The 255,259-nt window shown below is 38.0% G+C and overlaps 7 protein-coding genes across 16 annotated transcripts; 3 read left to right on the forward strand and 4 right to left on the reverse strand.

Annotated features, from left to right (window-relative positions):
- The first annotated feature begins 44,380 nt into the window (after nucleotides 1-44,380).
- raly (RALY heterogeneous nuclear ribonucleoprotein) lies at nucleotides 44,381-159,120 on the forward strand. 8 transcript variants are annotated; one of them, XM_079840241.1, is made up of 11 exons: nucleotides 44,381-45,084; nucleotides 50,443-50,527; nucleotides 93,455-93,490; nucleotides 139,458-139,737; nucleotides 144,327-144,399; nucleotides 145,215-145,262; nucleotides 149,615-149,772; nucleotides 150,220-150,333; nucleotides 154,102-154,232; nucleotides 154,460-154,504; nucleotides 158,527-159,120. In XM_079840241.1, exons 3-10 carry the CDS (start codon nucleotides 93,476-93,478, stop codon nucleotides 154,499-154,501), a joined length of 861 nt encoding a protein of 286 aa, XP_079696367.1. In that variant the 5' UTR covers nucleotides 44,381-45,084; nucleotides 50,443-50,527; nucleotides 93,455-93,475; the 3' UTR covers nucleotides 154,502-154,504; nucleotides 158,527-159,120. The 8 variants fall into 8 exon arrangements, 5 of the variants coding, with proteins under 5 accessions (XP_079696367.1, XP_079696366.1, XP_079696369.1 ...); XR_013818265.1 differs by having other exon boundaries at nucleotides 44,396-44,475; nucleotides 154,460-154,647; nucleotides 158,527-159,060; XM_079840240.1 differs by having other exon boundaries at nucleotides 44,396-44,475.
- Nucleotides 159,121-166,391: 7,271 nt separating this feature from the next.
- On the reverse strand, nucleotides 166,392-182,805 carry eif2s2 (eukaryotic translation initiation factor 2, subunit 2 beta). The gene is made up of 9 exons (XM_079840666.1): nucleotides 182,655-182,805; nucleotides 181,552-181,726; nucleotides 174,137-174,243; nucleotides 173,810-173,939; nucleotides 173,577-173,677; nucleotides 171,116-171,264; nucleotides 170,824-170,880; nucleotides 167,919-168,004; nucleotides 166,392-166,947 (listed from the first exon to the last, which is right to left on the reverse strand). The coding sequence occupies exons 1-9, from the start codon at nucleotides 182,667-182,669 to the stop codon at nucleotides 166,772-166,774; spliced, it is 996 nt and encodes a 331-aa protein (XP_079696792.1). The 5' UTR covers nucleotides 182,670-182,805; the 3' UTR covers nucleotides 166,392-166,771.
- An 11,616-nt stretch (nucleotides 182,806-194,421) lies between these two features.
- On the forward strand, nucleotides 194,422-196,678 carry asip1 (agouti signaling protein 1). Its single transcript, XM_079840014.1, has 3 exons — nucleotides 194,422-194,589; nucleotides 194,823-194,875; nucleotides 195,685-196,678. The coding sequence occupies exons 1-3, from the start codon at nucleotides 194,430-194,432 to the stop codon at nucleotides 195,847-195,849; spliced, it is 378 nt and encodes a 125-aa protein (XP_079696140.1). The 5' UTR covers nucleotides 194,422-194,429; the 3' UTR covers nucleotides 195,850-196,678.
- Nucleotides 196,679-199,884: 3,206 nt separating this feature from the next.
- ahcy (adenosylhomocysteinase) lies at nucleotides 199,885-229,290 on the reverse strand. Its single transcript, XM_079840963.1, has 10 exons — nucleotides 229,138-229,290; nucleotides 227,147-227,337; nucleotides 223,978-224,053; nucleotides 220,692-220,844; nucleotides 210,674-210,786; nucleotides 210,315-210,522; nucleotides 205,762-205,849; nucleotides 201,749-201,866; nucleotides 201,157-201,351; nucleotides 199,885-200,953 (listed from the first exon to the last, which is right to left on the reverse strand). The coding sequence occupies exons 1-10, from the start codon at nucleotides 229,163-229,165 to the stop codon at nucleotides 200,822-200,824; spliced, it is 1,302 nt and encodes a 433-aa protein (XP_079697089.1). The 5' UTR covers nucleotides 229,166-229,290; the 3' UTR covers nucleotides 199,885-200,821.
- A 1,420-nt stretch (nucleotides 229,291-230,710) lies between these two features.
- Nucleotides 230,711-241,573, reverse strand: chmp4ba (charged multivesicular body protein 4Ba). 2 transcript variants are annotated; one of them, XM_079841561.1, is made up of 6 exons: nucleotides 241,218-241,558; nucleotides 240,798-240,899; nucleotides 237,825-238,002; nucleotides 235,605-235,719; nucleotides 234,060-234,180; nucleotides 230,717-232,353 (listed from the first exon to the last, which is right to left on the reverse strand). In XM_079841561.1, the coding sequence occupies exons 2-6, from the start codon at nucleotides 240,871-240,873 to the stop codon at nucleotides 232,289-232,291; spliced, it is 555 nt and encodes a 184-aa protein (XP_079697687.1). In that variant the 5' UTR covers nucleotides 240,874-240,899; nucleotides 241,218-241,558; the 3' UTR covers nucleotides 230,717-232,288. The 2 variants fall into 2 exon arrangements, with proteins under 2 accessions (XP_079697686.1, XP_079697687.1); XM_079841560.1 differs by lacking the exon at nucleotides 240,798-240,899 and having other exon boundaries at nucleotides 230,711-232,353; nucleotides 241,218-241,573.
- A 1,123-nt stretch (nucleotides 241,574-242,696) lies between these two features.
- On the forward strand, nucleotides 242,697-243,499 carry atp5f1e (ATP synthase F1 subunit epsilon). Its single transcript, XM_079841562.1, has 3 exons — nucleotides 242,697-242,836; nucleotides 243,071-243,195; nucleotides 243,363-243,499. Exons 1-2 carry the CDS (start codon nucleotides 242,805-242,807, stop codon nucleotides 243,192-243,194), a joined length of 156 nt encoding a protein of 51 aa, XP_079697688.1. The 5' UTR covers nucleotides 242,697-242,804; the 3' UTR covers nucleotide 243,195; nucleotides 243,363-243,499.
- A 372-nt stretch (nucleotides 243,500-243,871) lies between these two features.
- Nucleotides 243,872-253,095, reverse strand: tubb1 (tubulin, beta 1 class VI). Of its 2 annotated transcripts, none has more exons than XM_079841564.1 (4): nucleotides 252,969-253,095; nucleotides 250,687-250,795; nucleotides 248,749-248,859; nucleotides 243,872-247,152 (listed from the first exon to the last, which is right to left on the reverse strand). In XM_079841564.1, the coding sequence occupies exons 1-4, from the start codon at nucleotides 253,023-253,025 to the stop codon at nucleotides 246,020-246,022; spliced, it is 1,410 nt and encodes a 469-aa protein (XP_079697690.1). In that variant the 5' UTR covers nucleotides 253,026-253,095; the 3' UTR covers nucleotides 243,872-246,019. The 2 variants fall into 2 exon arrangements, with proteins under 2 accessions (XP_079697690.1, XP_079697689.1); XM_079841563.1 differs by having other exon boundaries at nucleotides 248,749-248,886; nucleotides 252,969-253,080.
- Between the last annotated feature and the right edge of the window lie 2,164 nt (nucleotides 253,096-255,259).

A 255,259-nucleotide genomic window follows, 5' to 3' on the forward strand; every position in this document is an offset into this window, starting at 1 on the left:
ACACAAGCACCAGGGTTCAAGTTGAGCGTGAAACCAGACCAACAGTGCGGAAAAGAATCACGTTCAGACTGCAGCAAACCTGCCCAGTATAAAACGCCTTGAGAGTTGATTGACAGCTTTTAGGTGCGTTATTGGCAGCACCACCCTCTGGCTACATGAACTGGTTTCACGCTCACCACCACATCAGCACCGAAAATTGGGGATTTTTTTTAGATATTCTATAATTAAATCAACTAATCGAATATTTGAAAATCGTGACTCATCCCTAAAACGCACGGCTAAAGTAGTTCCAGGCAGGTCTTGACCGCATTATAGTTCCGTATCACTTTGCCAAATGATTTGCGTTATTTCAGAGGTCCTTACAGCCTAAAACAGCAAAAGAACCAAAACCCACTGACCAAACAAATAAATACAGTAAACAATAGGATAAAAACCACCATGTTTTTGCCACAAAATGCACTTTATTATGTACGGACAGCACTTTCTCCCGTTCTGTCTCTCTCACTCAAACACACACAAATACAGTACGGACACACACTCGCACATAAACGTGTTGTCAGCGCTGCTCTGACGATTTTATCAGTAAAATTGTTTAAAAACTTAAAGGTCCCATGGCATGAAATTTTCTTTTTATGAGGTATTTCAACATTAATATGAGTTCCCCTAGCCTGAATATTGTCCCCAAGTGGATAGAAATGTTGATCGGTGTAAAACCGAGTTCTGGCTGTCTTTCTCTGCCCTTGAGAAAATGACAGGCCAGACTAGCCAATCCTGAAGTCTCCTGGTTTGACGTCCAAGCAGGAGCGGTTTCCTCCCTTTCCCCCGCCCAGAGAATCTGGCACGCCCATGCAAGCGCGAGAGATCATTAACGTTATTTGTGAACGAGTGAACACTGGCAGTTTCTCAGTGTTTGGATGTACAAATGAAAACAGAAGTCTTTCTTCAGTTCCTTCTGATCTGTGATCATTGATTTCTTATGTGTAGCTAATTATGTATTATTTGTGGACACGCAGCGGCTTCTCTCTCTCCCGACAGAACAGTGTTTTCGTGTTTTCTATCTTGTGATTCAGTGTTTTTGTACGTCCTTGTCGTGCTATCTGTTCTAAAATGTGCATACTGTCTTTTCTGTTTAACATCAGCAGAGTCACATCTTTAGAGATAAACTTCACACACGCCGAAGCTCGGCCTCCAACATCCCCGACCCCCAGTACTGCATCTGGCCCACAGCGGAGGCACCAAACGCGGCGTGAGATTTAAGCAGAAGGGGGGTAAGCGTGAGGGTATCCGGCTAGGCTAGCCAGCTTTCCCCACAATAAACTGGATTACATTCGATTACTGCTGTTGTGTCTTTGTTTGCGCTGTGTAACGTTACTCAATGCGCGTCAATGACGCTATTCATATGACTGGAACATATCTAGAAATAATGCTATACTCAACACTTACTAACTCGTTCATCTCGCTGTAATGGTACATTGCATGTGTTACAAAGTTGGTAGAATAATGATGAAGAGGACTCTGTGTGACTGGGACTCGTGTTTATTCAGAACTCTCAGATACAAACACAATAAACTCGCGCTGACAGACAGCGCTCTCATAACTCAGTAGTTACTATAAATAACTTTGTTAGCAATCGCTTCGTCTCCGTGATGTCCGGTTCGCGAACGAATCATTCTTTTGAATCGGTTCTTTTTAGTGAACCGAACCAGTTCACCAAATCGGACTGAATCGTTCTAAACGGTTCGCGTCTCGAGTCAGCGCTGATCCATGATTTACTAAAGTTACTAACTTTCTGACATGAGTGACAGCCCCTCCGACTAGAAATAAACGAATAACCTGAAGTATATTCTAGTAACTACAACAGTTCACCCTGAACTGAGACATGCTGAGAGAACTGATGAGAAGTGAACACAGGTCCATCCGTCTCTCTGGCAGACTCGTGCCTGCTCGTGCCTCGTTAAACCACGCCCCCTCCGCTCATTTAAAATGCAAAGATGTCAGCCAATCACAACAGTGGGCGTTTTTACTGAAGTCTCACAGCAGACACGCCTCTTGAAGCAGGGCATTCAGCCACAGGGCAAACAGCAGTATAGAAAAAATGCCTTTTATTTCTAAATTATGACATTTCATGATGTAAAAATCATACTAATAATATAAGTACACCTCAGAAAACACTATAAAATAATAGAAAAATGCCATGCCATGGGACCTTTAAAAACTACATGATATTTCTTACTAGCGAGGTAATAGCAGTTTTGTGCCGTGGCCGCATTACCACCTCGGGTGTGCACTATTTTTCTAATAATTCAATTATTCCTTACATATTGTTTAGTACCAAAATTACACCCTCACTTTTCATTCGGGTAATCATTAGCTCACTTGAGTAAAATGTTTTTACTCTAGTGAATATTTCTGAGGATTGTTTTTTCTTGCTGTGGTTTATTTTAGAAAGTCACTTTCTGTATAGACGCATCCTTTAAAATTTTAGTTGCAAAAGAAAGCTATTGTTTTACAGCAATATTAATAAGGGGGGTAATGTATTTTGTCCCACAGTATATCTGTCAGTATTTATAGTGAATTTTAGGCTAATGATTTTTTCCTCCACTAAATATAAACTATAATTCATGAAACTGAAAAAATTGAAAGACTAACATAACAAAAAGTCAAACCATTGCATTGGCCGACATTGTAAATTATGAATTGTATACTGAATAAAATTATAATATTTAAACCACACGTGACAGTTTAAACGAAGCACTGTTGTAACACTGCAAATGTAAATAAAACCCACTGGAATCAATAGATGAATTAAACATTATTACATTCAGACTTGATATTTGTTAGCGTATTGATGGTTTAGAATTAATGGTGTGTAGTCAGACCAGGAAACTAGAAATGCTTTGCCAATAAGACCGGGCAGGCCTTTGCAGGAGCTAATCACAGAGGAAATGGTACGCTGCGGCCATCATTGATTAGACCTCCTAGAAATCAGCATGATTGCACATCACCAATTAAAGAGATTTGAGAAGGGAAAAAAAGAAGACTGTCCTCTGCTCATCCTGCTTTCTCTTGTTTTTTCCACCTCTCTTCCGCTCTCTAAGCATGACTCTGCTGTTGTTGTTGTGTCTGGTTTCAACCTGTTCCCCCTGCGCTAACATGCTAAGCTAATGTGCTCATTACAGTTGATTCAGATGTGTCTTGGCAGCACAGTAGTGGGTCAGCAGGCATTGGCGCGAGCGCGGATAGATGTTAATTAAAACGCACTTGGCATGGACCGCTATCTGTTCGCTCCAATACGCAGCACATGTGGAGCAACAGAAACCTGCGGTGTGCAAGTGTGTACCATTTGGAGTTTTGATCGAGGACATAGAGACGCTGGCCAGTGTAAACCAGAAGGCATTTAATGACTTGCAGGAGATAGAAATAATAATTGCTCCCCGACTACACAACTTTATAAATATTAATGTTGTTTTAATGTTATTTGGACTGCAAGAGTTGTTCTGAGATGCTTCCTTGTCTGTGCGTTGCTTACTTTGGTCACACACAGAGCTTGATGCTTTGACTTCAATTTGACTATTTTTATTGTTCGGAAAGAAATATACAATACAAACTAACTAGCTAAATTTTGTCTGAAAAGCAAATTTTTTTTTTTTTTGATATGTACTTCTTGCAAATCGAACTGCTGTATAAAGCTAAAGACAGGATGTGATGGGCTCTAATAATTGGAATCAGGCTTAAATAATAAATAAAACGTTTTTATGTTTACACACGGGGTAGTTTCCAGGGTGTTGCTTCGCGGCTGCTGGTGTATCTCTATGTGATTGCTAATGTGTTCTGGCTGGGTGGCTTTACACTTAAACTCTGCAGACCCTGTACAGGGTCCGGAATGACATCAAGTATATACTTTAAATTTTAAATGTCTGTGGAGGAGCTCTGACCTCATATGTGGTACCATTTGAAAGCTTAGTCAGTCTCTACTTTCTGGAGATATGCATCACTTTGGCATTTGTTTTACACAGTAACTTATTTACACTAAATTACTCTGGGACCATTTCCGCCTGGATTTGGCTTACTCAAATTGAAAAGCTTCCCATACCCACATACAGTGGTCTAAATACACAATTTTGGTGTCATTTTACAGGATACTCTTTGAAGTTACATAAAACACTGCTAAAAGTGATAAACATGTAAGTATATGTTGTCCGAGCTGTAAAAAGAGACGCTCTTCGATTTTTGGGGTTATAAAGTCATTTTTGAAAGTGAGTATCTTAGTCCCTGTATGCTCTAGCACCCTGCAGACAGTTTTGGCTGTTTCCACTAAATTCCAGAAAATACTGGAAAAAAGAATTTTGTCTGGATCATGTATGCAAGATTTATTCAAATGAATCTGAATGTAGGAATATTACCTTTTTTATGTAATTTCCATCTGCCCCCCATACCCATATACAGTGGTATAAATGCAATATCCCTGTGTCATTTTTAGGCATGTGCCGGTATCAAATTTTCATGTTGCGATTAATTGCTGAAGCTTTTATCACGGTATACGGTATTATCACGATATTGAAATAAGTTGCAAAAAAAGTGTTGTCTATAACTTTCTTATAACAAAAGAACCAAACATTTAAATACAATAAAGCAATACACAAAAATGAATAAAGTAAACAAATATTTAAAACAGATTAAGTGCAAATAATTATAAAGAACAATAGTTAACACTCTCCTCCTTGAACTGCCACCTTAACGTGGTGGAGGGGTTTGAGTACCCGAATGAACCTAGGAGCTATGTTGTCCGGGGCTATATGCCCCTGGTAGGGTCTCCCAAGGCAAACAGGTCCTAGGGGACGGGTCAGACTAAGAGCAGTTCAAAAACCCCTTATGACGACAAGGAAAACGAGGACCGTGACGTCGCCCGCCCACGGGGTCCGGCCGGGCTCAGCCCGAAGGAGCGACGTGGGGACACCTTCCCGTGGGCCCACCACTCACAGGAGGGACCGTAAGGGGCCGGTGCGGAGAAGATCGGGCAGCAGTCGAAGGCAGGAGCTTAGACAACCCGATCCCTGGACACGGAAACTGGCTCTTGGGACATGGAATGTCACCTCACTGGCGGGGAAGGAGCCTGAGATTGTGCGTGAGGTTGAGAAGTTCCGACTAGAGATAGTCGGAATCACCTCTACGCACGGCTTGGGCTCTGGAACCACACTCCTCGAGAGAGGATGGACTCTTCACCACTCTGGAGTTGCCCATGGTGAGAGGCGGCGGGCTGGTGTGGGTTTGCTTATAGCCCCCCAGCTCTGCCGCCATGTGTTGGAGTTTACCCCGGTGAACGAGAGGGTCGTTTCCCTGCGGCTTCGGCTCAGGGATAGGTCTCTCACTGTTGTTTGTGCCTACGGGCCGAACGGCAGTGCAGAGTACCCGGCCTTTTTGGTGTCCCTGAGAGGGGTGCTGGAAAGTGCTCCGACTGGGGACTCCGTCGTTCTACTGGGGGACTTCAACGCCCACGTGGGCAATGACAGTGACACCTGGAGGGGCGTGATTGGGAGGAACGGCCCCCCTGATCTGAACCCGAGTGGTGTTCAGTTATTGGACTTCTGTGCTAGTCACGGTTTGTCCATAACGAACACCATGTTCAGGCATAAGAGTGTCCATCAGTGCACATGGCACCAGGACACTCTAGGTCGTAGGTCAATGATCGACTTTGTGGTCGTTTCATCTGACCTGCGGCCGTATGTCTTGGACACTCGGGTGAAGAGAGGGGCGGAGCTGTCAACTGATCACCACCTGGTGGTGAGTTGGATCCGATGGCGGGGGAGGAAGCTGGACAGACCCGGTAGACCCAAGCGTACTGTAAGGGTCTGCTGGGAACGTTTGGCCGAGCCCCCTGTCAGAGAGATCTTCAACTCCCACCTCCGGCAGAACTTCGACCGGATCCCGAGGGATGCTGGAGATATTGAGTCCGAATGGACCATGTTCTCCACCTCCATTGTCAAAGCGGCCGCTCGGAGCTGTGGCCGTAAGGTCTCTGGTGCATGTCGAAGCGGCAATCCCCGAACTCGGTGGTGGACACCAGAAGTAAGGGATGCCGTCAAGCTGAAGAAGGAGTCCTATCGGGCCTGGTTGGCTTGTGGGACTCCTGAGGCAGCTGACATGTACCGGCAGGCTAAGCGGACTGCAGCCCGGGTGGTTGTGGAGGCAAAAACTCGGGCCTGGGAGGAGTTCGGTGAGGCCATGGAAAAGGACTATCGGCTGGCCTCGAAGAGATTCTGGCAAACCGTCCGGCGCCTCAGGAGGGGGAAGCAGTGCCCTACCAATGCTGTTTACAGTGGCGATGGGCGGCTGTTGACCTCAACTGGGGATATCGTCGGACGGTGGAAGGAATACTATGAGGATCTCCTCAATCCCGCCATCACGCCTTCCATTGAGGAAGCAGAGGCTGGGGGCTCAGAGGAGGACTCGTCCGTCACCCAACCTGAAGTCACCGAGGTGGTCAAGAAACTCCTCGGTGGCAAGGCACCGGGGGTGGATGAGATCCGCCCTGAGTACCTCAAGTCTCTGGATGTTGTGGGGCTGTCTTGGCTGACACGCCTCTGCAACATCGCGTGGCGGTCGGGGACAGTGCCTCTGGGATGGCAGACCGGGGTGGTGGTCCCTCTTTTTAAGAAGGGGGACCGGAGGGTGTGTTCCAACTACAGGGGGATCACACTTCTCAGCCTCCCCGGGAAAGTCTATGCCAGGGTACTGGAGAGGAGAATACGGCCGATAGTAGAACCTCGGATTCAGGAGGAACAGTCTGGTTTTCGTCCGGGCCGTGGTACACTGGACCAGCTCTATACCCTCTACAGGGTGCTGGAGGGTTCATGGGAGTTTGCCCAACCAGTCCACATGTGTTTTGTGGATTTGGAGAAGGCATTCGACTGTGTCCCTCGCGGCATCCTGTGGAGGGTGCTCGGGGAGTATGGGGTCCGGGGTCCTTTGCTAAGGGCTGTCGGGTCCCTGTACGACCAAAGCAGGAGTTTGGTCCGCATTGCCGGCAGTAAGTCAGACTTGTTCCCGGTGCATGTTGGACTCCGGCAGGGCTGCCCTTTGTCGCCGGTTCTGTTCATAATTTTTATGGACAGAATTTCTAGGCGCAGCCAGGGGCCGGAGGGTGTCAGGTTTGGGGACCACGCGGTTTCGTCTCTGCTCTTTGCGGATGGCGTTGTCGTGTTGGCCCCTTCTAACCAGGACCTTCAGCATGCACTTGGACGGTTTGCAGCCGAGTGTGAAGCGGCTGGGATGGGGATCAGCACCTCCAAATCCGAGGCCATGGTCCTCAGTCGGAAAAGGGTGGTTTGCCCTCTTCAGGTTGGTGGAGAGTTCCTGCCTCAAGTGGAGGAGTTCAAGTATCTAGGGGTCTTGTTCACGAGTGAGGGGAGGATGGAACGGGAGATTGACAAACGGATCGGTGCAGCTTCTGCAGTAATGCGGTCGATGTACCGGTCTGTTGTGGTGAAGAAAGAGCTAAGCTGTAAGGCGAAGCTCTCGATTTACCGGTCAATCTACGTTCCTACTCTCACCTATGGTCATGAGCTTTGGGTCATGACCGAAAGGACAAGATCCCGGATACAGGCGGCCGAAATGAGTTTTCTCCGCAGGGTGGCTGGGCGCTCCCTTAGAGATAGGGTGAGGAGCTCAGTCACTCGGGAGGAACTCGGAGTAGAGCCGCTGCTCCTCCACATCGAGAGGGGTCAGCTGAGGTGGCTCGGGCATCTGTTCCGGATGCCTCCTGAACGCCTTCCCGGGAAGGTGTTTCGGGCATGTCCAACCGGGAGGAGGCCCCGGGGAAGACCAAGGACACGCTGGAGGGACTATGTCTTCCGGCTGGCCTGGGAACGCCTCGGTGTCCCCCCGGAAGAGCTGGAGGAAGTGTCTAGGGAGAGGGAAGTCTGGGCATCTCTGCTTAGACTGCTGCCCCCGTGACCCGGCCCTGGATAAAGCGGAAGAAGATGGATGGATGGATGGATGGATGGATAGTTAACACTTTACAATAATGTCTCACCAGTTAATGCATTAACATTAACGAAGAATGAATAGCTACATTTTTACAGAAGTTATTCTTCTTTGATAATGTTAGTTTAAAAAAGCAACTGTTAGTTAGTGTAAGCTCAGGTCAATTAAATAATACAGTTACAACTTTTGATTTTAATAATGTGTTATTAAATGCTGAAATGTACATTTAACTAAGATGAATACATGCTTTAGAAGTATTTTTCATTGTCAGTTTGTTAATGAATGAGCTAATGTTAAATAATGGAGCCTTATTGTAAAGTGTGTGACTGAACAACAGTCAGAACATATTCAAACAATATCTAGGGCATGTCATTTAGTCCAGATTAAAATATAAAATGTTTAAGTTTGAAAATGAATAGCCTTAAATCTTTTCACCGTATCGTTTTGTTTACGAAGGTTACCGGGGAAACGGCTGCATTTCTGCTGTTCCGTCAGCGCCCTCTGCTGTCAGAGAGTGAATGTGCACTTCGGCGCGTCTCCTTCACTCGTTCCGCCATGTGCTCACGGTCTATTTACATCAGTGCGCGTTCCTCTTTGACGTGTTGTTCATTTTAAACGGTTGATGGGTAAAGTATTCTTAAAATGCATTCTAAAAATCAGAATAATTCGTAATAAATAATTTTTCACGGTATTTTAAAGTGCCCACGATAACAATATTGTGCATGTTCATTATTGTGGCATATCGTATCACCGTTTACCGGCACATGTCTAGTCATTTTACAGAAAACCCTGAAATAACTGAAAACACTTCTGAAAGTGATAAATAGTATAGTATATGTTGTGTGTGATATAATAAACATAAAATATAAAAAATTCAACAGACAAACAAAATAGCCGTTTTTGAATTCATTTTTGAAAGTGTATATCTCAGGCCCTGTGTGTCCTAGACCCTGTAGACAGTTTTGGTTGTTTCCAGCTTATGTCAACAAACACAGGAAAAAAATTATTTAATGACACTGGGATATTGCATTTATGCATATATAGATCCATTTGAATACATTTTGCATACAACATGATACAGACAAAATTATTTTTTCCACTATTTTCTGGAATATGTATGTGGGTATGGAAAGCTTTTCAATTTGGGTAGGCCAAATCCAGGCGGAAATCCCCAAAATGGTCCCAGAGCTTAAGAGGTTAAAGTCCCCATGAAATCAAATTTGAAGTTTTTTGGCTTTTAGTTTGAATATGTTAGCCATACTGTTATCTATAAGCTAGTGTGCTCCAAAACAATGACAAAATACTTGTACAAAATACATTTAGAAGATATAAGCATTCAAAACTTAGTTTCTCACTTCCACTAATATGGATCAATGATTTGGATGACATCACTCTGCACTTCAGCTTCTCATCAGGTCCAATCAAATACTCTCTAGAATCTGAAGCCCCGGCCCTACACTATAAATAGATGCAGAAGCTGCGGCTTGTTCACACATTTACTATTTACTTCATGGTGAATGGCACATAATGCACTATATAGGGGATAGGGAACGATTTAGACAGTGTAAATATGCTTTCCATTGGGGCGAATGAAGTCTGGTTTCAGGTTAGTGGCACGCACACCGTCTGCTCCGGTCAGAGACACGAGAGCACAGAGCGGATCATACGTGTGAAGACCAGAAAACATATCGGATCCATTTGAATTTTAAAGCGATATGGAGGAGATTAGGAGGAGAAACGGTTCGAGATTAGGAGCAAACTGTGATATAAACTAAACGCTATTGGCTATTTTTAAAAGGGGGAGGAGCTGTTCGATATGTCCCGCCCTGTCTTCCTGTTTCAGTGGAAATTACGTCAACACATTGAATAATGCTTCACGTTTCAAGGCACTTCAGTGGGCCTTTAAATGTTTTTCTATGCATTTGCTAGGGTGGTGGTATGCAGTAGCTTAGGTTTTCTGAGTGGCTTTTATTAGTGTGTTATGCATTTGCTTGAATGGTCGTTTCTAGGTTTTGGGTGTTTACTGGCCCCAGTGAAAAGAGCCAGTGCCCAAGTCTCTATGATATTGTGACTGGAGTCCTTCGAGCACCGATAAAGAGAGAATTCATACTGATAATCTTTTAGCTCTCCAGTATACACCAAGTTTCTGTACTGTTTACATTATCTTTTCTTGTAAACAACAGCAGGAATGGATTATCTAATTCAATCTCTTTGTGAGTCAGATATGAGGAAACAGAAAATTCAATTAGATCATCCCTAACCAAACAGATGAGCTGTGTTTAATTTCTATAACACGTAGGACATCCACCAGCTGTCACTGAGTCAGTCTGAAATTAAACATTGACAGGTTATCTGAGATAACAAGCCTGTTTGACAGATACATGGCATTTGACCAAACATTCACATCTGTGACAAAAATAGGAATTTATTTGGCAAGATGAAATGATTGTGTACCGCTCTGTACTTTCTTTATGTACTTAATATATTCTACTGTTGTTAATTAATTTGTTTGTTTTCTTTCTTTGCAGTGTTACACTTTTTTTTCCACTACGAATGATGCATATGAACAATATAACCAGGACAAATGAGAGAAACAGGGTCTAATGCTGCACTGGATTCAACACACACACACACACACACACACACACACACACACACACACACACAAAACCTCAACTTCCTGCTTGGAAAAGTGCAATAGAATACCCAGTTATGCGCTTCCAACCTGTGCAGAAATCCACACACCAGTGATTTTTGTAGGTGTATTAGTCCAGATTCTGCAAATATTTGCAGAAATAGGTCTGTGACACTTTATATGATCCTCTGCCTTGTACACCTGCAGAACAGATTATCTCAAGTGTTTATTTCAAGTAGGAATATCCCACAACTGATGCGTTAGAGAGAAAAAAATGCTTTAGTGGCACGTTAGTGAAATCAAAATTTCCACTAATATTCAAAATGTTGGGATCAGTTTATATTAGTGCTGTCAATCTTTAGTTGTTAATATTTTATATTGTAATAATTTATAATGTAATCTCCAAATTAGTGTAGAAACGACTTAAAGAAAGTATATTTTTAAATTATACTTTTTATGAATGAAGGCCAGTATCACAGATACTAATACTGACACTGATGTCTCAATGAAAATTCAACATTACAGTGTAATTGAAAGCTATCAATTTTTAACATTTATTAGGCTCCAAAAATATAACAACTTTTAATTTAAGTGAACTTAAAACAATCCTCACATAAACCCATAATAAATGTCATTTTTACATGTGCCTGTTAGACAGGTAGGACATATACAGACATTGAATAAAGATATCAAACAGCCTGCACTGCATACATTATAAATTAAATATAGATTAATCCTTATTAAATGTACATAAGCTAATAAGGATAGCTTATAAACCAGTCCTTTATTAATATCAAAGTTATCTAGTCAAGAGCAGTGATTAATTTTCTCTGTTAGCTTTGTTCTTTGTTTAACATTAATGACAGACAGCATTAGTGGCTGCTGTCACTTTAAGGTCTGCCGCTGCTGCACATGACGCGGATCTCACACGTGTCTCATTTTCTCACAACTCTATACGTTCATTTAAGACGTTATTTACCTCATTTAAGACTGCTCTTATTAGTATACTCAACAAATACGGACATTTTGGCACTGTGTGTGTTATTGTTTGTTCAACAATTGCAACAGTTGCAGGGTGTGTGTGTCACATAGACAGGACATTCACAAGCGCGTTCTCTTTTGTCTTGTCACGCTTGAATGGTTTAAAAGCATTTGCATGAATAAGAGCGTGATCATGTAATGTAATGCTAGCCAAAGGATGAGCGAAAAAACGGATGCTGTGTTAATTGCATTAAATGTTTTTGACACGTTAAACTGGACGAAATTAATCGCATGCGTTAATGTGTTAACGTTGACCGCACTAGTTTATATATATATATATATATATATATATATATATATATATATATATATATACACTCACCTAAAGGATTATTAGGAACACCATACTAATACTGTGTTTGACCCCCTTTCGCCTTCAGAACTGCCTTAATTCTACGTGGCATTGATTCAACAAGGTGCTGAAAGCATTCTTTAGAAATGTTGGCCCATATTGTTAGGATAGCATCTTGCAGTTGATGGAGATTTTTGGGATGCACATCCAGGGCACGAAGCTCCCGTTCCACCACATCCCAAAGATGCTTTATTGGGTTGAGATCTGGTGACTGTGGGGGCCATTTTAGTCCAGTGAACTCATTGTCATGTTCAAGAAACCAATTTGAAATGATTGGAGCTTTGTGACATGGTGCATTATCCTGCTGGAAGTAGCCATCAGAGGATGCCTAAAGTGTGCCAAGAAAACATCCCCCACACCATTACACCACCACCAGCAGCCTGCACAGTGGTAACAAGGAATGATGGATCCATGTTCTCATTCTGTTTACGCCAAATTCTGACTCTACCATCTGAATGTCTCAACAGAAATCGAGACTCATCAGACCAGGCAACATTTTTCCAGTCTTCAACTGTCCAATTTTGGTGAGCTCGTGCAAATTGTAGCCTCTTTTTCCTATTTGTAGTGGAGATGAGTGGTACCCGGTGGGGTCTTCTGCTGTTGTAGCCCATCCGCCTCAAGGTTGTGCGTGTTGTGGCTTCACAAATGCTTTGCTGCATACCTCGGTTGTAACGAGTGGTTATTTCAGTCAAAGTTGCTCTTCTATCAGCTTGAATCAGTCGGCCCATTCTCCTCTGACCTCTAGCATCAACAAGGCATTTTCGCCCACAGGACTGCCGCATACTGGATGTTTTTCCCTTTTCACACCATTCTTTGTAAACCCTAGACCCTGTCTGTGCGTGAAAATCCCAGTAACTGAGCAGATTGTGAAATACTCAGACCGGCCCGTCTGGCACCAACAACCATGCCATGCTCAAAATTGCTTAAATCACCTTTCTTTCCCATTCTGACATTCAGTTTGGAGTTCAGGAGATTGTCTTGACCAGGACCACACCCCTAAATGCATTGAAGCAACTGCCAAATCAAATCAAATCACTTTATTGTCACACAGCCATGTACACAAGTGCAACAGCAGGTGAAATTCTTGGTGCAGTTCCGAGCAACATAGCAGTCATGACATGTACAACATTTAAAGCAGCATCAGATTACACATCTGATGCGCCCACAATTACTCACAGCACAGTAAACACTACAATAAATAATTTACACAATGTGAGTGTAGTTCTCACAGCTTTAACCAATATACACATACTTACAATATACATATACTTTAAACAATATACACTAAACATACATTAAACAGTATACATTAAGCTATAATAGTAATAATAATATACAATGTACAGTATCCATTATTATTCACAGTAGAGATCCAATGTACAATAGGTGCTATATGATAAATGATAAATAATAAATTATAATAAATGTGTATATAATGTGTGTGTATCTACAGTGGGTTGTGCTGAGTGATATTCTGTCCGGTGTGTGTTATGATCCTGATGGGTCAAGAGTTCAGGAGTCTGATTGTTTGTGGGAAAAAGCTGTTCTGGAGTCGGCTGGTGCGTGTTCTGATGCTGCGGTACCGTCTGCCTGATGGTAGCAGTGAGAGCAGCCCATGGCTCGGGTGGCTAGAGTCTCTGATGATCCTCTGAGCTCTCTTCACACACCGCCTGGCGTAAATGTCCTGGAGGGAGGGAAGCTCACCTCCGATGATGCAGCTGGCCGTGCGCACTACCCTCTGCAGGGCTTTGCGGCTGCGGGCGGTACTGTTGCCGTACCAGGTGGTGATGCAGCCAGTCAGCAGGCTCTCTATGGTGCTGCTGTAGAACCGTGTGAGGATGTGGCGGCTCATTCCAAACCTCCTCAGCCGTCGCAGGAAGAAAAGGCGCTGATGAGCCTTCTTCACAACGGCCTCGGAGTGGACGGACCATGAGAGTTCCTCTGTGATGTGGACACCGAGGAACTTGAAGCTGCTGACTCTCTCCACCGGTGCTCCATCGATGGTGATGGGGCGGTGTTCTCTCTCATTCCTCCTGAAGTCGACCACCAGCTCCTTGGTCTTGCTGACGTTGAGGGAGAGGTTGTGCTCCTGACACCACCGTGTCAGAGTGTGCACCTCCTCTCTGTAGGCCGTTTCATCATTGTCAGTGATGAGACCTACCACCGTCGTATCATCAGCAAACTTGATGATGGTGTTGGAGCTGTGGGTTGCCACACAGTCATGTGTGTACAAAGAGTACAGGAGTGGGCTGAGAACACAGCCCTGAGGGGCTCCAGTGTTGAGAGTCAGTGGTGAGGAGATGTTACTGCCCATTCTGACCACCTGGCGTCTGTTTGACAGGAAGTCCAGGATCCAGCTGCATAACAGGCTGTTTAAGCCGAGAGCCCGGAGTTTCATGTCAAGTATGGAGGGCACAATGGTGTTGAATGCTGAGCTGTAGTCTACAAACAGCATTCTCACATATGTGTTCCTCTTTTCCAGGTGGGAGAGAGCAGTGTGAATAGTGGATGAAATGGCATCATCAGTGGAGCGGTTTTTGCGGTATGCAAACTGCAGTGGGTCCAGTGAGGGGGGGAGAACATAGCAGATGTGGTTTCTGACTAGTCTCTCAAAGCATTTGCTGATGATGGGGGTCAGAGCAACAGGACGCCAGTCGTTTAAGCAGGTGGTTTTTGCTTGCTTCGGTACAGGAACAATGGTGGACGTTTTGAAGCATGTGGGGACCACAGACAGGGAGAGGGACAGGTTAAAAATGTCCGTGAAAACTCCAGCCAGTTGGCGCGCGCACGCTCTGATGACGCGACCGGGAATCCCGTCTGGACCCGCAGCTTTACGGACGTTCACCCGCCGGAAGGATCGGGTTACATCCGCTTCAGATACGGAGAGTGCACTAACCTCTGTATCTTCAGCCGCGAGCTCTCTCTCCGCGAGGGCGGTGTTTGTTCCCTCAAAGCGAGCATAAAAGGTGTTGAGCTCGTCCGGGAGAGAGGCAGCGGTGTTCACGGTGGAGTTTGAGTTCCCTTTATAGTCTGTGATGATGTTAATTCCCCTCCACATGCTTCTGGAGTCGGTGGTGTTGAACTGTCCTTCAATCTTGTCCCTGTACTGGCGTTTTGCTGCTTTGATTGTTTTCCGGAGGGCATAACTTGCTTGTTTATGCTCCTCCGCATTACCGGAGTTAAAGGTGAGGGACCGCGCATTGAGTGCCGCGCGAACATCCCCATTTATCCACGGCTTCTGGTTTGGGTACAGCCGAATTGTTTTGGTCGGAACAACGTCATCTACGCACTTCCTGATGAAACACGTTACGCTATCAGCGTAGACCTCGATGTCGTCATCAGAGGCCGACCGGAACATCTCCCAGTCCGCGTGATCAAAACAGTCCTGTAGCATAGAGTCCGATTGGTCCGACCAGCACTGGATGGTTCTGAGGGCTGGTGCTTCCTGTTTCAGTCTCTGCCTGTAAGCGGGCAAAAGTAGAATGGACGCGTGATCTGATTTGCCGAATGGTGGGCGAGGGAGGGACTTGTAACCCTCCTTGAAGGGGGAGTAGCAGTGGTCTAAAACACGGTTCCCTCGCGTGTTGATGCTAACATGTTGGTGGTATTTGGGTGCGATGCGCTTGAAGTTAGCTTTGTTAAAGTCCCCGGTCACAATAAACGCAGCCTCAGGATGCGCGGTTTCCTGCTCACTCACTGACCTATACAGTTCCTTTAGTGCCCGGTCTGTGTCGGCTTGTGGGGGAATATACACCGCTGTGATGATGACCGCGGTGAATTCCCTCGGTAGCCAGAATGGTCGGCACAGAACCATGAGAAATTCCAGATCAGGAGAGCAGAAAGACTTGATAGAGTGTACGTTCCTCTGGTCACACCAGGATCGGTTGATCATAAAACACACACCCCCGCCTTTGCTTTTCCCGGAGAGATCTTTTTCTCTGTCCATCCGATGCACGGAGAACCCCGTGGTTTCGATGGCTGAGTCTGGAATCTCAGCGGACATCCAAGTTTCTGTAAGGCAGATAATGCAGCAGTCCCTCGTGTCTCGTTGGAAAGAGATCCGCGCTCTCAGCTCGCAGAGTTTATTGTCCAGAGACTGAACATTTGCCAGTAAAATACTGGGAAGCGGGGGTCGGTTTGCGCGGCGTCTTACTCTGACGAGTACGCCAGCTCTACAGCCCCTTCTCCGGCGGCGTTTCCGCGGCCGGGCCACCCAGACAAAGGGTTCCGCTGCTGTGTTTGTAAGCGGCGTGTCGTCGTTGATGAATTTAAAGTCCGGTTTTCGGTGTGCGATTGCCGAACCAATGTCCAAAAGTGTCTGTCTGTCGTACGTAGTAAGGCAGACAACATCCAAGACAAAAAACACAAAAACTATAAACAGAACAAACAAAAAACTACAATGCTTCAGCAGAGCTTGCGACGTTGCGGCCGTCCTCGGCGCCATCTCAACACATCAATGTGCCATGTGATGCCATGTGATTGGTTGATTAAATAATTGCATTAATGAGAAATTGAACAGGTGTTCCTAATAATCCTTTAGGTGAGTGTATATATATATATATATATATATATATATATATATATATATATATATATATATATATGTATATATATATATATAAATTAATTAATACTTTCATTCAGCAAAGATGCATTTAATTTATCAAAAGTGTCAGTAAAGATGTTTTACAAAAGAATTTCAAATAAATGTTCTTTTGATCTTTCTATTCATCACTTTCCACAAAAATATTAAGCAGAACAACTTTTTTTAACCTTGATAATAATCAATAATGTTTCTCGAGTATCAAATCAGCATGTTGGAATAATTTCTGAAGGATCATGTGACACTGATGACTGGATTAATAATGCAGAAAATTCAGCTTTGATCACATGAATAAATGACATTTTAAAATACACTATTAAAAAATAAAGGTTCCAAAGGGTGGTTTGCAGTAATGCCATAGAAAAACTTTGGTTCCCCAAATGTTTTCAAAATCTAAGCATGCTAATGCTTCTTCATTGAACCATCAATGCCAATAAAGAACCAATAAAGAACACCGTTATGGGTTAGCATTTGCCTTAGCAGTGCAGTGCGCTTTCAGAAACCCTCCACCTTCCCCAGCTCCACCTGTATAGATCTGCTACAGTAATTCATGTACACTCTACTGTACAGCAGCAGCATCTCCATGCCAAACTGCCCGAGAGTTGTCATTTCAGAAATACCTATTCAGGTATTGTTTTAGCAAACTTTTCACAATTCCAGATGATAAAATCAAGTCTCGCTCTGCATTTATGACAGAAACATTCAACAGAAAAATAAGAACAAATGGCAACTTTATAATAGGTAGTCTGTGCTGAATCTAGATTCATGTCGTGCCAGTTTGCGGTGCAAGATCTCTTCACATTAGCTTACAGAACTAGCAGTGTCCTGGTCAAGGGCTCTCCCAAGGACAGCTGTTAGTTGAGAGCCTGTTGATGAAAGGATGCTGTGATTGAAAATTGTACCTCAGATTGCTGCACACTTGGGCGTGGGGAGACTGAAAGACTCTCGATCTGCCCTGTTGAGCTCACCCTGTGGACTCGTGTGTACGAATGTTGAATTATGAGATGGGAGATCAGTAGCATTTTATTTTGGAGGGAACATTAAAGAGGACATGTCTGCACCCCAAAATAAATAACATAGGAGACTTAACATGGGTAGCCAACCTTGAACACCAGTTTGTCAATAATTGCGCCATGACAGAGAGAAGCACATTTGCATCATGCCTTGCTGCGTGAACTGACTAGTCAAACAGTTGTAGCACCACGCTTATTGTCTTAATTATGTTAGAGAAATCCGGTTTGTTTCGCATGTGTGTAAAAGAGAAATTTTTGATTTTCTTTGCACTAATGCTAGAACTAGGATGCTATGTAAAATATGCAATACATTGCCTTTTAAAATCATTTTATTTGAAATGTGAAATCCCCAGATTTTGCGAAATCGCACAAATGCCCGAAATCATAGGCCAATCGGTGCTCGTTCACGCGAGTGACAATCACACAGTGTGCATTATCAAAGACGCGATCTGAGAGAATTTGCCCATGAGATATTTGGCATGCTAAATATCTGGACTTGTCTGCGATTTCCTGCTGTGTGAAATGAGTTCTGACTGAAAATTACAATGGCGATGACCTACAGCCAATGAGAGGGCAAGATACAGGGCAGCGGGAAGTTTGGGGAGGAGTTATAGATCAGAATCAGTATTTTAATAGATATATATACAATTAAATCAAACAGAAACAAGTACAAACATTTCCTTGACCTGCCGCAACAGCAGCACATTGCAAAATGATTAATTTACCTCCAGCTCTCTTTGCAGAGCACACAATTCTTGCTCCCCGCATCTCCCCAACCATTTCCTGCAAATCTCCGCACAGACGATTTGGATTGCAAACTTCTTGCGGGCTACCATTTTTTAATAACAATCCCAGTCTCGCACGGGAACTCAAGATTCAAGATTCAAGATTCAAGAGTTTTATTTGTCACATACACAGTTATATACACAATATACAACTGGCAGTGAAATGTAAACAGGTCCGCTCCATGGACAGTGCAAATAACAGTTACAAGAAATTAAAATAGAAATAGAATAAAATTAGAATAAAAAGTATTAACATAAGTAGGATTATAAATAAATCAAGTAAAGATAAAAATTGGAAATAAGATAAAATAAAAATATAAAAAATATGTGGATATGATAAGTGAGATAAACTGTAGACTTAAAAATAAGTGGTTAACATAAAATATATATATATATGTATATATAAAGAAGTATAATGTGCAAGGTTTATTACAGGTTGTTACGCAGTAACAATAGGAACGTAAAGTGCAGTGCAATGGCAGTATGTGGATGTTAATGTTTAAACCGTATGTTTATGCGTGTGCGGGGTGAAGTGAAGTCACGTGACTGAGTTCAGGAGTCTGATGGCCTGGGGGAAGAAACTCCTCCTGAGTCTTTCAGTTTTTGCCATCAGGCTACGGAAGCGCTTACCAGATGGCAGCAGGGTGAAGTGAGAGTTTGCAGGGTGATTAATGTCTCTGATGATTTTAGTAGCTCTACCTCTGCAGCGTTTGGTGTAGATGTCCTGCAGAGACGGGAGAGCTGAGCCTGAGATGCGCTCGGATAAGCGCACCACTCTTTGCAGGGCTTTGCCATCGTGACTGGTGCTGTTCCCGTACCACGCTGTGATGCACTGAGTCAGGACACTTTCTATCGCCCCTCGATAGAAAGTTTTCAGGATGGCTGGTGAAACCCTGAATTTCCTCAGCTGGCGCAGGTGGTACAGTCTTTGCCTGGCTTTTTTCACCTGTGTCTGGATGTGTGTAGTCCAGGTCAGATCCTCGGAGATGTTCACACCCAGGTATTTGAAGCTGCTCACTCTCTCTACCGGTGTCCCGCTGATCATGAGAGGGGAGTATGACCGATGCTGTCTCTTCCTGAAGTCCACAATCAGTTCTTTGGTCTTGTTAACATTCAGAGAGAGACAGTTGTCCTGGCACCATGATGTCAGTTGCTCCACTTCGTCCAAGTATGCCGTCTCATTGTTGTTGGAGATGAGACCCAGGACAACAGTATCATCAGCAAACTTGATGATAGAGGTGGAGCTGTGTGTGGACAAACAGTCATGGGTGTAGAGAGAGTAGAGCAGGGGACTCAGCACACAGCCCTGTGGAGCTCCAACACTCAGGGTGATGGAGGTGGAGGTGAACTGGCCTACTCTCACCGCCTGGGGTCTGCCAGTGAGGAAATCTTCAATCCAGAGGCAGAGAGAAGAATTCAGGCCTAGATCCAGGAGTTTGTGTGTTAGCTTAATGGGAACTATGGTGTTAAAGGCTGAGCTATAGTCAATAAATAGCAACCTGACATAGTTCCCACTTTTGCTGTCGATGTGAGTGAGGCAGGAGTGAAGGACGTGAGAAATGGCATCTTCAGTCGATCTATTGGGACGATAGGCAAACTGAAGAGGGTCCAAAGTGTCAGGAATGGAGGAGCAAATGTTGTTTTTAATGAGTCTCTCAAAGACCTTCATGACTAAAGATGTGAGAGCCACTGGACGATAGTCATTTAGGCAAGAGGGTTTACTGATCTTAGGTACAGGGATGATGGAGGATCGTTTGAAGGAGGTGGGGACAACAGATGTAGCAAGGGACTCGTTAAATATGGATGTAAAGAGCCCTGCGAGCTGATCAGCACAGGACCGCAGAACACGACCTGAAATACCATCCGGCCCAGCAGCTTTCCTGACATCCACACGTTTGAGTGCCCTCCGAACCTCGTCCTCCGAGACAGAGATCACGTGACCGTTGCTGCTCTGAGGGACTCTCTCTGACGCGTCACTCGCCGGAGTCGCGCTGCCGCGATTACCATCAAAGCGAGCGTAGAAAGAGTTTAACTCGTTCACCAGCAACGGATCAGCTCTCACCTCTGCAGAGGATTTAGTTCCAAAAGCACAGATGGTCCTCAGTCCCTGCCACATCCGCCGGGAGTCGTTGAGTTGGAAATGAGATTCCACTCGGTCTTTATAGCGGAGTTTTGCGGCTTTAACGGCGCGCCGGAGGGCGTAACATGAAGCTTTGTACTCCCTCATATCCCCCGTTAGGAGACCGGCATTGTAAGCGGTGGTGCGCGAGTTTACTGCAGTGCGAATTGAACTGTCCACCCACGGTTTCTGATTAGGGAAGGACGTTATAGTTAATGTTTGTGTGGCTTGCTCTGTCAGTGTGTTAATAAAGCAGAGCGCCACTTCTGTGAACTCGCTGACGTCTTCAGAACTCGCGCGGAACATGTCCCAGTCGACGTCATCAAGAGCTGCCTGTAGCGTGATCTCTGAATGGGATGACCAGCGTTTGACTTCCCTCCTCACCGGGGGCTCTTGAACGAGCCTTTGTTTGTATTCCGGTGTGAGGAAAATGGCGGCATGGTCCGATTTGCCAAAAGCTGGCTGTGAACGAGCTTTGTAGGCGTTCTTAAACGGAGAGTAGCAATGATCCAGTGTGTTTGCTCCTCGTGTGGGACAGGAGACATGCTGGTGAAAGTTTGGCAATACTTTCTTTAGGTTTGCTTTGTTAAAATCACCCGCGACGATGAAAGCAGCGTCGGGGTGTTTGTTTATGAAGCCGCTGGTCACATCATGGAGGGCAGATAAAGCCAGCCCCGTGTCTGCTTGTGGTGGAATATAAACGGCAGTGCAGATGACCGAGGAAAACTCCCTCGGTAGGTAGAAAGGCCGGCACATGAGAGATAAATGTTCCAAGTGAGGCGAGCAGGATCGCGAAAGAATGGAGATGTTCCTAGGATCGCACCATTTCTTGTTTATCATGAAACACACTCCACCGCCTTTAGATTTCCCGGCCTCGGCTGTTCTGTCCATCCGAAAAACAGAGAAGTTCTCGGACGGCGTCACGGCTGTATCCGGGACCGCTGGCGTGAGCCATGTTTCGGACAGACAATAGATGTTGCAGTCTCTCATGTCCCGTTGAAAACTTATCCTGGCTCTAAGATCGTCCATCTTATTCTCCAAGGATTGGACATTTGCGAGCAAAATGCTCGGGAGAGGAGGACTGAATGCTCTTTTTCTCAGTCTGTTGCGGATCCCAGCGCGTTTCCCGCGGTGTTTTTTGAATCTTCGCCGTCGACTCGAGTGGCCATTGTTCAACTCGGCGTCCCGGCGAATCTCAGATGGAAGATTGGAGAAAGTGTCCTGAAACAGGTCAGTGTAGCGGTAACCAATTTCCAGAAGTGTTTTGCTGTCGTAACAGATCAAAGCAGATGATCCGTTGGAAAAAATAGAGAGTAAAAGAGAGTAGAATAATAAATAAAAGCAAAGTCTTAGCGGAGCGACCTGAACGGCGACCGAGCACGGCGGCGCCATCTTGAAGTATTTCCTTATCACTTCTTGCGTGTGTTTTGCTGTGAAGCGTAGTTTGCGGAGCAAACAGAGTTGTCTGTGATTCTTCCTATTGTAAAGTCATGCAATGTCTAACCCCGTCTTCGAATGTGCACACAGCAGCGACTGAATGCTACCCCAGATAGTCGTGCAGTGTGAAAAGAACAGTGATCTGACGTCAGTATAATGAGAAATATCTTAAATCAGGGATGGGCAACTTCTGTCCTGGAGGGACCCTGATAAAAACTCACCTGCCTGTAGTTTGATTAGCTGGTTCAGGTGTGTTTGATTTGGTCTGGTGCTAAGCTCTGCTGGACAGTGGCCCCCCAGGACAGAAGTCGCCCATCCCTGTCCTAAATGATTGCATAATATTTTCATGTTTAATGGGTTTTATGAAGTTTTTTTCAAGTTATAAAGTATGTCTAGGAGCTGCTAATTCATACAATTTAATTAAATGTTAAAATCAATTAAAACTAAATAAAAAATCCATCAAATGATCCCCTGATGGGAACCCCTTAAAGGTTATATAGGGGAGAGCGGGGCACAACCTAACGCTTTTTGACTTTCTCAGTTTGTGTAAATCCACTTGGGGTTCAGAGTATTTATTGTTTCCCACATTAATTGCACACATGTCTAGTACAATTATGTGGTTTTGTTTCATTAATACAGTGAAATGTGACAACGTGCCCCATAGGTGGGGTTCATTGTAACATGTGGTGGGGCACAATGTAACATGACCAAATAACAGCTTAAAATGTTACCTGATATAATCAAAACAAAATACAAGACAAACTAAAATATTTTGTCAACAAAATACAATTATTAACTTTTTAAAATAAAATAATGGCCTTTTTTTATCATTAAAAATATAAGCATTTTTGAGTTTGACTACAAACACATCGCTAAATACAGCTATATAGCACAGTTCAAAACCATAATAATAATGAATAATTTCTGAACATTAACTCTCAGTCATTATTCACCCTGTTCTCATGGTTTCTCAAAAGAATTCATAAAACTATAGAATATAATGGCATATTTCTAATAGGGGCTCATTGTAACGCAGTGTTATAACGCACCCCATCTGCACAACTGGAATTTAAATCGCGGCTCGTGTCTTCTGCTGTTAGATCAGCATTAAAGAACCATCTCTTACCTCAGCTCAGCTCTGCTCTTACTTTGCTCTCGTGATGAATGAGATCTGACTCCTGCTGCGTTTGTGCCTTGACTTTCGTTCGGCTCACTCACTTTATTGAAAAGACACGTTCAGTTTTTAATTGTAGAGTTTATTATCTAACTGAACGAAATGATTGTATTATTATGAAGATCAAACCAACGGTGGGGGCGGTAGGGAGTGGCCTCAGAGCAGTGAAGCAAGTGCATTCTGGGAGTTGTTGTCTTTCATCCACATGAGACAAAAAGGCATTTTCTGTCTTTTCTCAGTCTAGAAGGCACCAAATTCAAAAATAATTTCACATTTCTACTACATAAATGACCCAATCATTGTTATACAGCTCAACCCAGTTAGTCTTATTGTTTAAATATGTTTTTCTTGATTTACTGCGAGTATGTTTTACCATGCATAATATGATCTCGCTCACTGCAGTGTGAACAAGTGTCTCACAGTAGCTGCCGAGTTAACGCACAGAGTAGCATTATAACATAACCTTAACACACTCAAATGTGTGTAATATGATAAAACAGCGCTGCGTTCCCCCACACACACATGAGCAGAAGAAGCGGAAGCGCTCGTCTGGCAGAATAAAAGCTCCACTGCTCTCGTCTCTCATTAGCAATCGCTCCAGCGCCTCGTTCAGCTCTACCTGCTTCATACTACAGTAACGCTAATACATCTGTAAGACATGAGCTCATCCATGAATATGATTTCTGCCCGAGTCCCGTCGGATTCTTTTCCACCGGCTGTAGAGGTGAAGACAACAACTCCCATGATCCCGTGAAATCAAGGCGTCATCAAACTACGCCTTTGTTTTGAATAAGTGACCTCTAGTGGTGAAAATTACATATTGTGCCTTTAAGCACCTGACAGAACCATTTTATAGATTTTATATTTAAGGAACCCATTCTTCTGGGTTAATTTCACTAATTGGCATATTGTAATCAATTATTTTACATGACACTGTTTTCAACAAAAAAATAAATGGAAACGTTTTTGAAAACTATACCGTTATCGTCTCTGTGTAAATTATAAAAATGCGAACTTGAGAAAACGGTGACGTCATGCGCAGTTTCTTTACAAAGTTACATCGCCAACTACAGGCCTGGCAGCAGAATACAGCGTTTTCAGTCGTTTTCGTATATATGTGTGAATGGGGATAATTTTGAGAATGTTGACGTCTGTATATGAAACTTTACTATAATGCAAAGGAAAAACTTAGTACAATTTTTGTCGTGTAAACATACCCTAAATCTGTTGGCAACTCTAGTAGTCTTCATTGCTCGTCTTCATGCAGATGTGTTTTGTTGACATTCGCAACAGAGAGAAAATGTATTATATATTTCTCATTGTTTATCATACCACTTTTGTCAGATAGATGCAATTATCTCTCAAATGCACCAGCAGTCCATCTCAGCACTTAAGCTTTTGTTTGGCCATCCTCATCGTTGAGAGCTTTCACCTTAATTTACTGAACATCTGAATAGATGGATGGAAGGTAGATGAATGGAGGAAAGTTGGTCGCAGTAGACATCTAGTCTAAGTTAAAGTCTTTTGAATTATCGCTGCAGTCTCTTGTGTATATTTAGACATATTTTTCTATTTATTCTGTTTCTGAGACACATTTAATTTCCTTGTGCAGGAATATTGTACTACTGAGACAACCTTATTTGTGAGTTGAATATGCTGTCTTTGTCTGTCTTTACTTTTACAACATTCGTGTGTCTTGTCGTGTCTCTGGTTATTCCGACTGCACAGCAAGACATTATATATTAAACGGCACGAAACACAATGTTCCTGATGTGCTCATTTGATTAGAAGAGAGAGTGATGTCATCTGCCTAATTTAGCATGGTAATGGGATACAATGTGACTAGGAGAAAGCAAGGATTTTACAGTTTTGCTCATTTGCCCATTGACCAATTTTTTTGATTGTACCTCAAACACTTTTGACATGTCCAGCAGTCATTACCCATGTGAATTCAATTTAAAACTTAATTGAGTAAGCTAGAACTGTACGAAGGTCGATGTTACATTCATACGACCTTGGCTGTACAATTGTAAATAATGTGCATTTTTGTGTATTTTACTTGTGCATGTAGTGGGGCTGGGTATTGACATAAATTTCACGATTCGATTCAATATGGATTATTTTGGATATATCAGGTACAGTACCTGGCAAATTTTCTCAAGGAAAACAAACCTCAACTAATGATGTAAACTATACATGGCAGTCAGTTGGTACTACATTACTGTGATATTGAAGATTAAAATTAACTGATTTGTATACAAACACTTAAAGGGATAGTTCAACCAAAAATGAAAATTATCCCATAATTTCTCACCCTCAAGTCATCCTTGGTGTATATGACATTCTTCAAAACGAATACAATCTGAGTTATATTAAAAAATGTCCTGGCTCTTCCAAGTTTTATAACGGCAGTGAATGGCAACCCAACATTCGAAGCTCAAAAAAGTGCATCCATCCATTATAAAAGTAATCACACAATTCCGGGGGGTTATAAATGCCTTCTGAAGCGAATCGATGGTTTTTTGTGTAAGAAAAATATCCATATTTAAAACATTATAAAGTAAAATATCTAGCTTCCGGCGGACTGCCTTCCGTATTCAACTTACTTAGAACATAAGTTACGCTTACGCTACATCTGACGTCATCGTTGTGCCAGTTGCACTTTTTTTGTAAGTTGATATTTTACTTTATAACGTGTTAAATATGGATATTTTACCTGCACAAATGCATCATTTCGCTTCAGAAGTCCTTTATGAACCCCGTGGGGATTACTTTTATAATGGATGGATGGACTTTTTTGGGCTTCAAATTTTGGGCTGCCATTATAAAGCTTAGAAGAGCCAGGACATATTTTAATATAACTCCGATTGTATTCATCTGAAAGAAGAATGTCATATACACCTAGGATGGCTTGAGGGTGAGTAAATCATGGACTAATTTTTTATTTTTGCGTTAAATATCCCTTTAAATTGCACTCAAGAAAGTTTTTTAATGATAGTTATAATACTAACTTTACAATTACATAATTATATTTCTACTCCAATTAAAAGTAATGATTTTGTAATATGGTGCACATATATGGAGTAATTTTTCTAGCTGACTAATGAGTTGATGGTCACTGAATATGTTTTTTCTGAGGTAAATGTGACGTTACGTGACATATTGTTTGCAAGCTGTTTTATTGACGCCTTTTGTGATTTACCTGAGACATTATACAAATTTCAAGATAACTGTATCTTTTAACATACCTTCAGATGCTCATTCATGTTTATCTCACGCTGTCACTGGTATTAAAGCGGAGGAGATGATCAGCTAACCCTTCTCTTGAACTGAGGTGCTTGATCTGTCAAGCCACAAAGAGCACCAAAAACGGTTTCTTTTTTGAATTTCGTAACAAGAACGTAATTTGTAGTCTGAGACCTTTTCATATCAAAAGTAACAAAGCACAGAACTTATTGCAATTTATTGAATGGGAGGCGCACTACAATGTTCCATTCATTCATCAACTAAAAACAGGACAGACTAATTGATTCTTGGGATTCAAGAATTGATATTGGTTTGTAAAAATGAGAAATAATTATTTATTTTTTTACCCAGCCCTATATGTAGTGGACCCATCCTCAGATTATGAAGGACCGACTTCAATAGTGCCATTAGACTAAACACCGCAAGACAATCAAGGAAAATACATATTTGAAAAAAAACTTCACACCGAAAAGAGATGGGGTTTTTTTCTCGAGTCTATTATGATTACAACAAATACACAAAATTGCTTTGTCAATGTCCATGTTTGCTGCTTTTACTAAACAGTTAGTTTTTTGACAAGTGCAAAACCTAATCCTGTATATTAAGATTAATAAAAGTGTCACTTTAAAATACTAACATGCCATTGTTACCTCAAGAAGCCTTTTTACCTGATACTTAAAAATACTTTTAGCAAGTAAAATAAAAGTTTATCAAGTATAAATATAGTAACCCAGGGTAGCCAGGTTTCTGTGTGATTATGTTAAATAATTGTATAATTTGACTTTAAAATTTAGATGTTACCATGGCATTTTTTTTTAGGTTTTTTTTTTTTACTCTGCTAAAGCTCTATGTTGTCTATTGACCTGCTTTTCTAAATGCATATATAGCGGTCAGCATATGGGTAATATTTCAAGAATTGAATCAGAAGCATCTGTACTGTATTTTTCAGCACAGCAGCTTTATCACATGTCGTGATTGGGAATCCCTGGCATTTAAAGACATTTGAACACTGGGGTATCATGAGACTTGCAGGCGCAGTGGGAATTGCCTCCCTGAAGGTGTGAATTGGGATGAAAATGCCAGGTTTAAGATGTTACAGTGTACAGATGTTGTGCGTGTTGTGAGTAGCTGACAAATTGGCTCAGCATTACCTCTTTTGAACTACCAGTCCGGTCTAAGATCCATACACTACTGTCCTCAAATGTGTGACCCTTCTTAAATGCCAGGGACTCCCCGCTATCAGATAACTGGAGAAGTCATTGAATGGAGGGGCAGGCACTTCTCAGCAAATGCCAAACAAAGTCCAATAGAGTCGATTCTACGATGTGTTTGTAAAAAAATAATAATACTTTTAAAGACGGCACACATGGTCCTGTGATTGTAGCTCTGTGTAGCTTTGTTTTGACTCTTTCTATCATTCTTTGTTGTTTAAATGGCTAAATATAACTTAATCATCACCATCTATCAAGTTAATTTGACACCACTAGTTTTTAATGTAAATCGCTTTCGCTAGTACAATACGTTAGCGGTTCCCTAGCCTGTTAATTTGTCATTCGTGCTTACCGTCTCTGTTCTCTCTTGCGCTCCATCTTTTACGAGCCCATCAAACAACTGTGGTACGTTGTAATCAATCAACAAACACTGTGAGTCATGGCATCCTCTCCTGTTATTGTTGCTTGCACTGCTTGTCACACGTTTAAGGTAGCCTTCTCTGTCAGCTGCAAGGGATTCACATGTGATAAATGCAGGGAAATAGTTAGGCTGAGTCTGACAGAGAAGATTTCGGAAAACGAGACGTGCATCCAAGCTTTAATCGAGGGTAATATCGATGCAGGTAATATACATTTTAAATATTTTATACACAATGACATATAAAATAAGTGTCTATGTCTAATCATCGTTATCCAAGAACATTTTATAACATGCTTTCTCAGTTAGATGAAGTAGGTAGAAAAACATGGCTTTCCTGCATTAGAGTTTTGTTTTATTTTTTATGGTTTTTCTAGTGTCTGGGAGGCTCAAAGTGTTATAAGGTGATATAAGAACCTTCACATCTATTCTGAATCTGCGATTGAGAGAAAAAGCACATATACATGGTGCACATCAGTTCTAGAAAACAACATGTTGAATATACACCAAATTGCCAAAGGTTTGGGGACGCCTGCCTTCACATGCACATGAACTTTAATGGCATCCCATTGTTAATCCGTAGGGTTTAATATGGAGTTGGCCCACCCTTTGCAGCTCTAACAGCTTCAACTCTTCTGGGAAGGCTTTCCACAAGGTTTAGGAGTGTGTTTATGGGAATTTTGACCATTCTTCTAGAAGCGCATTTTTGAGGTCAGGCACTGATGTTGGATGAGAAGGCCTGGCTCACAGTCTCCGCTCTAATTCAACCCAAAGGTGTTCTATTGGGATGAGGTCAGGACTCTGTGCAGGCCAGTCAAGTTCCTCCACACCAAACTCACTCATCCATGTCTTTATGGACTGACGCTTTGTGCACTGGTGCGCAGTCATGTTGGGACAGGAAGGGGCCATCCCCAAACTGTTCCCACAAAGTTGGGAGCATGAAATTGTCCAAAATGTCTTGGTATGCTGAAGCATTAAGAGTTCCTTTCACTGGAACTAAGGGGCCAAGCCCAACCCCTGAAAAACAACCCCACACCATAATCCCCCCTCCACCAAACTTTACACTTGGCATAATGCAGTCAGGCAAGTACCGTTCTCTTGGCAACGGCCAAGCCCAGACTCGCATGCGCTGACCCCACTCTGTGATTTTACGTGGCCTACCACTTCGCTCTCTTACAGTAGTCCTCTTTTTCAATTTACCCTTGCCATTTGTACATCTGTCATGTGTGAACCAGGAAAGCTTGTGTTCCTGTGTGCACCGGGACATATCGACAGGCCAAATCTGAGCAAACAAACATCAAAAGTGTGATTCAATTCCACAGTTCTTCATATATGAACATTCCTCATCTAGCTTCTAGATATGCAATGAACAGATAGCTTAGATATGCAGTGCAGTTTGATGCCATAACACTGTTACATTTCAGCCTTGTACCCTTGCACTTGAAATTCCTGTCAGATGTTCAGGTATGTGAATTATTTGCATTAGCATACGAAGGAACATGCACATTACATCAGGTAGACAGGTGCGAGCTAACATGCTTTATATTTTAAGGTTATAACCTCTTACTTCATGCGTCATTGAGATAGATCCTTGTGCAGCACTGACCCGAGGAATATATCAATACATTATTGAGTAGCTCATTAACCTAAAGTTCAACCCAGCCACTGTTCTATGAAAAACATCATAAGAATGCAAACTACATTGTATATTTTCACACTGTATGGACTGTTTTTTGTGTCTATAAGGGGATGAGGTTTTTTTTTTTTTTTTTGGTCCATAAAAGGAGCAAAGCAAATTTTGTTTTTGTCGCATAGCTCAAATACTGTTCTGTAGATAAAAATAAATCATGCATTAGTGTTTACTCAAGATCTCATAAATTCTTAAATTAGTTCCAATGAATGTGGCTATTCAATTAAGATAAAGCACAGAGATTTTCAGGAATGGAAATTCCGCCACGTATTTTTTTTTCTTTTGACCCCTTAGGAAAAGGTCACAGAGATAAAGATGAGCTTTCTTCAGACTGGCATTATTGTGCTAGTGTTTTTTTTTTTAAATACATACAGATGCACTGCTAAAATTCACAACAAATGCCTGATTATGTATCATGCAACACTAATAAAAATGATTTATGTTTTACAAGAAAATACTATTTCAGTTTTTCTACTTTAGTATTTCACATGTTACTTGCTATCACGATGCACTTAAGACTCATTATTCAAATCATTCTTTAAGGCAGTGGTTCTCAAACCTCCCCACCAGTGCACATTTTGCATCTCTCCCTCATCTAACACTCCTGATTCAACTCATCAGTTCATTAGTAGAGACTACAAGACTTTGGGTGTGTTCCATTCGACCGTAAGTGGACTGCGAAGTGGACTTCAGAGGGTATTCCGCCATCTTAAGTGATTCCAATCCAAAGGGAGCGAACATGTTCAGTTCGAAGGGTACTGCGAACGGCGTAGGGAAGAAGGGAACATCGATACATCACTTCACAGGAAGTGAAAATCACCCAACTGTCATTGCGCGTCGGCAATAACTGTAACATTCGCATATTTTATTTTATGAATATGTAAACAAATTAAAAGTGTTGAGAAGCAGCTGACGGCTGTCTTATATTTTACTTTATTTACCTCAGGAATGTTTACTATGCAGCTGCGCTTGGGAAAGAAAGCTATGGAAGGATATCGCGGACAATTTTCAAAAGGAATTGCAAATGGTGTTTGCAATTGCGTTATCGATTTGTGGACGCATAATATGTGACACAATCAAAACGCAATTGCAAATCGCGCATTACCATTTGCATTTTCGTTTACGCAAACGCACAATGACTGCCAAATTTCAAATGGAAAAGCAAAGTCTGTTTGCAATTGCATTTCCAATGTCTTGCAAGTTATGACCCTGCCATTTTGGAATAGCAATAGAAAATCACCTATTTGCTCTTTTATTTCCTCCGTGTCCTGCCACAACCTGCACAAAATTCAAATGGAATCGCAATCCTCTTTGCGTTTGCATTTCCGATGCCTAACACAGTCAACTGTCAATCAGGCTTGAGGGCGGGGTTTATTGATGTAGTCGGAAAGTAGGCCACGCCCTCAAGTGGTGGAAATCCAAGGACTTTTTCATCATTATTCATTCCTAAGAACATGGGGAGAAATATCCAATGTGTCTATTTAGCAAAAACAACAAAAAAGTCATAAAACTACTGTGTAGTTTTTTGCACTTCAAACAAAGCCAAATACCTGGAAATAGACTATTTATCACCTGCCAACCAAACAAAAAGAAACCAAAAGAAGACTGCTCTGGTTGCAAGCAAATTGTCAAGAAGCAATTAAGATAAGGATGCTTTAACCGTTGACCAAAAGTAAGAATTTTGACAGATTAATATACAGTTAAACGGTTTAAAATGTGTATATATATTTATTTTTTTATTTTTTTAAGGTTTTTATTTTTATTTTATTTTTTTTGCTGAAAAGCAAAATATGCTAAATTCGGTTTAAAAATCAGTTCAATATATAATATAGGCCTATAATCTTTTAAAATAGGCCTATTCTTTTATTGAACCTGGGGCAAAAAGACATTTTGAAAGATTTCACCAGCTGGTAGGCCTACTTTCGGTTTTGCCGCGGAGATCCTTGTGATAAATAAATGTGTTGTATTTATGATAATCCGTGTAGATTTCAGTTGACGAAAATAAATAATAAAAGCGTGATAAGTCACGAAAGACAACTGAATTACTGACAGGATGCTGTGCGCGTGTTCCGAGCGCAACACGGACAAGCGTGCCCAAACGGCCAAATAAACACAGAAATAGGCTATATCAAAATGCCAAGTCGAGTATTCACATAAACACAGTAGATGTAAGCACTGTGTGCGTGCACTGCACACACATAAATTTATAACCGGACCTCAAAGTGAAAAATTTTAAATTAATCTGATGAGAAAAAAATGTCGGTTCTTTATAAGATTCAATCTGATTTAGTAGTTTTTCGTTTTGTCATCTTAATGTATTAATTATTTAGAATAAGTGAGAAATAGGCTATTTAGTAGGCTATTTATTTATTTTATGCTTTTTATTTATATTACTTTATTAGGCTATATATTATTTCAGTTTTTCTCTGTTGTCAGAAACGCTGCAGGTGCGTGAAAATTTGTGTGAATCCAGGTTCTGTTGTTGAGCTGTTCTGTCAAATCTGTTAAATGTCAAAATAAAGATGTAGTTTTCTTTTCTTTTTTGATCGCTTGGCTCTTGAGCACAGAATCGTAGCCTATGGACAACACACAACTCACATCATGTCAAGTTTCTATAGATTTTCTGATTTTAACTCATCATGATAATTTACTGTGTCGGGTGCAATATGATGATATTCGTCTGATATAGGCTATAGCCTACCGAATGCAGTCATGTCACTTTTCTTATTTGCTGTTTTTTTTTCTGGTTGCAGGTGAACATACAATCAGTTCTGCATTTTGACTTTGTTTGAACTAAAGAGTTTAAACTTGTTTTTTATTACAAAAATAGCCAAATCCCCCGTTTTCCACCACTTGAGGGCGTGGCCTACTTTCCGACTACATCAATAAACCCCGCCCTCAAGCCTGATTGACAGTTGACTGTGTTAGGCATCGGAAATGCAAACGCAAAGAGGATTGCGATTCCATTTGAATTTTGTGCAGGTTGTGGCAGGACACGAAGGAAATGAAAGAGCAAATAGGTGATTTTCTATTGCTATTCCAAAATGGCAGGGTCATAACTTGCAAGACATTGGAAATGCAATTGCAAACAGACTTTGCTTTTCCATTTGAAATTTGGCAGTCATTGTGCGTTTGCGTAAACGAAAATGCAAATGGTAATGCGCGATTTGCAATTGCGTTTGGATTGTGTCACATATTATGCGTCCACAAATTGAAAACGCAATTGCAAACACCATTTGCAATTCCTTTTGAAAATTGTCCGCGATATCCTTCCATAGAAAGCGCACAAGATTAGACCGCTACAAAGAACATTGATTAAGAATAAGAATACATTTATAGCTACATAGTTAACCAAATCAGAATGTATTTTCATATTGGATGACAGGTGCAGCTTCAAATCTGTTCATAGTCAAAACAGGTAAACACTCACCTAAAGGATTATTAGGAACACCATACTAATACTGTGTTTGACCCCCTTTCACCTTCAGAACTGCCTTAATTCTACGTGGCATTGATTCAACAAGGTGCTGAAAGCTTCTTTAGAAATGTTGGCCCATATTGATAGGATAGCATCTTGCAGTTGATGGAGATTGTGGGATGCACATCCAGGGCACGAAGCTCCCGTTCCACCACATCCCAAAGATGCTTTATTGGGTTGAGATCTGGTGACTGTGGGGGCCATTTTAGTCCAGTGAACTCATTGTCATGTTCAAGAAACCAATTTGAAATGATTGGAGCTTTGTGACATGGTGCATTATCCTGCTGGAAGTAGCCATCAGAGGATGGGGACATGGTGGTCATAAAGGGATGGACATGGTCAGAAATAATGCTCAGGTAGGCCGTGGCATTTAAACAATGCCCAATTGGCACTAAGGGGCCTAAAGTGTGCCAAGAAAACATCCCCCACACCATTACACCACCACCACCAGCCTGCACAGTGGTAACAAGGCATGATGGATCCATGTTCTCATTCTGTTTACGCCAAATTCTGACTCTACCATCTGAATGTCTCAACAGAAATCGAGACTCATCAGACCAGGCAACATTTTTCCAGTCTTCAACTGTCCAATTTTGGTGAGCTCGTGCAAATTGTAGCCTCTTTTTCCTATTTGTAATGGAGATGAGTGGTACCCGGTGGGGTCTTCTGCTGTTGTAGCCCATCCGCCTCAAGGTTGTGCGTGTTGTGGCTTCACAAATGCTTTGCTGCATACCTCGGTTGTAACGAGTGGTTATTTCAGTCAAAGTTGCTCTTCTATCAGCTTGAATCAGTCGGCCCATTCTCCTCTGACCTCTAGCATCAACAGGGCATTTTTGCCCACAGGACTGCCGCATACTGGATGTTTTTCCCTTTTCACACCATTCTTTGTAAACCCTAGAAATGGTTGTGCGTGAAAATCCCAGTAACTGAGCAGATTGTGAAATACTCAGACCGGCCCGTCTGGCACCAACAACCATGCCACGCTCAAAATTGCTTAAATCACCTTTCCTTCCCATTCTGACATTCAGTTTGGAGTTCAGGAGATTGTCTTGACCAGGACCACACCCCTAAATGCATTGAAGCAACTGCCATGTGATTGGTTGATTAGATAATTGCATTAATGAGAAATTAAACAGGTGTTCCTAATAATCCTTTAGGTGAGTGTATGTAAACTAATAAAACTAATGGACAATTTTGATTATATTTTTTAGATGCATACTGTGTTCTGTAAATGTATTTGCTTATTATATGGTTTTGAATTTGAAAGTAAAGTAAATTACAATATTCATTTATGTTATATCATAATCTGCGCGACCCCATCTTTGTGACGTTGCAGGGCGTCCCAAATGAGCGATTATTGTCAGCGAAGTCCACTTCAACTGATACTGTGCTCAGGGAGTAGGGAGCAGTGAACAGTGCATAGGGACCCTGTCGAATGGAACGCACCCTTGAATTGGGTGTGTCTGATGAGGGAGACAAACAAAAGGTGTAGTTGTGAGGGGTCCGCAGGACAGGTTTGAGATCCATTGTTTTAAGGGATAGGTCACCCAAAAATGACAATTCTTTAGGGCCAGATTTACTGAACAGGGCAAATTAGCGTGAGAACGCAATTCCATTAAAGTGCAGAGTGGAAAGTTCTGCACGTGATCTACTGACGACACGGAAATTAAAGCACACAGACGCAGCCGAATCATTTCCATAATGACCAACACAATCTACCAAGAGCAGCACAAATTAGCGTCTGGTTTAAGACATGCTTTTTTGGGCGGTAAATAATGGTGCAAATATCAGTAAATTGACGAGCGCAAACCTCAGTAAATCACCTTGCATGATTCATTTAAATACTCTCCTCCCATTAATTTTGTGTCTGAAAGTGAAACTCCTACAAATGCATATGCAATGAGGTTGGCCGTAAAAATAACTCTGTCCACGTCTTTTCAGCGCTAATTTATCACTGCATGTCTTTAGTAAATCCTGACAGTAGTTTTTAACGCCAAAAGAGGGTTTGCGCTGGCATGAGCTGTTAGTAAATCTGGCCCTTTAGCTGTGCCCCAATTCAGAGGCTGCATCCTTCGAAGGCCACGAAGGTCAGAACGAGCGTTGTTAAATGGGACGGTCTAGCCTAGGGAGGATTGTTCTTGCCGCCTAGCAACTGTGACAGCTGCCATTGATGAGTGACTAACGTTTGTACTGGACTTTTTTGAAAGTTCTTTTAAACTGTCTAAAAAAAAAAAAAGGTTAATGTGTTCACCATTATCCATTTCTGTAGATAATAAAGAGTATTATCTACAACCCCAAATCAGAAAAAGTTGGGACTGTTGCCCACCTTAAGACTTGTTTCCAGTAAGAATGGGACAAAATTACACCTGAAACCCTATATCACTTGGTGTCTTCAGTCCCTAAACGTCTTTTAAGTGTTGTGAAAAGGAATGGCAACATTACAAAGTGGTAAATGCTTTACTGTCCCAACGTTTTTTGAAATGTGTTGCAGGTCTGAATGACAGGAAAGGATGCATATTTACAAATGACTTGAAGTTGACCAGACAAAACATGAAATATTTTGTGTTCATATTGTCTGCAACGAAATACAAGTCAAAGTAAATTTAGAAATCACTTTTTCTTTTTTTTTGCGTTTTCCATACTGTCCCAACTTTTTCTGATTTGGGGTTGTATATATAATCTCATCTTAGTAAGATACAAGTCAACATTTGAACCACTTTAAAGTACAAAGAGCAGCGCAAATTAACATCTGGTTTAAGACCTGCTATTTGAGGGGTAAATAATGACACAAATACCAGCGCAAACCTTGGTAAATCACCTTGCATGCTTCATTTAAATACTCTCCTCCCATCATTTTTGCATCTGAAAGGGAAACTCCTACAAATGCATATGCAATAAGGTCAGCCGCAAAAATAACCCTGTCCACGCCTTTTCAGTGCTAATTTATCACGGTGGGTCTTTAGGACATCCTATTTTTTTTAACGACAAAAGAGGCAGGTTCGAGCTGTTAGTAAATCTGGCTCTTAGTCTTCTGCGGAACACAAAAGAAGATATTTCTAAATATGTATTCACAATAATGCCATAGAACCATTTTTAGCTCCAGTGTTCAAATCACAGAAGAAATAAAGTCGTACAGGTTTGAAACGACATGAGGGTGAGTAAATAATGACACAATCGACAGAATTTTTCATTGAACTAACCATTTTGTAAAATGTCCATTGTCTTTATTTTTTGCTGGTTTTCAGAGCACAACCGAAACGGCAGAGCAAGCCTGGACATCTGGCAGTTTCTCAATCGTCTTCACCTCCATCACACTATCCGCCTCGTGTTTGACGATGTGTTAACACATGATCTCCGGTGCTGTGGCATCATCTGACCTTTCCTTTTTTGTACATGCCCAGGATTGTCCTCATTTAAGAGGTCCCTCAGTGTTGACTCTAGGTGTTCAGTGCAGCGTCAAAGAATTATTGAGGCTCCTGATTCGTCAATATGTTTCCAGGCAATGAGGGGCTGTATTAGTTAACAGCCGGCCATCGCTCTACATAATTACCTCTGGATGACGAGGTAAACAACCAAATTAGCATTGGATTTTTCTGCCTGATTTTTTTAAGCAAGGACAACGTAAGAGGAAGTATTGCTGTCAGGGTTTTGACAGTCCAGACCTATTTTAGCCTGTGATATTCAGGAGAATGAGTAATACACCCAGTGCGAGCCATTTATTTCACTGGAAAAATGTCAAACACCCTCACGCAAACACTGTATATTTATGATTCTGGCCTTCAGGCTGAGTTACAGGCTATCTTGGACTACCACCAGCTCAGGTTTTTGTGTTACCTAACTTGTTGCTTTTGAAATACTGCCACGGCATCAGAATTGCCTTTGTGACTAATGACTTACTGGAAAGAAAGAAGTTGCAAACACGAAATTCCAAGTCTCCTTCTCTGTCTTTCTTCTATAATGGTTTCTCTCAGCCCGCTTACAGGCGAGCATAAAATCTAGGCTCTTTTTGATACTGTTGTGGTGTTTTCTCAGAGGACCTGTGTGCCATTTAGCTTCTGTTCCTTTTGCAGTGCGTTTTAAATAAGCAAATCAGAGTGTGACAAATCCACACAGATATCCATTCTTTTGTCTCCACTTCTTCAGTGCTTTTTTTCCCCCCGTTAACAGGATTCAACAAATCTTGAGAGCACTATGGAGAGAGTTAAACTCTCGAGGGATGGTGTGAAGCTGTGAATTTGGAGGAGTTTCAACTGGAGCAGATGTGCAAGGACTAATGCGCGTTATTGATGCTCAGATTTTCTCTCTCCGCTGCCCTTCTGTTTTGGTAGGTTGTTTCCTAAATCCTCATTTGGTTGTTTTCTCACTTGCTGCCTTTTTCTTTTTCTTCTCTGTCGCCCTTTTGCAGTTCCTGTTTTTTCCTCCCACACTGCCTCAAAGTGTCACCTGTGCCTCTCGCCTCCCGTGTTGTCATTAATAGTGGCATATCTATATTTGTTTGCCCTGATAAATTTTTACTTCCCTCTGAGAAATTGAATTAAAATCTCGAGCTTTCGGTTGAATTTTATCTTGTAGCTCTGGGCTTTAGGCTAAGCTGTTGCTTGCACGCAGTATGATGTCTCCATCTCAACGTAAACAAAAAATAGATGTGAAATGGCCGCATAAGCCCCACGGAGATATGGTAAATACCAGAGAAAAACATCTTGGTAATCCTTGCCCTAAGTGTCGCTTTCTGGCATTGTCTCATATCTTTGAGAGAGGCGTGTGTGTGTGTGTGTGTGTGTGTGTGTGTGTGTGTGTGTGTGTGTGTGTGTGTGTGTGTGTGTGTGTGTGTGTGTGTGTGTATGCAGAGACATTTTGAGAACTTTTGATTGTTGTTTTGTTCCTAAGAAACTATAATAGATATGAATACAGTTTTTAATCTCTCAAGATATTTGATATGCACATAAATAGTCCAACAAGTTCTGTAATCTGACATTGCTACAAATTGAAATATTGTAGTCCCTTAGTCTCAGGCTGAGGCCGCAGTCACACTAGACTTTGAGCATGCAGAATTTCATTGGACACTGCAACAGTTGTGATATGATGTCATGCTATGAAGTGTCTTTTATAATAAACTTGAATTCAACATATAACAAATAGTAATATATAGTAAAATATAGTGTGCAACGGGGCTAAAGGCACACCTTAAGAAAAACGTGCTTTTCACTACTACTATAGTGTACGATTGCAGAAAAAATATATATGTTTGTATTCAACATTGATGGAGCAACAGATTTTGTGTTCATTTTGTTTAAAAATCTTTTAAATGTATGAGGTGAACACACGGGGTAAAAGTCTCACAGTATTGATACAAATACTTAGCTAAAATAATATATTTCTAATTATGTCTTAGTTCATTCTTGTTCAAAACGATCACTTTAGCAAAGTTCGTACTATTTTCTGTTTATTTTTATAAATAAAATAATTCATTTGTTCAATAAATATACTGTCATTAAAATATTTTAATATAAGTAAAGTTTCTGAAAGCATTGAAAGAGATCCCATAATCATTTGCTATAGATTTACAGTAGTAACAATACATGGTATTTTATAATATGAAATGATTAATATATAATGTGTAAATATGATGGTTTCATTATAAATATGGTGATTTTCTCTAAGGTGGACACCCAACTTAATATATGATATTTACCATCTGAATCTAACCATGTCATGTCAACAAATGGAAAAGTCAGCCAGCTGTTTATTATCATGTTAATTATTGTGCCTTTCGCCTCAACAGAAGGGGTCTTTTCCTCTAAATACCATACATTTACATATTCTTCTGTTATTGACAAACTGTTGCTTTTATTACCTTGCACAAAACTGAAAATCATTTAGACATTTGTCTCAAATTATAAATTTTTTTTTTATTGATTCTCATTTGCTACTTAAATCTACAACGTTTTAAAAAAAACATTAAATATTAGATCAGAATTGCTCAGATTCAACTTTGCGCTGCTTTGATCGCGTCAAAGATCAGACAAATTTCCATGTGCATCTTGAAAAGCGGATGTTTTGGAAATGCTGTGGCAAGTTTTTGTGCAATCTAGTGGTTTAGAGGAAAATAATATCAAAGGTGCCTTTTCCGCCACGGTGCCTTTAGCCCTGACTTTACCGCAAAAATCGTTCTTTTAATTCAGCCAAGAGTTCTCTCTGTGACGCATCGATCTTCTACTGGTCTTCATCATAGACTGTAAAAATATATGGACGTAGTGTCCATGACGTCACCCATAGGATTCTGAAGAGCGTTTTGAAGCGTAAAGTAGGGTCGAGCTGGCCGTTGCCATCCTGGCAGTGCATCATCGCGCGTCACTCTCGGATAACTGAACATGGGCAAAGAGGCGGGACGTGGGTGGAGCTGAGGTGATGTGATGACTAACAGACAGCAGATAAATGGCTATCCACCTGTCACTCAAAGTGGCCACGCCCTTAATTATGCAGAACTTTAAAGCTTTATATAATTTAAACGAATGAGTAATAAAAAAAATTCACCCCCCTCACAGTCGTCATGAAGGGCAAAATTAGCCGTATAGACCAAAAGCACAATTTGAACCAGACTGTGAACATGTGTTTTTCTGCTGTAAAGTTGGGCATTTTAACATGGGGCTCAATGAGATTCTGCTCCTTCTGGAGCCTGTCTCTAGTGGCCAGTCGATGAATTGCAGTTTAAAATCACTTCCGTATTGGCTCAAGAGAAACTGGGGGAGGTTGCCGCTTGGTCTTCATGCGCATTTGCAGGTCAGAGTTCACCAAAATTGAACTTTGGAACGCAGCGAAATACGAAACTTTTTGCATGAGTTTGTGTTTCCGGTCTGGCCGCATTCGCATGCATTTTAAAGTTTCCTAATTTTGTTTTGGAGGTCTCCAGCAACAGGTTTACATGCATCAAAGGTCAAAAAACACTTTCCTTTTCTCATTATATACATTACACATCACCACAATGTTCAATGATTCTCAAACGACTCGATGGATGAATCAGTCTCTCTTAATCCCTCCTTTCCACAAGCTACTCTGCTCTGATTGGTCAGATGGCTCAGTCTGTTGTGATTGGTCTACCACATACAGCGCGTGTTTCAGAAACAAACGGCCATTACCATAACTGATTTTCAGGACGTTTCTCAGTGATGCTATTCAGTTTGAGGTACATTATGAGTTGTTTCAGCTGTAATTCTTCACCATCAGCATTAAGTGGGTGTGGGTGTGGGTATTGTGGTGCACAACTGCACATGGGAACTGTATCAATAACAGTTCATACATTAGCCCAGCTGATGTACACATTAATGTTTGCAAAACAAATCTAGCTCCATCCTTTATCTTTACTCAAAGTAGGAAGAATGACAGACAATCTGCATTAATAGACACAGTTTTAGGTAATATTGCAGCCCACAGCTGATCTACAGTAGTATTTCAGTAAGACAGTAATAACGTGAGTTAGCCGGTTAGCCAGAGACCTACACAATATGAAACACAATAAACACATTGTAGAGCACAGCTTCTTCTCGACATGATGCTATCCAGTATCCGCTGCAGTGTTCAAGGTTTCCCTGGTCTCTGGCGGTGTGCGCGCAATAAGTGGACGGGCAATATGCTAATGTTTCGTCATGACGTCACAATGAAACGGCTTGCGACTCATTTGAAAAACGATTCGTTCGATTGACTCAGAGTTGACTCTTACTTTTGAGAGACAATATCTTTATATACACTGCACTTTCAGATTTAAAACGTTGCACTGTCACTTAGAGCTATGTTACACACTACATGAAAAATCAGTCAATGGAATGAAAAGTGCAATGTGACCACCCCATCAGACTTCACGGCCACGGACCGCTGACTGAACGTCTGATGCATATGGCACACAAAATTGGAAACACTTCAGTAGTTTCAAAGTCATCATCTGATTGGTGGAATTCTACAGGATTTCCGGGAGATGTGTGTGACGCGTTCTTTTACGGTCAGCCTGGAAACAAAAACCGTGACGTCAAATCCCCTCAAGGAAGAAAACCGCTGTCGTGTTTACAACTTTGACAATGAGCGCTTCTCAGAATCAACTAAATGCTGGGTTTTCACAAGTATGTGAAGTTCACAGCATGGACTCCAAGAGTTTTTCACGCCGGTCTGTTATTGAAAGGACATCAATGTTACATTTCCACATCCCTAAACATGATGCTGAATAGAATAAACTGTGATTGAATGACATTGTAAAGCAACCAGAGTTTGGGTGTTCCTTGGCCAATGAAAGCTGCTATTGAGTCCAGACCTGCTGCCTTCATTCTGTCATTCAACACAATAGAGTGGTGCAGGGATGACGTCAGAACCTGGAAGTCTAATTCCTCTAATGGTTCCTTTGAGAATTTCCTATGGGGTTTTGTAATGGGGATGCTCAATTTATGAGTAAAATAAAGCGTTTGGTAAACGTTTAGTTCTACGACGTACACCGCACACACTCACAGCCCAAGCTGTCTTATCTAGTTACTTATTAAAAACTTACATTTTCAAAAATGAACAGAACTGCTTCAAAATTCTAATTTTTGCTATGGGTGTGTGTAATTTACATTGTAGAACAAAACATCAGAGAATAGTCAAGTTATGTTTACCACAGGCTTTATTTTACACGAAAATCAAAAAACTCCATTATGAAACCCCATAGGAAAATCTTGAAGGTTCTGACGTCATGCACCACTAGACTTCTCAGTGTTTAAATAACAACTGTTATAAAACAATGCTTTTTTTAATTATTATTATTGAAAGGGTTATTTCACCCAAAAATGAAATGTTGTTCCACACCCGTAAGACCTCTGTTCATCCTCGGAACACAGTTTAAGATATTTTAGATTTAGTCCGAGGGCTTTCAGTCCTTTGAATGTAAGTGTATGCACACTTTGCTGTCCACGTTCAGAAAGATAATGAAAACATCATCAAAGTAGTCCATATGTGACATCATTTGGTTAGTTAGACTCTTTTGAAGCGTCGACAATACATTTTGGTCCAAAAATAACAAAAACTAAGACTTTATTAAGCATTGTCTTCTCTTCCGGTTTGGTTTGAATCTGCGTTCACGACGCCACAGTAACGCTGCTGACGTAAGACGCTGTGACGTGTTATCTGGTGCTCTTAAAATACATTCATTGAACATCTTTGATTTTAATGAAGAAAACAAAACTTTATGAGGGCGGATTAGAACCTGTAACCTTCGACACGGTTTACAAGAATTCTACCACTTGGGAATTCAAATGTCAATAGCAGATCTATGTATTTATTCACTAACGGGAAGAATCGATATTTTTGACGCAAATGAATGCAAATATTATTTGCAAGTCCCAAAATTATTATTTCCCAACTAGAATTAGACCTAGAATTTCGTTCACTATTCTGTTTCTTTATGCTTTATAAACATAAAATAAAATTATTATAAATCATTTTATAATTATATAAAATTATTATAATTGTATTGTTCAACCCCCATTGTTCAAGACATGGTTACGGCCTTGGTGAAACATACTGTAAAATAAAGTGCAACCCTAATAACACTAGTAGTAATAATTTATTGATACTTTATACATACACCGATCAGGCATAACATTCCTAATATTGTGTTGGTCCCCCTTTTGCTGCCAAAACAGCCCTGACCCTTCGAGGCATGGACTCCACCAGACCCCCGAAGTCACAGTGTCAAAGTAACATCCACATGGATGGCAGGACCCAAGGTTTCCCAGCAGAACATTGCCCAAAGCATCACTGCCTCCACCGGCTTGCCTTCTTTCCATAGTGCGTCCTGGTGCCATGTGTTCCTCTGGTAAGTGACGCACCCGCCCATCCACGTGATACAAAAGAAAATGTGATTCATCAGACCAGGCCACCTTCTTCCATTGCTCCAGTCCAGATGCTCACATGCCCATTGTTGGCGCTTTCGACAGTGGACAGGGGTCAGCATGGGCACCCTGACTGGTCTGTGGCTATGCAGCTCCATACGCAACAAACTGTGATGCTCTGTGTATTCTGACACCTTTCAATCAGAACCAGCATTAACTTCTTGAGCAGTTTGAGCTCCAGTAGCTCGTCTGTTTGATCGGACCACACAGGTCAGCCTTTGCTCCCCACGTGCATCAATGAGCCTCGGCTGCCCATGACCCTGTCGCCGGTTTGCCACTGTTCCTTCATTGGAGCACTTTTGATAGAGACTGACCACTGCAGACCGGGAACAGCCCACAAGAGCTGCAGTTTTGGAGATGCTCTGACCCAGTCGTCTAGCCATCACAATTTGGCCCTTGTCAAACTCGCTCAAATCCTAACGCTTGCCCAATTTTCCTGCTTCTAACACATCAACTTTGAGGACAAAATGTTCACTTGCTGCCTAATATATCCCACCCACTTACAGGTGCCGTGAAGAGATAATCAGTGTTATACACTTCACCTGTCATAATTGTAGTGTGTGTGTGTGTGTGTGTGTGTGTGTGTGTGTGTGTGTGTGTGTGTGTGTGTGTGTGTGTGTGTGTGTGTGTGTGTGTGTAATATTTCATAGGAATATTGATATATATTTTCTTTCACTATTCACTAGGTGTTCACTCTAAAAAAATGCTGAGTTAAAAATAACCCAAGTGGGTTGTTTTAACCCAGCGATTTTGTTGTTTTAACCCAGCAATTGGTTTGTTTTAAGCAAAAATGTAACCCAACCGCTGGGTTAAAACAACCCAATTGCTGGGTTAGTCCATTTTCAACCCACCTTGGGTTATTTTTAACCCAGCATTTTTTGAGTGTAATAAATTCCTCATAGCCTTATGTAAAAATGATTACATTATGAGCTAAAGATTTACATTTTGAGAAGATTATTACATTATGAACATTTTATTACAATAATAATGTAATAATTATTGCATTATGTGCAGTTATTACATTATGAGTTGCTAGTACACACCTTTTTAGAAGGCTCATGCGACCGGACTCTTCCTCTCATGTGCGTAAAATATCATAATAATGCTATTTATCAAAACACCGTGCATTACTTGCACGTAAACCTTTTTAATTAGCAAATGACTGAGTTTAATTACAAAATTACTGAGTGCACCTTTAAGTAAACGCATGCCGTCTCCCCCTGCGCAGTCGCAATGGTTTGCTCCACACCAGCCAGCCAGCGCTGTGGTTTATACTGGCGAGCCGCTGCTCTCCACAGTCACTGCGCCGCTGACAGATCCTCCTCACTCACTAGCTCTTGTTGCTCTTTCGACATTTTTGCTCTCTGACATTTTCACCGGTGAGTACTTTCTTTTTCTTTTCTCTTGTCTTCATCTTTACCTCTTTTCCACGTCCTCTTTTGATTTGAGAAGTACTTGCATTTTGTTCTTCTTCTGAATTCAACTGACAGACGGTTTTTAATGTTTTGCCTTCTTGGAGAGGGGGAACGTCAGGTTAACTTTGGTTAACATTAGGCAACTCTTGAGTGTATTCGTTTCTTTATTTTGTATAGGAGGAAGTGCCGGACACGATTTTGTTTTGCTTTTACAGTTTTTTTTTTGTATTTATCAGTTGGACGTTTACATCCTGACAAATTACTTCAATGAGAATTTTTCTTATTTTTTATTTTCTCAGTTTTGAGAGAACAGTTATGTTTCAAAGATGTGGAGCGATGTTTTTTTTTTTTTTTTTTTTAATTGATGAAAAACATTTTTTTTTTTTTCTGAGCGGACTGCTGTGATGTCAGTGTGTTTTGGAGCGCGTGTCAATGCAGCGCAGCGCGCGACTCATCCACTGCAGATCTCTGCGAACATTTAAACACGTCTGGACTGTTGAATAACACCCCAAATCTGCTATTCTACACCAGTTATCCACGTTATGTACTGAAAGATGTCTCTGCGCATTTAGGGTGACTTGATTTAGTTTACTGAGGTCTGTTTACCAGGGGCATTCCACGAAATGTGTGCTTTTTCTGTTTTAAAAAAGCTGATAAACGTCTTTTTCAAGATCTATGCAGCGTTGTGCCATGCTAAGTAGTTCATGCATGCTGGTATATACTTTAATTACTGAATGCTTTTATAAAAGTGATTTACATTTTTTTATGCTGATATTTCTACAAATATTCAGTGTTACATAGGCCTACCCTATATAGCCTATAAAAGAATATGGGGAAACAGACCAAATATGCAACAACAAAAAAAGGACAGTGCTGTAATAACAAGGTGGTGTCATTATTAAAAGACATGTTTACATATATTAGCACAAGGGACAGCAAAGGCACCCTATTTGTGGAATGACCCTTCAAGCATGTTGTGAAATTGCTTCTGTGAATTACTGGCTGTGTCTCAAAACGTAGTGAGCCGTCTACTTAGGCAGCATTTTTGGGCATAGCTGACTGGAAACATGCTATATGATCCCAAAAATGCAATCTATGGATCACCTTGTTTTACCGTGTGCAAGATTCTTGCAAGTCAGCTGTAGCTTTTTAATTGCATATGTGCAACAGTTTGATCTGTAGAAGATGTAACTGGACTAATAAAGGTTTGTGATGTGCAATGGGTTGAAATGCAATGTCCCTGAACTAAAAAACGATACATTCAGAACTCGTTTAAGGTTATGTTTGTTGGTCACGTTTGACCTAAAGGAGCATAACTGAACACTTGACGTGGCAGCGAATGAAAAAAAAAGATGTATTTCTGCCCACGGTGCCACTTCAGCTGCCACAAGACTTGATTTGGAGGTCACAACAGTGTTTTCTAAATCTCATGCTTCTTGTCTCTGTAGACATTAATGCACCAACTTGCTTCTCTTGAACCTCCTCCACTTCAGTGCATGCACTTTCACTTTAAAAGTCCATTATTGCATGTGTCCAGGCATACTTCTCTGCCATAGGTTTTAGTATTAAAAAAGCAGGCAGTTTGACCTTCCAAACACAGTGAAGCACTTAAATCCATTTGATCTTACTTTTCTACAGTAATGCTTTGTATTGCTCATGTCCTCCTATTGATGCACTTGAATTTTTGTTCTTAAAAAGAGTTTGATGGATTGGTGATGTTTGAATGATGTGTATCTGTATGTTGTCATGGCATTAAAGGAAATATTCCGGATTAGGCACAACTTAACGTCTTTGTCATTACGTTATAAAATAACAGAGTATTCCTTTAAGGCAGAGATGTGACTGTAGTTTTTTGGGGGGTGATTTTTGTTGTTTTGGTTGGTCCATTACGGTCTTTCTCCGCTTGTACTGCCGTAAGCTTATCTGTGGCATTTGTTGCCTACCTCAAGGACAGCCAACTCAAGTTGACCACTTACAGCTACTGAATTCAAATTACAGAATGCAGCGACAGCACTAAAAGTGAGGCTTTAATAAAATAATGGGTCCATGCATTAAAATTCAATTAAAATCTACACATTAAGACACATTTCAAACTAACAAGAGTATGTTTGAAATATAAAATATGTAAAAATATATATATATATATATAATTGTGTTCTAATTTCCCTGCGTGAAACTTTTGTTTGGGTTTTATGCAAAACGATTTTCTTGTCATAAATTGTCTATACATATGAGTGTGCATTTTATATGATTTATTTAGTTTATTGCATTGCTGCAATAATGTTTATTTGTTATTATTTACAGTAACTTACTGATTTTAATTTCAAATGGTTTGTATATTATATTACATAAAATTATATAGTTTAATGCCAAATACTGTACTATTTACATTTTATCCAAAGTAGTTTATTCAGAATAAGTGATTAATCCCTGGAGAAATTCATGCAAAAAGCACTAGTACCAATTTTTAACAATTTACTAATTAGTATTGGTGTAACAATACATTGTGTCCAAATATATCGCAATACAGAAATGCAACAATATGTATCGTGGATAGTGACAATCTGTATTATGTAAAGTTCACCCAAAATGAAAATTACTGTGTGAGGAAAAAATCAAGTTTACAGAGTTTTAGTGCCAGTACTACATTAAACTACTACATTGTGTTGAATATAATGTATAATAATGCAATATCTGTGGGTCCTGATAATGCTAAAATGTCTTATGTTACCAGTAAAAGGTTTTAAAATATTTTATTTTATTATATATTTAGTCAGTATATATTATTTTTTATTATTTTAATATTATGTTACCAGTAAAAGGTTTTTAAAATATTTTATTTTATTATATATTTAGTCAGTATATATTATTTTTTATTATTTTAATATTATGTTACCAGTAAAAGGTTTTTTAAATATTTTATTTTAAATATATCTAGTCAGTGAGTGTGCATATTTGTCTAAAATATTTCTGTATTTCTGTATTTTCAGCTTCAGAATCATGAATATTTTTATGGTGTCACCATTGTCCTGTGCATTGGGTTACCACACTGTAAAAGAAAATATTTAAAAGTTACCTGGTTGCCTTAAAATTCATTGAAATTAAAAATGTGAGTTAAAACATTGAACATTTTTGAGAATTAACATCACCCTTTATTCAAATATTATTAAAAGATTTTGTATGCATATTGTGTTTTATTTGTGATAATGCAGTGAAACATGCCAAATTTGGCTTTTCCCCGATTTATCACAAAAAAATTTTTGTTTATATGGTTCAGATATTTTGAGTTTCTATTTATTAAACCAATTTCCTTCATTGTATTAACACATTTTTTTTAATCTCAATGAACTCAAAATTTTAAGGCAGCCAGGTTACTTGCTTTTTTTAAGTTAAACCAACAATTTTTTTTACAGTGCAGCACCAAGTCCACGCCTGTTCATTTCCACCCCCAATGTAACTCCAAATTTAGCATTTTGATCAACACAAAATTTTTTGTTAACCTTTTACCATATGTCTCGTATCACCATAACATTGTATTGTGAGTTCAGTATCGTGATATGTATCGAATCGTGACATGAGGGTATCTTTACACCCCTACTAATTAGTGATTTATTTAGAAGCTTTGCATCTGTATGTGTTCACACTTGTCAAAAGTTGGTTTATTGCTATTAATTATTTCTCGACTTTTAGAAATGTGCTATATTGTTACAGTCATATGCTGTCTTGTGACTGTTCAAGAACTATACCCCTGCTGCAGTAGTTATCAGCACCACTGATGGGACATTGACATGGCAGGTGGATATATTTGGATTAGCGTGCAGCTTTGTTGTGAAAAGTTCAGATATTATTAGTCATTATACTTTTTTTTCCCCCATCAAAAGCCAGTGGCAAAATTACTTTAAGCCAGCTAAATGTCAGGAATATTAAAGTCTTGTGGGTATTTTTTATGTTTTTCACATTCAGGCCGTAGTCATATTTTTTGAAATATCAAAAATTAAAAAAAGATTATCGGACTAATTAATTAGTTTGGTTGAATCAAGCACATCATGAATTAGAAATTTAGATTACATGTACATGAAAGTTTTATGAGTAAATGGCAGTTGCGCTGTTAACACACTCTAGGTCTCTGTGATGTGTAATGAATTCAGTCAGCCAGTCAGAGGAAATCACAACCTCGTTATTTCACCCACATAAACCAACACACACACACACACACACACACACACACACACACACACACACACACCGTAGCGCTCCTGTAGTTACATGTGGATGTAAGCCATTACTGCCAGTACCGTTTCCTATCATCACACAAAAAAAAATGCATGTCATTTTAGCAGAAATAGAATGCCAAAAAAAGACAATACATGTCGTTGCATTGCCAAATGTTGTAGTATATTTAAACTATTATATATAATTCAAGGGAAAAGTGTATGTATGTTTTTTTTTTATGAATGTATGTATGTGTGCATTGTTTTATGTAGGTTTAAAACATTGTTAAAATGATGATGTTGTGTAAAAATTAATTTAATTGCTCTCTAATTTCCCTGCATGAAACATCACTTTTGTTTGGGTTTTATGCAAAAAGATTTTCTTGTCAGAAATTGTCTATACATTTGAGTGTGCATTTTATATTCATTGCATTGTTGCAAAAATGTGTGTTATTATTTACAGTAACTCACTGATTTTAAGCTCAATGGTGTGTTTATTATATTACATAACATTCTATAATTTAATGCGAAATACTGTGTATATAGTCACTAAAATGCCATCCTCTAATATCTGTAACATCACCACTGTGTTTTATGGTAAAGCTCTGCCAACCACAATGTCTTTTTATTTATCTATTAAAGAATTGGACCATTTGATTCTAAATATTGGTCATTTCAACTTGAGTGTTTGATGGCGTCTAACATTTGTTTTTCAGTTAATGTTACTGTCTGATGTTTTGGGATGGATGCGTGGCGTGACTGTCAGTGCTTATTGCAGCAGGGGGCAGTGGCTGAGCACACGGGATATTGTATGACTGGAATGCTCCTCAAATGTCAGTGGCTGCCGCCACCCAAACAACTAATCCCACGATAAAGCCCCTGCGACACATTCAGAATTAAACATCAGAACCGTGCTTAGATTGATCGTCCTCCTCTTGAGTCTACATTTGGCCGGCCTTGATGTGAAACAGGCTTATGTTTGTCAGCGTCATCATGATTGAAATGATTGAATATCTCAAGTTACTCATGAGTTATGTTGTCAATGGAAGTTTCCATTAGGCGTGACTGCGAAAGAGGAGACATACGATGAATTTCCAAGGGTCACGAGAGAGACATTGGATTGAAAATGTGATGTTTTTTTCAATGGAAAATTCTATAGTAAAAGTAAAATGGGAATTGGAAATTTCATCATGCGTTATTGTGACTCATACAAACCCCGAACCATAACTATTTAAATCCACGTTCCGCACGGTGTTACAGACATTAAATCATGCAGCTTGTATTTAGTGATCAAGCTTGACCTGGTGGGTAAAAAAGTCCCATAGACCAAGGGTGTCCAAACCTGCTCCTGGAAGGCCACTGTCCCACAGTTTAGCCCCATCTTGCATCAGCAAACCAGCCTGGATGTCCTTTATTAGCTGGTTCAGGTGTTTAATTGGGGTTGGAGCTCAATTCTGCAGGACAGTGGTCCTCCAGGAGCAGGATTGAATACTCCGGTCATAGACTCACATTGAGCTGCTCTTTTGACTTGTGCTAATAAGCAACCATTCTGAAAACCCTAGCAACTGCATCGCAACACCCTGGTCCCCACAACATTGAGGCAGCGAGGTCTGCACAAGAAGGCACAGCTATTTTTTTAAATCTGAAAATGTAGTATTATTCTTGTGTTCAGCTGCTGAAATCCTGCTACTAAAAGCATTTGCTTTGTTTTGAACCGCAGGATCCCTCACACACTCCAGGTCACAAGCGCTGGGACCAAGCAGCATATCCACATCCGTCCCCTGGTCACAGAAGAGATCTGAGAGGTACGTGCAACTTCGGTTCCCAAGCCTGAGTCTCTACAAACATAGACTTAGCTCTGTTTGATCTGAGCGAAGGTGTTAAAGTTCAGCGTTTACTGACAAATGTTAACAGGGCTTTGGTGCAGAACTCTCATTGGGCCCAAAACGGCATGCATGTTCTCTGCAAATCATGAGAGGGCATTTAAAGACGATGCAGGTTTTTAGACATACACTGTAAGGGCCAAAAATATGTGCCTGTAAAGCACAAAGTTACTCCAATGGGAGTTATTCTCTATATCAGTGTTCACTGTTTCTGAAAACTCCCTGAAATGCCTCGATTGAAGTCTTGAGTTTTTTTTCAGGGAACATACACGTCACAATATCACTCATTTCAATAATTTCCCATCCAAGGCTTATGCAAAATAAAGGGGGCGAGGCCTGTTTGAGTTGCGTTAGTAGTGTGTTGTCACTATGTCCAAGGCTGAATCCGAAATCGCCCCCTATACCCTCAAATAGGGCATTATTTGAGGGGGCAGACAAGTACTCACACTGAAACTCTGTAAACTGGAATTTTTATCCCACAGTAATTTTCATTTCGGGTGAACTTTACACAATACAGATTGTCACTACCCACGATACAATCAAGTGCACTCATTCAATCCCACAATGATCCGCAATAACGGATATACAACCGATGTAGGGGAGAGCGGGGCACAACCTAACGCTTTTTGACTTTCTCAGTTTGTGTAAATCCACTTGGGGTTCAGAGTATTTATTGTTTCCCACATTAATTGCACACATGTCTAGTACAATTATGTGGTTTTGTTTTATTAATACAGTGTATACTTTTTTCTTGATTTACCCCCAAATAATGGAAGTGAAATGTGACAACATGCCCCATAACAGCTTAAAATGTTACCTGATATAATCTAAACAATATACAAGACAAACTAAAATATTTTGTCAACAAAATACAATTATTAACTTTTTAAAATATAATAATGGCATTTTTTAATCATTAAAAATATAAGCATTTTTGAGTTTGACTACAAACACATCGCTAAATACAGCTATATAGCACAGTTCAAAACCATAATAATAATGAATAATTTCTGAACATTAACTCTCAGTCATTATTCACCCTGTTCTCATGGTTTCTCAAAAGAATTCATAAAACTATAGAATATAATGGCTTATTTCTAATAGGGGCTCATTGTAACGCAGTGTTATAACGCACCCCATCTGCGCTTCTGGGATTTAAACCGCGGCTCGTGTCTTCTGCTGGTTAAATAACAGATATAAGATTAAAATAATATCTGATTTGTCTTTTTTGAAATAAACACAAAAAAACAGAGATGAAAACTAAACGTAAGTAAGAAATGTACTTTTGCTATGGTTAAATACTTGTTCAGTGATATCTTCCAGAGATTTTTTAATGTTGGCGCTATTTTTTCTCTAAATAATGTTATGGCAAATAGTAAATAAACTAAGTTTCGTCATTCTGGCATGTGTGGAAAGGGTTAAAACATGCGCGTTACAACTAACCCCGCGTTAGGTTGTGCCCCGCGCTCCCCTACAATCAACGGCTATCCGAATTTGTTTGCTTGTTTTCATTCACTCCTTCAAGTGAACTGTATTCATGGGAATAGTGGTTGAGGGTTTAGGGGACGATTTCAGTTTCAGAGCAATAGACGCTGTTTTTTCCCCACCATGGATATAATGCATTTATGGAAAAGGGTGTGACATTTCCAAAACACGCTCAAAGTGATTGACCTATGACGACACACCGATCCATCCGACCAATTGAGCACATTGCGCTTTCGGAAGGACTGGCTTCATAGAGACAGGAACTAAACAGAGAGTTACTGACAGACTGGGAAGAGGGGTGCTGCAAAAATGTCAATCTGTTTTTTTAACAATGAAGCATGAAAACCAATTCTAGTAGAGCTCAAAATCAAGACTTTGTAAAAGGGCATAATAAGACGCCTTGTCAAGTTAAAAGAAGTGCAACTTTCTCCACCCTTCCTTCATCTGCAATTGGATATTGTGGCATCTCACATATTTAGAAGCAAAAATGCGTTCTTTGTGAACAGCCCCTTATATTGCTAAAAACTGGTTTAATGGAGCCTATAGTACTTAATAGTGGTTAGTTGATTTCCTTAGTTTGTGTTGAGCTGTTGATTTCAGTACGTCTGAATCATTGGTTTATCACTCTTGTGATTTGAAATGGTTTGCCAGTATTGAAAGCATTAATCCTTAAATACATGAATGTTTCATTATTACATATTCGGGTCTTTAGCGACCCGGATCTACCACAAATGGATCTCTACCTGTCGCCATAATATAAAACTCTCCTGATATCAGAGTAACAATTACAGAAGAATAAAATAAAGCATAGTTTGTTACCTCTTGGAGCTTGGAAGGGTTCAGTTTGAGCAGATGTTTTATACCATCATCACTGTCCTCGTCAGAGTACATTTCCCTGTACATTCAGCATCTGGCTCATATTCGCCATCTCAAAACTATCATTTTCATCGTCTTCAAAATCAATATTTTGATCGCTGACAGCTTCTTCACCAGATCCACCAGGTGACAGTGACACTAATATTTGATTGATTGAGTTCATTATTTGCTCTGCAGTAAATCTCTGAGCCATTTCAAGTTTTGCTGATGATATTTCCTATTCTTTTGTTTTCTGCCTGCGGTGACTATGAGCATGGGCGTAAATCGCGGGGGGTCTGAGGGTTGTCCCCCCTTAAAAATATCATTAAAAACCACATTGTGTATCATAAATAATGTAATGATATATACTTAAAATTATTGTGTAAGTAGGAAAACAATAAAAATGCAAATGGGGCAAAAAAATTCGTTATAAGTTTGGAAACATTTGAGTCCTCCCTCTCTTGCCTCACATTGGTTTGGTTCACCGTGCACCTCACCTACACACACACACACACAAGTCCGGTGGGAGAGAACACAGTTCTTCAGTAGTTGTTGATCTCCAGTAAGGCTGATAAGCCTGTTTTATTCACTTTAAACATTGGATGAAGTGATTTTACTTCTCTTTAATACAGACGATGCTGAGTTATTTAAAAATTCGCAATGACAAAAAAATGATGATACCGATGTATTTCCGTTAATTTATTGATTATTTGTTTGGTAGCTTGTTGTAAGTCACCCACTACAACTAACACGGTGATAAGCCTATGTGTGAACTGATATTAGGCTAATTTTGTAGATCTACCGCTATGTGAGGTTTTGCTCAATGCTATGAGTAAGAAGCAAGATAATTTAATAATTATATTACCACGTGGTGAACCTATGATAACTCATATTTAAACAACTATTGCTTTGTGTGGTTGGCCAGACAAAATGACAGAGAAATGAAAAACGGACATAAGTTAATTTTTCAGAAAAATGCCACACATATCCTTTTTTTGTGTCCCCTTCAAAAATTGCTCTTGAGATATTTTTTGTTTACTGTTCCCCCAACTGTTAGATGAAATTTACGCCCATGATTATGAATGAAACGTCACTTCATCATTGTGTATCAGATATTGCCACCTTAAATTGCATTTATTCAGTCATCAAAGATTCAATTATTGTTGTACAGAAATATATACTTACATTGTTACACATCTCGGGTCATTAGCGACCCTATACAATGTTTACAAAAAATGAATGGAAAACAGGCTCTCTTTATAACTGTATTCTTTTTTCTTGTATATTGTTTATAATGAAGTGATTGAGGAAGGTTGATGTCTAATGTTAAAAAATGAATGAGGAGGAGGGTAGTGAATGACGTCCCGGGTCACTAAAGAAAACCATGCGCAAATGATTCACAGACAGAAGTTGCTTCTAAATGGCAAAAAAAAGAGTGTACTCACTCCCTAACTTTTTATGCTCTTTGCAATGCCAATAGGGCATTCACAAAGACGGGTGTGATTTCTCAGGACACCTACTTCAGTGATATCTGTCACATACAGTACAACACATTTTATATGTGGTATTAAAAACATTGCTTACAGCACCTTTAAAGTTTAATAGCCAAGACATGAGGAAAGAAATATCACAAATGAGATCTCTAATATCTCAGTTGTTTTACACTGTAAAAAATTTCAGGTCTCCAATTAAAAATGTTCTAGTGACCGGTCACATCTAAATTTTTCAGTTGGCCAAATTGAATTTCTGTGAATTGATACAATTTTATTGTATATAATATAAATCAATTCAATTTGGCCAACTAAAAAATTCAGATGTGACCAGTCACTAGAACATTTTTAATTGGAGACCTGAAATGTTGTAGAGTGTACCTGGACTTTAGACAGAGATTAAAGGCAGTGCAAATGGCGAGTTTGCTGAAGTTTCTTCCTTTGTAGAAGTTCTCATCTATAGAGTTTCATAAGAGTTCATAATAAGTGCTCAGATTTGCAGAGTCTTCAGATATGAACTTTAAAGACCAGATTGTCTGAGCTATGCTATGCACGTTCATTTTTATAGCTGTTTAGTATTACAGCATGTCAACAGTTGTCCCATTTTTTATTTCTCCTTAGAGATTTTAGGAGAGGGAGACAAAGTTGATAGAAAAATGAAATATTCCTAATCTTGTGAGCTGAGCAACCTCTAAGCAGTTGAAGAGTTTATTTTAATAACACAGCATGCTTTTACTTCCAGACTGCATATATTAAGTCAAACTGAAAGGGTTTTGTGTATGAGATTTTGTGTTTATGTGTAATATCAGTAAATTTGTAGCTAATTAAATTTGAACTTTTTCAATGCATGTGTATATAAAATCACTCTTCATTCAGTCACTAAACAGCAAACAATCATGCAATCTTGAGAATATGATTTGCAAATTTGTTTTGAATGTGTGTGGGCTGGATATTTTTAGACGAACTGAGATAAATGTGTTTGGCATTAAAGTCTTGAATGAGCATTAATTATAGGAAGCACTGCAACAAGGTTGGTTTGGCGTTTTAGACAAGAATGTCTGGAACGAGTGTTTTGAACGGTAAATGTGCATCAGAGGTGCGGTGAGCAGATCCCGGCAGTGATTTCAGCATCTAATCAGCACCAGCTAAGAGAGGGCACGTGAATTATAGATTCACCTCTGTGAAAATTTCATGAAAATGTTATTCATTCGTTCAGATATGTCAAACATCGACCGCAACATTGGCCAGAGAGCATGGCAAATCCTGCTTGCTGAGAGAGAGAGAGAGAGAGAGAGAGAGGAGGCTAAAGGAAACCATACACTGCTTCACTTAAGTTAAATTAGCCGTCAGAATTCATTCATATCTACGGAAGGGAAGACAAGAACTTCTTTTGAAGTCAATTTCATGAGCTATTTCCATCACCTGCCTCACCAGGACTGCAATTAGACCCATGCTTTGCCAATCAGCCACAATTATGTGTGTTTAGTAAAAGCACATTTTTTAAAATAAGAACTAAATGAGCTTGCAGTGACTATATCTGATGTGTTTCATGGAAATGAGTAAGCCTTTCCTTGGAATGCTATCCACACGGGGGGCCTGTAGCCAGGGGTTAAATTGGGATTTTGGAGGTGGATGAAAGCATATTAACATGCTACCATTTAAAAGTTTGGAGTCTTTTTTTTTTTTAAAGAAAGAAATTAATACTTTTATTCAGCAAAGTGCATATTTATCAAAAGTGAAGTAAAGAAAGATATTTACTGAAGAAAGATTACAAAAGATTTCTGTTTCAAATAAATGCTGTTCTTTTGAACTTTCTATTATTTGCCATCACAGGAATAAATTAAATATAATTCATGAATAATAAAATGTAAATATTTTCAAAAAGATTATAAATTAATAGGTTCTAAACTACAATGTAAAATTTGCCAGGAATTTACTGGATTAAAGAGTATTATTTTACAATAAATTACTGTAAATTTACAGGGAATATTAATGCATGTTGGGTCATTTTCTTACAAATTACTGTTAATTAACAGTAAAATGATGCTGACATCACAGTAATTTACTGCTCTTGTTTTACTGTGAATTCACATGATAAAGTTTTCTTTAACCATGCCACTGTAATACATTATATTTTTAGTACTGTAATTGTTTTGGAGTCACCATAATGGTGATCAGTGTTCAATTTGCTTGGGATCTTGGACCTTGTATATTCATATTCAAATTTCTGATCTAGCCAAATCAGAAGTGTGACAGATGAAAACATTTGTTAAAATGATGACAAGCTAGAATATAAGATAATTTCATTAACTGGTTTTACATTCGTCAAACTATACTATTATTAGCCTTATTTCAGCATTAAGATTTACCAATATATTATTTCAAATTTGTAATTGTTTGTAGATGGATATGTCACAATAGTAAAGCAGCTGCTGAGATTCATCTTTGAAAGGTGTGACATCATCTTGCAACACAACAATGGTGACACTCAACAAATAATAATAATAAAAAAGATAAACTTTGAATTGAAAAAATAAACCAACAACACAAACTGTTAAAAGTGAACCAAAAATTGTGAACCAAAACCAGAAGTGAACCAGCAGCACAGATAAAACCAACAAGAATCAAGAAACTCCACAGCATAAGCTATTTATGCCGCACTGCATGCTGTGTACCTTTATGATATTGTTTGTTTACAGTCATTTTTTGAGAGTGTAGTTAGATACAAGAGAAGCTGCTGTGAAGTCCTACAGTTTCAGAAGATATCAGTGACAATCTACATGGTCTGCCCTCAAATGTCTGAGATCTCAATGGAGGCTCAAATATTTCTCACTAGGTTATCTAAGCTACGTTGGTCACAATTTTATAGCTCTTTACTCTTAATGTACCGTATGTTAACAGTGGACTCATTTGTTTAGACAAATTTGATATTTTAGTGAAAGTGAATGAACTGACATCTCAAGTTTAAAGGGGACATTGGATGCCCCTTTTACAAGATGTAAAATAAGTCTCTGATGTCCCCAGAGTGTGTATGTGAAGTTTTAGCTCAAAATACCCCACAGATCATTTTTCATAGCTTGTTAAATTTAGCAAAACGTGCCGTTTTTGTGTGTGTCCCTTTAAATGCAAATGAGCTGGTGCTTGTGGCACAGAGGGCAGAGCTTCAAGAGCTCATGCTCAAAGCCACTACAATCTCTGTCATGGTCTGGCAACAAAACAGAACAATCAAAACAACAATCTCACGCATGTCAGAAACTGTCCCTACCAGATAATTGCATACTTTTTGAGAGTGCAGTTAGATAAAAGAGAAGTCAGGTGGAATTACTGTGAAATAAATGCAGTTATTAACCTGGAATATACTGTAATTACACACTAAAATGTTTAATTGTATATTAATATTTCACAGTATTACTGTTTTCACTGTATTTTAGATCAAATAAATGCAGCCTTAATGAGCAGACTCTCAAAAACCTTAAAGAATTGTATTTCGACCCCAAACTTTTGAACTGTAGTGTGTGTTAAAGCCTTTTTGTTGTTATGATGTATGTATAGGGTGTTTACAGTAAAGTAAGATACTTTGCATTAAAATGAAACCTTCCCTAAAAGCTTAGTTAAATAAACGCATTAATATGGATCAATAATACAAATGTTCTCTGTGTCTATGGGCTCTGTGTCAGTCTGGCTCAGTTTAACCCCGGCCTGTGGCTTATTTACAGAAGTGGTCTTGTTCATTGTACAAAGCTCATGACACTGGTCAATTTTGCTAGATGAAGAGAACATTTATTTGATGGATGGCATCCCAGTGAGCTTTAAGCCAAGTCATCTGTTTATTATATATTGCTGGGTGTTTTTCTATCAATAATAAATGTTCTTTTCCTGCAGTATTTGCTGAAAGGAATATTTTCTATATAAGAAGGCCTGACCTCTGCCATGAGTTATGGGTTAATTTAGGCTCCCTCGTTCTCTCTCTCTCTCTCTCTCTCTCTCTCTCTCTCTCTCTCTCTCTCTCTCTCTCTCTCTCTCTCTCTCTCTCTCTCTCTCTCTCTCTCTCTCTCTCTCTCTCTCTGTCTTTCTGTGTGTGTGTGTTTATTGATGTATTACACAGAGACTGTACCCCCACTATCTCTCAGTCTTTGCACCAGCTTGTCTAAACAGAAAACACAAACATTTCTAATGAAATATTAAACATTCTGGCACCTACGGAGAATTGCTTCAAGTGTTAGACTTTATAATAAGGACATAATTTTCACAAATATTTGCTGCGGAATATTCTGATCATTTCAATCCCAAATCCCTTTTTTGGGGGGGATTAGAGATGGAAAATGCAACTCATTGTATGACTAGTTCAAGTGTACTATTAGTAGTTCAATCTTGTACTATTCAGCCGTTTTCTTAAAATAACAGCACTTAGAGATACGTGTGAGAGTGTCACGGCCTTTGCTGCTTCAAATAATAGCTACCTACGTAGAAACCGGCTGCAAATTGAAACAGCTCACTGGATGACACAGCTGGCTGACAAGCCAAAAACGAAATGCAAAAACAGCTAAAAAAAGTGAACATTTAGTCCGATGTCCCCTTTAAACGGTAAGGGTCAGATTTACTAAACAGGGCAAATTAGCGTGAGAGCGCAATTCCATAAAATGGTCAATGGGAGTGGACAGTTCTGCGTGTGATCTACTGACGACGCGCAAATTAAACCAGACGCTAATTGGTAGATTGTGTTGGTCATTATGGAAATGATCCGGCTGCGTCTGTGTGCTTTAAGACGTGCTTTTTTTGGCGGGTAAATAATGGCACAAACACCAGTAAATTGACGAGCGCATTGTAGGATTGAAAATAATCTAAAGATATTTGAAAATGAACAAAGACATTTGCTTTACTATTTCAACCCTATCTTTTTTTTACCTCATGGGCTATTTGGAGTTCCTGAAGACAGGTGTGGATAGTCCTGAAGGCCTGTAGGCCAAAATGTGTGTCACACCTTTACAGTGGGGGAAGTTGTAATTATCTGATTGGCCAGTTTGAATGTCTCACATTTTGGTTTCAGCAAAGCCGTAACCATGTCTTGAACATTGGGGGGGGGGGGGCCAATTTTTTTATTGTTATAAAGCATAAAGAAACAGAACAGTGAACGAAATTCTAGGTCTAATTCTAGTTGGGAAATAATCATTTTGGGACTATTTGCAAATAATATTTGCATTAATTTGCATCAAATATATCGTTAATCTCGAAATTCTTCCCGTTAGTGAATAAATACATAGATCCGCTGATAACATTCAAATTCCTGGTCTGCTGGTAGAATTTTTGTAAACCATGTCGAAGGTTACAGGTTCTAATCCGCTCTCATATAGTTTGTTTTCTTCATTAAAATCAAAGATGTTCATCAATTATTGTATATTTAGAGCAGGAACATGTTTGTGTGTATTTTGTTTTGTGATTTCACCGGAAAGAATAGTCTCCGCAACGGCATTAAGCGATAGATTGACGCCCTTGTCTGTGTGAAGACTGTGAACGAGCCAAAAGAGAACGTAAACCCCGCCTACTTTGATTTGATTGGCCATCTAAATCATTTTGACATTGACGAGCGCCGTTAGACCTGAGGCAGACCTTTGTCATCCTAACATACAGAGTGCTGCATAATTAAAGGGTTAGTTCACACAAAAATGACATTTCTTCCATTAATGACTCACCCCATGTTGTCCCACACCCGTAAGACCTCTGTTCATCCTCGGAACACAGTTTAAGATATTTTAGATTTAGTCCGAGGGCTTTCAGTCCTTTGAATGTAAGTGTATGCACACTTTGCTATCCACGTCCAGAAAGGTAATGAAAGCATCATCAAAGTAGTCCATATGTGACATCATTTGGTTAGTTAGACTCTTTTGAAGCGTCGACAATACATTTTGGTCCAATCGCACCAGATAACACGTCACAGCGTCTTACGTCGGCAGCAGTACTGTGGCGTTGTGCACGCGGATTCAAACACAACCGGAAGAGAAGACAATGCTTATTAAAGTCTTAGTTTTTGTTATTTTTGGACCAAAATGTATTGTCGACGCTTCAAAAGAGTCTAACTAACCAAATGATGTCACATATGGACTACTTTGATGATGTTTTCATTATCTTTCTGGACGTGGACAGCAAAGTGTTCATACACTTACATTCAAAGGACTGAAAGCCCTCGGACTAAATCTAAAATATCTTAAACTGTGTTCCGAGGATGAACGGAGGTCTTACGGGTGTGGAGCAACATTGGGGTGAGTCATTAATGGAAGAAATTTCATTTTTGGGTGAACTAACCCTTTAAGTGCAGCAGAGCAGTGCAACAATATCAAATATCGGGGGGGACAATTTGGCCATTTCTAATTATTGGGGGGGGGGGGGGGTTGTCCCCCTCAATGTCTATGGTGGTTACTGTGGTTTCAGTCACATGTTCAGGGAAGGGATAAAAGGATATTGCAACTGTTGCTCTGGCTCTGTTATTCTCTGTTATGCTCTCTCTCTTCTTAGGGCCTTCTCTTTGGCTCTTCTCTTCTTCTCTCCCCCTCTCTCTCTCTCTCAGGTAACATTCTATTCATGCTGGGTATGATTAATGGTATACGTTTTTATGCATCTATTTTGTAACTATTTTAAGTGTAACCATAACCAGATTTTATCATTTAATTCTTTCAATTACAAAGGATGTGCTAACTAGTTTTTGTTTCGGTATTAACTTTAATATGCTACTTATTGCAATACAATATAGTCACAGTATAGCAACGCTCTCCCACATATTTTGCTATTGTAACTGCGCTTATTTCCGTCGTTGGTATAAGTAGCAGTGGGTGGTAAAAGACGAGAAATGTACAGTGTTCTATCATCTTGCTGATAGCGTTTCTTTAGTCATTCAGCAACCCTGCAGCCTGAACCACTGTAGGCGAACCACCCTTACAAAATACTCTCCTCCCATACATTTTGCGTCTGAAAGGGAAACTCCTACAAATGCAATAAGATCAGCCACAAGAATAACCGTCCACGCCTTTTCAGTGCTAATTTATCACTGCGTGTTTTTAGTAAATCATAAACAATGTTTATGCACAGCAATAATGCAGTAACATGCATTTAATGAATGCTAAAATGTGTGATTACATTTTGGGAGATACAATTGAGATGCATTTTCCATGCTTTATCTAGCTTAGTAAATGCATTACTGCCAAGCTCTGGTGGTGCACATTCATGTCAGGTTCTGTAGTTCATGAGTCGTTGCTCGTACCCCCCGGGGTCAAGCTTTTGAATTAATGAAGGAACCTTTGCTGCTACAATATGACGTCTGACAAGACTTTTGCCACTGCGTGCCAAAGACCTTCAGTCTCTCGCTGCTGCTTTTCAGCTCTTATTGAGCACGCTTTGTGACTACGGCAAAACATATATATTTTAGATTATGAAAAATATTGAAAAATATGCAAAAGTATTCATATATTGGAGGTTAAAATGGGAAGTGAAACTAATTTTAGTAACGTTCTTTTCTAGGAATGTGTCGGTTTGTGTATAATGTTCTATAGAGGTTAAAAGACACTGCTTCAGTGCTGAGTCTTGGTTTCTGTTTTGTGATTGACTTTTTGCTGGCACAGCCCAAGTCATATCCCATCATGCCTTTCTTCTCTTCATTGTGTCATCTTGTCTGAACCAATTTGGCAAAGAATGGAGCATTACAAGCTTTTATTGTGCATCAAATAAAAGCTTGCTTTTCCGTCTACAGTATTGAACATGTTGGAAGCCCGCTGTTGTCAGTCAGCTTCAGCTGGGATCAGAAGTACACAAGTCCTCCATTTTCTCCAATATCTCTGGCTCAGGCCTAATCAGGCATGACTGATCCTTGAATCATTTACAAGAGGAACCGTTCCATCGCGTGGAATTCAGTTTTTTCCGCCTGCTTGTTTCTGCCAACAAACAACACGCAGGGATGAAGACAGACCTCTGAAAGCCTCACATCCAGAAGAGCTGCTTATGTGGTCTTGGATAAGAAAAGATGTGTCAGTGTTCAATCCCAGTCTTTGGCACACACTCTCAATTCGGGATTTTCCAGATGAGGCACGTATTGAGCTTTAAAATATCTTCTCTTCAGGAATATGAACCTGGCGACTCCAGATCTCAGGCTTTGCTGTTTTCTGTCTGGTTGCAGGGTCATTCCTCTTCTGCGCTACCTTTTGAAGTCTGTAACTCGTGAATATTTCATATGCTTTTGTTGTAATCTGTGGAAGCGTTTCATTAAAATGGTACATCAGACTTTCAGGAATATGATCTGGTCAAGCTCAGACACTTAAATGATATAACAAGCTTGTAGAGCATATTTTTGTATTTATATTAATGCATTATTTGAGGATTATATATAGCTTCAAATGATTAATATTGATAATGCAAAAATATTCAGTCATGCTCATTCAGTTAGATTTATATTGCGTCTTAATTAATTAGACAATATAGCAAGAATAATTGATAATATCATGAAGGAACTGGTTTTTGTGAAGATATCAGTAAAAACTTATTTACCAAACTAAATATTTTTTGCAAGAATTTTTTTTTGTCTGAAACATTTTTATTAGAGAAAAGGCAAATGAATTGCCAATTATTCACAGTAGTGAAATTCATTGTTTAAATGTATTTATAGTATCAAAAACTTCATTAAAATATAAAAAAATCATCCCTATATTCACTTAATTGTGATTTCCATCCATCAAAAAAGGTTGATTTTTTTAATATTTTATCCATACATACATAATGAGGACATACTAAATGTGTTTTGACTGACCGGTGTGGCTCACATTATTTTTCACGACATTTGCAAAATGTGTGCAATTATGAACAGGTAGTATAAAATGTGTAATTCTGAGTAAATTGGCCATCTGCAGTCCAATCATAAATTGATTCAGGAATAGCACATTACATCAGTGCAGAAAAACATTTACCTCTGTCCTCAGGTGTGGCGTGTAATCCTGAAGGAGAATGAATGCGTGTGTGCTGCTGTCCTCTTATCACTAGTGTCTGTATCTGATAGGAAAATCACCTCTTAATGGGAAGATAATGTGTCAATTAATTCTCGCTTAATGGCAGCGGAAAAAGGTGAAAAGAAAAGAAGATAATTGTGTTACTTGGGGCTCAGCTCCTTTGTCCTTGTCAAGGCAAAGACATCCAAGTCATGTGTCTCTGCTGCTTGTTACTTGGATAGACCTGTTGATTTATTTTCTTCTTCGTGAATTGCTTAATATAAGCATTGGTGTAGGCGCATGTCTAGCTGCTCCTCGATCATTTAAAGCAGTCCAGAGGTCCCATAAAGAACCATTCAACTCTGATGACTTCGGAAGCTGCATTTTTGCATTTCACTTTATGCTAGTTCACTTTAACCCTTGTGTGTCAATTAAAAAAAGTTACACATAGGTCCATGGAGGACAAAAATGTCCATGTTCAAAAACTATCATAAAAGTGAAGGCTTAAGTTTGATCTCATTTAAAAAAGTGAAAGTTTTAAGTTTCTGAAAATGATTTATGAACATTGTTTTATATAAATACATATATTTTATGAAACATGTTGAACTCTAAAACTGCTAGAAAATCAAAGCCATAAATCTAAATAAGTTGTTTTCCAAATTTGAGGTTGATATCTCAAAAAAAATTGTTTGAGCGCCAAATTAGTACCAAATCGGCAAGCTCCACTGGTACAGTGGTTGGATTTGTGATTTGCAGTACAGTATTATATTACAAATATTACACACACAAACACATAATTGTTTTATTCCACACATACAAGCCACACTCTGACATCCATACCCACACACACACACACAATTACAGCTGCATAATTTATCTGATTGGCTCTATAATACGCAGAAGCAGAAAACATGAATAAAGTGAGTATTTGCTTTATAGGCTAAACCTGAGAAAATGGCACCATCTGGTAAAAAATATTTTGAAGCCTTGCCCACAGAATGAAAGTCTATTGAAGCCACAACATGTAACTTTCCACCACTAGAGTTTGCTCATTCAAAGCAAAGGCAATGATGCCTTGATTTCACCGAGCTTTTACTCTTCGAGCGCTTCTGCTTCTTCCGCTCATGTGTGTGTGGGGGAACGCAGCGCTGTTTTATCATATTACACACATATTGAGTGTGTTAAAGTTATGTTATAATGCTACTCTGTGCGTTCACTCGGCGCTACTATGAGACACTTGTTCACACTGCAGTGAGCAAGATCGATAGGCATGGTAAAAAACGGTACTTGCAGTAAATACAAGAAAACCAGATTTAAACAATAAGACTAACTGTGTTGAGCTGTATAACAATGATTAGTTTTCTGTCGATGAATGTCTCCAAACTGGGCTGCAAGGGCTGTGCCAGGTGTGCAACCGCACAGGGCCTCGCGCAAAAGTAAAGGGACATCTGACTTGATGATGTAAAGCCAATAGATAAAGTTCATGTTTTTGTCCTTCAAAATACTATAATAGTTAAAAAACATTGCCTATTTCTCTGTGCGTGTGACAGGGATTCATACGCATACATGTCAGTCAGCGGGCATCGCACGTCAAGTTCATAGAGAGCTTTATTCAGTCCATTCAAATTCTGATTTTGGCCGCCTCTGAAATGGGTCAAACCATGGGATATTACCTAAGAAGTTCAAGTAAATACGCTATAAATGCGCGATTATAAATGATTTCAATAATAATTGAAATCATTCAAGGATGTGCATTTATTGCATGGACAGAGAAAGTGCGGACACCTGCATTTCATCTGACGGTACGCTCAAAAGGTTTTTTATTTAACACTATTAAAGTTAAATAAGCGTAGCCTAACTATTACTCACCTTTGGAGCATCAGTGAGAGCAATGGCACCGCAGAACGAGTAAAGCCTGCTCTATCTCTAGATGTTTTAAACGTTTTTAAATCTGAAAACTGCAAAAAGCAACAAAATTGTCAGACATCCATTTAGCGCATGTCCACAGAGGAAAAACAGTGCTGGTCCTCTCAATACTTACTGACTGAGAAATCGCTTCTGATGATTCAGTGAGAGAGAGAGAGCAGAGTGGACAAACTCATTCAAGTGGATTCAGGCCGTTGTGCAAACATGTTTGACCCATTCATAATTTAGAACATCATTTTAGCGCCAAAATGTGCGCACTGCCCAGTTCAGTTACACAGTTTAACTTCTTGAACCTAATGCTGTTAAACTGAATATATGATTTTTTTCTTAAATATCCACATAAACAACAAATTGTTCGTCACTATAGCAACAGTAGACCAATAGGCTATACCCCCCATATATTAAAGCGTCTTTGGTGTTTCCATGTTTTGTACAAAATAAAACCGGAAATCGAGGGTAACGCGGGTATGATATCATTGATAGGCGATGCACGGACACGGTTCAAATTGCTTATTTCTCTGGATTTGAACATTCTCGGAAACATTTGGGATAATATAAGTACACAAGTGAACAAAATATATAACACTGTTCTAGTGGATTTTGGATATTTTAATCCAAAAATCTTACATACTGTGCCTCTAGCAAAGATTGCATCATTTTATATTTAAATGGCCCTGGGATGAAAAAATCAATGGAAACATTTTTGTCCTTAAGGTCCTGAGTATTTTGTGTACCTGATGTAAAAAAAAAAAGAAAAACAAAAAAGAAGAAGAATTGGGGGTGAATGAAATAGTAAAATTCAAATACAAATACACACTTGTGCCAAAATTGATGCAGTTGGCATTAACAAAGGCAAAAAAAAACACTGAAAAAGACATAATGTCTGTAAGGTCGCACAAGGGTTAACTGCACAGCAAATGTACTTTTACAAACCAACTTTCACCTTGAATTTGTTCTTTAGCACAGTAAAGTTTGGAAAAGTCACTTAAAATCAGTAAGTATTGATCGTTTCTGGTTCCTGGAATAGGCCCTGAGCTGTATGGTCACACAATCTGTCTCTAGGTGTAATTATTCTATTCTTTTCCTCTTGAATAGATAATTGGTGACTTGACCCTCAGAGGTCTCCATTCTGAGGGGTTCCTTGAAAAGCGTCCTCACAAATGAGGCTCACGGTTAGTACAACAGCCTTCCATGACATGAAAATGAACAGTGAATGAGAGAGAAGAAATTGAATTTGATGATTTTTTTATGAAAATGATTTCAAAATTTCAATATCTGCGTCTACGGAATGGCTGAAGGTAAAGCTTCAGAACTAGTCAAAGGGAATTTCTTGTTACATGTTAATATGATTATTGAAGAAAAAGACTTTGAGTCTGTCCGCCACTCTGCCTTTTGAATGCCGTACAGGCTTCGAGATGTAAAGATGGGATGTTAATGAATTTTTTCTACATTCCTTGCGTGAGTTAATTACCATCGGTTACAAACAGTGATCCTTCACCTTGTGAAATCACTTCTGCATCTGTGAAAGTTTGATGTATCCCTTTGATATCCTCATCTGATTTTTAAATACATTTTTGAGTGAGACCTACACGATGAGTTTCTGCATAAAATCATAACATCTCGGTGGAGCATATTTTCCGTCTGCCTTTTACCGTGATAAATCTGAGCGTAATCCAGCCAGCACATCTTGTACCCTACAGCATTTACACTTAGCTTCTTTTAATGAGTGTCTCTAAGGGTTTCCACTAATCCTGGTTAATCTTCTTTAATGGTGTGATGTATCCAATAACTAATTCAGCCTGCAGGACGGGATAGCCAGAGGGGCCGCGTATTGGACCTCAAACATGAGGAACTTTGGAAAAATCTGGGGCAAGCGTTCATGTGCATTGAAAAGCTGAGCTTGGAGAAGGTGGATAGTCCTGATAGACATGGAAATGTCATGCGTTTGAAACATTAGATATCCAATTTAGATGTTGAGAGACGTTTTAAAACCAGCATTTTGGTTGGCGACATTTATCCATGGATGCTTCTCCTGTACTAGACGTCTCTGGCAAGCTCTGAAATGGCTGTGAAATGCATGAATTACAGATGTTTTAGATGATACGTCATTGCACATTTCTCCTGTCAAGCCTTCTGTTGCTCAATTAAGTCCTTAAGTCAGGATGTCAGACGTTCCTTTACCGAACCTTTGAAGCATTGAATGACACTTGGAGACGACTTGGCACATACTCTTGATACCATAATTGATAGGCGCTGCATGTATGAAGACACCTTTGAAAAATAATGTGCAAAATTGTTCATGTCAGACGCTTTATTTAGTCATTCTTTACACCCTTTTCAGTGGCTCCAATTGAGATATCACTGCCGTCTTTCATACTGTCCTGCAAAAATGCGATCTTGACCCATTTATAAACTCTGACAATTGAAAGCCCACAGTTGGCTTTGCTAATGAAGCATGAGGCCCTGGAGCTTTATCTTCGTGTGTGTGCATGTTGTTATGGAGCGTGAATTTGATAACTGAGTCATATATTTAAATAAGACTATGAAAATCAACATCTAAGTGACGGATTCAGAACAGTGCCTCGTTGCTTTTCTCCTTAGATCTCAGTCCCACACTTAAAAATAAAGGTTTTAGTAAAGGGTTAACAGTGTGATGCCCGGAGAGTGTTTTTTTCTTTTGCGATACCATTGCAGAACATTTTTTCAAGCTCTATGCAGTTTTTTTTTGGAACCTGTAATAATTCTATCAGGATTCATTGATAAATAAAAAAAGTTAAAAAGCACTGCATTTGTTCAAAATAGAAAACTTTTCTAACAATATAAATCTGTACGATCACTTTTTATCAATTGAACACATCCTTGCTGAATAAAAGATTAACCTTAAAAAGATTTCTGACCCCAAACTTTTGAACGGTATATTGTTACAAAAGATTTATATTTTAAATAGATGCTGTTCTTTTTTAAAACTTTTTATTCATCAAATTATCCTGAAAAAAGTATCATAGGCTAAATATTAAGCAGCACAACATTGATAATAAATTAGCATGTTAAAATGATTTCTGAAAGATCATGTGACACTGGGGTACATGAAGACTGGGGTAATAGCTGATGAAAATTCCGCTTTGCCTCAGAAATAAATTAAAGTTTATTAAAATAAACCATTATTTTAAATTTTAATAATATTTCACAATATTACAGTTTTTTCTGTATTTTTTATCAAATAAATGCAGGCTTGATGAGCATAAGAGACTTCTTTCAAAAACTTTGAACAATAGTAATGTTTCTAAACTTAATTAGTAATATATGTGCTATATGTACTAATAAATGCACTCTAAAAAAAAAGGTTCTACATGGAACCAAAAATGGTTCTTGGCTCGTAATCACATGGGAACCTTTTTAAGTGCTATATAGCACCAATTTCAGTGGTTCTTCAGCAGTTCTTCAGAGATTCTTCACCGGTTCTTTGACAAAGGTGCTATATAGCACCGCTACCATATACAGAACATGTTAAGATATGGTGCTATATAGCACCAAAAGCGGTTTCTCTATGATTACGACGAACCATTTTTGGTGCCATATAGAACCTTTTTTTTTTGAGTGTATATGGCACTAAAAGTGGTTCTTTGGCTCGTAATCATAGGGCAGGGGATTTCAAACTGGGGTCCTCCAGAAGGTTCTAAGGGGTCCCCAGAAAATTTCAGAGAATGAAAAAACTAAGCAAAAATGGATCAAGTCTACCAAACATTCTAGCGGTTTCATTTCTAAATGTTTCTCTCCTTTCTTGCCATATACATACTTTCCAGAATTGTATATGTTTGCTTTGTTTCTCTTTGGCAAGTTTTTCTGACTATAGTCCCCTTTATCTTGCTCTATGGGGTTGTAAGGTGGTATTCTTAACTCAGTAAAGCTGCTTACATCATTTTTTTGTGAAAGTTGCTTATACAAATCCTTTTTTATTGAAAATGTTCTTCTTCAGGTTTATACATCCAACATTAAGTATAGCCAATTTACATTGGGAAACAATATGTTGTGTTTATAATGTTACACTTACTATTCATCTAACAGTTTTCATGTTTTTTCATACATAAAAATAGTGAATTAGGAAGGGGGTCCCTCATAAAGGTTCATCATTTTTGGGGGTCCTTGGCGTCATAAAGTTTGAAAACCCCTGTCATAGGGGAACCACTTTAAGTGCTGTATAGCACCAAATCTTGGTTCTTCAGCGGTTCTTTGGCTGAGGTGTTGTATAGCACCGCTATCATATACAGAACATGTTAAGATATGGTGCTATATAACAACAAAAAGTGGTTCCCTATGACTACGAGCCAAGAACCACTTTTAGTGCCATGTAGCACAATTTTTTGAGTGTGTGTAAGTAAACCTGTACATTTAAGACCATATTACATATGCAACAAATTATTGTTTGTTGATTATTTTTATTATATTTTATATACATGTTTATGATATAATTTTTGTCACTTTTTAAATGTGACTTCCATGATATGTGACCCTGGTCATAAGTCTCGTGTATATTTGTGGCAATAGCCAACAATACATTGTCAAAATCATCGATTTTTCTTTTATGCGAAAAATCATTAGGATATTAAGTGAAGATCATGTTCCATGAAGATATTTTGTAAATTGCCTACCGTAAATCTATATAAAAAAATGTATTATTAGTAGTAATATGTGTTGCTAAGGACTAAAGAATATTAAATTCTCAATATTTAGATTTTTTTGCACACTCAGATTCCCTATTTTCAAATAGTTGTATCTCGGCCAAATATTGGTCCAGGGTCACATATATGAAAGACCAAATTTGCTCCTGCTAAGCAAGTGGGTCTTTGCTGAACTTTATTTTTAAGAGTGAATTGATGTTTGAAGGAGATGTTCTCTATGAGATCTAGAGATTGACATCTGGGCTTTTTTTCCCCCATTAGAAAGTTAGGGTGACCTTGAGTGGGTGAAGGTGAAATATTGTCAGCTTTGTGCCAGTGACCTTTCAGCAATTTTCAAGTGTTTGGATGAGCTAGAATATTCAAAAACAGTTAGCGTCAGATTAGAGGAGCACAGTGATCCAGGCGAGTCCCGGTGGCAAGTTCTGACACTGAAATTTCACAGGCCAAGGGGTTCGGAAATGTGGATTATGGGTATTTTTAGATTGGCGGGTCGGAATTAGCACTTTACTTCAGCAAGATGTGGAAGTGCACACCAGCTGATAAAAGAGTGAATTGCGCACTATGTGGGCTTTTATGTGTTTTATTGTCAATTATGTTTGATGGAAAGGCAGGTATATAGTCCCCTCACCATATGGCTGTCGGAAATGGAATTGCCGTGTGGATGTCACATTCATTGCTAAAACTGAATTTGTTCAGCCGACCAGCTTGCAGAGATGACCCCCCCTCCGGCCTCATACACCTCTTAAGGAGAGTCAGAATCCATGTGACTGTTTCACTGAATGGATTTCAGAGGCCAGAGCGCATATATCAGTCTCCACAGCGCTCACACATCCAGCTAATATTGCCGTTATGACAGCTGCACTAAAAATGACATTACCAGTTGTATCTTCATGAGTTATGAAGGATTGTGATCTAATTCACCAGCCTTACTACACTGGAGTACAAATTGTTTCCGGTTGTATAAAAAATGTATATTGCTTAATTTGCTTTCTCCTTTGGCAGATTTTTGCTCAATCTTTGCTATTTGTATATTTATAGTGTTTTTGCCTGTTTTAAGATGCATATCGACCAATTTGTACAGAATTACTAATTCAAGCATGTTTTGTTTTTATTTTATTTTTTATCTTGATGCTCACCTAAATATGTCAGCGTGCGAAAAATGTTTTTTCCCCAACGTAATTTATCTAAAAATTACATGTTATATTAAGGTTAGTGCTGTCAATGTTAACGCGTTAACACATGCCATTTTAGATTTTCAGTTTAACGCATTACCAATATTTAACGCAATAAATGCAGCATCTGTTTTTTCTGTCATCCTTTGGCTAGCGTTACATTATATGATCTTATTCATGCAAATTCTTAAACCATTCAAGCACGACATTCATAAAAACATGACATTTAAACAAATATTTAAAATGTGCTGTCTTTATGTTTTTTCTTCATTAATTTAGATCAAATTTGAATCAAATTCATTAAAAACTTAATTAAATGTAAAACTTGAATTTTACATTTTAAAAACATTTTAAATCTTGATTGTGATTAATCACAGAAAAAATGTAATCAATCTAGTTATTTTTGTATTTATTGACCGCACTAATTAAGATTGTATATACAGATAGCTTGTTTTACAGATATTATGTTTTTACTAAAAAACAAGATACAGAAGCAAATTTAAAATAGTATTTTTGCATACATCCATACATCTTCCTTCCATCAAAATGCTCTTTCTGCTCCAGTCTCAATCTGTCTCAATTTTCCTTTCGTTTCTAGGCCATATTTCTCATAGGCAATGCATCTTAAAAATGATACAGTAAATATCCGGAGTGAAATGCATTTAACTTGGGAGTGAAAAGCAGCCGTGGTCATGGAAAACATGTACTGCTAAATATCTCATACAAGCAATAAGATGTTATCAGCCCATCCGTAGAAGTTTCAGTCTTCTCTTTTTATTGAATTCAGTGAGTTTTTCTATATAAGCTGACTTCAAGGACATCCTAGGCTTTTTGTATAGCATTTCTTTCATGAGACACCACACTGGTCTGCAATCCTGCGTTTGCTATGAGCTGCAACGGTTACGGCATGGCAGTGTCTTGCGATACAAACTCCAGAGGCATCTTTATTTATTAAGATTTCTTTATTGTCCATCCCTTATTATTCTTTACAATTTAGTTATATGGATTTTGTGGGTGTATGCATGTTGTTTGTGCACGTATAGGCACCTGCACTGTAAAGTTTATACATTTAATTTCAGATTGTTTTCTTATTTTTTCTCTTTTTGTGCAATAAATTGCCAGTTAATTTTTTTGTCTGAAGACAATTTGATCAATCTTTACCCATGCAGAAATCACCTCCTCCTGGTCTAAGTCAAAATTGCCCAACACCAAGTCTTTGACATATTCTGCTCTCTAGATACAGTGAGGAAAATAAGTATTTGACTATTTTCCCTGCTATTTTGCAAGTTCTCCCACTGTGAGAGACATAATCTAAAAAAAAAAATCCAGAAATCGCAATGTATGATTTTTAAACTATTTATTTGTATGATACAGCTGCAAATAAGTATTTGAACACCTGAGAAAATCAGTGTTAATATTTGGTACAGTAGCCTTTGTTTGCAATTACAGAGGTTAAACGTTTCCTGTAGTTTTTCACCAGGTTTGCACACACTGAAGGAGGGATTTTGGCCCACTCCTCCACACAGATCTTCTCTAGATCAGTCAGGTTTCTGACCTGTCGCTGAGAAACACGAAGTTTGAGCTCCCTCCAAAGATTCTCTATTGGGCTTAGGTCTGGAGACTGGCTAGGCCACGCCAGAACCTTGATATGCTTCTTACAGAGCCACTCCTTGGTTATCCTGGCTGTGTGCTTCGGGTCATTGTCATGTTGGAAGCCTCGACCCATTTTCAATGCTCTAACTGAGGGAAGAAGGTTGTTCCCCAAAATCTCGCAATACATGGCCCCGGTCATCCTCTCCTTAATACAGTGCAGTCGCCCTGTCCCATGTGCAGAAAAACACCCCCAAAGCATGATGCTACCACCCCCATGCTTCACAGTAGGGATGGTGTTCTTGGGATGGTACTCATCATTCTTCTTCCTCCAAACACGTTTAGTGGAATTATGACCAAAAAGTTCTATTTTGGTCTCATCTGACCACATGACTTTCTCCCATGACTCCTCTGGATCATCCAAATGGTCATTGGCAAACTTAAGACGGGCCTGGACATGTGCTGGTTTAAGCCGGGGAACCTTCCGTGCCATGCATGATTTCAAACTATGACGTCTTAGTGTATTACCAACAGTAACCTTGGAAACGGTGGTCCCAGCTCTTTTCAGGTCATTGACCAGCTCCTCCCGAGTAGTTCTGGGCTGATTTCTCACCTTTTTTAGGATCATTGAGACCCCACGAGGTGAGATCTTGCATGGAGCCCCAGTCCGAGGGAGATTGACAGTCATGTTTAGCTTCTTCCATTTTCTAATGATTGCTCCAACAGTGGACCTTTTTTCACCAAGCTGCTTGGCAATTTCCCCGTAGCCCTTTCCAGCCTTGTGGAGGTGTACAATTTTGTCTCTAGTGTCTTTGGACAGCTCTTTGGTCTTGGCCATGTTAGTAGTTGGATTCTTACTGATTGTATGGGGTGGACAGGTGTCTTTATGCAGCTAACGACCTCAAACAGGGGCATCTAATTTAGGATAATAAATGGAGTGGAGATGGACATTTTAAAGGCAGACTAACAGGTCTTTGAGGGTCAGAATTCTAGCTGATAGACAGGTGTTCAAATACTTATTTGCAGCTGTATCATACAAATAAATAGTTAAAAAATCATACATTGTGATTTCTGGATTTTTTTTTATTTAGATTATGTCTCTCACAGTTGACATGCACCTACGATGACAATTTCAGACCCCTCCATGATTTCTAAGTGGGAGAACTTGGAAAATAGCAGGGCGTTCAAATACTTATTTTCCTCACTGTATGTGTCTGGTATCATTCAGTGTAAATCTGTGCACATTTTGGGCTAGATTTATGTCTGACAATAGTGACTCTTTCCTTCACTGCTGCTGTTTGTGTGCTTGGAGATGACACACACATACATTTTGTATTTATCCCAAATCTAGAAATGTGTGGTGTGTTTGTTTGGAAGCAGGGTTTGCATGCATGTATCCATGACATTGCATTTTATGCTTTCCTTTCAGAGATTCAGTGGTGATTTTCTATCACATTATGAGATATGTTGTACTGGCACAGATTACATTACAGAAACAAAAGCTGGTATATGCACATTCCAATCAGATCATATTCTCAGTGATATTTGAATCATGTTCGTTATCTACAGCAAACCATATTGGAAGAATTAAGCTAAACCTCAAAGGCCTTTGATGTGTGAATCCCCAAAAAAAGTCACTCTTACATTTTATCCTAAAGTTAAAAGAAAAAAAAAATAATGAAATTATATTTCATAAAAACATTTTTCATAACTATTAAGATGTTTTATCTTATTATTTTAGCTATATTTATTTTACGTGCTTTAATCATGAATCAAAATGTAATAGAATTAATAACTGTGTTTGTGTAGAATCATCATTGAGAGTAATAGGAAAATAAACAATACATAGTATAAATAAATAAATAAAATATCTAGACGTTCTGCAGTAATATACATTTGAAGAAAGAAAAAAACTAAACAATTTTCACCCAAAAATGAAAATGACCCCATGATTTACTCGCCCTCGAGTTACTGACAATCTTCTTTCAGACGAATACAATCGGAGTTATATCAAAAATGTCCTGGCTCTTCCAAGCTTTATAATGGCAGTGAATGGTTGGGTCCATAAAAGTGCATCTATCCATCATATAACTGCTCCACACGGCTCCGGGGGTTAATAAAAGCCTTCTGAAGCAAAGTGGCGCGTTTGTGTAAGAAAAATATCCATATTTAAAACTTTATATACTAAAATAACTAGCTTCCGGCGGTCAGCGGTGCGCAAGTCGACTTGCACTAAAAGAGTTACCCTTGACCCTTGAACCCTTAACGCATGCGTATTGACATTGAAAAGAAAACACCGGTCATGAATTAGAGTCTAAAACGAGAATTTTTAAAGAGAAATGGCGGAGGATTTCAATATAAGAGAAGAGAGGCTTGAGTTTGTTGCCCAGCCCTATCCACGAGATGAGGCAAAGCTTGTGATGCTCCTGTACATCGCGTCAGGGGTTACTCTTTTAGCGCAAGTCGACCGCCGGAAGCATTCATATGAGCAGTTCCATGCAAATGTCAACCATACTGTGAAAAAAATATGTTTTAACCAAAAGAACAAACCCTATTTAAGTTGTGCATTTAGGTCTGTATGGTACTGCATTATTGTGCTTTATAGAAATTTGAAGGAAATTGCCATGTTTATCCACTAATAGTAAAATTATAATTTCATCCAATCATTTTTCATGTTTTCAAAAGAGAGATCAAAAGCTGCCCATTTTTTACGTTTATGTCAACATTTTGTAGAAAGATAAAGACCTGTCTGAAAAATAAATACTCACTAAGGGCTAGATTTATGAAGTCAAAACTCTTCATTGCTATCACATCCGTAACGTTTTAAAGATTGTTTAAATCATAATAATTATGAATGCAATTAACTAGAAACTTTCTGTACAAAGCCAAATTATGTCCATTCTAATTATGATCAACAACCCATCTCCCTTCTTTGCTCTGAGCAACCATAATAATGTGTTATGGACGTGACCGTTATGGACGCATTATATTAAATCATATGCATAGCCATAGCTATATTTGGCATGTTGCTGATGACTGATATACTGTGTAGGCCTGTTACTGTGATCTGTTTCCGGCTTATCGTATCATCATAACATTTAAAAAATGCATTTATTCTAATAACATTTCAGAAATTACATTCTAATATCAATAATTTAAGGGATTGTTATGAGACCATTTATGGTCCATTTAATATATTCATGAATGAACTCTAGAGAGGAGCATTTTTATAAATATTTTACGATATTATAGCCTATATTCAGCATATTGTTACTGATTTGTATCTTAAATATTTAATGTATGTTTGTATAAAGGTGTCATTAAAACCCGTTTAAATGATCTTGATGAACAACTAATGATCAACACCAAATTGGAGCAGCAGTTACAGAACTTACAACTGCATCTGTCTCTGATGTAGACTGCTGTCTATAATGCTATAAATAATTCATAACCATTTGCTGTACAATTTCAGCTTTAAGTCAATTAACTGAGAGGTCAAAGTGTCTGTTAAAGTTTTTTAAAGCATTTTATATGCATAGTGGAATAGATTCTGCTTTCAGAACTGTCACAGCCGAAACAGTGATTTTCCCTCCGAAGTGCGAAAATGGAAATTGAAATAAAATAGATATTTTATGTTCTGTGGAGAGCCAAACCTTCTGCATTCAGTGGATATTGTTGTTTATGGTTTGTGCATTATAATTCACAGAAAGTCTACAAAATAGGTTGTCTCCCAAAACAACCTGGTCTCATTGTTAATATGTAGGTATTAATACGTTACTTTCAAAGACACAAAACATACCTTTTGTACGTTTGGATAGATTCTAAAACGCACAATATGGACATGTAGGAAAATTACAATTTTAGTAACACATTTTGATCCAGTAATCCTAATCTTACCCCTAAATCTACAAAAAACATAACAGACAGACAAGAGCGGGATTTGACGTTATGGTCGCTGCTAAGAATGGAAATGAAGATCGCTGGATAAAGGGCTGAATTTAGATCTGTTCCACACAAACATATGTATTCTGAAGATTTGGGTTACAGCAAACTAATAACGTATGTCTTTTGTGAATTTTAAGATTCATAAATAGGAATACGTACAAATGTGTACGTCGGTAAAGTTGTTCATATGTAAATAATTCACGTTTTAGTGCTGTCAATATGTCAAAATTATACGTTTAGTGTGTATGAAAATGTAAATAAATGCCTGTATGGTAGAACTACACTTTAAGTAAAAATACACATGTATTCTCGTGAGATCACGTTGGTTTTTTCCTCCGAAATGCGAAAATAAAATAGAAATAAAATAGATATTTTATGTTCTGTAGAGAGCCAAACCTTCTGCATTCAGTGGATATTGTTGTTTCTGGTTTGTGCATTATAATTCACAGAAAGTCTACAAAATAGGTTGTCTCCCAAAACAACTGTCTCATTGTTAATGTATTAATACATTACTTTCAAAGACACAAAAATACTTTTTGTATGTTTGGCTAGATTCTAAAATGCACAATATGGACACAATATGGGCATGTACGAAAATACAAATTTTAGAAACACATTTTGATCCAGTAATCCTAATCTTACCCCTAAATCTACCCATAACCATTTCTTAAAACTACAGTTATGAAGAAAAACATAACAGACAGACGAGAGCGGGATTTGACGTTATGGTCGCTGCTGAGAATGGAGATGAAGATCGCTGGTTAAAGGGCTTAATTTAGATCTGTTCCACACAAACATGTGTATTCTGAAGATTTGGTTAACAGCGAACTAATAAAATGTATGCCTTTTGTGAATTTATGTTGTGTTTTTGGTGTATTTTATGGTTCTATTGTCAAAATGGTTGCAGCAGAAGTCACGAACAGAGCAAAATGTTATAATTTCTTAAGTAGATGAGTAAACTGTTGAATATATGCGACTGAAAACATGTAATTGATATGGCAATTGAATACAATAGAGTCAAACATAAGTGCCTCAATTTTAAGATTCATAAATAGGAATACGTACAAACGTGTACGTCGGTAAAGTTGTTCATACGTAAATATTTCACGTTTTAGTGCTGTCAATACGTCAGTATTATACATTTTAGTGTGTATGAAAATGTAAATAAATGCATGTATGGCAGAACTACACTTTAAGTAAAAATACACATGTATTCTCATGAGATTTGTTTCCTCCGAAAAGTGAAAATAAAATAGAAATAAAATAGATATTTTATGTTCTGTAGAGAGCCAAACCTTCTGCATTCAGTGGATATTATAATTTCTGGATTGTGCATTATAATTCACAGAAAGTCTACAAAATATGTTGCCTCCCAAAAACTCTTTTTTTTTTTTTTGTCCGTAGCATGTGTGTATTTCCCTCGTCTAAAATATAAAATACGTTTATAGACTGGTATTTTTCTGGTGTCTGGACTCTATTGTAAGGGATTTAGGAAAACATAAAGAGATGGTTCAATATATTGGTTATGAATACATTCCATGAGAATGTTTTGACTCCAAATGTCACGCCCATAACACTGGAACTGCCCATATGTTGATATGCACGTGAGCAGTAGATGAAGTGAGAGAGAGAGACTTATTGTATATGTGAGTGAAGAGCGTGATCGTGTCTGAGGAACTGGTCCAAGTCATGTAATCTTGCCCTGTGTGTATTTGTGAGTCTTTGTGAGTGTGTGTGTGCATTACACAGTTGAAGAGGGCTTAACAGATTGCTTGCCCATTGAGGTCTGACCTTTACTGTCAGTAGAACACTATAAACCCCAGTGTTGTACCCTACAGTCAAGTGGAATACTAACTAGGCCAAGTCCAGCTGTGCTCGCTGTATCTCTTTGCCCAAGGTAGGGATGTGAAACTGAAGATTTCACAGCCATGTCAATGTAATGTGGAGATTTTGAGGGGCCTTTGAACTGCCCTGAAGGATAACCTTCTGGCAAAGTAAGATCTAGTTTTCATCACTCAGCTGTGGAGGAGGATCAGTGTACTGAGACATGAAGTTTGGCCTGGAACGGATCACTAAGAAGTCAAAAACAATGGAAAATAATGGACTGGCTCAGGAAAACAAGTCAAGTCACCTTCATTTATAGTATAGCGCTTTTTACAATACAGATTGTTTCAAAGCAGCTAGTAAGCTTCTTTACTAGTAGTAAACTAGTAGTACTAGTAGTACTCACAACTATGAAGGTTGACTAGATGGTGAGTTAGAAAGCATATTTTTGTGGATGCATGCCTAAAATCATCCCCTTTAAAGGTGCAGTGTGTAATATTTATGAGGATCTATTGACAGAAATGCAATATAATATACATAACTGTTTTCAGTGGTGTATAAAGACCTTAAATAATTAACCATTATGTTTTTATTACCTTAGAATGAGCCATTTCTATCTACATACACCGGGTGTCCCCTTACAGTGAAGTCGCCATTTTGCGCCGCCATGTTTCTACAGTAGCCCTAAACGGACAAACTGCTCTACAGAGCGCTAGCTACTCTCTGCTCTCTCAGACGACATCTTTGTCCTATGTTGGCCAACGTAGCTTCTCTATTTGCTTCGAAAGGGAGGGGTGAGCGGTGGGCGGTTGCAATTCGCAACTTCACCACTAGATGCCTCTAAAATTTACACTGCACCTTAAATTAAAAATGTAACGGTAACTCATTTTGCACTTTAATGTGACATATTTCTATATATAGGGAATATATATAGAATAAAAAGGTTTTTTATTTCCACATAATGGTTTTTTTTTGTTTAAAAGCAGAGGGTCTGTTCTTTCTTTTGATATATTGCATGCTCAGATGTTCATACAACTTTATTCTATGGGCTATTACATTTGTGAAAATGATCAAAAACCCTGGCGGTGGCTGGCAACTTTTTTTTTTTTAAAGCTGGCGGGGAAAGAGTTAATACAAATATATCGGTAACACTTTACAATAAGGTTCCATCTGTCAGTTAACACGAATTAACAATTAAAAAAATGAATCTTAATGTTATTTTCAACATTTACAAATACATTATTAAAATCTAAATTTGCATCTGACAATATTATTTAATAGACCTGAGCTACCCTGACCTAACAGTGATCAATAAACTAACATTAAGATGAATAAAAAACTGTAACAAATGTATTATGCATGTTAGTAAATGCATTAATTAATGTTAACTAATGGAACCTTATTGCAAAGTGTTACCAAAATATCTGATTGTTGACTAGTTGTTCAGATATTCCACCAAGCTGGCTTTACGAGTGTGTAATTTTGCACATGCTGAATAAAGATGCAGTGAAAATAGGAAATGGGTGCAAGGAGAGGAGAAAATGACAGCTTGCCAGCATCTTAACCATCTTGTGTTGCAAATAACAAGACATATTGTGTCATACATGAAGATGTTGAAACATACAGTTGTATGAATGTTATTTTCATGTCACTGTATTATAAATGGTCCCAGCTATCTCTTGTCAGTGCTGACAAGTTCAGATTGCATCTGTCACAATCTAGGCTGTTTGAGGACCAAATATTTTCCCTATCTCGGAGCGGTACGACGTTAAAGTGGTGTTTTGAGTTGTGCCTGTCCTCAGTTTGCCCCCTAAACAGCAGCAGCGCCCAGTTTAGTTTAAGTCACAGCCTTTTCAAATCTGCCAGGCAGCACGGTGTGTATGCGCATTAAAGTATCTCACTGCTTAGACTACCAAGAAGGTGCGTGTGTGTGTGTGTGTGTGTTTATATACTGGGACAGGTCTCATAACAATCCCTTAAATTAATTTGCTCAGCCAGTGGTCAGTGCCAGGTTGGATTCCACTTTTTTTATTCAAAGCTCAATTCTCTATTAAGCTGCATTAAAACCTGGTTTTGCTTCAGGATTTTAAATTGGACATCGTACAAGAGTAAACAGAAAAACCTTCGAAATGAAAGCCACACATTTCCACTGGGTTTCATCATTGATTACCCCATACCACTTGCTATCTCAGCAAATTCTCATTGGTTTGCATTGCAAATGTACTGTGTGTACATCATCGAAACCCCACCAAAGCAAGGCAAATATGTGATCGTAATGTGTACTCGCCGGTATTACAAAGTCTGTTTGTATTGTGCTGGGTATCAGTGCTCCACTGGAGTTCCCTTCATGCAAAGCCTTTAGTTCGTCTTTGCGAGGTTCAAAGACATCCCGAATTATGGATGTAAATGGAACAACACAAATGTGACATGAAGAAAATACCCCCCCCCCACCCCCTGCCCCCCAAACCCATATGCAAGAATCACAGTTCAGCATGACTTTCTTTTATGTTGAATTGTAAATAAATCAGCCAGACTTGCTTTGAAAAGTTACTGTTTAATGAATACAGATTAGGTGTGGAGGGACTTAACCGTTATTAAATATTTAGCTTTATGGTAACAGCAGTTTTTCATTTTGATTAAGTTTTCATAATGTACTGACAGTGTTGGACTCGTTACTCAAAAAATTCAATGTATTACTCATTGGTTACTCCTTTAAAAAGTATTATTATTACTTTACTTATTACACCCTGGCAACAGTAATTCATTACACTACTAGTTATATTACTTTTCCATTACACCCCACAAAATTGGTCATTGCGTATTTTGAAAAACATGACATAAAACATTAAGCTAATAAACGTGATTTTGTTTTATGTGATCTGGGCTGTTTTTATAAGAATAAAGGATGTTTAAATGAAAAAAGCTAAGCAGGTGTAGCGATTAGCTTTTTCTAAAATGCTACAAATAACATATTTCTGCCTCATCATATGAAAAAAATCCAATTACAATGGGAAGTTATTACAAACACTCGCTGGTGGTTTACTGTGAGTTTTGAGTAAAAGTGTAGTATTATGCCACATTCCAGGCAACCCGTAACCCGTGTTTTTCCAACCTTCTGCCCATGAAAGTGCACTGGAACGACAGTCAAACTCGTGACTTCCCACCCGTGAACTCGTACTAGGTCAATGTACTCCCAGTTATTCGCTCTGACGTCACATAGCCCGCGAAACAACAATGGCAGCCCCTACGGATGCAGTGTTTATGAAAGTCGTACACGAATAACGTAAAATAAAAGGTATAGCAGCTTCTCTTGCCTTTATGTGCAGTTTTTTCTCCTCCGTTTCTCTCAAATAAGCCAGGAGTAAGCACCTTTGGCGATACAAATGATTGGTCCACCATGCTTTGTTTACATCTAGCCACCACAATTCCTTGCGCTCAGGCAGTTTGGCGTGACTTTGCCTGGAACGCTACAAAGTTGTGAGTCGTGGTTTGAAGTCGTAATTTACGGGCTGAAAACCTTCCTGGAACGCAGCATTAATCTCATAAATTGACATGTGTAGCTTGATGCTAATTGTAGCTGTAATTCACCTGTTACCCAGGTACAATTATATTTTATGTATGTTGTCAAAATAATTCACGTAAGGTCGTAAGAAAATGTTTTGTTTTCTAGAAAGATTTTTGATAATAGGTAGGTATAATGTACATCGTGATCAAAAGTATGTGGATGTACAAGCCATCTAATGCCAGATTAAAGTAATGCCATTTTACATTTGACAATGGTGTTCTTGACTTCTTTTCTCCCAATAATTTGGTAATGGCAATATTTCCAGCCGGTGAATGTAATCTCTTCCATATTCTAAGCTAGCTTGTGGCAATGGTGACGTCATGCGTGAGTCGTGAAGATTACAAAGATGTTTCTAGGAATAATTGGATTGTTGGATTTCAAATCAGTAAAGGTTGATGAAAAAAAAAAACATTGTAACAAGCTGTTTTATGGATGGTAACTAATATTATTACTGAAATCTTATTAGTAATTAGTTACGCTGCTAGTTACTGCAATAAATAATATTACTGCAGCACGTACTATTCTGCCCAATACTACAGATATAGTCGTATGATGGAAATAGAGGATCATGTAATTGCCTAGAGTTTGTGGAGCCGAAAGTCTGAGACCATCTGTAAACATTATTTATTTAAGTAATTTTATAATATAACATTTCATTTAGTTCTTTTTATTAACTATTGAGTAATACTTCTGCAAAAATGTTCAACTTCTATATAATATGTATTCAAAGACACATCTCTTGGAATATATAGAAGTTTAAACAAAGAACTAAAAAATCGCTTTGCAGTCTTGGATATGTGGCCTTGCTTGCTTATTGTCCTAGAGCATCCTCTCTCTCTCTCTCTCTCTCTCTCTCTCTCTCTCTCTCTCTCTCTCTCTCTCTCTCTCTCTCTCTCTCTCTCTCTCTCTCTCTCTCTCTATCTCTCTCTCTCTCTCTCTTTATATATATGTATAGGCACCCTTTTATTAAATATTTTTTGCAACCTCCTTTTGCCAAGATAACAGCTCTGAGTCTTCTTCTATAATGCCTGATGGGTTTGGGGAACACCTGACCAGAGATCAGAGACCATTCCTCCATACAGAATCTCTCCAGATCCTTCAGATTCCCAGCTCTTCTCTTCAGTTCATCACTCATCTTCTATAGGGTTCAGGTCATGGGACTGGGATGGTAATTGCTGAAGCTTCATTTTGTGCTCAGTGACTAATTTGTGTGTGGATTTTAAAGTTTGTTTTGTATCATTCCAAGCACAGCCCATTATAAGATTTCTAGCAGAGGCTGTCAGGTTTTGATTTTTTTATCTGTTGGAATTTGCTAGAATCCATGATGCCATGTATCTGAACAAGATGTCCCTCCAGCAAAAAAATAGGCCCTCATCATTAAAGATCCAGCAGTATATTTAACCGTGGTCATGGGGTACTTTTTATTCCTGTTTGCCCTAAACCCATCTGGTGGTTTTGCTGCAAAAAAGCTCCTTTTTTAGTTTCATCTGACCATAGAATCCGGTCTTATCCAGTCTTGTCAACCAAGGCTTGACATTAACACCCGCCGACCCGCCATTTGATGGTGGATTTCAGCTATGGTGTGTTACACAGTCACTCCCACTAGCCACTTTGGCAGGTTGAATTTTATTTTATAGGGCCCTATTTTAACGATCTGAAACGCAAGTGTCAAAGCGCGAACCGCAAGTAACTTTGTGGGCGGGTCTCGGCGCTGTTGCTATTTTCCCGGCGGGATAAATGGCTCTTGCGCCCGGCGCAAATCTAAAATGGGTTGGTCTGAAGTAGCTTCATTATTCATAGGTGTGGTTTGGGCGTAACGTGAATAAACCAATCCGAGCGTCATCCAACATTCCCTTTAAAAGCAGGTGCGCAAGTTCCATTATGGATTGCTATTATTATGGCGTATTTACCAGGCGCACGCCAGGAGCGGTTCACAGCCGAGGAGACTGATGTTCTTGTAAGAGCAGTGAAAGACAGAGAAGTGAAGTTGTAATGTTGTACATTATGGTAAAGGTGATTTCACAGTCTTTTTTTTTTTCAGTCTTTCAGTTTTTTCAGTTTTTCAGTCGATTTTTTTTCCTGGTTCTTGACGGACAAACCAATTTGTCAGATGTCCTTATATACATATATGTCTTGCCACTATTGGGCAAACAGGTCTTATCCTTAATTATTACAATTAGCCTGAATCATTTGTAAGCTAGATTTATGCCTATTTTTTCACATCTTCGTGGCACACCACAATGATTTCCGTCATCTCATGTGTTAATATTTTTTTAGTGTAACAATTTATGATTTGCAAAAATAACTGTTGCATCTGTGTAGATTACATGAGCAAAGTGTATGCGCGTTGTGCACGCTATCACTGAAAAAACAGGAAAACACATGTTGTCCAATTTACTTAATCGTATTATTTGTGATCTATGCAACAAATTTGTGTTTCTCTTCTAAACATGATTTCATTGCTTTCGATTAATGTAATTCTCTAAAATGTGCAATCTACTAGATTAAATTATTTGGGGTGAATGTGAACCAATTAAGTACTCGAAAATGATTTTTGCTGAAACTGTAGTTCCCAGCATGCTTTGCTTGGGACTTGACGACTAGAGTAAAATTGTTGAAATTAAGTGTTATTTTATGTGTTTTTGGGCAAAATGAGAAAAGGGGGAGACTTTATATTGTTTATTAGTGTTTAATATTTAATTATGTTGGAATTATTTGAACCATTTAAATTACACTGGGTTACCATAGTGGAGAAGAGCGGAGCGATTGCTTAGGCTGTGGACTGACTCAGCACATGTCTTTAAAGAGCATTTCACACTTATCACATAAATGATGTGCTATGGCTGGCAAATATAATGACAGCTACTGAGTTCTGTGATATAGATCAGTCAAGTGACAACAAAAATATACAAAAATAAACATGTGTTTTGATTAAAGAGGCAGGGTCTCAAGACCCCGTGTGCACCACTGTTGTTAGGGAGCCATATTAAAATCATTGTGAGACGACTCAATTCGGTTACTTAAAAATTACTTAATTCCATTATGTTGAAATTATGTGAACAAATTATGTTTGTTTAACTTAATTGAATCATGTGGAACCGATGTACATGATTAAATCATGTAAATCCAACACACCATTTTTTTCAGTGTACATTATGGTCAAGCATGCGCCCTTAAAATAGCATAATGAACAACGCGCAACGCGCCACTGACTTTAGACTAGGTTTTTTCTGGTCAGTGGCGCAATTGTTTAATGGAACAGCAAAATAGCACCAGGGATTGTTTGCGCCGGAACACGCCTCCTTTTTTGCGCTGAACCGCCTAGGGAGCGCAAGTGCATTCACTAGTTTAGCGACGTGCTTCTGTGGAGGGAAAAGCGCGCTTTGCGCGGGTGCAAAATAGGAATGACACATGCGTCGGTGTACAAAGTCAATTGCGCTGGGTGCAAGATAGGGCCCATAGTCTTCTAAAAAGGCACCTGTTATAATGTTATAATTGACTGTTTTTGTTCTATGTCAGCAACTAAAATAGTTTCAAACAAAGATCACAGCAGACCATAGCGCATCTGATGTGACTGGCATAAAGTTAGGGACCGTCTCTAAAGTTACATACGGCACTGGTATACACGTTTCTAACTTCATTAGCATTTAAAGAGAATGACTTAGTCATACCTGGGTGTCAGGTATGATGCACACCTTTAAGATTTTTGGTATTTAATATAATAAAATATAAAATCATGTGAAAATATGGATATGTATTTCACTAGGCTACTGGGCTCATACAAAAAATATGCTAGATTTAAATATATCATAGCTGATAGAACACTAATGGGAATTTAGCTGGAGAATAAATTATATTTACACAAAAAAAAACTAAATTGGCCTATTTGATGACCTGTCATGTTATACATTTCATGTAGACTTGCTTTGGGTGTGTACAGTGGCCATTTACATATAGCCAACAACAAATTTCCTAACAACAACTTTTTGGCCTGTGAAAATAGTGGCTTGTAACTTTGGAAGACCACTAGCCACAGTGGCAGGTGAGCCAAAAAGTTAATGTCAAGCCTTGCTGACAACTGAATGCGCTGGAGTTGGAGCTGTTTTTGGATGAACGAGGAGGATTTTTCTTGTATCCCTCCCAAACAACATGTGGTGATTTAGGGGCTGTTTGATTTTCTTCTTTAGGCTTTCTGACCCCAAGACTCAACTAATCTCTGCGATTCTCCATCTGTGATCCTTGGAGAGTGTTTGTCCACTCAAACTCTCCTCCTCGCCATGTTTTAAGACGATATAGACACACGTCCTCTTCCAGGCAGATTCAGAACTTCTTTAGTTGATTTGAACTTCTTAATTATTGCCCTGATGGTGGAAATGGGGATTTTCAATGCTTTAGCTATTTTGTGAAGCTCAACAATATTTTTCTGGACATCAGAACTATATTCTTTGGTTTTCCTCATTGTGATGAATGATTAAGGGAATTTGGCCTTTGTGTTTCCTCATATTTATACTCTTGTATAACAATTTCATGTTCATAGTCACCCTGGTGTGCTAAAAAAATGTAAATATGAATGGGAACAAATTCTAGGGGTGCCAATAATTGTGGCCAACGTGTTTTGGAGAAACACGTTTATTGCATAAATAAATGCCCACACACACTCACACACTTTCAATTTTTTTTACTTCATTGGCATTTTTTGAATGAAAGATCAAATGGAAAAACAATGCAGTTTTTTTTTTTACAGCCTTCTTTATATATTATCATATTTATATGGTCATGTGGGGTTTTGTTGTTGTTGTTTTTATCTGTCAAGCCCTAAAATCTTCAGCAGAATTTTTTGTTTTGGGTCAGGGTGAAAATGGACTGATGATCTTTTAGTTGCACACACACTATTTCTCACTCACACAGAAACAGTTACGCAAGGTCAAAGAATGGTGGTTGCATGGTCGGAATTTGACAAGTCAAAAGAGAGAGATATCAGTCTGGGTGTTAAATACTATTTGGTCTCATATTTCATAATATTTGCTTTGCTTTATTGTGGTACTATCGATTTTTTTTCCCCCCAAATTGTTGAGGCCGTGCCTCTCTAGCCTCTTCAGAGAACCCGGCTTTGCTCTAGTGTCTGGATATGCTTGTTGTACCTGCTTCGAACAACAATGAAGAATTTCACAGCTGATCTGCAGTACAACCGGCCAAGACAGGAACAATGTATTATTTCCTCCCTGCGTTATAGGCAGAACATTTACTGAATAACACAAGATAAAACATAGCTGCGTTTGACAGCTGCTAAGGCATGACATTTTTTCCATTTCATTTCTTTCCTTTCCACTTGAAATTTTTCTTTCCTCCTCAATTTAAAGTCAACATGAAAACAAAATGGATAAGAGCAGTAACGTATATTTTTTCATACATGTTCCTGCATGATTCATCAGTGCATGCTATTCTAAAGAAAAAACGCTTAGCATATGTAGACAAAAATAAACTTCTGACAGAATATCACCTTTTACTTGGAAATATGTCATATTGCAGGAGGAGAATGTTATTTTTTGTTGACTTTAATGTCCATGTCCATCCACATGTTCTTTGAAAGTATGCAAATATTGTCAAAACAATATCCTCTCAATGTTTGCTTTGATGTCGTTGTGCAGGTCCCTCTTTTCATATAGCAATACAATAATTTCACCACATTGATTTCTGTGTTTCTGATCTTGGTTTGAGGATCAGCCTCAAGCACATCACAGCAAAGGTTTTGTAGACGATCTCTTTCTTAGATGTTTTTATACATATTCAAGTCAGTGAATCTAGCCCATATTTGTCTTTTTTTAATCTCAGGCTATATGCTCTGCAGCCAGCCTGAAAAAAACATGAGAATCTACTCAACGTGCATCAGAGAACCGCAATTCAATATAGAGCAACCTCGGTTATGATGTTTGGTTCTGATTCAATTCTGGAAACGCCGATTGTATAAATACATTTCCACAGGTTTCCTTTTGAATACAGTGTTAGCCTTTGAAATGTCTGAGGTGAGGACTAAAACAAGCATATAAACAGACAAAAGCTCTGTTTCAAACCCTAGTGTGTTGCCTCATTGCCTACTGCCTACATAATCAGTGTTTGCAATGGAATACATCAGCGCTCTGCATGACAGACGCAATTCAAAAGATTTCAGTGGAGTTTGGCATTAGCATGCTGGCACAATATTCTAACATAAAAGTGACATTAATATTTTAATTGAACTTTTTCAATTTCTATTGATATTTTTTTAGTGTAAAGTGGTCTTGGACTGCATTGTTTTATTGTTTTATGATGTTTCCTGAGGTACACTTATAATGTTAGTATGATTTTTACCTAAAAAAAGTCATAATTTAGAAATAAAAGGCATTTTCCTTTAGCACGTCTTTACTATTACAGCTCTAAACTAATCTTGAGCGCATGAATGCAGTGATCTCGTCATTGCAACTCGATTTCTGCACACTAATGAATGCTTTCATCACAACTAACAGTGCAAACACAATGTAAATTAGAGATTCATTGATTATTGCCGGCGTTTTGGCGTGAGTCCAGAACGCAGTCTGTGTGTGCGCTGTTTGATTGACAGCTCCAGCGATTGCAAAGGGAGCGTTTGATCACTTGCTATATATCATTTAATCACAGTTTAATAACAGATTATTTTCACCCTACTAAGAGAAACAATGTGAAGTTGAGCATTTAGTCACTGGTTTGATTAACTGACACATAGGCAAAGAACATCTGCCTGTACATAAATCATTAACAGAAATCACTGGTCCCAGATGTTACATATTGTGGCATTACTCTCGAGTCCATATCTTAAAAGTATGTTTGCAAAGCCTGTGCCGAAATTGCGACTGATTTACCAAAGAATCCACAGTGAAATGTAGCGAATACAAATAAATAATGCTCAACTGAGACATTCACATCGTTGAAAATTAATAACCACATAACCGCATTTGGATCCTTTGGGAGGTAATGTTATTTTTAGTCTTCGTCATCTCACTAACACGCCAATGGGCGGGGCCAAAGTTGCAATGATGAAGTAGGCGTTGATCTTCTGCAGAGGCAATCTTTTAACTATAGATAGGCACATTACACAACAAGTCGTTCTCTGGGCTTGGTTACAATAAAAGCTTTTTTTTTAACTAACAAGGATGTTTTTTATACTTATAGTATGATGACCTCTTATATATCAAAAGCTCAAGGAAAATTTTATTTCTCAGTTTGATGACCCCAAAATTTCTCATTCCCCCAAAGTTTGTGGTAAGGTTTTTTTAAATTTTTATAAATTAATACTTTTAAGAATGTGTGTTAAATTGATCAAAAGTGACAGTAAAGACATTTACAGTCATGTGAAAATGTTAGGACACCCTATTGAATTCCATGGTTTCTGTATCAGGACATAATAAAAATAATCTGGATAATAATCTGGTCCTTGGCAGGTCTTAATTTGAAAATAAAACCATATAGATAAACAACAACACATGACAGATCACACCGTGTCATTGTTTATTTAGCAAAAATAAAGCCAAAATGAAAAAGCCATGGGTGACGAAGTTAGGACACCCTTACTTTTAACATAGGAATTAAGAGGGTAAGTAACGGTCAGGCACTGCTAATCAAATGCCTTTTATAGAGATGATCACACATGCTGGTGATCAGTTAATCAAAGCAGAAGCTTTGGCAGTTTGCTGGTCTGGAGCATTCAGGTGTGCGTTAACACAATGCCAAGGAGGAAAGACATCAGCAATGATCTTAGAGAAGCTATTGTTGCTGCCATCAATCTGCGAAGGGTTACAAGGCTTTTTCCAAACAATCTGAATTCCATCATTCTACAGTGAGGAAGTTTATTCACAAGTGGAAGACATTCAAAACAAACACCAATCTTCCAATGAGTGGACGTCCCAGCAAATTCACCCAAAGATCAGACTGTGTAATGCTCAGAAAAATTGCAGACAACCCAAGAACTACACCTCAGACTCTACAGGCCTCAGTTAACATGTTAAATGTTAAAGTTCATGACAGTACAATTAGAAAAAGATGGGTCAAGTATAGCATTTTTGGAAGGGTTGCCAGGAGAAAGCCTCTTCTCTATCTCTAAAAAAAACATGGCAGCACGGCTTAGGTTTGCAAAGTTGCTTCTGAACTAGGGATGCACCGAATCCAGAATTCGGGTTCGAAGGCTTGCACCCTAGGCTTGCACTATGCGCGCCCCGCTGGTCGAACGTAATGATGCCGCCGTTGAAAGTGAAAATGAAACTCATGAACAGAAAACGTGGCAGTAGCTACTTTAAGTCAAAAGAAGGCGATTCAAGTCGAGCTACATGTTTAATTTGCAATGCCGATTTGTCTCGTGATGACAAGGACCCTAAACAACAGCCGCGGTTAAAACATTTGCGTATAAAACATCCGAGAGAATACGAGTTGAGCATGAAGGAATACAGACAGCAGCCAACATGTATTTTATTTTACCGTGCAAACAGCCGCATATAGATCAGATAAAATATAAATAAAAAGAATAAAATACATAGGCCTACACTAAATATTTTTCACTTAAATACTTACCAAATTAAGATGACAAAACGAAAATACACTGAATCCGTAAGCTTTGAAGAACCGGAATAGTTTTTTTTTTTTTTGGTCAAATAAAAATAGAAGGCCTAGACTACCTCAATACACACCGTGTATGTTTTTTTTTTGTTTGTTTGTTTTTTAAGTAACATGTCTAAGTGATGTGGGTTAGTCTGGAGCACAGCCCGCGGCAGAAAACACCCTCTCAATCCTTCTGTCTCCGCAGCGCGCAAGCTTCGGCTGACAGCGCGCGCGCCCCATGCGCTCTCCGTTGTGTTCTTCTTTTAAACGACAGAGGACGACTCGGGGTAATTTTTCTATAAACCATCAGGAAACAGCGGCGAGAAGAACATACGCGACAATGTTTACTTTAGTAAACTTGACCAAAACCACACTATTAAAAGCCTTAAACAAGGCTTCAGATGGCACTGATGTCCCGGGAATACAGAGATAACGCCTCGCTAGAGCGGCCAGCCTCGGGAAGCGCCTTTCATTTGCTTTCCACCAGTCAGGAGCTTGTACTGCTGCTGTATTTTTCTGTCGAAATGGTCCCACACAGTACGCTTGTCCATTGCTTCATTTAGCGAGATATATCTGGTTTGTGGTTGCACATGTCGACGCGCTCCGTGAGTGAACAAATAACGCTATAGAGCATATTTTTCTTAACCATGCATCAAAAAACAAACAAACAAAAAAGCGTTAAAAACATTTAAACCGTTAAACTGATAGTATTAATCAAAGTTAATTATAGTATTAGTCAAAGTTCTTACTTTCGGTTAACGGTTAAATGGTCAATAGCATCCCTACACTGCTGTGGACGTTGTTTACTTCATTAATGTGTTTACTGTGATAATGGACTGAGGATGGGAGAAGGATTCGGTATTCGGTTTTCGGCCGAACCCCAAAAGTCTGGATTCGGTGCATCCCTAATCTGAACAAACCATAGGACTTCTAGAACGATGTCCTTTGGACAGACAAGACCAAAGTGGAGATGTTCGGCCATAATGCACAGCCCAAAACCAAAAGAGCATCAACACAAACACCTCATAGAAAAAGTCAAGCATGCTGGTGGAGGGGGGTAATGATTTTGGGCTTGTTTTGTAGCCACAGGACCTGGGTACCTCAGTTATTGAGTCGACAATGAACTCCTCTGTATACCAAAGTATTCTAGTGTCAAATGTGAGACCATCTGTCCGACAGCTTAAGCTTGGCTAAAACTGGGTCATGCAGACAATGATCCGAAGATCACCAGCAAATCTGAAACAGAATGGCTGAAAAAGAACAGAATGAAGGTGTTGCAATGGCCCAGTTGAAGTCCAGACCTCATCCTGACTGAAATGCTGTGACAAGAGCGGTCCATAAACAAATGCCCACAAACCTCAACAAACTGAAGGAATGTTGTAAAGAGTGGACCAAAATTTCTCCAGAATGATGTGAGAGACTGATAAATCATGCGGAAAATGATTACTTCAAGTAATTGCTGCTAAAAGTGGATCTACAGGCAATTGAATGATGGGGTGTCCTAACTTTGTCACCCATGGTTTTTCCATCTTGACTTTATTTTTGCTAAATAAATAATGACACAGTGTAATATGTCATGTGTTGTTGTTCATCTGAGGTTTTATTTACCAAATTTTAAGACCTGCCAAGCACTAGATGATTTTTTATTATGTCCTGATACAGAAAACCATGGAATTCAATAGGGTGTCCTAACATTTTCACATGACTGTATAATGTTGCAGAAGATTTCTATCTCAAATGCCGTTCTTGAGCAGCAAATCAACATGTTTAAATGATTTCTGAAGGATCATGTGACACTGAAGGCTGGAGTAATGTAGCCGAAAATTCAGCTTTGCATCACAGGAATAAATGACATTTGAATATATAGTAAAATATAGAATAGTTATCTTTTAAATAACCCTTGTTCCTTGGTGAGCATAAAACCCCAACCTTTTAGAAGGTGAATATATTCTAAGACAATAAAGATACTGTGTATAGGCCTATACCTTATGGAACAATTTTCTTTTCTGAAGAGCACCTAATATGACTTAAGATGTCTAGGTAGACAGTGCGCTAGGTTTTGGAACAGAGTGAGAGTGTAATAAAGAAAAGAGGAAGAAATGATGAGGATGACAAGTGCAAGGAACAAAGAATAATGGATATTTAAGAGAAATTCCAGCATCCTTCAGAATTAAAATGCTGCTACTTCAGCAAAAAAAGACATCGGCAGTTATGTGAAAGTGAGAGCGCTCTTCTAACAAAGAGTTTCGCAAACAACTGTCAGAGCACCAAAACTGTGATTGATTCTTCTGTAAATGCTGCTGATTTTTTAAAGACGGATTTATTTATGTCAGAATTCTTTCTTGCCAGGTTATTTGTTGTCATATCGTAATTCTGTTTGTAACTTACACTTCCATTTAAAGTTAATGTGATATTTCAGCATGGATTTAAAGGTGTATATCTTTATTCAAACTCTTTTGTAAAATGTCTTGTTCAGAATCTTATTTCTGATTGGATGAGCCACATTCAAATGTGTTGTGTATCAAATGCCATTAATTAGGCTAGAACTGTATTATCTGGCTATTTTATTTATATAATTTTGTTTATTTAACCATATTACTCACCAAAAATGACAATTCTGTCATCCCTGTTTGCATTGATTTCTTTTGTGGAATGCAAAAGAAGAAAGACAGAATGTGGAGCCCATTGACTTTCATTGTATGGACCTCAAAAAAACTAATTTCTTAAAATATCTTCTCTTATGTTCCACAGAAGAAAGAAATTCATACAAATATGGAACGACATGAGGTGAGTAATATTTAATCTTTTTTAAATTATTTAATTGTTAAAATTATAAACCAATTATGGGACATAATAGACTTTTCCTATTAAAATCACCGTAACACATTGTTTTAAGTGTCTAATTGCTTTAATAGTGGCATCAGGGCCACTATTTTTGCGGTTAGCTCACATTCTGATATTGTAGGGCTTATTTGCAGGCGATTCGAGTTTGAATTGTCATTTCCTGACCCTGTTCCCATCTCTCTACAAATATAGCTAGTATAAAGGTCAAGAAAACACTTATAGAACGAGAAAATTGGAAATGAAATTTTGAAATACTAGCTTTCCGTGATCTAAAAAGAAAATAACAATAACATAAGATGACCTTTTTTGCTGATGTACAAGCCAGTGAGAGTGAAGAATGACATTGTGGGTGGGGCTTTAATCCAGCTATTCTGATAGGCCATTTATGAGGTATCCATCAGTGGAGCGTATATATGAGGGCGATAAATCTGGCACTGGAAGGACGTGTGTGTTCTCGCCCTCCGAGTGGTTTGTATTGCCTGACTGTCGGCTTGATGGATGGTCTTCTGTTCCTGGCAGGTCCGCCAGGTCTCACGGCAGCAGCAATGTCAGCATGTAGCTGGCCAACAGCAGCGCCATAAACAAATTTGATTGACGGGTCAGACACGCCCTTTCTACCGGACCTGGACGCAGAATGATTTCAGGGACGTAGACACTTGTTGAGAAGAGCCAGAGTAGACGAGGCCCACACATTAATGTCACAAAACAACATTGTGTGTATTTGATGCAGGCTTCAACCCGCTATTATCGTTATTATTATCTGCAGTCTGTTGATGTGGAGTGTTTGTGGAGTTTGACAGAAGACAGCACGCCCTGTCACACGAACCCACTTCAGAAATATGTGCGGTGTGCATATTAATGGACGCCATTGAGAGCGAGATCGGCACCAATCCCACGTTGATGGAGAGCTCTTCCAGTTTTCATAAATATGCAAAGATTCCCATTACTTTGTTTGGATGGGGTTTTTAATTTTGGTGGGGGTAATTTATGTATTTAGGCTTGTGAAATATGAACGGAGAACAATTGGCAAGTGTCTAAAACGCTAGGAGTTTTTAGTACACATGAAAACAGGAAAAGTGACATGATGAACTGTGTTTCAGACAGTCGGTGAAAGCAAGCAGATTGAAATGTAAATGAAAATCGATCAGTGATAGAGCCCTTAAGCTGTGACAGACTGTGGATTGTTTTAGGATATTTGGGATCATTGTTTGTGCGATGATATGAATGCATGCCATCTATATTCATGCCAGTTGTTAGGGCTGAGCGATACAGTATATTGAATATTCATAGCTGGTGAATATCGAGATGTCTTTATTTGGCCGTTTATGTTTTCTTGATGAACGTGTCATTCGACTAGTTTTGCAATGCTTCCTTTTCTATTGATTCTTTCAGTAGCATTAATACTTCGATTACAGACGACAACTACTCATAATCCCTGAATCATTGCTACCTCCTGTATCTTTTCACTAGCACTGTTGCTTTGTGAACACAAGTCTTTGTGGCAGAGTAGGTTTGGCGTGTGAGGAAACAGCTCTTTCTGCCCTGCTAAACATCCTTTGCGGTTGTTTAGGTCTGGTTGTTTGACTCTTTATAAAGAGTTACACTGGTTTTCCCCCTGAGAGGACGGGTGAGAAGGGAGAGGAGAAGAATGGCTGCTTTGAAGATTGCTTTGAGGATAGATTGCCAGTTTCAGACTGCCATAGACACAATCAAAATCTCATTGCAGCAGAGGTGATTTTCTACATCCCATACTTGTCGCATCAATCAAAATGCATCTAATGAAATAACACATTAATCCCTAATGCACAATGTCTTGGAACAAATGTCATATTCTTTACATTGTAATGTCAATGACATTGAGGTCTTGTTGTTGTTTAATCTTTTGAGTCTTTTGCTTATTATCTTTTAGAGCTGCCTAAAATTAAATAACTTTTCGCACACGATACATAGCTTTTTTAATTGCTGGTCTGTGTACTCATGTGTCAGAGGATGTCTTTCGCCGTTGCATACATCTTGTTGGGTGTTTGTTTCCTCTGTGAGCTTCTTTTAAGACAGCAGTTAAAGAGGTTATGAATTGAGAAATCAAATTTATACTATAAGAATATCCTGTAAGTTTCAGAACTGAAATCGCCCTTGTTAGTCCAAAAACAGCTTTTGTTGCAATGACGAGATCAACACATTCATGCGCTCAACATGTCTGTGATCGGCTACAATGCTCAACACTGCAAACCTTTCATGCCACGATCTAAATATAATGCCATGGATCTAAGTATAATGCTATAGTCAACACGATTAGTTTATCTTGAGAGCTGTAATAGTAAAGACGTGCTAAAAGTTTTCGAGAGAGATACACATGTAATACTTATTTCATATGCAAAGATGTCAGCCAATCACAGCAGTGGGTGTTTACACTGAAGTCTCACAGCAGCCAATCACAGCAGTGGGCGTTTACACTGAAGCCTCACAGCAGCCAATCACAGCAGTGGGGGTTTACACTGAAGCCTCACAGCAGCCAATCACAGCAGTGGGCGTTTACACTGAAGTCTCACAGCAGCCAATCACAGCAGTGGGCGTTTACACTGAAGTCTCACAGCAGCCAATCACAGCAGTGGGCGTTTACACTGAAGCCTCACAGCAGCCAATCGCAACAGTGGGCGTTTACACTGAAGTCTCACGGCAGACACGCCCCTTCAAACAGAGCGTTCAGATCAGAGGACTAAAATCAGGGTAGCTCAAAATGCCTTTTATTTCTAAATTATGTAAAAATCATACTAACAGTATTAGTGCACCCCATGAAACATTATAAAACAATAAAACAATGCAGTTCATGAACCCTTTAAAATGTATCTTAACTCCCTGAATTCAGTTTCAATGTTTTTAAATGCACAAACAGGTCCATGTATTTCATGGATCAACATCTTTTGTCCTCTTAAAAAAGTCACTGCTTAAAGCAGAGGGAAATTATTGGTTGATAAAGATATCATTGTTTAATAGAATTGTTGTTCCTATTTTGCAAAGTCACAGTAAACTATACACTGATGAAAAGAAATTGGTGTAGGGTTTAATTCAAAACCATTTTCACTTAGAAATTAAATGAAAAGTAAATCTCACAAATAACTGCAAAGAAACAGAACGTAGCACATTGAATTAAACATGAAGTAGGATTTCCTTATAAAGCACACTCCATTCATCTTTGTTTTCAAACGTCAGAAAATCATTTTTACAGTGTAGATTTCAGACAGAGATATCTCTTTCTCTTGAAGAGTCTTTGTCTGTGTCCGTTTATCAACCTTCCACATTTTTTTCTTTCCCGCTCTCACCTCCGTTGAAAATGCTCATGATTGTTGTGCCAATTAGTTGGGAATGGTAAGACCCCTCCAGCCTCTTGTAAATGATTGTGCGCAGTGCCAGAGCTCTCTGCAGGTCTAATTAATCTATCCCAATGCAGGTAGAGTAAATTATCACAGGAGGACAGTATCTTCAGGGTTCGACACACTTCCGTGCTCTGTATGGCGGCGTGTTTGCGTCTGTGTTGAGGTTAGGGTCACTGAGGTTCCCCGCCTCTATTTCCAGAGACCTCAAAAGGTGGTTTGATCTCTGCTAACAAGTAGCTAGAGACTGAAGAACCATTGATTCCAGGCATGATAAATTCAAGAGGCCAGTCTTTCTACTGACTGCTCTCTTGACTTCTCTATTCCCCTGAGAGACAATTGGCAGGTTAGATCAGACTCTTCGTTTTACGTTTTCACCTGGATATGTCAAAAAAATGTTTTGGTAACACGTGTTGTTTCGGACTTATGTAACGATTAGCTCCTTTGATAGATTCTCCTTTGGTTATTTTATAACGGTACTAATCTTTTTATTATTCCTGTTAATCTAGTTTATTTTATTTTATTATTTTTCACTATTACCATTGCTGTTATTTTTACCGTAAATCATTGGCTGAATGTTTTTGCTTTTAAATGTATTTTAAAAGATAGATAGATAGATAGATAGATAGATAGATAGATAGATGATAGATAGATAGATAGATAGATAGATAGATAGATAGATAGATAGATAGATAGATAGATAGATAGATAGATAGATAGATAGATAGATAGATAGATAGATAGATAGATAGATAGATAGATAGATAGATAGATAGATAGATAGATAGATAGACTGAACAATGTTTTTTTAATGTATATTAAAAATAGATTTCACTGAATAGATGGATGGACTGATGGATCGATAGACAGTTGCATGTAAATCTCAAAAGATTCTTCATAGCACAAAGGTTACCATCTTGATTTCATGACTGGTTCTAAGTTGAAGGACAGGGAGAGGAGGAGAATGAAACAGGAGGGGGGATGTTATTCACCTGATCTGACCACATGCCATATATCCTGCTAGGTCCTTCTGCATTAGCATCGACTGCCACTGTACAGTGAAGCAGGATCAGCTACTGACTAATGAATACCACAGGGTGCTTCTCAGCCTCATATATCTGTTTGTAGAGTGAATGGTAAGTTAGCGCAGCCTTTAACATGCAGAGGACACATTCTGCCTCTGAAGATGTCTACCATCTCAGCCCACTCAGTCTTAGACAGATCTGAGATGACACAGCTAAAGAGGAATCATTTGGTACAAGAGACTGATGATGTTCCTCCAGCCCAGAGCCTGTACTTGTGTGCTGGAGTGTTGTGCCTGGTGTTTCAGTGACTAAAATTAGATCTGAGTGGTGGAAAACTTGTCGATGTAAGGTTAGGGTGTAAAAAAGTAAATGCCGTGTTATCATCCATCTGGCCAAAAAACTACCTTTCAAAAGATTAGGTTCAGTAAGATTTTCGAAATACATTTGTACTTTTATTTAGCAGGGCTCTACATAGCGACCATTTTGGGCGCATTTGCGCCTGAAAATTAATCTGTGCGACTGCGAAAATATATTTAGGCGCACTGGTGCGAGTGACCCGATCGATTCTCATGAATAGATGTATAATACAATCGGAATAAAAACTAAACACTGACTGATTGAGCAACTGTTATGTTTCGTGCTGCAATCAACTGCTTTTCATGCCTTCTGTCAGCAGAGAATGTGCAAAAAACGTGTGCGAAGGACTACACTTCACCGATTGAAACCACGGTCTATGGGTGAAACGGGTGTGACGCGGCCATGCACTTACCAGACGCCTCGCGGCTCGCGCTGATGTTTCTTTGCAGCCAAAATTAACTAGAAATACCACATTTGGATTATCATAAACAAGGTCGGAAATTAACAGGGGCTTGGGGCAAAAATGCCACCAAAAATGAATTAAGAGAAAATAATTTAAAAACGCTCCTGTATGAGTTCTTGATTTAATCTTTATCAGCTGCAGTCCATAACATTTATTGTGTTTAAAAATGACTAGATGCATATGAGTGAGTACATCATGAATCAATTTTCCAAACCGTGTTTTTATCTTACCCTGAATCACTACGGTACACATACAATAAGTGTTTATATTCTGACTATTCAATTCCAGTTTGGTTCGCAGCGCTGCGGAGGAGCACAGTCCCTGTGTGATTTGCCATAGACATAAACAGAGAGAAGTAGCTCCGGCTGCAGTGTTCTTCCGCAAGACGCCTGCAGTTCTGTTTATTAAGCTCCAGAGCGCCTTAAAGGGTTAGTTCACCCAAAAATGAAAATTCTGTCATTAATTACTCACCCTCATGTCGTTGGACACCCGTAAGACCTCCGTTCATATTCGGAACACAAATGAAGATATTTTAGTTGAAATCTGATGGCTGAGAAAGGCTTCACACAGGCCTCCATTGGCATTCAGTACATTGACACTTCCAAGATCCATGAAAGGCACTTAAAACGTCGTTACAAAGTCTATCTCACCACAGTGGCTCTACAATAATCATACAATGCGACGACAATAGTTTTTGTGCGCAAAAAAAAATCAAAATAACACCTTTATCCAACTTGTTCTCGACTTCCGTGTGTGCCTCCACGACGCATGCGCGAGAATATGACGTAGCGCCGGTGTTCGGGAATCGATGAAATACACACTTAAGCCACATTTTGAGCACTACGCCGAGACCTAAAGCACGATCAATGTAGAATCCAACAGCTTAGACACGCGCGTCTTCCTCTGCTCGTAAACAAATCGCTTCTGGGTCATATGTCCGAACGCCGGATCTGCGTCATATTCTCGCGCATGCGTCGTGGAGGCGCACACGGAAGTCGAGAACAAGCTGGATAAAGGTGTTATTTTGATTTTTTTTGGCGCACAAAAACTATTGTCGTCGCATTGTATGATTATTGTAGAGCCACTGTGGTGAGATAGACTTTGTAACGACGTTTTAAGTGCCTTTCATGGATCTTGGAAGTGTCAATGTACTGAATGCCAATGGAGGCCTGTGTGAAGCCTTTCTCAGCCATCAGCTTTCAACTAAAATATCTTCATTTGTGTTCCGAATATGAACGGAGGTCTTACGGGTGTCCAACGACATGAGGGTGAGTAATTAATGACAGAATTTTCATTTTTGGGTGAACTAACCCTTTAAGTCACGGACAGCTATTGCGCCGAATATTGGAATGATTGCAAATGTGATACTGATCTTGTAAAAAAGTCCAATAGACAAGTTGATATTAAGGAACAACGTTTTAGCCACAATACTGTTTATTTCGTGAAAATCAAAACTAGGCCTACATCAGAACTGTTGCGCATCTCCAAGCGCTTCGATCGAATGAATCTGCGTTTGAACGATTTAATGAACGACTCGGACATAGACTTGACGCCACCTACTGGCTGTTTTATTTTCATATTTATACTTTGCATGGACTTTTTATTTAAAATATAAATCTTTTAACTAAGTTTAAGTTTAACTTGTACATAGCCTATTTATAAATTCAAAAACTTATATTTAAAACATTCATACAACATTATTTACCCATGAGCTGCATTAAATCTATGTAAATGTGTCTAAACAGCACTTCAGATAGAGCTGCTGTGCCACTTCTACAGTGCAAAGATTGATCTTTTGATGCTGATTTACTTAGATTGGTTACAGTCTGATTGTGTCTTATTGCTCTAACTGAATTTATTGTTTAAATTAACATTTTAAAAACAACTTTTCTATTTTAATTTACGAAATTGACAAAAGATGATGCATACATTTAATAAGATTAGAAAACATTGCTCTTATAATGGTAAAAATGCCCCTGGACATTAATTTAAAGGGACAAAGATCGTCCTGTAATGGGAAAGTTATAATTGGAATGCGTGTTATTGATCAGAAAGTGCTCCTAAATTTTTGACTGTGCTCCTAATTTTTTTTAATTAGGAGCACAAGTGCTCCTCAAGAAAAATGTTAGCGTAGAGCCCTGTTTAGCAACAACGCATTAAAGACATAATATGTCATTTTGATTTATTTTAATTTTATTCTGCCGCAGACGAGCGCTTCTGCTTCTTCCGCTCATGTGTGTGTGGGGTAACGCAGCTCTGTTTTATCATATTACACACATTTGAGTGTGTTAAAGTTATGATATAATGCTACTCTGTGCGTTCACTCGGCGGCTGCTGTGAGACACTTGTTCACACTGCAGTGAGCGAGATCATATTAGGCGGTAAAACACAGTACTCGTCGTAAATCAAGGACACCAGATTTAAACAATAAGACTAACTGTGTTGAGCTGTATAACATTAGCTATGTTTCCATCCACCTATTTTTATGCTCATTTTGGGATATCGCATCAAAAAATGCTGAATGGAAACGCCAAGATGTGCATAAATTCAAAAAATGTGCATAAAAAATGTATGCGCTCGTTTGAGTAGGATTAATTTTCTATCCGATATGAAAACATGCGCATAAACTACGATGGAAATGCATTATCAAATAAATTCCTTGATGCGCTTAAAAAAATAATGTGACTTTTGCGATGTAACAGCATAACTGTATAACCAGTGGAAAAATCTTGTTTGCAAAACATCTGAAATGCTGTTTTGGTCATTCAGAAGCCTGTTGTCAAAGATGCTCGGTATATTTCACTCCTGTCTTACACGACTGCGTTCCCAAACAGCAGCGTCTGCCTCTGAAAGCATGACAACAAGTTTATTGAAACTCACGAGTCGCATTATTTATTATATACGAAAATGATTATAGCCTATATGGTGGCTTCTCCTATGTTTCTTAGTTATTTTTTAGCGGTGCTAACAGTGCTTTATTCGCAAATGTTTATGCAATATTGCATGTTTGCGTATAAATTACATTCGCAACTTTGGATGGAAACATAGCTAATGATTCGTTTTCTGTCAGTGAATGTCTCCAAACAGTTGCTCACCTGTCTAATAAAACACATCATATATTAAAGTCTTTGGAAATCGAGGGTAACGCAGGTATGATGTCATCGATAGGTGACGCACAGACGCGGTCCATGTCCTGGTTAAAATGAAACATTTGGGATAATGTAAATACACAAGTCAACACAATATATAACACTGTTCTAGTGTTTTTGTGGATATTTTAATTCAAAAGTCTTACATATTGTGCCTTTAAATTAATCAGAAGTGACATTAAAGACATTTATAATGTTACAAAAGATTTCTATTTAAAGTAAATACTGTTCTATATCAAAGAATCCTGAAATTTGAAGAAGAAAAAAAATCTAAATGTAACATGGTTTCCTCAAAAATATCAACATTGAAAATAGCCTAATAAGAAATGTTTCTTTCTTGAGCAGCAAATCAGCATATTAGAATCATGGATCATGTGACACTGAAGACTTGAGTAATGATGCTGATACTTCCGATTTGCAATCACAGGAATACATTACATTTTAAAATATATTAAACATAGTACGCAATTATTTTAAACTGCAATGTCATGCTGTTTTTACTGTATTTTTGATCAAGTGCAGCATTGGTGAACATAAGAAAAAAAATGTTTTTAATTGAATGGAATGGTTTTCCATTTTATTTTTTAAGTAACATTACATATTTGAAAAAGTGTCATGTCTCGATCACACAGAACACGTTTTTGCTTTGAAAAACGCAAGACAGTGGAATGGGGGAAAAACGTGAGGTCTCGAGATGCGTTTTTTTAAAACTGATTTTAACTCGAGCTCCACGTTTTAGAATGCCATGTCATGCATGAAACGCTGCAAAAGATGCAAGACGTGAGCGCAACGGTAATACATGTGCCTGTTTACATAGAAAAACAATGGGAAAGTAACACATTGGAATGGAAAACATTCTGTGTGAACGGCCCTTCATGGTGCAAATTTAAAAATAAGCTAATTTGTCAAACAGTTGTCTGATTATATAGCACGCTACTCATTATGCATTACCACTTAATTGGTTTTACTACTTTAAAGGAACACGCCGACTTTTTGGGACTTTAGCTTATTTACCAAATCCCCCAGAGTTAGATAAGTCCATACATACCATTCTCATCTCCGTGCGTGCCATAACTCTGTCTGACGCACTCACCGCTAGCCTAGCTTAGCACAAAGACTGGAGGTACATGGCTCCAGCTAGCCTGCTGCTCAATAAGTGACAAAATAACTGTACTAAGACCGATGGAAAATGAAAAGTTGCGATTTTCTAGACCGATATGGCTAGGAACTATTCTCTCATTCCTGTGTAATAATCAAGGAACTTTGCTGCCGTACCATGAGTGAAAATAGGCTAACTTCCGTAAACATAACCAACTGGATAAGTCCCAAAAAAGACTGCGTGTTCCTTTAACAGCTGTATTTACAGTAAAAATGCTCTATGTCCACCACCTTCCTGTATTCGTAATCATCACCAGTGTCAGTAAAGCAAACCGTTGGGAATCCATCAAAAAATTCTGCAGGTTGCGTGAGTTGGTGTTGTACTGGAAATCTATAATATAAAGCATGAACAGAGCAGTTCCCTGGGATGCCCTATTGTTCCTCAACATCTCCTGCCAGCAACACGGCTGTCAGCCTTTGATTTGGAAAAAACTGTAGCTATTGCCCAGAACACTTGATACAGAATACCACTGTAAATGATTTATTCATGAATGTTTTTTTTTTTTTCTTGTGCTGCTTTAAGGAAAAAATTGTGTTGACTATGCGGTCGGTCAATATTCTCCATTTTATAGAGTTGCATACTAGGAAAATGATTGCCTTGCTTGACATTAATTAACTTACATTATCATTAGAGACTGCATTAGCATGTTGATTGCCGTGTAGAAGAACACTATAGGGTGATGCTTTATTACAATGGCCTTCCTTTTGCATTGTGCTCCATTATATGTTTGATCACATACTGTAAGCATTTGGTGGCCTGATTTTTCAGTATAGTTGAAATATGAATTTATTATGGTGACAAACTGTTCTATGTTAATTATTAAATGTGTTTGGAATTATTTACATACCACTGAGGCCAAGAAGTCACTAGGGAAGGCGGTGGTGGTTACACAGTTTGATAGTTTAACACTTCAAACAGCTCATTAAGATTCTGCAAAGAATCACAGGCGTACATAAAGATGTGATATGAATAAGGGACTTATGTCCCTCCAAGGACCGAAAATGTGGTTCATATTCAAACATGCTTTGAATATAAATATTCAAAACTGTTATCAAGTTAAATAGTAGTAAGGTAATGGTTAATTCTGTGAATGGAAAGTGCGAGCTTCGGTTCAACAAATGTGTGATTTTAACCCATTTTCTTGTCACAATCCCACAATACATTTGCATAATCCAAACACTAGTTCCACTTCAGAGATGAACTTAACTGATTTGTTTTGTCACCGGATCCCTGTCCGTGCATAATTATCAGAATGTCTCAGACGTCGCTGCCCTTTCAATGTCATCACACATCGATTCACATTCCGGCTGTGGGTTCATCTGACTCTGATATGCTGTGATTAAGATAATTAATCTGAAATAAGGATCTTCATCTGGATTTGGCAAGAAGTAATTATAGCGATGATTTGCAAGCTATCAGAATGACCGCGGCGTTATGGCCGTATGGCACAGCAACCAAATCGACGCAGTGTTGCAATCAGACACGCTTCAGTGGAACCATTTCTGTTGCTCCCCCTCTCTAAACAATCGCCGCAGCTTTTGCTCTGTGTATTATGAATACCCTGTTATTTTATATTGCGGGTGGATCAGCATTTGCCCGAGTTCAAACAGAGAGAAAGATAATTGAGTGGATAATCATTCATGTGGTTTTGCGCTCAAATTTAGCCGTGAACTTTTGAAGCAAGGTTTTTGATACTGCAAGGCGAGCCACTGGCTCTGAATTAGAGGCTTTGACATTTATTGTGGGCAAATGTGAAGCAATTTAAAATCATAGCTAAACAATATGGATTTCCTTTTCAGATTAACCAAGGTCACTGTATTGACACAGAGGTCATTAAATGGTTCATTGAGCCCTCGGATGGTCATGTTTGCTCTAATTGATTACTGCTGATGCTGCGAGTGTTAATGAAGCTGACTAATGCTGAGGCTCAATGGTTGCTGTAATTATTTCCTTATTGTTTTTTTTACTCTATAAAAGAACATCTGTATTCAACACGCGTCAAAAAGAAAATGCAGATGTCCTATTTTTCTCCATTCTGATCTGTTTATGATCATCTAAATTGTCCGTGAGGCAAAACAGGTTCTTTAAATTAGTATTGAATTAATAGAGTCTGTACTCGGAGAACCACCATCTGTAGTGGCCAAGCAATATGCTGAGGACCATAAACCATAGAGAGAAAAGCCTATTACATATAACCATATAACATACCAAATAGTAAAAAAAAGTCAATTCTCATATGTATGTATTTATTTATTCCCCATGAAGATATTTCTGAGAGTCTGTGGAGGTGTAATTGAGGATTGCAATTTTTTTAACCCTTTTAAATCCTTAATACATTCAAATATTGATGCAATTAAAAAGAATACATATATTTATTGGATCAAAATAAATCATGGACATAATTTTGATGTCCCTGAAATATCTGAAAAGGTTAATGAATTGTTTATTTTTCCGTTAAGCATTATACACTCACTTTATTAGGTACACCTATTCAACTGATCATGAACGCAAATATTTAATCAGCCAATCCCATGGAAGCAACTCAATGCATTTAGGTATGTAGACATTATCAAGACGATCTGCTGAAGTTCAAACTGAGCATCAGAATGGGGAAGAAAGGTGATTTAAAGGGTTAGTTCACCCAAAAATGAAAATTCTGTCATTAATTACTTCCCCTCATGTCGTTCGACACCCGTAAGACCTCCGTTCATCTTCGAAACAGAAATGAAGATATTTTAGTTGAAATCTGATGGCTCTGAAAGGCCTCCATTGGCTCAATGCACGGTTCACTCTCAAGACCCTTAAAAGGTACTAAAGACGTCGTTACAAAGTCCATCTCACTACAGTGGTTCTACATTAACTTTATGAATCGGCGAGAATAGTTTTTGTGCGCAAAAAAACCCTAAATAACGACTCACATAGTGATGACGATTTCAAAACAAGGCATCATGAAGCTTCGAAGCGTTATGAATCAGCGAGTCAAATCTGCAGTTTGAATCGCCAAATTTCAGCAGTTTGGCGGTTTGACACGCGATCCGAATCATGATTCAGCTCACTGATTCATAACGCTTCGAAGCTTCATGATGCCGTGTTTTGAAATCGTCATCACTATGTGAGTCGTTATTTAGGGTTTTTTTTGCGCACAAAAACTATTCTCGCCGATTCATAAAGTTATTGTAGAACCACTGTAGTGAGATGGACTTTGTAACGACGTCTTTAGTACCTTTTAAGGGTCTTGAGAGTGAACCGTGCATTGAGCCAATGGAGACCTTTCAGAGCCATCAGATTTCAACTGAAATATCTTAATTTCTGTTTCGAAGATGAACGGAGGTCTTACGGGTGTCGAACGACATGAGGGTAAGTAATTAATGACAGAATTTTCATTTTTGGGTGAACTAACCCTTTAAGTGAACGTCGCATGGTTGTGGGTGCCAGACGGGCTGGTCTTAGTATTTCAGAAACTGCTGATCTACTGGGATAGCAGTTTCTGCACAACCATCTTTAAGGTTTACAGAGAATGGTCCGAAAAAGAGAAAATATCCAGTGAGCGACAGATCTGTTGATATCAGAGGTCAGAATGGCCTGAGCAAATAGAAAGGCAACAGTAACTCAAATATCCACTCTGAACGCACCTTGAAGCAGATGTGCTACATCAGCAGAAGACACACCGGGTGCCACTGCCATCAGCTAACAACATGAAACTGAGACCACAATTTGCACAGGCTCACCCAAATTGGTCAATAGAAGATTGGAAAAACATTGCCTGGTCTGGCCTGAGTCTTGATGTCTGCTGTGACATTCAGATGTAGGGTCAGAATTTGGCTTAAATAACATAAAAGCATGAATTGTATCAGTGGTTTAGGCTGCTGGGGGTGTAAAGCTTGGTTTATACTCGACGCGTTCGCACAAGCGCAAGGGTGCACAGCATATTTTGTAACTTTGCACGCAGCACCACTTCCAAAGATGCACGGCTTCGAGCCGATTCTGACCGAGCAGATATATCCATACACCCAATTTGCGCTTGCCAAATGAATTGCTTACATTTATAAAATTAGCCTACAATAGCAGAAATAAGCCTTTTTAATGAATGTGTAAGAAAAATGTTCAAGAAATTCAATAAAAAATTTTATGAAATTAGAAAATATGTAAGAGATTGTTGTTTATCTATATATTTTGTTCTAATGTCACAAGTAATAATCTCTCAAGGTTTTACTGGATTTTACACGATTCTTTGGTTCTTTTGTAGTGTGGGTTTGGTGAAGTGTAATATAAAACAAACATCTTCACGTGTGTACCTTATTTTGTCTCAACACTGCTTCCTGATGGTTTAGAGAACAGTACAACGGCGAGCACATCATGTATAAACGCCTCGTCCGTTTGAAGAGTAGCGTGCGCAGTCAGCGGAGGCTTCCGGTGCAGAGCCAGGCAAAAGTTAAAAAAAGGCTTAATGGTGTGGGGGATATATTATTGGCACACTTTGGGCCCTTTAATACCAATTGAGCTTCATTTAAACGCCACAGCCTGCCTGAGTATTGTTGCTGACCATGTCCATCTCTTTATAAGCACAGTGGACCCATTTTTTGATGGCTCATTCCATCTCAAATGGCCTCCAGAGATTCGCATCATGGATGTGCAGCTGACAAATCTGCAGCAACTGCATGATGCCATATGTCAATATGGACAAAATCTCTGAGGAATGTTTCCAGGACCCTGTCCAATCTATGCCATGAAGAATGAAGGCAGTTCTGAAGGCAAAAGGTGGTACTAGCCAGGTGTACCTAATAAAGTGGCCAGTTAAAACTCTTTTATTAGACAAATCTGATCAATTCATTTGTATGACTAACATACAACGACTGACTGCCATTTTCATTTTTTTCACCCAAACTACTGCATCATTATCACAAGCAAAGATGTTAAAATGCCTCTTTGTTTGGTGACAAACCAAAAACAGATTTCTTTTAATATAATTTCTCTATTCATCAACCCTTCGTCAAATGTAATAAATAAATCTTGTTACTATTGGTGCTGAACTATTTTGCGATTCACACCTTTTTTTTTAAATGCCAAGCGGTAACAATTGTGCCAGCTATTCTACTTCTATGAATGCGCAACTCATAAAAGTTTAGTTTTGATTCAAAAAGCCTTTTGTAGTTAGAAATGCACTTCTCCAGAAGCCCACATGGCTATAACGTCATCGCATTTCTTTGCCATGCTCCTTTCCTCAGCTTTTTTACAGTCTTATTGTGGCTGTATATGTTTGAAATCATAGTTCTTTGTTAATGTAGGTTAAAGTCTCTCTTCATTCTTCTGAGGCTCAGGAGCACAGAGACAGAGCAAACATTTCTTTGTAGCTCTCCTCTTCTTCCTTTCTCATACCTTATGTCTCTCGCGCTCTCTGTCTCCTCCCTGCCTGCTCCCTCTTCCTCCTTCTCCCAGAGCAGTGTCTTTTAAGTATCTTGCCGTCTTCTCTTCTCTCCTCTCTTCGGGTCACAGACATCAAAGAGAAGTGCACAGAATGCCTCTTTATTCTGACAACAGCCCAAGAGAGTATCTGACTGCAGAAAACGGCAGCGGCGGTGGCTCAGGAGAGGCAAGGCGAGCGAAAGACGTTTATTGTGTGCAAAAAAATAGGATACAGTTTAATTTAACGCTCCATTAACAATCTATTAATTTAATAAATATGCAAGTGTGTGATTAAATGAAGAGGTTGGTATTGTGGCGCAGATGATTGAGATTTGAAATGCATTTTGTATGCACGTCTGTGATCTTGAAATGGCTGTGACGGGTCCGCGCTAGGTGACGTGACAGGTGTCAATCAAAAAGACAAAAGTACACTCTTGTCAATGCAATCAGTACATGTTGTCATGACATCATTTTCCTTCTTAAACATTTACATGAGATTTTAGATTGCATACTTCTGGGAGGTCCTGCTGCGACAACCACACACAAGTAAGGCCAGTAATTGGAGATATCGCGTTTGTCAAGAAACTCCCCGCTAACACATAACACGCATGTGCATGACGTCACCGTTTTCACAGATTCGCTTTTTTGTTGATTACATGGAGACAAAACCATGCACTTTAAAACTCGTTTTCAAAGGTTTGCGTTTTCCGGCTCCCAAAATGCTGTTGTTGTGTAAACGGACCCTTAGGTCTTTCTCGACTGTTTAGGTTTTACTAAAAGGGGTGGTTGATTATGATTTCACATTGTAAACTTTAGTTAGTGTGTAATGTTGCTGTTTGACCATAAACAACATCTGCAAAGTTACGACGCTCAAAGTTCAAAGCAAAAGGAGATATTTTCTTTTAAAGAAATAGCTTTTTAAGGACTACAACAAACGGCTGGTATGAACTACACAAGCTTCCTCCTGGGTTAGTAACATCACTAACCCTGAAATTGACATAAACCCCTGCCCCGGGAACACGCAACAAAGGGGGTGAGATTATCATGACAGAATATGCTAATCAATGACTTGAAGATAACTCCACATCAGCTACGTTAAATTCATCAACTAACCATTCAGGAACATCTTTGTTGCATTCTACATGTTGTCACTTTTTCTTGAGTCTCTCCATCATTGTCCAACTCCGGTTTGAACATAAAAGGCTGAACAGTTTCATTGCCTGTCTGCATGAGGTTATCAGAGCTAACTGGAGTTCCTGAAGCTACGCCTGTGAGCAGCAACTCATTTGCATTTAAAGGGACTTTTTTGGTCACCCTCAAAAAGTGACAATTTTATCATGCAATAAAAATGATCAGAGGGGTATTTTGAGCTAAACCATCACGTACACACTCTGGGGATATCAGATACTTATTTTACACCTTGTAAAAGGGGGCAATCAACCACCCCTTTAAGACATAACCTACTATGTTTGCTAGGATACTCACCAAGACAGGCATGTTGATAATTTTTGTGTGAATTGTCCGTTCAAGGTTTAAACACATATAGCAACATGTAGTGTTCAGGTCTCACCTGCGCTCGTGCACTATATCAACACCCGGGTGATGACGGTGTAAATGACTGGGTCATGTTCGAGCAGACGGCACTCGCATACAAGAGTGATTTGTCCACGCTTTTTGATCAGCGCTGTTGTAATGTATTGGGAAGCCAGAATGTGTATCCATCGACAGAAACATACATTAGCCAAACTCTGTCTGTTTTACGCGTTGATATTTTTAACAAACCATATTATAGATGCGTATTATATTTGAGATGACCCGCGGTGCAAGTACGTGTCGAACCGTGGGTGGAGAACGGTACGGTTCGTTTTTTTTCTGAGAACCGTTACACCCCTAGTTAGCATACTTGGCCTTCACGCCATGTCACTTTCATAATGGGTTGATTTATGCTAGTTAATTTTTACAGGAATACTAGCTTACCTGTAACACAGGGTTGTTGTTGTGTCAGATGGTGGGGGAAGGGTGTATTGTTTCAACGGCCACTAACCCAAAAACTACGCAACCATGGAAAATACCCCCCCAAAAAATGACCCGACAGACTCAACACTGTGTTTCTTAGAGTATGCTGTTGAGATGAATGGGAATGCAAATAGATCCGTTTTTATAGACTTCCTTGTGTTAACGAGCTTAATTAAGTAACCTGTAACCCCGAGCTGGTGTTACTCCCCCTTATTTTTCTCCCTTCACATCATTTGAGAAGAGTTTCTGAATCATTGCACTATGAAAGCAGCAGAGGTAGCTTCACTCTGATGGATGATCCAGTAAGCTGAGCAGAAACCTTGAGCGTCAGCCACAAAACCTTGAGACGGGGAGCACATAATGAACCTCCCCTTCAGCAAGTCTAAGAAAGAAAGAAAGAAAGAGAGGGAAGGAGGAGAAGAAAGACGAGATAAATAGACAAGGCTTGGGGGAGAGGGAAGCAAGAGTGGGAAGAAGGCTTAGCATTAGTGTGTATGGCTGCATCCCAATTCACATACTTATACTTCATACTAAAAGTATGCTTCGCTGAAAGGAAAGTACATATTTTTGAGCAATATTTATGGACTGGTGGGTCACGACTACATTAAATATGGGCGCACTTGCAATGAGGATAAATACATGTCAGCTTTTGGCAGTTCAGTCCAATAATGAGTCAAGAAAAAGATGATTTTCGCTTCTGAATATATACTTTCCTTAAATAAAATATGCCAAATGTAGCTAAGGAGCCATCAGATTAGAAAAGTTGAAATATAAAATATGAACAGTTCTTCTGGTACCATGTTAAATTGTTCATGGTATATATTTGGCTTTCAAATCATTCAGGCTGCAAATTGTCAAAACAGTAATATTCTGAAATATTATTGCAATGTAAAATAACTGTTTTCTATTTTAATATGCTTCAAAATGTAATTTATTCCTGTGATGCAAAGCTGAATTGTCAGCATCATTACTCCAGACTTCAGTGTCACATGGTCCTTCAGAAATCATTATAATGTGCTGATTTGTTGCTCAAGAAATATTTCTTATTATTATCAATGTAATAGCATTTTTTCATGACTCTTTGGTGGATAGAATGATCAAAAGAACAGCATTTATATATATATATATATATATATATATATATATATATATATATATATATATATATATATATATATATATATATATATATATATATATATATATATATATATATATATATATATATATATTTAAAATCTTTATTAACATTATAGATGTCTTTACTGTCACGTTTGATCTAGTGTTGTCACGATACCAAAATTATGATTTCCATGCAATACCAGTACCTCGATACGATACTGAATCGATACCACGGCAAAAAACAGTAAAAGTAATTGAATAATATGACAGAACTTACTATTCATTGTTTTATAAATGTATTTTAAAAAACTAAAAACTCACTTGGCCAGCATAATCCTGCCCTGTTTTTTGACCAATCCCTCCTCTTTATTTACAAATAATAATATAATAATAATAAATGCTAGTGTAAACATCCTTACAGAGATGTTTGCAACAATCACATTATTATCAATCTTGTTAACACTAACCTTTCACTTCTGAACAGGCTGGGAGGACCAAAATCTTATGCCATGATAGTAATTGTTTCATGAGTAATTTAATATTTACAGTTACAATATATAGATATTTCTTTTTATTTTATCTTTGTTTTTAAAAAGTAAGCAAAAATGTAAATTACAAACAATATGACAAAAACAGTGCTTTATTTTTCAGCTATACAGTAGGTCTATTTAACAGTAGCATTCAAGAAAGAAATTAAAACAAATGTAAAAAAAAAATTCTATAAATTAACTATACACTGATTCTTAATAAATATATTGAAGTTATTCAGTCAAGCATGGGGGGGGGGGTTCTATTTTCTTTTGTTGTTTGATTAACATTAATCACACAGAATATGCGGTCCGACCCTTTAAGAGCTGCACGGACCCAATACATTGTAACACATCCGATTTCTCACTCAACTCTGTATGTGTTCATTAAAGACCTATCCGACTGTGTTTACCTTGTTTACCTGAATACTCGCCAGGACGTGCGTTTTTACATATGTTTGACCATTCAAACCCAATAATCCGCTAAACTGACATCGCAATCTCATGCTGTCTGGGTGAAAGTGAGTACTTTTCTAGTACCGGCATGGGCGTCAGAACCATTGTATGTGTGCAAACCATTGGACACTTTTTACGATCAATGATATTGGACCCACTCACTTTTATCGTCTCTGATTCAGCACGTCTGTTTATCTACCGCTAACCGATAAACACTTGCTATTAAACATGTTAGACACTTTATTTCCACTTTTCTAATATGTTCTTCATTTTTTATTGAAAATAAATGCCTTTCCGATCTGATATGTGATGGGAAAAGGGAGTAGAGTGAGTTCGGCAAAAGGCGGATTCAAACCTCGGTTCGATTTGCGTCAAAATTTGCCGTCTTACCCCTACACTATTGCTGCTCTCAATGATATGGTGATTTCCGTAAGTTTGTCTTGCCCAACCAGACTTTTAGCAAACAAGGCGGTATGTTTGTACTTAATGTAAATGGCATCTACTCCAGTAAAATACATTTTGCTTCGACACCCATGAGTACCGGTATATCGTGCAACACTACTTTGATCAATTTAATGCATCATAAAAGTATTTTTCGTTCACCAAAAAATGCATACTTTTGAACAGCAGTGTAAATTAATGTCATTTTGTTGCTATTAGATGACAAGAATATAGGTGGTGCGCACCATGCATACCTGGGGAACATGCTTCATCAAAAATCTAAAAATAAGTTAATTCAACACACTTAAAATGGAAGATGTTGTGTGCATTGCGTTATGGGATGCATTGCCCAGTGCACTATGCTCTATTGCAGTGGTTCTCAACCTTTTTTGGGCCAGCGCCCCCCTATCCACTGTATAATTAACATTTCGCACATCATATGGGTATTCCTTGTGTATATAACATTTGCATAATACCCCAAGATATACATGCTGCATACTGCATAGATAGCAGTATAGTAATACAGTAGCACGATATTCTGAACATAACCTCTGCGCTTGTACTGTATATAGGACATGTAGTATGAGAATTGGGATGCAGGCTGTGTCTGATAGAGTAAGAGAGAAATAAAGAGAGATATGGGTGCTTACAAAGCATGTAGCGTCCGCTGGTATAGCTGCCAATTGGAAGTAACGTACTGCCTGCAAGAGCAAATTAGCCTCTAGGGAGTTCTTCACCTCAAATTGAAATTGACAGCAGGTGACACTCACAAACTCATTAAAATACCTCTGGCAGAGGTCGGCCTTATGCTGGGCCAGCGCAGGCCAGACAGTCTATCAACAGGGGGTGATAAATTAAATATTTTGTCCAGAGCCTGAAACGGGGCGGAGTTTTATTCCTGGCCTTTCGAATTATTTAACTAAGTAACTTGTCCAGGGAGTTCAAAGTATTCTGGATGGAACGACCTGCAAAGTTAAACGCTGCCTGTTATTTATTACCAATAAAGTTTTTATAGCTGTTTGGTGTTAAAGTGTGTTTAGAGGAGAGGTGCTGAGATGGATCTCATTTAGAGAATGCTAACCTGATGTTCTTTGTAAATTTGGCTACATAAATCCATTTGTGCACCACTTTTGAGGCATTTGGCTTGCAGAGCGAGCCATGCGGTCAAGTTTGGGTCTGTTTGGATGAAAGCACGTGCCTCTGTGTCCTTCCCACCCATATGGCAAGTGCTGGTCATTAGCAGTGATTTTTGTTTCTCTGTCTCTTTTGCTCTCTCTTTCAATTCATGACTAGCGCCACAGCTTGCGTGTGCCTGCCATTTAGCATTTGCAATATCGACTGCTGATCTTTTCTGATTCAGTTTAATCCACTAGAGTCGAGTGACGTGCAGCGTGTGGCATGCATGAAGGGAATTAGATGTCTCTCAGACAGGACTTTGAAAACATATGCAGCTGACTGCTATATTGTCCTTACTGTGATTAAACTTCACATGCGACACTAACCCCATTGGAATCAGTTGTGAGCTACATGTTCTTCATGTGAAGACCATTTTTGTCAAGTCTTTTTTATCTATATAGTGCCTTTCACACATTATTTCAGACATGTTTACAAAAATATATATTTGTACATTTATATTTTTTGGAAAGATTTTTACAGTATGCATCACTGTTGATTTCAATTGAGTAGAGTTTTATGTTAGTGTGTTTCTAAGCTAACAACTCCTAAGCACAAAAATGCATAGCACATACATTTACATAATACATTTTTAATTGAATATTTGAATATATTATAAAATTTAATTTATTTCTGTGCTCAAAGCTGAATTTTCAGCATCATTACTCCAGTCTTCAGTGTCACATGATCCTTCAGAAATCGTCCTAATGTGCTGATTTGATTTGATTTGAATTTGCTCAATTATGCAAAATTCACTTTTACATGGTGTTTGAACTTAAATGTGTGTCGGCAGTGTGTGTACACAACCACCCTATAATAGTACAAATCCACCCACTCCTCTTTTTTTAATCCCAATAAATCATTATCTCAGAATAAGCCGTTTGTAGTTTCTATGCAATGTGACATCACTTTGCACAGGCCCCACCCATGACTGCTGACAGACTCCGCCCTATTAGCATAGACCCCGCCCTGAGTGAGCTTACGTTCACATACATAACCGACTGTGAACTTTGTTTTGACATAACCTTATGTGTATTTGACAGTTTAAAGGGTTAGTTCACCCAAAAATGAAAATTCTGTCATTAATTACTCACCCTCATGTCGTTCGACACCCGTAAGACCTCCGTTCATATTCGGAACACAAATGAAGATATTTTTATTGAAAGCTGATGGCTGACAAAGGCTTCAGACAGGCCTCCATTGGCATTCAGTACATTTACACTCCCAAGACCCATAAAAGGCACTTAAAACATCGTTACAAAGTCCATCTCACCACAGTGACTCTACAATAATTTTACGATGCGACAATAGTTTTTGTGCAAAAAAAAATCAAAATAACACCTTTATCCAACTTGTTCTTGTCTTCCGTGTGTGCCTCCACGACGCATGCGCGAGAATATGACGTAGCGCCAGGGTTCGGGATTCCATGAAATGCACACTTTAGCCCGATTTTGAGAACTACGCCGAGACCTAAAGCACGATCAATGTAGAATTCAACAGCTTAGACACGCGCGTCTTCCTCTGCTTGTAAACAAATCCCTTCTGGGTCATGTGTCTGAACGCCGGATCTGCGTCATATTCTCGCGCATGCGTCGTGGAGGCCCACACGGAAGACGAGGTCTTATAAAGGTGTTATTTAGATTTTTTTTTGCACACAAAAACTATTGTCGTCGCATCGTAGAATTATTGTAGAGTCACTGTGGTGAGATGGACTTTGTAATGACGTTTTAAGTGCCTTTTATGGATCTTGGGAGTGTAAATGTACTGAATGCCAATGGAGGCCTATCTGAAGCCTTTCTCAGCCATCGGATTTCAACAAAAATATCTTCATTTGTGTTCCGAATATGAACGGAGGTCTGACGGGTGTCGAACGACATGAGGGTGAGTAATTAATGACAGAATTTTCATTTTTGGGTGAACTAACCCTTTAAGCGCAATAAGACGTGAAAGAGAACTTAGTTTAATACTCAAAGGAGCACCGTCTGAAATCCAGCTCTCTGCGTGCTTTGGGTGTGTGTACTCAGAAAAACATATATCAGAAGTTTAAACTGATATGGCTTTAAAATGCATGCAGATAATAAACTTTCATTTGCAGATAATAAACTTTCATGATGATAAAGAACGGCAATGTCACGTGAGATAAAGATGATAATCAAAATCAAACAAATGTTTTAGTTTTTGGGAGAGTGTCCGATGCACAAGCTGTACAGGCTCCGCCCTCTTGTGCAGCAGCTCATTTGCATTTAAAGATACATGCACGACAGCATGATTTTCCTTCCACTCAAAAACGGGCATTTACAACATTATAAATGATCTGTGGGGTATTTTGAGCTGAAACTTCACAGACATATTCAGGGGACACCTGGGAATTATATAACATCTTGTAAAAAGGGGCATAAATGCTTAATATTTTTGTGGAAACGGTGACACTTTTATGGGATCTTTCAGGATTCTTTGATGAATAGAAAGTTCAAAAGAACATAGAAATCATTTGTAACATTGTAAATGTTTTTATGGTCACTTTTGATCAATTTAATGCATCCTTGAACCTGAATAAAAGTATCTTTTCTTTAAAGTTGGTTATTATATAATTTAATTGTATGCATTAGACTTTGGCCTAAAGGTGGTTTCATTCTCTTTTTCACCCTGATTCAACATTCCCATCACTTTGCTCTTTTTTCTCTACTGGGTCAGGCTACCCTTTTCTTATCCACTCCTGCTCGTTCCTCTTTTTAGCCCCCAACTGTCCCCTACATCCACTCAAATACTCGTTCCTTCTCTGCCTCATCCCCCTCATCTATGTGTGTGGGTTAGATGTATAGGAAGGAAAAGGCCTAGGCTTGTAAAAGAGAGGCCTAATGAAGAATGTATCGATTTCCTATAAGAAGGATTTAATCAAAGTCCCACGACACATCCACTGGGACAGAAGCCTCGCTACAGCACCAAATTACACTTCATACACCATCTATTTTTCAGCCACAGCGATAAATGGAGGTGCCGAGCAGATAGATGAGAGTCCCTTCAGCTCGTTCATCATACCCAAACTAGGGGAGGAAAGCAAAGTGATTGAGACGGGCAGCAACAACAGCCAATGATAAATAGATCGGGAGGTGTCAAGGGGGCGGGAACAGCATTCACCATTGGAGGAGGGAGCTTTAATTGAATTTGGGAAGAGAAGGTTATATAATGAATGATTCATTTGATCCATAAAAAAATATATGGCATTATGTCAGTGAGTGCTGTGTTGTTGTTGTTGTACATAGAGTGTTTGTAGTTTATTAGACAGTAAAAATAAGTAATTCAATTGACTGAACTGTTACTGTGGGTCGTTACACACTACAGTGGAGGAACTTTACATGCACAACAAATCTGATGTGGATTTGCATCAGCAAAATGCTGTTTGTCAGCAAATACAAGGATTATCATTTGGATTTGAATATGCTAATTTTACACAAACACAAGCAAATTCTATATTTGGCCAATTAATACCATAAAAAATTTCCTCTAAGTGTGGTTATCCCTGATTTTGTAGAAATAAATATTATTTCAGTGTATTTGATTTAGGGATATTCTGCTTGGGAAGAGGCCATAGGGAATGAATATCTTTGTCACTAAACAACCCTGTATTGTTTTAAAGTGAACATGAATCAAATGTAACCCTATATTCTCTTTTGACCCTATTTTTTCTCCTAATGCATTTAGCAGATCTTATAGGGTATGCATTGACATCACTTTCACGCTGGAACACGCCTCCTCAGCCGGACTGAGTGGCAGAAGAGCTGCTGCATGACTGGATTTAATAGGGGAAACTGTGAAAATGGGGGTAAAACAAACAATTATCAGTTTAAAGGAACACGCTGTCTTTTTGGGACTTAAGCTTATCTGTATCCCCCAGAGTTAGATAAGTCCATACATACCATTCTCATCTCCGTGCGTGCCATAACTCTGTCTGAAGCACCCACCGTTAGCCTAGCTTAGCACAAAGACTGGAGGTATATGGCTCCAGCTAGCCTGCTGCTCAATAAGTGACAAAATAACGCCACATTTTCCTATTTACATGTTGTGATGTGTATATTAATGCCGCGTTCCAGGCAACCCGTAACCCGTGTTTTTCCAACCTCCTACCCTTTGAAAGTGGCCTGGAACGGCAGTCAAACCCGTGACTTCCCACCCGTGAACTCGTACTAGATAAATGTACTCCCAGTTACGAGTTTTGACGTCACATAGCCCGCGAAGCAACAATGGCAGCCCCCTACGGATGCGGTGTTTATAAAAAAAATATACAAATAACGTAAAATAAAAGGTATAACAGCTTTTCTTGCCGTCTGCGCTGTTTTTCTCCTCCGTTTCCCTCAAATAAGCAAGGAGTAAGCACCTTTGGCGATAGAAATGATTGTAAATGAGCATACACCCCGTACAGTCCGCCACGCTTTGTTTACATCTAAATACCACACAATTCCTTGCGCTCAGGCAGTTTGGCGTGACTTTGCCTGGAACACTACAAAGTCGTGAGTCGTGGTTTGAAGTTGTAATTTACGGGCTCAAAAACCTGCCTGGAAAGCAGCATTACATCATGTACTAAGACCGACGGAAAATGAAAAGTTGTGATTTTCTAGACCAATATGGCTAGGAACTATTCTCTCATTCCTGCGTAATGATCAAGGAACTTTGTGCCGTACCATGGGTGTAGCGGCACAATAATATTACGTGCGTGCCATAACGGTGAATAAGCTAAAGTCCCAAAAAGTCAGCGTGTTCCTTTAAATTAAAGGTTTGACTCAATATAAGTGTTCCTTTAAACTTACCAAAAGTTCCAATGAAACATCCAATTATACATAAGTTGGTAAATATGTAATTGATGAGCTGTCAATACAATATACAGTATAGGGTATGATTTTACCCCAAAAAACGATAACTGCAAATCCATGTTTGTCTGCCTGGAGTCCAGTTGTTTCTGTGAATTGCAGCGATACATTTGCTTCTCTTTTCTGTAGCTTTCAGCAATCTGTAAAAATATACCTCAGATTTCTTGTCAAATCTATGTCAAATCCACAAATCTTGTACAGTCAATATCAAAGCTCTTTCCAATTTTAGATGTATTTTGTGCATTTTTCACAGCATTCACACTGAAAACAATGCTGCCACTCAGTCTTTTTGCCACTCAGTAGGCGTAACCGTAGTCACTCCGGCCGACGGTGACGTCATGAACATACCCTCTATTGTGCACCAGAGTTATTATAAAACTACAACTAAAAATTCAAATTAAATATTATTTTATTTCAACTAGTTGGCAAGGCCATATTTTCATTTAGTTTGACTTGATGTACTTAAAAAATAAAAACTGAAATAAAAAATAATAAAAAACTATAGACATTTATAAAGAAAAAATAACAAAAACAGAACAAAATTACTAAAATATAATTCAAAATATTGATTAACTATAATAGTATCTCAACTCATTGGTGCATGATATTCAAAAGAAAAGAAAAAAATATTTTTTCAAACTTATTTTCTTCATCTCTGAAACATGTTTCTGACTAACGACACAGAGGCCGTCCATGCAAGGGAAAACGTTTCTTTTGTCAATAATACTAGATAACATTAAGGCAATACCAATCATGGTAATAAAACCAAATAATGATAGCTCTGATAAAGAAATGTTTCAACTGAGATACATACTGATGAATCAATTAGACCTTTCGCCTCCACATCCGGGATAAAAAGCCAATTCAAAAGAGGTATTTCAGAAGAGTCCAAAATCACATTCAGGTTTGGCTTCATTCTGATATATTCTTTCTCTCTCATAAATACATCCCATTACTGAAGTGAAAAGAGCTGCAAATGCTGTTGACATCAAAGTCTTTTTCAATTAGAAGGTACACACATTTTTAGAGACTTTTTCTCCCCTTTTTCTTATCAGGCTACAAATGAAGGGCCTTTTATGCTGGTGAGTTACTATGGTGACCACTTATATCCTGTGTGTGCTGTGCCTGAAAGACCCCCACTGGTAAAGTATGCTGTAAATAGTTGTACACTAGTTCATCTGCATATACTCCTTGATTGGAGTGGCTGCACTCGGGCGAGAGAAGTGAATCTGAATAGATTTGCTCCAGAAACATCAACTAAATCAAACCTGTATTGTTGTGTGAATACGACACAATGTCCGCTGTTTGCCTCAAGAGTTATGGCGAAAGCTAGAATTAAACGTACTCTTTTTGAATGAGTGATGCATAAATGACTGATTGGGAACTCGTAATGAATGCAGAAAACCTCACACAAAAAGCTACCACAATCCAAACAGACCACATTAAAGTTTTCTGATGCTATTTAAAAGTTGTCAACTTTTGATAATCTTGTCATACTGTTTGTTAGAGCAAATTTTGCCACTTTTGTAACACTTTAGATTAGGGAACACATATTAACTCCTAATTACTGCTTATTGATGGCGAGTTGTTGTAGTGGTTTTGTTTTTGTAGGGCATTAATATGTGCTTTATAAGTAGTAATAAACAGCCAATATGTTAGTAATATGCATGTTAATAAGCAACTAGTTAATAGTAAATATGTGTTCCCTAATCTTACCTGCGTTTTTCTCTTCAATCATCCTGCGATCTGAGGGAAAAACACTTCAATTCAGGTTCTGGGATTTTAAAACATCTACAAAGACGCTCCAAACAACAGATGTTTTTATAGGCCAGTGTGCATAATTTATGATATTCTAATCCAACAGAATAATAAACACCTTTAGAAGAAAAAGATGGGCAGCACATCCTCTCAAAATGTGGATTTGTTTGTCATAAAGCATTCCTGCATCTCATTTGCGTGTTTTCTCTCGCCCAACACCAGTTAGTCCCTCTGCGTTAATCCACACATGGATTGTCACATCCTGACAAATGGTCGAGCAGTCAACACATGCTATATATAGCAGTCTGCTGGGTGGTCTTTAAAATGCTGCTTTTTTAGTCTCACTGGCAGTAAAGTGAATTGCATGAGCTTGGGTGAATGTTACTGTTGCTTGTCAGATAGAATGGCTGTTCTGTTCTCATGTGGTCTAGTTAATAGATGTGTGTGATGCAGTTGTCATGTCAGTGCTTTCCGCTTGGGTCATCCTTGATTCTTTGACCTAATGTTTACTAGGAGATGTCTGTTCTGTTCATCAGTTGATCTGAACAGGTCCCTCTGTCTCTTTACTAGCTTTTACTTTGGTATGAAATTTTGTATTTATATATGTGTATATATATATATACATATTGCCAAAAGTTTTGGGACGCCTTTACATGCACATTAAATGTCATTTTAATGACATCCCATTGTTAATCCGTAGGGTTTAATATGGAGTTGGCCCACCCTTTGCAGCTCTAACAGCTTCAACTCTTCTGTGAAGGCTTTCCACAAGTTTTAAGAGTGTGTTAATGGGGATTTTTGACCATTCTTCTAGAAGCGCATTTGTGAGGTCAGGCACTGATGTTGGATGAGAAGGCCTGGCTCACAGTCTCCGCTCTAATTCAACCCAAAGGTGTTCTATCAGGATGAGGTCAGGACTCTGTGCAGGCCAGTCAAGTTCCTCCACACCAAACTCACTCATCCATGTCTTTATGGACTGACGCTTTGTGCACTGGTGCGCAGTCATGTTGGAACAGGAAGGGGCCGTCCCCAAACTGTCCCCACAAAGTTGGGAGCATGAAATTGTCCAAAATGTCTTGGTATGCTGAAGCATTAAGAGTTCCTTTCACTGGAACTAAGGGGCCAAGCCCAACCCCTGAAAAACAACCCCACACCATAATCCCTCCTCCACTAAACTTTACACTTCAGGCAAGTCAGGCAAGTACCGTTCTCCTGGCAACCACCAAACCCAGACTCATCCATCGGATTGCCAGACAGAGAAATGCAATTCGTCACTCCATAGAACACGTCTCTACTGCTCTAGAGTCCAATGGCAGCGTGCTTTACACCACTGCATCCGAAGCTTTGCATTGCACTTGGTGATGTAAAGCTTGGATGAGCTGCTTGGCCATGGAAACCCATTCATGAAGCTCTCTATGCACTGTTCTTGAGCTAATCTGAGGACAACATGAAGTTTGGTGGTCTCTAGCTATTGACTATTGATTTTACATGGCCTACCACTTCATGGCTGATGTCCCAATACTTTTGGCAATATAGTGTGTGTGTGTGTGTGCATGCGTGCGTGCGTGCGGTCTAGGTAAACCCTATGTTATGAGGACAAATGTCCCCATAAAGATGGCAATATCCAAAATCCTTGTCCTTGTGGGGACATTTTCTGGTCCTTATGAGAAAAACAGCTTATAAATCAGACTAAATTATGTTTTTTGAAAATGGATAAATACAGAAAGTTTTCTGTGATGGGTAGGTTTAGGGTTAGGGGATAGAATATACCGTTTGTAATGTACACTATAAAAATCATTATGTCTTTAGAAAGTCCCAATAAAACATGAAAACATAACGTGTGTGTGTGTGTGTGTATTCACATTTCACACTTTTTTTTCAGTAATGATGCATTAAATTGATCAAAATCATGTGAAGTGACCATAAAAACTTGTTACAAAATGTTCTAATTCAAATAAATCAAAGAATCCTACATAAACACTTTATCTTGGTTTATCAGGGCTGAAAATTCAGCTGTGCCATCACAGGAATAAATTACATTTTAAAATAGAAAACTTTTTTTTACTGTATTTTTTTATCAAATAAATGCACCCTAGGTAAAAACAAAACAAAACAAGGAAAAGTCTGAATGTTGAATTAATGCATAATTAATTGCCTGCCTAAAGCTGCTGTAAGAACTTTTCTGTTTTAGAAAAAAAAGTTTCCCCCTAGTCAAACTGATAGTCTGCGCCAAGTAACATCATTGGCAGAGAGCCGTTTATTAAAAAATGCTTACAGCAGCTCAAAGTCAGATACACAACATGTGCACTTTCATATCAGTTGAGTACAAAAGTGTCTGCCAAGAACTTCTTAAAATGTGGTTTAGACATTGTCACTCAACAGTGCTTGAATGTATTCACCATCATAAACAACTAAACTAACAATATTTAAAGTATGTAGCTATATTTTTAGCCTACATCTTCTGAAGAAAATGTGCTTGCCTTTGCAAAATCGCCGCAACAATGCTGTTTTGTTTTGGGTGGTTGCCAGGGCGTTTCTGTACAGTTGCTATGGTATTCTCAGTATTTTTAGCTTGTTGCTAGGGTGGTGACTTTCTGACTCGAGTCTGTAGCTCAAGACATTCACATTTATGTATTTGGTAGATGCTTTTATCCAAAGTGACTTAAATTGCTTTCAAGCTTTAAATGTTTTCAATGCTTGCATTCTCTGGCAATCAAACCCATGACCGTGCAATGCATTTGAGCTACAGAAGGGCACAAACGGTGCAAGACAAATGATGCTCTGGAGTTTAGGATTTTTCGAAGCCCCTAACGCTGATTATTCAATATAAGTACTTATATTCTGCTAGTGCTTTGGGACAAAAATGCACAGCTCTTCTTGTAAATAAAGCTAGCGAAACAGTCTCTATTCTTACAGAGACACAATGTTAAGCATTTTTATGACATTGCCATGTCACTTTAAAACAACAGGCCAAGATGCAACAAGATTTTTTTGTTGTTGCTTTGGGCAATTTTGCTTTAGGCTCATTTGTTCTGAATCTGTAGAGTGAACATAAGGCTAATGGAATTGGTTGTATTTGTCTTATTATGTACAGTTTGAAGCACTTCTCTTGTTATTCCCCTTTCTAAAACGCACATGCATACAGAAAGAGAGGGGGGGCAACATTAAATCTGCATTAACTCTGATAAACCAAGGACCGGCCCCGGTCTTGAATAAAAAAGTGCCAGAGGGTTCAAATCTTCCCTGGCGTCTTAGTGATGGCGTGCCCTCTGGCCTAGCTAGGCTACAAAGGCCACAGAAGTGCTGCTGCTTTGTTGATTTAGTAGTGTTCAGCTAAGGATGGGGGAAAGTCAGACTTCCCTAAGGAACAGTCCAAAAGCCCAATAATTTTATGATATATCTGGTTGGAAAAGCCAAAGCAAGACTTTATCAGCAATACCAGATGTAGCCTGGAGCCATTTAGAGCTGTCTTGAGGAAAAGGTCTTCTCTGTCTCTGGGCATACTTGGATGAGTTTATGTAAAATAGGAGTCTTTTTATTAATATTTTTGTATGTGCTTTGGTTTGACACAGTATACGTTTTGCACTTATCCATGGGAGGTGTAAAGAGTCCGCTTTCACCATAGGAAGGTAGACAGAAGTCTTTTTTGTCAATTTTACCTTCTTTTGACGGTTCGTATAAAGGCAGCATTTTGTGACTTCTGTAATCAGAGGTTGGCAGTGGATGTTTGGAGTGCGTTTTTAAAGAGATGGTTCACCCAAAATAAAAATTCTGTCATTTATTTCTCGAGCGATTTCTCATGTTGTTCCAAACCCGTAAGACTTTCGCTCATCTTCAGAACACAAATGATGATCTCTTTAATGAAATCTGAGCACTTTCTATCCCTCCATTGACAGCTATGCAAATAACACTTTGGCGCTTCAAAAAGTTAAAAAAGAGAATTTTCTGAAGCGAGTCGATAACTTTATATGATGAACGGAAGCTCAGATGTGCAGCTTAACTGAACCTCATTGGTTCTTGAGGAAGCTCAAATGTGCTGCGTAACACGAGAATGAACCTCATTGGTTCTTGAGGAAGCTCAAACGTGCTGCGAAACACGAGAATGAACCTCATTGGTTCTTGAGGAAGCTCAAACGTGCTGCGAAACACGAGAATGAACCTCATTGGTTCTTGAGGAAGCTCAAACGTGCTGCGTAACACGAGAATGAACCTCATTGGTTCTTGAGGAAGCTCAAACGTGCTGCGAAACACGAGAATGAACCTCATTGGTTCTTGAGGAAGCTCAAACGTGCTGCGTAACACAAGAACGAACCTCATTAGTTCTTGAATATCTGAACACCAGGAGGTGTTAAGTGTTATGTATTTGTTTGTGCAATTACTTTTGTGTGATTAATATTTTTTAATAGAGCAGTAAAACATATGCAATTAGCTAATCAGGCCCGTATGTAAATTCTGTAGGAAATGGCAATACATTTTCAAATACTATAGATATACAAAGACAGTTCACTCCTATTACTTATGAGTGGGAGAAATTGCAGATGGCGGAATACGTCCCACCTTCTAAATAAAATGACAGCCAATCGCTGATTAGTAAAGTCATTGCATCACTGCAGCTGCCATTAAAAGCTTCCGTTCCCATAGAAACCTGAAACTCACGCTTAAGGCTGCACATGCGCATTCGCTGGTCTATCCTGAAAAGTACGTTTTTTTAAAGCTATTTGAGCAAAATAAACTACATTTATGGGACTGTTCATGTCAGATTTTGTTGCTGATTTGAAATATGTAATTGTGAGTTCGGCAAGCAGTTTATGACATTTTAGGACTCCCCATTCTAATAGATAGGACTTGGTCTTGGGTGCCGAAGTAGCTGCCTGGAGGCGTTGCAAATATGGCCGCTGAGTGAACAGACTTTCATTGAAAGGGATTTTGTCTGTGTATCAGTGGTGGCAATCTTTCAGTGACTCTTTCTTCAGGTTACATTGTTACACCAGTAGTTGGCAATGAGGTGTGCACAAATGACTTTTTCTGTGAGTCATTGAATCATTCATTGAACCAATTTGTTCAAAAACGCTGATTCAGCCAGGAACAAAAACATTTGTGTTGACTAGATATTTTCATTTTTTGGAGGGAAAATAGACAAAGCAAATGGGAATATTATGCCTAAAATGTAAGTTACTCTAAATTAACTTATTGTTTGGTAAACTGTTGTATAAAAGACACATCAAACTGGACATCACAAAGTCGGTCTGAATGTCTGCTGCATTGGCCGCTGGTAGGCCACACACAACACTATCACTGTAATATTGCATAATTATGCATCAATAATATACATTTAGTTCAATTATTAAAGCATGCCATATAAAAAATATATATATATAAAAATATTAATAAAATATGTTGGAAATAATAATATACACAGCTCAGCTACATAGACTATAGTAGCCTACTCTTTATGAATGTGATTTTTTCATAGTTAAAATACATTTTGTTAAGATATTATACCATGCCAAATGCAAATGTAAATTAATATATTTTACACTAATAATATTTAATTATTATGGAAACTGGAAACTTTGTTGCTATAATATTTGTTAAGGCCCTCACAGTTTGTTTCATGATTTTTTTTATGTAGGCATGCCGACACACCAACACCCAATTGTTCATGTATTGAAAAAGGACGCCCTATACTGCACAAAGGAGACAAAACTATTTCCTTCTCACTGCTTTTGTTTTTATGACTAATCGCAGTGAACTTGACATATAGGTGCCTGTAGCTCAGAGGACACACACACACAAATATAATCACACATACATACACAACAAAACATAGCTGGTGCCAACCATTAGAATCATATTTCCCAGATCTCTCTTAGCACCAGCACATGCAACCCCAGCACAGATCCAATAACTCAAACAGGGAAGAAAAATAATCAATACTGTCATCCGCTCGTCTGCAGCACCCCCCATATCTCTCGTCATCCAGCTCACTGTGAAGTATGACACCCAGTGACCTTCATGCATCCATGGGCATCCCGTGTTTATTTTCCTCGGCTAATTATTCTGTGGATTCAGAGGCCATTGGTAATAAGCAAGACATCAGACGCTGACGGGAAATTAGCGAAGTGAGATAGAGAAAGGGAAAAGAAGGGATGAGAAGAGACCTCATCATTACAAGCACACTCGTTTATTCTGCGTTCTCTTTTATCTCTGGCAACACCTGCCCTCAGAGTCGAGAAAAAAGAAAATAGAGAATTTGGAGCGGATGCGTTCCTGTTTTTTTGGGGGGGGGGTTTCGGCTGGTGGAGATATAAATTTGACACAAGCAGCCACCAACCGTGTGTATATTCCTCAGCTGCCATGCCGCCTGGTTTAAAGGGATAGTTCATCTAAAAAGGAAAATTCTGTCATCATTTGCTCACCCTTGCAAACTCATTTGGCTTCCTCTCTTCCGTGGAACACAAAAGGAGAAATTTTGAAGAATGTCCTGGCCATTGTTTAATATAATGAAAGTGAAAGAGGCTGTCAAGCTCCAAAATCACAATAACACACCCCTAAATTATTACACTATATTCCGGGTGTTTATAAGCCGTATGATAGCTGTGTGTGAGGAAGAAACTGAAAAAGTCAATGAGTTATAGACTGCTTTGATAATGCCCGTTTGAAATTCAATTCATTCATTGCAACTGCATGTTTGTTTTTTTTACCAATAATGACAGATAATGACAGCATTTTGTATCTGCGAGATTATGAATATTTGCAACTTTTCACCTGCAGTTCTCATGAATGTGTGAATATGTGCTTAAAGGGTTACTTCAGCGATTAGCATTAAGCTTTGTGTCAGTAGAAACCCGATAGTATATTCAAATTATCGTACTTTCCCCTTTCATGTCTCCCTGAGACGAGAGAATAATGCATTTTATTTCTGGAAAAAATCCTCAGATGATGCAAATATTGTAATTTTGCGTCATCTGAGGATTTTTTGGCCAGAGGCTAGAGACTACAGCAAGTATAAGGAGCTGTTCCACATGTTTTCAACTCTCACTCACAGAATGTAAATGCGCACGGCCACTCGGCTCGGGTATTCATAACGGAGCGATGCGGAGCAAAGCGAGTGTTTCAACTTTTCAATGAATTCCTATGAAAGATAAAGGGTAAACTTCAGTGATTTAGCATTAAGCTTTGCATTTAAACTGGGTCATTTATGCAGTAGAAATGTGAAATTATTTTTGAATTTGGTGCCTTCTAGACTGAGAAAAGACAGAAAATGTATTTTTGTCTCATGTGGATGAAAGACAACAACTCCCAGAATGCACTTGCTTCGCTGCCCTACGAGGCCACTCCGTATACCGTCGTTTTAATCTTCATAGTAATACAATCATTTTGTCCAGTTAGAGAATAAACACTACAATTAAAAACTGAACGTGTCTTTTCAATAAAGTGTGAGTGAGCCGAACGAAAGTCACGGCACAAACGCAGCAGGAGTCAGATCTCATTCATCACGAAGAGCTGAGCAGAGCTGAGGGAACGTTAAGCGCCAGTCTGGCACGTTTTCAGATCACATATGAAGCTAAACTATCACAGGAATTCATTGAAAAGTTGAAACACTCACTTTACTCTGCACCGCGCTCTGATATTATGATTGTCCGTGTGGCCGTCTTACATTCTGTGTGTGAGATCTCTCCCCTATGGTCGGGTTGATAACATGCGGAACAGCTCCATCTAGTGGCTGTAGTTTTTGCCTCTGGCCAAAAAAATCCTCCAATGACGCAAAATGATGATATTTGCGTCATCGGAGGAATTTTTCCTGAAATAAAATGCATAATTCTCTTGTCTCAGGGGGATATGAGGGGTAAAAGTACCATAATTTGAATATACTACCGGGTTTCTACTGATACAAAGCCTAATGCTAAATCACTGAAGTTACCCTTTAAGCTTCCATATGCGATCTGAAAACGCGCCAGACTGGACACGCGCCGTGAATGACTGCCGCGCTTACCTCAGCTCTGCTCAGCTCTTTGCTCTCGTGATGAATGAAATCTGACTCCTGCTGCGTCTGTGCCGTGCCTTTCGTTCGGCTCACTCACACTTTATTGAAAAGACACTTTCAGTTTTTAACTGTAGTGTTTATTCTCAAACTGAACGAAATGATTTTATTACTATGAAAATCAAAACGACGGTGGGGGCGGTGTCATGGTGGGCAAGTGATTACCAGTGGCTGTGGCTTTGGGAGTGGCCTCATAGGGCAGCGCAGCAAGTGCATTCTGGGAGTTGTTGTCTCCCAGAAAATAAAATACATTTTCTGTATTTTCTCAGTCTAGAAGGCACCAAATTCAAAAATAATTTCACATTTCTACTACATAAATGACCCAGTTTAATGACCCAGGGCGCTGAAGTGTCCCTTTAAATGCTGCTTATAAGAGTCATTGTCTATTCACGATGACGTGCTGAAATGTCATATTATTATAATTTAGGGCCGACAAGCTTTTTTGTAAATTGTTGTAATTTAAATATGGGGAAATATTTGAAGATATTTTCTTAAATATTCAACCAAATGTTCTATCTTCTCTTGAGGTCAGTATAACCATTTTTTAAATGTTTTTGAAAGAAGACTCTATTGCTCACCAAGGCTGGATTTTATTTGATCAAGAATAAAGTAAAAACTGTAATATTGCTAAAATAACTGTTTTCTATTTGAATGTAATTTATTCCTGCGATTTACTCCAGTCTTCAGTGTTACATGATCATTCAGAAATAATTATAATATGCTGATTTGAGAATAATTTCTTCTTATTATCAATGCTGAAAACAGTACTGGACAGATTTTATTTTGAATAAAAATCTTTTGTAACGTTATGAAATCTTTACTGTCACTTTCGATCAATGTAATGCATCCTTGTTGCATAAAGAAAAATCTTTCTGACCCTCAACCTTTAAACGGTATATTGGTTTTGATCATTTTGTGCAAAACCACTGCTTTTTCTCAATCAGTCTGATTGCAAATTGCAACATGTAACATTGGGTGTAGGTGTATATCCCCACCGAGACCCTGTGACTGATACTGGCAGTGACACACTGAGCATAACGAGGTTCCCTGTGTTGCCAGTATTGAGGTGTGCACAATAGGGAGGTGAGAGCTACACTTGAGGGACATTCACCAATCAAGCGGTGGTCTGCTCTTTACCGGAGTGACAGCGGTGACAGCAGTGCTGCACAAGGAAGAGGAAGAAGACAAGCCAAGATGTGCAACATTTGGCAGTTTTTCCTCTGATTCTCATTTATACAGTTGTCTGCCACAATCATGCCACCGTTTCGTATGTACGAACACAAATTTGTTTATTTACATATTAATATATTTAATGCATTTCAATTCACATTTATGTGTATAGCGCTTTTCACAATAGCTTTACAGAAAATGCATGCGTCTACATTACAATTTAGAGTGATCTGTTATCAGAGGAAACTGTGTCCAAGTTATGGATTTCAGAAATGTCCGAAATTAGCTAACAATGTATTAATTTAAGGCAGAAACAATGAACTCATTGAAGTAGTGAATACATGTTAACAAATGATCAGGATATATATAAAGTGTAGCATCGGTGCATGTTGATTCAGAGTTTGTGTCATCTAATTTATTGAATATTTGATTTAATGATTGATTTAAATAAAATATTAATGAGCAGTGTTGGGGGTAATGCATTATAAATCATTTGAGTTATGAAATCAGTAAAGTAACATATTACTTTCAAAGTCTACAGTCGTTTCAATCTACTTTTGTTTATGATGACCTTTGGGAAAAAGTCTCTTTTTGTGCTCCATGGAAAACCGCAAGTTGTACTGTTTTGTGGTTTATTCCTTTAACAATCAAATGAAACAACAATCTCTGCTGGCTCCACAATTGTGAATGCTGCACCTGGTACAAAGCACCTGAGGAGCTGATTGGCTGATGAATTGATGCCTTCCTCAATGCTCAGACTCTCATTTAGTTGCCTTAGGCAACCGTGGAGGAAACCTAATTCCCAAAGTGCTGTTTCCAAACAGAATTTGATGCTGTTTGATCTCAACAGAGGGCTATCAACATCTCAGGGAAAGGTACCAGGCAGTTTCATGCTTGTTCCGGCAACATCAGTGGTTTGTACGTGCGGGGAGGGGCAGGTGGTCTCATTTTGAGCTATTAAGTGACCTCCAAACACATTTGCCTGTCTGTAAAATACCATCACTGACAGAGATAATTTTGGCACAAGCTCAAATAGAATATAAATTATCCCCAGCACCCACGTGCAGTACGCACATACTGTGTGTGTGTGTGTGTGTGTGTGTGTGTGTGTGTGTGTGTGTGTGTGTGTGTGTGTGTGTGTGTGTGTGTGTGTGTGTGTGTGTGTGTGTGTGTGTGTGTGTGTGTGTGTGTGTGTGTGTGTGTGTGTGTGTGTGTGTGTGTGTGTGTGTGTGTGTGTGTGTGTGTGTGTGTGTGTGTGTGTGTGAGTGAGTGAGTGAGTGAGTGAGTGAGTGAGTGAGTGAGTGAGTGAGTGAGTGAGTGAGTGAGTGAGTGAGTGAGTGAGTGAGTGAGTGAGTGAGTGAGTGAGTGAGTGAGTGAGTGAGTGAGTGAGTGAGTGAGTGAGTGAGTGAGTGAGTGAGTGAGTGAGTGAGTGAGAGAGTGAGAGAGAGAGAGAGAGAGAGTTCAAGCACATGACTTTGTAAAGTCAAACAGAATTCAATTTGTTCTGCATTATAACAATTACGGTGTTTATCAAGAGTAGTGTGTGTGTGTAATTGCTCTTTGTGTTTTTATTAGACTCATGGATCTGCCAAGGTTTCAGTTTACTCATATTTTCTACATGCTCTTTTATATTATATTATATCATATTAATTATATTATATTATGTTATATTGTGTTATGTTAGTTATATTATATTAATTATATTATGCTATGTTATATAAATAATGAAGCTATTGCTATATATATTATATAAGCTAAATATTTAATATGTTTAGAAGACTGAATAACTAAATGCAAGCATTTTATTGAATTATTGCAATAAATGTAGAATCGAATGTAAATAAACAAATACATATTTTAATTAAATCTGATGGGTCTGAGTCACTAAGGGACTTCTGAGAGTATATTGTTTTCACTTACAAAAACATTTAGTGTGTGCGTGCGTGCGTGCGTGCGTGCGTGCGTGCGTGTGTGTGTGTGTGTGTGCACGTTTCTATCCCGGTGGGGGCTTCAATCTGAATATGGACTCATGTGGACTTGTGAAACGTGTATAAACCATACAAAAGTAGGTTTTTTGAAAATATAAAAATGCAGAAAGTTACGTCTATGAAGAGTCCCCACATAGATAGCAAACCAGTCATGAAAATGTGTGTGTGTATTTTTAATAAAACAATAATAGACAGAATCCATAGTTTAAGTCTCAGATGCACCTTTACAGCAAGTCTTACAATATCTTGTGTTCTTTAAGAAGTGTTGAATCCATTATGAGGAAATCAATGTACTCGTATGAGCACATTATCAGTATGCTGAAAGTGCTGAGAGTTCAGTTTAGAATGCAAACCTGCAACACACTTTAACCTGCACTGTTACTACTACAAAATGCAAAACAGGCTTCAGGTCAGCAGTAAAGGCAGATGATCATCCATTCAGCCCTCCGGACATTTTAATAACCTGGTATAAGTGTGCTGTGCAATGCGAGCGGCTGCTTCTGGGACACTCGTGTGGTGGGACAGCGCTGCCAAATCTCTGGAGAGTCAAACATTTGTGTGCCAGAGTCACATGCTTACCTCACAGTGCAGTGTGTGTGTGTGTGTGTGTGTGTGTGTGTGTGTGTGTGTGTGTGTGTGTGTGTGTGTGTGTGTGTGTGTGTGTGTGTGTGTGTGTGTGTGTGTGTGTGTGTGTGTGTGTGTGTGTGTGTGTGTGTGTGTGTGTGTGAGAGAGAGAGAGAGCGCTCTGTGTCCTGACAGACCGCTTTGCTGTTTGACCTGGACTCTATCCAATTCAATCTCTGCTCGATCTGTTAATTTCATCCATTACACTGTTAAAAAACTGTTCCCTGTGCTCACCACATTACTGGTCATTAAATATGCCAGCTATACTTGTTGAGATGCACTGATGTATCAGCCAATCATTGATCAGTTAGAAAATTGCTGATTATTAAAAATCAACAATATTAATAAAAAATAATATTTTAATAATACTTTAAATGAGGAAAATGTATTGCATTGTGTAGGGTTTTTTCCACTCATAATCAAATCAATAAACACATTCAAGAATGAATGAAATCAGCAATTGAAAAGCATGTTGGATGCTTCTTGACTGATGTTGAGCATCAAAAGAATAGTGATATTTATAATAGTGAATAGTGATATAGTATTTGTGTTTATACATGATCAGTTCTCTTCCTTTTATCTTATATTTAGCATCAGAGGTTTTTCTAGAATGCCTAAAATATATATTTTGTTTCCCTTAAAGGATTAGTTCAGTTCAAAATGAAAATGTCCTGATACTCACCTGTACCTTTACTCACGCCCATCTCATCCAAGATGTTCATGTCTTTCTTTCTTCAGTCGAAAAGAAATTGTGTTTTTCTGAGGAAAACATTCCAGGATTTTTCTCCACATCATAGACTTCAATGGCAACCAAAATGTTGAAGGTCCAAATCAATTGAGTGAGTGAGTAAATTATCAGGAAATTTTCATTTTGAAGTGAACTCATCCTTTAACTTCATGTGGTGAAACTTTTGTTATATATTACAAAATCGCTTTAAATCACCAAAATGAGTGAGAGGTATTTCATCTCACAGGAGTCTGTGAGTGACCTGCGCAGGGCAGAAATTATGAATTCTATTATCAAATCAATTTGTAATAAAATGATGCAAAATATGGTTTCAGGACCAGTAGATTTTATTAATTCATTTGGGCCACATCTGTGTCTCATGGATCACATAATAAAACAGCAAAAAGCATATTTTTGTTGTAAAAAGAAAACGCTGAAGGTAAACTTTTTTTTATTGTAATATTCACAGTGATGTTATGTTTTTCCACTGTTCCACAATTGGGTTTATTTATTATATATTAATTAAGAGACTAATATTTCTGAAAATATTATTATTTGAATAAAGATGCATTAAGTGATCAAAAGTGACAGTAAAGACATTTATGTCACAATACAAAATAAATGCTGTTCTTTAGAATTTTCTATTCATCAAAGAATCCTGAAAAAAATGCCTTTCCTAAGTGTTTCCTGAGCAATAAATCATCATATTAGAATGATTTCTGAAGGTTCGCGTGACTCTAAAGACTGGAGTATTGATGCTGAAAATTCAGCTTTGATCAGAGGAATAAATTACATTTTAAAATATATTCAATAGCACTTATTTTAAAATGTAATAATATTTCACAATATTACTGTTTTTGATGCATTTTCTATTTGAAACTGGTGAGCTTTGGTGAGCAGAAGAGATTATTATTATTATTTTTTATCTTTTGAACGGTATGTTTGTTTATATATTATTATAATATTAGATCTTTATTTTTTAAATGTGTAATTCCAAAGCAAAAAAAAGCTCAAATTGCCAAAAGGACAAAATATAAAAATCTGCATCCTCCTGTCTTTTCTCTTCTTTTTTTAAATCTGACAAAAATATTCAAATTGGTGCATCCTTCTTGTGTTTTGGTTTCACGTCGATTAAACTCATGCAGAATAGTACGCTCGAACGGGTTAATTGTGTGAATGACATAATGAGGAAAAATGGAAGTGCTGCAAACCCACAGCTCATTAAGTGAGCCGGAGGTAGTGTGAGTCTTTCAGCCGCATGAATGCTTCTGTCAGGATGCTGTCCAAAACGCCCTGATAGAGGAATATGGTCCAGTATTTTCCCAGTCAAATCGATCATTTAATTACATTCCACGATCCCTAAACCTTTCGACACTTTCAACAACCGAACTCTTTCGAAACTCTTTAGCAGGTGTTAATGGGTCCCACGGAGGCGAGTCTGAGAAAAGCAACGAATTGGCAGGTTATTTCTGCGAGCCGGATGATAGCGTGCAGTAAAAAGCACAGTTCAAAAACCTTTAGTCTTCATAACAAGGAGGAAAGAAAGGCAGCACATGCTTCAAAGACTTGTACAATCCCCAGCAATGTGAGATATATACAGAGGCGCTAGTAATTAGAGGAGAAACGTCTCTTTCGCATTAAATGACCTTCCTGTTGGCTTGCTCTGAGAATGTTGTGTGATTAGCAGACACTGTCAGAGGGAAGCTGCGGTCTGAACGGCCCTCAAAGTAGACCTTATTTCTCTCATACCTGGGACACAGTCAATTGACCCCGACAGGCTTGCAGTTTGGTCCACACTCTCCCCTGATTTCACATTCAGCCGCACTCCAACGCTGCTAATAAGGAACAGCGGTGGGCTACTCGCGCAGCGGTCAGAAGCACCACGTCTTTTAACCTCACACTTCTTTTCTGTCCTCATAATGATCTCCAAATACTCTTAACTTCTTATGTCCCTTCACTATGAAACTTATGAACTTCTCAGAGGAAAACTTTATTGATTGGAGGGTGCTCTTTTGTAGCTCATGGAGCGCAGTTCATTTTACTTCGATGCAATTTATCCAATGGGAATTAATTTGATTGTGAATAGTGGGTGTCATGAACAGCGGTTCTGGTGCCTAGGCGAAATATGACATTTTGCTCACCCTAGATTTTGGTATCTTGGCATCACTGTTTGAGACATTGTCTATGTTTGCATGTCCATCAGTAATGTGATTATCTCACGGCAATTCATAACTCATAACCTCAGCCGCACTGAGAGGCAGAAGAGCTGCTGCATGACTGGAATAGTGGAAACTGTGAAAACATGAGTAAAACGAACGATTATCAGTTTAAACTAAAGGTTAGACTCGGTAGAAGTGTTCCTTACAACTTACCAAAGATCCAGTGATCCATGGATATTGACATGCAGTCATGAATCGTGTTTCCTGACATTTATATGAGCCTGATTTCGATACCGGTGAAATACGTAAAGCAAATTTGATTGTGAATGCTTTAACCCTCTGGGGTTCTTCGGGTCAAAAATGACCCGAAGCGTTTTATAAAATTAAAAAAAAAATCGTAGCTTCATCGGAATGGTCCGAAACTTGGTGACTTTATTGGTACTTGGTATATGAACACCCAAAAAAATGTAGGGGACAGGATTTGAAAAGTCTAAGTGGTCGTAAAAAAAATAGTCACACTCAGGACCTTTGGGTCAAAAATGACCCCATAGGAAATGAATGGGAAATTGGCAAACATATGAAAATACTGATGAAAATACTGAGTTTTTTTTGTGCATACAATCTACAAATCAGCCAGGATGCAGAAAAAAAGGACTCAACAGTGAATGGGTGAATCTCTAAAACATCAAGAGTGCAAAACAGACAAAAAAACCTCACACACACACACACACACACACACACACACACACACAAAAACACAATTAGCTTTTGGAATGGCACGCGTTCAGTTGTGTGTGTGTGTGTGTGTGTTTTTGTTTGTATAAGTGTGTGTGTGTGTGTTTTTGTTTGTATAAGTGTGTGTGTGTGTGTGTGTGTGTGTGTGTGTGTGTGTGTGTGTGTGTGTGTGTGTGTGTGTGTGTGTGTGTGTGTGTGTGTGTGTGTGTGTGTGTGTGTGTGTGTGTGTGTGTGTGTGTGTGTGTGTGTGTGTGTGTGTGTGTGTGTGTGTGTGAGTTTTTTTGTCATCCTGGCTGATTTGTGGATTGTAAGCACAAAAAAACTCTGTATTTTCATATTTTTGCCAATTTCCCATTCATCACCGAAGGTCCTGAGTTTGACAATTTTTTTTTACAACCACTTAGACTTTTCAAATCCTGTCCCAAATTTTTTGGGGTAATCATATACCAAGTACCAATAAAGTCATCAAGTTACCATTCCGATGAAGCTACGATTTTTAACATATTTTTATAAAACGCAAGATCCACTATAGTGGTAAAAATGTGCTATTGCGTGATAAAAATGCTCAATGTGTCCACCGGATGGCACCAATCTCATTTAAAAAATTGCTTTCATGAGGCCTAGGCCGACGGTGACATCACGTGCATACCCTCTATTCCAGTGTTACTCATTGTGCGGCTCGCATGGCAGTACATAATACAGTGAAATGATCATGCAGTCAATACATATATTTCATAAAAACAAGCAGGGTTATACCATAACCCATTAAAAACTCAAAGTGTCTGCTCTATTACAAATAATTTCTATTAAAAAAATACCCAAAAACAGTGGCATAACAAGATGGATATACAGACTAGAAAGGATATTTAAACTTGCTCTGCCCTTAGGCCCATGACTCACTGCAGAGATGTCAGTTTTGGCTGTTTTTCCTGCTTTTAATAACGGCGAATGTGCCCTTATAGATCAACACGTTCTCATGAAATGCGTATCTATAACACAATTTGTATTTATCGTGCAATTTATACGCCAAAATGACTTTTTACGTGCATATGATATGCATTGTCAACTAGGTTGAGTGGTGTGGGTTACGCGCCAGCATCATGAGCACAGAGCACCAGAATCCCGTTCTCTTTCGCTCTTGAACAAACTATAACACACAGAATTATGCCTAAATGTCAGTTTTGTCGAGTATCCTCAGAAGAACAGTTTTAAATGAGTTAAATAACGTCTTAAATGAACTTAAAGAGCTGTGAGGGAACGTGTGACAGCGCGTCAGATCCGTGTCATGTTTGGCAGCGGCAGATCTTAAAGTCACAGCAGCACTAACTACTAATGAGGTTTGAAGCCTAATAAATGTTTTCTACATTAATTTGGTGATTAACTGTGAAATTATTACATTATAAAATATATTAAAATCGTGTTTTAAACAGGAATTTGTGTGAATAATCTAGTTTAAAACAGCACTAAAAGAAAGTTTACATTAAAAATATATTATGCCTACCCACTATCATAGCTTATTGTATGTTCAGGGATGACAGACTGATAAGCAGACGTGCTATTTATGACTGGATGTAACTTTTGATACTTTGCCGGAAAAGTGGCTCTCCTATTGATTTTGTCCTATCAATGTGGCTCTCCTGAAAAGACGACTACTCTATTCAAACAAATTCGCACAATCTCATTCCAGATTCGTATGATCTGTTGTTTAAACCCCAGTCATATAGGTTTAGGGGCGGTCCTTCATAATGAGATTTGTTTGAAAATCGTACAAATTCATACGAAATTGCCACCTTTTAAATGTATTTATGTGGGTTATTTCCAATAATCAGAGTGGATTTAACTGCAGTGAGATGTTAACATGACAAATGCAAGCCTCTTAACTCCCGTTTACTACAATATTCATTATTGTGTTTATTCACCAAGAACTGTGGTTTTTGGATGTTTTTGGTGATACTGTTTTCATTTTGATGTTTTCGACCATCAATTTGAGCGACATTTGAGCAGTATGCATTATATTCATGTCGCTCAATGTTGTCAACATAAACTTTATGTTTCTTCAGCTTCCCACAGATTGTGATACTGTGCATGATCTGTGTACATCACAAGCCCATGCTTTGGTCAGAGTAGAATAGAAGCAATTTAAGTGCCTGTTTATTGTTATTAAAATCAGCATAAACCACATATTTTATTATTATGGTTGCTATGTCTATGAGCTTAATCGCATCAATTCGATCTAAGTGTTGTGTTAGTTTAATTGTAATATTGCCTAATCGCATTATGAGGGTGCAAGTAGGGGTGAATTCAGATTGATTGGGACACTTTTTCCCATTATTGAGATATCTTTTGAAAGAGGAGACTTAAACAAAAGTTCCTTTTGCTCTCATCTGAATCCCATTGCAGTGTAGGAGAAACAGCTGAGATACTACAGAGATCTCATGTGATTGTTCTTTCTTATGGCCTATCATTAACACTTTGATCAGTGTGCTAATTACAGTCCTGTCTGCTCTCACTGCGTAGGGTGTCGCCAGTCTCGCCCATGAGAACTGTACATCAGATGTGCTGGTGTCAGGAGAGCTTTGATGGTTTCTTCATTAATTAGGCGATATATAGGTCTGGGCGTGTCCATGATCAGGATGATTCATGCTTGCTCAAGGGCAGAATCAACACCTTTACGGCCCCGGATATAGGCCTGCGTCTCTCTATGTATGGTCCTGGCTTGGCAAGTAATGAGAGTATTTTTGAAATTCATTTTTTAATACTAATAATAATATGGGTTATTATTATATTATACATAATAAGGATGATAATAATAGAATGTGTTAAAATATAATGTTTTAAATAATTATTACAATAATAATTTTAATGTTATAAATAATAACAAACACTAGTAATATATGTTTTTTTAATTATAATTATTAATATAATAGTAATTATTATCATTTGAATTTGTTGGAAGTTAACTATTTATCTTTTATTGATATATTTCGGTTTCCGCCATCTATAAAAGCAGGTGATTTTACACATTTAATGAAAGTTTAACCATAAACAAGTAATTGTAACTGTTTCTTGTTTTTTTAAACCATCTTTTTTGTTTATGTGCCAATCATGAATATGGTTTGTTCATTTATGCAAGTATACAGCTGTTGGTCTAAACCTACATGATTTGTTTCTTCCCCAGACTGCTGTTCACATTTCAACCAAGATGTCACTGAAAGTCCAGACGAGCAACATTACCAACAAAAATGACCCCAAATCTATCAACTCGCGGGTGTTTATTGGCAACCTGAACACAGCGGTGGTGAAAAAGAGCGACGTAGAGACGATCTTCTCCAAATATGGCCGAGTTTTGGGCTGCTCGGTTCACAAAGGCTATGCCTTCGTCCAGTACGCTAATGAGAGACACGCTCGTGGAGCAGTCATTGGAGAAAATGGACGTGTGCTTGCTGGACAGACCCTCGGTGAGTGGTATAATATACTGTATTAGTGTGTTATGTATACAGTAGTGTGACCAGATTTCTCTGAGTGGAATACGGGATAAAACAGAATCGCGGAATCCAGTCGTAAAAACAGAATTTACTGTGAAACACCGAATGTCACGGAATTTGTCAAATTTTTGAAGAATAAATAAAAGTAGGTCAGAACACTTAAATCGAATCGCGATATAGACTAGTGTCTGTGAATGTTAAACCGCAAAAAGACTATTTAAAGAGAACTCCTGCATGTTCTGTCTCTGTGAATGAATGACGCAGATGTGCGGTTTCATTTACCACACACACATGTGTGACGCTCGCTGTGTTTTCAGCCTCTGCCGTCTCACTATATGAGGACATGAATGCATGAACTTCATCTCCAGAGCCACTCTGAGAGTTTCTTCATCAGCATTTTACCGTTTCATTTCAGAAAAACTACGTCACGTCATAAACACACAGAAACACAAAGGTCTTCATGGCAACCCAAAATAAAATAAAAGTTTGTTTTAACTTGAAGAAATTGTGACAGAAATATATTACTGTTGTACAGTGGAATTTAGTTACGTCTCAATGTAAGATGTTTGGGATGTAACTAATTTTTTTAAGGAATAATCAACATTTTCTTGCATGTTTTAATTTTTTACAGTAATGCTCTGTTGTGCAGCACTTTATTTGGCAAAAAAAGTTTCATTTGGTTAAAAGATTAACTAAATTAATGTTTTATGCCTTTATTTGATTGTCAGAAAAATTTTAAATACACGACATTTCATAGAAATGAAAAACATTTTTTGTTTGTTTTTATGAATTAAATGCTTTTTGATTATTAAAAAAATATGAAATCATTAAAACATAAATAAAATAAACGTATAATTGAATGTTAAAACAGAAAACAGAATTTGGTATAAAACATTTTTTTTTTTTAAAAAGAATTGATTTGAATTGAATTTGGGGAAAATCTTTTTTTTTTTTTTTTTTCAGGCCATTTCATTTGGGCCCTAAACATGTAACTTTTAATAAATTGTTGTTAAATTGTATAGATTTCATGATTTAAATTAATTAGACATGCTTTTTGATTACTAAAATGGAAAGTAAGCACTAAAATGGAGTCCCAAAAAATTAAAATGGAAAAATTGGAATTTGGAAAAACGGAATTTATGAAAAAAATAAAATGTATAGGGGCCTCAGGCGCCCTCACCCTTACGCTGCACACTTATCTACACATGACAATAATGTTAGCTAGAGTTGTGGCCAAAAGTGACGTCCGGCATAAGAAAAGGGCAGTTGAGCCGTGGAAATGGTGCAAGTGTTAATGAGCGTTGACATTTATGTTGTTGTTTTGTTTGAGTTTATATGCAGCAGTCATCCGTGAGAGGCTGTCGCTTTACTACCCTCATGTTGTTTGTTTATTTTAGTCATTAAAGTTATGTTTCAGGTTTTCCGGTTCCCGCCTCCTTCTTCCCTAAACGTCGCCCTTTATTCAAACATTTAGGGCTTTTGTAAGCAGTTGTGCTTAGAGTGTGAATGTACTAATGTATACGCTCAAAATTTTCATTTGTTATAGCGCAATAATACAAAAAAATATGTATGCCACCTGCAAAACTTGCTGAATACTGTGTTTTCTTCTTCCCAATATATTTTGATCTTGTAGGGTCATTAAAAGCAAATACTGAGAAATATGACATCACTTTTGGCCACTACTGTACTGTATTAAGAAATTGTCTTACGAAACAAAAAGCATTGCCTTCATTGCTGTTACACTGAGCCAGATCCTGCCTTCACTAACTGCAAGTTAATCAATAGGGAATTGTGATTGGATGGTTATTTTGTTCTACGAAAATATACTTTGACGTTATTGGCTACCTTTGATTAGGCTATTCTCGCGTGACAGACGAAAGACATTTTAGGAAAGATGAAATATGGGACAAAACATTCTTTTTTCATAAAGTCGTGACACTAGACATAGAGATGGAAAACGGGAAGTCTGGTCACTCTATTTATATATCCTGTTTGAATGACATCCCTTCAAGGTAAAAAAAAGCACAACATTTGCTGTAAGAGCAAGCTGACTTTTAAGCACCCTGTAGTGTTTGGTTAGCATACCCTATGACTGCTGCCAAGAGCGAGCCCCATGACACCGAAGCGGTTAAGATTAATATCTATTGATGACAGTTTCCTGTGGTCATCACTGTGAAGGGTCAGAGGGAGGTCAATATAGTGCAGTGTATGAAGATCAACATTATAAGGTGGCCCACTCATTCTCCACTCATCAGGGCACTTGACCTCAGTCAATTCTGAGTTTGTATTGAACTTTTTCATGTAGTTGTTGAATGCTTATACTGATTATTACTTTGCAGTAAAAATAGGGCACTTACTAGAGGGAATTATGTTAGCTATGCCAGGAGTTCAGTGTGGATATGTTTGGAATGAAATAATAGCATACCCATTACTGGATACTCCCAGCTGTTAAATGGTATATATACACAATGATAAACATTACAAACAGAACAGAAACATGAATGTAATAAATAATAATAACAATATATAGTTATAAGTCGTGTGGGTATATGTGTGGCAATAGCCACCTTTACATTGTTTGGGTCAAAATTATACATTTTTCTTTTATGCCAAAAAATCATTAGGATATTACGTAAAGATCATGTTCCATGAAGATATTTTGTAAATTTCCTACTGTAAATATATCAAAAATGTATTATTATTAGTAATGTGTTGCTAAGGACTTCATTTTTTTGCACACTCATTCCAGATTTTGTATCTCGTCCAAATATATATATATATAGAGAGAGAGAGAGAGAGAGAGAGTTATGTTTATATACTGTAGTAATAATTATTATTTATTTACTATATAATTAATACAATTAATATTTCTTTATTAAGTACTGATTATATAATATTATATACTGATTGCTGGATACTGCCTACTATTTTATTATATGTGAAATAGTGTGTATGCAATATTTAAAACAGTAATGTTATATTGAAGTGACATAATAATCATAATCATTTTTTTCTTGTTATATTTACATACTGTAGTGACACTACTACTACTGATAATAATAATTAAAACAAATATTGACTTAATCTATTGAATAACAGATATTTATTAAAAAGCAGTGATCAAATAGCAAGTCCAAAAGGAGATGTTAATAATCCTACAGCTGATATTATAGTTCAGTCATCACTCTGGGAATGGAAAGTTGAGTGCATTGCATTGTGGGATACAGTATTCTGTTGTAGGCTATACTTCACATTTTTCAAAACAGAAAAAAATATACATGCTGGAAAGTAGTACGAGTCGTATCGTGGTATGTTTTAAGCATAGCCTCAGTGTTTGGAGGAACTCATTACAATTTCTAGAGTACTTACTAGATTCTGGGAAATCTATATGTGTGTGTCTTTAGCATGTGTCACTAAATGGTGCCCTTCAAATGAATTACGCGCAGTCAATGGGGGGGTCATATTATCACAGTGCTATTTCAGTTATCGAGTAGTTTTAAGCCTCATCATACCAGCCAGTAATGGCGCGTCCTCTACGAGGTGACCTCTAGACACTGATTGGTTTCTCAGCTGTGCTGGTATCCGGGCAACCGACGGGCCGACCCCGCCCCCCCCTCAGATAAATGAGGAACAGGACAGGTGTGTCAGCGGCAGGTGTTCGTGTCACGCTGAGGACATCAGACAGTTGTTCATTTGCTCGCTTCCTTCTTCGACCTCTCTATCTCGCTGCACTTGTCCCTGCTCAATCCCACATTTAGTTCGATCTCTGTCTCCTTCTGTTCCAATCTTTGTTTCTCTGTCTCTCTTTTGCCCTCCAGCCCTCCGCAGCTGCTTGATGACATACATGTTTTTTTGGGCGGTCAGATTAGCCGCTGTTTCGCGCTCCACAGAGCCTTTGGCTTCCGCTTGACAGCCTCGGTGACCTGTCACTCACACGGTCCCACTCGTTCTCTACTGGCCAATCAGTTCCCGGAGCTCAAGGAAATCATTGCAGCTGACATCTCTCCCTCAAACCCTGGCACCTCTGGCTGTCTCAGGCCTCACCTCTTTGTATTCACTTGAGTGTTGGAAATATGAAATCGGGTGACAGAGCCATGTCTTCCATTGCTTCACAGGCAGCTATCCATTATTCTCTTTCTGCTTCTCCTCCTGTCATTGCTGTTATAAAGTGGAAGCCAAGGAGACTCTGGAGGCTGAAGTGTGGGGAAGAGACGCGGGATCATTCCAGGCTAGTTGAGTGGGTGTGGAGTGCCCTCTGGTGGACACAGCGAGCACGTGGTTATGCAAATCAGAGCACTCCCACTTAATGACGAGTGTCCGTAATGCCAGTGCACCGTGATAATTACACATCATTAGATAACAGCCCCAAGTGCCCCGGTAACTTGCAATTATCAAATAGCTGCAGATGTCATTTTGAAAGGCTTCTGCCATCTGTCATTGTTTTAATCTGTATATCTGCTCGTTTCATATGTAATTACTCTGTGCACTTGAAAATCTGCATTTCTTGTGACGATTAGAAGTAAAAATTAGACTGAAAGTGTGTTTTCCGCTTGCATTCACAGATATTAACATGGCAGGTGAACCCAAACCCAACAGGCCTAAAGGACTCAAGAGAACCGCAGCAACATTATACAGGTGATCGCAGAGCATATTTAATATAATATTATGTATTATTAGCAAATAGTTAGTAACAAACCGCACATAAAACACATTGTATAGGAGAGCCCGGGGTAATTTGTCATGTAATTTCACACATTTCAATAAGCACAGGTCAAAAGAATGGTTTGATATTTTAGTTTTATGTTTCATAAATCTTTCATTGCTCAGATATTGCTAAAATAGTCTACTTTTTAAATATAGATATAGACTATAGAAAGGGAAATTATTGATCAAAAGTGACGCGAAAGACAATTATAATATTACACAAGATTCTCATTTCAAATCACATTCTTTTGAACTTTATTTTCATCAAAGAATCCTGAAAAAAAATTGTATCACAAAAATATTAGGCAGCACAAGTGTGTTCAACATTGATAATAATAATAATGTTTCTATCAGCATTAGAATGATTTCTGAAGACTCTAAAGACTGGAGTAATGATGTTGATATAAAAATAAATGACCTTTTAAAATACTTTAAATTAGAAACAAGTTGAACAGTAGTGTGATTTAGTGGATTTTTATTTTAGATTTTAGCATTTCAAATAAAAGTATATAACGTGTTAGCGTTATGACAACTTGCCCCATATGGTGTGACACGTAGTGTGTATCGTTTTCCTTTTCAGAGGAAATATTGAATAGCTTTATATCAACTGAAGACTTCATAGTATCTAAGTTGAATATGAGTAGTTACTTCAGTCTCCATTTTATGTTGAACATGTATTTTCCTTTACTTTTGTGAAAGTCCTGTGAATCACTTATATTTAAAAGATGTCTTTTGTGTCCCTGCAGTGGTTATGATTTTGACTATGATTACTACAGAGATGACTTCTATGACAGGTGAGTCCATGATTTTGCACAAATGCTTTTGTTAATATGTGGGTAACCTATACGACGACTGCAATTAGATGCACCAAAGTCATCCGGGAATGCATAAACACACAGTCCAGGTCAAATTAAATGCCATTATTCAATGGTCCCGGTCCTTTAATTTGATTGGCCGAGCAGCATTCTAAGACTGCTAATATAGTCCAACAGCACTGCCACATTTCACTGTTTGTATCAGTACTTGTCAGTGTTTGCATCCTTTAGGAACACTATCACATGTAAATCATGATGGTGATGGGAAGTACCACTTATTAAATGGACATTTTCTAAGAATAAAATTAGTAAAATGGGTAATTGTTGATTTGTATAATATTTGAAAGCCATCGTTGACAGAGAATATGCAATGTTCTGTTTTGTCATTTACATATAATTTATTTTAAATAAACATCAAAAATATCTTGACATGATATCAGCTGCTTCTGACTGTTATATAAAATAGACATGATTTTGTGATGTGCATTAATTGCCACACTAAATTAATATTTTTTTCAGGATTATTTAATGAATATAAAGTTCAAAAGAACACCATTTATCTGAAATATGAAGCTTTTGCAACATTATAACTGTCTATACTGTTACTTGAGCAATTGAATGCATCCTTGCTGAATAAATGTATTAATTTCTTTAAGCCCCCCCCCCCCCCCCCCCCCCCAACAAAAAAAGTTCTTACAGACCCAAAACTTTTGAACGATTATACAATGTTACAAAAATCTTTTGAACTTTCTATTCATCAAAGAATCCTAAAAAAGAGCAGCAAATCCTCATATTAGAATGATTTCTGAAGGATGATGTGTCTGAAGACTGAAGGAATGATGCTGAAAATTCAGCTTGATCACAGGAATAAATTACATTTTAAAATATATTCAAATAGAAAACCGTTATTTTACATTTGAATAATATTTCACAATATTACAGTTTTTTTTTGTATTTTTAATAACATAAATGCAGCTTTGGTGAGCAGAAGAGACTTCTTTAAAAACATTTAAAAAATCTTAATGATGACCAAACGTTTGACTGGTAGTGTACATGTTGTCACTTCTTCTTGAGTCTCTCCATCATTGAACGTAAAAGGCTGAACTGTTTCTGATCTTTGCAGTGTGTGTGTGTCGGAGCTGCTAACACAAGCTCTTGAAGCTCCGCCCCTTCTAGAAAGGGGGCCGGGAGCAGCAATTCATTTGCATTTAAAGGGACATACACCGAAAAGCACGTTTTTGCTCACCCTCAAATAGTGACAAATTTAACATGCTATATAAATTATCTGTGAGGTCTTTTGAGCTAAAACTTCACATACACACCCTAGGGACATCAGAGACCTTTACATATTGTAAAATTATACTTAATTGGACCCCTTTAAGACCAATCTGTGCATCCCTAGTATACAGTATACTGTTTGAGCTGAGGTGTAAAGAGTACCTGAAAACCATACTTGAGTAAATGTACAGATACCTTACAGTGAAAAGTTACGACAAGTCACCAATTCCAATAAGACTTGAGTAAAAGTCTTAGGTCCGGTTTCACAGACAGGGCTTAGATTAAGCCAGGATTGGGCCTTAGTTCAATTAGGACATTGAAGCTTTTATGAACATGCCTTAGAAAAAATTACTGGTGTACATCTTGAGACAAAACACTGGCAGTGACATATTTTTAGATAGGGTGACTTCAAGTTGAATGGGACACTTTTTCCCAGTCATCTCAATGGCAAAAAGTGTCCCAATCAACCTGAATTCACCCTATTTTAGTGCAAGTTGCTTTCAGTAAAAATAGCTCAAACATGCATTTTAGTCTGGGACTAGGCTTAAGCCTTGTCTGTGAAACCGGGAGAAAGACTAGTTGCACTGGACGGCCGGTTTCAGCTGCAGTCATGTTGTCATCTAATTTATGAAACATCTGCAATTTACAACTACCTACTAATGCACTCGCATTCGCGTAAAGTAGTCCTAACGCACAATATAGTACCTTCAATGCCCTGTAGATGGCGATAGCACTAATCTTGTAGCAGATATAAACAGCTGCAGAAACAGTAAGGTGGCAAGAGTAATTGCATTCCTCGTCATCACAAATGTATTGAAGTAAAGAGTACATATAGGCTACTTATTCACAAATAAGTAGAGAGTAAAAGTTGCTAATATCTTTGATACTCTGTGAAACTACAAAGTAGCCAATAGCTAATGACTTCTTGATTGATTGAGTGAAAAAGCACTTTTTGCTCATGCTGAAATAGACTGACCTGAACTCATAACTCAGGAGTCAGGCTTTATGTGGAGCCATTTTTAGTGCAGTAACCCAGCAGTGACTTATAATGAAGTCAAGCACAGTGTTTTCTCCCTAGCGTGGCTCTTCCTGTCATAATACATTTCCTCACAACTTGGCTGAATCTAAAGGAACACTCACACACAGCTGTAAGCTGCAGAAAGAATGACGGAGAAAAAATATGCATTTCACAAGAACTCCCTCCACGACCCGTTAAGCAAACTTTGGCTCGGCGAGCGCTCGGTTGGCCAGCGTCCCTTTTCGGTAGCTATGGAAACCCTGCTGCGAGACTCAGCTGGATGTACTTGTTTGCAGATGTAAGGGATATTGCGACCATATGATGAGCTGACATGTTTATTGATATCTCTCTTGTGATCTCCGCTCCCTGACTTACAGCCGTCTTAGGGCAACACTGACTCCAGTCAATATTTTACAGCAAACGCATCCAATAATTTAGATCTCTAGGATTGCGGATCAGTCAATAAAGCCGCATAGATGGCATGTGGGAGGCCAGCTGGCTGCTTTTAGGTTCCTGTCTGGGCAGCAGACGTTCTTCTCTTTGAAGGAAAAAGTGTCTTCTTCTCTCACGTCATTCTTGCCACATCACCTCCTTCATCGTTGATAGCAATAGGACTGATTTGGGTTCCAAACTATTCACTTTTGGCCTTATTTGGGCTCATTTGACCACAATGACGTACTCTGTCAGTATGCGAGATGTAGCTGTGAGCTCCTCTGAGTCGGGCACATCTCTCCTCCTGTTCATGAATAGTTGATGTATGATGGACGAAAGCAGATCTTCTCTGATCGTAAGATGACTTCAAACACGCTCTGCTTAAAGATCACACATTGCTTTTACTCTCTCCAATACAATTTAAGGGCAAAATTCTGTTTACCAAAAAACATTAATTTACCAAAAGAAAATACCAATTAGTTACTTACATAATTATTCATTAAAAAATATTAATTATGAATAATTACTTTAGTATTATTTATATATTATCATAGTATTTATTCATATTTTGATTTAGCTTTTATTTCATTATATTTATTTTGTTATGTCCTTTTGTCTTTTTTCTTATTTTTATTTAGCTTTATTTTTGTTTCAATTTTAGTAACTTTAGTACTTTAACTTCAACTTAGTTGCAAAATGACCTAACATGTACATAAAATAAAATGATTTTAGCTTTAGTTTTATGATAACAACACTCGATAATACCAGTGCTTTGATAAATGCTATTATAATGAATGATTATGGTATTTGAGTGTAATAATAATAATAATACATTTTATTTGTAGTGCACCTTTCTCAAACTCAAAGCACTACAATATCTACAGAACCAAATAAAATCAAAGCAAAAATACATAATATAAAAAGAAAAAATACACAATAATAAATTATAAATTAAAATCTTGACTAAAAAGATGTGTCTTAAGAAGTTTCTTAAAACAATCCAAAGCTGTAACATTCCTAATAGATGCCGGTAATGAATTCCATAACTTAGGCGCATTGTAGGAAACACACACACACACACACACACACACACACACACACACACACACACACACACACACACACACACACACTTAAATATATATATATAAACACACATACTAAAAATTTATTTTTGGAAATCTTTTTTTTAAAAATGTTTTTATATCTGACATCATAAAAATATGGACAAAAAATTGTAAAAAAAAAATGTTCACTGACCCCCAAAACCTTTTGGATTTGACAAGCTAGGCGCAAAACATGATTTGTCAAATAATACAAATTCCAATGGTGACAGTGTTGAAATAATGCAGCGCTTTGTTGGTGAACTTTAATTATACATATATTGGATTGGCAGTTATATTCTATGAATCTGTCATCAAAAAACTCAAATATGTTGCCCACAAATTGAAAAAATATTGTGGAGAAATTTAGGTTTTTATTTTTTTTAATAACATAAAGTGAAACGTCACAAATACAGCATGAGCCATATGCTCATGGATAGTGGTAGGCTAATGTAGTTGCATGAAGCAGTCAGTTTCTTCATATCTCTCTCTGTCTCCAGACTGTTTGAGTACCGAGGCAGAGTATCACCAGTGCCCAGAGCAGTTCCAGTAAAGCGCCCCCGTGTGGCAGTGCCGGTCGTCCGCAGGGTGAAGTCATTACCTGTCAAGCTCCTGACCAGATCCACTCTCCTTCCCAACAGCTCTGTCAAGCACAAGTGTGAGTACAACTTTGTATTGGTTCTCTTGACGTTTACTGTATTGCTAACCTAAACATATTTTGTTGAATGCTGGAACATCAAAAGATCTTTAAGAGGTAGTTATCATGGTCAGGATTCCAGAAATGTATCTTTATGTATCCATTGCGTGACAACTCAAGATGATCTTCTTCAGAGCCAGTGCACCGAGATGACTTATGGACTAGTTGAACTCTTGAACCGGCCTCTGGCTCATTTGGCCGATTAACATGCCAGGTTTAGGATTTAGGATGTTTCAATATAGCAGCAGAAAAACCTTTTGTCTTGGGCAGTGCTCCATTATAGTTCCAGAACCAAATACCAGTGCATTGCTTTTATTTCTGTTTTTGGTTTTATGGCAATATATAAACATGATTTATTCAACTAAAACACTGTGTTCTCTTGTTAACCTTGTGTGTACGTGTGAACAGTGAAATCTACCGAGCTGCAAGCTATCAAATCAGAACTGACGCAGATCAAGTCCAACATCGACGCGCTGCTGGGACGTCTTGACCAGATCACAGAGGACAAATACTGTGCCGCAGGTGCCATGTCACATGTCATATATCTCCTACACACACACACACACACACACTCACACATGCAACAATGCAATACCATTCAAAGCTTTGGGGTCAGGAAGAAATTTTATTCAAAAGTTATATCAAAAGTGACAGCAAACCTTGCAAACCAAGAAAATTGGATTTCAAATAAATGCTTTTGTAGCCTGGCTCCGCCCTCCTACGTACTTCCGCTCAATTTTAATTTTCCTTCTGTACTCCGTCTGGAATTGCGGTATATTCTCTGGTTTTCTCCGGACAAATTTTAACCAGTCCAATCAGGGAACAGAGGCAGTGGCTGAGAACGATGACGTTGATGTCGTGCGCTAGTTTGAGATGACATACGTCATGACCAAACGTTAGCGATTGGTTATGGCAGATCCAGAGTGGCTCTGGGCAGATTCAATAGTTTTAAACTTCAACAGAGTTCCCGCCTTCAAGGAAGTCAAAGCTTATCAATGGAGAGTGCAAGGCCGTAACCATGTCTTGAACATTGGGGGGGGGCAATTTTTATTTTATTTTTATAAAGCATTAAGAAACAGAACAGTCAACGAAATTCTAGGTCTATCCTTTTGGGACTATTTGCAAAATATTTTTGCATTAATTTGCGTTAAATATATTATTAGTCCCGATATTCTTTGCATTAGTAAATAAATACATAGATCTGCTATTGACTTTTGAATTCCCCAGTGGTCCGGTGGTAGAATTTTTGTAAACCGTGTCGAAGGTTACAGGTTCTAATCCGCTCTCATTTAGTTTGTTCGTTTTTTTTCTTCTTCTTTAAAATCAAAGACGTTCATCAATGATTGTATATTAAGAGCAGGGGCACGTTTGTGTGCATTTTGTGATTTAACCGGAAAGAATATAGTCTCTCTCCGCAACGGCATTAAGCAATAGATTGACGCGCTCGCCGTCTTTGTGTGAAGTCGAGCCAAAAGAGAACGTAAACCCCGCCTACTTTAATTTAATTGGCCATTTCAGTCATTTTGACATTGACGAGCACTGTTAGACCACTGAGGCAAACCAGACTAAAATGTAACTTTTAAACCTTTTTGTCATCCTAACATACAGAACGCTGCATAATGAAGTGCAGCAGAGCAGTGCAAGAATTTCAAATATTGGGGGGGGGACTTGTTCCCCTAAATGTCTATGATGTTTATGTGGTGGAATGGTGGAAATGTACGAGAGTCTGGTAGGACCAGGCTAGTTCTTTTGAAATTTCGATGACAAATATTGACTAAACACATTTCTTTTTATCAATATTTAAAACAGTTGTGCTGCTTCATATTTTTGTGGAAACTGAGAAACATTTTTTCAGGATTCCTTGATGAATAGAAAGTTCAAAAGAACAGCCTTAACTTGAAATATAAATATTTTTAAGATAATGGAGTCTTTGCTGTCTCTTTTAATCAATTTAATGCATCCTTGCTGAATAAAGTGATCCCAAACTTTGAACAGTAATGTGCATTTATACTGTATTATTCTGTAGTGCAGAATCTGTACTAGTGTGGTTGCTTGGTTATAAATCAAGATTGTATTCTATTAGAAACGATTTTCTGCCTGTTATACCTCCCTTTCAGTAATTATTTTGTTGAGAAAAGCTTTCAAAGGGCTTTTTTTAGCCAATGGAAACCACAGCTTGCAGTTTACTCTCCACACAGACACACTCAACAGTGGCCGAATGTAAAGCGCTGACTTGGCAGTGACACACGAGCCTTTCACGGTTCAACACTTTCACGCCTCAGTGGCTCTTATCAAGATTTGCAGATTTGTCCCTCTGTTTCAAATCAACATTCAATTTGACAAGCATTTCCACAGAACGCGACATGCTTCCACGCAACATGCCGCGCCTTTATTTACACATGGCACCCAGCTTCGTTCTCCTGCATCGCCTGTCTATGAATGGTTATGATGTGGCTAATGGCTTGTGGCTAATCAATGATGATGTCCCTCTGTGCAGAGCGAAGCACATTTCTGTGTGCGAATGCAAGTGTGGCTGACTGTTGAGGATGAGACGGTTTAAAAGCCCCCGTGAGGGAGGAACGTCGACTAGCACTTACTCTGGGATCCACATAACTTTTCAACTGGGCTGATGTGTAAATTTAAGCACGCTCCAAGTTTTTCTTTACTTTGGCAACTGTAAAACATTTTTTTTTTACATGTCTGCTCTTGAAATGTGTCCCTACAGAGGTGTCTTGGTTGTTTAAATGATGTGAGAATTTGGATGGTGTTTCTCCATGACGGAGAGAACAAATAATCCCCAATGCATACTGACAAAGACGCTGTGTAAGCAAGGCAAATACTAGAGACACTTCATTAAAACAGCTGAAATCACTTACAGCATCTCATACAGCCGTCATTTCACCGTCTCGGTTAACTATAGACCCGTTGTAGTCCGGCTGAGTAACCCTCCTCAAGCCAAGATAACCTTGAATTTGGTTACATGTCGTTTTTGCCAAAATAACTTGCGAGATGTGTGATATTCCATCATGGAAGCAAAGTCAACAGTGATTACGAGGTGTTTGGTTTCATTTCTTTGACATGTTCATGTTCTAGTCTATTCTTGGGCTATGGTTAGACATCTACTATTTTCACTGACAGCCCAAATTTTGCCTTGTTTTAGCGCAGACATCCGGGACGGCTATTAGATGTCTTTTAAACGCAAAATTGCTTGCTGGGAAAGTCTACTGTTAACTGATTCTAAGGCCTCTAAATGATCAACATGACCAAAACTTATCTGAACAAGCTTTTGTACAAAATCTTTTGAAGGTGAAGAAAACAACTCCCATGATTCGGCTACGATTCATCAAGCTACGTCTTTGTTTTGAATAAGTGAACTCTAGTAGCGAAAATGACTTATTGTGCCTTTAAATATCCATGCATCCTTTTTTCAAATCACGATAACCCTGTACAATAAGGTTCATTAGTTAACTACATTAGTTAACACTAACTAATAATGAACTGCACTTATAAAGCATTTATTTATCTTTGTTAATGTTAATTTCGATATTTACTAATACTTTGTCAAAATCTTGTTAGCATTAGTTAATGCACTGTGAACTAACATGAACAAACCATGAACAGCTGGATTTTTATTAACTAACGTTAACGAAGATGAACTAATGCTGAACAGAGGTGTTGTTCATGGTTAGTTCATGTTAAAGAATACAATCTTATTGTAAAGAGTTACCCAAATCACGTTAAAATGTAAGTATCAAATATGATACATCAGGCTTTTAAGGAATGTTAATTTTTGATTACTCTCAATCGTCATTGTAGTACATTGCATTATATGTTTTAAAACTACCGAGATTTGATCACAAGACTAAGCATTTCATAACATATTCATCTGACTTTTAATGTAAGTAAATTGCTATACTGATCTCATTGATTTACATTACAAGCTAGCAGAATTTCATCTTGCTTTTTGACTATATAATTATCAGCAAATTTCTTTCCTTCTCAAGCTCCATATTCTCACTACATCGTACTATATGAGTCATAAACGCCTGATGTATCAAAATATAATACTCAACTAAGAACATCAATCAAGATTCAAAAAGCAGTTCCATTTAGAAAATGGATTCGATTTTTCAAACTTTTTTCATATATTGGGCATTACAGGGTTTAAAAGCCTGATTACAGCACCAGTTATATAAAAATACACACTTTCCCATATACATCTGGATAAATTGCCAACTTAATTATGGGTGTTGTGTATATAAATGAGTGCAAACGTTCCTCTGTGTGCAGAGTTGCAGAAGGCAGAGGAAATGAAGAACGAACTGTCTCAGGACGAATCAGGCTCAGAGTCAGAGGATCTGCAGCACAGCGATGTCGAGGACGGCGAGGACCACACACACGAGGAGTGTGACGAAGACATGGTAAGAGAGATGTATGGATAGAGGGAGGAAGACATTTATATGGGGAATAGAAGCGATATTGTTCATGAGACGAGAGACTATAAGAAGAGGAGAGTGTGCTTAAAAAACAGTGGAAACAATGGAGACGTATATCAGTTGATAAATCATCAAACGCTCACCCATTGTATCAAATGAATGTTAAAGTTAACAGTCTACTAAAAATGATTTCTTATCTCTCCTCTCTTCAGGAAAACAATCACATATCTGAAATGGATCCCATTCTTCAATAAAAGGCAAGAAAAACTCCGGGACAGTGGATTCTTGGATCACAGTGATAATTCAAACCATGAGATGTTTTACAAGTTTCCAAGCTTGAGTTTGAAGATCTAACCAAGATTGTTCTTCATGCAGAAAGCAGATTGTAAAAAAGAAGTTAGTGAGTACAAACCACTAAATCTGGTTTCATGGGGTAATTTGATGTCCCTAAAGATCCATTAAGCATGACAGCAGGAAATTATTAGGGTTTCATTTCTAACGAAGAGTTGGCTTTTCAAGTTAAACATCTCCCGAATAACAAGTATTATTGTGAAATATTAAAATGACTGTTTTCTAATATATATTAAATGTAATTTATTCCTTTGATAGCAAAGCTGTATTTTCAGCATCATTACTCCAGTCTTCAGTTTCATAACAATCATTCTAATGTGCTGATTTGTTCAGGAAACAAACAACAGTTGAAACTATTTTTGTGGAAACCATAATGCATTTTTTCAGGATTATTTGATAAATAGAATGATCCAATAATGAAACGAATTAAATTAATGTTTTTATCCAAACTGAATAAAAGTATTAACTTCTTTTAAAGAAAAAAACGTATTGACCCCAAACCTTTGAACAATAGAAAAAATAAATGGGGGGAAAGTTGATGAGACACTTTTATTTAAAATAATTAATTTAGGACCCATTTTAAAAGTAAAACTGAATTCACTGGATAATCTTAAAGTGTAAAAACCTCTATATATATATATATATATATATATATATATATATATATATATATATATATATATATATATATATATATATATATATATATATATATATATATATATATATATATATATATATATATATATTAATTCTCCAGAGGTCAGATATCTCTTGTTTTAGGCAGAAAGAAAACTCCACTTGGTATTTGTCAAGTAAATGAGCTTCGTTCAGACTGGAGTAATTCTGTTAGCGTTGCTTTATCAGGTCCGTCTTTGGTGGTCTGAGCGAGCTTCTCATACTTGCTCGGATACAGCGCCATCAGCGTCTGTGACCTTTGAGCAAAAAGTTTATCAAAATGAAGGGAGTTATTCTTACTGATCTGTTTTCAAGGTGTAGCGGCTCAACTTCTGTTTCGGTATAAATATTGCCATATGTTTGGCTACATAAACGCACCGGACAGTGTGGAATCTGATGGTGGCTTCCACCTGATCCTTCTGTGTGTTGTTTGTGGATCACCGCTCTGTTTGTCTGACTAATGTCCGTGACCACAATCTTATTGCCACCAGTAACGCAGCTTCCGCCCTCCTCTTATTCTAACAACTGCAGTTGCCCTGAAAGGCCAAATCAAAGTTACCATCACATTGAGCACAAATTAGCAATTGGTCACGCTTCCCTCTATGAAATGATCTGCATTAGGAGCCTTTCAGAGGTCGTTTATGTTGGCTGGGGTTGAATCTCACAAAAAAAAACACCCAAGTAATATTTTACCCCAGAATGAAAACAAGAAAGTAAGAGGTGATATTGCCTAATGTTCTTCAGAAAAATCCTCCAGGTCCTGCACATTCTTCAGTTTACCAGCATCTTTTGCATATTTGAACCCCCTCCAGCAGGGACTGTATGATTTCGAGATCCATACGATGCATTAAAGGGTTAGTTCACCCAAAAATGAAAATTCTGTCATTAATTACTCACCCTCATGTCGTTCGACACCCGTAAGACCTCCGTTCATATTCGGAACACAAATGAAGATATTTTTGTTGAAAGCTGATGCTGAGAAAGGCTTCAGACAGGCCTCCATTGGCATTCAGTACATTTACACTCCCAAGACCCATAAAAGGCACTTAAAACGTCATTACAAAGTCCATCTCACCACAGTGGCTCTACAATAATTTTACGATGTGACAACAATAGTTTTTGTGCACAAAAAAAAAATCAAAATAACACCTTTATCCAACTTGTTCTTGTCTTCCGTGTGTGCCTTCACGACGCATGCGCGAGAATATGACGCAGATCCGGTGTTCAGACACTTGACCCAGAAGCGATTTGTTTACAAGCAGAGGAAGACGCGCGTGTCTAAGCTGTTGAATTCTACATTGATCGTGCTTTAGGTCTCGGCGTAGTTCTCAAAATGGGGTTAAAGTGTGCATTTTGGATTCCCGAATGCTGGATCTGCGTCATATTCTCGCGCATACGTCGTGGAGGCACACACGGAAGACAAGAACAAGTTGGATAAAGGTTGTTTTGATTTTTTTTTGCACACAAAAACTATTGTCGTCGCATCGTAAAATTATTGTAGAGTCACTGTGGTGAGATGGACTTTGTAATGACGTTTTAAGTGCCTTTTATGGGTCTTGGGAGTGTAAATGTACTGAATGCCAATGGAGGCCTATCTGAAGCCTTTCTCAGCCATCAGCTTTCAACAAAAATATCTTCATTTGTGTTCCAAAGATGAACGGAGGTCTTACGGGTATCGAATGACATGAGGGTGAGTAATTAATGACAGAATTTTCATTTTTGGGTGAACTAACCCTTTAAGGGCTGGGGTGTGAACATTATTGAACAGGATGAATGTCAATATTTTTCTTATTTTATTTCAATATAATATTCTTTTCATTTAGTACTGCCCTTCGGAAGCAACAGAAGATAACTGCATGTTTCCTGGAAGACAAATTTACCTTGATCTTCAAATTCCAAAAGTTTTCACCCCCCGGCTCTTAATGCATCATGTTTCCTTCTGGAGCATCAGTGAATGTTTCAACCCTCTTTAATAGTTGTGTTTGAAGCACTTAATTGTCCTCAATGTGAAAAAATATCTCAAAATCATACAGTTGCTGCTGGAAAGGGTTGAAATATGCAAACAATGCTGGAAAACTGAAGAATTTTTAGGGCCTGGAGGCGTTTTCTGAAGAACATTGGACAGTTTAACTGCTCAGGACAAACAAGAGACTCAAGAACAACCATCACAAAACAAAAAAACAGCCGTGGATCATCCAGGGAACCACACACAGTGTTAAGAATCAAGGGTTCATAAGCTTTTATGTTGAAAAATATTGTCCAAAAAAAAAAAAATGTTATGAGGTCAAAATGTCCCCATAAAGATGGCAATATCCAAAATCCTTGTCCTTGTGGGGACATTTTTTGGTTCCCATGAGGAAAACAGCTTATATATCATATACATTTTTGGGTAGCACTTTACAATAATGTTTCATTAGTTAACATTAACTAATGTATTAACTAACATAAACTAACCATAAGCAGTACATTTGTTACGGTGTTTGTTAATCTTTGTTAACGTTAGTTAATAAAAATCCAGCTGTTCATGGTTTGTTCATGTTAGTTCACAGTGCATGAACTAATGCTAACAAGATTTCAATAATGCATTAGTAAATGTTGAAATGAACAAAGATTAATAAATGCTTTATAACTAATGAACCTTATTGTAAAGTGTTAAAAATGCAGAAAGTTTTGTGTGATGGGTAGGTTTAGCGTCAGGGGATAGAATGTACTGTTTGTACAGTATAAAAATCATTATTTCTATGGAAAGTCCCCATAAACCGCGTGTGTGTGTGGAGACGGCACGGCTTTGAGGTTCAGTAAATGCAGGATCAGTGAGTGCATAAGCAAACTAATACATCTTGAAAGTCAGATAACACTGGTTCTGGATCATTGAAAATTTCAGGTTAGCTGTTTTGAAAATCTCTCAATCGATTTCACACTCTCTGAATGGTAATTGGTGCAACAAACGGTTTTCAAGACTTTCAAAAGACCATTTAGGCTATAAGTTTAACTTGCTATATTGATTTCTGAGTGTGCTTTTTACGTTTGCTGTCTAAGTTGTCCTATAACGTCAGCAGAACATGCTTTAATATTCGTTTTTTAGCTTTAAAGGCGATTGAGAAAGAATAAAACCACATGAGAGAATTGACTGAGATCCAGCCAGCTCTTTTTATTTTGGCTCTCCTCCTTTGCGTGTCTCTTGACGTAGCTGTTTTTCCTCCACTAGCACATCTTAATGCTTGTCTTCCTTTTCTTGTATTTATTACAGCAGGGAGTTGGAAAACACTGTCGACTGGAAACTTTTTTAATACCACAGACTCAGCGGGAAGACACTGAAACCAACAGGCGCCGTCAAACTCCAGCATCAGCTGTCAATGAGACGGACAGCTAAACTAGCTGTTTGGTAGGAGGGAGATGGGGATGACGTCCCCTAAACCAGGAATCCATCACAAAAGAGGCCACAGTTCCTGAGAGCAACAACACCACACACGCGACAACAAAAAGGGGATCAATTTCACAGACATTCTGCATTCATGCCCCCCCCCCCAAAAAAAAAAACAATTAACATGCATTTGTTTTTCTATACATTCGGGCGCCTCGTATGTAAATACCCTCATCCTATTTCTGTCCTCCCTTCTTTCCTGTCTGTTTGTGCTTTTCGTTTTATTTATATGCCAGTCGGAATCAGGAAAGGTTGGCTATTTTTAATTACATGTGCATATTTCTTCTGCTTGCACTTTCGAGACTGCAAGAGATATTTACAGATGTAAATAAACTATGATGACTTGTGAAACACCTGTTTAAATGAGTGCGGATGCACAGACTAATCCTCCACACCTTGTCTAATATAATCTTTACCTTCAAGACAAGAGATTTATTCACACTCTGTTAGATTTGCCGCTAAGAGGATTAGAGAAGTAGCTTCTACTACTTGAGCACAACTCACTTTGAGGTCTGGATGGGAGAGAAATTCGGTAGGAAAAAAATCTGTAGTAAGGATGTATGATGTACACTCACCTAAAGGATTATTAGGAACGCATACTAATACTGTGTTTGACCCCCTTTCGCCTTCAGAACTGCCTTAATTCTACGTGGCATTGATTCAACAAGGTGCTGAAAGCATTCTTTAGAAATGTTGGCCCATATTGATAGGATAGCATCTTGCAGTTGATGGAGATTTGTGGGATGCACATCCAGGGCACGAAGCTCCCGTTCCACCACATCCCAAAGATGCTCTATTGGGTTGAGATCTGGTGACTGTGGGGGCCATTTTAGTCCAGTGAACTCATTGTCATGTTCAAGAAACCAATTTGAAATTATTCAGGCTTTGTGTCATGGTGCATTATCCTGCTGGAAGTGGCCATCAGAGGATGCCTAAAGTGTGCCAAGAAAACATCCCCCACACCATTACACCACCACCAGCAGCCTGCACAGTGGTAACAAGGAATGATGGATCCATGTTCTCATTCTGTTTACGCCAAATTCTGACTCTACCATCTGAATGTCTCAACAGAAATCGAGACTCATCAGACCAGGCAACATTTTTCCAGTCTTCAACTGTCCAATTTTGGTGAGCTCGTGCAAATTGTAGTCTCTTTTTCCTATTTGTAGTGGAGATGAGTGGTACCCGGTGGGGTCTTCTGCTGTTGTAGCCCATCCGCCTCAAGGTTGTGCGTGTTGTGGCTTCACAAATGCTTTGCTGCATACCTCGGTTGTAACGAGTGGTTATTTCAGTCAAAGTTGCTCTTCTATCAGCTTGAATCAGTCGGCCCATTCTCCTCTGACCTCTAGCATCAACAAGGCATTTTTGCCCACAGGACTGCCGCATACTGGATGTTTTTCCCTTTTCACACCATTCTTTGTAAACCCTAGAAATGGTTGTGCGTGAAAATCCCAGTAACTGAGCAGATTGTGAAATACTCAGACCGGCCCGTCTGGCACCAACAACCATGCCACGCTCAAAATTGCTTAAATCACCTTTCTTTCCCATTCTGACATTCAGTTTGGAGTTCAGGAGATTGTCTTGACCAGGACCACACCCCTAAATGCATTGAAGCAACTGCCATGTGATTGGTTGATTAGATAATTGCATTAATGAGAAATTGAACAGGTGTTCCTAATAATCCTTTAGGTGAGTGTATATTGCAATCTTACAGCCATAAGCCGTGATCACTGAGGTCCAAAAAGTTTAGAGACAAAAACACAACTGCCTTGTTTGAAAGATTAGATCCAGTGGACGCTGTCGATACGGGTTGTGAAGTGTAACTTTCTTCAGGCTATCGTCTAAAGGCATAATGGAGTATAATTCGTCCATGCATGTTTTTTTTTTATTGTGCAGCCCACATTTTAAAACCAATTAATAGAACCATAGAACATGTCCCAGCACTATATATTTTCTTTTTCAATCAACTGTTACACTCGGATGCGTGCTACTTCGCTACTTCCGCTTCATCGTGATTTTATTCGCAGTTGGAGGATTTTCTCGAGTTAAGTCCGATTCTGCTAGAAAAGATATAGCATACCAAGACCGGACGGTCTGAAGGCAGGCCTGACCCGAGTTTGGTGTTTGGAGCTTGAAAACTCTAGGAGATATGTTTAAAAAATGTAGTCTTAGAATAATAAGAAGCTTAAATAGAAAATGTAATAGTAGATAATGATTTTAAATAATAGATTTAAAGATATGACAACAAATACCAGTCTTGAGCTTTGACTTTCAAGCCCCGCCCTCTATTCAATATTAATTTCACTCTGAAACACGACGCGCTTTCCAGTTCACAGACTTAAAAAACTAGCCATTAGCATTCCCATTGATCTCAGTAGCAGTAGCACTGGCTGTAAATTCTAACCTGCACAGTCCAGTTGAGCAGTTTCCTGCGATAGCAGTAATGGTTTTCCTTAACCGGACGATCAAATCCACGAAAAATCCCATAAACTTTCGATGACCATGTTAAAACTTTTTTGTAATAAGATGTGTGTACTTAAGCTAACGACTATCCTAGGACAACAATGTGCTAAATCATGCTAACACAATCTGCTAAGTCATGATAGCAATGTGGTAAAACATGTTAGCAATATGTTTAAACATGCTAGCAAGGTGCTAAGTCATGCTAACAACTTGCTGAAACATAGCAATAGATGCCACATTTGATCGTTTCAGACACGTCGGTGCGCTCGCCATCTTGGAACGGTCAGTGTGTCGTCAGTCACAGTAAGACTCAATGATGCCACATTGCGCAGCTTCTGGTTGTGAAACCGCCGAGATTTAAATTCCCGAAGAAATGGGATAACCTTTCACAGGTGAGAATGTGTTGGTTTGTGTTTTTATATGTAGTAACTCAATACTACATGTTTTTACTTTGGTAAGTTTTTAATGTTGTGTTAGCTGACGCCTTTGTCTTTTATCGTGTTAGTTTAGCAAAATCATCAGCTGAAGTCTATTTCATATATAGATATTCATACATGCGTCTCTAACTACTGAGACGCATGTATGAATGCAGACACTCGGTCAACTTGCTCTCGGATGTTCCCACTTCACAAACTGGTGTAGTCATAGATACACATAATAAAGGCCTTTATTATGTATATCTTCTCTGGGTGTAGTCATAGTATACAACATACATAATAAAGACTAGATGTCTCGCACCCGGCGGCCATCTTGTCACAGTCAGCTCGCCCACTCATAACATTGTTTTAATGGTGCATGTACTTTTTAAATAACCATAACTTGCTCAATTTTCTACCGATTTTCAAACTGTTTGGTTTGTTATAAACGTCATAGATGTAGTTATGACACTGCATACTTATGAATAATTATTATTACATACTTATGAATTAATTATTACACACATCCAGAATTATAGGCACGTTAATAACGTTTGTAAAAAACCAAACCATTTGTAAATCCGTCAAGATTTCAGCGAGATTAGAGTATTTGTGTTTGTGGGACCTGATGTAAGGTGAGTGATCTGCACGGAGCCCGCCAGAAAGCTTGCCTGTGATAAGATGGCCGCCGGTGATGACATCTAGCCTTTATTATGTATATCTATGGGTGTAGTGACAAATTGGGGCTCCTTTAGGACCCAAAGGTTCAAATAGCTTTTGATAGGAACTCTCTTTAGCGCCGGATTACAATTCCTACAAAATCATGTTATGATAAATGCAGTTTCAGTTTCGGTTGCGTGCGTGCGTGTGTGTGTGCACTTGGATGGGTTAAATGCAGAGCACAAATTCCAAGTATGGGTCACCATACTTGGCCACACGTCACTTCACTCACTCACTTCACTTTTAATGTAATTACATGTTAAATGTCCAAATATTTCAGTTAAAACTAATTAATGATGTTAGACATTCTTTTTTTATTTATGATGATGATGATAACTTTTCTAAAGATCCTCAAGAATCTAACAAACATGCCTGCTTTTCAGGGGAGGTTAAAGGTCATAACTTCAAGTCAGTATAAAAATGAAGGTCTGGTTTGAGAACTAAAAGTTAGATTGACTGATCCCTTTGGTAACTCCTAGTTGGTCAGACTAGTTCTTAAAGGAACATTTCACGCCCCAAAAAAAGGAAAATTCTGTCATAATTTACTCATGCACATCGTTCCAAACCGATTTTCTTCTGTGGAACGGTAAGGTAACGGTAAATTACCATTTTTAGGTAAGCTACCCCTTTAATGGCTATGCATGCAACTGGCTTCAGAATTTAGAGAAGAAAAAAATCTGTTAAATTAATAAGTAGTTATATAAGGATATATGCGAGTGGTTAGGATTCAGGACCGTGATTTACAGTAGGCTATCTGATGTCCAAGGACGCCCCCATATTTAAAGATAATGACATGATGCAAAGAAATAAAGCAATCCGTTTAAGGCGTTAAGCATGTCAAACTGAAACATGTGGCAACATATAAACGGCTAAACTCCGCTAAAACGTTTTGGCGTCAGCTATGGAGATGAGTTCAGTTTTAGATGCACAAAACTCCAGGCGGACTTACTTTTATTGCACTCCAACACGTTTCCTCCCATGCAGCAGAGACGGCCATGTCCGGGTCAGTCAAGAAACCATGCTCATTATTCATCCCTGTCACCTTGTGTTGTGAGCGATGTCTGATGTTAACCAGTCTAGTGCCTGGAGCTGGTAATGCCTTTAATCATGGCCAGAGCACAAAATTATGCTGTATGGATTGGATTGAACTACTTTAACATGCAAAATAAAATTGAAAATAGCCAGGTCAAAAACACATGCCAATTAATACAGAACTTGCATTAGGAAGCTTGGGCTACATTTTCAGTGCCAATAGTCCGTGCCATGAGCTTTTTGTAAAGGAACATAAGAAAAGGGCCTTCGCACTACATCCTTCAATAAATTTGATGTGGTGCAAAAAATGGATCTGTCCAGACTGTGCACACTGAGGAGGGTCATGTTTCATATTTACTTTTGCTCCAGGATGACTGACTGACACATCAAACACTTATTCAGCTGTCACACCGAGTGGTCACATAAACAATTATGTTGGTTTACAAAAAGAGGCCCACTGTGACTGCACTGAGGGCGTTTGGGTTAGAGTATCGCATGTATAGGAATAGTGGAATGCTGGGTGTCGGAATAACATTCCTTGATTTATGTCAGTGGGATTTTGAGGGTCTTGGGAGCTGAAACCGGCGCGGACTGGTGGATTCATTTGGACAGAAGAACAGGCTACAGCTACACAACTTTCTTAAAAGGGCCAAATTTACATCACATTTTTCAGTGTAATTATTATCAGTTCTGGGCAATTTCATTTCAAGTATACAGCGTCCAAAATACTAGGGCTAGGTAAAAAATATATAATTTTTACGGTTTTAATCGCTTCTCATTTTTACGAACCAATATGAATTCTTAAAGGAATACGCCACTTTTTTTTTTTCTCAACTCCCCTAGAGTTGAACAGTTGAGTTTTACCATTTTCGAATCCATTCAGCCGATCTCCGGGTCTGGCGGTAGCACTTTTAGCATAGCTTAGCATAGATCATTGAATCTGATTAGACCGTTAGCATCTCGCTCAAAATAAATGACCAAAGAGTTTCGAAATGTTTTATTATTTAAAACTTGACTCCTCTGTAGTTACAACATGTACTAAGACTGACGGAAAATAAAAAAGTTGCGATTTTCTAGACCGATATGGCTAGGAACTATACTCTAATTCCTGCGTAATAATCAAAGAACTTTGCTCCCGTACCGTGAGTGCAGCGGCGCAATGATATTACACAGCGCCTGAAAATAGTCCCCGGCACGCTCCCTGTGTAAAGCCACATGATTTTTTCACCAAACCAGTTCAGCAGAAACCCCGCCCTGCAACCAATTTCACTGGCTGAGGTTGGGTGTCTGCAATCATTATTGTGATTGACATGGCCAATGAAATGTTTAGAATCGGCTCCGGGCGGGATTTCCGCTGAACTGGTTGGGGACGGGGGGGTAGTATAGCAGGTCGTCACATTGGTTATGTTGACGTAAGTTAGCCTATTTTCAGGCGCTGTGTAATATCATTATTGCGCAGGAATGAGAGAATAGTTCCATATCGGTCTAGAAAATCACAACTTTTCATTTTCCGTCGGTCTTAGTACACAATGTAACTACAGAAGAGTCAAGTTTTAAATAGGAAAAATATTGAAACTCTTTGGTCATTTTTTTTTTATAGCAAAATGCTAACGGTCTAATCAGATTCAATGATCTATGCTAAGCTATGCTAATAGTGCTACCGCCAGACCCGGAGATCGGCTGAATGGATTTGAAAACGGTAAAACTCAACTGTTAACTCTAGGGGAGTTTCCAAAAATTGGCTTGTTCTTTTAAATCCCAAGAGTCGATTAGTCTTCCTGTTTTCAGTTGATGAATGAACGGAACATTGTACCGCGCCTCCCAATCACAATCTTTGTTACTATTGATATGAAACAAAGTCTCAGATTTCAAATTACATCCATCCATTTACTTAGGAAATTCAACAATATAAATACCATAATGGCGCAGCTCAGCTCAAGAGAAACGGCACATGAACGGATCTTCTCTTCCGCCGTAATACCAGTTAACGTTACAGCGCAAAATAAACATGAATAAGCATCTGAAAGGGTGTACAGTACAACTTACCGAAATCCGTATCATGTCACATGGAATCACTCAGTGTTTCAACCCCGGAAAGACGTCAGTAAAACAGCTTGTAAATGTCATGTAACGTCACATTTACCTCAGAAAAACCATATCCAGTGTCCACTCGTTAGTCAGCTAGAAAAATTAACTCTAGAGAGGAGCATTTTGATAATTTATGCACCACAGATTACATATTAATTATATATTTTTTAATGTTACTTCAATATTTAATGCAGGTTTGAATAAATCTGGCAAGTTTTTATGACAGCCACCATTTAAATCTTTACATTTCATATAACTTGTAGTTCAAGTGTTTGTCATTTTTTTTACCTTCAATATTATAGCAGGCTACAAGACTCCCAAATAATCGAATTGTGAAATTTGTGTCAATACCCAGCCCTACAAAATACCCTTTATTAACATTACTGTAATATTTTACCATTCTGACATCTGCTTTCAAAGTAGAATGACATTTAAAGAATACGCACAGCAAAATAAGCTTTTCCTGAAGGAATACTGTGGAAAGGCAGAACATTTACTACTATTGAGATTAAATGAAAAATTCAAGGCCGAGAAGTCTATTTAACTTTTAGATAAAGTGAATACAATTCCTCAAATGGTATAATATAGAGTACAAAAAATATAACTAAACAATTCCCTTTAATTTATATTTTAAACACCACTTTAGATTTTAAACATTTTCATCAGGTGCAGAAAAAACCCCTCTGGCTATAGAGAATGAGTCGGGCTAATTAGATTAAGTTAACATGAAACAGTAATTGGATACTGCAGTTTTCATAATTTAAAAAATGTTCTTCAAATTCTTTTAAGAGGTTTAATCAACATATCCATCCTTTTAAAAGTACAGAAAAACCTAGGAGGCTGAAATATTAGCGTCTGTTTACATAATCATAATAAACAGTACATTTCAATCAAATAAATGCTGCTTTCTTGATCACATCCAAACTCTCTAGACAAAGACGTACTTCTTCCCAGAAACATACACACCGCACATGTTTGCCCAGCTGGTATGCATTTTATTTCAATTATTTCTCTGAAGGTAGTACAGCAAACAACAAATTTCACCAACAGTTCATTCATAAAATCCTCCAGGCTCCGTGTTCTCAGTTCACATCTCACAGCACTGCTCCACAGCCAGACCCAACAAATCAAACCTCTCTTCGTGTGCATAGGCGATTTCACAGCTCAAAGGAGCTGAAGGAAAAGAAGTGTTGTGTTTGAGATGGCCGAAGACTCTGCTCTAAATTACAGACTTCCTGAACAGCGGACAGATTTGGTAGGAACCTGTGTGTGAGTGGATTTGTTGAGTTTGGCCGTGGAGTGCAGGTGTTCAGATGGGCCGTGTAAGGTGGGTGATGGTTGAGGGACAGGCGTTAGTTGGCTTTGGCACGCAGCTGCGCTCTCTTGCCCGTCACGGCCTGGAATCCGGTCTTAATGCTGGCAACCGAGCAGCGGGAATGACACGTCTCACACTGCAGGAAATAAAGACGCGTGTCCTTCTGCAAGATTGTGTCAGGAGACCGACACGTGTGGCATGTCACATACTCCTCTGCAAGACAAAAACAGTTTTCCCTCATGTAAAGTGGAGCAATGATTAAAAAAAAAATAATAATAATAATAATTATATATATACAGCTCTGGAAAAATTAAGAGACCACTTAACATTGATTTGCATGCATTTATTTATTAGGGATTCCTGTGCATACACCGTACCGGTCAAAAGTTTGTAAACTTGTTTTTGTAACAAGTCTCTTCTGCTCAACAAGGCTGCATTTATTTGATCAGAAATACAGTAAAAACATAAATAATACCAAATATGATTACAAATTAAAAGAAACATTTCTATTTGAATATATTTTCAAATGTAATTTATTTCTCTGATGCCGTCTTCAGTGTCACATGATCCTTCAGAAATCATTCTAATATGCTGATTTGCTGCTCAAGAAACATTTATGATTATTATCAATGTTGAAAACAGTTGTGCTGCTTAATATTTTTGAGGAAATGGCAATACTTTTTTTTTTCTTTGATGAATAAAATATATTTAATGAACAGCATTTATTTGCATTTATTTATTAAACATTATAATGTCTTCACGGTCACTTTTGATCAGTTCAATGCATCCTTGATGAATAATTTCTATCCTTTTTAAATCTTACCACAAATGCTTTAATGTTATCACAGTTTCCACGAAAAAACAGCAGCAAAAAACTGTTTTCAACATTGATACCAATCAGAAATATTTCTTGGACAGCAAATCATCATATTCAAATGATTTCTGAAGGATCATGTGACACTGAAGACTGGAGTAATGATGCTGAAGATTCAGCTTTACATCACAGGAATAAAACTCAAATAGAAAAGCGTTTCTTTTCATTTGTAATATACTGCAGTATTGCGGCTTTTACTGTATTTTTGATCAAATAAATGCAGCCTTGGTGAGTAAAGTAGGAAATGTACACTAGCACAACTACTGTATGTTTAAGAACATTTGAATTCGACAGTCAAATAAACACTCACTTATATATCTTCTTAAGACATTCTCTATCTGTTTCTGCTGGAATCTGCCTTTGATGACGAGCTGATTGTTTCCATCTATGGACCCGCTGAAGAGTAAAAACAGTGGTTAGTGCATTTCTGAAAAAAAAAAACACTTCACTACTTTGATTTTAGGGAAAACACCACCAAATCATTTCAATATTCTTCCAGTTTCCCGCGCGAGAAAGAAGAATTCTGCACATGTACAAGACTGAACCCTTTCAAAACCAAAATCATCTGTAAATATCCAGGAGGCAAAAATCGATGGAATTCCTTTCATGTGTCTTCTGAGATGCATGTCTGTGGACACAATGAGGTGCTAAAATGAGTGTTGAGCACTGATATCAGCCTGGTCATCTTTTAATAATGCCTTTTGAAACCATCTCAGGGTCAGGTGCTCCCTTTAGAGCAATGCCTCTCTCAACTGATTCAGGTTTCTGTCTGACATCATGTGAAACGCCTCCAGCAAAAAGTGAAAATGAAGTGTTCTGGTGGAGGGTTTCAGTCGCACAGAGACACTGGAAAAATAAACCGAGAGCTTTCCAGACAGAGAGACGATATTTTGCAAGGTTAATGATCATGCGACGAAGAAAAACAACCACTAAGTGCAGCACCCCATACAACTGAATAATAGTTCACTTACAAATTAAAGGGTTAGTTCACCCAAAAATGAAAATTCTGTCATTAATTACTTACCCTCATGTCATTCGACACCCGTCAGACCTCCGTTCATCTTCGGAACACAAATGAAGATATTTTAGTTGAAATCTGATGGTTCTGAAAGGCCTCCATTGGCACAATGGCACGGTTCACTCTCAAGACCCTTAAAAGGTACTAAAGACGTCGTTACAAAGTCCATCTCACTACAGTGGTTCTACAATAACTTTATGAATCGGCGAGAATAGTTTTTGTGCGCAAAAAAAACATAAATAACGACTTATATAGTGATGACGATTTCAAAACACAGCATCATGAAGCTTCGAAGCGTTATGAATCAGTGAGTCGAATCACGATTCGGATCGCGTGTCAAACCGCCAAACTGCTGAAATTTGGCGATTCAAACTGCTGATTCGACTCGCTGATTCATAACGCTTCGAAGCTTCATGACGCCGTGTTTTGAAATCGTCATCACTATACAAGTCGTTATTTAGGGTTTTTTGCGCACAAAAACTATTCTCGTCACTCCATAAAGTTATTGTAGAACCACTGTAGTGAGATGGACTTTGTAACGACGTCTTTAGTACCTTTTAAGGGTCTTGAGAGTGAACCGTGCATTGAGCCAATGGACGCATTTCAGAGCCATCAGATTTCAACTAAAATATGTTCATTTGTGTTCCGAAGATGAACGGAGGTCTTACGGGTGTCGAACGACATGAGGGGAAGTAATTAATGACAGAATTTTCATTTTTGGGTGAACTAACCCTTTAAATATGGACAAAAGAACACAACAGGAACTCGTTAGACATATTTCAGGTGTTGAAAACTAGCTCCTTCTCATGCCACGCATGTCAATTTTAATGCTAGACAATAGTTTACCAAACATATCTAATAGTTCTCATGGAAATAAACAGCGGATTTATGGATGACAGGGATGATTCTGCATTGATGCAGTAATAGACCATAATCGATTATAGCCTACTGAAGTTTCTCTGACATTCATCACATACCTGCTTCTGGCGCTAGCGTAAAATGGCGGAGGGAGGCGATGCTACTATTTACAGCGTGTGTGAGACAGCATTCGTGTATGTGCGTGTGTGAGCGCTATTTAACTTAAGTACGCTTACACTACTTGACAGTTGGGTTGGGTATCGTTTGAATTTTAACGATTCTGATTCTGATTCTGCTTATCGATTCAGATTCTTATCGATACCTAATTGCCATTCCAATAGGGTAAAAAATATATAATTCACATTTAATATTAGACTATTATAGCACAATATTTCATTGTCGTTGAATACCATGAACAAAAATCAACAGGCTAGAAACTTTTGCCTATGGTTTAAAAATACCTAAGCAAAAAAAAAAGCCCAATATAAATTTCAAGCATTATTAAAGACAAGCAAACACTCAGTAATTAAAAAAAGAACTAATAACTGCACTTTTGATAAAAGATTGGCTCTACATTACAAATATAGTTAAAAGTTATTTTGTCTATATTTAACAGAATTCTCGTATTTTGTTGTTTGATTAACATTATCATAGAGACGGCATCAAGAAAATTTGCTGTCAACGACATAACAGACTGTGCTTACGAGAGTTTGACATTTTTGTGTATTTGTCCATTCACATGCTGTGCAAAAAAACAAGAAAGAGAGCGCAGTTCATTATCACATACTATTCATTCACTATAAGAAGCCGTTTTGTGCGCACGTGTGTGTGTGTTGTGTGTGTGCAGGGGTTAAAAATCACAATAAAATGCGCACACAGTAACCGATAAGCAGAATCGAAATGTGCGATGTCTCTTATCGAATGATCGATTCTGGGCAATTTGGAACCGGTTCTAAAATAGGACCAGTTCTCGATACCATCCCTACTTGACAGTTTAATGCGCTTTTAGTATTTACTAGTGTTTGTTAGCTCTAAATGCTCCTGTCGTCTGCTGTGTTCAAACTTGAGTTGTGTTTGATGTTTGCTACATTCAGAAAGTGAACTTTATTGGAGCAGATCAAATAAAAAGGGAGTTCATATACATCGGACTGCTTGTATTCATTGACAAAAATGTAGCCATGTGCAGTAATATTGAAAATTAAGGATTCAATGCATCATGATATCGATCATTGAGATGATAATCGTGGAAATGAAAAAAAAAAATGGAAATGAATCATGAGAACACACCCCTACCACAGTGTAGCCTTTTCATGGGAAGATCTAATGGTATAAAACTCACCTTGTACCCAACTCAGCCAGCAAAAACGCCAAAAGATGTTTTGGCTGTCGATGCAACCTGACACACAAAAAGTAGTGTTAAGAACCATACAAAATAAAGATTGCATTTAAAAAAAGTGTGTGATATGAGAATTTCTGATTGGCAGCTATTGAAATGCCCAACAGAAATGCAAAGATAGCTCACATTCCTGTACTTCAGAGAAAACTCAATATCTTGTCAAGTTAACTCAAGCCAATGAAGAGTTTCATTACAACTCTATAAAACAGCTTGACAATTTTGAGTTTGGACTTACAGTTTGCAGATGTCTGTGAAGTTTACGAAGGAGGTCTTCTTTGTGCCGACCCTGACAACCTGAGGAGGCTTCATCACAAACTTTCTCTTTTCTCCCGCGACCATGTCTGGATTTTTTTCCCGCATGATGTTAAAGACTCTATTCAAAAGCTAAAATAATGTGATATTTTCAGTCAGTTTCATGCAAGGCAATCAGTCATTATCTACAGAACATAATGGTACAAACACTATGACAATGAATGATTATTTAGCTACAAGTTTTTAGAGCATAAGCTTAATATAACGTGCGATAATTTACTACTAATCAAGGAACCGGCTTTACTGACGAGATGCGCCTAACAATGTCATGCGATATATCGCCCAGCCCTACTTTTTACAGAATTTTAATTAATAAATATAGAGCGGACCCAAAAAGGGATGCACCGATATTAGGGTTGGGAATCGTGAGAAATTTTCCGGTTCCGGTTCCGGTTCTGCCTAACGATTCCGGTTCCGATTCCGGTTCCATTAAAATTATTAAACAAATAGTGGTAAAGGAAAAAGGCACAATACGCAACTCAAACAATCCATTTTGTGTTTATTACTTGCTCTAAAATTTATTTACAGGTTTGCAATGTCAAAAAAGTCCTGTACTGTACATATATTACAGTATTAATTAAGCCATTCTTGCAACACATTTTTTTTCAAATGAACACCTCTGAAATTGTCTTATTACATTTTAAGTTATAAATTATATTTATTAGTTATATTTATTAATTAGTTATATATTAATTTAATAGTAATTCAGTTATTCAGTGAACTTGTAAATAATAAATTGCAATTCAGCATTACAAAGGTAATTGTGCCTAAACGCTTACCTAAACCATGGTGACTCAACGGTTGACAAATATATATATATATATATATATATATATATATATATATATATATATATATATATATATATATATATATATATATATATATATATATATATATATATATATATATATATATATATGCCTTTCACTATAAATCTGGTATAAGCCCTGAGGCACTCTGTGCTGTAGCAAATGTTTTGTCAAATTGCTAGTGCAGCCTCCTTTGCATGTTATTAACTTTTCACGTGTTACATTTTGCTTCATTATTATTCATTCTTTGGAAATGAATCCATACTTGTGACTTTCTCTTCGCCATGCTGGTGGTCAACGAGAAAATATCTGACGCAAAACCGTAAATGTGTAGCGCGAGGGCTTTCAGTGCTGAACTGCGTTGCCCTCCTGGAAGCGGCAGGCAACGTAATTAATATTCATGATGAGGTGAGCCAGGGTTGCCAGGTTATCACAACAAAACCCGCACAATTGCACAATCGTTTCAACCCGCGGACATGAAACACAGCCCGCGGCAACAGTGGAAAACGGGAAAGCGGGAAAATCACGGAGTTGGCAACACTGGCTGTCACTCGCTATGAAAGGATTCGCTTCCAGCGCTTCGCACACACATTGCACCAGAACCGTTTTCGGAACCGAAACTTAGGAATTTCGCGCGGTTCTGGTATTTTTCAAAAATCAGTTTCGGTTCTGCATAAGAACCGGTTCTCGGTTCCCAACCCTAACCGATATGAACATTTCTTTATATTTGAAAGCTGATAACCGATATATTGGCTGATAAGTCTAAATACAAATTTTTATATAATTTGGAGAGCCTGATTACAAAAACTAAAGTCTCCCTATTAAATCCATGCCCCAAGCACACAATTATGATGTTGTCGTCAATATAATTTAATGACGCCTATATGACGTGTTGCACTTCAAATTGTCTTATTGGGACGATAACATTAAAAATGCTCATATATCAGCCGATAGCGATATATTGCGTATCCCTACCAAAAAGTACTGTGACACCTATGCTATAATTAATATATGCATGTCATTGCATAGGATAATAAAATAACGAGAAAAAAGAAGAAAAATCTATAAACGTGACCCTGGACCACAAAACCAATTATAAGTCACACGGGTATATTTGTGGCAATAGCCAACAATGCATTGTGTGGGTCAAAATTATCCATTTTTCTTATATGCTTATTTATTCAGCTATCAGATGACCTATGTAAATCACAATTTCAAAAAAAAATGTACCCTTATGACTGGTATATGTGACCCTGGACCATAAAACTATTGTTTAAAACAAATACATTCTGTAAAAGTATTGCGACACGTTCTGGTTGTCAAACGCTAAGAGTTAATGTGATGAGCTACACCTGCGTGAACTTGACAAGAACCGACTTCATACATGCACTAAAACTCATCTTGACACCAGCTGGAGTCCAAACATGTCTCATAAAAGAGAAGTTATCAGCGAAAAGCTATTCTGCTAACAAATGTACCAGATGGCAGCAGTCTTGGGCCCTTTATCAAGTTATCACCTGAAACAAGCACACGTTCTGTGCCGCAAGCCTGGAAATAAATGTTCCCATTCACCTCATCGTATGTGTAGTCTCTCTCCGATCCGGCCCAGGCGGGGCCTGTCTGTGAGCTGAACGTGATGTCATCGATGATTTTACTGTCGTCATCTTCGACACCTTTCACACAAATACCACACAATCATTCAAGTCACATCTATTTGTGTAGCGCTTTATAAAACTTAGTTTGTTTTGTGTTGCAGCTTTACAGGGATTACATTATTGTTATTTACACTGAGGTCAAGTACTTACCATCTTCTTTGCTTAGACTGTCTGTGTCCTCCTGAAAATCTTTGACTTTTCTTGATTTCTTCTTCTTAGTGGGCAGCATTAAGTCATCGTCCTCTTGTGTTTCTGATGGATCGGATTCGATCTTCAGCTCCTTTTGGAAATTTGCAATTTATTTAGTTCACGACGATGCTTGACATTAGCGGCCGTTGGGCATGAGCAGATGAGAATCTGATGTGATGGCTCAGATATCAATTCATTTTTGAATGAATGAAAGATAGTGCTATCATGATCAAAACATCTTTCAATGAAAACAATAACTACACGTCCATATGCAAACAATCAACTGACCTTTATTCCTTCTTCAAGCTCGGCTTCAAAAATCTTCTCTTTTTTGGATTTCTTTTTCTTTTTCTTCTGGTTGAAGAAGTTCAAGTCATCCAGGTCATCTGATGTTTCTGGATCATCACCAAAAGAAAAATTGAACAAGCCACATCTTCTGGATTATACAAGATTTCACCGAGAAGCAATAAACATTCAGTGTGCAAAGCAGCGCTGGGTAATATATTGGATTTTTGCAATAAATATTTAATAACAATATTGCATATCTGTTGTCAATGCCAAAATGTTACAATTTTAAATGTGCTTTTTATGTGACCATTACATTTCCTAGGCCAGTTTTACACTGGAAAAATTTTGTTTTTCCAGCAAATTTCAGTGAATCATTTCAACTCAAATGTGTGTCATGTTACAGGCAAATACTAGTGGGGGGGATTTAAAAAAAAAAAAAAATTTGATTCACAAATGAATTATATCTTATGCCGATTCACAGCGTTTCTAAAATGACACTAAAATGTTACACGTCTTTACTAGTTATTGACGCGTAGAGTATCATTAAATCACAATAAGCCAGGAAAAAGGACTCGCGCGCAGAAGTATGCCATCCACATTTCAGCTCTCTTTGAAGGTCAAATACACACACAATTATGTCAAAATGCCTATTGTGGGGAGTATTCACAAACACAATCTGTTGTTCTACACAAACATAGACATTATATTAGATCCGTGCATTTGTTCTTAAAGGGACAGCAGAATAATAAACTGTTGCCATCCGTTTCATTAACTCTTTCCCCGTCTGTGTTTTTTAAAAGTTTAAAAGTTGCCAGACACCAGCAGCATTTTTGATCATTTTCACAAAATGTTCAAGGCCCCCAGAATATTTTGTTGTATGGATATCTGAACTTGCAATATATAAAAAGAAAGAACAGACCCTCTGCTTTTGAATAAAAACCTGTTTTATTCTACATTAATAAAAAAATGTATCAACACTTGAATGTGGGTAAGTTTCATAAAAAAGCAACATTGAGCAAAACGCTGAGAATATCACGTTTTTGTCAAAGACTACAAAAATATTTAAATATCCTTGTTTCATGTTGTAAAAAACAGGTTGGAAAACATACCTTTGGTTATTGAGCAAAAAAGATTTAAGTTCACTTTTTGGGTTATTTGTTATTGTTAAATTATTGCACTTTGTTACTTCTTGTAAATGCAAAGACAGCTGATCTTTTTTGGCCACTTAAACTGCCTTGGAGTGTTTGTTCAAGTTCATATTTACAGCAAGTTTTTTTTTTTGTATTTAAATCAAAATGGCTGGTAGGAAATGCTGGGGAAAACTAGGCAATAGCCATGATGGCAGGTGGAAAAACCCATAATGATATTGCTTTGTGTTCTCTACACTATATTATGGAGGTTTCCACAACGGAACAAATTTAAAAATTTTGACTATTTTACAATTCTTAATTTTTTTCTCTCGCAATTAGCGCTTCGCTAAGCCCCGCCCTCCTTAGTTACTGTTGCTATGCCTGACAAGCTTTCGCGCCAGGCACGTCTATTACAGTGTGTATGTCAGACATTCCCAAGGAGATAATTAGTAATTTTTGGCGAACAGGTGAAATATCTGAGAGAGCAAGACAAAGGGGACCTCGGTATGCATTCAAGGGATATATCCACGATAGGGCTGTGCTCAGAATATCGATACAACGATACATCGTCATGAACTCCTGCCGATGCGCGTATCAATACAGCAGCTGCCGTATCGATACGGTGTTCTTTTGAATGTAATCAATGCGACGAGAGCAGCAGTGTAAGACATTCAAAATGGAGAAGAGGTTTTCAGTTAATGAATGTACGGAACATTGCAGCCTCACATCCATTAAATAGCAATACTCTTTGTGCTTTGTTGCTATTGATATAAAACAAAGTCTCAGATTTCAAATTACGTCCATTTTATTACGAAATTCTAAAACATAAATACCATTTTGGCGCTGTGGCTAGGGCTGCAGCTATCGATTCTTTTAGTAATCGATTAATCTAGCACTTAATCGATCGATTAATCGGATAAAAAAATCTGTGTTTTTAAACAACCAAAACAAATAATGCATAACGAAAATGAAGAGGAAAAGCTATTTAATTTATTAATATGCACAACAGGTTTCATGCTGTAATCTATCCCTGACATCAAAGTAAATCTCTTGTATGTAGATTTCTACACCTGCAGCATTTACCATTAGGCTACTAACAAATAATATATCATTTCTGGGGTGAGCCTATTTGCTATGGTAACCTAGCAACCTGTGTGTGTGTGTGTGTGTGTGTGTGCGTGTGAGGCTTCATTGCAATTTCGTACTGCATACATACATTCATTTTTAATAGAACGCTGCATTTGGCTTGCATCACTTGCATTGCGGTGTATTTTAGGTGAAGCATCCGTTCTAAAAATCGCGTCACAACATCACGTCCCGGTGTATACAGTGAATGCTGAAATTATTGTTGTGTGGCTACATAAAAGTTTAAGGATATGTGATGCATTGCCACGATTGGTCTGACTGGTGCGAGAGAGAGGAGGGTGCATGCGTGTGTGTGTGTGTTACTGATTTTCTACTATTAAAGTTGCATTTCTTTGTGATTTTAAAATACTTGAAGGAAACGGTTCACTTTCAGCAGTTATTGATGTCTGTGGGGCAGATTTATGTTTGTTGTACATCAGATACAGATACATTAACACAGTAGTAGACCTACATTACATTTATTTGGATGCATTAATGAGAGAGTAATTGTGTGTGTGAATTACTCATTCCGTCTCTATTCATTATGAAGCTGTGATTTGTAATTACTTCAAAGGTATTCAAATGTATGCCTATAACGGTTGAGTTGAGTCTCTAAGCTACTTTAGTGACTTTACTTTAGTCACAGGACGGCGTTGACACTGCGTTTCTGCGCAGCTCTCTGCGCGCGATCTTCACGCGAAAAGAGGTCTGCCTTCAGGGCGCGCGCTCGTTGTCAAAGACGCGACACGGCTCGGCTCTGTGTCACAGGAAAAAGCTGAGCACTGAACGGATAAGTTTTCCGTATTGTTGTTTTTGAATAGTGCACAATCGCTTCAATGTTCAAACTGGCAAGGCTTAAAAGTCCCTGTAAAAGCAATTCTGAGATTTGTTTCTAAACACATTATAAATGTTAGAAATGTATTGCTGATAGGGCTGCTCGATTATGGAAAAAATCATGATCACGATTATTTTGGTCAATATTGAAATCACGATTATGTAACACGATTATTTCACATGACTTTGGGAATGTGTTGTATTTATTAAAAATACACCTTTCAACAATTCAATTGAAATTGTAACATTGGTTGTACTTTTTGAACTATTGAAATAAATAATATAACATATATTCAAATCAAAGTATAAAAGTATTCACGTAAAAATGATAATCACAAATAAATAAGATCAACAATATGGTTCGGCTAGATATGCTTTTCAGGTACGTCTAACATTAGTTTTCAGGTACAGAAATGTCTCAAATGTAAAATAACATTGCATATTTGAGTGCATAAATTAAAGATGAATCCAATTAAACTTACAAAAGCTATTCAATCCGGATCGGATATGCGTCGTCTTTATCGACTGTATAAAGTTCACTTAAGGCATATACAGACTATGTCTGCTAGGATACTCATCAAGATGGACATGTTGACATACGCTTTGTGTGAGTTTGTCCGTTCAAGAGCAAGACTTCAAAGAGAACTCAATATTTGCGCACTGAGAGACGTGTGCGCGCTCTCGGATGAGCGCACAGAGATACATTTCCTCACAGCGCGCGCTCTTCTCATTCGCGTCTTCTGGCACTAAACCCGGGTGATGACGGTGAAAACGACGGCAGCACTCGCATGCATTGAACAAAGTTTACAAAGAGAATTATTTGAAAAATATGAGGGGAAAAAAGGACGTTCACACGGCACCCCTGCTCTCGTCAATTTTTGTTTCTTTATTAGATTGTCATAGGTCACTCTGTTTAATTTTCAAGTGGTTAAACAAATTCGTGGTGTTTCCTTGCGTTGCAGCCACTACTTGTAGAAAATCTTGCACGTAGCATGTTTCTGCTCGTCGTCTGATTCCTCGAAGCCAAACTGTTCCCAGACAACGGAGTTGGTTTTGCCTTTTTTGCTCACCAAACGCTGCAGTAACTGCCCTCCTTCTGACATCTTTACTCGCGCAGAGTTTTTAAATTCCAGCGGATGATATGCACACGAGACTCACGACCTGAGAAAGTTTGTGGCTTCGGGAGGGGCGGATGAGCGCGTGCACGTTTCATTCAGAACGCAAGGCAAAATAATCGTTTTTTCTCGATTGTACTATTTTGGTGATCGTTGGGAGGCAAAATCGAAATCGAAATCGAAATTCGATTAATTGCACAGCCCTAATTGCTGAAACACATTACAAAGACTGTGAACTATGAAGTACTGAATTCAGAAGTTAGACCGTTAAACAGTTTTTCACCGTTGCTGTGTTCAGGATTTTCTGGGCGGGGCTAAAACGGTGGCTCGATGACGCACTGGAGCCACCGAGCCTGGCTCCTCCCCTAACACGATCATAACTAGAGCACATTCGCATCAGTTCGATCGCGAGTTACTGTTAGTACTGTTAGTTACTATAGTCAACTACTTACATAACAGCTTACAAAACAAAAACGATGAAGAAGTGGATTAATTTTGTGAACAGCAACCTTGATGGAGAGCTGAGGATCATCACCGACACCTGCCTCTGCAGTGACTTTACACCGGATCGTTTTACAAACTTTCACCGGAGACAACTGGGATTCACTGATAATCCGCTGCAGAACCGACTATCCCCCCGCCCAGGCCTTCATCCTCCCGTCCCGCCGACATCTGGTGCGTCGTGATCATAGACGCTCGTGATCAGTGAGTGTTGTCTTGTGTGCTACTGCCGCTTTCCCACGAGTGGGCGTGGTTTCGGCGCCGACAGCCGACACACCCCCAGCGTTTGAGAGCAGAGAATGCTGCTCATTTTTTCAGGTTTTTGATAAGCTATTTTATGTACTTCCCGGAATTTTTTATGATTCAAATTTGGCTGGGTGGTTAATAACACATTTATCTGTGGTGTGAGGAACTCAGAACACATGTTTAGTTTTGACTTTACAGGGACTTTAAAAGCATTTACTTGACAAACTTTATGAGGACGAAAGTGAAAGCGATCTGGCTTCGGGGCTTGCGCGCGCCGTGTGTGTGTGTGTGTGTGTGTGGCAGCTATAAGAATGGTAATCAACTTACATAAACTGTGTAAAACAGTAAAAAATGCAGTTACTATTGTGATTCTGGGCATCTAGAATCTAAACTAAATTCAAAATGTATCACGCGCTATGGTGTGCTTCCTGAACATTGAACAGCGGTCCGTGTGAATCAGATCCCTGCGCGTATAGTGCGCGTCATAGGAATTTAACGAGGCTTCGAGGCAGAATTTTTGCCTCTAGGAATTTTTGTAATCGAGTTAATCGAGTAACTCGATGAATCGTTTCAGCCCTAGCTGTGGCGTTAGATCACTTAGGCGCAGCTCAGCTCTAGAGAAGCGGCCGCGCACGTGAACGGATATTTTCTTCCGCCTTAATACTTAATACCAGTTACAGCGCGAAATAAACACGAATGAACATCTGAACGTGTGTTAAAAGATAGAGTACAACTTACCGAAACCTGTATCACGTCAGATTGAATCGCTCAATCAGTGTTTCAAACGCTGAAAGGCGTCAGTAAAACAGCTTGTAAACAATGTCATGTAACTTCACATTTAAAAAACATATCCAGTGTCCATAAACTCATTAGTCAGCCAGAAAAATTGACTCTAGAGAGGAGCATTTTGCTAAATATATGCACCATATTCCATATTCATTGTAATTTTAAATGTTCTTCAATATTTAATGCATGATTGAATTAATCCGGCAAGTTTATGACAGCCACAATTTAAATGTTTACATTTAAAAAAATGTGTATATGATTATGTAATTTGTAAAGTTAATATTATAACTTTATTATTATAAAAAACAATGTAATTTAGTGTAATTTAAGTGTTTGTACAAATCAGTTCATTTTTACCTTTAATATTATAGTACAACTGACTCCCATACTTTACAGCAATAGTTAAGAGATTTGTTTTCCCAAATTTGTTTTAGATTTATTGCGAGATTTGTTTTACATTCCAAAATCTGCCATGTATTGTACCTGATGAATAAATAATCAATATTGAACCAAGCCTGTCCTGTTTTTTTTGTGTGAAAATGTATTTATTTCATTTAACTCATTGTTTTTTTTAATGACAAAAACAAAATAGTTTTTCAGTTATCACAACTGTTATAACACTGGTTATTCAATTAACAGATAGTACTGTTACTAAACTCTGCTCAAAAAGAAATTTAATTCCAAATTGATCCATATCGTGATACGTATCGTATCGAATCTTCAGTATCGTGATGCGTATCGTATCTTCAGTATTGTGATGCGTATCGTGACATTGTTATCCTAATCCACGACATATGCAACTGATTAGAGAATTTCATCCAAATTTAAGCTAAAGCCTTTAGGTCCCAGCACAAGCAGCAACCGCCTCATACGCTGACCATTCAAATGGGAAACACACAAACTGAGGAACAGCTATGTTCATGCACAGCACCGTAAGAGAAATTATAAAATAATCGAATGATTATAAATCAAACTGTTTATCCATAAATCTTGTGGAATAAACACAAGACATTAGCCTGACCACTTTGCAATGATAACATTCTCCCGCTTATATTTTATTTTATTTTATATATATATATATATATATATATATATATATATATATATATATATATATATATATATACACACACACACACATTCTCCCACACTGCTTGATCCACGGCCGGCATTTCTCTCCTTGGGATTTAGGTTTGAGGAAGGGAAAAAATTCCAAACTTTTATGATATACCGCGGATCAGATTTGGACAATCCATACGCACAACGCTTCAGCATTTCTTCCCTCGCTCGAAAGCTTGACAGACCTTCAGCGCCTAGTTACGGTTGCTAAGCCACGATTGGCCTGTGGTGGTGTTCGGGCGTGGCTTAGCGAAGGGTCAATTGAGAGTTTACATCTCACAATTCTGACGTTTTTTCTCAGAATTGCAAGGTACCATGGTAGTAAGAGAGGTAAATAGGATATAGGAAGCTTGTGGGATATAATCTTGCAAATTCGGACTTTATAACTTGCAATTTCAAGTTTACATCTAATTCTGAGAAGAAAAAAAAAAGTCAGAAATCTGATATAAAGTCCATATTGCAAGATTATATCCCACAAGCTTCCTATATACTCCTCAATGAGCAGGCAATGAACAAAAAGCAACAGCACTAATGCACAATCGAACAGCATGTGCTTTACCTTTCTTCCTCCAGTCCTCTTCATCAAGATCGAATTCTTTCTCCTCGCCCCCATCAGCCTCGGTCTCTTTTGTTTCCAGTTGTTGGCCTTCCTCTCCCTCGCCACCATCTTCCTCCAGCATGAAAGGCTTCTTCTTTTTCTTCTTCTTCTTGGTCATAGTGGGATCAAATATCATCTGGAAGGATGATAATATGAGTTTAATAAATGACACGACATTGAACAAAAGCTGTCAACAGATATCAAAGAGGGCAAAATAACGCGTGCAAGCAATCATGTGAGAACTAATCCTTCTCATCATACTAAAGCGCTCTAAGATAATGTCAACTGTAATTCGCTTTTGGTTTGCATAAAAAGCGCAGATCAATTATCAGAGGAGAATAACTGAAGTTGCATTTTACAGCATCCCAATAATCATAAAAGTTTAAATGTGATCATATATGAATCACATGACAATAAATATGAAGATTCTTTGGACAGGTGTCATGGTAATACTCCACTACTTTGATATATACAATGGTGCTGAAATGTACTTGGCACTTTACTACTTTGGGGTACTTTTTTAGTATGGAACAATGTTTATTGAATAATTGCCACCATATTAATCAAGAATACCACGGTAATTCCATGATATATGTCAAACACAGAAACCGTGATAACGTTACCACAAAAACAGTTTAACCGAGAGACAAACAAAAACATGGTAGTACCATCGTAAATGTTAAAAATAAGGTACTCGTCCAAAATAACACGTTATTACTACGTCCAAACAACCACGATATTATCCAAATCATGTTAACTGTCCAAAAACACCGTATTAGTTTGATAACGTTAAATGTAAAAAAAAAACAAAAAAAAGACCGCGTGGTATCATGTTTAATTTTTCATAGTAATACCATACAACTTTTTGTCAATAAAAAGGCAATACAATTAAAGAAACGTAAGACATTTACAATCTATCTAGCTGACAAATGACAAAAAGATCTAGAAAAGACGAGCTGTGCACATGTTTCCTCACAGCCTTTATTAGTAGGCCCAATTGTCCTTCCCTTTATACGAACACACATTAGCAGATAATATTGCTAAAACAACGATTGTTTACTAACCTCGTCTCCTGACATGGTTTCGGCCTCTTGTAAAAACGCAAGAAGAAAAAATACACGTTATAATGGACTTTTCTTCAAGGTACACCTTTCCACGATATGCTCGCTGCTTGCGACAGGCCGGGAGGAGCTCCGTACGCATGCGCTTCAGATTGGGCTAGGCGCATTGCATGATGGAAGTTGTAGTTGTGGTCTGCAAATCAAAGTAGGGGAGACCAAAGAGTCATATATAACCCATTTGTCTCAACGTTTGTTACTTAAACTTTAATATTCCTATGTTTAACTAACACAATTTTGGCAAATAAATGTTTTTACACAGAAATGTGTGCTTCATGATATCGTGCACTGAGCACGTGGACGATATCATGAAATGCGTATCTATAACACAAATTGTACTATTTATCGTGCAATTTATACGCAGAAATCTACGTCCATATGATACGCAGTTTCTAATTTCTGTGTATAAATTGCACAATAAATAGTACAATTTGTGCTATAGATACGCACTTTCATGAGATCGAGCTGCGTGTCTAGAAGGGAACCCTATATAAGAGAATTTGTGTGCCTAACCTATGCTACTAGATTTAGAGACAAACTAAAATCAGTATCTCATCAGTTTCTTATATTAAATTGCCTGCATCTCTCTCCTCCAACACACATGCACACACGCTGCAAAATTCTTCATTGTTCTTTGAGTTGGGGTAAAAATAACTTTAAAATACCTTAGCAGCATTATACGTTAATGAACATCCCAACACCGTTTAGATGAACAGCAGCATATGTAGCATTCACAAGAAATATGACCGGTGAAAAAAATAGTAAGAAAGCATCTGGTCTGATCATATCAATATGGATATGTTTGCACCAGCTGCTATTCAGCACTCCAGCCAAGTCACGTTTATTTATACCACTTTATACAATATAGCATACCATAGATTATTGCTTTAAAGTGACAAATATATTAACTATCTATAGGCCTATTCAAGAAATGTATTAAAAAACAGAACGACGTAGCCTATTATTTCAGCCTTACTTAAACAGGCCAGTGGGATACGCACTTCAATCCATTCCCAACGTTCTTAGTTTGATCCTTATTTATTAAATATACATGCAATTGGTTGATGAAACATTGATTCAAATTAAAATACAATTTATACAAAAAAATTATACAAAACAAAACTTAATGAAGTTGTCAAAATCATGTCTGACCCATGTCTCTTGACATATTGCGCATCTTATGCTGTAAGCTATCTTACTCATGCTTTTCTCTTTTCATAATCAACATAGAAGAAATTAAAAAATAATATTATTGGCTACTATTTAAACATAAGTATGAAACTAAATAAGCTACGTTTTCTATAACCCTCTGGCCGACGAAGCCGCCGGCGCGTTCTGATTGATTTTTTCCTCATGACAGCAGAAACAACTCACAATACTCTGTCATTTTTGGCCATAGACCTACAGATAAGTGCAACACATAATTATAAACTATAAATGGTCTACTTTGATTTGTGTACACTCACAATAACAACAAAACTTGTGCTTTAGCAAAATAAATAATAACAGTGTGCGCTTTCAGTTGTCTACGAGAATCTTTCTGGAGCACGTCTAAAAGATGAACTGAAACTCAGCGAATACTTATCACATAACATGAAACATACGTCAAAAGAAAGCTTGAAATCGGTACTTTTAAATAAACAATTCACATTTTAGAGTGAATTGTGGTGCGCTGGCATAAAGCGGAATATTGAGCGGGGCGTAACACCACTCCGCTTCGCTCACATGCTCTATACTACGAAATGGTCGCCAGTAAGCGGAAGAGCGCGAATGACGTGTGATTTTGAATCTCAAACCAGTGCATTTCATTTGACATGCGAGTGTCACAATATCCTGCGGACTTAGAGTCACTTCGCCAGGGGGCCCGCGTGCGATGTGGCCCCCGCCGCACGGACCCCAGTGCGGCTGCACAGTCTGTAGTTACCCCCTGCTTCTACTGCATCTCAGTTAGGGATTACAGAACTCCCCAGTCCCTCCATGTCTTGTTTGGGAAGATTATTTGGAGCTCATGAACCAAAACCCTTCATGCTGACACAAGATTGAGAGTGTTTACATGAACAAATGGGTGCGCTGGAAGAAAGACTCTTCTGTGTTACAGTAAATCTTTGGAAATAATGCTCACATTGGTTTCTAAATGCGTGGATTGAGGAGGTGTAAACATCGTGTCTCTGGAGGGTTTCACATTCTTTGAATCTACACTACAATATCTTCAAACCCTTCCTCCAGAGGTGAACCCGGGTACTTTTGTTCTTTATGTTCATACTGGCTTGCAAACCATTTTATTCCTCTAATCTGTTTAAAATTGCGGTGGAATTCCTGGCTCCCAGAGGGCGAAACCCATTTCCTTCTTCCTCCTTTCATGTCTGCTTTTTGACAACAACGTCACTTACGTTACAATGTAACTTCTTGTAATCATAGAGCACATAAATGTGAACTTTTCACTTTTTTAGATCAAATACAGCTCCTGAGGGAAAAGGTTCGTTCAATGTATTTTCTCTCAAAAATAGGCCTATAATAGCAACAAAAAACACCACATTACTTTCCTAAACCCTTTTTGTCTCCGTGAACTGCAACATTTCCTGATCCTTGAGGTCATCATCTGCAATTAGAGATTGGTTTTGATCTGTCATGTAAGGATTTATATATCATTATATAGCATAACATTATGACCACTGACAGGTGAAGTGAATAACACTGATTATCTCTTCATCACGGCACCTGTAAGTGGGTGGGATATATTAGGCATTTTGTCCTCAAAGTTGATGTGTTAGAAGCAGGAAAAATGGGCAAGCGTAAGGATTTGAGCGAGTTTGACAAGGGCCAAATTGTGATGGCTAGACGACTGGGTCAGAGCATCTCCAAAACTGCAGCTCTTGTGGGGTGTTCCCGGTCTGCAGTGGTCAGGATCTGTCAAAAGTGCTCCAAGGAAGGAACAGAGGTGAACCAGCGACAGGGTCATGGGTGGCCAAGGCTCATTGATGCACGTGGGGAGCGTTACATGTGGATAATAATTAATTATATAATATACATAATAATTGTACAGTACACGCACATGTAAACTTTTATTTTGGATGTGATTAATTGCGAATCGTTTGACAGCACTAATATATATATATATATATATATATATACATACACACACATATATATACATACATACAATCTTTCATATCAATTACATTTATTTGTATATATATTTTATATAAATATATAATTATTATATATTATTTTATTGTCTTAGTATCTACTGTCCAACTGTATAAAGGGTTTGTAAGAAGAAGAAAAAAACGATTATATTTTTAGATATTTTTTTTGTCTGGTTTCTGTTGTGCAGCTTAAGGCTTTAAAGTTTGTGTCTCCAAAGTAACAAGAGTCGCAGCTAGTCATGGTCTCTCCTATATGTAATATATCATAGACATAGTAAAGAGGCCAGCAGTGGATCAGCAGTATTTTCAGGGTGTATAATACCTTAAGGGGTGGATCACTGCTAATGTATGCATTCTCCATACTACTCTTTGCTCTGAGCAGCTCGATTTTCTCGGTAAAAGAGCCGTTGCACTTTTACCACAAGCTGTGAAGTGAAAGAAAATATATTCATGAGTAAATCTGCTTAGGAAATAAGTAGTTTATGCTTTTGAGAATGGGAGGTGAAGACAGAAATCCAGACAAGAAAATCCAATATGTGCAGAAGGTAAAATATGTCTTATTCCTTCTCTCTGACTCTCTCTCTCTCTCTTTCTCTCTCTGCGTCTTAATTTGTGTTGGTTTTATAGCATATCATGAAGATTACATGAGGTCCTCTTTTGGGCTGTTTAACAGCCAGGAAAGTATCTAAGCTAGCCTGTGTTCACCTAAACGGATCAATGAGTGTTGCAAAATTACAAAATGCATTTTTATTTAATAAATCTCTTTGTTACTTCAGTTCTCCTAGAAGCTGAGCCTTGTTTTTAGACTATATACACATTACTAATCAAAACACTGAAACTATGCCAAGACATCTTATTTTCATTATAGGCCCATTTCAAGTTTATATGTATAGCATTAGCACTGGTGAAACTGAAAATTTACACGTGTCACAGGCTTCGGGGAATAGCGAGGAGTTTGCAAAAACTTAAATTAGATTGACAGATAGTGAACTATTTAGAATCTGTGGGCACTTATACGCATGGCGGGCAGTTTTCCACTGATCTCAGAGACATATTGTTCTTTGATTTGGGAAACTGGATAGGAATATGGCTTAAGATGTTGAAATCAAAGCTTTCTACCCAAGGTATTACCAAACTACATAATAGCTTCAACTATATGCTGAAAATGGAAACACATGTAGAATCACGCATCACAGTTTATTTGGTGTCAGTTCTTTTTGAAATAGCCATGTATTTTTCAGTTTTTTTTGTGGACATTTCTGTTTCATACACTTATTTTACATATTAAAAAACAAAGAGATTCCCCCCTTCCATGTAAAGCGCTTTGACTGCCTAGAAAAGAGCTATATAAATGTAACAAATTATTATTACTAAGTCTATTTACTTAATGTCATATTTCAGTGAATCTTTTATTATTATTACAACAATCAAATTCTAATTGATTAAAATATTTGTGATTTTGTGATTCGTTTTTAGATTGTCTTGGACCTTGATTTCACAGTGCAGTAAAACGTAAATACTCATTTTATATAAGATGGGATTTCAAAATAAATCAATGTCAAGTCTGATCTCTCATGGTAAACTTGTGAAACGTTGATTTAAAGATTGAATATGCAGTTAAAATCAGCTTAAATAAGGAACAAGAATGAATTATTTTAAGCGAAGTATCAGAAAAGATCACAAATGCTGCAAATCAAGATTCTGTACTGAAAATCCGCCAGACTGTGCCATTAAAGCAGGGGTCTTCTCCAAACTCCACTGTCCTGCAGAGTTGAGCTCCAACCCTGATCAAACACACCTGAACCACACCTGAAATCCTTCCATCACTATTCCCTACCTTAGTCCACTAATACAGTTCACTTGAAGGAGTGAATGAAAACAAGTGAGCGAATTCGGACAGCCGTTGTGTGTACATCGGCTGTACACTCGTTATTGCGGTGCAATGTGGGATAGAATGAGTGCACTCAATAACGTCCACTATGGTTTCGGACACCACTACAAATGGCTGTTCCCTCAAATAGTGCCCTATTTAAGGGTATGGGGGCGATTTCGGATTCACTGATTCGCGTGTTTAATTGGGTGGAACTAAACTCTGCAGGACAGTGGAGTTTTGAATTGTAACCATGTGCTCCAAACTATTGTTCTTGGGAGGAAAAGAATGATAGTTTTATTAAATAACTTTATTTAGTTTTTCTTTTGCAACTAAATCAAACTGACAACCAGTTTATTACCTAAGCAATTTAGCACAAAGCTTATAAAACATGAGCCCTTCGTGAATCACATCGAGATGTGCACATTAATGATCTATCTCAAAAAATAAAGTAATACCACAATCAACTTGACGCATTTTCGTTGTATGGAAATTAACTTATTCATAATAAAAATAATTTTTTAAAACAACAAAACTTACATAGAATATTAAGGTTTTCAGAGAATATATTTTGAATTGTTTTTTCATAAACCATTAGCCAATATTGTCTTGTTCCTTGTTTGTTTTAAGCATATTTTTCTTATAGATTTTTACTTACAAGACAAATGCCAATGAGGTAAGAAAAGTACATAAAATTGTTTGCAGTAAATGTCAGCGTTTTCTGGATGCTCAAAATCCACTCCACTCATAAGTCTGGATCACAATTTAGGGGAACCAAAACATGATTATAGTAATATTTGTACGAGATGGTGAAAACATCCCTTTTCCTATTAAAATCACAGGCCTTGATGGTTATGTTTTGGTTTGGGTCGTATGCTTTTGGCACAGTCTTTAGTCTCATACCAATTCTAATGCAGCTTAGAGAAGCATTACAGCCCAGAATACAAAACTGGTGTTAATGACAGAATAAGTGGCTGAGAAACACATGCTTTCTGAGCTTGTCCAGACCCTGTCAAACCTACATTTATGGCATCTCTTCATTCTGGAAGATTCAAAGGTTTCCCAAATCCCCTAAGAGCAATGTTCGACACTCACTCGGTTGACTTTCCCACTTGCAGTTCCATGGCTTTTATTTTACAATCGTTTTCCAAGTGTCTGGCAGCGTCCAGATGAGCAAACGATAGACCTAATTATTACCTAATGTACTTGCATACTTTGGCGTTGAATATAATGTCACTAACATTTAGCCAGCCAAAACAAAAACTATAAAAAAATCAAGACTGACATGATAAGATCCAGTTATTAGATCCTGTATCTCTCTTAATGTTTTTAAATCTCACTTACTCTCACTTGCATTTGAGAGTTTAATTTACTGTGATTTTTGTATTTGTTCTGGACTTGGTCTCATGCTTTTAGGTTGTATGAATTTGTTAGGTCCTAGCACTTTGGCCCAAGGCCGTAACCATGATGTTTTGAACACTGGGGGGGACCAATTTTTTTGGTATTTTTATAAAGCATAAAGAAATAAAATAGTGAACAAAATTCTAGGTCTAATTCTAGTTGGGAAATAATAATTTTGGGACTATATGCAAATAATATTTGGATTAATTTGCGTCAAATATATCGTTAGTCTCGAGATTCCTCCCGTTAGTGAATAAATACATAGATCTGCTATTGACATTCGAATTCCCCAGTGGTCTGCAGGTAGAATTTTTGTAAACCGGGTCGAAGGTTACAGGTTCTAATCCGCCCTCATATAGTTTATTTTCTTCTTCATTAAAATCAAAGATGTTCAATGATTGTATATTAAGAGCATGGACACGTCAGTGTACATTTTGTTTTGTGATTTCACCGGAAAGAATAGTCCTCACAACGTCATTAAGCGATAGATTGACGTGTGAAGACTGTGAACGAGCCAAAAGAGAAGGTAAACCACGCCTACTTTGATTTGATTGGCCATCTCAATCATTTTGACATTTTCCCTGTCCCAAATGGCACCCTAAACCCTCACGGTCTTCCTCTGAGTCTGCACTTTCACAATGTAATGTCGCTTTGACTGCCGGGAAGAAGCCCGATGCGTGACCCGCACCAGTGCGGGCTCGGCAGAAGTGCGCATCGAGGGCGCATATTGCTCTCAAGCACCCTTCTGAGACCTAGAATGACAAATGGGACACGCACGCAGCGGCCATTATAAGTCCACAAGACCGAAAGTGCACATGAAGTCCTCTTACGAGCGCCGTTACACCTGAGGCAGACCAGACTAAAAATTTAACTTTTAAACCTTTTTGTCATCCTAACATACAGAGCGCTGTGTAATGGAGTGCAGTCCAAGGAAATATTTGGCCATTTCTAATTATTGGGGGGATTATAAAGGCTTGTCCCGCTCAATGTCTATGGTGGTTACGGCCCTGCTTTGGCCAACATGTGTTGTTTTTAAATGTGCTATAACAATAAATGGGATTGATTGCTTTCTTTTATTCATTCAATTAAGCATTTTAAAGTAAACGCAAAACAACATTTGCAACTCGTTTTCCTTCACTGAACCAGTATGTTTAGCAATAAAATGCCTTTGCTTGCTTAATGGAAAACCTAAATTAATGTTTTACATTCATTCCAGCAAATTGACATGTAAAAGTAGCATGGTATCTGTGGGTGGGCTCGTCTATTGCAGCCTAAAGCAGATGGAATCAGCTCTTTCTGTGTTTATCCCACACCATCAGTTCACATTGAATCTATTTGTAACATCTGGGCATTCTTTTTTGGAAGAATCTTTGGAGAACTATGTTTACCAATACATGTTGTTATGAACGTTTGCTTCAAAGGTCAGAAGGTGAGAAGTCGCTTAAAACGTTACTCTAAGAGAAAACAGGTTTCCTAACAACTGTATGTGATTTTAGGTTTAGTGGACGAACTCCAAACCTCTGAAATGTAATTAGCGTCATCTGCTGGTCAAACGCTCTTCCCACTGGCTATCTCACTTGTCATTGATATTGTGCAGAAACTGTTTTTGAAAGTGTTGTGAAACGTATTGAAAACTAGACGACGGAGAAAAAGCCTGCATACAACAATTCCATTTCAAATGAACATGTTCTTTTGGTAATTTGCTCAGATGATCTTGCAACAATCACTCATGCCCTGAGAGGAAAAACAAAGTTAATTCACTATAATTACTGACGGTTGGATGGTTGAGGTTTGCTATTGGTGGATCTCATGTGAGTGACAGGTTGCCCCGCCCTCGTCATCAGAGAAGAGTCGCTGCCAGAGGAGGGGAAGTTATTTTTCAATAAATGCAATATTTCAAGTTAAAATAGAGTAAAGGCCTTTAAAATCCATTTTTGAAGTGAGAATAGTGCCACCTGGGGCGGCAAAAAAACGAAAACTTATATGTAATGTCATCCCTATATAAATATATAAGCTGTGTCCCAATTCAGAGGCTGTATCGAAGGACGCATTCAAAGGCCGATTGTGTCACAGCGGCCCAAAGAAGGCTGTCCTCATCCAAAGGCATCCTTCGTTTCCCATGAAGTGAAGGATACAACAGATGGATCCTTTGTGGCCTTACCTACACCAGAAATCATTGCGCGCCAGTGACAAAAGGATTTTTTTTTTGAGAGAGAGAGAAATTGCTCAATTACACATTTAAAGTATTGGGTTTCAGCTTACTTAAATATCTAATGATACAAATGTTGAGGGAAAAAAAATAATGATAATAATAATAATTGGTAAAATGTAACCATGGTGAACATATTGAGACAGTGAACCCTGTTTTGTTTTCAGACAATTGAATATAACTTTTAAAAAAGTACAGTACAAACGTTACTGCCACTCATCAACGCCGGGTGTCACAGTTGCTAGGCGACAAGAACAATCCTCCGTAGGCTAGACCGTCCCATTTGACAACGCTCGTTCTGACCTTCAAAGGATGCCACCTCTGAATTGGGACACAGCCATAAAGAGGCTTTTGGAATCCCTAAATGTTTTTTTAGACATAATTTCTTAATTTTATTAGGTTTGCATTTATATATATATATGTAAATACAATGCTGCTTTGAATAGCCTGCATTGTGTTGTATCTATGATGTGTGTGTTCTGATATGTTATTGTATTGCTAATGGGATTTGTTTATTTTTATTTATTTATTTATTTTTTCCTATTCATTTTGTTAGCTTTCAACGTTTTATGAAAGGCGCCATTAAATAAAATGCATTATTATTATTAAAATATGTATTTATATTTAGACATTCTAAAAGACTACTTTTTGTCAAGGTTTAGAAATCTTTTGTTGTCAGGTTTTGCATTATGATTACAAATAATCAAACATTACAATTTTGTCAGAAAGGGAACTCATGGAAAGCATACTCAGTATTTGACTGATAATTATAAAAATCTAACAAAATAAGGAATGGATAGCGATAGTTCAAAACACTTCATACAAACATTTTACAATTAATCTAATTTTTGTCTGTGCAATCTGCATAGGGATTTGCCAGATCTTGCAATTACACTAGTTCAAATGTGTGTGTGTGGATGCCTATTTTGCACAATTCTCACTTTTAACTAGTTGCTTATTAGCTTGCATATTGGCTGTTTATTAGTGCTTATAAAGCACATATTAATGCCTTATTCTGTATGACCATACTCTACATCCCTTAAAGTAGGTAGTAAACCCAACACCTAAATTTAACCACTACAACAACTACCTTACAAACTATTAATAAGCAGTAAATTACGAGCTTATTAAGGCAAAAATCGTAGTTAATAGTGAATATGTGTTCCCTATACTAAAGTGTTATCCTACAAAAGTCACCAAGTGTCGTCCCATCCCATTTTTTCCGTCCAGTGACCGAACAGGCCCAGAGGGTTAAAGATAACGAGGCACATGAATTTTAAAAAAGTAATGATGTGCACGGGAAAATACATTTTACTGCGATATTTCATAAAAAATATGAAATAATTCTGATTTCATGGTGATTTTACATCAACTGGTGTTTTGGTCAAGTCAACTTTATATATATATATATATATATATATATATATATATATATATATATATAGCGCTTTTTACAATGCCAATTGTTTCAAAGCAGCTTCACAGTGTTTAACAGGAAAACAATGCAACAGAATTTGATTCGACTGTACAGCTGCTCTGGAGAAAAAATGTCATCAGCTCATTTCAATCATCATACAGTGACAATGTGGGCACATCAGTAATTTAGTTGATATAGTTAGTTTAGTTTAGTAATTAAATTTATTTGGATATTTAGTTGAAAATGTAGTGTCTCCAACTGAGCAAGCCAAGCCAAAGGCGACAGTGGCAAAACTCCATCAGGTGTCCTAATGGAGAAAAATAAACCTTGGGAGAAACCAGGCTTCTCCTCTGGCCAACGAAGAAACAGTGTATGATTATGATTCTGGCAACTTTACAGGTCAGAAGTCATATTAGATCGGAATATTCGAAAGATCATTTGGTGATCTATATGAATTTCACACAGGTAGTTCATCACATTAAATATGAACATGTTCCATTAAAGTCTGCCAAAGTGACAAATGCTTTAATTTGATCTGTATATCCACAGTTTCATTCAGACAAAAGTGTGTTTATGACATTGACAGATTTTTAAGTGCATTCACTGTAAATGTTCAAATATTTATTCAGGCCAGTATATATGGCCTAGCCTACACACATACACTTAGCGCTCACCCTTTCTCTCTTTCTATGTCTGTCTCTCTCTCTCTCTCTTTCCCTCCGCTTCGTCTGGCCGTGTGGATCCGCCCCTGCTTAATTTTATCTTTTCGCCCCTTTCTGAATTTCCTGACTACAAAAGTCTGTCTGACATTTCTCTCTCAGGCTCAGCAGGGGAGCGGGGAATATCTCAAGCCAGCCACAAAAAGGGAAAACAGGGGGCCCCATTACTCACCAGGACAGGTCAGTTTGTAAATTCCCAACACCGACTCCTGAAGATTACCATGGGTATCGGTTTTGAATGCACTGTGAAAGAGGATATAAAAAACAGGAGATTGTCAGAAAAAGGAGGTTAAACATGGTGAGAAATGATAAATTGTGATCAAATGCCACTAGAAATACTGTAAACTGGAAAAATGTAAATTCATTTTATATTTGAATCAAGTTACATCACTGTTTTGTATGTGATTTTTGTGAAAACTGTGTAATATCGAACTAACTGCACAGGTAGTCACATAAAATATAAAAATATAATATAAAAATTTGGTTTTGTGCAAAATCTACCGGTTATAATTTGAACTACGGCATTTAACTGCTTCTTATAGTGTGTAGATGTTTTGATGTTGTGTATGATGCCATAAATTAATATGTTTGCTGTATATTTAACGTGTGTGCATATATATAACCATTTGAGCTTCAGTTTAAAGCATATCCATAAAGGCTAGTTCTCTCTGGTTTTTCCTTTTCTGGGCTTTAAAATAGCTAGGAATTATTTTAGCCCCTTTAAAGTTTTTTCAAAGTTTGAACATCCATTTTTTGTACCAAAATGCATGGCTAATTCCGTGTGTGTGTGTGTGTGTGTGTGTGTGTGTGTGTGTGTGTGTGTGTGTGTGTGTGTGTGTGTGTGTGTGTGTGTGTGTGTGTGTGTGTGTGTGTGTGTGTGAGTGATCATCTCTAAATCTGCACCTTTTCGTTTATGATTCTGTTTTAAACTATTGTCTTGTGCAGGGTGAAGTCTTAATATGAGTCCGTCATTGTTGCTGTGCTGTGTGCTGCTCTGTTTAGCCTGCTGTGTCATGGTACACACACACATGCTTATGGAGGAACAATACAGCTCCAACCAAACAACCATCAGCTCACACGTCAATAACCAAACTGATGCACCTCCTGTGCTCATCGTCGGTAAGGCTTCTTTCTCTCACACACAAGTTCTGAAAAATATACAAAAACAAATGATCACGATCAAGCAGAGTAAATGAATGACTACAAATGGTCAACAAACTTCTAGTTTATTTTTAAATTCACATCAGAATGAGTTGATCACTCTTCATTTAATGCTTCTTTGTTATTAATTTAGAAACTTAAAATTTCAATGATCCATGTTAAAAATGTATTTGTATTTTCAATTATCGAAGGGCTTTCAAAAACACCCAAGAAGAACAAGAAACTGGAAAAGAAACCAAAAAAGGTTTGTTATGTTATATATTCAAGTAAACGTCATATTCATAAACAGCTTTAATACATTTGACCCATATACTGTGTATAATAATGAGAAGATAATTATTTTTAATAGTTACACACTTGGGGTGTTAATTCAGTTCATGGAGATTTAAAATGTTCAAAGCTAATATGCTGCTAATAATTTATAAAAAATAAAAATGTTTTGTTAAATATGTGTGTTAAAAACACAAATTTAGTCTATATAAACTGCTCACATATGATTTATTCTACAGCCATGCATCAGCCTTAAAATTAATTTCAGGAGGTTAACATCTATCTATCTATCTTAAATGGATGTTGAATGTATTGTGTTTATTGGCATTCTGTGCCCAGAATTATAGTCAACATTTTAAACATTTTCTTTTTTTAGAAAACATGGACGACTCCTTTGTTTTTGCTGAGGCTAATTTCATAGCTGGCATTTTCCACAATTAAACAGCTACTATTTTAATAAAATATGACAAAATGGCAGCTTGATATTTACCTGGATTTTCCCTCACACATCAAGCTCTTCTCTGACACTTTTGTCCATATACGAACTCTTGATGAAAGTTTATTTAGAGGCACATTCGTTGGTCATGGAGTAGCATAATTGACGCCAGGGGTACGGTCATAATTTGTGTTAAAATCTGATGCTAATAAGTCTCGCAATAAGTAGGGTTGAATGGGTTCCTGCTTATTTTTATGTCACTTTAAAAACAATCATCTCCTGGGATATAATTTGTCCGACGCTGAAGAAGCACGTACAAATGTATGTTGTAATTTTATACGTTTCAGAAATTCAGCAACCGAATAAAGCGACCTCCGCCCCCGCCGAACTGTGTCCCGCTCTGGAGCAGCTGCAAGACGCCGAACGCGGTGTGCTGTGATCAGTGCGCCTTCTGCCACTGCCGCCTGTTCAAGACCGTCTGCTACTGCCGCATGGGCTACCCGAAGTGCTGAACACTTTCTGACTGACAGAGGCCGTCATGATGACCAGGACGATCATGTGACTGTCCCTGTCTTAAAGACTTTATAAAACAATGACAACCGTCATCCACTCCCTCATATAATCACGAAATGTTCGGAGATTTCCTGGCCTGATATACCGACATCTCGTCAGAAGCGCCTGGGATTAAAGCAGAGCCACCGGGGTGATTACCAAAGTACTTCAAATCACCTTTTAATTACTTATATTTTAAAATGTTCACGTTAATGGAACGAATTGTAATGTTTGTATGAACACTTTGTGTTGTAAGCACTTTATGGAAAACATTTTAAAGCACCCGTAACCTGTTTATAAGCTGCTATACACGAGCCGTTGCAACAAAAAAAATCACCACGGCAACTGCCGCCAAAATAGTTGTCGGTGTTTATTACGCCTCTCATAAATACACAAAAGACAAAAACATATATATAGATATCAATTATTTAAACGAAAGCTTATTTGAATAAGATCCCATATTATTTACAAAAACAGCTATATAATAGCCAACTGTCTGTGTATAATTTTGGTTGTAGGCTAATGCTAATTCTTACAAGGCTAAAGGGGAATATTTTTGTAGAAAGGCGAACTGGGTCGATTTTAAACATGGCACATTTCTGTACATTCATGTATATATAACTAGACAATTGTGGATGCAATGTTTAAATCATTATGTTGAATCAGGGTCAATATCCAATTTACCCAGTTACAAACTGAGGAGAACGTAGCAGAATATTGCGTTTTTTATTGCAAACATTTTCATAAATAATATTATAGATTAAAATACTAATAAAAATGAGATTTTTAATTTGTCTGTCGAATTTAATTCTTGAAATTGCATTTGCAAGCTTCTTGTTTGGACCTGTTGCAAATTGTTTCTTTTTAGTTTGGAAGATAATACCCAACATAATACATTTTTAAACCAACATAATAACACGCAATTGTTTAATGTTTATTGTCTGATAGCTGCTGAGATTAGGCTAGGCTAAATAAAAAAACATAATCTTGACAGCTTAAGCCTCAACCTGTATTTACCCCTACATTCATATACAGACACCTTGAGTTTTTAGAACATTTTCCCCATCCTTAATGCGACTAAAAGCCATGGAATCGCTATAAAGCTGCAAACCTTTTACTGTGCGTTCACACCGCCGCCGGCGAGAGCGTCAAACTTCGCTCTGGCCGCCCTGCCATCGACGCTGTAGAAAGATTCGTGGACGCGCTGCCGCTCTGACGTAGATCGAATGCTTGGTCTTATTTGAAACGGCATTTAAAGGGGCTGCAAAGCAAACATTCATGTTGACCGGCATTTGTGCTGACTGACCACAAGTAGGGTATAACCGTATAATATAACCTCATGAAATCATTTAAATGTGAAAGTTTAAAAAAAGCAGATCGATGGAAAGAACTTAACAATTATAGTTACATGTTTGCTAACGAAATAAACCAATTAAAAGCCATTTGTGTGGTGTATAAATAATGTTGCGCATCTTCTTATCAAACCCGCCGCACCAGCAGTGATCAACCGCTCTCTATTTTGCTTGGGAACTAATGTGGTCGGAACCGAAGTTTACAGCGCTGCGTTCTCCAGAATCATCTCAAGCGGAGCACTACTACATTCCCATTGGTTGCCGCCGAACCGCGTCATAGCTCATTACCATAAAGTTGACCTGACTTCAACTCTCCTTGACGCCCAAATCGTCCAAGACGCGCCGCGCCGCTCTCGCCGGAGCTCGCCGCCGGGCTCCCATTGAGAATGAATGACTTCCGGCCACTTTGACGCTCTCGCCGGCGGCGGTGTGAACGCACAGTTAGACTTCAGAGGCGCAGGGCTCTCTCAAAATTCAGCCAGTCATTCCACCGCATAATATGGTAGGACTAAAGCAGACCATTTTAAAGTCCTTGTATGAAAACATAAGACAGCATGACCCCGTGACAAGAAGACTTTAAAATAAAAAAAGCAAAGAAACCAATTAAAATTACACACACATTTATTATAAAATTAACCTACATTTACACATACGTCTTGGGGGAGCGTACACATAACCATGAGCTGTTTTATAAAGATTTATGCGAGTACCATTTTTTTTCACAATTGTGAGAAGTGAAATATCTTTTTTAAATAGTTGTTAATATATTTACCTATATTCTATGTAGTCTCTCATTTAACGAGGTCATGAAAACCGCATACATTGCATACACATAATTATCAAATTGCTGTTTAAATAGTTTTAAATGCATAGCATTGTACACCACTGGGTAGGCTAAACTAGCATCCCAAACTATAATACAACTATTAAAGGTCTTACTTTAAAGACAACTGATTATGCAAAACAAGATCAAAGCGTAAGGACACCAGATACAAACACCTTGAATAATTATCGGTCCAACAGGTAATAAAACACACATTCAAACACACGCACACTCGCAGGGTGACACTAAAGGCTCCAGACGCCACAGCTGGTTCACATTGAAAGTAAGCATTGGGCGAGAGAGGAGGAGAGGAAAAAGAAAAACTCAAAAAGATAGGCCCTTGTTATGTCTCTCAGGGGACACTTTCCGGGCATTTTAGGGGTCCAGTACATCTAATGGCCTACAGACTATTCCTTTACCCCACAAGCGCTAACTACACTATTTGAGTTTCCAACTAATAAGGGCCAAATTAGATTGAAGCCATGTGTCTGTGTGGCAGCTTGAGGTAAGGCATTGTTTATCTACAGAATAAAGCAGTTTGGGCTCATTAGGCCTGGTACTGACAGCGGTTCTGCTGTTTTTCATGGCTCCTCTTTGTGTTGCCGACTGCATAGTGCCGCCTCATTCATTTCTCTTTGGGGAGTTGTCATTGTCACAAGTCTGTCAGTGAATGCCTAAGCATGATGTTTTTATCAAGGAATCGTTTCTGGACACAAGTGGAACGTTTTTAATTTCATACGTTCTGGCTTGTGATATTGAGATTATTTATGGGGAACGTCATAAATCAAACGTTGTGAAGATTCTTGAAATCGCTTCACATCATTCTGTTTAACATCAGAATAGAGATACTCCAGATTACACGTCGCTGGGAGAATCATTCCGGGAAAAGTAACTCAAAATCCTACTGCAATAAGTATTTCCAAGAATATGTGAGATGGTTCGCTTTAAAGGGATAGTTCACCCCAAAATAAAAAAAAATAAAAAAATCTGTAGGACTTCCCCTTCTTCACTGAAACATATTTGCATGTAAGTGAGGTACAAACAACATTGGACCCCATTGACTTTCATTGTACGGATAAATATCTTCTTTTTGTGTTCCAGAGAAGAAAGCAAGTCTTGCCAGTTTGGAATGACACGAGAGTCCATAAATGATGACAGGAAAATAACATTCACACAGTATTTTTGTTAAACAGTCACAAGAATTACTTTAGGTTGCCAAGATGACCTGAAATAACATTTCAACAACCACTTAAATCTGACATTATTTTACATCAGTTATGAGAGAAGAAAAAAACTAGTTTATATTCAACCCAAACCCTAATTTCTTATAAATGATCAATTATAGGAATTATGTTGTCTACTTCTTTTCAATGTGAGCAGTGTGAAACTCACTGCCTCAACGCCAGGCTGTGGCTAAGGCTGTCTTTAATATGTGGTTAACAGTATTATTTATATATTATATTTATTAATTCATATTTTGAATCGGCTTATATTTTTATAATTTTAAATTTAAAGGGATAGTTTACCTAAAATTGAAAATTTTCATTTACTCACACTCATGTCGTTCCAAACATGTATGAATTTCTTTCTTATGCTGAACACAAAAGTTGATATTTTGAAAAATTGTAGGCAACCAAACAGTTTCAGGACCCCATTGACTTCCATAGTATTTGTTTTCTCTCCATACTATGGAAGTCAATGTGGCCCATCAACTTTTTGGTTACCCATATTCTTCCAACTATATGAACTATGTGCTTTTGTCATTTGTATTCGTTTTTTAGCTTTAATTTAATATTTAATTTCAAATATTATTAGTTTTAGTCATTTCAGTACTTCAACTTAAGCATTTTATTTCAGATGGTTGTCAAAGAAACATTTCCATTTTTTTCAATCTTATATGTGAATTGAAGCCCAAATAAAATTTGAATAACAAAAACGTCAACATTGGCCGTTACTAGAGTGCTTTGTGTGGTTATGGCATTGGTAAAAGGTTGCTTACTAGTCTCCGAGATCCCAAAAATGAGCTAGTATAGATATTTTTGGTCCATTTTATCATATTATGTAACAATGTACGTATGTAACAAGACAATTTACATGCTTAAGTTTAACATACGTGGGCTTTGGTGTTCATTCAGATCCCCAAGCAATAGCAATATTGATCAAATTACCCATTTTTATGCATCTCGCCAGTTAATCTCCTAATCCTACCACAGTCTTCAGTCTCCTAACGCTATGCTGAACTAAAGGATTAACAAGTAAACAAGACATGTTACAGTCAAATACATTTATTTCATCAGGTCTTCATGAGTGGATGTAATGAAACAGGACGAGCTACCCAGACCCACAGCTTGCTAACAGAGAATTACAATTTTCCCCCCATCATTTTCATTTTTTTAACAGGTTTACAAAAGTATGCATGGCCAAAAGGCGGCTCAATTCATAGTTATCTGACAAACTAGAACCAAAACGTGCCAGCATATTCATTTACTGAGGGGCATCAAATAACTGTGTTTCGCTTTTTAATATAACCGTATAATAAAACAGGGAATGCAAATGAGACAGTGACAAGGTGTTCACAAGCTAGCATTACACTTGATATCAATGCAAAAAGGCGTTGGTGAGAGCTCGCAGGCACTCGCAATGAGTGTGAGAAACACGATTAAGCACTATTAGAGCCGCAAAGCTAAGTGGCACAACCGCCAATGATTGTGTAGTCCGTCCCCATCCACAGCTGAAGCTGTGATTGGTCAAAGCTACTTAGTAGCGGTAGTGGTCCGGTTTGAAGGGACCGTCACAGGGCAGACCCAAATATTTGGCTTGCTTCTCGCTCAGTTTGGTCAGTTTGACGCCGAGCTTGTCCAAGTGTGCGGCTGCTACCTCCTCATCCAGCTACACATGCACAAAGGACATAATGAGGAATACGTACATTTCTTATATTCATGCATACCTGATACAAATATAATCTGATAAGCTTCTTGGCTTGTTTTTTAAGCAACCCTTTTAGACTCAGGATATTCATGGATATTGTTCATTTTAACAGACAGTATGACTCTAGAGCATCTGTATTTGTAGTCTACATGAAGATACTGTACCTTCTTTGGCAGGAAGTAAACACCTAGTGGGTATTTGCTGGTGTTAGTCCACAGCTCAATCTGGGCAAGGACCTGGTTGGTGAATGAGTTGCTCATCACAAAGCTCGGATGGCCCATGGCACAGCCCAGGTTCACCAGACGCCCCTCGGCCAAAACAATGATGTGACGGCCATTTTTCATGCGGTAGCGGTCAACCTGTATAAAAGGGAGAATCAGATCAGGACATTCAAAAGCTGGATTTTGGGGTTTGGTGATGTCTGCATGAAAACAAGACTAGTATTGTGTATTTAGATAGTAAGCAGGGTTTTGAATTCTTGTTTTTGGAATATTTAAAATCATTTCACTATATGAGCAAGCCTCATTTTAAGCAGGAGTTCATGAATCTTTGTCCCAGCAAAGCTTTATTTGATCATTTAATGTGATGATGAAGGGATGAAGGATTTTGGAATTCCCTTACAATGATATCTGCAGTACCCACTGATAGCCGGCTGCTATTTCCAATTCTAATTCCTGGTTGAAATCCACCAAAAGGCCATGCTTTACTGTTGCCTGTGCGGTCTTGTGTGGCAGGCAGCCAATATTAATCCTGTACCTGAGGTTTGATGTTGATCTTCTCCGCTGCATGTTCATTGAGCCACTTCATGTCGATCTCACAGTCAAAGTGGCCTATGTTGCAGACGATGGAGTCATCCTTCATGTGCTCAAAGTGTCTGTGGGGAAAGAAAACACATGAACACATGATGTTTGGAACCATCTGAAACACCTCTGATACAACAATATCAATGATATCAAAACAATAATCTAGAACGATGGTCAGCCATGTGGTACCAAACAGGAGGGAACCAAACATTAAATAAATGAGCAATTTTTGCTTCGGCATTTCGATCAAACCACTAACAGTATTATTAAACTTGACAAGTATCTTGTCCTGCACTGCGTGTTTATTCTACAGCCATGAATGATGCCTCAAATCATACGCCTTTTTGAGGAGAGGTGGGCGGTTGGGTTTCTAGGCAATCATACTTACATAAAAATGTAAGTTCAAAATATTTCACCTCAATTTTTCATAGTTCATTCACCTGGATTGCATTTGCTTAACCGGTGCCAGACAGACATTCGCAGATTGCCAGCCTTTAACCATGTCCCATCAGCTCAGAAACCTTCCAGAGAATCTAAGACCCAGTTCTCACATCTGTAGATAATCCCAAACAGCAGCTGTGCTTTACTGGCCCCTGCGCATACTCATCCCTGCCATTTATCACAGAGGCCCACACCCCGTCAGAACCCACCGGCTCACCTCCACATTTAAACATCAGATAAGCACAGAATAATACAGTGCATACGCGCATGAATCTCAACACGCACTGCATAGTGTAGCCAGATCTCACGCTGAGCGTGTTTGATTGCAGGCCCAGGGGTCCTTTCACCACACATGAATCTCCCTGCCTGTTACACGCAGAAGCCCATTTCACCATGTTGAAAGGATTCATTGTTGACTAACTTTCACGCTGTGCCGGATGACATCCTTATATGCAGTTGGCGTCGACTGAGAGAATTCAATACATATTTTTAGCAAGGTGTCCAACAAATCAAGCGGTGTTTGTGTGCTGGAAGAGTGAACCTGAATGTCTTTGCCACGAGGCTGTAATGTAAATAAATATAAAACCTTTCAAAAGTTCGGGACTTTTTATTTTCAGCAAGGAGGCATTAACTGATCAAAAGTGACAGTAGCAGGGGCGTTTTCTTCGAGGAGGCAAGGGAGGCAGTGCCTCTTCAAAAAAAAAAAAAAAGATGAGATAAATCAATATTACAAAAACAAAATGAATGGGGGAAAGTCACGTGAGAGGAGGCAATGCCTCCATTGCACTATGATCGGTTCATGCGATAAATCCCCTCTCGTTTTCGTGCACATTCTTGAATCAGCATGAATGAAGATGATGCCGTTAATGGGACGATTAATTCAAAACTCAGCAGTCCTTATTTGGAATAAATGTGTAAAAACATTAACTTGATTAAATCTATACTTGGTTTTAATAAATAGAACGTTACAAAGTTAGTGTAAAAATACAAAATAGAATTGCATTTGGTCCCTTTTTTATGTGATGTTTATTTAACGAGGAAAATTAAGTGTAACAGACATAAATTTACATTTGATGTATATAAAAAAAATGTGAGGACTTTGCCTCATTTTAAAGAGCACCTATCATGGAATTTTGAAATTTACCTTTCATGTAGTGTGTAACATAGATCTAAGTGAACAAAAACATCCTGTGATAGCTTTATATATACGGTGCACTGTCATATTTCGTTATTTTCTTTCAAAAGTAAGAGTCGACTCGGAGTCATTTTTAAGAATCGTTAGAAGACCGAAGCTTTTTCTCTGACTAGTTGACGTCAACTTGTCAAGTTATTTGAATACGATACGCCCACTTATTGCGCTCCAAGACGCCTGTGAAAACTAGAAAACATCATGGCGACGAGACGCTGTGTTCTGAAGTGCGACTCAAAAGCAAACTTTTTTCATCTGCCCAAGGATGAGCATTTGAAGACTAGGTGGCTTGAAGACAAACCATACATCGTGGCGATTGAGTGTTTATTATTAGTCGTCAAATGTATGTTTCGCGATCTCAGGAAGCTTTTATTATGGACTTCTATTATGGCACATGGTATCTTCTTCGTCTGTCTGTACATGGACTACATGTGCACAGAGCGCCCTCCGGCTGCCAGTATGAATTGAAAACAACACACAAGCGACTCAATCGCTCATGATTAGGCTATTTCTGCCCATTTTGAGGAAGTATTGAATAAAAAAATACTCCTCTGTTTAGAAATTTGACACAGACATATGAGAATCTATCAATATGTCTCCTCATCTGCACACTTTTGAACTAAAAGCCCTGAGGGATGTTGATTTGTCGCGAGTCTTCGTGAGGAGTTTTTTTATGAATGAGATCAGCTGAGGCTCATATTACAATCAAACAGTACCGACGCGGTTTTCATATTCATAACTCCTGACACATATTAACAAATTACTGTCATTATAAGACTTTGATGGGCGTTCCGTTTCCGAAAATATCTGCACAGACTAAACCAATCACAACTGACTGGGTCATCGGACCAATCACGGCAGATTAGCGTCACGTAAAGGCGGGGTTTTGAAAAGTGAATCACTAAAGGAATCATTTGAGAATCGCTGTCAAAACAGGTAAAAATAAATGCATATTATAAGAAAACTAAAGTCTTTTTTGTCATTGCATGCATGCAAAACTGTTGTTGGGGACTTCTAAAACAATATTTGGAACATTTTAAATGCCATGATAGGTGCTCTTTAAAACACAGCCGCACACTACTGGACAGTAGAGGCATTTATAAACCGTAAAGAAGGTTTTCAACACTGATAATAATAAGTGTTGAGGCAAATCAGCGTATTAGAATGATTTCTGAAGGATCATGTGACAGTGCACAGTGCAGAGAAGCGGACTCAAGAAAGGGATAGTAACGCCCCCTACAGGAGCCCGTCCTGGACCGACATGTAAGGTCCAGGAGACATTGCGAACCTGCTCCATCTCAGATAGGGGTACCCTGAATTTAGAGAATCAGGCAGTTAGGGATCTATGTTTAAATGATCTTTTTTTATTTTTTATTCTTATACATGGTATTTTTATGCATATGTTATCACTATTTTAATTCATTTTTTATGTAAAGCACTTTGAATTACCATTGTGTATGAAATGTGCTATATAAATAAACTTGCCTTGACACTGAAGACTGGGGTAATGATGCTGAAAATACCGCTTTGCACCACAGGAATAAATTACATTGTTAAATATTTTCAAATAGAAAACAGCTATTTTAAATTATACATATATTTCACAATATTACTGTTTCTACTGTATGTTTGATCAAATAATTGCAGCCTTGTAGAGCATGAGAGTTCTTTCAAAAAAAATGATACCAACTACAAAATGTTTGAACGGTTGTGTGAATATATGTAGGATGGTCAATGAGGGGGAAGAACATGACTTTATCCATCTAGAATTGATTGGATACCAGAATGGAGCCAGACCTACAGTAAACGAGTGTTTGCATACACAGTTAATTGGCTATCATAGCCACCAGCCAGTCTGCCTAAGTGACATCAGTCAAATGTAATAACCCTGAAACGATTTCCTTTTTCTTCTGAAGATTACAAAGACAAGGTTTCCTTTGAAATAACATACACAGGTGATTTGTCCACAATAAACCACAATTTTTGTAATACTGAGACAAACTTAAGTCCACAGCATGTTTTTAAAGACGTTTTCATTTTCCAAGATGCAATAATATTGGGTTTGGGATTTGGTAATAACCTGTTGTATAATCAATTATTTTTGATTTATTACTGTTAAAACATGATATCATTGGCCAAAAGGCTGCTGAAAGAATTGTTCTTTAAATACTTTCAATTTGATCCATCTTAAAATGACTAAAAGTGTCATTACGAAACTGTAATTGGAATCAGAAACATAATTTGCTCAGTTCTCGAGGGGACACAGAATCCTGAAATACACACATTTTTGCTTGACATCTGTTAGTTGGTGTACTTTTGATTAATGTTGTACAAACCTGCCAAGGAGGATGTCCTCACAGCCAGTGGTGGTCACAAAGATGTTTCCTTCTTTGCAGGCCTCATCCATGGTGGTCACCTCATAGCCTGTGTAACGAGAGCCAAATTACCCACAATGCAATCAGGCAGCCTATACAAATATTTTAAATCTCAACTATTCTGAAACTAGCCTGGCATGCGGTTACAGCAACCTTCAAAATTCATTTTCATACATGCTTTAAAAATAAAGTTGATTGATCATGGGCTCTTTGACTCCTATCTGGAAAATGACGGTAGGTTTCTTAAATCTAGTGAAAACAGTAGTGGGGCGACAGATATTGATTTTTCTTTTGATGGCCGATGCGGATATGCCCGATATAAAGCTGATATATTTATAATTGATATTTATTTTACTTCATATTTAATAAATTTGATTTTTTTCCCTCTAAAATTAAAGTAGGACACACATTTACTATATTATGCATTATATAAGATGCATTGATCAAACTTACACAATAGACATACATGACATTTGACAAAAAATGCATAAATTATGTTTATTTTGGTCTCTAACCAAATTCAGATCAATTTTAAGACAACTTTTTTCCTGACTTGGGAGGGATATTGAGTGCGGTGAAAAGCATTGCACAGTCTTCAAAAATCGGAAATAATAATAATAATAATAATATTATAAAAATAAAAATAAATTGTTAGGCTATTAGATTGCTTGCTAGGCTAGTCTAACGATGTACCATCTAGATTTAATAACATTATCACTTAGTGTGGGCAATATAACCCAAATCTTATAAGCAAACTACAGCAAAAACGAATACTTGCCTGATAGAAGTAAAACATTCTAAAGTAATTAAATAATCAAGTAAACAGTCTAATAAAATAAGAAAAAATAAACAAAGTATTTGTGTGTTGACAGACGGCAGGCACAGAAATCCACAGCCAATCTGACATCAGTCGGTATCAGTACCAAATCGATCTTTCGTGGTATTCTGCACTTTTAATAACTCTTTACAGTACTTTTTATTTTTGTCATTCATCTAGTTTTATTAAATCGCTTCATCCAAGGCTCAACTTGCTGCATTTCTAAAGGTGTAATTCACCCAAAAATGTAACCTCTGTCATCATGTACTCACCCTCATGTTGTTTCGTTTAACTTCTAAACACAAATGAAGATATTCTTTATAAAACCCGAGAGATTTATGTACCTCCATTTAAAAGTCCATTCCTCTCAAACTTAAAAGATCCAATAAATGTCATAAAGGCGTCGTAAAAATAATCAATCAAGTGTCTAATCCAAATCCAAGTCTTCTGAAGAGACACGATGGCTTTATATGATGAACAGATTTATCACTACGCACATTCTGTTGTAAACACGGATGTACAAATGATTGCGTCATGCGCAAAAACGACACAAGAGTGGGTAAATTTTTGGATGAGCTAAACATTTACAGTTTTGGAATAATCATTTTGACACGCTTTCTTGTGATTAGAACTGTGACGGATTGCATTGATCATCCATCATTTAAGCGGCACTCCTTATAGTGAAAGTGCAAACATCATTTAAAATCACCAGATCACATTTGGTTGTAGTAGAAAGATTATTCAAAGCATTTTAGATGGTTTATTCTTATATGTAGAGTGCATTAATAGCGGGAGAGGCGGGACATAGCGAGCACCAGGAGAGAATGCTGTCTGCATTCAAAGCCTGATTAATGCGTGAGGGGAAAAAATGTAAGTTTACGGAGTTTCAGTGACACTAGTACATGAATATAATGATGCAATCGGGGAATATTTGTGGGTCCTGATAATTATAATAATAATATTTTTTTTATATCCTCTTTATTTTGGCTTAAAATATTGCAATACGTATCGTGAGTTCAGTATCGCGTATTTACAGTATTTATAATATATTAATAATTATAACATTAAATCACCCCTAATGTGCCAGACCAAACACTGGCATCTGCATCCTCCTGAAAATAATGCATTAAAACTTAAAAAGGCACCATATGTAAGATTTTTTTATTTAAAAAAAAAAAAATACAAAAACCACTAGAGCAATGTTATATATTTTGTAGACCTGTGTACTGTGTATCCAGAGAAATCAGCAATTTTAACCAGCGTTATGGACCGTAATATCCACGCTACCTTTGATTTCCTTAGAAACCATGGAAACACCAAAGACGCTTTAAAATAGTTTGCATTTTATTAGACAGTTTGTCTAATCATTGTTATACAGCGCAACATGGTTGGTCTTGTTGTATGAATCACTTGTTTTCTTTATGTTTTCACCACGCCTCAAAGACGACACTTTTATCAAGTGGCTAACATCGCATAATCAGAGAGAGCTTTCTCCATCATACAATATATTTTTTATTTAATTGCATGCTATTTAGCAACTGTCATTTAGTCATCCTGTTTTTATTATCATGATATTCTAATATCGATCTAGATTACTGCAAAGTGCAACAAGTCTCATACCAGCCACTAAGCGAACGCAGAGAGTAATGTTATAAAATAACTTTCACCACACTTAGTATGATTGTTTTAACCATGTAAAAGAGCGCTGCGTTACCCCACATAACAGCGCGAATGACGGAGTGCAAACAAATCTGAAGAAGCAAGTTTCACAAAACTTCAAACTAAGGCTGCGTCTCAATCAGCTCCTGGTTCAGTGGTCAGGGCACTGGTCAGGGAGTTATCCCATTGACTCTTGTCCTGATCAGTGCCCTGACCACTGAACCAGGAGCTGATTGAGACGTGCAAGGCCAAACTTTTCACGGGAGCACAACGTGCATGTTAAAGAGGAAACAACTAACGCTAACTAACTAGCGGTAAATCTCTTTATTAGAGAATGCAATACTACTAATAATTGTAATAATATTAACAATAATAATATAATTACAGTAATGTGATTATTTATTTAGCATAGAATAAAATTTGATCAAGCTTGGAGTCAGGACTGTTTTTATTATTATAACACTATTAGGTATTATAGTCTCATCACTCACCTGTATTTTGTTCCATATGCATGAAGACTTACAAAAGGCGATGTTAGGAAGAATATCATATGTCAGTTACTTTTACATATTGTTAATTAAAAGGTGAATGAGAATCTGTCAGATCAATTGTCATGTAAGAGATTAATATTGTCATTTTGTCTGCAATGTCATTTGCAGATTCATATTTTTGTGTCCTGAAGTAAATGTCCTCTTTTTCTGTTTCAGTTCTAAGAAAAGCAGTGGGGCCTATTATTGTTTTACAAATGAAGCTCTTAATACTGCTGCCGAGAGATGTTTACATTCAAACATACATTTTTTTTGGTTTGTTGTCTGTAATGCAGCTAATTTTTGTTTATTATTATTTATTTTTTCAATTGAAAGAGAACAGAATATTTAAACAATGCTTAGAGAGCATTTAGCCGTGTTTCCACCGCGGGAACTTTCCCCAGGAACCAGGAACTTTGGGATGGTACTCGGTGTGTTTTGACTGCAGGAATCAGGGTCTAAATGAAGTTCCAGGTAAATATTTCCCCCTCCAAACGGCCCTGCTCCCGTGGTAGTACTTTTTAAAAGTTCGGGAACTTTCGGGGGTGGGACTTGGGCGCTGAACATGCTGATTGGTTGAACTCACGCATCGTTTTATTTCAACCAGCATTTTTAAAAGTCGAGGTTCGTTCGTTCTGCGTTCAGTAAATATCAGTCTTGCTCTTTCTGTCTGATGGCACGCGTTCGTCTCAGCAATCACGGTCAATGTCCATAATAGCTGATAATAACATACGGTATCTTATTTTAAATCTAGCTTTACAAGCTTTCAGAATTAAATACACTTTAGTATCAGTGCTCGTATCTTTTCCGCCGTTTTGTTAATTACCTCTTTATTAAAACAATACATAACTACCAAAAGCAGCGCTGCCGCATCTCCTCCATACTTGTTATTGTTTCAGACAGTATCGCGCAAAAATGATTCCTGTCCGTCCCTGACTGGGAGGAGCAGCCGCGCGCAGTCCCAAGTCTCTGGACTAATTTGCCTAATCTTCCCGGTACTTTAGACCGCAGTGGAAACGCAGACAGTAGCAAATCTTGGGGGGGGGGGGGGGGGGGGTTCCTGTAAAAAAGTTCCTGGTACAAATTGTTCCGGGTAATTTCGGTGGAAACGCGGCTTTTGTGTGTGATTTGAGTTCTGAGAACTTGGCTCAAAGTTAATTAAAACAACCATTTCAAACGCTGAAGTGATTTTCTTTTTTATATTTTATAGTTAGAATATGTATAACTCAATGTTCTAACTAATTGAAAAAGCTGAATAATCGTTCAACATTTACTGATTACTCGTTGATGTAAATGACAATAACCGATGATTAGTCGATTAATCGTTCTAATAATCGTTAGATTAATCGATTATTAAAATAATCGTTTGTTGCAGCCCTACTTCTTGTGCAACTAAAGTTGCAAAAAAAGAGCCTAAAGCAGATAAAAATTGTTCTTATCAGGTTTAATATGACCACTCGAAGAAAGGCGTTTAAATAGGAAGGAAAAAAAACACACAAAAAAATCCATACCTTCCATAGCAGCCTGCAGAGCATTGATGGGATCGATCTCTGTGACAATGACTCTGGCCCCGAACCCTCGTAGGGCCTGAACGCAGCCCTTACCGACGTCACCATACCCGGCCACCACTGCCACCTTACCGGCAATCATCACATCTGTGGCACGCTTGATGCCGTCAATCAGAGACTCGCGGCAGCCGTACAGGTTGTCAAACTTGCTCTAAAGGGAGGGGGGAGGCAAGTCATTCCCAAATAACGGTCACAATTTTATAACCATGCACACTGCTCACATTTGTGTGAACAAAATAAAACATCAAATGACCATGGGGAGTAACAGGATAACACCATGTGCTGTGGTAATAAAAGCTTACCTTGGTGACAGAGTCGTTGACATTGATGGCAGGAACTTTAAGCTCTCCCTTCTTCAACATCTTGTAGAGGTTGTGAACTCCTGTAGTGGTCTCCTCAGAGACGCCCTTGATTCCTGAGAGATTAACCAGAAAGAAACATTTCGGAAATTTTAAAACTAAGTGCATCTGTTCGGAAGGAATTCACAAATAAATTTTATTTTTGTGTAGGTTAGCTTGACCTTCACTCGTGTAACTGATGCAACCAAATCAAATCCAAGACATTTCACCATCTACTTAAGGAAAGATTAGTGACTGTCACACACTTCTGACAACTTTAGCCTCTGTGGAAAATGTACTATGGCTCAGAGGCCAAAAGTATTATCATAACTCTATGCGGAAACATTTTAGGCATTAAGCCACCCGAAACGAAAATATGAGGAGCAAAATCACTGCAGGTCATTTATTTTGTGCCGTTTCACGGCGAGACCATTTCATTCGCATTTGCGACTAAAAATAGATGTGTGCGCACTGTACCCCAAAAAAAATAACAATTTATTTTCCTCTATTCCAGCTTAGGTTACTCTGAGTAATGTCCAAAACTTAGTATTTCCGGCACTTTTTGCGTTTCTTCGCCTCCTCATGACGGATCGCTTCCTTTACTCCTCAGTTGTAAGTCGCTTTGGATAAAAGCGTCTACTAAAATGCATAAATGTAAATGTACAATGCATTTTGGAGCACATGTGCAAATAAAACACATTTTCTTAAATGTTATAACAAGTGTCTTAATGATCATTTTAAGGCATCTTATATATTCAGGAGGCTATGTATATTTATAAATGTGAGCTCTTCACGTTTCAAATCTTGAATGTGGCGCTGTTGAATAGTGCACATTTATGCCAAACGATTGCTTATGAACTAATACTGATCAATTATGTTTACTTTACTGTGTTTATAACAGTTTTAAGAATGCAAATTTTATCTCCCTCATCTGAATTTGAATGAGCAGCCTGCAATAATAAAGCATATGCATTTCAAAATAAGAGTCCCGGTGCATTTCAGGCTTGTTTATTAAATAAAAGTAACGCAGTGACTCCAATTTCCACCCGTTTATTATTCAATTACACAAACTACGTATATGCATTTTATTTTATTTTATTGTTTAATATAATTTCCATTTAATTTAAAGGGAACTATTTTAGCTTCTGTCTGGGATGCCCGGCCACAGGAAGGAAAGGCTAAGAACATTATTTGACACATATTATTAAATATATAGATTTTACTAGTATCAGTGTTATTATAGTTAACAAAAAATAAAACCTTTTTTTTTTTTTTTTATCTCTTTACTTGAAATAAATGTTAACTGACATAAATTTAAATTAAAGGAAAATAAGAAGTTTTTATTTTATGTAGTTTCATTACCCTGATGTACCAAACTAAAACTGAAATAAAAATTAATAAAACTATACAGACTTCAAAAAAGACAAAGCAACCAAATTACTAAATCTTAAATTAAACTAAATAACAAATTAAAATGATTTCTAAATATTAACAAAAACTCTATAGTATGTCAGTGATACTAAAATAACACTAGTATGTCTCAAATTTATCTGTATAAATTCCATGATATTTCGATATTTAGGCTACATTTATTTGAAGAGAAACAGTAAAAACAGTATTATTGTGAATATATCATTTTAAAAAACTTTTATTTGAATATACTTTAAAATGTAATTTTTTCCTGTGCATTTCTTTCTGCATTATAACTCCAGCCTTCAGTGTCACATGATCCTTCAGAAATCTATCTAATGTGCTGATTTAATGCTCAATTCTGAAAACAGTTGTGCTGCTTAATATTTTTGTGGAAAACGTGATAAATTTTTTACAGGATTATTTAATGAATAGAAAGTTTAATAACCAGCAAGATTATAAAGTATCTTTTTAAACAGGCCCTTATTTGACAGAGGAATGCAACATTTGGCATGAGTTTTAGATCCAATGCTATTCACTGTTCACTAACTGGAGGACTCAGAGCGACCTAGTAAAAAAAAACTGTTTAAAAAGCACTGACCCCTACCTAGAATCGGAGAGCTGACCTTTGTTTTACCAGCCCAGATGATTAACCCTACTAAAGGGTCGGGGTCAAATAGAGTAGCCTCGTAAACTTGACATTTATAGAGTCAAACTAACACCACATCACCACCAAAAAAAAAAAAAACACTGTTGGGAACCCTTCCCCAAGTATCATAATGCTTTTCAATTATCCAGAAACGCTAATATTATAAGGTTCATATTTGTGACTGCTCCTTTTGAAGGATTCTTTATTTTGCTATAGGTCAAGAATGGAACGGCTTACCACAATGTCTTATATTTGTTTTGTATTTGTCTGTAATTGAACTAATATAAAAAAAAGAAAAAAGAATGGAACGGCTTGTTCATGGATTAGCCTGCCATCTAGTGGCCATAAAACAGCATTGCAGTGCAACTGTGCAAGCAGCAGAAGTACTGTTATTACTACAACCCTCTGATTCCACCATATCAGATTATCTTTGTAAAATGGCACCGCCTTTTAAATATCTGAACGTACACTCTTTACATCATATGAGATTATGATAATCAAGCACTATTTAATAGAACTTTAGTAATTAGAACTAAAACTGAACTTAGGACTGGTGGTGGTGCTTAAGATATTGTTGGTCATTCAGCGTTTCTGTAAAAAAAATTAAAATAAAAGATAATAGTAATTATTGTTAAAGATATAATACTATACTACTAATAATACTACAACTAATTACAATATACAACACACTAAGGATTGAGGAGCTGCTGGGTTCATGAATATTAAAAGGTGCACTATGTAAGTAACTCTTCCGCCCACTAGAGGTCGCCTATTCAAAACAAAGGCGTAGTTTGATGACGCCTGGTTTGAGCGCAGAATCTTGGGACGTGGTCTTCACCTCATAGCCGGTGGAAAAGAATCGGGATAGGACTCGGGCAGAAATCATGTTCATGGATGTGATTATTTAAGTTACTGTAGTGTGAAGCAGAAGCAGGACCGAGGGTTGTGGAGCTGAGCAAGGCCGCTGGAGCGATTGTTAATAAGAGGAACGCAACACACGCCTCACGAGCAGCGGGACTTTTATTATGCCACAGTCATCTGTGCCACTTCCGCTTTTCAGGTCATGAGTATGAGGTAACTCAACTCTGTTCATCATATTAGACACATCTGAGTGTGTTGAAAATGATGTTATGACGTTACTAGGGCTGTGTTGAAAAAGATGTTATGACGTTACTAGGGCTGTGTTGAAAAAGATGTTATGACGTTACTAGGGCTGTGTTGAAAAAAATCGATTCACCAATTCTGAATCGATTTTCATATTAATTTCTAAAGATCGATCCGTAACTCAGAGGATCGATTTAATAATAGGCTTACATTTTCCCCGTGAATTTTAATTTGCCGTGTCATCGAATTCACGCATTCGCGCGAGGTGGAAGGACATTAAAACAACGAACATGGCATCTTTGAAAACTCCAGAAACGCTAAAAGCTGCGATCTGGCAGATTGTGGTTTCTCTTGATTTCAGGTGTTTATCCTCCGAAGCCGTACAGGGTGCGCCCCTGCCGCTTCAGCGCGTACACAACATCCATGACGGTCTTTCTCTTGGCGTGCTCGGTGTAGGTCACGGCATCGCGGATCACGTTCTCCAGGAACACCTTCAACACTCCGCGGGTCTCCTCGTAGATCAGACCGGAGATGCGCTTGACACCGCCGCGGCGAGCCAGACGACGGATGGCGGGTCTGGTGATTCCCTGGATGTTATCGCGCAAAACTTTACGGTGACGCTTAGCGCCTCCTTTACCTTTGCGATCTTAATGTCAATTCTTAATGTCATTTTTAATAATACATCAGGTTCGCGTCTAAATAATTGGTCTACTGCTGCTGATATACCTCTGCGTCCTCTGTCGTCTACACCAGTGCAAGTTTGTGAAAGCAGTTGTATCAACACTCTGGAAGGGGGATTGTTCTTTACAACCATCAATACTCCATTATTTTGCAGTTGAATGTCTATAATAATAGTATCAATATGTTGCATAACTACAGTCCTGTAATTCAGGTAACAGCTGGAAAAAAATGCTTTCTTAAAAAACACTTATCTAAATCTCAAAGATGGGATCGGATCGAATCGAATAATGATAATCGATTCAAGATCTTGAGAATCGGAATCGATTCTTGAAATTTGAATCGAAACCCAGCCCTAGACGTTACTCAGTGCGTTCTCTCAGCGGCTGCTATGACACTTGTTCACACTGCAGAGAGAGTAAAGCGTTTCTGCAAAATAAAACCGGAAACCGAGGGAACGCAGATATAATGTCATCGACAGGCGACTCCCTCACACGTCCCGGTTCCTTAATTAAAATAGCAATTTCTCACGATTTACAAATAGTTGGAAACATTTGGGATATTGCAAGTACTCAACTGAACAAAATATAGAACAGGTCTAGTGTTTTTTGGATATTTTACTGCAAAATGTTTACATATTGCAGCTTTAAATCACATTACCTGCGTTCGCTCAAAATGATTTGCTGAAATCAAAACAGATGAGCACCAGCCAATGAGAATGCCGTTTGCGCATTAGTTCCGCCCACTACAGGAGAAACTGGCATATCTTCTGCCTGTTCTTAAAAGCTGATAGCCTGACATCGTCATACTCAGATTCTAGTCAGAATATGAGTCTGATGCTGCCCCATTGGGCTGGGATTATGGGTTGTTTCAACCGAACCAGGACAGAAAATGCCTCTGCACTCAATTACATAGACCTACAACCAATCAGAGCAACGGAGTAAGTGACGCATGTTGAGCAATGCATAGTTGTCAACAGAACTCAACTACACGCACGCTGGAAGAAGTAGAAGAAGATGATGATGAGTGTATACAATCTTTTCCAGTGTTGTAAAAAGAATTTAAGGATACACGGAGTACTTACCAACACCATCATCATTTTTGAGAGAAATAGTAAAGGTGAACATATATACAAACAAATTCTCCGTTTAGGATTAGAACGAATTCAACCCAAGCGCTCTTTGGTGATGTGGATGATGACATTACTGTTGATCATCTGTCCATCATCGTATATAAAGCCCGCCCTGACAATTTGATTGGTCCGAACAGCTCTGCTTTGAGCATAGTTGCTCCACAACGGATCAATTCCAGACCGAACGTCCCCATCTCAAATGTTGTGGGCGGGGCTAAGTTCGGCCGGCATCCAGGCAGGGCATCTGCAGGTTTCACCAAGTCAAATTTAAGACTTTTTAAGACCTTTTCAAGACTATTATGAATTAAATTTAAGACCTATATCAGGCAATTTAAAAAAAAAAAAACGTACAAAAGGAAATGCAGAATCACAAAATTACTTGCAAAGCAAATTAATTTATTCAAATTGAACAAAGTATTAGTAACTTGCACTTCCTCATAGCTCAATCTCACCAGGATTAATATACAAACACACTACCGGTGAAAAGTTTGAGAACGGTAAGATTTTTTTAATGTTTTTTACATTCTGCTCACCAATGCTGCATTTATGTTATTAAAAATACAAAAAAAGCTGTAATATTGTGACAGTTCTGTTGTGACTGTTCTCTGTGAATATATAGTAAAGTGTAATTTATTCCTGTGATAAAATCATCATTACTCCAGTCTTCAGTGTCACATGATCCTTCACGAATCATTCTCATATGAGGATCTGATGATCAACACACATTTATGATTATTATCAGTGTTGAACACAGTTGTGCAAAACATTTTTTTTAGGATTATTTGATGGATAGAAAGTTAACAACATTTATCTGAAATAGAAAGTAAAAAAAAATATTTCTGAAGGATTATGTGACTCTAAAGTCTGGAGTAATGATTCTGAAAATTCAGCTTTGAATCACAGAAATAAATTGCATTTTAAAATATATATTGAAATATAAAATAGTTATTTTAAATTGTAAAAAAAAAAATGTTTTGCTGTATTTTGGATCAAATAAATGCAGCCTTGGTGAGCAGAAGAGACTTCTTTAAAAACATTTTAAAAATCTTACCGTTCTCAAACTTTTGACCGGTTGTGTGTGTTTGTGTGTGTGTGTGTGTGTGTATTTTTTGTGAGATCAAAATTACTGATTTTGTGGTGGTCATTTTCAGAAATGTGCATGTTTTTTTGTTTGTTTTTTCATAATTAGGATGCCACATTTACCATATCATTATAGATGCACAATAGTCACACATGGCAATAAAACAAACAAAATGCATGAATCTTGTTTGACAATAGGACAAATAAATACAACTTATATATACAGATACAAACAGTGCTTTAAGTTTAGGTAGGCTACTGTTTGTTTTTACCCGTTGTTGTTGTTTGATTAATACTAACGACACCGGCAGGAGTGGGTATAATAGGCTTGGCTATATTGGGTTGCTTTCCCTTTAAGATCTACAGTAATGAGCCTAGATTCGGTACACGCGAACGCTGACAGGCGGCAAACGCGTGTACTGCCAGTCTGACATTGGTCCGTGTGTCAGTAGCGAATGAATTCGGGGTTTACATCGCTTTTTAAACTCTTTTTTTAGTGCTATCGGGCATAACATACTTTTATTTGGTCATTATGCGAGATGGCAGGTGGAAGAGCTGTCAACTGAAGAATAAAATCCGCTTGATGTGTCTGTTGTACAATCAGAGAGAGCCTTGCTCCAATTGAGAATGAGGAGATGTCGTCGCGACACAGCGCCCCGCCCCCCTTCCGCCATTTTGGGGGTCTGCCCGCCAGGTAATGGATTCGGACAGAGACTGGAGAAGAGATATTCTGATGATTACTATGTACATAGTTTTCCGAACTCAACTGAACATGAAGTTTTAATCCACCCAAGCCGATCTGAGAAAGCAGCGGCTGGTAAACGTACGCCATTATTTCACCATAGGGTGTCAGTCATGGTCTTAACTAGTGAGCGCGATGCTGAAGTGTGAGACACTTGATCAATACGAACCTTTATTTATTTGTATTAAACATGTTGATCACTATTCTGTCATTTTTCATTGTCAGTCATTTTACTGTATGTTATAAACATGTTTATGCCCAAAACGCTTAATTAATATTCAAGGTAACGTTAGGCCTAGTTGACTGTCATTTTCCTCTACTGTGTGCATTACAGTTTAAGATTAATTAAATCTTTAACATTGTTAACGTTACATCCATTTAAGGCACGTACCGAGCATTCATTCTACTTGAGAAGGCTGGAATAAAAGCACCAGCGCACACAAACGATCATTTAAAATTTTAGTCAAATTAATTTAAAAATATAAACTCACCAGGTATAAAATATGACAGTAAGAGAAAAACACTGCTAATGATGACGAGCACTGGACTGCTGCAGGATAGTGGGGAGATATATTTATTATTCAGAATGCACAGGAAATATATTTATAGAAACATTTCGGTGCAAGGTGGTAAAGAGTTCTGCCGTGGCAGCTCGTATGGGTCAACGTTTTTGATATCAGCTTCTCTAAATACCTCAGCTTGGTGCTGGTAGTAAGTTTCTCCCTGTAAGAGACCTCTTCTTCTCCATTTCTTCTAAGTTTTCTCGTAATTTCTCCGCTTAAACGCCGCGATGATAATTCCTCGAGCCGTCTTTCCTGCTCTGATCTCTGTATCGCTCTTACAATGTTACCCCTGGCAACCGATAGCGTGGGATCCCAGAATGGTGTAGGGCTCAGACTCCGCCCACGACCATGACGCATCTCCTCATTCTCAATAACACGAAAGCTGATTGGCTGCAATATAAGATGCATGTTGGTCTCTCACTAGCGAAAAAACGAACTACAACACACACACACACGCTCTCTCTCTCTAAAATGCTGCGGGAGCATTTCAATGAGCAAGAGGTAGCGTTACATGGACGTAGGAAAATTAAGACCCGTTTAAAATTATTTAAGACCTAAATTCAATACTTCAGCAAATTTAAGACTTTTTAAGGCCTTAATTTTGATTTTGAATTTAAAGACATTTAAGACTTTTTAAGATCCTGCGGGTACCCTACCAGGCTAAAAAGCTGAATAATTCTGAATGAACTCGATTTATTTTGACAGGAAAATACAACAAAGAATATCCTTTACATGTAATCGATTCTCACTCTCTCTCTTTTCGTATGAGTGAGAAACACAGCGCTCTCAGCAAAGCCACTGTGAGTTGTGCCTTCACACTAGAGTTCACGGTACGTCAAATATAGGGTTGGGCATCGAGAACCGGTTCCAACTTGGAACCGTTTAAAAAATAACGATGCCATTGGAATCGTTTCGAAATTTTGTTTTCGATTCCGATCATCGGTTCCAAACGCACAAGTCTGCGGAAGTGCTTGCCGCGCCCGTTTGTTCTGTTGCAGCCATGGAGCACGGTAAGTGGCGCTCAAAAGTGTGGCTTTATTTCACTTTTTAAAAAAAAGCCTGGGTCGGCACAGTGCAACACATATGACAAACGTATTTCTTGCACGGGAGGATGCACTACAAATATGTGGTGTATAAATTAACGAGTGTAGCGTGTTTGAAATGCTGCGCAGGTCCTCCTCGGGCAACCCTGCACTAACCAACGTTATTAAAGGGATAGTTCACCATGAAATGAAAATAAAGCCTTCTTTTACTTACCCTGATGTTGTCCCAGTGCCCTATGTCCTATGACATTTAAAATACTGTTCCTGCACGCGCTCCTTCCTATTATGGCAGTGAATGGCGATCAGCTAAAACATTACAAAAAATAAACAAATGTATCACGCAACAATACAGGGAGACGCGTGCCATATGGAAAGTGTTCAGGGGGCACACTATAAGGTTTTGCCAGAAAGAAACCGTATTATTCAGTCAAAACACTGAGCTTGGCCGTTATTCTGAGCGCGCTCCTCTGTGTACACTATGAGCCGTCAGCAGCCGCCGGCGCTCATGCCTACTATAATAACTCGCACTGTTGTCATTGCACCCAGGATAAGCACACACATGCACCATTTTGAGAAATCAAGCTCGATAGAAAAAAAACGCGATTCTCGTCTTTTCTATAACGTATATGATAAGAAATAATACTAATAATATAACCTCCTTAAGTGAATATTGTGTATCGGTTGTCATGACAATATTGCACGAGGCTACTGCGGCTTGGAGTGCGCACACACACAGGAACACGCGCATTTGAACAACAGCTGGGTGAGTAAAAGATGGCTTTATTTTCATTTCAGGGTGAACTAACATTATCCCACCTCGTCATAATCAGGTAAGTGATTGTAGTGTAATAACAAAGCCCTTGACCAAATTGCGAATTGTGGTGAACAACAACGTTACTGAAATTATTTTCCCCCCTCGTAGATAAATGTAGTTATACGCAAATTGCCCACACTAGTAGCAGTCCTAATATGACTGCTGTTAATGCTATTGTCAAACCGGGACTCATGTGAAACTCCATTCACCTTTGCAGCAAAGCAAGTGAAAATGCCAGCGGAGAAAGTCCCAAAACTAAAACTCATTATTGAATCAAAATACAATTTTCCTCTGTGAAATGAGCCTGTGACATGTTGTGACTCCACCCCTCAAAGAATCGGAATCGAGAATCGAAAAGAACCGTAATCGAAACTAAGAATCGGAATCGGAATCAGAATCGTTCAAATCAAAACGATGCCCAACCCTAGTCAAATACAGGTACGCTGCGCATCCGTTGAGCTGCATTGAAATAGTACAGATTGCTTGACGGAGAACGAAACAAGTGTTCAGAGAGTGAAAATATATCTATGCTAAACATATACTAGCCTCTATCACACACAATGGTGAGTGAAATTAAGGATTTATTAGCCAATGGCTAATGATCGACATTATTTAGTCGCCCAGAGTGAAGATTTAGTTGCATATGCGAGTGATTTACTCGCATTGGAAATCCAGACAATGAGGTAATGAAGTACTATACGAGTAGTCTAAATGACTCTTCTGGCTGTTCAAGATGATGACAGAACAGAAAGCAGACTATATTATACCTGCAAGCAGTTTGGGGTATTTCTGGTGCACCATGTTGGTCAAATCTCCACCGTCGTCCAGGATCATGTTAAGAGGCTGACCGTCCTTGAAGTAGATGGTCTGCTCGATGCACCACACATACTCTTCATCAGTCTCTCCCTTCCAGGCATACACTACAACAAAGCACAAACAATACACACACATTAGACAACAAGCAGTCCCTGGCTGCTACAAATACTTACAAGGAAGAAATGGTCACCGAATATACAGGACAGCACAAACTCATTCTCAAATTCACACCTGATTTAAATTTTTCCTGCCAGTTAACTTCACAATCAAATTAATTATTTGCCATTTTACAGGAATAAATGTTACATGTCAAACAGAGGTTTTTTACTGTCCAAGTAAGTGGTTCTTTGACATAATAAGGTGCAAAGTGGAGAGAACGCTGTCAGTAGCTGTAAATCTGCTCATTTCAGAACCCCAACAAGCTCGAAATATGTTTGACAGTTTTAATGTGCCATTATTTTTAGCTGGTATTACAATTAGAGAAACGCAGCTACATAAGCACAAATGAGCTGACTGTTCACACGAAATGCTAAACCATCAACTTACAAAAGGTTTAAATGCAAAGTCACCCAATCAAAAAAGTGGCATCATGAACACTACCATTCAAAAATTTGGGGTCATTTTTTACTTTTATTTAGCATGGAAGCATTACATTAATCATGAGTGATAGTAAAGACATTTATAATGTTACCAAATATTTATATTTCAAATATCCTGAAAAAAATCATCACGCATCACGGTTTTCACAAAAAAAAACAACCGTTTTGAACATAGATAAAATATGTTTTTTGAGCAGCAAATCAGCATATTAGAATGATTTCTGAAGGATCATGTGACACTGAAGACTAGAGTAATGATGCTAAAAATTCAGCTTTGCATCACAGAAATAAATTACATTTTAAAATGTATTAAAATAGAAAAGAGTTATTTTAAATTGTCATAATATTTCACAATACAGGGAGTGCAGAATTATTAGGCACGTTGATTTTCTGATCATATTTTTTTTCCAGGCACATTTGACCAATTCCAAACCACAGTAATCCTAATAACTACTATTGATTTAGTATTTAATAATGTATAAGTGATATATAATTGTTCATGAAGGCTGGAAATGAAAATCACCTTATATTCAGGTGTGCAGAATTATTAGGCATGTTTTCTTTTACAGATAAATTGAGCCAAAAAAGAGATTTAACTCAGACTGAAAAGTCAAAAAGTATTAAATGCCCATGAGAAGGATGCAATACTAGACATTGCAGTTAAGGCATGACCATTGGACAGTGAAATGCTCGTTGGGTCAGCAGGATCTGACAAAAACAGGTGGTGAAGAAAAGACACCTGTTAACCGCAAAAGAATTAAGAATTAAGGTGAAGAATTAAGGGTGAAACCATCAGGAACCCTTTAGTCTCCAGCGCCACCATTTTCCAGAGCTGCAACCTACCTGGAGTCTCCAGAAGTGCAAGGTGTCAGGATCTCAGAGACTTCAGTTAGGTAAAGAATCCTAAAAAATGACCCTCACTAGATAAGAATCACAAGCTGAAGTGTTGTAAAATACATGAAGGTTTTTTTATAGGCTTTATGGACAGATAGTCTCTGAGATCCTGACACCTTGCACTTCTGGAGACTCCAGGTAGGTTGCAGCTTTGGAAAATGGTGGCGCTGGAGACTAAAGGGTTCCTGATGGTTTCACACTTAATTCTTCACCTTAATTCTTAATTCTTTTGCAGTTAACAGGTGTCTTTTCTTCACCACCTGTTTTTGTCAGATCCTGCTGACCCAACGAGCATTTCACTGTCCAATGGTCATGCCTTAACTGCAATGTCTAGTATTGCATTAGTATTGCATCCTTCTCATGGGCATTTAATACTTTTTGACTTTTCAGTCTGAGTTAAATCTCTTTTTTGGCTCAATTTATCTGTAAAAGAAAACATGCCTAATAATTCTGCACACCTGAATATAAGGTGATTTTCATTTCCAGCCTTCATGAACAATTATATATCACTTATACATTATTAAATACTAAATCAATAGTAGTTATTAGGATTACTGTGGTTTGGAATTGGTCAAATGTGCCTGGAAAAAAAATATGATCAGAAAATCAACGTGCCTAATAATTCTGCACTCCCTGTATTACTGTTTTTTTATCAAATAAATGCAGCCTTGGTGAGCATAAGAGACTTAAGAGAAAAAACTCTTACTAAACCCAAACTTTTGAACAGTAGTATATGTTTTTCACCACTACTGTCACTCAAATATCTCATAATAATGTGCAGTTTTGGTTATGTCAATATATTTTACTTTTTTGGCAATCAGATTTACTCTGCATCAACACTAGTTCTGACAAGCTTACTGTCAACCACCTCAGTTCTCAGTTTAAGAATCTGTAAACTGCAATTTAGTCTCAAAAAATGAAAATAAAAAGCATGCAATTGTTGCTCAAAGGTCTTACTAGTATTAATCGGCTCTGATTAATTCCACACCTAGTGAGCTAGTAAGCAGATTTGAATGCATCAGTCAAGCTCCAGACACAAGAGCAGTTGCAAAAGGTTGTCAGCGTAATTGCCTACTAAAATACCTTCTTAAGGCCTGCATTTAGGCTTATCCTTTGTGTAGAAGGCAATCTCGTAATGCACTGCAAGCAGTGAAAAAAATCCATCCAAGATAGCAGACAAAGAGAGAGAAATGTTGATAAATATTTAGAATTCATTCTACACTGAAACGTAGTCAAGCCATTTAATCTAACTAAAACAGACCATTTCACCCAATATGCATGTGTTTTGCTTATTGGAGTATTGAAGTTGATGCCTAAGAAAAGACTTAAAAAGGCATTTAGCATGCAAAACGAAAAGCCTTTTGCTAAAAAATTTCCATCTTTCACCCTAAAAATCATTCAGCATGAAACCCTTTCAAGGTTTCAGTACTTAAAAACTGTTTGGGAAGTCTTTAGTCAACTGAAAGCTGTAATGATGAAGTTGATAAAGCGGTCTTTGCCTGCCTGCTCTTGCATGTTAGTCCTTCAAAACTGTTGCGTCAAATCTAATGATTAAACTCACTTGTGCTGATTCTAGGTTTTACTCTGCTGTGGAGCACATGCTTTAAGCTGGATGAGTCTCTAAACCCCGTGTTCCTCTTATCTACAATTGATTGCGCAGCTTTAGAGCAAACAGTCGGCAGGATTACACCAGAGCTGTGGTTGTGGAACAGACCCGACAGTGCAGCACAACAACACCTGTTACCTGGAACGCCAGTTTTAGCAATGGCTGACGCTGCGTGATCCTGGGTAGAGAAGATGTTACAGCTGGACCACTGGACCTGCAGCAGACAGAGATCAAGGAGAAGGAATGAGTCATGTGACTTATATAGACTTTATACATAGTTTCATACAGGGCTTGACATTAACACCCTTTTTAAAATTCATTTTCCACAGAATAGATACTCGATATCAGCTGCTCTTTCTCTCTCTCTCTCTCATCTCTCCGACAGTGAGTTACACACAAACCCACCTCACTCATGCACTCGTTTCATTCGCTCCGGATGAATATTGTTGGCGTAATGCTGCGTTCACACCCAACGCGAATAGAGCGTCTAATTGGACGCTTGAACATTTTGAATCCATTCGCACGTTCACAGTAAAATGGACACGCGTATAAATCGAGCGTTTGAAGCGGAATAGACGCGCGTTCAAGGCGCTCCAGGAGAAATATGTCATAAAACACCACTCTGCCTCTTTTCATTTTAATAAAAAATATATATTAAGCATTAATAGCCACACAAATGTGGTCCAGGCAACTCCTACATTATCTTCACTGCATGTACAGGGCTCGACATTAACGCTTGTCCGGGACAAGTGTATTTTCTGAAGGGGCGAGTGAAAAAGAATTGTACTTGCCTGACGGACAAGTATCCTGAGTAAAACGTCAAAACAAAAAATAACTAGGGAATCACCAAAGTGCAATAATGATTCTGCATTAAGTTAGTGTAAGTGGAGATCGATAGTGGATAATAATATAAAACGAACTGACAGTTGCGCTGTTGAGGCTCGCGCAGCCTCTCGAGGAGAAAATCGAAAACAAATGAGCACATACAAAGAAACGCAGTTAAACACGGTTAAATTTGTGTCGTTTTTATATTTGTAACATGATACAGTTAAGAAACATCACACTAACAGTCGTGATGGTATTCATCTGAAAATGACACTGATTTCATACGGCAGTTCCATAAACAATTAGTTAACAAAGTCACTTACATTTTAGATGCAATATGGACTGTTTTTGTTCTATTTCAGCAGCAAAAATAGTTCAAAACAAATATCACAGCAGAACCGTAACGCATCTCACAGCAACAGTGTTAGTGAATGATTCAGCGTTTTGACTGAATCGGTTGAATCAAAGATTCAATTACCTATTCGTAAACGACCGCTTAATTCTTAAATGAATCAGCAGTTTGAACGAATCGACTCAATGACTCACTCATTAAGACGGTCACATGCTGCCACCTACTGGTGCTTTAGTTTCATCTTTCCAACATTTCTTATTTGTATATTCAAAAATACTTAAAATAATCTCATAACATTATTTAATGCAGTTGTAATTTTTCAGTGTAAATGATTTAATTTGATTGGTAACAGCCCATAGTGTCTTATTCTAATTTAATTTATAGATCAAATTTAAGAATATAAAAGGAAAGCTGAAGCATAGCCTATATTTAATAAGATTATGGAAAAATGCCCTTTATAAAAAGGTAAAAATATCACAAATATGAATATTTAAATAGGTCAAAGCTGATTGAATACTGGTGAGAATATTGCTTCAGAATAGATTATCTTTACAAAAAAAATCCGGACAAGCAAATTTTTTACTCGGACAAGTGAATGACAGATTTACTTGTCCGAAAGATAAGCGTGTGAACAGGCTTAATGTCGAGCCCGGAATGTATATTTAAATATCCTTAAAAAATAAAGTTATAAACTTCTTTGCCCTCAGTCAAAACAATTCGCAGACAACAAATGATAGATTCATGACACCAAAGATCGCCCGTTAGATCTACACAAGACGAACCACTACAGGACATCAGAGCCAGCGGCAGACAGCAGAAGGACTGGCCGAGGAAAGGCTGCTCTCGCCGGGTTAATGAGCACTGCTGATCGACTGGATCTTACAATTCCAAAAACAACATTTTTTTTTTTAAATTAGGCGCTCTCTTTATAAATAAACCACAGATTTGAGTTTTAAACAACTACATTCTCACCTGAAAAAGTCTTAAAACTACATTTTGTGACAACAGTAGTATTTTTTAATTATGCAGGGTTTCTCATCACGTCACTTTACCACGTGACAGCAGCGAGCAGGCTCCTGATTGGTTAACGCGGCGCGAATTGACACCAAAGTTCAAAATTTTCAACTTGGGTGTCAGACGTGAATTCGCTTCAAACACGTGAATGCACAAAAAGCACCACTCGTGTGTAAAGCACGTATCGCGCAAGATGCTCAATTTGTGTCATTCGCGTGAACTGGACACGCAAATGAGGTGGAATCGCCCTGCGTGAAACGCGTCTGTCGCGACACGGGACCTCCAGACACGCGTCAATGCGCCTTTCCATTGACTTAACATTGAAATCACTCACTCCTAACTCTCTATTCGCGTTTGGTGTGAACGCAGCATTACAGGGCTTGAATTTCAGCATATTGCACATAATTTGACCCATTTCTGCAGATTTTGTGCTCAATACATCCATGACTAGGAAAAATGGGTGAAGAAACTATACTGTCCCTTTCCAAATCAAATACTAATGATATTAAACAACATATTTATATACCATGGTATTTACATTTCAAAGAATACCGTGGTAAGATCATTTAATTATCTTGAAAGACGTTTCTTATGCTCACCAAGGCTGCATCTATCTGATCAAAAATACAGTGAATATTGTGAAATATTACTACAATTTTAAGTAATTGTTCTATTTGAATACATTTTGTATAGAAAGTAATTATTCAAAGCTGAATTTTCAGCATTTTCATCATTCTAATTTGATGATTTAGAGCTCAAGAAAGAGTTTCAAAGGATTATTTGATGAAAAGAACAGCATTTATTAGAAATAAAAATCTTTTGCAACATTATAAATGTTTACTGTCACTTCTAAATAATTTTAATGCATCCTTGCTGAATATAAGTATCAATTTATTTTGAAGAAAAACAAAAGATTGCCAGCTACTGATAATTTAATAAAAATCAAGAATGTTACTATAGTTATTTCCAATTGAAAGAATGTTCATAATCATAATCAAATAATCACTTTTTAATGCAAATATAGTGAGTTTGGAACGAGGGTGGGTAAATAAAGGCAGGTTTTTCATTTCTGGGTATTGACTATTTCTTTAACGTTGTTGTATTTGCCCTCCTCACCTCGGCTCCCAGGGCGGTCAGGGTTTCAATGAGCACGGCGGTCTGTAGAGTCATGTGCAGACAGCCTGCGATACGAGCGCCTTTCAGAGGTTTCGTCTTGCCGTAGAGCTCCCTCATCTTCATCAGACCTGGCATCTCATTCTCAGCAATGTCGATGGCTTTACGTCCCCACTCGGCCAGGCTGATATCAGCTGGACACAGAGAAAAATTTTACATGTTACAAAAATGTGGCTCTCTACAAATCACAAGAGACATACATGTGCATTATAATATGCCAGTTAAAGAGGTCTTTGAAATGTCAGTCTCATATTCGGACATCTAGAAGAGGAATTCAACAGATGACACCTAAAACCGCATGCCTAACGTGTCTTGAACTGGGTAAGGAGATGGTGCTTGGTTTCATCTGCACACTTAACCAAGAGGTTACCCAAAAAGAGATTTGTTTTCTCAGCCTGCACTGACTTTATTTTTACTTCCAGTGTTCCTACTACAGAAGATAATGGAGGAAAACACGTCCGCCTTAATATTCAGTAGGCGAAATAAATGTCTAATTACAAAAGGAAACGGTATTTGATCAGAAAGGACATTTTTAACTGCAACTGTTTTTCATGGCATTCAATGGCCATGGGAAGCCTGTAAAATGCCTTCAGAATGGGCTATTAATAAATAAGGCAAGTGTGCAGTAGCAACTGGTGTCAGGAAAAGTCAAACTTTTACATTTCATTCACTGATTTTGAAAAAAAAAAAACTCTGAACTTTCAAGACTATGGAGCAAAGTCCGACTGGATTTACTATTGAATTACTTCTGCCTTATCTGCACTGAGAACATCAGACAGGTTTGCTGAAAAACAACAACAGACGCTGCAAATGCTTGAGTGACAGGTGCCAAGTCCACTCACTGACCATAACTATGCAACAACTGTTATAGGGATAGTTCACCCAAAAAGGGCATATTTTGAAGAATTTCAGAAACCAAAGGTTTTATGGACCCCATTGACTTCCATAGTATTTTTTTTTCCTACTATGGAAGTCCATGGGGTCCATCAACGGTTTGGCTAACCACATTCTTCAAAATATCTTATTTTGTGTTCAGCAGAAGAAAGAAAGTCATACAGGTTTGGAACAACTTCAGGGAGAGTAAATTAAGACAATTTTTACTTTTGGGTGAACTATCCCTTTAAGATATTAACTTAGTGCCTTTAATTTGTCCTTAATCGAAGTGCACCGTTTTTAGCGCATAACATTGATTTTTAGTTGACCTCGAGCAGTTTGAATCGCCAGCGATATTTTCCTACATTTCAAACGTATAATTTAAAGCATTAATGGGTCCAAGTGGTCACGTAAGAGCAGCCGACCAGTTATGAGCCGAATCTACAAAACGAACAGTTCAAAAGAACCGACTCATGAAAATGAATGACTTCGTTCAATGAAAAGTGGCGGCGCGTTTGAACACTGCATTATGGGAAATGTAGTTCGGAAGGGAAGCAGTTCTCATACGGAGGAGCTTCTCCGCTTCACGCAAAAAACTACAACTTCCAAACTTTCTTCTTCACGTCTTCCGAATGGGACCACGCTAGCTTGTTTGACAGGTGTTAGGTATAAAATCTTATATAATACTTTGCGAGTAACCATAAAATGGCTATAGTAATAAACCACAGATATTTAGAGCGCGTACAGTGATTTTAAGGGGGCGGGTTTGCAAAAGAGCCTCATGCAAGGCAGCGCTTACAATGACGCGTCCACTGCCATGTGTTATTTGGACTAGCAACTAAAGATTTGCAACAATTCATACTCGGTCAAAAATACAACAAAATGCCCTTTTGCAAAGATCCGTATGCTTAATCGAGAGGCTATTAGAGAGCTTAGTAGAAACCATCAGAATGGAATCAGCTAACTTAATTAGCATTGGCGGTAAATACATAACTGCACGCTTTTGTGCAGAACAGCATTACGCCTGATGTAAAGTCAAGAATCAAATAAAGTGTACTAACCAACTTTGAATGGAAGCTTCTCTGACATTTTGATGTACTGTCGTTAGGTAAGCCTGATATGAGTTGATCTAGAACCCGGCTGTGGACCTGAGAGAGAGCAGAAGGAGGTAGCTGTTATGTGAACTTGAATATAAGTGTGTACAAACCGGTTGTTTTAATATTCATGAGATCATCCTGCATGGCGTTTCGGATTGGCCGAGATATGCCACGCCTTAGCGTTCTAAATAATCGGTGGTGGGCGTGTTTATTTGCTCCTACGGTAGCCAATAAGAATCCACGGTGGTTTAAGCTGTGTAATATCATTTGGAATGTAGAGAGGGCTTGAATAATACAATTACAACAAGTTTCAACTGGCTTTTGGTGTTTTACTAATATTTAACATCATGAGGACGGATCTGAGCTTGTTGTAAGAAAGCTGCTTATTGGGCTTTTCATAAATGTTTTAGTTTAAAACTGTTGACAAAACCAGTTGAAGTTGCTTTACTTTCTCTACAAATGTATATATGAATGAGTGTTCCCGAGTATAATCCCTGTAAACTAGAGGCATTATGATCATTTTCAGCTGAACAGGGCTTATTTTGGGTTATTTGGATGACACCCCTGTATAAAGTCCATTCAGTGTGTCCTGAAAATATGCCAGTATGTTTATCTCCATATCTCAAAATGGTCTGGTTTGTGATTCTGTGTGATGAAATTAAGCATGAAAGACTATAGATTTACAGAACACCCTGTCAATCATAAAATTATTAAATGCAACTGACTGATCTGAATGTAACTGTTGAGGTAGATTATTACTTAAACTGCTCTTTCAAAAGTTTAGTGATCAAAGTTGATCAAAGTGCAGTAAAAGTAATAGTGTGGAATATTATTACATATTAAAAAAAAACTTTTCTATTTAATATATTTTAAATTAACATAACATTTATTTTTATATTTTGATTAGGGTTGTCAAATCAATTAATCACATCCAAAATAAAAGTTTGCTTTAAATAATGTGTGTGTACTGTGCAGAATTATTATTTATATAAATACACACTCATTCATGTATATATTTAAGAAATATTTGAATGTTTTGGGTTATGCTCATTTATATTATATATATATAAATTTAAATATTTTATATATAAATATAACACATTTTTCTTACATATATACATGCACGTACACTTTTATTTTGGATGTGATTAATCGCGATTCATCAATTTGACAGCACTAATTTTGATTTATATTAATATTTAATTTACTCCTGAGATGGCAAAGTTGAATTTTCTTAATCTTCAGTGTCACATGATCCTTCAGAAATCATTCTAATATGATGATTTGCTACTCAAGAAAGATTTATTATTATTATCGATAATTATGTGATGCATTATGTGACTCTTTGATGAATAGAAATCCGTCCAACATTATAAATGTCACTTTTTTAAAATCAATTTAATGTGTCCTTTTTTTTAAATGCTGAACCAAAACGTTTAATCCATAGTGCATATGGATGAACTTTTCAGATACGCGTTTACTGTGCTGAAGTCTCATTTTAGTTGAACTCTTTAAGTCATGTACCATTACCACTAGAAACTCAATAAAAAATATTTTAATAACAATAAAGTAGATTATAATGATAAATCCAGCAGCACCTACAATATAATGAGAACATACACATGTATTAAAACTTGTCTTTCACATCCTGTGCAAATCAGTTTCCATAGCTTCAAAGTCTTTATTTTTCCTTTCCATGGCAAGAAAGAAACAGAAAAGCACCATAATATATTCCATTATAGTCTCTGAAAGATATCTGACTGTACGCGTGTAACAGACCAGTGGGTATTTCTCCTCTAGTCTGGAGATACTAAAATTCACTTTCAATATTCAATAGACAAAAATGTGTTTTCAAGCTGAACACTGATGCTTTGGCCTGCATGAAAATAATGAAAATGATTCTAATGCGCAAATTAAAAACCAGAGAAGTGTTAATTTGGCAAAACTTTAATGCAGGTGTAAGGTTGAAAGGCAGAGGAGGGCAACATAAACGGGTGTCAAAAAGACAAACAAACAATGTGAACGAAACCTTCAGAGTCTGATAAATAAATGTTGTTATAGATTAATAGAAATAAAATAAAACCCACTGAACCAGAACATCATAATACACTCTGTACTCCGTAAAATAAAGCATATTACATTAATCTGTGCTGTCTGTCCTGGTAGAAATCTGCTTGAATGCATTCACACCTCAAAAATAAGACACAAAGCTGAAATCTACACATTTTTCCCCCCTAATACAACACCCATTTAAATAAACCACTTCTAGTGTAAAGATATCTTGGGAGTCAGAAGTCAGTATTTCTGAGCTATCTCAAATACAGTACATATTTCTTGAGTGAAGAGACCTATTCAATAAAGGAATCCCATGCTGTCAGGAGACTGTAAACCATCATGCCATTAAAGAGAGATGCTATGTACAGTAAAAGCCTCTCACCATACAACTTCATGCCCACCTCAGCCCCAAAATGGAGACCGGGTCTTGTAGTCATAAAGCCTAAGTGCTGATCTAGGACGTCCCGTAGGCGGTGCGGTTCTTGTACGGGGGAAGCACCTGCACTTGCGTCACCATCTGAAATACTTGATGCACAGAATCAAAAAGGGCTTGCCGTGCATTTAACACAACTTGCATGTGAACAATGAGGTTTTTTGTGTGAAACAAAGTCGTAACATTCCACACATTCTCTCCAAAAACATGAGCATTACAGACACCGTCCCCTGCGTGCAAAGGGTTTCCGTGTGTATTGTTTTCTTGGAGCAAATTCCTTGTGATGGAATTTTAAAAATATACGAGTACAGGTAACGGACACGAACACGGATCTACAACAAGCCTTTTTCAGTCCAGAGATGAGGAGAAACGAGGCGCAATCTCAGACTTGCTTAGATGAGTATGCCGACTGTAAGCCTGGCGGAGATTTGTTCTTTTTTTTTTTTAGCAGTTGCATTTATGTTTTTGTTTTCCTTTCATGTGTGTTTATATATTAACCTATTTTAGACACAAAGACGTCATACTGTAACATACTGAAGAGTCCTTCCAGGTCCTTTAGTACCAGGGATTGGAGTGAGGTTTATGCCTTGTATAGTGTGGATGGGTTTGGGTGGAGCAGAACCAGCATTAATTGGCAGCCCATGCCTCCAGGTCTTTCATGTCATCCTCGTCCTCTTCTTCTTTCTTCTTTGCTGCAATCACAAAAAGACATTCAAAAACTGCACTGAAAACAGGCAAAATAGTCAAAAGAAATGATTTGCAGTGCCAGAAATTATTTGACACAATGAATGATAGAAACATGATTAAGGGCCCTATTTTAACGATCTGGGTACATGGTCTGAAGCGCGTGGCGCAGGTGCACTTAGGGCATGCGTGTCCGGGTCCACTTTTGCTCATTTAACGATGGAAAAAACGGCTGTGGTCCAAAAGGGTTATACCAAGTCTCTTAGGGCGCTTTCACACCTACCTTGTTTGGTCCGGATTTTCGGACTTTTCAGTTTGGTCCGAATCAAAATTACAGGTGTGAAACCTCCCCCGGACCACGGTCCGGACCAAACAGACGAAATTTGGTCCGACGAAAAGAGGAAGTCTTGGTCCGGATCAAACTGAACAAAGGTTCGGTTCGTTTCTAGTGTGAAAGCATTTTCTGTATGGTTCAGACTTTCAGACCATTTACAGGAAGTTCCTGTTTATTTGTAATATTATAATGTTATTTTTAAATTTCATCTAGGCTACGTGGATTATGAAAAGTGAAAAGATGCGCAATATGTCAGAACACAGAAGGTCACAAATGATTGTGAAAGAAATTTTGTATGATTTTGCTTAGAAAGCATTTCTTTAATGTGAATTTCGTTTTGTATAAATTGTATCTTAATTTCAATCAATGTTTCATCAGATAATTGCCTGAATTTAATAAATAAGAAGCAAATAGTCTATAGCAGACAATAATCGCGGGAGCGATCACATGCTTTGCACATGAACTGGAGCGTGTATCAAATAAACCGAAGCTCAGCAGCTACTCGTCTCACAAACATGAGAAATATGTGTATATAAGGTTTTTCTATCCCTGTGGGGACTGAATGCACACCTTAATTCAGTCCCCATGAGGAAACAAGCTTATAAATCATACAGAATTAGTTTTTTTGTAAAATGTAAAAAAGCAGAAAGTTTTCTGTGATTGGTAGGTTTAGTGTGTGTGTGTGTGTGTCTGTGTGTGTCTGTGTGTGTGTGTGTGTGTGTGTGAACATGTTTTTCTAGCCTGGTGGGGACTTCAACCTGACTGTAGACAGACTCATGGGGACTCGTGTCACCGTGGGGACCTAAATTGAGGTCCCCACGGGCACAAAAGCTTATAAATCATTCAGAATGAGTTTTTATGAAAATGTAAAAATGCAGAATGTCTCCTGTGAGGGTTAGGTTTAGGGGCAGGGGCAGTGTAAGGGGATAGAAAATACGGTTTGTACAGTATAAAAACCATTACGCCTATGGTGAGTCCCCAGAAGGATAGCGCACCAGACATGTGTGTGTGTGTCTGTGTGTCTGTGTGTGTCTGTGTGGGCATGTTTTCGTGAAATATCAGGACACAAATGTGTATAATGACATGGGTATGACATAGGTATTACAAAAAGAGGGTGAAATATGAGGACGTTCCCCATGTCCTCACTTTTCAAAATGCTTATAAATCATACAGAATGAGTTTTTTTTCACAGAAAGTGAACTGCACAGTCTCCTGTGAGGGCTAGGTTTAGGGGCAGGGGCAGTGTAAGGGGATAGAAAATACGGTTTGTACGGTATAAAAACCATTACGCCTATGGAATGTCCTCACATTTCACAAAAACAAACCTGTGTGTGTCTGTGTGTGTGTGTGTGTGTGTGTGTGTGTGTCTGTGTTTAGTACCTGGTCTGGAAGGTAAGGACGTAGAGGGCACATTTGGCAGTGGTACATTGTCTCCGATCTCAAGAAGGTTCTTATCCAGCTCTTCCTGCTCCAGCTCTTCCAGTTCAGCTAACAGGTCATCCTGAAACAACACAATCGGTTTAAACCTAGTACAACAGGCCTCTTAAATGTGACCACTTCATATGGTTGGATTTAAGACGAGTAGGTACAACACTTAATACACAACAACTCAAAAGTTGGGGAGAGTAAGAAAAATAAATGTTTACTGCTATTCAGGAAAGATGCATTAATTTGATCAGAATTTACTGTACATTTATTTATAATGGTACCCAAGTTTTCTAAATCATATAAATTATGTTCTTTTTTAACATTTTATTCCTCAAAGAATCCAGAAAAAAACTTTTTTCAACATTGATAATAATCAGAAATGTTTCTTGAGCAGCAAATCATCAAATTAGAACGATTATTGAAGGATCTTGTGACACTGGAGACTGGAGTAATGATGCTGAAAATTCAGCTTGTAATAAATAAAAATAGTATATAAACAGTTCTTTTAAATAATAGAAGTAATGTCCTTACTTTTGATCAAATAACAGCAGTCTAAGAGACTTCTTTCAAAAACATTTTAAAAATCCTAGTGACCCAAAACTTTTGAATAGAAGTGTATGTCAGTTTGTTGATGTCCGGCATAACAAAAATATTTCATTAAGACTTTTTTTTTTTTTTACTTTTTCTTCCAATTGGGCAGTTTTTTCTTTAAAAGCTGCACCTAACAGGATTAAAACGTGTTTTTGGCACAAATATTGTGTTTTACTAGACTCTCCCCTGTGAAGGCCTTGTTCCCTTCCCCTCTGTACAGATAAACACGTTATCAAAATGATTCCCGTTCACATGGATCCGTGGAAATGACTACCAACGCTGTATTATGCATGCCAGACAAGTACTTTGTCGGTCATTTTGTAAAGAAAAGCTACGCGCTTGCGCAAACATGTATTCAAACGCGCCTGCCTTTAGACTAAACACATAATGCTTACGTGCATGCCTTCACCGTTCTCACAGATTCAAGTTTTTTGAAGTTTGCATTCTCAAGCTCCCAAACACAGTTTCCATGCAAATGAACGGCCAGAACACATTAAAAGTTTTCTATTTTAGTTTAAAATAGTGTCATGTAAGTTGCCCCAAGGTAAATAACTAATGATTTTTTACAACGGGAGTGAATCAATTAAAAACTTACTTTAGCTGGACAATATCTTTTTTCTAGAGCTAATATATAACTGTAAAGCTGCTTTGAAACAATCAATATTGTAAAAAGCGCTATATAAATGAAGGTGACTTGACTTTGCATCACTTTATAACACAAATGCAATGTGATGAGATGCCTCCTTCCCTGAGCACTTCAGAAAGTGGTTCACAAATGCACTGGACCCATTTAGACCTGTATTTAGTGCTGTCCACTTATGATCAGTTCACCCCAAGCAGATGTTATCATATCAGATGTAAACGGTGCCTCCCGAAAACTCAGAAGTTTGCTTGTTTTAATCTTACTTCATCAAATTCCTCCCCAAAACCAACAGGCTTAGAGATTGCATCTGAAATTTCTTGTGCCAGCTCCTGCTGTTCTGTGATGTCCTGCATAAGTTCGTCCACTTTGTCGATGTCCCTGAAGGCACACAGACAACAGAATTATAAACTCAACTTTATGATCTCCAGACAATATATTTTAAGGGATAGTTCACCCTTAAAAGAAAATTCTGTCATCAATTACTCACCCTCATGTCGTTCCAAACACATAAGACTTCTTAGTTCATCTTCAGAACACAAATGTAGATCATGAAATCAGTGATAGAAACAGATCATGAGCTTTCTGTCCCTCCATAGACAGCAATGGAACTACCACTTTGACACTTCAAAAAGTTCGTAAAGAGATCATAAAACTAATCCATATGAATTGAGCGGTTTAGTCCAAATTAGCTCAAACGTGCTGCGTAACACGAGAATGAACCTCATTGGTTCTTGCGGAAGCTCAAACGTGATGCGTAACACAAGAATGAACCTCATTGGTTCTTGTGGATGCTCAAACGTGATGCGTAACACGAGAATGAACCTCATTGGTTCTCGAAGAAGCTCAAACGTGCTGCGTAACACGAGAATGAACCTCATTGGTTCTTGCGGAAGCTCAAACGTGCTGCGTAACACGAGAATGAACCTCATTGGTTCTTGCGGAAGCTCAAACGTGCTGCTTAACACGAGAATGAACCTCATTGGTTCTTGAGGAAGCTCAAACGTGATGCTTAACACGAGAATGAACCTCATTGGTTCTTGCGGAAGCTCAAACGTGCTGCGTAACACCAGAATGAACCTCATTGGTTCTTGAGGAAGCTCAAACGTGATGCTTAACACGAGAATGAACCTCATTGGTTCTTGCGGAAGCTCAAACGTGCTGCGTAACACGAGAATGAACCTCATTGATTCTTGTGGACGCTCAAACGTGCTGCGTAACACGAGAATGAACCTCATTGGTTCTTGTGGACGCTCAAACGTGCTGCGTAACACGAGAATGAACCTCATTGATTCTTGAGGAAGCTCAAACGTGCTGCGTAACACGAGAATGAACCTCATTGGTTCTTGCGGAAGCTCAAACGTGCTGCGTAACACGAGAATGAACCTCATTGATTCTTGTGGACGCTCAAACGTGCTGCGTAACACGAGAATAAACCTCATTGGTTCTTGCGGAAGCTCAAACGTGCTGCGTAACACGAGAATGAACCTCATTGGTTCTTGAGGAAGCTCAAACGTGATGCTTAACACGAGAATGAACCTCATTGGTTCTTGCGGAAGCTCAAACGTGCTGCGTAACACGAGAATGAACCTCATTGATTCTTGTGGACGCTCAAACGTGCTGCGTAACACGAGAATGAACCTCATTGATTCTTGCGGAAGCTCAAACGTGCTGCGTAACACGAGAATGAACCTCATTGGTTCTTGCGGAAGCTCAAACGTGCTGCTTAACACGAGAATGAACCTCATTGGTTCTTGAGGAAGCTCAAACGTGCTGCGTAACACCAGAATGAACCTCATTGGTTCTTGAGGAAGCTCAAACGTGCTGCGTAACACCAGAATGAACCTCATTGGTTCTTGAGGAAGCTCAAACGTGCTGCTTAACACGAGAATGAACCTCATTGGTTCTTGAGGAAGCTCAAACGTGCTGCGTAACACCAGAATGAACCTCATTGGTTCTTGAGGACGCTCAAACGTGATGCTTAACACGAGAATGAACCTCATTGGTTCTTGAGGACGCTCAAACGTGCTGCTTAACACGAGAATGAACCTCATTGGTTCTTGAGGACGCTCAAACGTGCTGCGTAACACGAGAATGAACCTCATTGGTTCTTTCTCATGTTACGCAGAGAGTTTTACGATCTCATTATGAACGTTTTGAAGCGTCAAAGTGTCAGTTGCGCAGCTGTCAGTGTAGGGTCAGAAAGCTCGCAGATTTCATCAAAAAGATCTTCATTTGTGGCCCGAAGATCAACGATGGTCTTACGGGTTTGGAACAACTTGAGGGGGAATAATTAATGACAGAATTTTTGGGGGGGTGAACTAAACCTTTAACATTTCATTTAATCCCAATATCTTACATTAGTAAATTTAACTTGTTTATTATGATAAACCCAAAACCTTGCCACAGTGAGGCTGATAGAGAGGCCTCTCTAAAGGGAAGGCAAGTGCTGATAAAAATAAAAAATAAAAATAAAAACTCCTCACATGTTGTCATGGGCAGCCTTCATGGCCTTGGCAGCATAGCCCATAGTCTTGATGACCTCAGTGTTGGTGTGGGCGTTCTCTAGCGCCTCCCGCTGGAACTCAATGGTAGAGAGGGTGCCATCAATCTGGGCTAAATGCTTCTCATAGCGCTTCTTACGCTTCAGTGCCTGTAATGCAGCTGTTTCAAAAAGGAAGAAAGGCAAATGGTACAATTTAAGCACAGAATACAAAGAATTTGGGAAGCCCATGGAATTGTATTGCATAACACATGGGGTTTATTTAAGAGTACTACTGTACGTGATTACAGGTCAATTGATTTTATTTGAAGCTCTTTTTATTTCAATTAAGATTTAGCGTCATGCATTATCGGCTGCCGGTCCTGCTTTAACCCAGTATCCAGAGATTTGGGCTCAATATTGTCAAGATGCTTTAGTAAGAAATTGCTTGCACAGAAAAATAAGTGTACAGTAAAGGTAAAATGGAAAGTCCACAGCGTAAGATTCCCAATATTTAATCAAAAGGATTTCTCAGGGAAGCAGTGGTGCAGAGTTAGGGACTCAGTACAGGTGCGGTTAAATGAGGCGCACTCACCAAACTTAATCAGGCGAGTGAGCTGCAAAAAAAGAGGAAAAAGGCCTGTTGCTTTCTAGTGAGATTGGGGTTGGCAGCCTAATTATGCATTAATGACAAGTAAAGACATGTTTTTTTTTGTAAAGGTTGAATCCTACAAACCTGACAAGAACATAACCAGGGCAAGACCAAAAAGAAGACAAGAAAGAAATTATATAAAGAAATTATATTTTGCATAGTCAATAAAGCCTATTTATTTATTTGTGTGTGTGTGTGTGTGTGTGTGTGTGTGTGTGTGTGTGTGTGTGTGTGTGTGTGTGTGTGTGTGTGTGTGTGTGTGTGTGTGTGTGTGTGTGTGTGTGTGTGTGTGTGTGTGTGTGTGTGTGTGTGTGTGTGTCTGTCTGTCTGTCTGTCTGTCTGTCTGTCTGTCTATCTATCTAGTTTGTCTATCTATCCGTCCTGTCTGTCTATCTATCTATCCGTCCTGTCTATCTATCTATCTATCTGTCCTGTCTGTCTATCTATCTATCTGTCTGTCTGTCTGTCTGTCTGTCTATCCGTCCCGTCTGTCTATCTATCTATCCTGTCTGTCTATCTATCCGTCCTGTCTGTCTATCTATCCGTCCTGTCTGTCTATCTATCTATCCGTCCTGTCTGTCTATCTATCTATCCGTCCTGTCTGTCTATCTATCTATCCGTCCTGTCTGTCTATCTATCCGTCCTGTCTGTCTATCTATCTATCTATCCGTCCTGTCTGTCTATCTATCCGTCCTGTCTGTCTATCTATCTATCTATCCGTCCTGTCTGTCTATCTATCCGTCCTGTCTGTCTATCTATCTATCCGTCCTGTCTGTCTGTCTATCTATCTATCCGTCCTGTCTGTCTATCTATCCGTCCTGTCTGTCTATCTATCTGTCCTGTCTATTTGTCTGTCTGTCTATCTATCTTGTCTGTCTGTCTGTCTGTCTGTCTATCTATCTATCTATCTGTCTGTCTGTCTGTCTGTCCTGTCAGTCTATCTATCTGTCCTGTCTGTCTGTCTGTCTGTCTGTCTATCTATCTATCTATCTGTCTGTCTGTCTGTCCTGTCAGTCTATCTATCTGTCCTGTCTGTCTGTCTGTCTGTCTGTCCGGTCTGTCTATTTATCTGTCCTGTCTGTCTATCTATCTGTCCTGTCCGTCTATCTATCTGTCCTGTCTATCTATCTGTCCTGCCTGTCTGTCTGTCTGTCTGTCTGTCTGTCTGTCTGTCTGTCTATCTGTCCTGCCTGTCTGTCTGTCTGTCTATCTATCTGTCCTGTCTGTCTGTCTGTCTGTCTGTCTGTCTGTCTGTCTGTCTGTCTGTCTGTCTGTCCTGCCTGTCCATCTATATATCTACACACACACACACACACACACAAAACGTAATGCTCCTCATAAAAATATTTTCCAGACCTTTATGGGAATCAACCATAAAAAGTCAATAAACAAACATATTGTATTTTTACTTCTAACAGATTTGAATTCTAAACATTGACAATTTGTCAGTTCACATGTAGAGGATAAAACAGCAGCTGTTTGTGTGCAATGTTTGGAATGTGACCTGAATGTATCATGTTTGCAATACTGCAATGTTCAAAAAGCCCATTCCAGAGACGTCACCTGACACAAAGGTAATGCGTATTAAACACTTTTTCCATGAAGGCACTGGAACTGTGAACTATGACCCAACACATCAGTCCCACACCCCTCGCGGTCATAAACCATCAGCTTCGTCACCTGCCGCGTCCCATCAGCCCTCATAGGATAATCAGATCAATTATTGATTACCTCTGTTCTGGGGACTTTAAATGTGGGGTTGAGTTACAGGCTTTACGAGACGGCTCTGTAATGTGACCATTACGTTGTACTGAAATCATTTATCTCTGGATTTCTCTAGTAGTATCGATGGGAGAGAGAAAAAAACAGCCTTATAAATAAATATACTTCTTGTAATTGTGTTTACATCATTTGCACAGTCTGAAAGTGACACTAATGGAAAACATGACAAAGGCATTCTGATCTATGACAACGTGGGCCATAACGTGAATGTGAAAATCTTTCGAATTTGTATTGTTTTCTTATTTTGTGTTCTCATGTCACAGAATGTAATCATTTGAGGGGTTTTTTTTGTTGCTTTTCTTGACTTGTGAATGTAAATTTGCTTTAATTATGTAATTTTGAAAAGTTTGGGTTCCGTAAATAAAGTCAAATATGATCAGGGTTTTTTTTTTTTACATTTTTCTGTCATGTCCATTTTAAAGTCAATCTATATCTTGAACTGATGTATTGCAGAAAGTACATTTGTCACATACAGTATGCATATATATCCACTAAAGGCTGCATTTACAGGATAACATGATGAATAATTTTGTATGTTATTGCCTTTATTTTGTTTGAAGCTCTTCTGGAGGAAAGTCCCTGAGTCAACTATCATGACGTACATGTTTGTCATCAGCATGGATACCAGGGGAGGTCAAAGGTGAACTGATGGAGAGAATTTATCAAATTAAAGGCAAATTATCGTGCTAAAAACATATCCCATATACCCCATATAAAAGCTATCCCAGATTTCTATAACAGCTTAGTTGTGTTAATTAGTCCATTGATGATAATATTTCGTTTACAATATACAAATAGTTAATTATTTTGTCTAATACACAACATAGAAGCAATAAAGAGTCTATAAAGCTAAACTAACAAGCACGCGAAGCTGTGACAGCCATACACAGCTCATTTCACACTGCCAAACCTATCCTAATTTAACCAGTTAATCTATCCCAGGTCACCCAGTTCATCCCTCACCTCTTTTGTTCTTCGTTCCGTTTCTCTTGGCCGTCACAAGCTCCTGTTCGATCTTTTTCTCCAGGAACTCCTGTTTCTTGGTCAACATTTCTTCTGTTTCTCGCAGTCGCTGGATAGCCTCTTGGGGGCTTGGAGATTTACCCCCCTTTCCACTGCTGCCAAATAACTTCCCAAACAACGACATCTTGCCCTCAGGACGACAGCGAGGATTGATATGAGACTGCTTGTGAGAATACTAGACTAGTGTGTCTTCTATCTGTCACTGACCCAAGCCCAGGATTGTTGTTGTTGTCTCTGCCTCCTCTTCTAACCCAGGCCGCATGACATCATCACGTCACAAGAACATGACTCACGTCATGACGTAACGAATGTCTGTCACGTTGTTAACAAATTAAAATAATAATAATAATCATAAAGAAGTTGTTAACAAATGGGCGGTGGTATATTTTAAGAAATCAGATCATATTATACGATATGGAACTAGGGTGGTTCCATATACATACAATGTTTTTTTTTTTTTATCAAAATGTACTACATGTTATACATGATTTTAAACAACAACGTAGGGTTTTCTTCATGTAAAATGTAAAAATGACACTTGTATTATTATTAATATTATTATTAAATATAATATTTATAGGTCATAACTCATAAGTGTGTATATGATTTTTACGGTCTATGATATGATCAATAAGCATCGGGTTATATGAAATCTTACGCAAACAAATTGCAACAAAACCACCAGGGCGTTCCTTCAAAATAAAAGACCCTTCTGATTTAAATACATTCTATATCATATTAAATATCTAATAATTATTTATTTATTTAGAATCATCGGACAATAAATAAGATTGCTTGAATATTATATGTATATTTAAAATAAGTTTGAATGATAGACAAGGTTTATATTTTGAATATAGAGATTATATTGAGATTATGTTGAATATAATATAATTAATTTAATACATATAATATAATATAATATAATGTAATATAATATAATATAATATAATATAATATAATATAATATAATATAATTAATATAATATAATATAATATAATATAATATAATATAATATAATATAATATAATATAATTAATATAATATAATATAATATAATATAATATAATATAATAAATATAATACATTAAAAGGACAGAGAGAGAGAGAGAGAGAGAGAGAGAGAGAGAGAGAGAGAGAGAGAGAGAGAGAGAGAGAGAGAGAGAGAGAGAGAGAGAGAGAGCGTTTTAAGGGACTCCTTTTTCACGCTAATAATTCATTTTTTGAATTAGCCACAAAACATGGAGAAACTTTTTTTTTTTTTTTTTTAATCTACATTCGTGCAAATAAAACTTACCTATAATTAAAATATTATTACACCAAAAAAATCAACCTCATCGTTTTGAAAATGTACTCCGTCGTCATTAAACTGCGGCGAGAGCATATGATTGGCATGTTTGCCAGCCAATGGGATTGTACGCTGGCCTATGACGTACATTCCGGCGAACGCACAGGCCTTGTCCTCGTCCTTGATCAAAACGCACAGCACCGCTTGACGGACGTAAGATACTCATTTGCCCGGAAAAATGGTCGCTTACTGGAGACAAGCAGGACTGAGGTACCAGAATGACAGTTAAATAACGTTAAAGGCTGTACAATTTCTCTTTTAATTGGTGTACGCGGTGTAGTTCGTGAAGCTATATAGCTGCTGTTCGTTTGGTTTGGCCTTGCACTGCACAGCTATGTGTTTTGCTATAGTAGTAGCGTCGTGTTGTATTTGAATCAAGCTTCACATATTCATAAGAGGATTTTTTAGTTATTCTGTAACTAAATACTTGTTTTGTCGTTTCAGTTACATCAGGTACTCGGCTATCTGCGCCAGGGTCGTGCGGGCTGCACTGAAGCCAGATATCAAAGTCGAGGCGCTTAAACACGCAGAAACCAATGTGAAGGTCACTAAACTCAAGACTGCATAATGTGAGTTGATGCCTTTAAACAATTAATGTGTTTATCTGAACTGTACTGCAGTTGTAGAAACTGATGCATTAACTGACCACTTTAACTAACTATTTTTTAATTCCATGTTTTATGTAAAATGTTGTTTTTATATATCATGATTGATTTTCTTTTCTGCTTTTTTGCAGGAGCTTTAATTACACTTTGCAGTCCCAACTTCTCTATACACATTCTCTGTCGGATTTACAACAAGACCCGCAGTTATGTTGATTGAATGAAAATAGCTGTATTCTTTTGATAATAAATTATGAGTCTCAAACTAAAACAGCCTTCGCTCTGTGTGTTCTTGGTCTAAAGAGCTTTCTGTTTAGCAAGTGTGCATTGGGTGAATGTGCGCATTACTTCTAGTTTATCAGATCAGTTGCTTGTTAAATGCAAGTACTGGTAATGTCTGGTTTTAAAGCACAATCAAAAGAGACATTAAACCTTTTACTGGTTTGCTGTGTGGTAGTTTTTTATAGCTTAGTAATATGTTCTCAGCATAAGATGTGGGCAGATTAATGCGCTTTGTATATAATTCATATTTCTCAAGCTATACAAGGAAGGTACAGTATACATCAGGTTAAAATAGAGATGTGTTAACTAATTGTTTTACATGAAAAAAGTAGGATTTCCAGAGTTTAATGTTGTTGGTATTTTATTAAAATATATAGAGTTTCCATGATGTAAAACCTCTTTAATTGAATAGTCTTGGTGTCTTAACATTTTTTTTTTCTTTCATAAATGGTTGCATGACAATTGACAATGAAAAGGAAAATAACATCTCTTGGCATTTATACATACTGAAGGACAATGCAGATACGTCAAATATATTTTGAAAACAGTTGTATTTTATATTAATAACATGGTTTTATTAAAGGAAAACACCACTTTAAAAAAAAAAAAAAAAAATAGGCTAATTTTCCAACTCCCCTAGAGTTAAACAGTTGAGTTTTACCGTTTTCGAATCCATTCAGCCGATCTCCGGGTCTGGCGGTAGCACTTTTAGCATAGCTTAGCATAGATCATTGAATCTGATTAGACCGTTAGCATCTCGCTCAAAAAATGACCAAAGAGTTTTGATATTTTTCCTATTTAAAACTTGCCTCTGCTGTAGTTACATTGTGTTCTAAGACCGACGGAAAATGAAAAGTTGTGATTTTCTAGGTTGATATGGCTAAGAACTATAGTCTTATTCCTGCGTAATAATCAAGGAACTTTGTGCCTTACCATGAGTGCAGTGGCTCAATGATATAAGTTGACATTGAAGAAAATTGCTTAGAAAATCGCACCTTTTCATTTTCTGTCGGTCTTAGTACACGATGTAACTACAGAAGAGTCAAGTTTTAAATAGGAAAAATATCAAAACTCGCGAGATGCTAACGGTCTAATCAGATTCAATGATCTATGCTAAGCTATGCTAAAAGTGCTACCGCCAGACCCAGAGATCGGCTGAATGGATTCGAAAACGGTAAAACTCAACTATTTAACTCTAGGGGAGTTGGAAAATGAGCCTATTTTCAAAAAAAGTGGCGTGTTCCTTTACAGGATGAGCAAAATTAACAAAAACAGAAATGCAGCCTTGAATATTAAAAACAAATGACAGCAGAATTTAAGCTTCTATATAGTACTATTACACCACACAAATGAGAAAAATGTTTTAACTATATTTTTCCATAAAGTTTTTCATATATCTGTAGATTTTCATTACTACAGAACATACAGAAATAGTATTGTGTTCTCCGGTGACATTACACATCAATATTGTATATGTATATTTTACTTTGTACATTTTACTTTGTTATATATTATACACCACGATCAGTAAGATTTTTCTTAAATACTTGTATTCAACAAGGGTGCATTGAATTAATCAAAGGTGACATTTATAATGCTACAAAAGATTTAATTAGAAATAAATGCTGTTCTTTTGAAATTTCCATTCATCAAAGAAACCTGAAAAAGTATCAAGGTTGTTTAATTTTTCACAATATTGCTGTTTTACTGTACTTTGATCAAATAAATGAGGCTTTGTTGTTGAGCAGAAGAGACTTTCAACGATGTATAAAAATCTGACCAACCCCAAAATTTTGATCAGTGGTGGACATCTGCTTGAAAAGATATTTGAAAGATTATATTTGAATTATGAATCTTATTTGTGTAATTCATCATTTTCACCTGGAGGTCAGAAATATCTCACAGTTTGCTATGTACAGTGGCTCCAAACAGTATAGGCACAGTGTCATTGAATTACATAAAATATAAAAACAAAAATACATTTCAATAGGTTTTAAATGATGTTTATAACGACACTTTGATTGTCATATTTGATGCTCTGAAAAATATAGTTGGTTCAGATGCCCCAATATCTAATGCAATGTCTTTCATAACATCCATTTTAAGGGTATTTTAAAGGGATAGTTCACCCTAAAATAAAAATTCTGTCATCATTTATTCACCCTCAAGTTGTTCCAAACCTGTATGAGTTTCTTTGTTCTGCTGAACACAAAAGAAGATATTTTGAAGAATGTTTGTAACAAAGCTAGGGAAACAAATACTATGTTAGTCAATGGTTGCTCTACCTGCTTGGTTACCAACATTCTTCAAAATATCTTCTTTTGTGTTCAGTAGAACAAAGAAACTCATACAGGTTTGGAACAACTTGAGGGTGAGTAAATGATGACAGGATTTTTATTTTTGGGTGAACCATCCCTTTAAGTGCCTAAATACTTTATGGGGCCACTGAATGTTCTCACTCTTTGACACAATCAGATCCACTCATGCCATATTCACTAAAGCCCACGCGTCATTCGCTGACTGTAGTTTCGGTGAGCACCTCAGTCTTAATCTCTGCTCGAGTGCTGTGTACTATTGATGGCAGACTCTCCTCTTCTGTCACTTCATCTTCTGCGTCGAAATCCGTTTCGGCTGTGGCATCCTGATATTGCTGGTATTCTGAAACCAGATCATTCATGTTGCTCTCGGCTTCCGTGAACTCCAGCTCATCCATGCCCTCGCCCGTGTACCAGTGCAGGAAGGCCTTGCGTCGGAACATGAGCGAAAACTGCTCCCCTATGCGCTTGAATATCTCCTGGATGGCGGTGTTGTTTCCAATGAAGGTGGAGGACATTTTGAGGCCTCGCGGCGGGATATCGCAAACGGCCACTTTGACGTTGTGAGGGATCCAGTCCACGAAGTAATCGCTGTTCTTCTGCTGGATGGCGAGCATCTGCTCATCGACCTCCTTAGTGGACATGCGACCACGGAAAATGCCCGCCACAGTCAGATAGCGTCCTCGACGTGGGTCGCACGCGGTCATCATGTTACGGGGGTCGAACATCTGCTGGGTGAGCTCGGGCACAGTTAGGGCGCTGTATTGTCGGCTACCACGTGCCGTGAGAGGAGCGAAACCAGGCATGAAGAAATGGAGACGCGGGAAGGGCACCATATTGACGGCCAGCTTCCGAAGGTCAGCGTTCAGTTGACCTGGGAAGCGGAGGGAGGTTGTGACCCCGCTCATGGTGAGGGATACAAGGTGGTTGAGATCTCCATAAGTTGGCGTTGTGAGCTTGAGAGTGCGAAAGCAGATATCATACAGCGCTTCGTTATCAATACAAAACGTCTCATCTGTGTTCTCGATCAGTTGGTGAATTGACAGGGTCGCATTATACGGCTCCACTACTGTATCGGAGACCTTCGGCGAGGGCATTACGCTGAAACTATTCATGATTCGGTCAGGGTACTCCTCCCGGATCTTATTGATAATCAAGGTACCCATTCCCGAACCAGTGCCACCACCTAGAGAGTGGACGAACTGGAACCCCTGCATGCAGTCGCAGCTCTCGGCTTCATTATGGACGCGATCCATAACCTGCTCCACAAGTTCTGCGCCCTCGGTATAGTGACCTTTGGCCCAGTTATTGCCAGCTCCAGAATTGCCTTTCATTTACAGAGAGAAAACAACATCAGGAATGACATTACGGCATTGTGCCATGTTAGAAATGTTAGCCAATCGATTTTAGAGATTGAGTGGTGGTCACAATAGCCTTTTTGTTGCATTGACTTCCATTGGCATGCATGCGAATGTGGGAGACAGGAAACTCATGCACATTTCGCTGTGCTCTGAAGTTCAGGTTTGGTGAACTCTTGACTTGTGAATTCGTATCACGTTAAGATGAGAGACCAAAAGAAGATTTTAAAAATTAAAAGAATGCAGCAGCAGAGGAGTAGATTGATTATTTAATTTTTTTTAATGTATTATATGCAGAGCTGGGTAGATACTGATTACAAATTACATGACAAAAATTCTAGTTAGTAATATAATCCATTACATTACACATTTACGGTAATATAATCAGACTACTTTTGGATTACTTTTAGATTACTTTTGAGTAGATTAATTTGAGTAGAATAATCTTGTACCATATTGATATCAAAATAAAGAGAAATAACATATATTCCATTCTTTGTTATCACAACATGAAGTGCATTAAATATTACATTATTTCAGGGTTTTCCAAAAGACTGGGGTTTAAAAAAAAATACTATTAAGTAATTTTTTTTAATTAAAATAAATAATTTTAAAATAAAAACAATAAAAATAATACACAATTTTTAAAATATTTTATTGGTTTGTCTGCATGTCATGTGACCATTAACTGACATCAGTAGAACCATGAACATAATTTTATTATTATTATTGTTTTTATTGTCAGTTTTACTATTTACCTAACTTAAATTAAAATCTCAGGGGGTACTACAAATAAATATATTAGGTATAAGAAATTTCATCTGAGGAATCCCTGCATTGGATGTAAATTTGTACATTTAAATGCGTTTGAAAGACAAAAGCCTTCCAAAGACAGTAATGCATGGTTAAATGACTTGCTGAAACTGAGTGATAATTCAAATAATAATTCATGTGTTAATCAGGAGTTGTTGATGCAATGTTGAGAAAACACTTGTTAAAGTGAAATGATTTCTGTAAATTCAGTGATCAAATGCTGTGTGACTCTCAGTTTTCAGTAATAGTCACATGACCACTGGCTAGTCTGTGTCCAATTCCACAAACCTGGAAGACGTTCTGAACGTATACCAGCAGGTGTTTTTAGAAAGGAAAATTTAAAAGATGAGAATCAATGAATTATGAATATTTGACTGCCATTGTGAGAATAACATGTAATCATGTAATCAATAAAAAAGTAGTCTGAATAAAAGACAATGCAGAGTCTGACTTCATATTACTAGTTACGACGTCCGTAGAAACTCAAAGTCAAGTGTGATCGCAGCTTTATAGTAGAACCTTTCTTTATAGTTGAAAAAAGGTTATTATTGATTATTAAGAAATGTTCACTGAAAGGTTCTTTGGAGAACCAAAAAAGGTTCTTCAATGTGTCACTGTGAAACCCCCCTTTAAGAACCTTTATTTTTAAGAGTGTATGTTTCAGAAGTGATTAAACCAACCCTACTTATAGTTAATGAATCTCACATGGTGCCTAAATCAAATGTCTTTATTGCAGATGATTGTTGACTCACCGTGTATAAAATTATCCGGTCTGAAGAGCTGTCCAATGTGGCTGCCCCTCACGCTGTCCATAGTGCCTGGCTCCAGGTCCACTAACAATGCTCTAGGAACATATTTGCCACCTGACAGCCAATGAAACATCTCAGTCACTGCATGAGAATTGTGTTAGAGGAAGTTACTGTGTACCTCGACTGCCCCACTTACCAGATAAAGACAGCTCAGTATGACTCTTACAATATATAACACACAATTTACAATAATAACAATGTCAGAAATACAGGTTGCATTTAAATGAACATGAAATGCATTGCCCCGAATGCACAAAAAAAAAAATGCAATACAAAATAAAATCCAAAATACAACCGAATAACAATTATTCTGTGGTGAAGTAAATACAACAGAAAAAACTAATGTAATTTCCACCTGAATAAGTTAGTTCCAGCAAAAAAAAACTCGCTTGTAGAAATTAAATCATAAATATCAATGTTATAAAATTAAGTAAAACCTACTCAACTTTCTGAGACTGGTGTTCCCATCATGCCCTGGGGCATGAATAATGAATATGGTTGCATTTTTTCCAGCTATATTTACACAGTTTTTGTTGTAAAGTTCTGGAGTTGAAAAAATCTGGAGTTTTCTTCTCAAAATTACACATTCATAATAAAAAATTATCCAATAAATGTTACCGTTATTGTGTGTTTGGTACGAAGTATTGAGGTCTCTGTTCGGGTGGGTACCACATTATTTCTATAATGTAGATATGTTGTCTCTATTGAAGTAATCGGTTACATCACATTTTTTAAGTTAAGAAATCTAAAGCTTAACACAGATTATTATTTTGTACTCATTCATTTTAATTGCTCTTAACTTCAAATTTTTGAGTAAGCTAATTCATACACTTAACTTAAAATTATCAACTTAAATATTTTTAGTTGTGGAAACTTGGCTAGCTTTAACTAGCTAATTTAATAAATGCTACCTTGCTAATTGGTAACACAATACTTTGATAGCATTAGCACAGCATAGCACTTGCTGAATGAGTACAGCAATATAAAACATTTAACATGTATCTGTTCTCAAACTAAGCAACATAACAGAAACTCTTAAACTAGCAGCAAAACATTAAACACTACTAAATCTCCCACTTAACATTAATCTTGCACAAAAAACATTTAATTTGAGCATTTTACCCTTTTAAGTGTCATGGCAAAGCATGCTGGGAAATAGAAATCCCAGCCCAGTTTCAGTCAAATTTAAATTTAATAAACAAGTTCATAAAACTACAAACAATGAAACAATTCAGATTACTTAAAATGTGTCAGTTATTTGATTTTGTTTAATTTGAGTAGGCTCTACTCAAACATATTATTTTGAGCGTTAGGGTTTACAGTGTTATATTGTTTGAGTAAAATGTACTTGAAACAGTGTATTGCAAATTAAACATCAAATAAGTAGAAATTGCTTAAACTTTATCTGGCCTTTAACTTATTTTCATGGTTAATTTTACTTAACTTAGTTAAGTAAATTTTACTTAATTCCACACGTTCAATATACTTAAAATCTGCATGCTTGAAAAACTTGAAAAACATTTCATTTGTTCACTTTTTTTTTTACAGTGTATAATATGTTATATAATATCGGTTTCACAGACAGGGCTTAGGTTGAGCCAGGTTCATTTAGAATATTTAAATAGCTTTTATAATCAAAAACATTACTGTTGTGCATCTTGAGACAAAACAATGGCACTGACATATTTTAAGATATGCCAGGTTCAGTTAAAACAGCTCAAACATGCATTTTAGTCTGAGACTATCTTAAGCCTGGTCTGTGAAATCAGGGGATAGACATTTATTTATGCACTAAAAATGTATGAATGTCATTGCATTAGAAAAAAAATTACTTTTAGTATCTACTGAATACAAACGGAAAACATGTGTAGGTCTGCATACCATGTGCTTCACTGAAGTAAACATTGGCCCTCTCCAGCTGAAGGGCCATGTCGCCCACATATTCTCCTGTTCTGCTAATGCCATGTTCATCACTGATCACCTCCCAGAACTGCCAACACATAAAAAAATATTTAGCTTGAAACTCATCATATTTTCTCCCATTTATTGCATTTTGACCTGATCAAACTGATATCTTCATTAGAGCTGGGTAAAAAATATTGATTTCTCGATTTTAATCGATTCTCATTTTCACAAACCGATATCGATTCTTAAATCCCAAGAACATTGTAGTGCGTCTCTTCTCTTCCACCTTAGAACCAGTTACAGCGCAAAATAAACATGAATGAGCATCTGAAAGTGTGTTAAAAGATACAGTACAACTTACCGAAATCCGTATCATGCCACATGGAATCACTCAATCCGTGTTTCAACCGCAGAAAGACGTCAATAAAACATCTTGTAAATGTCATGTAACGTAACATTTACCTCAGAAAAACCATATCCAGTGTCCACTCGTTAGTCAGCTAGAAAAATTTACTCTAGAGAGGAGCATTTTGATAATATGCACCATATAACATATTCATTATCATTTATAATGTTCTTCAATATTTAATGCATGTTTGAATAAGTTTTTATGACAGTCACCATTTAAATGTTTATATTTCATATAACTTTATTATTATAAAAAAAATTAAGTGTAATTTATGTGTTTGTATACAAATCAGTTCATTTTTACCTTCAATATTATAGTAGGCTACAACTGACTCCCATAGATTTGGTCGGCATTACTGGGAACGCCCACAAAAACGTCATCTCCGCCATATGCCGTGGGGGAAAACAAGCCATTCGAATGAATGCATGTAGACCTTGTCAGACGCTTTATCTTTACTCTTTGTAATGATTACGATTTATTTTTGCTTGGTGCAGTGCCGAAAAGTTGCCTCTAGTACTAGTAAGTTATCTGAAGTTTTAGAGTAAAGATAAAGCGTAAAAAGTATCTTGAAAAGGCACACATCTAAAAAGCCTAGTAAACATTACTCAAGATAATACACGCACCATTTAATTGTAAAAAAACATGTGTTTACTACAACATTATATCAATTAAGTTACTCAAAATATTAAGTAAAGTACCAAACATAGATTTATTTGTTGAAAATGTTGATGTATTTTTGTTACAATCACAACCCCGCAGAGTTTTTTTTTTCCAGTGTACCTGATAAATCCAAAATATTCTAAGTGCAAGCTTGTGAATCGAAATCGAATCTAATTGTGAAATTTGTGGCAATACCCAGCCCTAATCTTCAGTACTGAAGGAAACCTTAAGGTGAAACGCGCTTAAACCTTAAGGTGACTTATCATTCTATTCATTGTCTGTCTGTCTGTCTAATCTATTTATAAAAATAAAAAAAATTAAATAAAAAAAAAATTCTGTTCTGTGCTAGATTAACTGAGACTTGTTACAGCACTTGCATATTGTTGCCCTTGACTGCTCTAGTTGCTTCTATTGCCCTCATATTGCCCTCGCTTTGGATAAAAGCGTCTGCTAAATGACTAAATGTAATGTAATGTAAATGATGATACACAGGGCAACTTTTTGAGCAATGTTTCCGTCAACGGGAAAGGTGAGACACAGAGCCACGACCGATCTAAAGTATCCAGATAGACATTTGTTGCTCAAAAAAGATTTTTAGTTTAGATTTCAAATGACCAAAGCAGTCAAGACTTCCACAACTGACGTATCTGTTGAGTTTAAATGACTTACACTTGTTCTTCCGGACGCCATTATGTTTTTTTTTAAACCACAATTTTACAGCATGTATCACTGAAATTGACAGGCCGCTGAGCTCATTTATATGATAAAGAAGGCCTAGCCCGTCAGAGGAGGCTCTGTCTCTTATCTTACAGTAGACCACAGTAGGGTGGACACCCTATGACTGCACGTACCACAATTTTAAATATATATTCAGCTTAAAAATACATTTTAGTAGCAAAGTTTTTGCTATAGCTAATAACTGAAAACATTTCTGCAATAGTTAGCCACTAGCAGAATACTGTTCAAAATTATAGTAAACTCCAAAAAATGTGTATAATAATAAAAGAATGACAATGTATGACAAAAACAAACTAATAAATAAACTACATATAAATACTCATAACTAAGAAATGCATGCTCATTTGTCTGTTAAGCATGCATCAGATTCTCTTGCTTGAATCAAGCTGAGTTTAAAATGTTAATTCAGCCACTTATCATACATAAAAATATATATTTTGAGTCATCGCACCTTTGAGCCGATCTGATTCCCACACTGTCCGATCTGTAGATGAATAATCTCACGCATAATGATCAATTAGGCAAGCTGAAAGAGCAGGAATGGCCTTGACCGTGAGTCTGAGATGCCCGCTGTGTGTGTAACACCAGTAATGACATCATTAAGAGGGAGTCACCCATATGTCACATAACGTACTGGTCATTGTGGCACTGAATTAGCAAGCTAGCAGAAGAGACTGGTGATCTTCAGTGAGGAACAACAACTGTGTTGTATAGGGTCAACGTTTAGCACACTATGAATGACCAAATTGATGATATGTATGAAGTATTTAAGGATAGTTTTAACATTTGAATATGTAAAATGCAGGATGCAAAGTCCTATCATCACGAGCTTCCATCAGTCACTGTCTCTGGTGTTCATGATAAGACTCTTGCAGGCCCTATCTGTCGCAATGCAGTGACAGACCGTCAGAGAGACAGACAGACCACATGCTCATTGTCTCAGTGTTTCCTACAATAAGAGTTAGAGTTTGAAGTTGACATTTCTGTATAGAATACACAGAGGTCGGCAAAGTACACAACTCCATTACTTGAGTAAAAGTAAAAATACTATTGGTTAAATATTACTCCATTACAAGTGAAAGTTGTAAAGATAGATTTTTACTTAAGTAAAAGTATAGAAGTACTTGCTTTTAAAAGTACTTAAGTATCGAAAGTGAAAGTAAACACATTATTTTATTATCGTTGCATTGCTAACTAACTAACATGCTAACTAACATCATTGTCGAACGTTACCTATGCGTTAGCGCGCTATCCACAAGGCTATGGGAACTTGGCGGGTAAATCTGTTAATTTTGACAGTTTTAGTCAGTCTTTTGACTATAACATTTTAGGCATCTGAATTGTTTTAGTTTTAGTCAAGTTTTAATTGACTATAATAAGATTTTAGTTTTCAATAGACTAAAATTCAGTACTTGTGGTCTGGCGTCTGAGAGGCAGCTTTCTGTGTGCACTTTCAGACTTATCCACGTCTGCTCTTCTGAATTTTAACTTTTAAGTATGACCATGGTTGCGCGCACTGCGTCTGGAAACTGCCGCCTTCTATTTTGCCATCAATTGATTGGTGTTCAAAAAATACTTGGAAATCATTGAACTTCATGTGATCCTACAGGAGTGATTACTAACAGGCTGTCTGCAAAAAAAAAAAAAAAAAAAAAAACAACTACAAAAAACAATCACGTTTTAAAGAAGAAAACAAATCATCCACTGACTTTCAAAGCGGCTACGACTTTCTACTTCGAGGGCCTTGATAGAAATGCAATGGAGTAAAAAGTACGATATTTGTCTTTCAAATGTAGTGAAGTAAAAGTCATAAGTTTCCAGAAAAAATACTACTCAAGGAAAGTACACATACTCAAAAAGTGTACTTAAGTACAGTACTCAAGTAAATGTACTTAGTTACTGTCCACCTCTGAGAATACATCTTATTATTGTGGAAGGCCATATGCAGATTTATATTTTACCAACAGATGCCACTATTGCGCTCAAAGTAGTTTCCACAAGAACTTTTTTTTTGTTATTTCCCCCCTAAACATTAATTCAGTAACTCATCTTTCCATCATTCATTAAGGTGATTCTTGACTGCCAAGAGCCAAACAACCATACGTAATATAAGTTAAGATAAACCACAAGTACTTAGTTGTTCAAAAGAGCCGAAGTCAAGGGAAAGTGTGAAGCGAAGGCACTGTTGTAGATAATGTCAATGCATGAGGCGTGTTGTAGGACAGATTAAGAACAGAAGGCAAGCTATTGTGCGAGTTATTCAACCTTCCAAGAAACAGGAGAGCGGCCATTTATTTAGCAAAGTGCTGTGGTGTTTGTGCAAACTGTGTCAGATCTGTAGTTACAATGAGGCCTTTCATCATTCTGAGTCATTTTAGGAAAGGAAATCAAACAGAAAGAGCAACAAGAGGGGGAATGAGAGAAAGCAAATGATAAAGGGCAAGAGAGTTAGCTTCACTTTTATATATTTAGTCTTTTACTCAGTATTTTATGTCTTTTGATGAGTATTTCATTCAACGCACGCGCACGCACGCACGCGCGCGCGTGCGCACACACACACACACACACACACACACACACACACACACACACACACACACAAACACACAGGCAGTTTACTTAGCTATCTAAATGTGGAGATTGCATAGACTTCTATTGTTTTTATACACTCACCTAAAGGGTTATTAGGAACACCTGTTCAATTTCTCATTAATGCAATTATCTAATCAACCAATCACATGG

Source organism: Gobio gobio (assembly GCF_949357685.1).
Source record: "Gobio gobio genome assembly, chromosome: 17".
NCBI lineage: Eukaryota > Metazoa > Chordata > Actinopteri > Cypriniformes > Gobionidae > Gobio > Gobio gobio.

Coding starts and splice junctions, on each gene's coding strand:
- raly (XM_079840239.1), top strand. Junction 139,738..144,326: donor GCTTGCTGGACAGACCCTCG/GTGAGTGGTATA, acceptor TTGCATTCACAG/ATATTAACATGGCAGGTGAA. Junction 150,334..154,101: donor GGACAAATACTGTGCCGCAG/GTGCCATGTCAC, acceptor CTCTGTGTGCAG/AGTTGCAGAAGGCAGAGGAA.
- eif2s2 (XM_079840666.1), bottom strand. Junction 173,940..174,136: donor AGCTTGAAGAAGGAATAAAG/GTCAGTTGATTG, acceptor AATTTCCAAAAG/GAGCTGAAGATCGAATCCGA. Junction 170,881..171,115: donor TTCACAGACATCTGCAAACT/GTAAGTCCAAAC, acceptor TTTGTGTGTCAG/GTTGCATCGACAGCCAAAAC.
- asip1 (XM_079840014.1), top strand. CDS start 194,430: ATGAGTCCGTCATTGTTGCTGTGCTGTGTGCTGCTCTGTTTAGCCTGC. Junction 194,590..194,822: donor ACCTCCTGTGCTCATCGTCG/GTAAGGCTTCTT, acceptor CAATTATCGAAG/GGCTTTCAAAAACACCCAAG. Junction 194,876..195,684: donor TGGAAAAGAAACCAAAAAAG/GTTTGTTATGTT, acceptor TATACGTTTCAG/AAATTCAGCAACCGAATAAA.
- ahcy (XM_079840963.1), bottom strand. CDS start 229,165: ATGTCAGAGAAGCTTCCATTCAAAGTTG. Junction 210,787..220,691: donor ATACCCCAAACTGCTTGCAG/GTATAATATAGT, acceptor TTAATCTCTCAG/GAATCAAGGGCGTCTCTGAG. Junction 210,523..210,673: donor TCAACGACTCTGTCACCAAG/GTAAGCTTTTAT, acceptor CCCTCCCTTTAG/AGCAAGTTTGACAACCTGTA.
- chmp4ba (XM_079841560.1), bottom strand. CDS start 241,401: ATGTCGTTGTTTGGGAAGTTATTTGGCAGCAGTGGAAAGGGGGGTAAA. Junction 234,181..235,604: donor TTGGGGAGGAATTTGATGAA/GTAAGATTAAAA, acceptor GTGTTGTTTCAG/GATGACCTGTTAGCTGAACT. Junction 232,354..234,059: donor GTCCTTACCTTCCAGACCAG/GTACTAAACACA, acceptor TTGTGATTGCAG/CAAAGAAGAAAGAAGAAGAG.
- atp5f1e (XM_079841562.1), top strand. CDS start 242,805: ATGGTCGCTTACTGGAGACAAGCAGGACTGAG. Junction 242,837..243,070: donor TGGAGACAAGCAGGACTGAG/GTACCAGAATGA, acceptor TTGTCGTTTCAG/TTACATCAGGTACTCGGCTA.
- tubb1 (XM_079841563.1), bottom strand. CDS start 253,025: ATGCGTGAGATTATTCATCTACAGATCGGACAGTGTGGGAATCAGATC. Junction 248,887..250,686: donor TTACTTCAGTGAAGCACATG/GTATGCAGACCT, acceptor ATTCTCATGCAG/TGACTGAGATGTTTCATTGG. Junction 247,153..248,748: donor ACCGGATAATTTTATACACG/GTGAGTCAACAA, acceptor TGTAAATGAAAG/GCAATTCTGGAGCTGGCAAT.